The sequence below is a fragment of the Rana temporaria genome, chromosome 1, assembly GCF_905171775.1.
Source record: "Rana temporaria chromosome 1, aRanTem1.1, whole genome shotgun sequence".
NCBI classification, from domain to species: Eukaryota; Metazoa; Chordata; class Amphibia; order Anura; family Ranidae; genus Rana; species Rana temporaria.
Window position 1 is genome coordinate 467,785,978 of NC_053489.1, and position 221,869 is coordinate 468,007,846.

The following is a 221,869-nucleotide window of genomic DNA, read 5'->3' on the forward strand; positions in this document are numbered from 1 at the left end:
CATGGCATTGTTCATGCCGGTACCCCGGATAGGGTGGACACAGTCCTAGGAGGCCAAATCTCAACAGTGTTACACAGTTGCCAAAACTGATCGGTAGACCAATCTTTACGACCATGGCGTCGGTTACCCCCGCCTGCACACCATATGCCCGGACCATCCGGCAACGGTCTACCGCCCCTGAGAAGGGCTGGGCGTTCCAAAACGCTGCCACGTTTCTGTGGCCCTTGACTCCCCGACAGGGGAAGTAAATAATATGTCCCAGGCAGTACCCTACCCGGACTGCCGACCCACTGCCCTCCCAGACTCCGACCGACCCCCGAGCCTCGGGGAGATGCACATGCAGAGGCAGCGATCCGTTAGACGGACTAAGCCAGACCCATTTGTGGACTCTTCCAGAGTTGTCCGCGGAGTCTGAGGCGGCTAACACCTTGAGTCTGAGGTTGTAGATGATGAGAATGATGATGAGTGTTAGGGCAGTGGGCACATGGCGCTCTATGACAACGCCAACCCTGTTCCCAGGGTGACACTCTATGGATTCTCGTAGAGAGCCATTATAGATCCGGGGGCGATATGCCATCCACACTCCGATGACTGGGCACCTCCGCCCGAGGTGATCCAATATATCACATAATGGACCCGGAGATCGGTCGAAAAACTCACCGAATCATTTTCAGGGCGTAACCCCCTTCCTTTACCATTTATGGCTGTGCACACTCCCGAGGTGAACCCCATACCCTGGGGGTATCCCACCATACACGGGAAATCCCCCAAGCTGGGAATAGAGAGGTCCTTCGGATCATACAGACCAGGGCCTTGGATCTTTGGGACCTATCACCATCATCCCACACCTTAGTGAGCAGGCCACGCCGCTGAACAGCCGACTGACCTGTCCCAAATAGGGGCTGGGCCCAACGGGCGGTCGCCTCCTGGGATGCGTGGACACTACGGGTCCGACTGGACACCGCCGCTCGAATCTTAACGTGGCTTGTTCCCCAGCTGTCTCACCTAGCCGAATCAGACCCCGGTCCGACCACCGAGGGCAGGCTAGTCGGGATCACGCTGATTAAGATATTCCAAGACGGTAGGGCTCTATTCCATCCCGGATGAGCCCAAACGTCATCAAAGTCTAACACGGTACAGTGCCGGTCTATCAGGATTATAGGACCGGAGATGGACCTAGTCCCTCTTTCCTCGGTCTTCAGACCTGAACACCGCCCTAATAGACAACGAATTGCAGGGCCTCTGGTTCACCCAAACGATAGTGGAGACGGACCCGCTCTCCCCGGGTTTCCCCAACAACGTCTTCCTGGTCAGGAAAGGAGGGCGGTTATCGCCCGGTAGTAACTTGAGAAATCTCTCGTAATTACCGTATACAGTGACGACATTCTGCGACACAAAGGGTGAGGTTGATCATCTACTTGGACGACCTACTCTTAATGGCTTGTACCCCTCGCCTGGCGAACGAACACGCCTCCGGGACAGTCCCCCATAGATCACGGGGAATCTATCCTCTCCCCATCTCAGGAGGTAGAGTTTTAGGGTTCTTGGTGGACACCAACCTAGTGCTCCTTCGGCTACCCATGACCACTTGGCCGCCATCTGCACGAGGTCAGTATCGTGCTGGGCTAACGACGGGTATCCTTACGCGGACTGGCTCGCCTGGTCGGCCTGTTTCTGGCGTTAATCCAGGCCATTTGTCCAGCTTCTTTTCACTATCAAGACCTTCAGAGTCTCAGTCCCTACGTCTTTGCCAGGGGCTTCACTGTGCAGACGTCGTCACTCTGGACACGGAAGCCATAATTGAACTACGGTGGTGGCTACGTCAGGTCGACAGACGGCACGGCAGGTCCACCTGCAACTCCACGGCGGATTCATCTTGGAATAGGTTGCCAACCACCTCGGTTGGGGTACTCGATGCGGTCCCTCGTCCACAGGAGGGGCGTGGCCCACAGCGGAGTCTCTGCTGCACGTTCACACGTGGAAATCCTGACGACCGCCTTGCCATCAGGACTCTAATGCCACACACGTCCACCTACGGTGTGTTCTTGCGTATGGACACCGTATCCGCGGTCCAGTACGACCTTCGCTTGGGGGGTCCTTGACCCAAAATCCTAACGGATATAGCAAGATCTCTGACATTTCTGCCTGGAACGCGACATCGTTCCAGCTGCGAAATGTACCCCAGGCACTTCCGCTATGGTGTTAGATTGGAATTCTCGTTACCCGCCCAATTCCATCGACTGACGACTGCACCGGTCAGTGTTCCTGGCCCTTGCTCCCTTATGGGATCCTTTCTCTCCCCAGTCTGTACGGGGATCTGCACCCTCTATTCACGACGCACGTCCTACTTCTCTTCGCATGGTTGGGTTTTCGGGGTGTCGGTCACGGACAGCGACCATTTTCTTTTATAACGGGGGTTCCACTTGCCTTCATCTAGGCCTTGGGACTAGATATACATTTCGATCATCCGGAGGACTCTGGGTTAGTTGGTGATCAACGACAAGTTAACCTCATGAAGGCGTTCGTCTGAGATGACCAACTACCTGGTGGACTCGTTTGAGTCCGGGAGGTCCTATAGCTCCCCTGCGCCTTCCGCGCTGCGAACTCGGACTACCGCTCCCTTGTAGACTTACTACCGGTGGGATAACACCCATGGTGTACCGACTTAGTAAGCGTTAAGTTTCAACGCCCATCACACCCAGGGTATCAACGCTCTTGGGAGGTGATCAGTGGTCCTGACCATGCGCCAGGACTGGGGGGACAATCTCACTCTGTCGGAGGTTGTCGTTTGAGCTACTGCCCCCTCGTGTCTAATTCGGTCAGACGCATATGGGGTGTCACGACGTTGGCCATTCCAGGCGTCGGATCCCGCCTCGGAGAGTCGGGGTTTTTCCGTTGTGCGTAGGACAGCGGCGGGACTTCATCGGTTTTTTCTACCCGTTCTTCCCCGCACATCGTACTCCGTTGTCTACGGATTTCTTAGTCCTTCACGGTCCCACTGCGATCTTCGCATCTCTTCCTACTCCTCATTCCTACGCTAAACCTCCGTTTCCGGTTTCCTCAGCTACGCTAGCCAGAGGGGTACGATCAATCATGGAAATGGCAGGGTCTTACGTAACCCCGTTGGGCGCCCACCCCTCCAGAGGAGCGGTGGCTCCTAGGTCATCACCCCGGGCGGCTCCCTATAGGATTTACGGCTAGCGGCGGACTGGTAACCACGATTGCTTTCCGCCAATTCTGCTTGGATCGGAGGAACACATATCTATATCAATTTTGTAGTTGTTTCATTTGTTATCATCTATATATGCATTGTTATAGCTTTGAACTTGCATAAGATATGAGCCTCCTGTCTGAGGTATAATTCGAGATTTTCCTAGCTTATGACGGAAAATATTGATTATATGAAGACAGGAGGCGAGTATCTTCCCTCCCGACCCAACCCTGTCACGAGGTTGTCTCTCTCTCTCGTTCTAGAACCACACACCCTGCAAGTCGGAGGCTGGTACGCCCCGGCAGTTCGTTTTCACTAACCCCGTCGGGATTGCTGTTCCGTTTCGATCCATGGGTTTAGTTCACCGCAGATGGAGGCTCCTACTACGTTCCAGATCCGGAGTTGGGATGCCGTTGACTGAATCTGTTGGTCCATGTTCCTGAAGACGACTGACCGGTCGGCTCCGAATGGTTTTGGTTTTCCTATAGTCCCCGTTGGGATGAAGTTGGTCCGTGTTGGCCTTGTCCTTTCGTTTCCTCCAGATTCAGATGTTGTGTTCCGGTCGGAAGGTTCCCGGCAGCCGCGGAGATGTCTAATTGGACTTTCGGTTCCTGTTTACACTAATTTGCATGAAGAAAGAGGAATAGGTTACCTCAGACAGTCCCTTATATAGATTACGGTCTGGGAGGGGCTACGCTGGCCCAGGGACTGCTGGGAAGGGTAGTTCTTTGAATTTTTTCTTTTAAGTTACAATAAATGTTTACTGTATTTCTGCTATGGGCATTATTAAAGAAAGATAATGCATAAGATACTCGCCTCCTGTCTTCATATAATCAATATTTTCCGTCATAAGCTAGGAAAATCTCGAATTACATGCCTGCTCTTATCTTCTATCAGGTAAGGAGATTGGATTGGCACTGTGGTGGGTGTGCTTTAATTACACACTGAAGCTGGTGCAGGGATTTCATCTTTCTTTTCTCTCTGAAAGACTGTTTGTTAGTTTTTTATCTTAGCCCAGCATGTGGACTTTTATCTTACTGTATTTGCTAAATCAAACAAATTGTGCTGGCTGTTTTTAGTTTAAATAGTATTATTAATATTGCACAGTAGAGCAGATACCGTATATGCTTTTTTTTTACTATAACAACTGCAAACCTACCAAGACATGGCTTTCCACCTAAACTGACAGGCTGGGCAAGGAGAGCATTAATCATAGAAGCAAAGAGGCCCATGGTAACTCTGGAGAAGCTGGAGAGATCCACAGCTTAGGTGGGAGAATCTGTCCCCCGGACAACTATTCGTCGTGCACTCCACAAATCTGGCCTTTATGGAAGAGTGGCAAGAAGAAAGTCATTGTTGAAAGAAAGCCATAAGAAGTCCCATTTGCAGTTTGCGAGAAGCCACATAGGGGAAACCGCAAACATGTGGAAGAAGGTGCTCTGGTCAGATGAGACCAAAATTTTACTTTCTGGCTTAAAAGCAAAAGGCTATGTGTGGCAGAAAACAAACACTACACATCACCTAGACACACCATCCCCACTGTGAAACATGGTGGTGGCAGCATCATGTTGCGGGGATGCCTTTCTTCAGCAGGGACAGGGAAGCTGGTCATATTTAGTGGGACAATAGATGGAGCCAAATACAGGGCAATTATAGAAGAAAAACCTGCAAAGGACTTGAGACCGGGGCAGAGGTTCACATTCCGGCAGGACAATGACCCTAAACATACAGCCTGAGCTACATTGGAGTGGTTTAGATCAAAGCAGTTCAGGGGTTAGAATGGGCCAGTTAAAGTCCAGACCTAAATCTAAGGCTCCATTCACACCTCAGCGTAGGTGATCTGCCGCGTATTGCGGCGACATCAAATAGGCGTTTTGTCCCGCGATTTGCGGCGGCAAAACGCGACGTTTTAAACATTGTTTTTTGCAGGAGGGGTGATTTTTTACATGGTCGGCTATGCCCGAACGCCGAAGCCACCCGAAAAAAAGGGTCCGGGACTTCTTTTGAGCTTCAGGCGTCTCGGCGTTGAGATGTGAACCATCTCCATAGCCGACCATGTAAAATCACCCCTCCAGCGTATTAGGGGCGGCTGCGGCGTTGCGCTTCAGGCGTATATACGCCTAGGTGTGAATGCAGCCTAAGACCCCTTTCACACAGAGTTTTTCAGGCAGTACAGCGCTAAAAATAGCGCTGCTATACTGCCTGAAAAACTCCTTCACTGCCTACTTAATGTGAAAGCCTGAGGGCTTTCACACTGGGGCGATGCGCTGGCAGGAGAGAAAAAAAATCTCCTGTCAGCAGCATCTTTGGAGCGGTGAGAGGAGCGGCATGTATACCGCTCCTTCCCATTTAAAACAATAGGAAACTGTGGCAGAGGCGCATTGCGGGTGGTATTAACCCTTTATCGGCCGCTAGCGGGGGTTAATACCGCACCGCTAGCGGCCGATTCCCTGCGGCTATCCCGGCGGTATAGCGCCTCTATTTTTAGCGGCGCTATACCGCCACCGCAGCTCCCGCTCCAATGTGAAAGGGGCCTTAGTGAGAATTTGGAGCAAGACTTCTGTTCACAGACACTCTCCATCCAATCTGACAGAGCTTAAGCTACTTTGCAAAGAATGGGCACAGATTTCATTCTCTACATGTACAAAGCTGGTAGAGACATCCCCAAAAAGATTTGCAGCGGTAATTGCAAAAAAAGGCAGTTCTACAAAGTATTTACTCGGGGGGGGGGGGCTGAATACAAATGTACACCACACTTTTTAAAGATTTGTAAAAAATTTGGAAAACCATTTATCATTTTCCTTCCACTTCACAATTCTGTGCCACTTTGTGTTGGTCCATCACATAAAATTTCAATAAATAACAACATTTACGTTTTTGGTTGTAACATGACAAAATGTGGAAAATTCCAAGGGGTATGAATACTTTAAGGCACTGTTTATATTACAAAATCAACTAATGTAGTCTAAGAAGCCAGGTACAAAATGTCTGCCACCTTTTTGTTTTATTAAATGCCCATAAAGGAGTCTTTAAAACTAAAAGAATGTTTTGAAATACATTTTCAGTATGAATTCTTTCAAAAAGATCTTAAAAACAGTTATACAAACGAAAGTCTGTTATTTTACTTAAAATATAGAAATTAACCAATAATGCTCGATGGGAAACTGAAAACAAATTCTTCTTAAATTGAAGAAAAATATATACATATAAGACAGCATCCACAGGATGTCACTCGTCATTGTTCTGCTCTTCTCTACCAAGCTCTATCTGTTCCACATCATCTTCAGAATCAGAATCACTGTCTGATAAGTGATCCCCTTCATCTTGAGTAATGGAAACCTCTGTTGGGGCCTCACCAGTTTCATCAATAGGCACTGCTCCTTTACGCTGAGGTAAAACACTGAAGAATGCTTCCTTCCAATCTTTCTTCTCCAGATATGCAAGTATGATCTCAAATACTAAAATAAGAACACATTGGTAAGCAAGAACCAAAAAGGTAAATTTATAGTCAATTACTAGACGAATTGTTTGCACAGTTATCAGTGATCGTAAATGAGAGGAAGAAAACTGGATAGCCGCACTCCAAATCACTTAAAATAAGTGGTCTTTTATTTTCAACTGTACATGCAGTCACTGCAACCCACAACACACAGTATGGCCGACGCGTTTCGCACTTACAATGAGTGCTTAGTCATGGCTAGAGAAGGTTCACACTAAAATGACATATATACTAAAACACACAATCATGTGAAAACAGGTCCGCCTATGGCAGTACAAAATCAATTAAATAATTAGACCCTAAATCAAAACCAGCTGGAGGGGGTTAAGCCTCCCTCAGAATTAACTCTTCAAAACAATGTAAAATGCACATTATATATATATATATATATATATGAATGAATGAATGAATGAAAAAATTTATATAGCGCGGCACATGCGAACTGAATCGCCTCTGGGCGCTTGTTGTTTGTGTCTCATGCCTATCAGAAAAGCAGGGTTTTGATCTGCCTTCTGAAGGACAGGTGGTTTTGCTCCAACCGAATGCTGGTTGGTAAAGCATTCCAAAGCCTGGGGCCCTGGAAAGCAAACCTTCTTTCTCCTTTGGACTTGTATTTGGTTTTAGGAACCTTGACCAGATTTTGGTCGGTGGATCGCAGAATGCGGTTGCAATTGTGCGGTTTGATCTTGTCGCATAGATATCTAGGAGCCTTCCCATGGATGCACTTATGTGTCAGGCAGAGTGCTTTAAATGCAATTCTGTCTTTCACTGGCAACCAGTGAAGGGATCTCAATGAAGGTGAGATTGATTCCCAAGATTTTTTCCCAGTCACCAGTCTGGCGGCCGTATTCTGTACGACTTGAAGACGAGCGATTTGGTACTTGGGGAGCCCGAGGTAAAGGGCATTTGCATAGTCCAGTCTGGAATTCACGATTGTTCCCACCACGACTGCTACGTCTTCTTTGGGGATAAATGGAATCAGTCTGCGTAGTAGGCGCATCAAATGGTGCGCCCCGCTGACTACTGACCCTATTTGTGCGTCCATTGTCATGAAGGTGTCAAACGTGACTCCCAGACTTTTGACTTTGGAGCTAGGGGAGATGATTTGTCCCAGGATGGGAGATGGTGTCCAGTTTGTTGTCGGTTGTTTCTTCCAACTGGCATCGAAGATAAAGAGTTCAGTTTTAGCGCTATTGAGTTTGAGATAACTCTTAGTCATCCAGTTTTCTATTGAAGAGAGACATTTCTCTAATCTGAGATGATGATCCTTTTTATGGCAGATGCGAAAATACAACTGCGTGTCGTCTGCATAAGAGTGATAGAGTAGTTCTTGGCTACCGATAATATCAAAGAGAGGACGAAGATAGATATTAAACAGCACCGGTGATAGGGGGGATCCTTGGGGGACCCCACATGGCACCGTGCGTTTTTCTGAGGTGAAGGATCCCAGTTTCACTGTTTGTGATCGGTTTCCGAGAAAAGAGGAGAACCATGGTAAGGCATCTTCTGAGACTCCGGCGACTTCTGTTAGTCGTCTCAGTAGCAATTTATGGTCTACTGTGTCAAAAGCTGCGCTTAGGTCCAGCAGAACCAGGAGACACGATTCTCCTTCGTCTGCGGCCTCGAGCGCATCGTCCCATATTTTCAGTAAGGCCGTTTCTGTACCGTGTCCGGGACGGAACCCGGATTGAAATGGATCGAGTAGGTTGTGGGTGTCCAGATGCTGTTGCAGCTGATTTACCACCACTTTCTCCATTATCTTGGACAGAGCATTTAGACCTGTTATGGGACGGCGGTGAGTTGGGTCCATAGGATCCAAATTAGGTTTTTTCAAGATCGGCAGGATTGTGCCCTCTTTCAGCAGGGAAGGCACTATGCCTTCCTTAAATGACTGATTTATAAGCTGCGTGATCGGAGGCGCCAGGATGTCGGCACATTCCTTCAGTAGCTTGGTGGGAATGATGTCATTGGGTGCTGTGCTGTTGCGCAGTGCACCAATGAATTTTTTTGTGGTATCGATGGAGATGGGTTCCAAAGTGAACTTAGTTGATTGTAGAGGCGTTCCGTCGGTGTATTGATTGAAGAGGGGGCTGAGTGGAGTATTGTTTTGCCGAATACTTACCCGAATTTTTTCAATTTTGTTGATGAAGAAATCCGATAGTTCATTGCAGAACTCTTGGGTGTCTGAAGTGGGAACTTCAAGACATCCCGGATTCATGGTCTGGGTGACCATCCTGAAGAGTTCGCGTGGGCGATTCCTTGCGCTGTTAATTACCATAGAAAAGTGCAGTTTTTTGGCTTTGAAAATTTCCTTGTGATATCGTGTTGTTACTGCTTTGTAGAAGTTGAGGCGGTCTTCTGAAGGACTTCTTTTCCAGGCGGCTTCCGCCCTTCTGCGCTCTTGCTTCAATAGCGACAGCTGGTTATTGAACCAGCTGGACTTTTTTGCCCGGCTGCGGAGTTTGCGCTTTGGTGCTGCTAAGTCGGCTGACTGTAGCAGAGCTGCATTTATGGCATCCAAAGTATCTGAGGCTGCTAGCTGAGGAGGAATAGCCCCAATTCGGTTTCCCAGGGTAGATCTGAAGAGTTCCGAGTGGAGCTTCTTCTGAGATCTAGCCCAGTGTGTTGTCACCGGCTTGGGTACTTTCATGACTAGTGAAGTTCTGGGAATTATGAAGCTAATTGCATGGTGGTCTGTCCATGGCAAAGGTTCATTTCCCAAAATGTTTATTTTCAGATTTTGTCTGAAAATTAGGTCGAGTGTGTGACCTGAGGCATGCGTGGGACCGCATACAAGTTGCTGAAGTCCTAATCCTTCCAGGTGGTCGATGCAGGCCTCCGCGATGGGATCCTGTGAGGAGTTGGCCCACAAATTGAAATCCCCGAGCAGCAAAAGATGATTGCTGTTAAGGGAGTAAGTGGAAATGAACTCCGTTAATGCTGGAATCAACTGCGATTTGGGCCCAGGGGGCCTGTAGCAGAGGAGAATGTGAACGGTCTCCTGAGAGTGAGCTTGAAGTTGAAGCGTAAGGGTTTCCATAAAAGGTAGAGGATTTTGAAGGACCGGTTTAGTGATTGCAATATGCGACTTATGAATCACCGCCAGGCCTCCTCCTCTTTGCCCTATTCTATTTTCCGTTAGGATGCGATAATTTTCTGGCACCAATTCTCCGAGAATGGTGTTGCAGTCGTCTGACAGCCAACTTTCTGTAATGAAGAGGCAGTCTAGATCGTTTTGTAGTAAGAAATCATGGATTTCTGAGCGGTGTTTAACTGCCGATCTAGTGTTAAGCAACGCACATGATATGTGCTTGAGCTGTGTGATATATATATATATATATATATAAACACCTGTGATTGTCCACATACCTTTATAAAATCTTCATTAAACCTCAGTTCATGTATGTTATGACCTGAGGTTTACAGACATAGATGCGCTCAATGAATGTAACAAACAATTATTTATACCCAGCCTAATATTTCTGTGCAGCTCCAAACCAATACATGTATAGTCTAAATAGTGATGGTGATGCTAGTAAAGCTAGTACATTGATGCATGTTATATTATGTTGGAACGTGGAAATTAAACGAGTTATAAAGTAAATATACTTAGTGGTGCTGTCCTTGCAGAAAATGACCATATGAAAATGACCAAAATGACTGCGTGAAGGGGTTAACCTTAATCTTCCAAATGTGATATATTCCCAATAAAGTGTCTAGTTTCAACTGACATACATATAAACATGTACCTAATGTATAAACCTAGTGTAGTATGGAGGGAATTAGACGTGCATGTTCATTTTATGAAAATAATAAAGTGTGACTTATATCTAGATTAGATAAGTGAAATAATAAAACTGAAACCATACTGGCAACTATAAATATGCAAACGAGAGGTGTTTTGGATATTCCATCTTAACTGTAGACAGCCTCATGGACTCAATTTTGATTGGGATGTTTCCCATTTCCATGATTGAACACCCCCCTGTGTTTGGCACACTTACCCCCCCTTTTCCTTTCTTTTATTACCCAGGGAATACATTTTCCCCTTTTTTCTTTTTTATGTATATTCATACATGTTCTTCCGATCTTGACCACTGATCGTATTCTGCTCAATCTCCATTAATCCATTGATCCACCCACATGGTGTTAAATTTACCATGTTTGAGGTGCATACTAGCCCACAATCGGGTGGACTTTATTATAGGTCCGTATACATTTTTTTATCTTTACATATCATCTCGACCAAGTTCTCCCTCCGATTCAATCTGTTCGGAGGAGAGGGTTCTGCGTGGTGGGTTCGCCGGGTTACTGCACGAGGAGTACATTCATGGTCATTTTAATGTTTGCGGTTGGACGTAGGAAAATAATTTTGAATTGCTTTAACCATATTGTTTGGGGCTTTACATGAGCTTTCTTTTACAAAAACTGCTCATAGCTCTAGAGTCCATTCATTGCCTTCAGGCCTCTCCCGCCCATGTTACCACCGCCATCTGGGACATATCATTTAGTCCTATATTCAATAAGTACCATGCATGTATTCCGTTCGAACTATCAGCATCTTTGTCTGATACTCTGTGTACATTTACCTGAAGGACACCCCCACTCTACGGTTCCAGTGGCGTTTCATTTTGAAACCCACATTATAGAACACAACACCCATCGTAGATCCCGTACATATAGGGGTCTTTGTTCTCCCTCACTGCACACTCTATAGGAACACCTTTTTCCAACTTTACATCCTCTCCACCCCTCCTTTTTCGGAGGTAGCCTAACACTCGTCCCATAAACACATATGTTGCTTTACACAACTTTGGGATATACCTCTTCTCTCTCTTTTTTAGTTGTGGACCCACCCATAGCCTTGCTTTCATTTTAGTGCAGCCCTTAAATCGGGTCATAGTATAGGAGATCATACATGCACCCGTCCAGTTTAGTTTTTCTATAGTCTTCATAGTCTGATCAGTTGGTCAATTATACGTATGCATTTCTGTGTTAATATTGCTGTATTACACAAATGACATTATTAACACCATTGAACAAAATAAATATGATTACGAATCACGGTAATAGACCACAGACTTTCACACTAGATCACCGTTTTCATAAATGACGGGTTCACCACTAAAATTTGCACTATGGTCACATAGGTCTCTTTGAACCCTTCTAAGTAATTTCTATTACATCGGGACCTTGCATATTTATAGTTACCAGTATGGTTTCAGTTTTATTATTTCACTTATCTAATCTAGATATGTCGCACTTTATTTATTTATTATTTTCATAAAATTAACATGCACGTCTAATTCCCTCCATACTACACTAGGTTTATACATTAGGTACATGTTTATATGTATGTCAGTTGAAACTAGACACTTTATTGGGAATATATCACATTTGGAAGATTAAGGTTAACCCCTTCACGCAGTCATTTTGGTCATTTTCATATGGTCATTTTCTGCAAGGACAGCACCACTAAGTATATTTACTTTATAACTCGTTTAATTTCCACGTTCCAACATAATATAACATGCATCAATGTACTAGCTTTACTAGCATCACCATCACTATTTAGACTATACATGTATTGGTTTGGAGCTGCACAGAAATATTAGGCTGGGTATAAATAATTGTTTGTTACATTCATTGAGCGCATCTATGTCTGTAAACCTCAGGTCATAACATACATGAACTGAGGTTTAATGAAGATTTTATAAAGGTATGTGGACAATCACAGGTGTTTCTATATATATTTATGTGCATTTTACATTGTTTTGTTTTGAAGAGTTAATTCTGAGGGAGGCTTAACCCCCTCCAGCTGGTTTTGATTTAGGGTCTAATTATTTAATTGATTTTGTACTGCCATAGGCGGACCTGTTTTCACATGATTGTGTGTTTTAGTATATATGTCATTTTAGTGTGAACCTTCTCTAGCCATGACTAAGCACTCATTGTAAGTGCGAAACGCGTCGGCCATACTGTGTGTTGTGGGTTGCAGTGACTGCATGTACAGTTGAAAATAAAAGACCACTTATTTTAAGTGATTTGGAGTGCGGCTATCCAGTTTTCTTCCTCTCATTTGCTATCATCAGCACTGCCAGCACCTTGATGGTTCAACAACCCTTGACTACCAACGAGGCTCACCTGGAGCGGTGAGAAATCTATCTATCAATCTATCTATCGGTGATCGTAGGACTCCAATTACATCAGAATAAAATACATCTCTTTAGACTCCAAACTTTTTAAACAAAAGTGCCAGTTAACTGTCCTTCAGATTTTAGGGGGGCCGGGAGTAGAAAATGTCCCAGGAATTGTGCCCCATCATTGGTGTTAGTGAATAAAAAGGGAGAGAAAATGATGGCATCCTGCCCTTGGATCGCAGTTTGGAGATCCCTGCTTTAGACATATTGATATAGCACACTTATTGTACTGTGCACAATGTCCAATTGGCCAGAGAAAGTTCTGTTTAATTGCCAGTAAATATTTGTTCAGATTAAAAAAAAAAAAAAAAAAAAAAGTATTTAATATATATTAATAAGATTATGAAAAAAGATTTAGTGTGGCCTCTATTAGAAGACAAAACTGCAACAATTTACTTAGGCACAGTGCCACATAGCATGTCAGACCATGACAAGTCAGCATGTTTTACTTTTTATTAATTTTATGATGCAGTGCACGGTTCCTAAATGTGTCACCTTGTGATTGCAATCATCCCCATCCCCTGACTTGTATGCACTCTAGTTCTGCATTAAGGCCCAGATTCACAGAGATCGGCAGATCTCTGTGTGGGCGTAACGTATCTCATTTACGTTACGCCGCCGCAAGTTTTTCAGGCAAGTGCTTTATTCACAAAGCACTTGCGTGTAAAGTTGCAGCGGCGTAACGTAAATCACCCGGCGGAATTCAAATTTGGCGGGTAGGGGGCGTGTGTCATTTAAATGATGCGCGTCCCCGCGCCCAACGACCTGCGCATGCGCCGTCTCTAAAATATCCCAGCGTGCATTGCTCTAAATGACGTCGCAGGGACGTCATTGGTTTTGACGTGGACGTAAATTACGTCCAGCACCATTCACGGACAACTTACGCAAACAACGTAATTTTATAAATTTTCGGCGCGGGAACGACAGCCATACTTAACATTGACTGCGCCTCATAGACCCAGGGGCAACTTTACGCCGGGAAAAGCCTAACGTAAACGTCGTAACTTTACTGCGCCGGCTGCGCATACGTTCGGAAATTCGCGTATCTAGCCAATTTGCATACTCAACGGGGTAATCGACGGAAGCGCCACCTAGCGGGCAACAAAAAAAAATTGCAGTTAAGATCTGCCGGCGTAAGAGACTTACGCCTGTCGGATCTACTGAATATCTATGCGTAACTGATTCTTTGAATCAGTCGCATAGATACGACGGCGCAAGGCAGAGATACGACGGCGTATCTGGAGATGCGCCGTCGTATCTCTTTTGTGAATCTGGGCCTAAGTGTCTGTGCTCTGATAGAAACTGAAGCGGGCCATACTATACAATTTTATTGCCACCCCCATCAAATCATTCTCTGCAGCTATTATCTTTTGTACCACCCCCCCTTTTAGAATGTAAGCTCTACGAGCAGGGCCCTCTTTTGCCTTCTGTATTGAACTGTACTGTAATTGTGCTGTCCCCCCTGTACATTGTAAAGTACTGCGTATACTGTTGGCGCTATATAAATTGTATAATAATAATAATAATAATAATAATAATAATAATAATAATGTACAACTTTCCTTTAGATTTACCAAAACCATATAATATAATATGAGGTCAAACCTAAACACTTTCAAATTGTATGCAATCAGGCAGGCACTTTTACTACATAGTTGTAGATAAATCTAAAGGAAATTGAACAACAAAAATTGTATAATGTGAATCCAGGTTAAGATTTGACTCCTTCAGCTGCGTAGGCTGAACGGAAATCCATGGTTTCCCCCATCCAAGCTATAAAGCATGCATAAAGGAAACTCCCCTGCCAACTATTGTCTTCTGACAACTAGCACTTGAGGCTGTCAGAATACCAAAACAGTTGCTGCATCCGATTGAATACAGCCTCTGTTCAGCCAAACAAATTTTCCACCTGCCTCCTTCAGATTTTGGATAGAAAAATGTCGGGTGGGAGGGTGCCGACAGGGCCACCCACGATTTGGATTTTGGCCAGGTCATCAGGACCCGTCTGAAATGTTCACAATGTATGGGCAACTTTACACGTTAACTGCTTTTGATGGACAAACTTTTCAAAACTTCCGTGTGAAAGCTTAGGAGTTTAAAGCATGCATTACCAGATGTAGCAGGCAATCATCACAGAAGGGGGAAGTGGCCAAAGGTGAGCTAGGAGGCCTTCCAATTCAAATGTTTAACAAGTTAAAATGAGCTTTTACACAACAGTGCTGATATCTGCACATGTAATGTTTTGGGGAGGGAACAGAAAAAGTAGACTGTACAAACAGGCATATTTCATAGGTAGAGCAATGTCTTTGGGGAATACAAGATGCAGACAGCTTCTTGGGCCTCCCAATGTTGTGTTTTTACTTTAACTCCATCAGCTTTAAACACCACGCTATGAAAATCCAGGTTTAATGGGTTGCTGGTCACGGACTACAACACTGTTTGCGTAAAAAAATGTTTAGGTCAGCTTAACCTTTTTAAATATCTCACCACAGTAACACTGTTAGCAGTGCTGGCCCAAGACATTGTGCTGCCTGGGACCAAGAATGAAATGCTGCCCCCCCAGAAAAAAAATCACGCCAACCAAAAGGCCCCCACATTCATTATTTTATATCATGATAACTAAAGGGGACCCGTCATGGCTCTATACATGTATAAAGCAGTATAAAGAGGACCTGTCATTGCTCTATACATGTATATAGAGGACCTGTCATTTACTCTTTACATGTAAAGGAATATCAAGAGGACCTGTCATGGCTCTATAAATGTATATAGGACTATAAAGAGTACTTGACATGGCTCTATACATGTATAAAGGAGTATAACGAGGGCCTGTCATGGCTCTATAGATGTATAAAGAGAACCTGTCATGGCTCTATACATGTATAAAGAAGTATAAATAGGACCTGTCATGGCTCTATACATGTATATAGAGGACCTGTCGAGACTTTACATGTAAAGGAATATAAAGAGGACCTGCCATGGCTCTATGGATCAGTAGGCTGCCCCCCTAAAAGTGCTGCCTGGTACCCATGGTACCACCCGGTCCCATCATAGGGCCGGCCCTGACTGTTAGCAAGCATCCAGCAAACTGTTTGGCTAATCAATATTATGTGATGTAAGCAGATGCTGAAGTCTTTACAAGTACATGGAATTACTTGAGCCCTCTAAGGAGAGGTTTATGATAGAGTTTTTTCATTGCCTGCGAAAGCATACATTTGCTGACCAGACCAGATAAATGTTTCCTTTGGTGGCCTAAACCTGGGCATTGATGGATTGCCCGGTTTTGCAGGGACAACCAGCCTATATTTTATGCAAGCAATTCTCCCATCAACATTGTGTTGATGGGGAATCAAGAGATTTGTTTTCCTTCCATCCGTGGTGGAAGGAAAGAAAATTGCATAATTTAAGGGCTGCTTTAGACATTTAAATAGTGCTGCGAGATGGATATGAAAACTCATTCCTATTAATTTTCTGATATACCAACTGTAATAGAAGATGCTTTGAATGGTTGGGATTATTGACCAGATAAAGCCAAGCCAAGAGAAGGAACTTGGCCCGGGTTTAGATTAATTTATTCCCCCAGCTAGCTATTCTACAACACATTAAACTTTATATTTCTTTATAGGTTCATTCAATTCTATTCATAGATGACATCATTTTATTATTTCAATCAACTTAATTTCTCAATTACTTGTCGTCAAATAGCTGCCATGAAGCTATGATTATGACACGTCATGTTACATAATCTTATTTTAAAATCCGCTAGGTTATCTATTTTCATTTATAAAAGTTACTTTCCCGAATAATTACGCTTTTTTCTATTATATCTATTATATATATCTATTTCTATTATATTGTATATGCTCTGTTAAATGGAATTTTGTTGATAACTGTAAAATTCAATAAAATATTTGACACGGAAAACTCCTTCCTGCAGATGACAGTGGATTTATTTCTGTCTGTGTTGCTGTTGGAGAGCTCCCCTCATTTTCTGTCTGGTAAAACATTGTCAGCAGGTAAGTAAGGGAAAAACGAACAGAACCCTGTTTAGCAGTAAAAACAAGACACGCTTCTAACTATTCCCTAATCTACTTGTTTAGTTTTGGCTGGGCACGAACTTTAATGTTTTCTGATCCTGTATCACCTACAGGATTTCTGCCATTATCCTTGATGGGGAGATTTACTCTCATTTCATGTGCCAGGGACAAGGAGTGTAGGAAATGATGGAATATCTCTGATGAGAACAAGAAAAACATTTTGGCTGGAGTTGGGCTTTATTATTATGAATTGTTTGTTGAATTGTTTGTTGACTGCACTTCAAAAATAGATTGTTAAACAGATAACTTACCATGATTCACAGCTAAGACTTTACGACTATTCATCTTCACAAAACTCCCAAGAGGAAGTTGAGCATGACGGATACCGAGATCCAGAGCTTGCTTGTACGTAATGCCCTGCAATGAAATTTTAGAACTTAGTATGACTGAGAACAATGTAAATGTCTCAAGCAGAGCTAAAGCATGTTAACGTCTGCTGAAAGCAGCCCATGTCTTCAACTTTTGACACTTGGATTCCCCCAGTTGCAGCAGGTATTCCACACTCCTCTGCAGATCTGCTCCTCCTGGTAGCACATATTTTACTACAGGACATACGAGCTGGAGGAAGAAACTACACAGTGTGCAGGTAGTCAACTCACCCAACTTGTGGAACACCTGCAGCACCCAAGAAGCTGCAAAATGCCAGAGTTTGAGTACATGGAACATTGGCAAGGTAAGTTTAGATGCTCTTCCCTTATACAGAGTGTGCTTAGTTTTCAAGTGACCCTGTGGTGACAGACAAAAAGCTTAAAAATAGCTTCCTTTACCTTAGTGCAGTCCTCCTTCACTTACCTCATCCTTCCATTTTCCTTTTAAATGTCCTTATTTCTTCAGAGAAATCCTCACTTCCTGTTCTTCTGTCTGTAACTACACACAGTAATGCTAGGCTTTCTCCCTGGTGTGGAGAAAGCCTCTTGAGGGGGGGGGGGTTGAGCAGGAGGGTCAGGACACTCTCTACTTTGCAGATAGAGAAAGGAGCTGTGTGTTAGCCTCTTGAGGGGGAGGGGGCGCCCACTATCACACAGCTCCTTTCTCTATCTGCAAAGTAGAGAGAGTGTCCTGACCCTCCTGCTCACCCCCTCCCCCCTCAAGAGGCTTTCTCCACACCAGGGAGAAAGCCTTGCATTACTGTGTGTAGTTACAGACAGAAGAACAGGAAGTGAGGATTTCTCAGAAGAAATAAGGACATTTAAAAGCAAAATGGAAGGATGAGGTAAGTGAAGGAGGACTGCACCAAGGTAAAGGAAGCGATTTAGGGAAAAAAAAATCCTTTACAACCCCCTTTAGGTAGGATTTAAGCATGCTGTATGAAAACTAAAATTTGCTGAATCTGATGCTCTTCCTACTGTCATTTACAAAACAGGATAAAAAAAAAATACCTGTGTGCTTTCACATCACCATATACCGACTACTCACGAGGCAAAGCTTTAGCCAGCATATCCACTAGCAATAACATCATTATCTGCATACAAATCTAGTTACAGGTATACATTAGTTCAAGCTTCCCAAAATAACAGCTTTCTGTAATTTCACTAAATTTGGGTCAAAGGTTTAGTCTAGGGCTGCAACTAACGATTATTTTCATAATCGATTAGTTGGCCGATTGTTTCGATTAATCGGTTAATAACCTTAGAAGAAAAAAAAAGGAATTTTGCACACAGATCCATGTCGTGTCAGCGGTGAGGGGACCGATGTGTGTTCCCAGTACAGAGGAACACACATCGGTCTCCTCCCCTTGTGAGTCCCCCCTACAGTTAGAACACACTTTAGGGAACAAATGTACCCCTTCCTCACCCCCTAGTGTTAACCCCTTCCCTGCCAAACACATTTACACAGTAATCAGTGCAGTTTTATAGCACTAATCGCTCTATAAATGTGAATGGTCCCAAAAATGTGTCAAAATGTGTCTGCCGCAATGTCACAATAAAAAAAATAAAACGCAGATCGCCGCCATTATTAGTAAAAAAAAAAAAAAAAAAATGTCATAATTCTATTCCCTATTTTGTAGATGCTAGAACTTTTGCGCAAACCGATCAAATACGCTTATTGCGATTTTTTATCAAAAATATGTAAAAGAATCGGTCTAAACTGAGGAAAAAAATAGTTAAAAAAATAAATAAATTATATTTATTAAATCAAAAAGTAAAAGATATTGCGTTTTTCAAAATTGTCGCTCTTTTGTTTATAGCGCAAAAAATAAAACGCAGAGGTGATCAAATACCACCAAAAGAAAGCTCTATTTGTGGGGTAAAAAGGGCGTCAATTTAGTTTGGGAGCCACGTCGCACGACCGCGCAACTAAAAATTGGTCTGGGCAGGAAGGGGGTGAAAATGCCCTGTATGGAAGTGGTTAAAAAACACAAATTGCCGCAAAAATGCATTACATGCTTTTCTGTAGCTTCACCATTCAAGTATATAGAACTAAAAAAAAAAAAAAAAAAAAGTCCTCACCATCTCGAAATACATGCATGTGAACGTGTCCCATAGGAAACCATGTAAATGAACTGTAGTTCGTTTCTGCAAAAAACACCAGAAAACAGAGGTGGCCCCAGGCCTGAGATGTTTAGTAACATATTGGGGTTAAAAAAAACTAACATTAGTACAAAAAGAGCAAATAATACTATAAGGGGGTTCATTTTTTACTGTGACAGTGAAAGTAATATTTACAGTAGCGATTTGCTCTTTTTGTACTATAAAGAACTAATTTATTTTGTTAACCCCATTATGTTACTGCCCGATTAATCGATTATGAAAATGGTAATCGATTAATTTCATAATCGATTCGTTGTTTTGGCCCTAGTTTAGTCACCACATTGCAAAAGAACTGGTAATATACACCGATCACTTATAACACTATGACCGCCCACCATAACCTTTCTGGCACCAAGGCATCAGTAGCAGATCCTTTAAGCCCTGAAAGTTGTAAACTGGGCCCTTGATTGATCAGACCTGGTTTATCAGCACATCCCACAGATGCTGGATTGGATTGAGATATGAAGAATTTGGAGGCCTCACGTGCCCATTGTAGGTAGGAGCTTTTGGCTGTGGGTATGGGTCAACACAGGCGATCTAATCCGTTTGCATCTCCACAGCCTCTTATGCAACAAACTGATGTTGTTCCGACACCTCTCCATTGGAACCAGCTTTAATTGAGCTACAGCAGCTCTTGTATTTTGATCTGACTACATGTGCCAGCCTTCGGTCCCCATGTGCATCAATGAGCCTCCCATGATCCAGTTGCCAGTTTACCAGTTTTATCCCCCGAGGGGTTCCACAGCAAATACTTGCCGGTAGCACAAGGTCACTTCTCGCACAAGGTCACTTCTCACATAAGGTCCTATTCACACTATGCCCACATTGTCATGCTATGTGCATAGGGCAGGCCATTCAATTCAATGGGCAAAGAAGCTTACGCACTCGAGTGTTTTTTTGCACAAAAATGTGCATCTGCTCGCCATGTTTACAGTACCATCAACAATGAACGGAACCACAAGAGCAATAAGTTCACATGCTACTACAACAGTGTGAATGCAGCCTAAAAACTATACCCAAAACAAGATACACACAGCACCTTACCTCAGGATCCATTTTTATTGTTGAACTATAGCCTGCTTTTTATGTGTACTAGGGACTCATTTTCTGCAGTTATTTCCTCAGTTTAGTTTGAATTGTAAAAAGGGCCGAAGAGAAGATGCATTCTCTCAAACGGATAAGTTCACCTTTACATAATAAAAAAAATATACGTATTTTTTTGCAGGTAATAAAATTTGCATTTGTAAAAGGCAGAAGGTTTTTTATCATAGGGCATGCCATGGCTCAAGATAAAAAAAAAAGAGATTTTTAATACAGCTTACCTGTAAAATCTTTTTCTTGGAGTACATCACGGGACACAGAGCGACATTCATTACTATATGGGTTATATGGAGTACCTTCAGGTGATGGACACTGGCAATCTCAAACAGGAAATGCCCCTCCCTATATAACCCCCTCCCATAGGAGGAGTACCTCAGTTTTGTAGCAAGCAGTATGCCTCCCAAAATGGTCCTCAAAAGAGGGGTGGGAGCTCTGTGTCCCGTGATGTACTCCAAGAAAAAGATTTTACAGGTAAGCTGTATTAAAAATCTCTTTTTCTTTATCGTTACATCACGGGACACAGAGCGGCATTCATTACTATATGGGATGTCCCAAAGCAATGCTTACAATGAGGGGAGGGAGAACATCTCCAAGACAAAAGGATTTAATTTAGAGATATACTCAAATCATAATAAATCCAACTTAGTTGAGAAAAATAATCTTAAATTTTAAATTTAACTCAAAAAAGAGGAGCCCCCGGAATCCGAGGGTCTCAAACTGCAGCCTGCAGCACTGCCTGCCCAAAGGCTGTATCAGAATTCCTTCTTACGTCCAACTGGTAGAATTTTGTAAACGTGTGGACAGAAGACCAGGTTGCCGCCTTGCAAACTTGAGCCATAGAGATCTGGTGGTGTGCTGCCCAGGAGGCGCCCATGGCCCTAGTAGAATGAGCCTTTAATGAAACTGGAGGAGGCAACCCTTTCAAGCCGTAGGCCTGAGTGATTAATTGCTTAATCCACCTAGAAATGGTGGACTTTGCAGCTGCCTGCCCCTTCTTGGGCCCATCCGGTAAAATGAACAGCACATCTGTTTTCCGGATCTTCTCTGTAGCTTTAAGATAGGCCTTCATGGCCCTGACAATATCCAAGGTATGCAGCAACCCTTCCTTTCTGGAAGTAGGTTTAGGGAAGAAGGATGGTAATACCAAATCCTGGTTCAAATGAAAACTGGATATAACCTTCGGTAGGAAGGAAGGATGAGGGCGAAGAACGACCCTGTCCTTATGAAAAATAAGATATGGTTCCTTACAGGATAAGGCCGCCAGTTCCGATACTCTTCTTGCGGAAACTATGGCGACCAAAAATACTAACTTCCTTGTCAGTAAAACCAAAGGAATTTCAGCCAACGGCTCAAACGGTTGTTTCTGTAAACTTGACAGAACAAGATTTAAATCCCACGGACAAAGCGGGGATTTAACTGGAGGTTTAATACGCAAGACCCCTTGAAGGAAGGTCTTAACCAGCGAGTGGGTGGCCAGCGGCCGCTGAAACCACACTGACAGAGCTGAAATCTGTCCTTTGATTGTGCTTAATGCCAATCCCTTATCCACTCCTAGCTGGAGAAAACGTAATACTCTATCGATGGTAAACTTGCGAGAAAGCCATAGCTTGGACTCACACCAGCCTACATAGGCCTTCCAGACCCTGTGATAAATCACCCTAGAGACCGGTTTCCTGGCTCTGATTAGGGTAGAGATTACTTTCTGAGACAGACCTCTACCCCTGAGAATCAGGGATTCAGCTTCCAGGCCGTCAAATTTAGATGCCGTAAGGCAGGGTGGAGGATCGGACCTTGCGATAGCAGGTCTGGCCGTAGAGGAAGAGTCCAAGGGTCTCCCACTACCATCCTTAAGATTAGTGAGTACCATGCCCTTCTGGGCCATGCTGGAGCTACCAGGATAACTGGTATGTGCTCCACCCGGATCCTGCGCAGCAGGCGGGGTAGTAACTGGAGCGGGGGAAACGCATAAAGAAGTTTGAACTGATGCCAAGGGCAAACCAACGCATCGGTTCCGCAGGCCATCGGATCCCTTGAGCGGGACATGAACCTGTCTAGCTTCTTGTTGAGTCTCGATGCCATGATATCCACGTCCGGCACTCCCCATCTTTGGCAGAGTGCTTGAAAGATTTGTGGATGCAGAGACCATTCCCCCGGCAATAGAGTCTGGCGGCTTAAGAAGTCCGCCTGAAAGTTGTCCACTCCTGGAATGAATATTGCCGATATGCAGGGCACATGAGCCTCTGCCCATAGGAGAATCAAGCTCACCTCTCTCTGAGCGGCTTGACTCCTGGTTCCCCCTTGGTGATTTATGTGTGCCACGGCCTTGGCATTGTCTGATTGAATTCTCACCGGGAACCCCTGCAATTTTGACGTCCAAGCCCTGAGGGCTAGTCGAGCAGCTCTGAGCTCCAAGATGTTGATGGGCAACTGCTTCTCTGGCTTTGCCCAAGTACCTTGGCGAGTGCAACCATCCAAAATTGCTCCCCAGCCCGTCAGGCTGGCGTCTGTGGTCACTATCTTCCAAGCCACTGGGCTGAAAGACTTCCCCTTCAGTAGATTCTGAGGGTCTAACCACCAACACAGACTTTGTCGGACTCTTGATGAGAGCGGCAACGGGATATCCAAGGCCTGTGGCCTTCTGCTCCATGCTGACAGGATGGCTGCCTGCAGGATGCGTGTGTGGCTCTGGGCGTATGGTACCGCCTCGAATGTGGCCACCATCTTGCCTAGTAACCTCATACATAGGCGAATAGTCGGTTCCTTCTTGCTTAGAACCAGTAGGATTAATTCCTTGATGGCTTTGACCTTCCTCAGAGGTAGAAACACTCTTTGTTGTTCTGTGTCTAATCTCATGCCGAGATATTCCAACTGCCTTGTGGGCAGGAAAGCTGACTTTTCTCGATTTAGGACCCAGCCGAACCTCGAGGTATTGGACCGTGAGGGCCACTGCTCGCTCCAAGCCGGGAGACGAGTGATCTATGACTAGGAGGTCGTCCAGGTATGCTAGGATCGTGACCCCTTGGATCCTTAGTTTGGCTAGGATTGGAGCTAGGACCTTCGTGAACACCCGGGGGGCCGTAGCCAACCCGAAGGGAAGCGCCACGAATTGGAAATGACGCGAAGCCACCATGAATCGTAGATATCTTTGATGTGGCTGATAAATTGGAACATGAAGGTAGGCATCCTTTATGTCTATGGACGCCATGAAGTCGTCCTTTTGGAGTGTGGCAGCTGCTGACCGCACGGATTCCATCCGAAATGAGTGGACTTTTAGGTATGCATTTACCATCTTTAGGTCCAAAATTGGCCTGACATCTCCATTGGACTTTGGGATGATGAATAGGTTGGAGTAGAAACCCAGCCCCTGTTCCAGGACTGGTACCTCTACTATTACTTCCTGGGAAAGTAGATGATTTAATGCCGACATTAATGCGGTTCCCTTCTCCGGATCGTTTGGAATCCTCGACTCCTGGAAATGAGGAGGAGGAAACTTTAGGAAATCTAATTTGTAGCCCGTGGCCACGGAAGACCGTACCCACTCGTCGGGAATGCTAGCTTCCCAAACCTCTGAAAAGAGTCGCAGCCTTCCCCCCACCTTCGTGGGTGGGGGCGCCCCTTCATAAGGTCGGCTTGGGGGCTGGTTTTGCTGGTTTGCGAAACCACTGCTTTCTGCCTCTAGCAGCCTGTCCTTGTGACTTGCTGTTGAAGCCGAAGTTTGCTTTCGCAGGAGGCCGTCGATACTGTTTGGCATTAGAGGGCCCCTGCCCAGGGGAGTACTGTCGTTTAAACGCAGGCCCCTGAAACTTCTTCTTAGTTGGCAAGAGAGTACTTTTGCCGTTTGAAATGGTCTGAATGTATTTATCTAGGTCTTCTCCGAAGAGTCGTCCTCCATGGAAGGGGAACCCTACCAGGAGCTTCTTGCATGGGGGCTCGGCCTCCCAGCTTTTTAACCATAAGAGTCTTCTCATATGGATAAGGGATAACGATAAACGTGACGCTTGCTGGATAGAATCCTTAATTGCGTCTACCGTAAAACATATGGCCCTAGGGACATCCGAAAATTCTTCTGCCTGCTGGGCAGGAATAAGTTTAAGCATCTGCTTAATTTGATCCGATAATGCTTGAGCAACCCCAATCGCAGCCACAGCTGGCTGTACTACTGCCCCTGCAGTAGTGAAGGAGTTCTTAAGTAGTGCTTCCAAGCGTTTATCAACTGGATCCTTGAACACCTGTATGTTTTCTACAGGGCATGTTAACGATTTGTTAACACATGAGATGGCTGCGTCCACTGCAGGAGTAGCCCATTTCTTGGAAAATTTATCTTCCATAGGATATAGGGCAGAGAATCTTTTAGGTGGTAAGAAGATCTTATCTGGCTTGTTCCAATCTTGGAACAAAACTCCCTCTAGTAGAGGATGGATCGGAAACACTGCATTGCTTTGAGGCGCCCTCAGTGAGCCCAAAGCTGAAACCGTCGATACCTGGAGATCTGGTACTGGCAAGTTGAATGCATTATGGACCAAGTCCGTTAAGGCTTGAATCCACCAGCTCTCCCCTTGGGAGACTGCTCCAGACTCCTCTGTATCCGGATCTTCGATCCCTGAACCTACTTGGTCCTTGTCCAAGAGGTCGTCCAATTCCCCTGAGGAAAGGACCTCCTCTTCTGAGGGTCCGCGCTCGGGCGACGGAGATCTAATCCGTTTACTGCCCCGCATAGCTGTGGCTATCATTTTTCCCATTCTTTTCTCCATCTCTTTTAAAGCGGGAGTTCACCCATTTCTAAAAATTTTTTTTTTCTTCCCCTAGATTCCTGCTCGTTCGGTCTAGGGGAATCGGCTATTTGTATTAAAATAGGTGCAGTACTTACCCGTTTTCGAGCTGCATCTTCTTCCGTCGCTTCCGGGTATGGTCTTCGGGAGCGGGCGTTCCTTCTTGATTGACATTCTTCCGAGAGGCTTCCGACGGTCGCATCCATCGCGTCACTCGTAGCCGAAAGAAGCCGAACGTCGGTGCGGCTCTATACTGCGCCTGCGCACCGACGTTCGGCTTCTTTCGGAAAATCGTGACGCGATGGATGCGACCGTCGGAAGCCTCTCGGAAACCTGTCAATCAAGAAGGAACGCCCATTCCCGAAGCCCATACCCGGAAGCGACGGAGAGGATGCGTCTCGTAAACGGGTAAGTACTGCACATATTTTTAAATAAATAGCCGATTCCCCTAGTAATAACGAGCAGGAATCTAAGGGGGAAAAGTGCCCTCTAAGGGTGAACCCCCGCTTTAAAGAGGTGAGTAATACCTCGTCCGTGACCATCTTAGGGTTGGACTGACCCGCGCCAGCTCCAGCCCCAGATCCCGATGGCCCCAAGGCTCCCTCTGGGGAAAGCAGCGGCATAACTTTGTCCGAGACCTCAGACTCTCTGGGGGAATCCCCACCTCTTGTACCCTCTGACCCGGATGCCATGGTACAATACCGAGGTACACCTGCTAGCTTATTGGTACTTGCAACTATAAATAGTTAATTGCCCAAACACCTGTTTGGGGGATAAAAAATGCTTCCTCTCCCCTAGATGACTTTTTTTTTTTTTTTTCCAATCTTTTTTTTTTTTCGTTTTTGTTTCAAATCCAGGAAAGAAAAAGCATTCTGTCCCCCTGAGTAGTATTGCAAAGAAAAACTATGAGATGGAAAAGAAACAGCCTATTTCTAGGCTTGAAAACAGTCTTCTGAAGACTGCAATATCCTTTCTGGCCACTGTGTGTCCTCGGCGCCCCGTGCTGCCGCTCTGGTCTTTCCTCCCCAGTTCCAATGTTTAGAATGAGCTGTTTGGAACGAAAAAGGAAGGGCCGCCCCTTCCTTAAGCCACTGACCCGCCCTTCCCCCCTCAGCTAAACGGCGCGAATTGCGCCTATAATACGGGAACGCGCGCGCGCGCGCCCGCCAATGGGGGGGGGGGTTGGGGGGAAGGGAGCCTCTCTGCTCCATCCTGGAACCACGAGGAGGTCAGCGTTTTGCCTGCTTGCAGGCTCTGAGGAGGAAGACTGATGGAGCATCGCCTGGAGGCTTGCAGGTAAGCACAGCTCTCTGACACACACATACACATTATATCACACAGGCCCCACTCAATGCTTTTCCAACACTACAAGGGAGGTCACTTCTTATGGGGAATAATACACATAGAGCCATCCTATCATTAAGATATGTGACTAGTTTGCCAGATGCAGCGCATAACTTTAGGCATGTCCCCTGTGACCCCCCAGAAAAAACCTGCTAAGAACCAAGTTCCGCAAGTTTTCCCCTCACTTACCTGCTCCATGCCGCAGGACTTTGCCAAGCAAGAGGCCCAATCTTCCCCCATCTCCGTGGGGATGTCTAGACCTTCAGGCCCTGGGTTCCTATGAAGGATCCACTGTCCTGGGCCCATATAGCACTCTGGCAACAGAAACATTAGGCACCCAAAGGTTTCTAAGTTCTGGGCCCAGGGTCCAGCTCTCTGAAAAAAAAAGCATTATGGGCTATACCCCAAGGGTTTGGGGTCCGGTTACTGACCACTTTAGCGCTGAGGCCTTTGGACAGAACCGGTTAGCTCACCTAATCCCAAGGATGCGGAGGCAAGCTAAACCATGACCAACACCTAAGACACTGGCGTAAAAACTGAGGTACTCCTCCTATGGGAGGGGGTTATATAGGGAGGGGCATTTCCTGTTTGAGATTGCCAGTGTCCATCACCTGAAGGTACTCCATATAACCCATATAGTAATGAATGCCGCTCTGTGTCCCGTGATGTAACGATAAAGAAACCTTCTATGTGTAAACCCCCCCAGAGCACCCCCTTTCTCTCTCCAGCGATGTCCACGATCCCCTCAGCCATCCAGGACACTCCTCCTGAATGGCCGAGACAGAGCAGCGGCGCCATTGGCCAACACACTTTGACAGCCTTGGGAGCCAATCAGGGGAGAGGGGACAGGGCCAGGTCGAGGCTCCGTGTCTGAATGGATACACGGAGCATCTGGAGCTCTGACTGAGCTTAGCTTGGGTGCCCCATGTAGCAAGCTGCTGGCTGAGGGGCACTCAAATGAGGGACGGGCTAGGAGCAGCAAAGAGGGACCTTAGAAGAGGAGGATCTAGGCTGCTCTGTGCAAAACCAACTGCGTAGAGGAGGCGAGTATACCATGTTTGTTATTTAAGAAAAAAATAAAAATAAAAAGAGCCTTTAATCACTTTAAGAGCCTGTAAAGCAATGTACCCACAATCAGCAGATTGTGCTTGTATAGTAGAGCTGCAAGTTTCTGGGAAAAATTAGAATCGCGATTCTTTTGCATAAAATGAAGATCACGATTCGCTCACAATTTTCAAAAAATTATTTGGCCAGCTTCTGTTTTGGGAACATGACTGAAAAGATTTGCTGATCAGCGCGCTCAGCCAATGGCAGAATGTTCTGGCATGCTCTGTCAAAATACATAACATCAGGGAGATCACTATACTAATGTGGAAAAGTTAGTACAGGAGCTTCTCCTGAATTGTCAGGTTTGTTTTTTCCTCGTTTAGCCCTGTTGGCTTAAATGAAAAAAATGCTACTGCTGTGTACTAGGTTTTACATGTTACACCCTAAATATCGATGTAACATGTTACAAAAGGTGAACTTATCCTTTAAAAAGTGTATGTGTAGACCAGGATTAGAAAGCATGTTTGGTTTTGACTCCTGTCCAGGGTAAGGTGGCGTTCCCTCAATTTCTGTGCTTATGACTAGGGCCGAAACAACTAATCGATTAATCGACAACTAATCGATTATGAAATTAATCGATTACAATTTTCATAATCGATTAATCGCCCAGTAACATAATGGGGTTAAAAAAAACAAAAATTAGCCCTTTATAGTACAAAAAAGCAAATCGCTACTGTAAATATTACTTTCACTGTCCCAAGGTAAAAAAAATGAACCCCTTACAGTAGCAATTATTTGCTTTTTTTTTTTTTTACTTATTTTTGTTTTTTTAACCCCGTTATGTTACTAAACATCTCAGGCCTGAGTTCACACCTCTGTTTTTTGGTGCTTTTTGCAGAAACACACTACAGTTCATTTACATGGTTTCCTATGGGACACGTTCACATCCATGATTTTTTTTCAGCTGCTGCGTATTTGGAAAGGGCAAGGACTTAACGCAAAATGGTGCTATTGTTTTTTTGGTTCAATATACTTCAATGGAGAAGCTGCAGAAAAGTATGTAATGCGTTTTTGTGGCAATTTGTGTTTTTTAATCTGCCCAACAAATTGGGCCAAAAAAAATAAAAAATGCTAATTTTTTTTTTTAAGGCTATTATCCGATTAATCTAAACAATAATCTGCCAACTAATCGATTATGAAAATAATCGTTAGTTGCAGCCCTACTTATGACAACAGTCTAAACAAATCAGAAAATAAGAAAAAAACAAAGCTGACGTTTCGCACTATGCCTTAGTGCTTCTTCATAGCTGTGAAGAAGCACTATAGTGCGAAACGTCAGCTTTTCTTTTGTTGTGCTGTTTTTTGCTGTGGCATGTATTTTGTGATTTTTAATTAAAGGAGGAGTTTTTTTGGAGTGCGGCTGTCCCAGCTTTTTTCCTTCATCCTAACCATGGTTCCAACTATACTCAAAGAAAAACATTTTGTTGTATTTGATGAAATCAGTAAAGGACCAGTAACAGTGTTGTATGCATAGATAATTTTCAAGTGTAATTCAGAACCCTTGAATGTTTAACCCCTAAAAATTGCACCATCCAAGAGCTGGTGGTCCCGGACCACCAACATTCTGCAGATTTTGTTTTTTACTCTTTACCTTGTGGTGATTGTGATCTACAAGGCCACCGATAATGTAAGCTTTGGTTTCATCTAGTTCATGGAGTACTTCAGGGGAATCCGATGTGAGGTAAACAAGGTCTTCAGACTTCATGAGATCTTTGTAATGCTCAGAATTGATGTGTATATCCTTTAGGGAAAATAATTATACATTATATTCAGTGGAGAACTAGAGAGTGAAAATCACCAGTAGACATGCAGGTCATGTGCCATTAGCAATTGTTCTTGTGATTAATGGCACAGCAAGCCAAATGATTAAATCAAAGTTTTTTTATCGTAAAGTGGAACTCCAGCAAAAGATTTGTTTTTCAACTGTTTGAAGACAAAGGGAAAGGGACAGAACATGTCAGAATCTGGTCAATAAGTTAAAGGAAATCCCTTCAAACAGGGACAGAGACTGCAATTAAAGCACTTGTATTAGTATAGTGGAGGACGGTTAGTACTGTCATAGTTTTGTCCATTTCACTGGAGCTTGACTTTTGTGGACAGAAGACATTATCTGGGACAGACTATATTACATATTTTAATCTTTATAGACTGATTTAGTTCCAAATGGTGTATCTACAAAAATAAAAAGGAAGCAGCAACATCTGCTTGCTTTATATTGTGTGAATCTGCATTTCACTTGCAGCTCTTTAAACCTGTTCTAGATAAATGTCTTTTCCTTACTTTCAGTTAAGGAAAAAAAAAAAGAAAGTGTGCTGGATTATCCTGCAAACCCACAAGCCCAAGGTATGCTCTACACTCAGACTACCCAGCTAGGTATTTTGATATCATTCCCTGCGCTTAAGGAATGGGGAGAGACCATTTCTGCTTTGTATACAGCCTTTCTTTTTACGTTCATATTTTACACTGGTTTGAAAGACCAAGTCCTAGATTTCGAACATTGAGGACTGTGTATGTGGTACAATCAGACTCTCTGTGACACCATACTTTCTCCAGTAATAGCTGAAAAGCTCAGACCTGTATGAGAGAATCCTATATAATGGGTGTCCAAGATAAAAATCGACATCAAAAGTCTGTTCTAGTACATAACAAGCACTAATGATGCCTGCACTCACCTTTATGTGTTTTCTTAAATACTACGATGGCCAAAAGCACACAGCAGTCTAACAAGTAAATGTTAACACTTCTCAATAGTGTCAAGACGAATGTTGACCACAAGTTTGGTCCGAACTTTGGTTCAGACCATAAACTTAAAGGAAGCTGTCATTCCCACTTAACTGTAGCCAGGGCAGTCCTTGTCCAGCAGCTGCAAGTACACAGAATGACAGGTATGCCCATGAAATTATTGCCCCAATATAGCCATAATCAGTCAGTGATGTCATTACTATCCCTACCCCTTTGTGTATGTGAGGCTGCGGGGTGGGGAATGTCCTGAAAGCAATTGATTGGGTAGCAGTGACAGCTTCCTTCTGCGTTCTGTGCAAACTCATGCTAATCCCCAGTTAACAGCTAGCTGGAACCTACATTTCACAGTAATAGACCAACAGGAAGGTGAAAAGGGTGAAAACGTTAACACTATTGTACAGAAAATTACACCTGTGATACATATAAAATGTTATCTGAAGGCAATCTTAGGTATCAGCATTGTAGTACTACAGCCTGTTTAGTAGTATTAAGGTATGGACACATTTATTCCAAGGTATGTGCAAGCTCTAGCAATAACAACCTAATTGGCTAAAATAACATAACGTAGTACATCACTGGTGACAAATTCATATTAAAAAATCAAATATATACCCCTAAAAAGATATTTTAAAAATACCAAACATTATGCTGGATGTCCTGTCAAAAAAAAAAAAAAAAAATTGATAAAAGATTTAATTAAAAAAAAATTGATAAAGTATTTTTTCTATACAAAGCCTTTAGCCCTGGTTTAATTGTATGCAGTGCAGGAAACACAGCAAATCCTGAGAGCTTCCCGCACTGCATTGAAAATGCAGTCCGTTCATGTGATCACCGGTGTCAATGTTAAATAATGACATCCCAAAATAAGTTGCAAAACGCAATGCAATTGCAAGAATTGGATGCTATTCTGGTGCGGCAAAGAAAAAAAAAAGCCTGTACCTTTTTCGTGCAGTGCGAATTAAGCTCATACAAAATCAATGGGCTCAAATCGCACTGCAAAGAATCGCTTGCAATTTAAATAGGAATGCGGTGCGATTCCTATTCGAAACACATGCAGTGTTCCACACCGCACATGTGTGTGAACCCAAGTTAATAAAACGCAAAGCAATCTTTCGTGTGAGATTACCTTCCAGTTGATCCAACCTTTGTCAAATTCATCCATGTTGCTTTTCAGTTGTCCACCGTGGCTGGTTAGATAAAACTAGAAATACAATATGAATTAATATAAACAAAGGATAAATATGCATAAGAATTACATTTCAAAGGGGTCTTGCAAAGAGCAAAAGTAGTTTTTTGAAATATTTTCCCTTAACGTGCTCTTATGACCAAAAAAGATTGAGATTTTATTTTTGCCAATATGTCAATAACATATACCACAGCTCCAATTCCCAAGTAAAGTAGGGTAATGTAATATGGTTACAAGAAGAAAGTATCCAAGTGGTGTGGAAAATTGAAAGGAATTTTATACTAGGAAAAATATATAGGGTGCCAGTATTGATCTCTCTCAAAATACTAGTTTATGGGCTAGAACAGTGGTCTCCAAACTGCGGCCCTTTGCTTGTTTGAACCCGGTCCTTGGAGCACTATTCCTCCCACTGATACAAGACACAACTCTGCCAAATGACATCAACAATGGAGCGCCATTTCTCCCACTGACATTAACAATGGGGCACTTTTCCTCCCAATGATACCAACCATAGGGCACTATTCCTCCCTCTGATACCAAATGAGGCGATGTTTGCTCCCACCAATGCCAGAAAAATTTCCACTCATGCTGGCCACCAGCTGGCCCTCCTAAAGTCTAAAAGGACAATAAACTGGCCCTTTGTTTAGAAAGTTTGGAGACCCCTGGGCTAGAATGGTGAACCTTTGAATTCAGTACTCACTCACTGGCCTGAAACAAGCATTTAGCAAATGAAATCCTGATCTCAGTGCTTGTCCAAGTAGGACACAGAAGGTAATACAACCTCTAGCAGCACGATAGCCAAATAACCTGCATTTTCAGAAGTAAGCAATAGCAGCTTGGCTGTGGCTTAGTGGTCATCATGGAACTCTTGCCTTGCACCACAAAGATCCTTTGGTTTGCTTGATCTCCTTTGTACTTGTGTGGGTTTCTTTTGGGGTACTCTGGTTTTCTACCACATTCTAGAGACAAGTTTGTACATTTATTTAAAAGGGGGGGAACCAATGCGCAAAACCACAACTAACCTAGGGTAACCTAACTAATAAACAAAGTGTATAAATAAACAAATATATGCAGCAGCCACTACATGAAAGTGCTCACGCACCAATCACCATATAAGAAAGAGGGGGTGTAGTGGCGCTTGCAGTAAATAAATAAATAAAATAGACAAGAAAACGCACAGCAACGTGTGATAATGTCCAAAAAAATGTGTTCCACTCCAAATTCCTCTTTATAATCCTCTCGCATCAATGACTTAAGATGTGAAGGAGGGGATGTGTGAAAATAATGAGATCCAAACAATATTTATGACTCAATGTCTAGAGTTCATACACAATCATATATGATGAAGCAAAATGTGGATAATTGCATTTGTAAGAGTGAATCCATGTAACCACAAATAAACGTAGTAAAAGGGTGAACCCAAATGACAGTACGTGCACTATAAAGTCTGTGCCTAAAAAATATAAATATATAATAAATAATGTTCCAGTTAGGTGCACTAATTAAATGTGCCAAATAAATAAATAAATAAATGTTCCAGTAATCAAAGTGTCCCAAAAAAAAAAAAAAAAGGTGTTTGGAGAAGTGCCGTCGGTGACGTTATTTCCGCTCGCGGCCGAGAGCGGAGATTAGCTGTCTGTCATTTCGTTTGTCTGTGAACCGTTTGCTGTTGCTGCTGGTGTTCAAAGATTTTAACTGTAAGTGATACTATGTGTTATTAAATGTTATTCCTACCTACTACACTATTGAGTTTTGTCTTATGCTTTATTGAGAGCGGCTGGGACCTTATGTGATGAAAATTACCTGGGACCTTATGTGATGAAAATTACCTGGGCTGCCCTGGATCCAGAGCTATCCCCTGCTGACCTTCATATTACCTAAAGGCTCTAATTAGCCTTTCATGAGGTGAGAGGCTAGTATTTACCTTCTGATTCTGCACTACTACACGGATCGTGCATTGGATTGCAGCATCATCCTCTAACCTAGCACTATTGCACTTTTTGGGAATTTTTGCATCAAGCACTTTATTATTTATTCCACGTTCACTGTGATACAATTATCCTGTTTTTTGCATGGGAATTTTTTTGGGACACTTTGATTACTGGAACATTATTTATTTATTTGGCACATTTAATTAGTGCACCTAACTGGAACATTATTTATTTATTATATATTTATATTTTTTAGGCACAGACTTTATAGTGCACGTACTGTCATTTGGGTTCACCATTTTACTACGTTTATTTGTGGTTGCATGGATTCACTCTTACAAATGCAATTATCCACATTTTGCTTCATCATATATGATTGTGTATGAACTCAAGACTTTGAGTCATAAATATTGTTTGGATCTCATTATCTTCACACAATCCCTCCTTCACATCATAGTCATTGATGTGAGAGGAGTTTATAGAGGAATTTGGAGTGGAACACATTTTTTTGGACATTATCACACGTTGCTGTGCGTTTTTTTTTTTTTGCCTATTATTATAGTATTATAGTGCACGTACTGTCATTTGGGTTCACCCTTTTACTACGTTTATTTGTGGTTACATGGATTCACTCTTACAAATGCAATTATCCACATTTTGCTTCATCATATATGATTGTGTATGAACTCTAGACATTGAGTCATAAATATTGTTTAGATCTCATTATTTTCACACATCCCCTCCTTCACATCTTAAGTCATTGATGCGAGAGGATTATAAAGAGGAATTTGGAGTGGAACACATTTTTTTGGACATTATCACACGTTGCTGTGCGTTTCTTGTCTATTTTATTTATTTATTTACTGCAAGCGCCACTACACCCCCTCTTTCTTATTTGTACATTTATTGGCTTCTAAATTGGCACTAGTATGTGTGTACAAATTGGTTATGCACATGTTTGTATGCAGGTCTCATGCCAAGAAACCGGAAAAAATAAAATAAATAGTTGCAGAGAAAACAATACTGAAAAGGGCCATCAAGCATATCAGGCATGGGTGTCCAGAAAGATGGCCCATATAATCACAGAGAGTCGGATACAACTGTACAGACATACAGTATTATACATGCAGAATGGCAGCTTCCATTACAGGCATCATTTGGCAAAAAAATATCAAAGACGTCCTTGGAGCTATGGTATTGAACTCTTGGCCTGATTCTGATCAACAGCACATAACAGAATAAATCTGCAAATGTGCTAAAATATAGAAAACTGGGCCCTGCACATAAATAACATAATGCTTCTATGTGCAATATATTTATATGCATTACACATAGAAGTACAAGTCTTTCTGCTCAGATTTATTTGTAAAGAATACAAAAATAGATGTACACGTCAGCAAAAACATAAAAAGGGTACAGAAAAAAGAAAGCATAAAAATTGAGCTCAAATTACTAATATGCATGTATGATCTAGGGCCAAACTGTCCATGGCTAGTGTAGCCATGTAACAACAATTTAGTTAATTTAAAGTGGTTAGCAATTTAAAGGTGAAATTCACCTTAAAAAAAAAAAAAAAAAAAAAAAAGGAAAATACATTTTTTTTCAGGTAAAAAAAAAAAGTGCATTTTTTTCTAGGGAGTCTGCAGAGCATTGCACCCGCAATCAGAAGATCGCAAAGGCAATTTTAGGCTCCTGCAGACTCTCAGCTTGTACCATATATGGACAGGCAGTTACCTGAGAGCAGGAATATCCATGGACTACCACAGTGCTCACCAGCACCCTCGCAGTTATTGAGAACTAACTACATGCCGTCAGCTGCAGGGGCTGACAGTACTTGTAGTCTATTTAGTCACAGCGAACTGCAAAATTAACTAAGTGCCCGTGTTGACGGAGCCCTGCACGGCCACACAGTTTTTAAATTATGACAGTGGGTGCTGGGGGAGAATCCACTGCCCGTTGTCATGGGGGTAGGGGGAGGGGCTGCAGATGCTGGAACATGTTACATTTGTATTATTTTGCACATGTTTAAAAAATCTTTTCCCTACAGTACAGCTTCAATCACCTTGAAGATTGCATAAAACCCCCAAAATATTACATATTTTCTGAAAAGCAGACACCCTAGAGCAGGGCTCAAAATTTCAAGTCCTGAGCTACTAGCCAGGCCTCAAGGGTTACTCGCCACCAGTTGTCCTACCCAGCCCCAGCCCACCCCGCCCCTAAACACGCCCTCATAAATCTCATGAAATGACACTTAAATGTTTTATGCAGAATTAAGTTATAAAAATAAATATTACCAACTGTATCCATGCTCACCAATGCAGGCTGCCTATGCCCACCAAATGCAGCCCGTGTCCATCAAATGCAGCCTACCTGGTTCCTGTGTGCAGGGGAGGAGAGGAACAGGAGAGCCGCCCAGGTGATCAGAGCGGGAACACAGGATAACAGTTTTCATTTTACTTGCCGTGTTCCCGCCGCTCAACGTCATATTCAGCCCCGCCCCCTGGCCCAGGAACTTTGATTGATGGATCACCCGTCACCAGGATTGGACGGGTGATCTGTCCATCAAAGTTCCGGGACCAGGAGGCGGCGCTGGATCTGATAGCGAGTGACGGGGAACACGGCAATTAAAATTAAAACTTATCCTGTGTTCCCCGCGCTGCGCTCTAAACATCCGGGAGGCTCCCTCTCTTACCCCTCCGCGGTCACTGGGAGAAGGACTCCCATTACACCCAGGCTGCCGGCGGTGCTTGCCCCCCTGGCTCCCAGGCAGCCCTTCCTCACCAGACCTCAAAATCCACTCGCAAAATGCGAGCAGGCGAGTGGATTTTTTGAGGGCTGCCCTAGAGAATAAAATAGTGGTAGTTCCAATTTGTTATGTTACATAATACTACCGTTAAGGACTAGGAAATGCAAAAATGTCAGAAAAAACGAAAAATTAAGTTAATTTAAGGGCACACAAAATGCAATAAAACACCCAACTCTTTTGGTAAAATATAAAGGGTTGCACCGAGTAAACAGATACCAAAACGTCAAATCTTAAATTTGTGTGCACCTGTGAAATGGCGACAAACTCCAGAACCCTATATTTTCTACAGGATACACTTTAAGGTCATTATATTTAGCGTTACGGAAGAGGCCTGGTGCTAGAAATATTGCTCTCGCTTCGGCCTCCACAGCAGAATGTAATGTGTATCGTAATAAACGTAGATGACACGTGCATGTATGTGGGGGTGAGGGCAGTCGTTACCGGGGTATGTGTGGATGTTGAAAAAGGGGGAGGGGGGGGGGTACTTACTCCTGCGCTTACCAAATGAATCAAAAAATTAGAGGGGACAAAATGTGTTAAATATGTGAGTGCAGCTCAAATCTGAAAAAGTGTACAAAACACAAAAAAAAAAAAAAAATAGGAATGTGAAAAATAGTGGATGAGCGCAAAATCTCTAAACCACTTACTAAAATATATTATAAGGGTCACGGCTCAACAGTGGGTGTACCAATTAAAGTGCAAACGTGCAATGTGCAACTAAACCATGCTGAAATCCATATATAAAAGTGGGTAACAAACACCGATTGAACAAAGGACAAATGATAATGTACAGTCCTGATCAAAAGTTTAAGACCACTTGAAAAATGGCAAAAAATCATATTTTACATTGTTGGATCTTAACAAGGTTCCAAGTAGAGCTTCAACGTGCAACAAGAAGAAATGAGAGTGAGACAAAACATTTTTTGAGCATTCAATTTAATGAAAACAACGAATAAACTGAAACAGGCTGTTTTTCAGCCGATTAAAAGTTTAGGACCACACCTCCACAAAAAAAAAAAAAAAAACCCCCCCAAAACAGAAATCCAACTTCCAAACATGAACTCAGTAATGAGTAGCTCCGCCGTTATTGTTGATCACTTCAAAAATTTGTTTCAGCATGCTTGATGCCTCGCGTTTCCATGAGGTGAGTGGGAACATTTCTCCAAGAGATGAAGACAGCCGCACGAAGGCCATCTACTGTCTGGAACTGTTGTCCATTTTTGTAAACTTCCCTTGCCATCCATCCCCAAAGGTTCTCAATTGGATTTAGATCAGGGGAACACGCAGGATGGGCCAAAAGAGTGATGTTATTCTCCTGGAAGAAGTCCCTTGTCCTGCGGGCATTGTGTACTGTAGCGTTGTCCTGTTGAAAAACCCAGTTGTTACACAGACGAGGGCCCTCAGTCATGAGGAATGCTCTCTGCAACATCTGGACATAGCCAGCGGCCGTTTGACGCCCCTGCACTTCCTGAAGCTCCATTGTTCCACTGAAGGAAAAAGCACCCCAGACCATTATGGCACCCCCTCCACTGTGTCGCGTAGAAAACATCTCAGGTGGGATCTGCTTGTCATGCCAATAACGTTGGAAACCATCAGGACCATCAAGGTTACATTTTTTCTCATCAGAGAATAAAACTTTCTTCCACCTTTGAATTTCCCATGTTTGGTGCTCTCTTGCAAAGTCCAAACGAGCAGTTGTGTGGCATTCAAGGAGACAAGGTTTTTGAAGACGTTTTTTGTTTTTGAAGCCCTTCAGTCTCAGATGCCGTCCGATGGTTATGGGGCTGCAGTCAGCACCAGTAAGGGCCGAGACGGACAGCCAATTGGATCCTCCGGCTCAGTGCTGGTGAAATTTTTTTGGGTCTTCCACTTGACTTTTTTGTTCCATAACCCTCAGGATCATTTAAGAAATTCAAAATGACTGTCTTACTGCGTCCCAGCTCAGCAGCGATGGCGCGCGCTGTGAGAGACCCTGCTTATGCAGTTCAGCAACCCCGACCACGTTCAAAAAGGGAGAGTTTTTTTGCCTTTGCCATCACAACGTGTGACTACCTGACAGAAAATGACAATGAATGCACATCTTTGCACAGATTGTGACTTTTAAAGGCATGTGGTCCTTAACTTTTGATCAGCTGAAAAACAGCCTGTTTCAGTTTATTCGTTATTTTCAATTAATTGAATGTTTAAAAAACTGTTTTGTCTCACTCTCATTTCTTCTTGTTGCATGTTGAAGCTCTACTTGGAACCTTGTTAAGATCCAACAATGTAAAATATGATTTTTTGCCATATTTCAAGTGGTCTTAAACTTTTGATCAGGACTGTATAAATGCGCAAACCAATAATAGCCGAATGGTGAAGAAATAGTATATAGTATATCGCTCATTTACTATTCCTTCACCATTCAGCTATTGTTGGTTTGCGCATTTATATATTATCATTTGTCTTTTGTTCAATTGATGTTTGGAGTTTGTTACCCACTTATTTATGGATTTCAGCAAGGTTTAGTTGCACATTTGCACTTTAATTGGTACACACACTGTTGAGCAGTGACCCTTATAATATATTTTAGTAAGTGTTTTAGAGATTTTGCGCTCATCACTATTTTTCACATGTGTGGATGTTATTGGGCGGCCACCAGACTACTTCTGTCTGACAGCCAGCTTTGTCAGATATACACTCCCGGTGGCTGCAGCCATGACAAACAGACCTGGGCGTACACGGGTTAAATGACCATAGCCAAGAGATAGGAAACATCTGATCCTTACCAGAATCTCAGTTCTGGAAGACATTAACTGGAAGGCAAAAGGATAAAACCATATAAATTTGCTTTAACCACATTTTTTCAGTCTAAAAAAAAAAAAAATGGTTAAGAAGTTCTAGCTAGCCAACATCCCTATAGGTTTTCTATTTCATAGAAATCAGATAGTTTTCTAATGTAGAATGGAAATCCTGAAGGCCAAGAACCACATGACATTTTAAACAAAACAATAATTTACCTGGACAGGGTGTGTTGCTCTGCGATTTTCTGAATAACACCTTCTAATTTGCTTGTTTAATTTCTTCACATCCTAAATAAGAAATCATTAGTAAATTGGCAATCACTTAATAATTAGGGGGAAAAAAGTGGAGAGAATAGCTTACCCGTAATAACATTAAATGATCAAAGCTGCAGTCTACAATAAGATGCAATGTGCTGGGATGGATCTCCTTTCGCACTCTTTTACAGGTAATGTCCTCCACATTTTGTCCTAGCTGAGCCTGCCGTTCAAGTTTCCTTTTCTGCCTTTTCTCTTTCCTCTTCTGCCTGGGAACATAAAATTACATTTAAAGGGGAGGTTCACCCTAAAAACGACTTTCCCTTATTACACTGGCCCCCCACATTACAATACGATTAAGCCTATTAGTTTCTTTCTTGATGCTGTACATACCTTCGTACAGCTATTCACCCGTGGCTTCCGGGTTGTGAGTCCCGCGGGAGTGGGCGTTCCTAACATGCTGGTGATTGACGTTTTGACAAAAAACTAGCTCCCCCCCCGTCCCTTAAGCCGCGTCACGATTGACGAAAGGAGCCGAACGGCGATGCGCAGTATAGCACCGACTCGCCGTTCGGCTCCTTTCGCCAATCGTGACACGGCTTACGCGACGGGGAGCTCTTTTTTTGTCAAAGCGTCAATCACCAACATGTTAGGAACGCCCACTCCCGCGGGACTCGCAACCCGGAAGCCACGGGTGAATAGCTGTACGAAGGTATGTACAGCATCAAAAAAAAAAAAAAACTAAAAGGCATAATCGTATTGTAATGTGGGGGGCCAGTGTAATAAGAGAAAGTCGTTTTTCGGGTGAACCTCCCCTTTAATATTAGCTAGACTTCAGCAATCATTAACGATTAATGCAGTAAGATACAATTACAACAAAGCTATACACCTGTCAAAAAGTGCCATCTCCAAACTGTCTCTTTAAATCAGTGGTCCCCAACCTTTTTGGAACCAGGTACTGGCTGTGTGTAACAAAATTGTGCAAAAGCCCGTGGGTCAACCATGGTTGATATGGAGTCAGGATGATTGGAGTTTTTTTTTTTTTTTCAGCCAAGCACATCCTCCTGCCTGCATGCATGCCTGAGCTAAGTGCAGATGGATTCCAGGAAGGAAAAACTACATGAATCATTTGCCATTAATCGAGATTGCCATTGACAGAAACTATGGGAGTGTGTTTCAAAGTAATTTCTCAACAAAATAAAGCATTGAGACCTGGAAAAATAGGGGAGTTTGCTTTGAATATGAAAAAGGTATTAAATAGTGTTTTTTGGTTTGTGGTTCTCAGAGGATTCGTAGATTCGCTTTAACTGGCCTGAAGAGAAAGAAATAAATACAAAATAAAATCACACTTACTTTCTGAGCTCTCTTTGATCTTCCCATTGCTTCTGTTTAATCATTTTCTTCATCTGATTCTTAGACATAACCTCGGGTGCGTTACATTGTCCATTATTTCTTTTCTCATTATCGTCAAATTCTGAAGTACATTTGCTCCTCTCTGGTCTTAGATCTAATGGTTCTGTGTCCATTGTCATATAGTAGTAAATATTCCATGCACAACAATCTTATGTATAAGTCCTACAAGAGTAAGATACAAGACAAGAGACATTTTGTATACCACAAAACACTTGCAAACAATGTGTATAATATGAATGGTTGTTGGACATTTTTCCATTACTGTCTTTTCATCAAAGCAGAATAAAGTACATTTCCTAACTTTTAGTGCTACATAATAAACACACACACACACACACACACACACACACAAATAAATCCTTACAGCCCAGCTTTCTCCCTAAATGTTGGTGAAGTCCCCAGACTTTCCAGAAAGATTTTGAAATATCTAAGAATCTTCAGCTCTCAGCTGTACTTTGAAAAGTAGAGCCAGCTGTCACTCAGGCAACTGTCTGGATTTCAACAATATTGTCAGGATCCTTCCCAAACTTGGCAGGGCTCTGCATCATCAGCTGACAGCCAGCAACAGCATGCTATCAACTGACTCCGGGTCACAGGAGAAGAAAAGTAAATATTCTCCCTCTCTATTTGTCCTGTGTACCCCGTTAATATCGAAAGTAAAAGAAAATCCCAAAATTGTGTTTTTTCACTAGACCAGCAATAGAGGAGAATTCTTTCAATGGCAACACTAGTTCTGGTGACACCTCTGGATTCTCTTACTTTGAAGCAGGGGTCTCCAAACTTTTAAAAAAAAAGCTCCAGTTTACTTTCCTTCAGATATTAGGGGGACCAGACCGTGGTCAGTGTGTGTAAAAAAAAAAAAAAAAATTGGAAAAATTACAGCCTGTGGTCAGTAGGAAGATGAATTGAGCCCTATCATTGGTGGCAGGAATAGTACCCCTCATTGGTGTCAGTGGCAGGAATAGTACCCCTCATTGGTGTCAGTGGCAGGAATAGTACCCCTCATTGGTGTCAGTGGCAGGAATAGTACCCCTCATTGGTGTCAGTGGCAGGAACAGTACCCCTCATTGGTGTCAGTGGCAGGAATAGTACCCCTCATTGGTGTCAGTGGCAGGAACAGTACCCCTCATTGGTGTCAGTGGCAGGAACAGTACCCCTCATTGGTGTCAGTGGCAGGAACAGTACCCCTCATTGGTGTCAGTGGCAGGAACAGTACCCCTCATTGGTGTCAGTGGGAGGAATAATGGTCCATCCTTTATATCAGTGAAAGAAATAGTGCCTCATCATTGGTGTCAGTGGGAGGAATAATGGTCCATCCTTTATATCAGTGAAAGAAATAGTGCCTCATCATTGGTGTCAGTGGAGGGAATAATGGTCCAACATTTTTATCAGTGGAAGAAACAGTGTCCCATCATTAGTGTCAGTATTAAAGATTCTAACTACCAGCAAAAATAAGTCCTTACATTTAAAGAGCACCTGTCATTTCAGATCCATTGTGGCAGAACCTGTTAGTGGGCAGCCACTCACCTGTTGCCGTCACGTCCCTCACTGTGTTGTGTCACTGCCACGTCACCAGTCTTCCCATTTAAGTGGATGGGACTGTCGGTGAGTCAACAGCGGGTCAGAGGAAGAGGTGCTGCGGGGATGGAGATGTCAGTTGCTCTTTAAAAATTTGGATTTCATTTGAGTTGATTTAAATCAAGCCTTTTTTACTAGTGATTTAAATCAAATACACCCTGCTGCTAACAGTGCAGGAACGGACCTGTCAGAGCCCCGCTGTTCTCTATGGGGAGATCAGATGAAAAAGGACCGCCTGTATATTTTCATCCGATCCATTGGACGGATGGCGAACGCGTAGCCATCTGTCGGGTTTCAGCGGATCTTGTCAGATAGGATGGCAGGCGGGTGTACATAGAAGACAATGGGTGGTCCACTCGGATCCGCCTGAAAAATAGGACAGGCAGATCATTGCGGGACGATCGTGTGAAAGGGGCCCAACACTAACCAAAATGAAAAAGGAGGGTCTTGTTTTTAGCTCTCCTGTAACAGTACATGTCCCCCTGATAGGATTTTTCCTCTGGCAAAGCTCAAACTAAGTAGCATAACAAGGGAACATATTGAAATATTTTTTTGTTACATTATTCTCTATGGGCGTTCCATTTTGTGCCATTATTCTCTATGGGCGTTCCATTTTGTGCCATTATTCTCTATGGGCGTGCCATTATTCTCTATGGGCGTTCCATCTCCCTGTTAAAGTCTATGAGCATTCCTTTCTGTCATTCCTTTTAGTATGTCCCCACAACAAGCTGTGATTTACAATGTAACTAGGAAAGGGAAGAAGGTACAGAAGTCAGATATGTCCTGTCTGCAACTCTGCATAGTCAGGATCATTGGTTATCTATAGTTTTAGAGACTGACCATCCATATAGACGAGGGACAGCCAGCAAATATGCCCATAAGATTAGCCTCATTACAGTTCACAAGAAAAGCAAAAATATACAAAGAATTACTGGGCATTAAATGACTTTTAAAACCTCTGTTCTGTCACTAACCGAAATCCCAGAACACACATTACCGAGATCCTTGTGCGCCCCTCCAATCACTTCCTGCAGCATCCACAACAACGTGCTAAGCGTGCACAGCTTGTCCGGCGCATTTCTATGACATCAGCGTGTTTGAGGTATTGAACAGTGAGCTAGCGCCATATTTGATTTGGGCATGGTCAGTATCCGGTTCCTATTTGCATACAATACATGTACATGACGAGAGACTATGATTGTGCGATGTATGTTCTGCTCGTGTTCCGTCTGATAGGTCGCCGATTCTGACGTATCATCGGCAGCGAGAAGTGTGACTGCAGGGGATGGTGGCGTGAATCTGCTTAGAGTAGAGCACTCCAGTTGCATTGGCTGGTGTTCAGCTGTGAAAATGCCATTCTTCATTATACCAGATTCAGTTGTTGGCATTTTGTTCCAGACAGTTCACTTCTCATCACTGCCAGTGCTGACTTTATTCTAAAATGCAGGTTACCTGTGTAGCGCTTAACCACATAAGGACCAAGCCTCTTTTTGAGATTTGTTATTTACAACAACAGTTTTTTTTTACTAGAAAATTACTTCGAACCCCCCAAACATACTTTATTTTTCTAACACCCTAGAGAATAAAATGGCGGTCGGCTTTTTGTCACACCGTTTTTGTGCAGCGGTCTTACAAGCACACTTTAAAAAAAAAAAATACACTTTTTTTAATTAAAAAATAAGACACCAGTAAAGTTAGCCCAATTTTCTTTTTTTATATTGTGAAAGATGATGTTACGCCGAGTAAATTGATACCCAACATGTCACGCTTCCAAATTGCGCCCGCTCGTGGAATGGCGACAAATTTTTATCCTTAAAATTCTCCATAGGCGACGTTTAAAAAATTCTACAGGTTGCATGTTTTGAGTTACAGAGGAGTTCTAGGGCTAGAATTATTGCGGGCGCAACTCACGTATGCTTTTCGCTTCTTTTTTAAATGTGTCACTTTTATTCCTATTACAAGGAATGTAAACATCCTTGTAATAAAAAAAAAAGCATGACAGGTCCTCTTAAATATGAGATCAAAAATTTAGGAAGAGCCCTGGAGGCAAACCATCTTACTGCTGCTGCTTGTGTAGGCAGGATGTGTACTGTGCCAATCACATGGGCTGAGAAAGGTAAGGAGAAAATGAAGCAGCAATAGTAAGATGCTGCTCCTCCAGGGTTTTTCCTTAACCCCAGGAAAGTGGCAGAAGAACCCAGAAACTGCGGAGGATGAGGTAGTGGGAGGAGATTTCATCCAGGACTGCTAGAACAGGCATGATCTGTGACGGCAGCTTCCCTGCACTCCTCTGCTTGAGGAGACCATATCTATGTTATACATTACTACCCCCTGTACTGTGCCTTCGCACCCCCCCTTGTACTTTGTTTTCTTACCCCCCCCCCCCCCCCCCACGCTGTGCACTCCTGTACCACTGTACTGTGTTCTCCTGTCACCCTGTACTGAGCACCCCCCATATTGTGCACTCCAGCCCCCTGTACCCACCCTCCTTCTCTATTGTGCCCTCCTGCCCCCTACACTGTGCCCTCCTAACTTCAGTACCATGCCCTCCTGACCACCCTCCCAGACTGTGCCCCCCCCCATACTGTGCTTTTCTTACCCACTTTTATAGTGTCCTCTTGCCCCCCCCCCTTACTTTGCCCTGCTGACCTCCATGCCTTTGCCCTACTGTCCTCTGCCCTACTGACCCCTGTCCTCTGCCTACTGACCCCTGTCCTCTGCCTACTGACCCCTGTCCTCTACTCCACTGACCCCTGTCCTCTGCCCTACTGACCTCTGTACACTGCCCTACATATTTCCGACCCCTTTACACTGCTTTACATAGTACTGACCTTTGTACACTTCCCTAAATATTACTGCCCCCTGTACAGTGCCCTGCATATTACTGACCTCTGTACACTGCCCCACATAATATGACCTCTGTACACAGCCCTACATACTATGAACCTCTGTACTCTGCCTCACATGCTACTGACCTCTGTACTCTGCCCTACATACTACTGACCTCTGTACACTGCCCTACATCCTACTGACCTCTGTACACTGCACTGCCCTACATACTATGAACCTCTGTACTCTGCCTCACATACTACTGACCTCTGTATTCTGCCCTACATACTACTGACCTCTGTACACTGACCTACATCCTACTGACCTCTGTACACTGCACTGCCCTACATACTATGAACCTCTGTACTCTGCCTCACATACTACTGACCTCTGTATTCTGCCCTACATACTACTGACCTCTGTACACTGACCTACATCCTACTGACCTCTGTACACTGCACTGCCCTACATACTATGAACCTCTGTACTCTGCCTCACATACTACTGACCTCTGTACTCTGCCCTACATACTACTGACCTCTGTACACTACCCCACATCCTACTGACCTCTGTACACTGCCCTACATAGTACTGATCCCTGTACAGTGCCCTTAATCCTACTGATCCAAGTACACGGCGCATGCGATGTGAAGGCACGGCTGAAGGTCCGGACCTTGCCAGAAAGAAGACTCCCACGTGCATACGCGGGAGCGACGTTAACGCGGCTTCTGCCACTCAAAGCGTCAGAGTGGCGACTGGGAAGAAACTCAGAGGGAATGTGTCAGCTCCCTCGGCGTGGACCGAGATCAGATGCCAACGCCTTGTTCTAAGGTGAGTATTTCATAATAAGCTAGTATGCGCTGCATACTAGCTCATTATGCCTTCGCCTTACAGTTTTCTTTTGTTATAAAATAAAATAAAAGAAAAATTCTGTGCGGGTATTAAACCACTTTAACAGTAAATATTGGCCCTAAACTTATTGGGGTTGATTTACTACAACCAGAGAGTGAAAAAACTGGTGCAGCTCTGCATAGAAACCAATCAGCTTCCAGTTTTTTTTTTGCCAAAGATTAATTGTAAGGCTGGGTTCACACGATACTACACGACAGCAGTACGACTTTCATCCTACTTTGCTCTGCGACATTGGTCCTACATCCATCCGACTTTCATGAACAGGATACTACTTTGATCCGACTTTGTGATAGTCTGACTTGTTCTTTGACCAATCAAAACAATCCCAGTGTGAGATAAATTCCTTTTTCTGCTGCTGTAATCGGATGCCACAAATCGGATGGTAATGACAAGGCTCCTACTTTGGTACGACTTCAATGATATTCAATGGGCTGAAGTAGGATCAATGTCGGACCAAAGTAGTACAGGGAGCATTTTCAAAGTCGGACCGACTTGTGTAGGACCAGTAAGGCTGGGTTCACACTACTACACTACTTTCATCCTACTTTGCTCTGTGTTCAATGTTTCCCTATGAGAGCGTCTTGTAGCGTCCTACACAAGTCGGTCCGACTTTGAAAATGCTCCCTGTACTACTTTTGGTCCTACATTGATCCTACTTCAGGCCCATTGGATATCATTGAAGTCGGACCAAAGTAGTATCCTGTTCATGAAAGTAGGATGGATGTAGGACCAATGTAGGATAAATGTAGGACCAATGTAGCAGAGCAAAGTAGGATGAAAGTAGTGTAGTAGTGTGAACCCAGCCTGAGACGGCTCTCATAGAGAAACCTTGATTTTCACACGTCATGTGACATGAGCTCCCAATGTCGGAGCGTATGTCGGATAAGTGTGAACCCGGCCTACAAGCTGAAGTTAGAAGCTGATTGGCTATCATACACAGCTTCACCAGATTTTGCACTCTCCAGTTTCAGTAAATCTCCCCCATTGTTCTCATTCTGACCTGCACGGCAAAATGTAAGACGTGTGCAACATGTCTACGTACGTAAGTGCCCCCACAGGGTGTGTTTATGTTCATGTTTTTGCATATGTGGGGGCAAGGTAGGCTCAAAAAATGAAATTTTTGGACACTTTTTTTATCACTAAAACTTACATAAAGTCCCCTATGTGATATAAAGTTTTGTGACAGGTTCTTTTCAATGAGACGTCAGGGGTCTTTTACCCCTAATGTTTTACCTGCCTTCCATTGAAGCTAATGGAGCACAAATTGTGCTCCATTAGCTTCTTCATTGGCCACAGCAGCCAGGGAAAATGACACCAGAAATCAGGAGTGATGTTATACATGTCACTTCTAGGTTCTTTGCAGCTAGGGGAAATCAGCCAGACAGCTGACATGTGTAGTGTACACACACTGGCCCAGATTCAGGTAGAATTTGCCCCTTTTTTACGGAGGCACAGGGCAGCGTTTTTGCCCTGTGCCCCCGCAAATTATCTGCGCTGCATGCGATTCACGGAGCAGCAGCTCCGTAAATTGCGTGTGCGGTATTTAAAATTGCCCTGCGTAAGGGCGCCTAATGTAAATGATCCCGTAGGGGGCGGGAATCATTTAAATTAGGCGCGCCGAGCGTAGAGCGCATGCTCCTTCGGGAAACTTTCCCGACGTGCATTGCGGCAAATGACGTCGCAAGGACGTCATTTGCTTCCAAGTGAACGTGAATGGCGTCCAGCGCCATTCACGAATCACTTACGCAAACGACGTGAAATTCAAATTTCACGACGCGGGAACGGCGGGTATACTTTAGCATTGGCTGCCCCTACTATTAGAAGGGGCAGCCTTACGCTAAAGACGCCGTACGGAAACTCCGTAACTTGCGTATGCAGGGCCCGCGCAACATTGTGAATCGGTGTTAGTATGCAATTTGCATACTATACACTGAGCACAATGGGAGCGCCCCCTAGCGGTCATCGCAAGAATGCAGCCTAAAATCTGCGTGGCATAAAAGCCTTACGCCACACAGATTTTAGCCTGCAGTCGGCGTTACGATGTTCCTGAATCAGGAGCATTCGTAACGCCGGAGCAAGTCCGCAATTGCGCTGCGTAACTATGGTTACGCAGGCGCAATTGCTCTCTGAATCTGGGCCACTGTTTTAGCAGCTGGAAATATGTGTAACCCTCCCCACCCAATATATTCCATGCAGCAAAAAAGCTAATGCTGGTTTACACTATACCCTTGCAATGCATCACAACACGTATTTGTTTTACTCCTAATGTTATAAACAAGTAGTATTTATATTTTTGCACTGTTTTCCAGCATAATTTGCTAAATATGACCTGTCTCTTTTTTTTTGCCCTACAGTGTTGTAATAGATAGAACGTCATAATGCATTACAACTTGTACTGAAAATCGCAAATAAAATGCAGCTGAATGGCAGACGCATATGTGAGTGGGCCACTATAGTTGGATTCTGACCTTGACCTGTAGGTGGCGATGCTTTTCAAGAAACCTGATGAAGCACACAAATAACAGCCGTTTGGTTGATTCCAAAATCCTCATTTACAAAATAAAAAAAGGTAAATAAAATTTAATTTATTAAGATAATAAATTGTGGAACATTGCTACATTTATCTACAACAATAAAATTAGGCTAAGTGCAAACAACTCCAAAATGCAATGCTTTTTCTGGCCGTATGTGGCCTTCCCATTCCTGAATACTTCATTCATTCATTTATGGGGCCCTTTTTCAGTTATAATATTAATATATATTATAATACAGTATATTATTAATAATAATAATACTATATTGTAGATCCCTGGTGTCCAACACACAGCCCACCAAATCACTGTGTGAGGCGCCGCCCTGTCCTGGGCTGCAGAGGGGTTCTGGGTGCTAAGATGCTTGCTGCATTTTAGCACCCAGCATTGAAATAAACAGTACTGTCAGGTACATGATCCTCACCTGGCAGCACAAGTAAAGTCCCATCTGAATAGGAAGAGGGAACATAAAATTCTGTTAATGTGATGTCTTCTGTAAGGACCCATATTGTATATAAAAGTGAAATGATTTAGTCTACGTTCACACTTGTGTATTGGCCCAACGGCATGTACACGTGAGAACCCCAGCAAATAGCTGCGGGAGGCAGTCCCATTGAAAGTAATGGGAGGCTGCCGGATCCTGCAGCTAATTGCCACTGTTTGCATGTGTCTGTGTCCAGGGCCGATCATTCTGAGGAACATAGCAATTACATGCTAGTGCAGGGCTCAAAATTTCAAGTCCTGAGCTACTAGCCAGGCCTCAAGAGTTACTCGCCACCAGTTGCCCCACCTAATTCATACACTGCTCTGCGCCTAATTGCACCCGTAAACACGCCCCCACGTAGATTATCTCATGGAATGACAATGTTTTATGCAGAATCAAGTTACAAAATTAAATATTACCAACAACAACTTTAACAAAATGGGACAGGGCACTGGGGACAGACCAGAGGGACAGGGCACTGGGGGCAGACCAGAGGGACAGGGCACTGGGGGCAGACCAGAGGGACAGGGCACTAGAACTGGGTCTCTTCCCCATTCTCTTGCTGTCTCCTCTGCAACTCCCATCCATCCTCTCTCTCTCTCTCTCCCATTCATCTCATCATCAGGAGCCTGTGTGTGCGGCTCCACGCTTGCATGTCCCCACTTCCCCCTTTTATTCAGGCTGGCAGAGAGGAGAGGAGCTGCAGCACAGTGGGAGGGAGTACAATCCAGCGCTGAGATCCACACAACTGCACAGCCATTGACACCATAGCACAGCGCACACTGACAGCGCACAGCACACATTGAGACCAGTCTGTTCACAGTGCTCAGGCTAAACTGTTGGACACTTACATAGAGCACATAGGAGAAGAAAACTGCACAAACTAGAAGGCTGCCGCTCTCATGTCAGGGCAACTTTCAGTGAGCGCTGCACCGAAGTGGTAATTTTTGCAATCCTCCACCTCACTCATTACTTTCTGCTCTCCAGCTACATTGGTCGGGGAGAGGGGGGCAGGCTCAGAGAGGTCATACTGTTAGGTCCCATGGCTTAATGAGAATTGTAAGTAGAGCACCTGTGTACTGCTCTGCCTGTGCGCGTCTCACCAGACTACTTTTCCCGAGCATGCACCTTTCCTCTTCGGCCGCCAATCTCATCGAGACTCTAAGTGTAGGCACAGATTGGAGGGAGATTGGTCATGCAGCCCTGTCATCACTCGCCCCCAGCTTAAATCCACTCGCCAAATGCTAGTAGGCGAGTGGAAATTTTGAGGGCTGTGCTAGTGTCTGCAGTTAGCTATGGGTACCTGCAGACTCCCACTGCTTCCAATAGGGCTGCCTCCTACAGCTAATCACTAGGACCTACCGCTAGGGTTCATACATCTACAAGTTGTCAGGCCAATTCACAGGTGTGAATGTGACCATCGGCTTCTTCTGAAATTCCACCCCGAGCCAGACTCGGGAATACCGCTGAGGGGGTTAAAGGAGAAGTCCAGCCTGGACTTTTGCTCTAGGTCACAGGAGTGCAATTCGTTTTGCACTCCTGTGACTCGTTTTCAGCGGAGAGCAGTCTGAAGTCCGCCCTCCGATGACGTCACTGCCATCAGTCGGGACAGCGCATTATCACGACTTCCAAGTCGGGATCCGCCAGCTGCCCTGATTGATGGCAGTCTCAGCATCTCAGCGTGCCACTGAGACAGCCTCTCCCCACCCCTCCACTGCTCATCGCTCCAATTAGCGTGTAGAAGCAGAGAGGAAAGCCACTGACTGTCGGGGATCTGTGAGAACTGAGCCATCAGCGATGTTTGGTGGCTCGGTTCTCAGTGCAGAACAGCGGGGGACAGCTGCAGTATCGGTCTGATGCTCCATCCACCGAGGTAAGTATGAATCAAAAATAAAAATAAAACCCATACTTCTCTTTTAAAGAGACAAGTATTCAAAGCTTTGCCATAGTAGAATCACCTGAAGGTTGCGGCATATAACCCAATAATTTTTCGGCCTGTACTATACTCCAAGATAATGGATTTTGTTTGTAAATTTAAATTTCCATTTTTAATTCATATAGTAAGCAGAATTAAATAAAAACATTTTAAAATACATCGACTGTAAAGCTGAACTCCAGACAATTGTAAAAGACATGAATTAAAGTGTTTGTTACCCCAGCATTTAATATTCCTAATATGTGCCTGCTGTACCATGTATTTGTATGAAAAAGTACCTTGTTCTGACCACACTTAGCAGGACCACATACCGTGGTAAGTTCTCTAACTATGCTGGAAACCAAAGCCCCATACACACTATTAGATTTTCTGCAGATTTTTGTCTTCAGATTTACCAAAACCATATAATATGAGGTCAAACCTTGAGGCCCCGTACACACGTCCGAGGAACTCGACGTGCCAAACACATCGAGTTCCTCGGCGAGTTCAGTGTGGAAGCCGCCGAGGAGCTCGGCGGGCCGCCTTTCCTCATTGAACAACGAGGAAATAGAGAACATGTTCTCTTTTCGGCCCGACGAGTTCCTCGACGGGTTCCTCGCTGAAAACTGTACACACGACCGAGTTTCTCGGCAGAATCCAGCTCCGACCGAGTTTCTGGCTGAATTCTGCCGAGAAACTCGGTCGTGTGTACGGGGCCTAAGAGTTTCAATTTGTATGCAATCAGGCAGGCCCATGCACTACATGGTTTTGGTAAATCTAAACACAAAAATCTGCAGAAAATCTAAAAGTGTGTATGGGGTCTTAGTGTGCTCTCTTCCATTGATCAGACTTGTCCTGACATTCCCCCGCTGCACAGCCATTCACTGGGAAGTTCAGTGTACTGTTGCGTCTTTTCCCCCCAGCCCTTATGCAGCTGAAAACATAGAGAACAGAGGGAAAGTGATCACTTAAAAAAAGGGGGAAAAAAAGGAATTTGTATATTTGTTTTATATTTATACACAAATATTTTGCCTTTAGTCCAGTTTTAAACTGAATGGGTTGTTTTACAAGGTGATTGTTTACAATCACTTTAATGTAGCCCTGTATTTATTAATACAATGGAACCTTGGATTATGAGCATAATCTGGTCCAGAAGAATGCTTGTAATCCAAAGCACTTGCATATCAAAGCGAGTTTTCCCATAGAAGTCAATGGAAATTAAAATAATTAGTTCCGCATTGACTTCTATGGCATGCAATACCGCATGTGGCCAGAGGTGAGGGGTACCGGAGAGACTCGGAAATACTTGGAGACAGCCCTGCTGCACTCAGAAAGACTCGGGAATGGAGTATTTCCGAGTGTTTCCGAGTATTTCTGAACGGCTTTGAGTGTCACCAGCCCCCCCGCACCTCTGGTCAAATGCGGTACTCCGCACCATAGAGGCTTGGATCCTGCTCATTTTGAGAGATAACACTCGCAAACCGAGTCAGGATTTTAAAAAAAATTACTCGTATTGCGAAACGCTCGTTAACCGTGTTACTCGCAATCCGAGGTTCCACTGTACATCCTTTAAATTTTTTATTTTTTTTAATGCAAGTTGTGTAAATACCTGAATTTGACCCCTTTCACATGGGACTGTGTGTTTTGACAGACTCCGCTTGTTCAGCAGGGATCGATCTGTTGATCTCCGCTGAGCAGATGAATGACAGGTCTGTCTCCGCTCACTGTGCAGAGATGGACCTGTCCGAGACCCGCTGTTCTCTATGGAAATCGGATGAAAACGGATCCACCTGTCCATTTTCATATGATTCCATCCGATCTGATCCGCCAGATGGATGGAAAATAGGGACTCCGTCTGGATTTGGCGGTCCAGCAGACATGTCACAGCTGACATCCGTCGCTTCATTGAGGTGCATGGAGTGTCCGATCAGATCCACCTAAAAAAAACAGACAGGCGGACCTGATGGAACAGCATGTATGAAAGGGGCCTAAGTTTGCAACCTCTCTCTGCACAGCAGAGCTCAGAGAGGGTAAGGGAGAAGAGTACAAAGAGCCAATGAGGTGTGTTGCTGTGCTGGGGGCATAGTGATAAGAGCAATGTGACAGAAAAAAAGACAGTTAAAAAAGCTCTCACCAAAAAGGTTTACCTGTTTGCCTGGCATATACTGTATATTTCAGAAATCTAAAATAAAACCGACCCACAACCCCTATAGTTCATTTTCAAAGTTGAAATTTTAACTCCAATATTGTGCCACCCAAAGAGCATGTTTTCAAATGGTAAACACATGGTCACATGCCATCCCCACTCATCTCACGACCTTCCTATTCAACAAACATGTTTTGTGTGAAACAATGGAGGGATGAATTGCATTCCAAATAATGAGGGTACCATTTAAAAACTTTTTCAGACTAATAATTAACTGAAAGACCTTAAGTCAATAAAAGCAGTGCATGGAGTTTGGATTATGACCTTTACTACATCTAGATAAACACTGCTCTCCACTCACAATCTTTCTTTTCCTTGTGTGATTCTCTGCCCAGTGACAACCGGCACAAGCTTCCTTTGGAGCAGGAGGATACCAAGGGATGATGTCGTTAACCTTGTTGTTTTTCCTTTGTATATTTTCAACATTTTCTGCTTCTATTAAAGGTAAGAATGCTTCCGGGATCAGAAGTTAGGCCAATTGTACAGTATGTCATTTGTAACAGCAATGATCTGGGCTTCATTAGCAGTAATCTGACAGTGCGGTTTATTTACTAAAGCTGGAGAGTGCAAAATCAGGCTCACGTCTTCTGCATAGAAACCAATCAGCTTACAGGTTTTATTGCCAAAGCTTAGTTGAACAATCTGAGGTTAGAAGCTGATTGGCCACCATGCACCAGATTCTGAGTGCGCAAGTTTTAGTAAATCTACCCCAGTGCGTGTCCTGGCAAAAAATGTACTGCCAATGTATGACAACACTTATTAAGGCATACTGATAGATAGTAGGAAAATGTTTAAAGGGGTTGTAAAGGTTTGTTTTTTATTTTCTAAATAGGTTCCTTTAACCACTTCCTGCCGGCCGTATGACTTTGTACGGCCGCAGTGTGGTTCCCAATTGCCGGGAGGCCGTCTATATACACTGGGGGGCGCGCGAGCGCCGGCGCGTGCGTGCCCGCCACATTACTGAGATGCCGATGCGCGTGCCTGGCAGCCGCGATGTCCGCCAGGCACCCGCGATCGGCGGTTACACAGACAAGGACGTGGAACTGTGTGTGTAAACACACAGATCCACGTCCTGTCAGGGAGAGAGGAGACCGATGCTGAATTTCTCACTTCCTGTTCCTCCTCAGTAAGCTTGCCCCCATCATCCAAGCCGTTCTGGCTGGGGGTTAGTCAGCCAGAACAGCTTACTGAGGAGGAACAGGAAGTGAGAAATTCAGACAAAGAAAAAAAAAATTTAGAAGGAAAATTGAAGGAAAAGGTAAGTGAACCAACAATGCACTAGCTTAAAGGAATCTATTTAGAAAATAAAAAACAAACCTTTACAACCCCTTTAAGTCTGGATTTGAATTTAAAGCGGTGGTTCACCCTCCATAGCAACATTTTAGCATAAAATGAGGCATAGTAGCGCGAGCTACAGTATGCCTGTCTTGGTTTTTTTAGCCCGGTACTCACAGTGCAATCGTACATTGAAGATTCCGACTCCCCGCGGGGAATGGGCGTTCCTATCCAGACGGAGGATGATTGACGGCCGGCTCTGGCACGTCACGCTCCCCGAAGACAGCCGGAGTAGGTCTCGGCTCTTCACGGCGCTATACGGCGCCTGCGCACAGACTATGCGCAGGCGCCGTGAAGAGCCAAGCCTATTTTGGCTATTTCCGGAGAAGCGTGACGTGCCAGAGCCGGCCGTCAATCATCCTCCGTCTGGATAGGAACGCCCATTCCCCGCGGGGAGTCGGTATCTTCAATGTACGATTGCACTGTGAGTACCGGGCTAAAAAAATCAAGACAGGCATACTGTAGCTCGCGCTACTATGCCTCATTTTATGCTAGAAGAAAAAAACATTTTTTTTTTGTTTATAGGGTGAACCCCCGCTTTAAAGTCCTAATAAATGTAATGTAAAAAAAGTCAATGTCAGAACTTTTCTTTGAAAGGTCTGTTCATCATGAATGGTAAGTGATTAACTGTGTTAGGAACTGTTCCAGATTTGTTTTGCTAATGTTGTGCATCATACACAGAACAAAATGAGCAAGCAGTAAGTTCTCTTTAACTCATATAATGTGTCTCATTCTATATTTACACGTGCTATAGATAACAGCAAATAACTCGGTGTGATATTGTATAGCATTCCTTTGTAGGATGTGTTTAGAAATTTGGAAAGCAGACTTGCTGTTGTCTTTCCTTGTGAATGTAGACTAAGCAAAAGATTCAATTACAAAATACTGTACAAAGACAGCACTCTTTTAAGGCAATGTACTGATATATATATATATATATATATATATATTCAATACCATTTCTTTACTTTATTAAAAACTAAAAGTCTTGGCAATCAAGTTTAAGTACAAAAACGAAGTAATAAATAATAACACAGGATTACAGCGCTCAGGAAGTTCATTGAGGACAATCGGCATTAAAGGTAAAACCAAGGATGTGGTGACAGCAGCATATCAGAAATTAAGTATTAAAGTCCATAAATATGAATACAAAAAGTCCATGCAATAAAGATGTATTCACTGGGCAAATTTCATCAGATAACCAAGGGCTGCTCTCCAAGAGTGAAGTCAACTCGAGCAAACATAGAAAAAGAAAGACAGTTCCTGTCTTTCTAAAACTAAATAATAGAAAATGATAAAATGTGGTGAGAAAAACAATGTACAATGTAAAATGTCAACCAGTTTAAGAATTTCATAATAATTTACATAATATGAAAAATCTTGGACAAGATACATAAAAGTCTGCATAATTGTGGAAAAAATAAAGGTGAACGTGACAAAAACTTGCAAATTAATAAGGTAAAATACAATATTACTTCATTAAAGTGATTATATAGGTTAATTATTATAATTTTTTTTTTTTTAAAACGAACATTTCATACTTACCTCCACTGTGCATGTGCAGTTAGTTTTACACAGAGTGGCCCCGAACACCCTCTTTTGGGGTCCCACGATGGCTCTTGCGGCATCCCCTGCAAGAGCTAACCTCCTCTGGAAAGCGTTCTCCCGAGAGGGATTACCTTGAGGTTACGCTCCCATGTGATACACTCAGCAGCCATAGCCGCCAAGTGTATGACTCGGAGCGCTGCGTCATTGCTTTGATTGACAGCAACGGGAGCCAATGGCTGCGCTGCCATCAATCATCCAATGAAGAACCGACTAGAGCTCCGTGAAAGCAACGTGGGATCGAGCCCAAGGAGATTCGGTTCTCAGGTAAGTAAAACGGGGGCTCGAGGGGGGGGGGGGGGGTCGGTGACTGCAAGGTGTTTCTTTACCCAAATGCATAGGATGCATTAAGGTGAAAAAACAGGAAGCTTTACAACCCCTTTAATGAGCCAGCACAGTGGCTAAGTGGTTAGCACTATCGCCTAGCAGCACTAGGGTTGTTGGTTTGAATTCCAACTATGGCACTAACTGCATGGAGTTTGCAAGTTCTCCCTGTGTTTGAGTGGGTTTCCTTTGGCACTCCAAAGACATGCTGGTAAGTTTATTGGCTCCTGTCTAAATTGGCCATAGTATGTGAATTAGGGACCTTAGATTGTAAGCTCCTTAAAGGGTAAGTCCACTTTAGTGGAGAAAAAAAGCAGCAAATAAAGAAAAAATAATATAGCGTATGCAATTGCGACACAAGTCATATTGTACTTGAATGTTATTAAAAATTACCTTTCCTTTTATATCTGCTGCTGTAATTTTCTGAAAATGCAATATGGCTACCTGGAGGTGTTCTGTACACAGAATGTGTACAGAATGCTCCCCAGAAACATCGTTTTCTGCTTGTGTGATTGGCTCACTGATTTTCCTAGAAGTCTGCACTTCTAGGAAAGATTTCAGGCATCCCTGCAGCAAAAATGTAATTTTGGTGAGGTACTTCCAATTGGAACATGTCTAAAGGCATGCAGACCCAGCAGCTTTCCTCATTAGAGCCCTTCAGCCTCTGCAGCTGATTGATAATTATGAAACCACTCCCATTAGAGTTACTTACTACAGGGATACAGACAAATACACAGGGATTTCTTCAGCATAACAAAAGGTAGAAATCCGCAACAAAGTTTGTTAAAATCCCTGCAATGTACATAGATCACCCAGAGAGGATTTTTTTTTCTCAACAAAATGGAGTCATGCCGCGTACACACGATCATTTTTCGGCATGAAAAAAACGACGTTTAAAAAAAATGTCATTTAAAATGATGGGCCCAGATTCAGATACATCGGCGCATATTTGTGCCGGCGTAGCGCATCTCATATGCGCTACGCCGACGTAACACAGAGAGGCAAGCAGAGTATTCACAAAGCACTTGCTCCCAACGTTGCGCCAGCATAACGTAAATTCTTCGGCGTAAGCCGGCCTAATTCAAAGTAGGTGGAAGTGGGCGTGATCCATTTAAATGAAGCGTGACCCCATGCAAATGATGGGCCGAACGAACGGCGCATGCGCCGTCCCGTAGAAGCATCCCAGTGCGCATGCTCAGAATCAAGTCGGAAATACTCCCTAAGATACGTCGAATCACTGCCTACGACGTGAACGTAACCTACGCCCAGCCCTATTCACGTACTACTACGTAAACGACGTAAAATACGACGGCTGTTCCCTGGTCCATACCTTAACATGACTTGCACCTGCTTTATGAGGCTTAACTTTACGCCGGACGTACAACTTACGTAAACCGCGTGTATGAATGCGCCGGAGGCAAGTACGTTCGTGAATCGGCGTATCTCACTCATTTGCATATTTGCAATGAGACAGCCAGTGTAAATATGCGCCCAAGATACGCTGGCATAGGAAAGTTACTTCGGTCGGAGGAAGCCTATTTTCAGGCATATCCAGTTCTATGGGCACGGCGCATAGATACGACGGCGCACATTTACACTTATGCTGCGTATCTGTAGATACGTCAGCGTAAGTTCTACGTGAATCCGGGCCATGGTGTGTGGGCTTCACATCATTTTTCGGGTTCTGAAAAACGACAATTTTTTTTTCGAACATGCTGCATTTTTTAACAACGTTTTAAACAATGTAGTTTTTCGGGTTGTAAAAAACCCTTGCATGCTCAGAAGCAAATTATGAGACGGGAGCGCTTGTTCTGGTAAAACTACCATTCGTAATGGAGTAAGCACATTCATCACGCTCTAACAGACAGAAAAGCGCGAATCGTCTTTTACTAACAAGGAATCAACTAAAGCAGCCCCAAGGGTGACGTCATCCGCATGGAACTTCCCCTTTATAGTGCCGTTGCACGTGTTGTACGTCACCGCGCTTTGCTAGAGCATTTTTTAAAAACGATGGTGTGTGGGCAACGTCGTTTTTTTTAATGCCGAAAAATGATCGTGTGTACGCGCCATTACTCTTTAAAGACAGGGACTGATGTAAATGTGCAATATACATAAATTGATGGTGCTATAATAGTACCAGCAATAAATACAGTAGGTACTTTGCTTTTAATATTTTACCTACATTTTATTTAAGAAGATGATAGTCTATTTCATTCTAGTGAAGCAGTGATGGAGCAGATGTAAATTTTAAGAAAGCCTATACACACAACCTAAATCCAGGCCGTTGTAAATATCTTGCTGCATTTTACCAATGAATGGTAAACAACCTTGTGAAACATTTGCTTAGAGCTTGTACTTTGACCAGGCTAGTAACAGTAACAGGTTCGCTTGATAGCAGGCTCTTTAAGGAATCTATACTTAACCTTGCCATGCTCCTGACTGCCTTGATCTACAACTGAAGCCCTCAAAAATCCTTATGCGCTATTTGATTTTCTTAGAGATTTGTGCACTTCCCCCATCACCATGTCACAGACCTGGATATTGCCTACTCAAGCCCTGAGCTGCAGACCTGGGGTGCAGGAAAAACAAGTATACATTTCTTGTGGTGTCTGCTATCATGAGAGCTGTTCCTAATCACTAGAAACAGCAGATCTCCATGTTGTCCCCTGTTAGAATGGGGATCTGCCTTGTTTACCTTGCGCCCACACCATCTAGTGCATGCATCTACGTACAGGTATGTTGTTTCACGCAATATAGCCCCCCTGTCACAGTATATAGGCAGTGAGCAGTCTTTAAGTGGTAATTACATCTTCTATGAAAACATCACAGACAGTGTGGGGTAGAGCTGAAAGTTAACGTGTTTCACGCTACAGTTATGCCCTGTACAAACGATCAGTCCAAACTGATGAAAACGGACTGAAGTTCAGTTTCATCAGTCCAAACCTATGGTGTGTATGGCCCATCAGACTTTTGTCCTTCAGACCAAAGTTTTAAAACTTGCTTTAAAATCGGACTGATGACCGATCGGTCAAAACCGATGGTTAGTACGCAAAAGCATCTGTTCAAAACCCGCGCATGCTCAGAATCAAGTCGACGCATGCTTGGAAGCATTGAACTTCGTTTTTTTTCAGCACGTCGTTGTGTTTTACTTCACCGCGTTGGACTCGACCGGATTTTGAACTGATGGTGTGTAGGCACATCAGTCCATCAGACTTCAGCCTTCAGTCCGTTTTCATCAGTTTGGACTGATCGTGTGTACAGGGCCTTTGTGTTTACTCCTAACTGGATTGTGGATTTTTTCCTTTCCTTTGAATCTACAGACAAACTGTGCTAGCACCTTCACCCTGGGTTGCCAGTATAAGAACTGTTAATTACTCACCTGGAGCAGCTTTGCCTGTGTTTGCCCTAACTGTGCCTTGGGTGTCAGTCTCTGCTATCGTAGAGGTTTACCTTACTTGAATTGTTTGGAAAGCTATTACAAAGTACTGTTGGACAAGACTTATTGCCAACAAGAATACTGTGGGGCTGATTTACTAAAAACAATGCGCTACGCCGGTTCATGGCTTAATTGGCAAGCCGGATAAATCCTTAATTGAGCGTATGAACCGGTGCAGCAGAGGGCGCAATGCAATTATTATGTAAAGCCGCCGAACTCCCTTTAGAAGTCTATGGGAGAAATCAAAAGTGTTCATTTTAAAGGTTAATATGCTAGTTTTTGTCCTAATAAGTGTTTGGGGACCTGCCACAGGGGACATGTATCAATGCATTTTTTATTTTTTTAAACGGCCGTTTTTTCGGGAGCAGTGAATTTAATAATGCTTAAAGTGCGACAATAAAAGTGAAATATTTCTTTTCATTTCGTACCTAGGGGGGGTGTATAATATGCCTGTAAATGAGCGCGTGTTTCCAGGGGTTAGAACTGTCCCTGCACAAAATGACATTCTGACGGAAAATAAGTAATTTAAAACTGACTCGTGGCTGTAATGAATTGTCGGCTCCCGGCAATTCAGAGAAATTCATAAAAACGTGTGGGGTCCCCCCAAATTCAATTACCAGGCCCTTCAGGTCTGGTATGGATATTATGGGGAACCCCGCCATCAAATTAAAAAAAAAATTACGTGGGGTTCCCCCCAAGAATCCATACCAGGCCCTTCAGGTCTGGTATGGATTTTAAGGGGAACTCCACCCCAAATAAAAAAAAATGGCGTGGAGTTCCCCCAAAAATCCTCACCAGACCCCTTATCCAAGCACGCAACCTGGCCGGCCGCAGGAAAAGAGAGGGGGACGAGAGAGCGCCCCCCCCTCCTGAACCATACCAGGCCACATGCCCTCAACATGGGGAGGATGCTTTGGGGTCCCCCCCAAAGCACCTTGTCCCCATGTTGATGGGGACAAGGGCCTCATCCCCACAACCCTGGCCGGTGGTTGTGGGGGTCTGCAGGCAGGGGGTTTATCGGAATCTGGAAGACCCCTTTAACCACTTAACCCCCGGACCATATTTCTGGTCAAAGACCAGAGCACTTTTTGTGATTCGGCACTGCGTCACTTTAACTGACAATTGCGCGGTCTTGCAACAAGGCTCCCAAAAAAAATTGACGTCCTTTTTTCCCCACAAACAGAGTTTTCTTTTGGTGGTATTTGATCACCTCTGCGGTTTTAATTTTTTGCGCTATAAACAAAAAAAGAGCGACAATTTTGAAAAAAAATTATATTTTTTACTTTTTGCTATAATATCCCCCAAAAATATATAAAAAATGTTTTTGTTTCCTCAGTTTAGGTCGATACCTATTCTTCTACATATTTTTTGTAAAAAAAAATTGCAATAAGCGTTTATTGATTGGTTTGCGCAAACGTTATAGTGTTTACAAAATAGGGGGTATTTTTATGGCATCTTTATTAATATTTTTTTTTACTAGTAATTGCAGCGATCAGCGTTTTTTTTTCGGTACTGCGACATTATGGCAGACACTTCGGACACTTTTGACACATTTTTGGGACCATTGACATTTTTATAGTGATCAGTGCTATAAAAATGCATTGGATTACTATAAAAATGCCACTGGCAGTGAAGGGGTTAACACTAGGGGGCGGGGAAGGGGTTAAGTATGTTCCCTGGGTGTTTTCTAACTGTAGGGGGGATGGCCTCACTAGGGGTAATGACTGATTTTCTGTTCATACATTGTATGAACAGAAGATCAGCATTTCTCTCCCTGACAGGACCGGGAGCTGTGTGTTTACACACACAGCTCCCGGTCCCCGCTCTGTAACGAGCAATCAAGTGTAGCCGGCGGCGATCGCGCCCGCCGGGCACATGCACGGCCTGCGCGAGAGCCGACTTTATATTACGTGCCTTTGCGCAGGGGAGCCGGCGGCTAGTCGGCAACCAGTTAACAAAGGGGACCCTCAGGTCCTGCCCCCCCCCCTGTGTGAAATGGTAACGGGGTACATTGTACCTCTACCATTTCACCAAAAAAAGTGTCAAAAATGTAAAAAAAGACAATAGCCGGTTTTTGACAATTCCTTTATTAATGTCTTCTTTCCGCGCTTCTTCTTCCATCTTCTTCTTTTCTGCATTCATTCGGGTTTCTTCCCCATCTTCTTCTTCCTTTGCTTCTTTCTTGGGTCTTCTCGTCCGCATCTTGCATCGGCTTCTTCCTCCATCTTCTTTTTCCTCTGCTCCTTCCTTCGGTCTTCTCGTCCGCATCTTGCACCGGCTTATTTTTCCCTGGATGACCCGCTTGCAATTGAAGTTCCCGCCCTGTGAGGCTCCCGTTCTTCTGACAGTACTTTTATCACTGAGGCCATGGGGAAAGCCATAGGGAAGTCCCTGTATGGTACATGTGCGTCAGAGGGGGGCGGGGTCCCTGGATGACGCCGCATCCTCAGTGATAAAAGTACTGTCAGAAGAACGGGAGCGTCACACAGTGGGAACTTCAATTGCAAGCGGATCGTCCGGGGAAGAAGAAGCCGGTGCAAGATGCGGACGAGAAGACCCAAGAAAGAACCAGAGGAAGAAAAAGAAGATGAAGGAAGAAACCAGAATAAATGCAGAAAAGAAGAAGATGGGAGAAGAAGTGCGGAAAGAAGACATTAATAAAGTAATTATCAAAAACCGGCTATTGTCTTTTTTAAAATTTTTGACACTTTTTTGGTGAAATGGTAGAGGTACAATGTACCCCATTACCATTTCACACAGGGGGGGGCCGGGATCTGGGGTCCCCTTTGTTAAAGGGGTCTTCCAGATTCCGATAAGCCCCCCGCCCGCAGACCCCCACAACCACCAGCCAGGGTTGTGGGGATGAGGCCCTTGTCAGGCGGGGGGAATGCTCTCTCATCCCCCCCTCTTTTCCTGCGGCCGGCCAGGTTGCATGCTCAGATAAGAGGTCTGGTGTGGATTTTTGGGGGAACTCCACACCATTTTTTTTTTTATTTGGCGTGGAGTTCCCCTTAAAATCCATACCAGACCTGAAGGGCCTTGTATGGATATTTAGGGGAAACCCCACGTAATTTTTTTTTTTTTTTTTTTTTTTTAAGCAATGACTGTTTTCTGTATTCTTTATAGCCACGAGTACTTTTAAATTACTTTTTTTTTCCTTCAAAAAAGACATCTTGTACAGGGACAGTTCTAAGCACGGGAAACATGCACTACTTCACAGGCATACTATACTATACCCCCCCCCCCCCCGTATGAAATTTAAAGAAATATTTCTCTTTCATTGTTTCACTTTAACCACTTAAGGACCGCCTCCTCCAGATACGTCGGCAGAATGGCACGGCAGGGCACAAGCACGTACCTGTACGTCCTCTTTAAGTGCCCAGACGTGGGTCGCGCGCGTTCTTTACAGTGGCAGCTTCATTGATCGTGTGTTCCCTGATATAGGGAAACACTATCAATGACATCACACATCCAGCCCCACCCCCCTACAGTTAGAAAAACATATGAGGTCACACATAACCCCCACAGCGCCCCCTAGTGGTTAACTCCCAAACTGCAATTGTCATTTTCACAGTAAACAATGCATTTTTATAGCATTTTTTGCTGTGAAAATGACAATGGTCCCAAAAATGTGTCAAAATTGTCCGATGTGTCTGCCATAATGTCGCAGTCATGAAAAAAATCGCTGATCGCCGCCATTAGTAGTAAAAAATAATTAATAAAAATGCAATAAAACTATCTCCTATTTTGTAAACGCTATAAATTTTGCGCAAACCAATCGATAAACGCTTATTGTCGCTCTGTTTTTGCTTATAGCGCAAAAAATAAAAACCGCAGAGGTGATCAAATACCACCAAAAGAAAGCTCTATTTGTGGGATAAAAAGGACGCCAACTTTGTTTGGGAGCCACATCGCACAACCCCGCAATTGTCAGTTAAAGCGACGCAGTGCCGAATCGCAAAAACTGGCCAGGTCCTTTACCTGCATAAAGGTCTGGGTCTTAAGTGGTTAACCACTTCCATACTGCGCCTATTCTGGCACTTCTCTACTTCATGTAAATAATTATATTTTGATTCTGGAAAATTACTCAGGACCCCCAAAAATTATATATATATTTTTTAGCAGACACCCCAACGGTATTTGCGCAATAATTTTTCACGGTTTCATGAATTAAAAAATAACAGAACAGTAAAGTTAGCCCAATTTTTTGGGATAATGTGAAAGACGATGTTACACCGAGTAAATAGATACCTAACTTGTCACACTTTAATATTGCACACACTCATGGAATGGCGCCAAACTTCGGGACTTAAAAATCTCCATAGGCGACACTTGAATTTTTTTACAGGTTACCAGTTTAAAATTCCAGAGGGTGTCTAGTGCTAGAATTATTGCTCTCGCTCTAATGCACGTGTCAATACCTCACATGTGTGGTTTGAACGGTGTTTACATATGTGGGCGGGACTTACATGCGCGTTCGCTTCTGAGTGCGAGCTATTAGGGACAGGGGTGTTTTTATTTTATTTTTTACGGATTTTTTTTTAGTTTTGCACTTTTTTTGCCTTTTTTTTTTTTAATCACTTTTATTCCTATTACAAGGAACATAAACATCCCTTGTAATAGGAATAGCGTGTGACAGGTCCTCTTTATGGAGAGGCGGGGTCAATAAGACCCCACATCTGTCCTCCAGGCTGGAAAGCATGAGATCGGAAAAAAAAAACACTGATCTCATGCTTTCAGCCGCAATCATGTTCGTTCAGCACAGTGGTGTAGTGGATAGCAGTTTCACCTAGCAGCAAAAAGGGTCGCTGGTTCGAATCCCGCCCGTGACACCATCTGCCTTGAGTTTGCATGTTCTCCCTGTGCCTGCGTGGGTTTCCTCCCACAATCTAAAATCATGCTGTAAATCGGATCCTGTCTAAATAAGCCCTAATATGCAGTAGTATATTTAGGTTTTGTGCTGCCCTAGGCCTGACTAAACTTTTGCACCTCCTAATAGAAAAATGACCCACCCCTTCCTGTCAAGGCCACACCCTGTTTTTTTATGACCCGCCCAGAAATTTTTAGGGGGACACACACACACTAGTTCTGGGGGGGGGGGGGGCATTGGATTCCCTTAATTTCATAGTTTTTCTCTCACTTCCCTTTTAGCTATGGGGCAGGAAGTTAAAGGAAATCTCCGCAATTGGACAGGGATGGTACAAAATAAACTGACAGGGGCTATAACCCTCCCTGCGAATTTAAACTAAATGACATTTATTCTTCTTTTTACTTGTGGCTAGAGTGCAGAGGGATTAAAAGTCTGCTCATTTTTGGGGGATGTTTGCACCCCTGATAGGGTGAAGTCACCTCCTAAATTTTGTCACTTTCTACTTCAAATTCATTCACTTCCTGTCACATAGCCAAACAGGAAGTGAGGGTAAAACTTTACTAATGTCTTTTCTTGGGGATACAGAGATCAATCTAAATAGTTTCCCATTATGTAAATTGCACTCTAGCATTTTGCTGTGTACAACCCAAATTATTAGGGATCTTGGACTTTGGGGTCCATTTACTAAAGGCAAATCTACTTTGCACTACAAGTGGACAAGCAAGGAAGGAAAAAAAAAAAAAAACTTTGCTTCTACATGATTGGATGTTAAAATCATCAGTGCTTCCCCTCAGATTTACAGCAACTACGCTTGTACTGCAGAGTGGCTTTGCCTTTACTAAACCCAAAACTACCTAATCATTTGGGGTGTACACAGCAGTGCTGGAGTGCAATTTGCTTAATAGGGACACTAGTTAGATTGACCTGTGTCCTCAAGAAAAGACATTGGTAGGGTTTTAACCTCACTTCCTGTTCAGCTGTGTGACAGGAAGTGAAGCCAATTTTAAGAAAAGGGACACTAAGGCCAAGCCAAAAAAAACACAAGCAGGGGTTCTAACACTCACTTGGCTTCCCTCAAACACCCACAATTAGAATAGGATTGCTTTGTGCTAGATTTAAGCACAGTGCTGTAAATCAGCACTTCAAGCCTGTCCACCAATCCCCCCCCCCCCCCCCAACAGGCCATGTTTGCAGGTTTTCCTTCATCTTGCACATGTGCTTTAAAAGACAGTCTGGACAGCAATTCTTGATAAGAAATCCACTAAACATGTCCTGTCGGGGGTACTTGAGGACTGAGGCTGAGAACCACTGCAGTAAAAAGGAAAACATTTAATACTTACCACTCTGTATTTTTCCTTTTCTGGTGACTATACATGGCCGGGGGAAAAGTCCTGGGGAAAAAAGTGTGGGAACTCCCACCCAAGATCCACTCCCCCACCAAAAAAAAAAAATTATACGCTCATATGCATAATTACTAAACCGCATGTTTTTTTCGATCCACTGTACCTTAGTAATCCTTTATGTTACTGACCGCTTCCTGTATATGGATTCATCAGCAAGTGTGCGGATATTCTGTCACTTCCTCGATGCCGCAATGTCTCCTGGGAGCTTTTGTCATTGTTCCCAGGAGACATTACGGCAAGCAAGTTCTTTCTAAATCCTGTGATAACTTGCGGCAGACCCCCGCAATGTCTCCTGGGAACAATGACAAAAGTTCCCAGGCGACATTGCGGCATCGAGGAAGTGACGGACACTTCCTGATGAATCCATATGCAAGAAGCGGCCAGTAACATAAAGAATTACTAAGGTTTGCCTGCCCCTGACAGTGACTCGAGCTGGGCATCGCTGCTTAATGAAGGATCGGTTCGGGCGGCTCGGCTGCTCCCAGCTGCTTTAGTTCTGCAAAGGGAACTGAGTTCCTGCTGTGAAAAAAGTGCAGGAACTCCATTCCCACGCGTTCCCGTAGGACTTGAGCCCTGATGGCAGCACAAAATCCATGAATATGCCATCATGAAGGCACCAGGAAAGGAGCTTCGAGACAAAATCACACCTGTTTTGTTTTGTCTGGCCAATCGGCCTATTTCAGCTGCAGCTGTCAAAATCTGTAGCATTAAAAAGTAACAAAAAAACAAACTTCAAAATTTGAAAGTAATTTTATTGGTCAACAAAACAGGACTTTGAAAAAAGAGCAAAAAAAGCAAAAACAAACTAAAATCAAATAAATAAATAATATAAAAAATAAAAAAATAAACATAGGTTCATTTGAGACAGTAAACAGAATATAGTTTATGCAATGGAAATTAACAGAAGATTAAAAAGGCCCACAGACATCTATTAAGGATTGAAACAATAATTGGTCACAACATCTTGAGAAAGATTTAGCTTAATAATGCAGCACAGACAATTACATCAAAGTGAACACCCTAAAAACAACATACATTAACAACCTCACAAATATTTCAGGCGAAGATAGCTCCCACCCAAAATAAATAAATAAACCAGTCAAAAAACCCTTGATCAAAAACGTATCTGTTTTGCAAAGACATAAATAAAATAGACATTCGATAAGGACACACAAATATAATCTTGCCAGCCGGTGTCTTGTCGAGCTGATTCCTCCATCGAAATGGTTCCTGCCTCGACTGCGCAGGCGCAATAGGAGGCCACGGAAATCTCTGAGGCTCGACAGCTGATTGTCAGCTTAGACGCGCTCGCTCCCGATGTCTGCCTTTACACGGCGCTCTATAGTACACGCCGCTCTACACAGCTTGGGACGGATGTGATATTGAGCAGTGCTTTTTTGATTGGTTATCCACGGCGTGGATAACCAATCAAAAAAACACTGCTCAATATCACATCCGCCCCTTGCTGGCCCTTGAAGAAAATATTGGACAGCTGCACTTCCACAAAATCCTTAAAAAGGTTGCCTTTACTGGTAGAAATGGAAACAGCACTACAAGTCACAGCAGACAGTGGGGTATATAGCTGACGCGTTTTGCACTGTAATATCAGCGCTTAGTCATAGCTAAAACAAAATACAATTCACAACACAATTCAAATATATACACACCTAAACCAAACCAAACCAGTCATGTGATCCACACACTCATACCAGTATGTGTACATTGTTCAGAGAGTGCCATGCATGTTGCCCCTGTCTTATATATGATGTTATGTTTAGTTTACATACATAATAATCCCCTAATTAATTCCCCTGATGGCCTCATGGTTTAAGACTTCGAAGGCTGCTATATTTTTAATGCCTAAAAATTCTTCTTAGGTTTTTTATCATGGTATACACCTTGAATGGCAGGACACGGTGGGGATCTGGGGCAATGTGGTGGGAGTCATATCTATATTTGTACCTCCCTTCACCATATGCCTTCGATTTCCATTACGTTTCTAGATGTATGGACACACACATACCGATCACCCAATCTTTTTCTCCTATATACTCATCATCACTATTGCATGATGAGTATATATTTGACTATTTTTTAGTCAATAGGAACATGAAAAATATATACTTTATTCCATCATAGCTCTTCATCTGAGCCTCATCATAGTCACAGATAATTTGCACAAGTCTACGTTTACATATTACTTTGCGCTTTGTCTAAATTATCACATTATTTATTTTTCTTATCGTTTTCCTTTTGTTGACAATGCCTGAGTTTTCTGTCACCCCTTTCGATGTTTATTTCATTTGCATCATCACAGTTTACACACATGCATAGGATTCTCCACTTTTTTACGTTGTTTTATACGCCGAATAAGAACACATGCACATTTATTTGTGTTTTAATGACACTGCTCTGTACCATTTATTGTCACATTGATTATATTTGCATGTAAATTTATTGTCACTAGATTTTATTTATGCCTTTCTTTTATATTCAAGGTTCATGTTCTTTCTTTTTTACATATTTTGCACTTGGCTTTTACCCAATTTTTACTTTAGTTTGGGGTTTTTTCATATGTGTGTTAGCCCTCACCACTAATGTGGTCCACCCCTCTAGGTGATCACCATCGATTATTTTTAACCATCCCACTTACATCATTAGCGATGGTTGGCCACAGGTGAAGGTGGATCACGTGACTGGTTTGGTTTAGGTGTGTATATATTTGAATTGTGTACCATTTTGTTTTAGCTATGACTAAGCGCTGACATTACAGTGCGAAACGCGTCAGCTAGCTATATACCCCACTGTCTGCTGTGACTTGTAGTGCTGTTTCCATTTTTATCATTAAAGGCAACCTTTTTAAGGATTTTGTGGGAGTGCGGCTGTCCAATCTTTTCTTCAAGTTTTTGCTCAGTGCATTCTGAGAGGACATTGATTGCTTAGTGCACTCATCTGGAGCAGCAGTTTCTTTCTCTCTACCTTGCTGGCCCTTGCTGTGTAGAGCGGCGTGTACTATAGTGTATAATCAGCCAATGGGAGCGAGCAGCTGTTCCCGCTCGGCGTTTTCCATCGGAACCATATCGTTAGAACACCGGCCCCACACACACTCTTGGCTCTTTTCAGGGCAAGGTAACAAATGCTCTCTGCAAGCTTTATATAACATAGGCTTGTGTGCTAATGAGGCAATTGAAAACACATGCACAGCCCATGAAACACACAAAACGCAAGTTCACCCAATGTAGAGACTGAATTTTAAATTGGGTACACCTGTTAAGGATGCCCTTAAATTACTAACCCAAAAAACACGCCCTATGAGCATGCCCAGAAACATCCAAGTGCTGTTCACACACAAAAAGCAACATCAAAAATTCTAAGTCCCTGGGCATGTTCAGATCACCAGAAATGCAGCTAGCAGAAAATAAGGCAAAGCCCTGTCCAAAATGAATCACATCATCCAGCATGCTACAAAATTAGAGATGGGAAAAAACACCCCCTGGTCCGGGTGGGCAAACAAAGAGCCTAACATGGGCAAAAGTTATACCATAAATACCATTGCAGTCTATGGGAATTGACTTGTTAATTTTGCTAGACTCCACTTGGATGGCTTATTTTCTAGTAATTGGCCTTAAAATGGGTATGGGGGCCCAGGTCCCACCTAAGGGACATACAGTATTTGCCACCGTTATTGTACTTTCAGCGTGATCTCATCGCTCTGGTTCTTGGCGTCAGGGTACTGTAAATCTTGCGCTGGCTGCCGCAATAGGAAAAAACACAGGAGAGAGAGAGAGCGGCCTCCATGATGGAGGGGGGGGGGCATGCGACATATGGGCACAGGCAGCACTGGGCAGAAAGGCAGAGGCTCAGAGGCAGAGCTGGCTGGCTGTAGCAGGGGCGGAGCGGTACATCAGAGGCAGACTGGTGGTGGACGGTAACGATGTGACCGCAGGTACACAGACAGGTCACACTCACTGCTAGTGGCATTGTGATGATCAGGGGCGCGCAGGGGATGTTTTCTTTCCTTCCTCCATTCCTCCACCGCTGTGCCAGCGCCTCTAACACTGTACGGAGGGACTCTATAGTGGTGCGGCTGCCTGTTGAGTTAGTTGCGGAGAGGGAGTAGGCTCACCGGTGGCCGGGCGCCCTGGGTGGTAGTGCCACCGCCTCTCTCCAGTGCGCCCTAGGCGACTGCCTAGTGGTAGCACTGGCCCTGACTCCAAGGCAAATTTTAACCACTTCCATACCATAGGATGTCATATGACGTCCTGGACTTCAGTGGGGAATATCTGAATGATGGGTGCAGTTACAGGCATCATTCAGATATCCCTTTTTACAGGTAGCGATTGTTCGCACCATAAGAACGATCATAGCGGCAGTTCCGTCACTTGATCGTTCTTACAGGCGGCAGGAGGGGACATCCCCCCTCCCACCGCCATTCGGTGCTTCTCCGGGCTCTCCCGTGCCATCAGAGCCCCGGAGAACGAATCGTCCGCCGCCGAATGAGGAGCATAGAGATTTAAAAACATAAACAAAGCCGCGGCTGAAAGCATGAGATCAGTGTTTTTTTTCCCCCCGATCTCATGCTTTCCAGCCTGGAGGACAGATGCGGGGTCTTATTGACCCCACCTCTCTCCATAAAGAGTACCTGTCACACACTATTCCTATTACAAGGGATGTTTAGGTTCCTTGTAATAGGAATAAAAGTCATCAAAAAAAAGTGCAAAAAAAAAAAAAAAATACAAAAGAAAAAAAAAATAATAATAATTAAAACGCCCCTGTCCCTAGTAGCTCGCACTCAGAAGCGAATGCGCATGTAAGTCCCGCCCACATATGTAAACGCCGTTCAAACCACACATGTGAGGTATTGACGCGTGCGTTAGAGCGAGAGCAATAATTTTAGCACTAGACCTCCTCTGTAACTCTAAACTGGGGGCCACATTATTAAAGGGGGCTCCCAGATTCCGATAAGCCCCCGCCCGCAGACCCCGACAACCAATGGCCAGGGTTGTTGGGAAGAGGCCCTTGTCCCCATTGACATGGGGACAAGAGTGCTTTGGGGTGGGGGGCGCAGTGCCCCCCTGCCCCAAAGCACTCACCCCCCATGTTGAGAGCATGTGGTCTGGTATGGCTCAGGAAGGGGGGGGGGCGCTCGCTCGTCCCCACTCCCATTCCTGTCCGGCCAGGCGGCGTGCTCGGATAAGGGTTTGGTATGGATCTTGGGGGGACCCCCACGCCATTTTTTCGGCGTAGGTGTTCCCCCTTACAATCCATACCAAACCTAAGGTCCTGGTATGCTCCTGAAGGGGAACCCACGCCGGTTTTTTTTTTTTATTCGGCCCAGAGTTCCCCTTCATGGTCAGCGTAAGCTAAAAATGATTCGGTCATTCACGTGCGCCGCTTTAAGGCACGCAAAGGCAGCTACGCCGATTGATATTTACTAATATTTTATATAGTGAACCAGTGTGCGTGAATGTCCAAAATTGCCACTCACGCATTCGCAGTACACAAATAAACCTCCCGCAGGTTTAAATGTACTAGCAGGCGCAGCGGCTCGTTTTTACAAAAGTCACTTTGACTTTCAATTCGGCCCGTAAATGTCACTACACTTCCCCACATCATCCCACATCCCCCCCCCCTAATAAACTCGCTCCCAAACTCATTTTATTTACATTTCTAGATGCCGTGCTCCAGGTCCATAGGGGCGCACCATGCGCCCCCTCCTGGGCGCACTCTGCATTATAGTAAATAAGGAATTGTGCTGCTTTGGCAGCGCATTCCTTTAGTGAATTCAATAACGGCCGATGCGCCATGAATCATGGAGCAAATGCTTGATAATTCAGCCCCTGTATGTCATTGCACTGAGGGTGACAGTGGACATATTTATGTCACTGTCGTGTGCCATTCAATGTGATAGCCATTTTGGATTTCAAATGGCAAGATGCATATAACGTTGAATTATGTGACTCTGGAGAAACTGAGAAATTACATATAAGGTTTAGCTGTGCTTACTCTTATGGTATCGCACTAGCATAAAGACAATATAATTACAAAAAAATAAATCTGATGAACTGTAACACAATCAGAATACGTGTATTTTCTATATGATACCTTAAGGGCCAGTTCACACCAGATGCAGTTACATGCGCATTTTTCTGCACTAAAAATGCATGCAAAGTGTTTTCCATGTATTCCAATGGCTCTAGTTGGCTCTAGTTCACACCATGCAGTCAGTTTACGGTGCAGAAACTGACCGGAAACTGACTACATAGTGTGAACTAGAGCCAACTAGAGCCATTGGAATACATGGAAAACACTGTGCATACATTTTGTGCAGAAAAAAAGCATACAGAACTGAACGGAATTGCGTCTGGTGTGAACTGACACTAGGCTATAACTATAAACTTGTAAAAACAAGCACAATCAGCACTCAATGCCACAGTGAAAAAACTATAAAGTTCACAATTGTGATGAGTGATCAGCTGGGAAGGTGGGGCACATACTAGCTCCGGCAGCTCCTTGTCAGGGATCTGGGAATCCCTTGTGGACATGTAAAGGAATAGAGCAGGACACCAGATTAATATGAGTTAAAACCAACACTTTTTATTACAAGCTCACAAGCCTTCACTCACGCAACTGAAAGGAGACAGGGACAAACAGGAGAGCCGCAATGCATTTCTGAAGCCCCTACCTCCAATGCGTGGAGGCAGGGGCATGACTGATGGCTGAAAAAAGCAGCTGACACTCCATCTTGCAGCAGGTCCCTGCCTGTGCCCTACAGCTGTCATCCAGTCAATCCAGATTGCTGAAACTTGCTCAATTGCACCAGCCACATAAACAGTACACAGGATGTTTATATGTAAGTGAGCCTGTAATAAAAAGTGTTCAACTCATACTAATCTGGTGACCTGCTCTATTCCTTTACATACCTTTAGCATTATACTGTCACGTAAACCTGTCTATATTCAATAGAAAGGGATCATTTATCAAACCATAAATAATAATAATAACTTGTAAATTTTTTGTGACGGCTATGGAAAAGGCTCAACTGCTCCAAAATGAATAAACCACATATTTAAGAAGTTTGTGATGAAGTGGAGTATACAAATAACATACAGTATATAACAATGATAATTAAAGAGAGTTATGTTTGGCAAACATTATATTACCTCTCGTTGCTTTACACTAAAAAAAATCCATTTACTAGTACTGTGGTGTTTTTTATCTTTTTAGCAGTCAGTGTGTCAATGATATTTGTGGATATTATATTTGTGGATATTATATTTGTGGATATTTCTCCCCCGCTGATATCATTGTATGTTTAAAAGCCTTCGAATAACATAGTCAATAAAATGTTATGACTTGAGTAGTCATTTTGCACTGAGTTGCTTTTTCCTACTATCGCACATTTTTTTACATGTCTGGATGTCCTGTGGCGGCCACCTTTCCTACATTGTGCTAAGCTGTTTTTAACTTCGATACTTTTAAGTGCAATACTTTTTAAATAAATGCAATCCCTAAGAGGTTTTACACTATTTAGTGTTTATGTTCTTGTTTGGATCTGACTACATGATTGCTGTGTTGGTGGAGTCCTTTGGATACTTTGGAATTGTTCTTGACTTGGTTTATTCACACATCCCATGTTGGTGATCTGAAAGGGTCCAGGCTCTCTGGTAAGAGGCCAATTTATCGGTGTTGGTGGCATACTCACCTGATGGAGGGATTTGGATCCATTCTTATTATTTACAGTTGAATCACGGAGTTTGATATTTTAATTATTATGGTCCATCTGAGAGACTGGAATCTTTAGACTATTTTTAAAAAATTAATACTTTTTTGATTTTTTTTTTTGATCTATCACTTATTTTTAGCGCAACACTTTTTTTTTGTCCTTTTGCTATATGCTGTGAAAATATCTCACATTTGTGGTGCTGCTTTTTGTTTCACTTTAGTTTTTGTAACTATTCCTTCACATGTGCAGTATTATTTTTCTAGTACTGATTGCCCGCACACACTACTTCTTTGTGGTAGATCACAGAAAGTCACGTTATATCTTGTATTAACTCAATGTGTGGTCATGCCCATTCATAGGCGTGCACAGGGGGTGTTCTGGGTGTGCCTGGGCACACCCTAATCACCCCTTGTGGTGCAGATTAAAAAAAAAATGTAAAAAAATTAAATCGAAATAAAAATCTACTGACACTGTCCACTGCCCTACTAACACCAACCTCGGCCCTACAGAAAAGTCCTCTACCTACTAACACCATCCATGTTTTAATACATTTGGGGTGCACACCCTAATGCAATAGGCTGCACACACCTATGTGCCCATTTATTTTAAATGCTACCCAAATGCATCTAGGCAGTACAACTAGCTTGTGTTTTAGAAAAGTGCAATAATGTGAATCCTCTGTGCATTGTGGTGCAGAGCTTTGTAAATTTGCAACTTATCCAGTAAAATATGAGTTGCTTGGCAGCCTATTTAAAATGAATGGGCTTTCTTAGCACACCACATGTTAAGGCACACAAGAACATTCTGAATGGGCCCTAAGTACGATAAGCTTTTCTTGCTATGCCATATAGTATTTTCTGATTGTAAAGGTGAATGTCTAAATGGAAAATATATTGACTGGACTCATAACTTTTGGCACTTTTAGCAAAGCATTATGAATGCAAAGTTGTTTCTAGATAACTTGCAATCAAGTTATATTTCGTAGTATTTTATTGCTCTAACTTGTTGATTTAAACTAGCTTATTTTGCAGGTTAGTGCTTCTGATGAGATAACTATGGCTCCAGTGGCCACTGAATTGTCAGCTTTTGGCTTAGCAAATCATTAAATTCCAAAGCTTACATAAGTGCGGGTTAGCTGGTACTTGTACAAAGCCACTGATAATGTCATCCAGAATAAAAAGCTGGATAAATGAACTTTGTAGTCATGTGTATACACAGGTCATGTTGCCTCATCCAAGATGAAGTAGGTCTAGAGATTTGGTAGCAATTATGTAAAGATCTTATTCTAATCATTTGCAGCTGGCCTAATTCTGGATATACAGTATACATTAGATAACACTCTTTCACTGTTCCAACTGTTTAAAGTGGTTTAATTTTTTTGCAAAATAATAAATATGTTATACTTACCTGCTCTGTGCAGTGGTATTGCACAGAATAGCCCTGAACCTCTTCTTTTAGGGTCCCTTGCCAGCACTGTAGGCTCTTCCTCTTGGTGCACCACCATAGTAAGCCGCTATCCTGCAGGCATGCTACTGAGCTGGGCTGTGGGCATTCCCTGCCCCACCCCCTGCTCTCTCCTTACAGGATTTAACTGACAGCAGCAGGAACCAATGGTCAAGCTTGTAAGAATGGGGAGAAGGAAGAGAGTAGATGCAGCCAGACACAAAGCTGGATTGATACAATATTCACAGAAAGTAGCAGAACGTTTTTTACCTTAATGCAAGAAATGCATTAAAGTGGAGGTTCACCCAAACAATACATTTTTAACATTACATACATTACAAGTATCACATGTTTGTTATTTTTTTTTTTAAACTTTAGAGCTTATAGGAGAATTTAATATTTGGGTTTAACCAAGTTAAAGCAGTTGTAATGGTAAAATGATTTTTTTTACCTTAAAGCGGGGGTTCACCCAAAAATAAATTTTTAACATTACATTCAGCCGAGTTGTCCTAATGACAATCGGCTGTTTTTTTTCCGTACATACCGTATTTTCACCGCCGCTTCCGGGTATGTCTTCTGTGGGACTGGGCGTTCCTATCTGATTGACAGGCTTCCGACCGTCGCATACTACGCGTCAAGAGTTGCCGAAAGAAGCCGAACGTTGGTGTGCAGGCGCCGTATAGAGCCGCACCGACGTTCGGCTTCTTTCGGCAACTCGTGACGCGCTGTATGCAACGGTCGGTTGCCTGTCAATCATCAGGAACGCCCAGTCCCGCAGAAGACATACCCGGAAGCGGCGGTGAAATACGCGGGCTTAACGCGTATCTAATATACGCTACACCGACGCAGCGCTGAGAGGCAAGCACTGGATTCACAAAGCACTTGCTCCCATTCGCTCTTAAAGATACGCTGGGTTTCCTTGGCGTAAGCCGGCGTAGGTGGAAGTGGGTGTGAGCCATGCTAATGAGGCGTGACCCCATGCAAATGATGGGCCAAGCGTCATAGAAGCACTTAAAATGAACAGCGCATGCGCCGTCCCGTAGCCGCATCCCAGTGCGCATGCTCAGAATCACGTCGAAACAACTGCCTAAGATACGTCGAATCACAGCCTACGACGTGAACGTAACCTACGCCTAGTCATATTCACGTACTACGTAAACGACGTAAAATGCGACGGCTGTGTTCCCTGGTCCATACCTTTGCATGGTTTGCGCCTCCTATATGGGGAATAACTTTACGCCGGACGTACGACTTTCGCAAACCGCGTATATTATCCGCCCGGCGCAAGTACGTTTGTGAATCGGCGTATCTCCCTCATTTGCATATGTGCATAGAAAATCTATGGGAGCGGCAAATGCGCCCAGCGGAAATATGCGCCCACGATACGATGGCGTAGGCAAGTTACGTCGGTCGTAGGAAGCCTATTTTTGGGCGTATCTCAGATTGTGGGCGCGGCGCATAGATACGACAGCGCATAGTTATACTTACGCGGCGTATCTCGAGATACGTCAGCGTAAGTGCTTTGTGAATCCGGGCCATTGTGTGTACCAGGCATTAGGTTCCTCATTCTGTTTTATACATTCTTATTGGAACCCCCCCTTTTGTTTTGTTTTTGTTTTTTTGTTTTTTTTTTGGTAGAATAGGGTAAACTTTTTTTTTCATTGTAAATAGAATAGGGAAGGGTTCAAACCCCGTAACGGTTTATTTTTTCGATCTGTGTCCTGATGGGGAAATTTTCATTCCAGTCCTGAGCTGGAGACAACAAGCAGTAAGAAGAAATCTCACCAAAGGGAATTCTCCACATAGTTGTCACCAGATCATTTGTACCTGGTAGATGACCTACCCTCACCTCTTGCTTTGAACATGTACAAGAGTAATTTTAGATTTCCCTTCCCTTTCTTCGCCAATGACAAAGTTTATTAGTACAAATAGAATCTTCTGAGCAGAGACACAACAAAAAAACTTCACAGAATGTCTAGCCCATACCTACTGTCTTTACATACACTTTAAATTGCAAGGTTCCTTCTGCTTACAAAATCGTAAAGTGTACATGCACGTCTTCAGTTTTTTTTTATACCCATTTTTTTTGTATCTATTTATATTTATTTTACAGCATGAATAATCATCTCTAGATGTCAAAAAATGTGCTGATCCTTTCACTTGTTATATATTTAGAAAGACCCTGAGCCTGATTTACTATCAATAGGTCAGGTGAAGTAAACTGGGGTTTGATTTCTCAAAATGCGATATGAGGCGAAGAGAGGTAAAGTCAATCTGGGTCTAAAGTTTACTAAAGTGTACAGTGACGTTGACATCAAACATCCAAGTGAAGAAGATCTATTTTTTTTTTCTTATCCCATGAACATAATTTCAATAAACTCTGCAGGAGATTGGATGTTTTAAGTAAACACAGAATCACCTTACTGAAGTTTGTCTTGGGGCTTATTTAGCTGGGTCTCTGCTGCTGTGCGCGTGTAATCGTTCATATTACCAGTTACATTCAATTAGAGTTTTTGACTGGCCTTGGACACAGGTTGCATCCAGGGGCAGCGGTTCTGGCCCTACCCAAACTGGATGTAGCTAACTGTCCAGTTTGTATACAGCCATAGTGCAGAGAGCTGCTGCGTCCAAGTGCAGAGATTAGCCACATCTGAACGCTGTATAGTAGCCTCCTTTAGCCACCTGTCTGATTGAACACTGATAGGTAGATTCACAAAGAGTTAGGCCGGCTTATCAGTAGATAAGCCGACCTAACTCTGAATCTACGCCGGCGTTTGTTTAAGCGTATGCTCAAACAGAGATACGCTTAAACAATGCTAAGATAGGACGGCTTGCGCCGTTAAATCTTAGCTTGCAATTTTTCTGCTGGCCGCTAGATGGCGCTTCCATTACGGCCGGCGTAGATTATGTAAATGAGATTTACGCCGATTCCCGAACGTACGCGAGCCCGCCCCAGTCGAATTACGTCGTTTCCGTAAGGCCTTAGGCGGCCTAAAGTTATTCCACCTATGAGGTGGAATAACAATGTTAAAGTATGGCAGCCGTTCCCGCTGTGAGGTTCAAATTTTTTACGTTGTTTGCGTAAGTCGTCCGCGAATCGGGAGTTACGTCGTTTACGTCCACGTCGAAATCAATAGGCCCGTACGGCGTACTTGGCCGCAATGCGCACTGGGAAATGTAGTCGCCGGCGCATGCGCAGTAGCAAAAAACGTCAAAAAACGTGAGGTCAAGCCTAATTTCCATACAACACGCCCCCCTCCAAGTCATTTGAATTAGGCTCCCCAACGCCCGCTCGTTTTAGGCTACGCCGCCGTAGATTAGCAGGTAAGTTGATTGAAAATCACTACTAGCCTAGCTAATTTACGGCGGCGTAGCCTAAAAACACTAGGCTATGCCGCCCTAAATTTAATCCAATCTACCTGAATCTACCTATGAGTAATCAAGGGCCAGATCCACAACGAGCGGCCGTAACTTAACTTTTCCTATTTAAGTTACACCGCCGCAAAATCTCTACCTAAGTGCCCGATCCACAAAGCACTTACCTAGAAATTTTCAGCGGTGTAACTTAAATCCGTCCGGCGCAAGGCGGGCCCAATCTAATGGGGCGAGTCCCATTTAAATTAGCCGCGCTCCCGCGCCGGACGTACTGCGCATGCTCCCGACACGATTTTCCCGACGTGCTTTGCGCAAAGTTACGTTGCGCCGAGTTTTGTGAATCGCGCCGGGTAAAAAAAGTTGCGTCGGGAAAAAAAAGAGATGCGGCGGGAAAAAAAAATTAAAAAAAAAAATTGGACAGCGTTGCGGGAAAGAAGGGTATACTTTTACAAGGTGTACTAACTTTACACTTTGTAAAAGGTACCCTATCTTTGCGTTTGCAAACTAACAATTTACGGAGACTTCACGAAGGGAAACCGCTTCGTGGATCTCCGTAAGTGCTAATTTGCATACCCGAAGCGGAATTTCGACGAGAAATGCCCACAGCGGAGGCCGCGGTATTGCATCCTAAGATCCGGCAGTGTAAAACTATTACACCTGCCGGATCTTAGGAATATCTATGCGTAACTGATTCTGTGAATCAGTCGCATAGATAGAAACAGGGATACGACGGCGTATCAGTAGATACGCCGGCGTATCCCTTTTGTGCTTCTGGCCCCAAGTTCCAGGTTGACTTCACCTTACCTTACCTTACATCACCTTACCTTACTTTACACTGCAATAAATTTTGTCCTGGAAAGCTTATGTGCGACTCCAGCCTTTTTGCTTAAAATATTCTGTGAAGCTGATTACAGACAGTGATTTCCGCTGTCCTGTCAGACAAATTATCTGTGTGCTCAGTAAATAATTTATAGAGGTTACATTTTTATTCAAAATTACTGCCAGAAAATCCCTTGTGTATGTAAATAATAAAAGGTATGCAAGGTTCACATTTGTAATAATATGTACCATGCACTCAGGAGGCCCCAGTAGGTTTAAAAAAAAGTGTGCAGCTTTCAAAAATGGTACTTAGTTTAAATGCCATACCTGTAGGCCACAACAACGAAAATAGGGAGGGTGCAAAGATCCTCTCATGTTTGTGAGTATGTTTTTGGTGTTTTTAATAAATGTAAAATGGTGTAAAAGGTAATGCACTAAGCATTTGCACCCTTTTTCGTTGTATTATTTGGAGTTTCCCTGCTTAAATAGAGCAGCATCACTAGAAACTATATTAAACATCAGAGTGAGCACTGAAGTTTGATTCATTTGGGAGAATGCCTGTAGGCCAACCTAAGCATCTTGCCTAGGACCTGGGATGCACTGTATGTTGGGTGCATGTTAAGCATCACAGGAACAAGCGCTCTTTCAAAACCAGCTCAAGCATGGTGTTCTCTTTCTCCTATTGTTTCAGTGTCCCAGAACCTAGGCAGGTTGGGGCTGTTCTCTTACAATGCAAGTTTTTTTTTCAGGATGTGGAGAAGCCGACAGGTTGGCCTACAGGTATGACATTTCAAGTAAGCACCAATTTCAAAAGCTGCACAGTGTTTTCAAAAAATGAATTGCATAGTAAATGTCATCAAAAACATTAACTTAGCCTTTAAGTGCTTTTTATGCCATGCCATGCCTGGGTATAAATGTGCCATGTCTGAGTTAACATGGGAATTTAGCACAGGACTCATTCTCGAACTCTATTTGCATATTATTGCTTTATGCTAGAAAATTAATTCTGTTGCACTGGAAGACTGCCTCTGCTCCGGATATTCAAATGTTGTATCATATGGTAAATAAGGTTATACCCATTTTCAAACTTATTTATAATGGCAGGGCCTGTCCTAAAAAGTTTACTAAGATCTGGAAACCCTGGCTTGATATTGCTGATTCCTTCTGGAATAACACTCCGCTCTCCCAACAATAGTGGGATTCTGCCCTCAGTTTGGAGGGCTGTGTCTGTAGGATGTTGAGTGCCCGGTTGTTGGCTTTGTGCTTTTTCTAACCTGGCCGGAAGGTGCGAGGGAGGTGGGGTTCGAATGGTTGTGTGTGGGAGTATGGGTGTTATTGCAGAACGATTGTCTCTATACTGCTTATTGCTCTAAAGTCTCATACACACGGTCGGACTTCAAACAAACTTTTCCGTGGATTTTTGTCCGAAGGGAGTTGGCCGGACACACCCATAGCATACACACGCTCGGACTTTTCTGCAAACTTTCCTAAAACTTTCCCAACATCACATAGTTTTTCTGCTCTTTACTGCCACCCTTTGGTCAACTTCTGCTATTGTTGGTTGATTTTAACATTGGTTCTGGGCATGCGTATTTGCACTTTGGACAAAAGTCCAATGGATTTCTGTACACACGGCAGGACTTTGCACCGTAGGACTTTTGTTGCCGAACTTTTGTCTGATGGAAACCGAAAAAGTTTGTCCGATGGAACATACACACGGTCGGATTTTTTGGAAAACATGCTAATTTTGAAGTTTGTTGGCAAAAAGTCTGACCGTGTGCATGGGCCTTAAGTCTCAATGTAGTTGGGCTCTGTGAGGTCCAATTTTTTTACCCTTCTACACCCTTTGTTCAAGTTTTCCTCCGTTGAGAAATAGGGGTTCTTAATACTTCAAGGGTCACTAAAGGAAATTTTTTTGTTAGCTAAATAGCTTCCTTTACCTTACTGCAGTCCTGTTTTCATGTCCTCATTGTTCGTTTTTGCTATGATGTTGCTGTAATCCTTCTCTGTTCTGAACAGTCTGTTTCCTGATGAAAAAAGTCATGGGAGCTTTCTCTCTGTGGTCACTAATCAAGGAGGTGTGATTACTGTGTGTCTTAAACCCCTCAGAACCAATCACTTTTGTTTTACAAACCATCACTGCCCTCTATTGGCTCTGTGTCTCTGTACTTCACAGAAGCATGAAACTAGATGCATAAATGAAACTGAAACTACAGGTACATTATATGATTGATTTGTATCTCTTTTTAAAAGGAATCAGTTAACTATTATGTCTCTATACCCTGTAAACAGTCATTTCAGCAAAAAAAAAAAATTCCTTTACAACTCCTTTAAGTAATACTAATTAGCCCTGTTGGGCTACTGTTTCCATACTACAATTGATGCCTGAGATGTACCCGTTTATGTATGCCTGTACAATCATTTTTTTTTTTTTTTTTAAGAAAACCAATAAACAAATATAAAAGAAAAACATGGGGATTTAGAGTATGTTATTCATTTTCATATGGACAGAGTGGTTATAATTTAATAGAATTGTAATACATATTATTAGAGATACTGCAGCAGAGTGACCATATAATTTACCATGCTAAGGTGCAGGTGCGGGCCCATATAACTTCTCTCAACCACTCCCTGGGTTCTTGAACATGCCCAGATAACCTCTGGGAGATACATTTCTGCCTTGTTTAGAAAATTCACCAATTACTATCAGGTGTCGGCTGCAGAGGTAGCCAGAAAGGTTTAAGGACATTGGATAGCTTCAGCTGTTCATAATGAGAAAATTAAGGCCTCTATAAGTTGTCCAGAGGATTACTACTGAATGCTGCATCCTGAGGCTTGTTGAGTTAAGGAGAGCAGTGAGCTGAGGAAGACTTCTGAAGGTGAAGTGGTTGTTGATATTTTTGCTGTGTGATAAGAAAATCAAAAAGACTATTGTTTTCTGCTGAAAGACCAGCAGTGTCTGCCCAGCAGTAGGCTGTGCCAGACTCCATAGGTAGGTTCCTGTGTTGTGAAGGTAGACGTCTGCCCAAGTGGCCAGGGTTTATTTTATGTTTTGTTTTGTTTATGCTGTTTGGATGCTTGCACTTGTTTCCAGCAATATGGAAGAATAAACCATAACCCTTGTTTTTTCAACCACCCGTGGCTGCCTCTCTGTATAATTCAGTGTGTAGTGAACCCACTCAGGAGGTCACACACCCCCGCTACCGAGCTAACCCCTTACACATGGTGGAGAATGCGGGCAGATAAAATAAACCCTGGCCACCTTCAGAGCCTCCCATTGAATGGGTAGTCGGGTAGGTTCCGAAGCGTGGTCAGCCAACAATGCATCATTTTACCACAAAGTCCATTTTTTAAATGGGACCTGGGGAATCTTCAATGTCAAAAAAATAGTTGAATGGTCCGACCAAACCATATTGTCGACGTCGCTAGCAGGCGACCAGTCTAGGCAAGTATGATCAACAAAAAAGGATTCAATATGGCTACAGGAATGGTGGGCTAAGGAAAAATACATGTAGTTAATAGATTTAGGACGCAATATCATCCAGACATCAATCAAATAGTGATCATATAAGATGTGTTTTTAGTTTAGAGAACGACACAGAAGATTTAGATGTAGATGTATCTAACAGCGGATCCATAGGGAAGTTGAAATCATCGCCCATGATGAGTCTCCCCTCCACAAAGCCAGACAGTATTCTCAGATACCTTATGACAGTTTGGATTTGATTAACGTTTGGTAAATCTATATTAGCCAAAAAAGGGCATTAATTGTGCCCCCATCAATAAAGTAGACGTGTTATCATCAAACAAACTATGCCTGCATACTTCAACAGATTCTGGAACTTACAAAATAATATATTGCAAAAGAGCCAACAATTTTATTTAACAGCACAAAAAAAGTGGGGGTGGGAGGGGGGAATGGAGAGGAAGAAAAACCACCCCTATAACATGGTTGTATGTCTCTTATATGTTCTACATTTCCTAGGGAAATACATTTACCCAAAGTGTGGAGGGAATGGACAATTTGGTCCACTATGTACCTTAGATGAAAATGAACATAATAAGGATCAGATATGGGCACCATAAGCTTTAACTTAACAAATCCTCCAAAAGATGTAAATAAATTAATAAATGTAATCATTTATGTTATTTTAATGCTGAGTAAAAGAAGGAGAAAGTTACTTTAGGCCGGACGTTGTGTTTTTTTCAAGAGGATGCCTAAATACCTGAGTGGAAACTTGTCAAGTGGGCTAGTACACAGTTAATCTGCAGACATGACTCGTAATATGTGTAATGATTCTGAATGAACAAAATAGTAGCGCTATGTTCAGTAAATGAACAATTCTAAATCAGTGTATAAATGAAACACCCTGTAAAAAGTATATCACACATATATCAAAAAATATAATACATGTATATTGGATAAAACTAAAGTAATTAAATAAATGTAAAATAAATGTTCAAAACGTTCATCCAGTGGTCAAAAATAGGTAATAACAAGCCAAGTCCATAATTATTATTATTATGACTCGTAATATGTTACATGGATGTTGGTGTACAGAACCCTAAGGCCCCTTTCACACTGGGGCGGTGGGTGCATCGGCGGTAAAGCTCCGCTGTTTTTAGTGGCGCTTTACCACCAATTTCGCGGCACTATTCGGCCGCTAACAGGGCAATTTTGCCCCCCACTAGCGGCCGAGAAATAAAACCACCGCAAAGCGCCTCTGCAGAGGCAATTTGCCAGCGGTATAGCCGTGTTGCCCATTGATAGCCGCGGTGCCCATTTCTTCACTGCTTCAAAGATGCTGCTAGCAAGACTTTTTTTACCGCTGCAGTGTGACAGCCCTCTGGGCTTTCACATTGAAGAGACAGCAGCGGTTGTTTCAGGGCGCTTTGCAGGCGCTATTTTTAGCGTTATAGCGCCTGTAAAGCGCCCCAGTGCGAAAGGGGTCTAAATGTAAGGTACAAGGTGTAAACATGGTCAGGCCAGGAGTTGATGATGGCTAGTGGAAATAGGTCTACCCTCCTAATAGTTGGCTCCTCAAACAGAACACACATAGGTCACCAAAAAAAAAAAAAATATGGTAGATAGATGTATAGAAAATACAATGACAGGTGATATTTTTATGGTTTCTTTTAAATGGGAGGAGGGTGAGAAATGGTCAAGGGAGTCTTTACAATCATTGACTGTACAGAAAGGATTTACTGGTGTCCAGGGCTCTGTTGGAGAGCTTTCCCTTACTCACTTTCCCAGGGACAACCTTTTCCTCATACATGAAATGAAGGAAACGCTATAACAGAAACAGAGACAAAAGTAAAAATGATTTTTTTTTTTTTTAGTTACATGGGGGAATGCTTGAAACCCTGTTACCCTTTTATTGTTCAAACACAAGAACATACAGGAGATAGATTCCGATTTTCTAAGTCACTGAAATTGTTACTTGGCATACTGACTCAGCTTCTCCAGCACTCCACAAAACAGGGCCACTTTCAGGAAAAGGCAAAGGACCTAGGGTTGAGAATCCAGTCCACATACATATTATTTAATGGGAGTGCTAAACAAACATCCAAGAGCCCAGGGTAATTTAATGATAAAATTGGTTCATAGTTGAGTAAAGCCCATTCTGCTATGAATCAATTTAATCATTAAATTACCTTTGGACTCTTAGACATTTGTTTGGCATTTTCATTGGATACTATGTATAACTTTTTATTTTTGTCTGTTTTACTGTTGCAGCATTTCCCTCACTCCCCATGGGATAAAAGGTTGTCACCAGAACAGAAAATTAACATTTCTCTAAGGCCTCGTACACACGATAGGTTAAACAGAGGACAACGGTCTGATGGACCGATTTCATCGGTCAAAACCGATCGTGTGTGGGCCCCATTGGTTATTTACCCATCGGTTAAAAAAAAGCCAACTTGCTTTAAATTTAACCGATGGATTCCTAACCAATGGGAAAAAAATGATCGTTAGTAGGCACAACAATGGGTTAAAAATCCACGCATGCTTAGAATCAAGTCGAAGCATGCTTGGAAGAATTGAACTTCGTCGTTGTGTTTTACATCACCGCGTTCTGACACGATCGTTTTTTTTAACCAATGGTGTGTAGGCACGACAGACCATCAGTCAGCTTCATCGGTTAACCGATCAAAACGGTCCATCAGTCCGTACTCATCGGATGGACTGATCGTGTGTACGCGGCTTAACGGAGGCCTGGGTAGCATCAAATCCAGACAGGGGTTCTAAACCTTGCTAAATCTATCAAAAAACTAAAAAGAAATATATATATATTTTGACTATTCATACACTTTAAATGTTCATGCAGAAAGTACTGGCAGACAAGAGATTGTTTTTATCCCTCCAGAGTAACAAAATGAAGAAAGTTCTTTCAGACAGGGCTGCACAATCCTGCAGGAGCACATACTGAGAAAAAACATTTAACACCTGTTGGTATTTATGTGAACATAAGACAAATTAAGAGCTGAAAAAATTCAACAAGGCTGACATCTGTTAGTCATCGGTGCCTGAACTGATCATCGTTCATTAAAAACATTTGCCAAATAGTTGATTAAGTGATTCAATATCATTTGTTTCATCTGACTTTTCTCTAATGTCTAGGGCACCCTTAGGCCCCGTACACACGTCTGAGAAACTCGACGGGCAAAACACATCGTTTTGCTCGTCGAGTTCCTTGTGAAGCCGCCGAGGATCTCGGCGAGCCAACTTTTCCCATTGACTAACGAGGAAATAGAAAACATGTTCTCTTTTTGGCCCGACGAGATCCTCGTCGGTTTCCTCGGCGAAAAGTGTACACACGACCGGTTTTCTCAGCAGAATACGTCTCCCATCGAGTTTCTGGCTGAATTCTGCCAAGAAACTCGGTCGTGTGTACGGGGCCTTACAGTTGTTTTGTACACTGACTTCGAAGAATGATAAGGCATATACTTCCTTTATCTTGGCTTAGATTACCCATGCTGTGCGGGAACATTTAACATAACACTAATCTGACGACAGTTATGAAGGTCACATTTATCTTTGCCTTCCAGATGTCCCAGTGAAGCATTCCAAAATGGACGTCACTGAAAGATCAGGACTTAAATTGGAAATTTATAGAAGGGATGTGTATTCTACAACTTTATAAAAATAAGTGCCTCAGGCAAATCAGGACAGCATAAACAAACTTTTGTCATATAGTCTTAACAGCACACAAAAATCTGGGGAAATATATGTAAAATTTGGTTTACTATCTCTAATCTTTGGAAGACAGTTTTACAGCCACTTGTGACTAAAGAAATTAGCATTGCTTTAAAAATGGAAGTACACACAACCAATTGAAGCATCCTCCATTAATCCATATTTATAATTCCATCACTTTTACTCTAATATTTGAAAACTTGATAAAGAGGGTACTTTATAGCCCCTGAAATGTGTTAAAATGTTAGCTTTGGGTGCCTATAATAAAATTAATTCTCTTGGGCTCCTAAACTTTTTGTGTGGACACTTTGCTTTCTCCTTCATCTTCCTACATTCACCTAAGGCACCCTTGAGGCCTGTCTATCCAAAGTATGGACCATGTGGCCTATTTTTAGGCTGAGAAACAACACTGGTCCATACTTTGGATTCAGCGACCCCAACCCACACTTAAATTAAGACCACTTTAAGTTTGAATCTAGTTTATTCATGCTCTAAACATTCTTTGTGACTTTTAATTACTGTTTATAATTTATAGGTTATGTTTAATTAATGCAAGTGCATTAGGAAATACACTTGGGAAAATATACTGTAAAAATGCTTACAACTGTGTACATTCTGTCTTTTCGGTAGACAGTTATGTTTAAAAAAAAATTCTTGCGAGTGACTGTACACATATATACGGCTTCACTGAAGCGAGTCTTCTTCTGTAAGGACCCTTTCACACTTGCACAACTTGTCCTGCGACTTGGGACCACATGATTTCCAATGAGTACCATTCATATCTGTGTGACTTCAAGTGGCAGCGACTTCAATGTAGTCCCTGCACTATTTTGATCCGACTTTGATGCTACTCAAGATTCCACAGGCATTGATTCAAGTCGTGGCAAAGTCACGTCGAAGTCACATGGAATTGTCGCACACCTTTCAGGTCGTACAAGTGTGAAAGGGGTCTAAGGCCACATATATGCGTATATGTGTTTGTGCTGGGAGCGCACTGCACAGCACGCTCCCAGCACAAAGACCAGTCTCTCATCAAGAGTCCCGGTTCCCTATCACCTGATCACTGTGGCAGCCTCTGATTGCCCGTCACAGTGATCAAGCACTGTGCAGCCTGCCCATGTGTTTTTTTCCCCTCTGAATGCAGGGAGAGATACATGGTATCTGCCTCTACTTGCCAGGGGACATATTTTAAACAAACAAGTGTGTGTGTGTAAACAAAAAAATAAATAAAATAAGAAATGACAAAATAAAGAAATAATAGCTATATCGAGGTTTAATCTAGGTCAGGGTTAGAGTTAGGATCAAAGGTCAGGGTCAGTTTATTTTAGGTAGGATTTAAAATAAATACATCTATAAATTAGTGTCAGTTAGCATCAGTGTCAGTATGTTTTAGGTGGGATAAAAATGTGTACTATTGTTTATAGACCTTATTACGGGTACAAACAACAAATAACATACACATAGGTGGTATTGCTGCAATCGTTAGGAGCAGAATTTATTTTGGGTTGATCTTTGGTGGTAGGTTATGGTAATAGCAAGAAATGTACAGCTACAGTATATTTAAAAGAAAAAAAAATTAAACTAATTTGGTCAAGATTTCATTTGATAAAATTAATAAAAATCATGAGATGTCCATTACCATTTACCACCAAATGAAAGCCAAATTTGTCCTGAAATAAACAAAGTATAATCCACCTAAGTAGTTGCAATGATATGTACAGTTTTACTAACACATCAAAGTTGCAAAATTGGGTTCAGTCAATTGATTCTAAAGGCACACATTGTATTTTAACTAAAATAATAAACATATCAAACATACCTGCTCTATGCAATGGTTTTGCACAGAGCTGCCCCGATCCTTCTCTTCTGGGTTCCCCTGCTGACGCTCCTGGCTCCTACCCAGTACCAAGAGTAGCCCCGATTCTTCTCTTCTGGGGTCCCCCTGTCGATGCTCCTGGTTCCTCCCCACCACAGAGTGCCCCCATAGCATGCTGCTTGCTATGAGGGCACTCATGAGTATAAACTCAACTGAGTATAAAAAAGAAGAGAGGAGCCTAAGTGTAGCAATATGGTTACATTTAATGAAGGTACAACATTTAGCAACTTATTGCTTTACTTAGAAGTGCCTATCTTCTCTTTTAATACCCTGTAAAAAAAAAACTTTGATATACAAGTGCTTTGAATTACAAGCATGTTTCTGGAACTAATTATGCTCGCAAACCAAGGTTTTACTGTATAGGAAAACTCTAAGGTAAACAAAAATAATGTATTACTTAGAAAAGTTCCCGTCTCAACATGCCCAATATAAAATATTGACTATACAACATAGGAACAAGTTGGGTAGGTGACAGATATGCATGCCAAGCATGTCACTGAGTCAGCCCCTGACACTTGCTTGTGTATGCATTGCAAAGTTCTTCAGTATAGAGTGACATGATTTAATTATAGATTGCTCACACTTATGTGACTAGTCTACTACAGTAAATATTCTGTCAAAAGTTGTCCACTTTTAAGCTGTACTTTTACTGTAGCATGTTAGAACAGTTTTTCTACTCTAATTATTATTTGATCATTCTTAATCTTTGTGAAAAATGCACAAACACAAAATGTTACAAAAAGACATTGCAAACATTGAGGCTGGATTAACACTTGTGTGTCTGCATTATCCTACATTTTTGTAATTGCTTTGGGCAGGTGTGTTTATTTGTTCTATCAAAAGTCATGTAACATGTGTTGATATTAAACGTGTTAGAAAATGAACATTACGAGGTGTAATAATCAGATTGGCAACTTATTCCATATTGTAAAAATTTTAAGTTGTAAAAATATACATTGGCCCGGATTCACAAAGCACTTGCGCCGACGTATCTCGAGATACGCCGCTTAAGTGCAAATATGCACCGTCGTATCTGTGCGCCGGGCCCACAAAACTAAGATACGCCTAAAAACAGGCTTCATTCCACCGATGTAACTTGCCTACGCCGGTGTAGAGTGAGCGCATATTTACGCTGGACGCATGTGGCGCTCCCATTGATTTTCTATTCAAACATGTAAATGAGGGAAATACGCCGATTCACGATCGTACTTGTGCCCGACGCAGGCTACGACTGGTGCGCATAAGTTGTACGTACGGCGTAAAGTAATGCCCCATAAAGGAGGTGTAACTCAGCAGCATCCATGCAAAGGGCTTCACCAGGGAACCCAAGTCGGCCTATTTCACGTAGTTTACGTTGGACGTGAATATGGCTGCGCATAGGTTACGTTCACGCCGTAGGCAGTGATCTGGCGTATCTTAGGCAGTTGTTCCGACATGATTCTGAGCATGCGCAGAACGATGCCCCCATGTCCCGACGCATGCGTAGTTGGTGATACGTATCTGTCTGGCGCTTGGCCCATCATTTGCATGGGGTCACGCCTCATTAGCATGGCTCACGCCCACTTCCACTTACGCCGGCTTACGCCTAGGAAACCCAGCGCAGTTTTGGGAGGAAGTGCTTTGTGAATTCCATGCTTGCCTCTCTGCGCTGCGTCGGCGTAGCATAAAGGAGATACGCTACAGCGGCATAAATGTGCGCCAGTGTCTGTGAATCCGGGCCATAGTCTTTGGAAATCAGTTTCGGTATTAATTTTGTCATTTACATGGAATATATTACCACTTACTCTTGCCATGGTGAGCGGCTATTCCCCGTTCCCCATGGTGATTTTGAGCTTGGGTTTAGAAACTTACCCTATACACCATAGAATAGTTGTGGTTTATGTGCTGTTTCAGGCTACACTTATGCTAAATAGCCACTGGAAATCATCTGAAGCTCCTAATTTATCCGCTGTCATTGGTAGACTGAATACCCAATGCCAATATGAACTAGTGTTGGCCAATAAAGAATTCAAAACAGCCTCTGTCTGTTGCAATTATTGTTGCAGAATCATTGCTTAAAATTGAAAATCAGATGTGACAGCATTTTAATGCATGGTTATTGTAATGGAAAATACAAAATTTTGTTCCTAGACTAAAAGGTAAGGGGAAGTCCTCCAATGGGAACACATGTCCAAGATGCCCGTTACTCTTGCTTTGAGTAATATCCTCTAATTTTCTGTTGTGTCTCTAGGACAGGAAATCAAGGAAAATTACCTCAATGGTACAAGCATTGTAAATGAATGACCTGACCACCCATTCCCTTTTATTCACTTCATGTGAAATCCTAAATCCTGTACACAGAACTGTTTACTTTTACAGCTTATTTGACAGATATCTAATATTTGCATGTACTTTGTTTGTTTCTCCTTTTTGCACAGTACATACAGCGGGACCAAGGCTTAACAATGACAAGGTGTATAGATATAATTATGCCACAGAAGTATTAATTGATAGGCCCCGAGGGTCACTGCAGGAAAGTGTGGGATACAAGATTTCCTCAGAAGTAGAAGTTAGCTTAATTTGGAGAAACCCATCCAACAAAGATGACCAGCTCATCAGAATTGGGGTACGTTTATCATTCTTGAACGCGTTGTGCAATGGTGCATTGTATGAAAAAAAAAAATGTTTTCTATTTTTTAGCCATTTAAATTATTTTACAGATCAGTATTTAGATTGAAAGTAATATTTTTTTTGTATAACTTTTACATTATCTTATCTATGTATCTTATGTATGGTGTATCTTATGAATCATATATCTTTTGCTTCTTTCGTATGTATTTTATATGGAAGAAGACAATTAACATAATGGTCAAAGGGTTTATTATGTTTCCCGGTGCTATGTGCTATTATTAATATGAATATTGAAAGCAAGTGCTTCTCTTTAAAAAGGAGGATCCAGCCAGTTGTACTCTACCAATAGATATTATTTGTTTGCAGATGAAAAATATTAAAGTTGAAAATATCAACGAACGCCCACAAGATCAGAACATTTTTACTGGAACAAATGCTGCAAAACTTCTAGGAGAAGATAATCTTTCTATTCTTCAAAGGCCAGTTCTTGTACAATGGAGTCATGGAAAGGTAAGGTGAAATGAATTATAGATTAGTGTTGTTTCTTTATGTGTTGATGACCAGTAGTTACTGGAAGTTTGTCTAAAGTATATATTTTTTTAACAGTAGTTTATTTTATTAAGATTTTCTCAACAATAAAAAAACAGAGTCAAGGTACATTAATGCCAGGTAAATGAAGAAGATTGCTTACAAAAAATGGTTATATGACAAATCTCCACATTTAGCAGTTCCATCATGCTAGGTAGATAAAGTAACCAAGTGAGCTAACACTATACAGTAGCGTAATCCACACAATAGACATTTAGAAATAAGGAAAACCATGATAGAAAGAATATAGAGGTATGGCTGATAAATTTTACCCAGTATAAAGTAGGTAACCCACCATAGAAACAAAAGCAATAGGGCTTCAAAACAAGGCTTCGGACACGCTTTATTAAAGCTCTCTGAACGCCAGTCAGTGACGTAGCGTGGGTTGTCAGCGCCCGGGGCAAGGCAAGTAATTTTGCCCCCCCCCCCTCTAACCTGCAAACTTTTAGCACTCCCTGAGTCGCTTCCTTTCCTACAATGGTACTAACCTACCCGATTCCTACACCGACCAACCTGATTCCTATCCTGACGACTCCACTAAACTACACTGCCCACTAGACTCCACTACACTACCCACTAGACTCCACTACACTACCCACTAGACTCCACTACACTACCCACTAGACTCCACTACACTACCCACTAGACTTCACTACACTACACTGCCCACTAGACTCCACTACACTACACTGCCCACTAGACTCCACTACACTACACTGCCCACTAGACTCCACTACACTACACTGCCCACTAGACTCCACTACACTACACTGCCCACTAGACTCCACTACACTGCCCACTAGACTACACTAGACTCCACTACACTACACTGCCCACTAAACTCCACTACACTGCCCACTAAACTCCACTACACTACACTGCCCACTAAACTCCACTACACTGCCCACTAAACTCCACTACACTGCCCACTCCACTGCCCACTAAACTCCACTACACAGCCCACTCCACTGCCCACTAAACTCCACTACACTGCCCACTAGACTCCACTACACTGCCCACTAGACTCCACTACACTGCCCACTAGGCTACACTACACTATACTGCCCACTAAACTCCACTACACTGCCCACCCTACTACACTGCCTACCCCACTTACACTACACTGCCCACTACACTACACACCCCACTTACACTACCCGGCCACCCCACTACACTGCACTGCCCACCCCACTTACACTACAATGCCCACCCCACTGCCCACTCCACTACACTCTGCCCACCCCACTACACTGCCTACCCCACTACAAATGTTGTGCCTGGGGCCACGGCCCCCCTGCCCCCCCACGCTACGCCACTGACGCCAGTCAAAGCTCCTGTCACCAAATAAAATGGTTAGCTTACAGTCCTGTTTACACCTTGCTATTGCTTGGTGCTTCGATGAGGCTTCAATGTGGCTTCGATTAGGCTTTGGTGGGGCTTCGGTGGGGCTTTGGTGGAGCTTTGATGGGGCTTTGGTTGGACTTTGGTGGGGCTTCAGTTCAGTCGGGCTTCAAGCGAGCTTTGCCATAGACTTCTATGAAGGCTTTGAAGATGATTTGAAGCCCCACTAAAGCTACATGGGATTTAATTTTTGAAGCAAAGCAAAAGCAGATGTAAACAGGACTGTAAGCTAACCATTTTATTTAGTGACAGGAGCTTTGACTAGCATTCAGAGAGCTTTAACAAAGCCTGTCCGAAGCCTTGTTTTGAAGAAAGTATAAACTAGCCAATAATATGTGTTGAAGCCCAAGCAAGTATAAATGATCCCTAAAGGATTGTCATTAAACAGTCAAACCTTGAGCATCTATCCAGGCGTTCCATTTCTTTTCAATTGTCGGGCAATTTCTACTAGCATAGGTTAACTTGTACAAGGGAAGAGATCCATTAATTGTTGCTTTCCAATCCAACACCTTTGGAGGAGCTGGAGATGTCCACCTAAAGAGAATCTCCCTTCTAGCATAGCACATAGCATAAAATACAAATAGTTTAATATGTTTAGAAGTGTTCAATATGTCTGCAAATGCAAGCAACTCCACAGTCCCAGATGTAAATTCCCCCATAGGGGGTATAAGTACCAAAACAATATTACATACAATGTTGTAAACTTTTGCAGCCTCTGAAATAGTAATGCAATTAATCACACGTACATGTACCTATCATGAATCCCCAGTACTTAGAGAAAATTTTTTTTTTTAGAGCAAGGTGCCACTGCGGCTCATCACCTTCCATCCAGTCTCCCCAAGAACCCATTACCAGCACTGTCTTATGTGACAGAATCAGGGTTCTCCAACCACATCTTCCAAACCATATCAAACTTCTTTGGGCTGCCCCTATTCAAATAGGTAGCTGTATAGAACAGAGTTACTTTATTTACGAGTTCTTTCCAATAAGATAGAGAGGGGGTCATTGGCTTTTTCCAATAGAGGATCAGTGCCTTGCCAGCATAGAACAGAAGCAGGCTTAGCAAAGGTGCGCTGAGCCGTAGTTGGTGCCAGGCACTCCACTAGGCCAAGTAGGCAGGTCGTCACTGTCATAGGCACTGGCACAGAGGGGATCTCTGCGACACAGAACACAATGGCCGTCCAGAACTCCAGAACTACCGGACAGTAGGTGTGAAGTTTAGAGCATGTCCAGAAGACATGAAGGTAAGAACCAGTCATGAGATCACGGAGACATCTATCTGATCTATTAAGATATATAGTAGCAAGCCGTTATGGGGTATAATATACTCTGTGGACAAATTTCAGATGTAGGAACTGATCTTTAGTGGATATCCTTGTGGGAACAAATTGTAATAGGCAGTCCTCCCATTCGTCCTCAGAAAGGGAGGGAAGGTAAGTATGTCACCTCTAATATAATTTCAACCTGTGGGAGAGGTAGATATTGGGGATAATTGTGAGGATAAAGAAGATAGTGGCTTGGGAAGATCTTCACGTCTACAGTATAATTTATCTTGGGGAGAGTACTAAAATTCTATGAGCATATGGCCCTTTTCACTCGGGCAGACCGTTTAGGTCCGCGTGTCAGTTTTTTTAGGTGGACCTGAACGGACGCTCCATGCAGGTTTATGGATTGACGGATGTCAGCTGTGACCATGTCCGCTGACATCCGATCTGGTAAAATCAGACGTATGGTGATACGTTCCGGATCGGATGAGATCTGATCTCTTCATAGGAATCAGCGGCGCTGGACAGACCCCTCCCTGCTCAGTGAGCAGAGGTGGACCTGTCATTCGCTGGCTCAGTGGAGATCAACAGAGAGATCTCCCGCTGAGCTGGCGGAATCCGCTGAAACAGGTCGCCTCGTGTGGAAGGGGCCTTAAGCATATAGTTTACTTAACCCTTTTTATCATGGAACAGTACATAGAGTAAATACTACATTAGACACCTGAACATGATATATGTGGCCTTATTTCCTAATTTCCTGTAGCCAGCTAACCTAATAACGATGTATGTTTAAAAAAAGTTTAAGTTTTTAATACATTTTAATTATTAAATGCTATGTGCTAAAGGAGGGGTGTGAGGTTTTCTTTCTATTTTTCTTTACCTTTTGCGAAGCCATCCACATTTGAATTTGAAAATACAATTTTAAACTGATTATAAGCTGTGGAAAGCCTCATGTGTTGATGTCAGGATTTCAATATGTGAAAGGCACTACAGAGTCTGTTGTGGGTAGTCTAACAACACAAACAGCCGTGGTCCATGATCACCATCAGAGTTCCCACTGACAGATTACTGTTAGTGGGAGGTGGAACTAGGATGGACTGGTACATTACAGAAATGCCTGTATAAAAAGAATGAAGTACTATTGAGACAGGCTGCACTCCATTTATGCATTTCAAGCTTTCATTTTCTTCTTTAGCTGGAGTATAACTTACGGTAAATTGTATATTTTTATGTTGGGTGAACATTGATTTTCCACTCTCACACATGGACTTTAAAATAATGTTTCATTATCAATGTGCAATAAACAACCTTGATTTTATCACTAAGTGTCAATAAAACTAATGAAGGAAATCTGTGTATAAAGGTCACTCACAGCCAATAGAATAAAGACACATTTGGATCTATGGAAAGCTTATCTGGCTGCTGTAGTAATGTGCCACATACACTGAAACCAGTATGCTTGTGCAATACAGCTGGTATTTGCTGTTTTAAAGGCCTCCTGCACACAAAGCTTAAAAAAACTGTGCCTGTTAGCCTATGTGGCAATGCGCACATTGGCATTTACAGGCAGGCATTTATTTGAAGAGGAATGTTTACAAGCAGAAAATAAAATTCACCAAAGACACTTTCTGAGAGGAGCTTTTGAGCTGAAGAAACACAGGTGTGTGTGCAAATGCATCTAAACGCACATAAACACTTGTGTATGCATGTAAATATTTATAGCCAGAATAAGTTATAGTGGTTCTAAAGGCTCAAGGTTTTTTTACCTTCATGCATTCAATGCATGAAAGTAAAAAACTTTCTGTGTATAGCAGCCCTCCCAAAGTAACACGATCCAGCGATGTGCATGAGAGTCTCCGCTGTCCGGGGACTCTCCCTCTCCATTGGCTAGCTCTGCTGTCAATCACAGCCAGTGAGCCAATGAGTAGAGAGAGGGGGTTGGGGCCGAGCTGTGGCTCCATGTCTGAATGGAGGTCCTAAGAATCCAGGAAATCCTGGAAGACCCAGTAGGGATCCTGTGAACAATAAATGTCCTAAGAATCCTAGAAATCCCAAAAGACCCAGCAGGAATCCTGTGATTAGTGTCACAACTTGTTCTTAGATGTGGCGACTGATTAATTTAAAATGAACCTATGATTTGCCAATGCCAGACAAATGCAATCTAAATGCTGATCCCCAATCCTCCATATACTACCCCTCCTTTTGCTTTCTCACTGATTTGTTCAACCCCGTGAGAGAAGTGAAATAACTAGAAGTGTTAAGCCTGGATACACTAAGGCCTTGTACACACGGTCGGACAAAACCGTTGAGAATGGTCCGACGGTTCACAGCTGAAGTGGTCTGATGTGTGTACACACCATCGTTCCAAAAACCGATCGGGTCAGAACGCGGTGACGTCAAACACACGATGTGCTGAATAAAACGAAGTTCAATGCTTCCAAGCATGCGTCGACTTGATTCTGAGCATGCGCGGGTTTTGAACCGATGCTTTTCTGTACTAACCATCGGTTTGGACCGATCGGGCAGCGGTCCATCGGTTCAGTTTTGAAGCATGTTTTAAAATTTTGGACCGAAGGAAAACAGACCGATGGGCTATACACACGGTCGGTTTGGACCGATGAAACTGAACTTCGGTCCATTCTCATCGGTTTTGTCCGACCATGTGTACGGGGCCTAATAGTTTTGGGTAGAAAAAAAACTGACAGCTCCAGTTGGAGCCGCTGTACTAATGATCCACCATTGGCTTCAGAAGTTTGGCTGGTTTCTGTTGGACAGACCTACATACATGAATGTCGGCCATTTTTTATTGAATTGACATTCAGCCCCTGTGTACAGGGATTTACCATTTGTTAGTCAATATACTGTACATATAGGGCCATATTCAGAAAGAAGTTCTGCTGGCGTATCTATTGATACGCCGCGTAACTTCTAGGATGCTCCGGCGTATCTTTTTTCTGTATTCAGAAAACAAGATACACCGGAATTTTGCTAAGATCCAACTGGCGTAAGTCTCTTACGCCGTCGTATCTTAGTTGCATATTTACGCTGGCCGCTAGGTGGCGCTTCCGTCGATTTACGCAAGGAATATGCAAATTAGGTAGATACGCCGATTCAGAAACATACGTTCGCCTGGCGCATTTTTTTATGTAGTTTATGTTAGGCTTTTTCCGGCGTAAAGTTACCCCTGCTATATGAGGCGTATCCTATGTTAAGTATGGATGTCGGGCCAGCGTCAAATTTTCCGACGATTACGTCGTTTGCGTAAGTCATTCGCGAATAGGGCTGTGCGTAATTTACATTCACGTCTAAAGCATTGGCTTTTTGCGGGTTAATTTGGAGCATGCGCACTGGGTTACGTTCACGGACAGCGCATGCGCCGTTAGTCAAAAACGTCATTTACGTGGGGTCAGCCTTCATTACCATACAACACGCCCACTGCATGGATAATTTGAATTCCGCGAGCTTACGCCGGACCACATACGCTACGCCGCCTTAACTTAGGGCGCAGGTTCTTTCTGAAAACAGAACCTGCCTCACTAAGTTACGGTGGCGTAGCGTATCTGAGATACGCTACGCCAGCACAAATTTACACCGGGCTATTTGAATCCTGCCCATAGGGTGTAGATTGGGAAAGCACAAAGGGTAATTTCAGAAAGATTATGTTCTGTTTAATAATCGTGTTTTAGGTAGTGAACAAAAAAAGTATGTTGTTTAACATTGTTATAGTCGAGTATCTACCATCAAATAAATCCATGTAATAGTTTACAGATATTATTCAAAATGTTGCCCACCTTATTTAGTTGTTTGATAATGCTTTACAAGTGCGAGAAATAAGTGCACAACAGGGTTTTCTTGCAACCTATACCTGTTGCAGTTTAGCGTATCTTGCTATGGAATGACAGTCTGCTAACCACTGTGCTCTCAGTAACAGCTTAAAACTTAAACTGTACCTTGCCGTAAAAAGCAAGGCCTGCTTAATATATCTGCCTTGGCCTGCAGTATAGACTATAGATACTGTAGTGTTTTGGCTAATTGTTTTACCTAAAAGTTTTCATGATGCAGCAATATAGTATGGGAGATGGAGCCCCAATATATTAAAATAGTAGTAAACCCAAATGCAAACATTTATTTTGCAGCTTACCCATTCTTAGATGTGATGGCTGCATTCGTTTTCTTTTTATGCTTTCTTTACTTTATCTTCATTTGGTGATCCAGCCAGAAAGGCCCCTTTCACATGGAGCAGGGCCCGCTCTGATCAGCAGGGGATCCGTAAGCAGATCCCCTGCTGATCGGAACTGAGCGGGACGGATATCACATTCGTGCCTGCTCAGTTTATGCCGAGCGAATGCAGGCAGACCTCATCAACTGTCAATGCAATACTAGGCAAAGCAGATTGATCCATCTGCATTGTATGTCCAGCTTTAGGGGCAGATCCTCAAAGAAATTACGCGGCGTATCTCTTGATACGCTGCGTAATTTCGAATTTTGCGCGTCGTATCTTTGTTTTGGTATCCACATAACAAGATACGACGGCATCTGTGTTAGATCCGACAGGCGTACGTCTTCGTACGCCGTCGGATCTTAGACGCAATTTTTCGGGCGTCCGCTAGGTGGCGTTCACGTCGTAATCCGCGTTGAGTATGCAAATTAGCTATTTCCGACGATCCACGAACGTACGACCGGCAGTCGCATTTGTTTTTACGTTGTTTCTGTTCTGCATTTTCGGCGTACTCAAACTTAAGTATGGCCAACGTTCCCGCGTCTAATTTTAAAAATGTTGCGTTGTTTGCGTAAGTCGTCCGTGAATGGGGCTGGACGCCATTTATGTTCACGTTGAAAACAATGACGTCCTTGCAACGTCATTTGGAGCAATGCACTGGCAGCATGCGCAGTTCGTTTGGCACGGGGACGTGCTTCATTTAAATGAAACACGCCCCCTACCCGCCCAATTTGAATTCCGCCGCGAGAGATACACTACGCCGCCGTAACTTACGGCGCGAATTTGTTGAGGATTCAAACCAAAGCCAGGTAAGTTACAGCGGCGTAGCGTAACTTACATCTGCGCCGGGCGCAGTCTATGTGCCCATTAGTCTGATGGTCAACCCTCAGCTTGAAGGATCAGTTTATCCAGTGTCTGGATCATTATTGTTCACTTTCAACAAAAAGAGAGGTCTAATTGAGAGTCCCTAGGAGACTCTAGGAGAGATACAGGGTTACCCATATATTATTCTTATTGATATTGATTGATGATTTATATAGCAGCAACAGTTTGCGCAGGGCTTAACAACATGAGGACAGACAGTACAGTTGCATTTCAACTAAATAAATGGGAGGGCCCTGCTTGTTGGAGATTACATCTAAAACATATAAATGCTTGTTATGAGACTGCTGGACACATTACTGCATTACTGTCTGGCTAATCTTTACTGATCAATTGAGTTATCATAGTCAGTTACTTTCTCTAGTGATAAGGCTAGTACATTAGGTTTATGCTTAGTACGTTGACAGCCGTGTTAGAGCCAATCCTGTGTCTGCGTGCACTAATTTTGTTTTCGAACAATTGTTCATATTTTCCATAAGACATATTAGGTCTAAGGATACCTTGAGCCAAAGGCCTTCTTTTTTTTTTTTTTGTATAAAGTGGAAAACCTCTTGTATTATATCTATGTTGTATTTTAAATACTATAAAATAAAACTTTATCGTCCAGCTGTAGATAATATAATCTTTATCTCACACCAACAAAGTGCAAGCTGCCCCCCCATGCCCCCCCCCCACCAGCCACCATTGGTTTGGATACACTTTAAAAAATAAGTTTGGCACATAGCTTCAACATAACTCATCGCTGTTTATAACTCTTATGCCACGTACAGATGATCGGAAATTCTGACAACAAAACCGTGGATTTTTCTCCGACGGATGTTGACTCAAACTTGCCTTGCATACACGCGGTCGCACAAATGTTGTTGGAAATTCCGAACACCAAGAACGCGGTGTTGTACAAGACGTACGACAGCACTATTAAAGGGAAGTTCAATACCAGTGGTGTTGGTAGAAGTTTGGTGAGAGACGATTCGCGTTTTTTAGCCTTGTGCTTTTCAGTCCGTTACAGCGAATGTGCATTCTCCATTACGAACGCTAGTTTTACCAGACCAAGCGCTTCCGTCTCTTACTTGATTCAGAGCATGCGTTTAATTTTGTACGTCGGAATTGTCCACACACGATCGGAATTTACGAGAACTGATTTTGTTGTTGGAACATTTGTTGTTGGAAATTCCGACTGTGTATACGTGGCATAAGTGTACCCAAAAAAATGTGCCTGCTGAGTTACAGGCATGCATATAATATCGTAGGCCTCTTGCAACCAGCTGTTTCAATCAGATCTGTCTGCCAATTTATTTAGGCAGATCTGAACAAAAGCTGAGTGTTAAAGACGGTACACACAGGTCAAATATCATCTGGTATTGACCGGTTCAACAGGAACATTCGGCCAGTGTGTACAGCAGTCTGTCTGACAGAAGCCGGCCTAATGACCGGCTTCTGTTGAAAGTAAATGCTGGAAAACCAGCAGCCTACCAGCATCCATGCCAATGGCTGTGAGCGCTGATCAGTGAAATAAGGAAGCCATCCCCGCCGGGAAAACACAGTGATTATAATCATAAGAGAATCCGGCAGGCTGGTTGTACCCAAGTTGATCAATCGATCAACTTGGTACATTCAGCCTCCCCATTAATAGTTTGAATCTTGGCCGAGTCATTCGAACCACATATATTTGCTGGCCTTAATCTCCCATTGACAAAAATCATTACACATAGAGGAGGATCTCTGTAATTGAAACAACAGGCAAAAAAAACTGACAGGGATTCTAGCTCTTCGCCATGTCATTCAAAACTATATAAAAAGTTTTAGCTTTAGATACAAATTGGTCCAATGATTAGAACATCGTTGCATTTTAAATACTACAGTATCTCCTCTTATTTGTTCTGCTTTTGTTTTGCTGCTGGCACATTTGTCATTTTAGTCATTGTAGCAAGGTACATTTTTAGATAGCATTATATGAGCTCTACAGTCAAGCTGGAAGCACAGATACAAAGTCCTTAAGTGACATACAACCCATTACAATAGATAAAGTCATAGTTCAAAGACTGCACAGTTGGCGACACGTCATTTACTGGAGGTTGTTCAAATATGTGGCAGAGTAAATTGACAAAACTGGTCCACATTTTATATAAACAGCTATAAAGCATACCCTTTAAATATTTCCCTACAAAAAAAAATGTACTAATACTGTGTACAAAGAAGGTCAAAGCCCCATATAGAAATTGTATTTGTCATAGTATTTAAGATGGCTATGGAGCTAAATGCAATTTCTGGTTTGGTCAACCATTTTAGGGTAAATGTGAACATTCAAAGAAATCCATAATGAGATTGCTAAAACTGGCCATACACAAGCAGACCTTTTTATTTTTAATAGAATATCTGACCAGATTTTGTTGGATTAACGTGCGAACACACAACAGGCTTCATTTATAAAAGTGTCCCAGACACCCTACCTAGACCCATAATCACAATGGGCCAGATTGACGTAGAATCGCGGCGGCGTAACTTATCCTAGATAAGTTACACCGCCGCAATTTTTCATCGCAAGTGCCAAGCACTTGCGATGAAAACTACACCCGCGGCCTCCGGCGCAAGGCGGGCCAATTTAAATGGGCGTGTGCCATTTAAATTAGGCACGCTCCCGCGCCGGACCTACTGCGCATGCTCCGTTTCTTAACTCCTGCCGTGCTTTGCGCGCCGTGACGTCATTTCCGTATTCCCGGACGGCTTACGCAAACGACGTTAAATTTTGAATTTCGACGCGGGAACGACGGCCATACTTTAGACAGCAATACACTTGCTGACTAAAGTTAGGGCACCAAAAAAAAAGTGTAACTTTGCAACGGGAAACTAGACTAGCGGCGACGTAGCGAACGCGAAAAACCATCGTGGATCAGCCGTAACTCCTAATTTGCATACCCGACGCTGGATTACGACGCAAACTCCCCCCAGCGGCGGCCGCGGTTCTGCATCCTAAGATCCGACAGTGTAATTCAATTACACATGTCGGATCTTAGGGATATCTATGCGTAACTGATTCTATGAATCAGTCGCATAGATAGAAACAGAGATACGACGGCGTATCAGGAGAAACGCCGTCGTATCTCATTTGTGAATCTGGCCCAATGTCCTTACTCCAGTATGGGAGCATAAGTAGGAGAATCTGATTGTCAACATGGAGAAGACAGTTTGTCTGAACCAATATAAAATTAATAATATGGTCAACCAATTGTCAGCTTTTTTCATTCCCTCTGATTATTGCTGGTGAGGTTACCATTGGTGGCATCTTTAGCAATTAATATCAGGCAGCACAAGAATTGTGTGGCCATCATCTAACTAAATCGTCCTTTCTGCCGCATTGGAAGATCATCATTCTTATATTTATTTGTCATATGTTTTTAAGTAGTATCCATCTTTTAATTTTACTGCTATTTTATATGATTACCATTTATGTTTCTGGTCCATATGCACAACAAATTGTTAACCTTAAATCAACTTATGCCTTGTACACACGATCGGAATTTCCGATGAAAAAAGTCGGAATTTTTTTCATCGGATATTCCGACCGTGTGTGTGCCCCATCGGACTTTTTCCGTCGGACTTAGAAAGAGAACATGTTCTCTTCTTTTTTTTTTTTTCGATGGAAACAAATTTTATCAGAAATTCCGTTCGTCTGTATGGAACTCCGACGGAGAAAAAAATATGCATGCTCAGAATTAAGTCGACGCATGCTCGGAAGCATTTAACAAAATTTTTGTACGTCACCGCATGTACGCGTTGTACGTCACCGCATTTTGACGGTCAGAATTTGGTGTGACCGTGTGTATGCAAGACAGCTTGAGCGGAATTCCTTTGGAAAAACCTGTCTGAGTTTATTTCGATGGAAAAACCGATCGTGTGTACCGGGCATTAGAGATGAAAAAGCCAATCTGAGTTTCCAATTAACATTTGGTATTTTATTAAATATGTGTTTTCTTTCCATAGGTTAAAACCCTATATATGTACCAGAATGAACCCACCATCCTTGCGAACATTAAGAGAGGCTTGGCAAGTCTTTTCCAAATACAGTTCAGTTCCGGTACAGTGACAGAGGTAATAGTTTTGTCATATGTGGGCAGTTTGCACAAGTGGCAGCTTGTGACCCAGTAGGATGTTAGGCAAGCCATGAAAAGTCCTTGGGGGTGAGATTCCATTATAGGTCATCTCCCGTGCCTGCTGAGGTTTGTGGGTGTCTGTAAAGCAGTACATGGAATGAGAAGAATCATATTCTGCTTGTGGGTAGAAAAACTATGAAGTGTGGAGGTTTGTACAGGAAATATGGCATCTGTTTCACAATAAATACTTTTATTTTTCCTGTGTCTCATCAACATAGAATAGTTACCATGCACTGACATGCAGTAGATTGTGTTCTCTGAATTTAAAAATAATTTGTTTTTCTGAACCTATACAATGTAAGTTATGACTCAAGGTATGTGAAGTTAATTCTAAAAAAGTAATTATTGATATTCTTCTGTATTGAATTAGATATGTTCTGTCTCACAGTTTTTACAAAACAACATAAAGTATATTTTAATCCAAATACAACATATATAATATATTGCAGCTTATATGTGGTATCTGCATTTGTTTTCTCTCTTTTTTTTTTTTTTAGGCAAATACCCATTGATCCTGATAGAACTCCATTGTCTTTGTATCTTAAAGCGGAGATCCGCCCACCGCTGCAAAAATTAAAAGCCAGCAGCTGCACATACTGCAGCTGCTGACTTTTAATATTCGGACACTTACCTGTCCTGAAGTGCAGTAATGTTGGCACCATAGCTGATGTTTCCATCAGCTGTCGGGTGCTGCCACCTCCATTTGAAGTAAGGCCTCGTACCGACGGACGGACTGTTCGCTGAAAACGGTCCGCCGGACCGTTTTCAGCGGACATGTCCGCCCGGAGATTTCTGTCTGATGGTTGTACACATCATCAGACAGAAAGCCGCGCTTACACGATACGCGGTGACGAGGCTGCGCCGTCGCCGCGACGATGACGTGGCGACGTGCGCGGCCCTGGAAGTTCAATGCTTCCACGCATGCGTCAAAGTCATTCGACGCATGCGAGGGATGGCGGCCGATCGAACATGTACGGTGACTCTGTACAGACGATCGAACATGTCCGACGGACAGGCTTCCAGCGGACATGTTTCTTAGCATGCTCGGTCGTGTGTACGGGGCCTAAGGGAACCCGTCAGTGTAGCCTTCCCGGCTGTACGCCAGGAACCGTATTGTGCATGCACGAGGCCCTGATCCTTTCTCCTACTGGCCCAGTGACAGGGGGAGGAGGAGGGAGCCCGGCAGGGGAGGGCTGGCAGCCTTAGGCCTGGGGGGCAAGTCCAGTCAAGTGGCCCATAGAGCGTGGAAAAGTGATGGATCGAGGAAAACAGTCTAAGATTTTTCATGATCACAAGAGTCCGCACAGAGGCCCCCCTTACATCAGAGTCCGCACAGAGGCCCCCCTTACATCAGAGTCCGCACAGAGGCCCCCCTTACATCAGAGTCCGCACAGAGGCCATATACATCAGATCTGATGTAACGGGTGTTCTGGGAAACTTGATTTAAGGGTGCATGAATGAATGAATGAATGAAAAACGTATAAAGCGCGGCGCATGCGAACTGAATCGCTTCTGGGCGCTAGTTGTTCGTGTCTCATGACATCAAAAGAGCAGAGTTTTGATCCGTCTTCTGAAAGTCAGGTGGTTTTCCTCCAACCGAATGCTGGTTGGTAAAGCGTTCCATAGTCTAGGACCCTGAAAAGCAAACCTTCTTTCTCCTTTGGACTTGTATTTGGTTTTTGGTACCCTGACCAGATTTTGGTCGGTGGATCGCAGAACGCGATTCGAATTGTGAGGTTCTATCTTGTCGCAAAGATATTGCGGAGCCTTCCCATGGATGCACTTATGTGTCAGGCAGAGTGCTTTAAATGCAATTATGTCTTTTACTGGCAGCCAGTGAAGGGTTCTCAACGAAGGTGAGATTGATTCCCATTTTTTTTTCCCAGTCACCAGTCTGGCGGCCGTATTCTGAACGACTTGCAGACGGGAGATTTGGTACTTTGGGAGTCCGAGGTACAGGGCGTTAGCATAGTCCAGTCTGGAATTCACGATTGTTCCCACCACGACTGCTACGTCTTCTTTGGGGATAAATGGAATAAGTCTGCGTAGTAGGCGCAACAGATGGTGCGCTCCGCTGACTACTGACCCTATTTGTGCGTCCATTGTCATGAAGGTGTCGAAGATGACCCCGAGACTTTTGACTTTGGAGCTAGGGGTGATGATTTGGCCCAGAATGGGCGGGGGTGTCCAGGTTGTTGCCAGTTGACTCTTTCGGCTGGCGTGAAACATAAGGAGTTCTGTTTTTGAACTGTTGAGTTTAAGATAACTCTTAGTCATCCAGTTTTCTATCAAAGAGAGACATTTCTCTAAACTGAGATGATGATCCTTTTTGTTGCAGATGCGAAAATACAGTTGCGTATCGTCTGCATAAGAGTGATAGAGTAGTTCTTGGCTACTGATAATATCAAAGAGAGGGCGAAGATAGATGTTGAAAAGCACCGGTGACAGGGGGGATCCTTGGGGGACTCCACATGACACCGTGCGCTTTTCCGACGTGAAACAACCCAATTTAACTGTTTGTGATCGGTTTTCAAGAAAGGAAGAAAACCAGAACCAGGAGACAAGATTCTCCTTCGTCTGCGGCCTCGAGGGCATCGTCCCATATTTTGAGTAAGGCCGTTTCTGTCCCGTGTCCGGGACGGAAGCCTGATTGTAATGGATCCAGTAGATTGTGGGTATCTAGATGCTGTTGCAGCTGTTGTACCACTACTTTTTCCATTATCTTGGAGAGAACATTTAGGCCTGTTATGGGACGGCGGTGAGTTGGGTCCTTGGGATCCAGGTTAGGTTTTTTCAAGATGGGCTGGATTGTGCCCTCTTTCAACAGGGATGGCACTGTGCCTTCCTTAAATGACTGGTTTATAAGCTGTGTGATGGGTGGTGCCAGGATGTCGGCACATTCCTTCAGCAGTTTGGTGGGGATGATATCATTGGGCGATGTGCTGTTCCGCAAAGCACCAATGATATTTTTTGTGGTATCGATGGAGATCGGTTCCAGAGTGAACTTTGTTGATTGTAGAGCGTTTCTGTGGGTGTTTTGTGGTTGATTGACGGTGGGGTTGAGGGGGGTATTGTTTTGCATGATGCTTTCCCGGATTCTTTCAATTTTGTTGATGAAGAAATCCGATAGTTCATTGCAGAACTCTTGGGTGTCTGAGTTGGGGACTTCAAGACATCCTGGGTTCATGGTCTGGGTGACCATCTTGAAGAGTTCGCGGGGGCGGTTTAGGGCGCTGTTAATCGCCATAGAAAAATGATGTTTCTTGGCTTTGAAGATTTCTTTATGATATCGTGTTGTTATAGCCTTGTAGATGATGAGGTTATCCTCTGCAGGACTTCTTTTCCAGGCGGCTTCCGCCCTTCTGCGCTCTTGCTTCAGAAGCGACAGCTGGTTGTTGAACCAGCCGGACTTTCTTTTTCGGATGCAGGCTTTGCGTTTCGGTGCTACTAAATCGGCTGACTGTAGCAGGGCTGCGTTTATGGCATCCAGTGTATCTGCGGCTGTTTGATGTGGATGGATTGTTTTGATTCTGTTTCCCAAGGTAGATTTGAAGAGTTCCGAATGGAGTTTCTTCTGAGATCTAGCCCAGTGTATTGTCACCGGCTTGGGTGCTTTTATCACTGGGGGAATTTTGGAGATTATGAAATTAATTGCATGGTGGTCTGTCCATGGCAATGGTTCATTTTCTAAAATGCTTATTTTCAGATTTTGTCTGAAAATTAGGTCGAGTGTGTGACCTGAAGCATGTGTTGGCCCGCATATAAGTTGCTGTAGCCCTAATCCCTCCAGGTGATCAATGCAGGCGTCCGCAATGGGATCCTGTGTGGAGTTGGCCCACAGATTAAAGTCCCCGAGCAGCAAAAGGTGTTTGCTGTTAAGGGTATAACTGGATATAAACTCCGTTAATGATGGCAAAAACTGCGATTTTGGCCCAGGTGGCCTATAGCAGAGGAGAATGTGAACAGTCTCCTGGGGGGAAGTTTGAAGTTGAAGAGTAAGGGTTTCCATGAATGGAAGAGGATTTTGAAGGATGCTGTGGACTATTGTCCAAAGAGGGTCTCTGCTCACCAAAGCCTGCCCCCACTCCCCTTTAACAAAGTCCCCCTTTTTATACACTGGGAGGCAGGAGAGACTAGAGGGTGAGCTTACCAGGATGGAGACTGTGGTGCAGGCAGGCTGTCTGATGCTTTTTTGGGTTCAAGCTTCCTGTCCAGTGCCCACACATGCCTGGGGAGTGTGGGCAGGGCAGACTCAGAAGGAGGAGGAGCAGATGAGCTCTATCTCTCCTCATGTCTGTGCAGAGAGAGAAGGGGATGTCAGCGCTGGTCTGCGCTGAGGCTGAGCTATGTGTGAGACGAGACATAGCTCAGCTCTGCAGCCATCTACCTCGGAGCTGACATAGGTATGGCTGCACAGTGGGAGGTGAGCAGCGGCTGTGACCTATGTTAACAGAGCTCCAGCAGGCATATTACTGCTCTGCAAAAACAGCATTTGATAGTGGTGGCTGGAGGCTGTGCATAGTGTCACCAGCCCGGGAGGAGATTTCCACCCTGCCCCCCCTGCCAGCCCTCCCCTGGAGCCCGGGCTGTGACGTCAATACCGCGGCTGAGGCTCCCGGAAGTGGGGAAAGCATACCTGTGAAAGACAGGTATGCTGTCCCCCCTCCCCCGCGAAAGGTGCCAAATGTGGCACTGGAGGGAGGGAGGAGTACAATGAGTGGAACTCTGCTTTTTGGGTGGAACTCTGCACACTTTTGGGTGGAACTCTGCTTTAATGTGCACTGAACTGAGGTCTCAAACAATGTTATCTGCCTCCCCAGATGTCTTCTGTAAACTCTTGCCCTATGTAATAGCGATAAAGGGGTGAAAGTGCTTATAGCCCAAATTGAGGCCGGACATAGACAGAGCGAATTTCTTTCCTGCAACCACAGACAGTGTTAACAGAGGAACCCTCCTGCGGAGCAATTGTTTTCTCCCTGCGGGGAAGCCATCCCCGTTTGGAAAACACTGTGATTATTGCTAGTGGCTATATCAGCCACTAGCAATAATCAAATGTAACATCTGGCAGGCTGATTGTACACAAGTTGATTAATCGATCAACTTGGGTACGTTCAGCCGGCCCATACATTGTTCAAACCATCTATGGCCAGCTTAAGAGAACAGCTGAGGCCTAGTACACACGAGAGGATTTATCCGCGGATACGGTCCAACGGACCGTTTCCGCGGATAAATCCTCTCGAAGATTTCCGCAGATTTGGATACGATGGAGTGTACTCACCATCGAATCTAAATCCGCGCCGAAATCCCATCGCGATGACGTGTCGCGCCGTCGCCGCGATGATGACGCAGCGACGTGCGCGACGCTGTCATATAATGAATTCCACGCATGCGTCGAATCATTACGACGCATGCGGGGGATCCATTCGGACGGATTGATCCGGTGAGTCTGTACAGACCAGCGGATCAATCCGTTGGGATGGATTCAAGCGGATAGATTTTAAAGCATGTCTTCAAATTTTTATCCGCTTGAAATCCATCCCAGGGGATAAAAATCCGCGGAAACAGATCCGCTGGATTGTACACACCAGGGGATCTATCCGCTGGAGCCGGTCCGCGGATCAATTCCAGCGGATGGATCCTCTCGTGTGTACGGGGCCTTAGGGTGACAACACTGTTCCTCTATCGATATATATTACAGTAAGTGAGTATGTCAATTAGTGTGTTACTCACAGGGTCACCCTTTGAAAATAAAGAAAAAGAAAACCTTAAAAATAAAAACAAAGCGCATATGAACATGCATTGCAATATTTTACTTTTATTTTTTTGGGTTTCATTGATGTGAGATGTAAATGGACCCTTACATATAGTTGTACACATTATCCATTGCAGCAGGTGGTTTTACAAAAGTATAATGGTTTTCAGTAAAATGACATACAGGATTTATAAGTGTCTTTGTATTTTCCAGGCTGATGTTTCTGGTAATTGTAAGGTTACTTACCAGAAAAAACAAAACCAGGTGACAAAAATCAAACAACTGGACAGCTGCAAGATTTCAAAAACTGGATTCACTAATTCTAATAAGGTATTTAAGATGGTTTTAAATCTGATCAAAAATATATATATATATATATACTGCATATGTGATATTGATTTCTAAAAAGAAATGCTGAAAAAAAGCTTTGCCACACACACAGAGTGCCATAGAACTAATTTGCTTCCCAACATTTGATAGGGTGCACATGAACACATTTAGGAAGTTCTGTTCTTAAAGTGTATCTCCACTTTACTAAGACAAACAATCCTCTAATGAGCAAGGCCCACTAATTCCTCCTGTATTGAATTGTACTGTAACTGTACTGTCTGCCCTCATGTTGTAAAGCGCTGCACAAACTATTGGTGCTATATAAATCCTGTATTATAATAATAATAGTCAATTACATACATTTAACACGTTCTACCTGCAACTAAAAGCTATTTTAGGTTAGTTCTGTATACCAAATTATTTGGTCCAAATCATGTGGTGGAGGGGGGATTATGGTGTGGGGGTTGTATTTCAGGGGTTGGGTTTGGCCCCTTAGTTACAGTGAAGGGAACTCTTAAGGCGTCAGCATACGCATTCTTGAACAATTTAATAACCCCACTTTGTGGGAACAGTTTTAGGATGGCCCCTTCCTGTTCCTACATGACTGCACACCAGTGCGCAAAGTAAGGTCCATAAAGACATGGATGAGCGAGTTTGGGGTGGAGGATCTTGACTGGCTTTCAAAGAATTCTGATCTCAACACGATAGAAAACCTTTGGGATTTATTAGAGTGGAGACTGCGAGACAGGCCTTCTCGTCCACATCAGTGCCTGACCTCACAAATGCACTTCTGGAAGAATTGTCAAACATTTCCATAGACACTCTCCTAAACCTTGTGGACAGCCTTCCCAGTAGAGATTAAGCTATTATAACTATCAAGGGTAGGCCAACTCAATATTGAACCTTACAAACTAAAACTGGGATTGCCATTAAAGTTCATGGGCATGTAAAGGCATCCCACTACTTTTGGTGATATAGTGTATGTGTGTGTATATATATATATATATATATATATATATATATATATATATATATATATATATATATATATATATATATACAGTGAGGAAAATAAGTATTTGAACACCCTGCTATTTTGCAAGTTCTCCCACTTGGAAATCATGGAGGGGTCTGAAATTGTTATCGTAGGTGCATGTCCACTGTGAGAGACATAATCAAAAAAAAATCCAGAAATCACAATGTATGATTTTTTTAACTATTTATTTGTATGATACAGCTGCAAATAAGTATTTGAACACCTGAGAAAATCAATGTTAATATTTGGTACAGTAGCCTTTGTTTGCAATTACAGAGGTCAAACGTTTCTTGTAGTTTTTCACCAGGTTTGCACACACTGGAGGAGGGATTTTGGCCCACTCCTCCACACAGATCTTCTCTAGATCAGTCAGGTTCTGGGCTGTCGCTGAGAAACACGGAGTTTGAGCTCCCTCCAAAGATTCTCTATTGGGTTTAGGTCTGGAGACTGACTAGGCCACGCCAGAACCTTGATATGCTTCTTACAGAGCCACTCCTTGGTTATCCTGGCTGTGTGCTTCGGGTCATTGTCATGTTGGAAGAACCAGCCTCGACCCATCTTCAAAGCTCTAACTGAGGGAAGGAGGTTGTTGCCCAAAATCTCGCAATACATGGCCCCTGTCATCCTCTCCTTAATACAGTGCAGTCGCCCTGTCCCATGTGCAGAAAAACACCCCCAAAGCATGATGCTACCACCCCCATGCTTCACAGTAGGGATGGTGTTCTTGGGATGGTACTCATCATTCTTCTTCCTCCAAACATGGTTAGTGGAATTATGACCAAAAAGTTCTATTTTGGTCTCATCTGACCACATGACTTTCTCCCATGACTCCTCTGGATCATCCAAATGGTCATTGGCAAACTTAAGACGGGCCTTGACATGTGCTGGTTTAAGCAGGGGAACCTTCCGTGCCATGCATGATTTCAAACCATGACGTCTTAGTGTATTACCAACAGTAACCTTGGAAACGGTGGTCCCAGCTCTTTTCAGGTCATTGACCAGCTTCTCCCGTGTAGTCCTGGGCTGATTTCTCACCTTTCTTAGGATCATTGAGACCCCACGAGGTGAGATTTTGCATGGAGCCCCAGTCCGAGGGAGATTGACAGTCATGTTTAGCTTCTTCCATTTTCTAATGATTGCTCCAACAGTGGACCTTTTTTCACCAAGCTGCTTGGCAATTTCCCCGTAGCCCTTTCCAGCCTTGTGGAGGTGTACAATTTTGTCTCTAGTGTCTTTGGACAGCTCTTTGGTCTTGGCCATGTTAGTAGTTGGATTCTTACTGATTGTATGGGGTGGACAGGTGTCTTTATGCAGCTAATGACCTCAAACAGGTGCATCTAATTTAGGATAATAAATGGAGTGGAGGTGGACATTTTAAAGGCAGACTAACAGGTCTTTGAGGGTCAGAATTCTAGCTGATAGACATGTGTTCAAATACTTATTTGCAGCTGTATCATACAAATAAATAGTTAAAAAATCATAAATTGTGATTTCTGGAATTTTTTTTTTTTTGATTATGTCTCTCACAGTGGACATGCACCTACGATGACAATTTCAGACCCTCCATGATTTCCAAGTGGGAGAACTTGCAAAATAGCAGGGTGTTCAAATACTTATTTTCCTCACTGTATATATATATATATATATAGTGTATATATATATATATATATATATATATATATATATATATGTAGCGCCTGGTTACTTCTAAGAACCGGGGCTAGTTTAAATTTAGAGGGGGTCAGAGAGTTTGGCTAATTTGTTCAAATTTAGGTCTCTGTCTCAGCTTGGCTGTACTGTGGGCTCATTCTGTCGCTTCTGGGGTGCTGATGCCACCCCAGGACGACAGGTGGCAGCAGTGGAGTCGAGGTTTGGGTGCTTTTCCCCAGCAGCCTATCAGGAAGGGTTTTCCTCGCTGTGCATGCTGGGGGAGGGTATTTATGGGGCAGACTCTATTGATCTGGGTCTTCTTCCAGTGTGGCACCCACCTTTAGGGTGACCACATCACAGCGCCCCAGCAACATGGCCTTCCAGGCCGGGGTGCACATGCCATGCAGTGTTCCTGGTTCCGGGACCATGTTGGCCCGGAACATTCGAGCTGTGGCTGGGCCCCAGTGATCGACTGGGTCCCCAATCCTGAGAAGATCCCAAGTGTTGTTCCTTTGAGAGGAAGCTGTTCGGTGGGGAGTCTGCCTGAGGAGAGCCAAGAGAGGCTGGCAATCCAATAGGGTCTCGACCACCCACCGGGAATCAAGGTAACCGGGTACTGAAAGGCTAGACGTTGGTCACCTATCAGTCGGTAACCTAACTACTAACTACCTGAAGGAGATCCAGGTGTGAAGTCTATTAAGGAGGATTATCTCCGCTATCTCAATTCTAAGGAGGGTCTGTGGCAGAGACTTTTCCCTTAAAGTCCTGAGCTCTGGCTGCCAGGTCAGTGAGAGGGCCCTGTCCTCGTACACTAAGCCCACTCTGGCTAGAGTGGCGAACAAGAAAGTGTTGTTGGAAGCAGGACTGTTTCCTTATTGCTACGCCTGAATCTGCTATTTCTCCTTCTGCTGAATCTCTACCTTTCACCACAAGTTTTATTGTTTTTACCCGGCTGGGTAATAATGAGCACGTAGACATTCCCTTACTACTACTTTCACCATACACCCTTAGACGGCGGAGGTGCCACGAGGTAACATGCCACCCAAAACAAACCAATATATAGTTTTGCTCAAAAGTTTGCATACCCTGGCAGAAATTGTGACATTTTAGCATTAATATTAAAAATATGACTGATCGTGCCAAAAAACTCTTATTTAAGGATAGCAATCACACAAAGCCATTTATTATCACATAGTTTTTTGGATCCTTTTTAAATCATAATGATAGCAGAAATCACCCAATGGCCCTGATAAAAAAGTTTACATACCCTGGAATGTTTGACCTTGGTACAGACACAGAAGGTGGCATACACAGGTTAAAATGGCAATTAAAGGTTAATTTTCCACGTTTGTGGCTTTTTAAATCAACATTAGTGCCTGTGTAAAAATAGTCAATGAGTTTGTTAGCTGTCACATGGATGCATTAAGCAGGCTAAACACTGAGCCATGCGAAGATAGAAAAGAACAGTCAAAAGACCTGCGTAACAAGGTAATCAAACTTTACATGATGGAGAAGGATATAAAAAGATATCCAAAGCCTTGAATATGCCAGTCAGTACTGTTCAATCACTTATTAAGAAGTGGAAAATTAGGGGCTCTTTCGTTGTTGTTTATGGTATCAAAAGAGCCTCAAAATTTCCACTTCGTAATAAGTGATTAAACAGTACTGACTGGCATATTCAAGGCGTTGGAAATCTTTTTATATCTTTTCCATCCATTTCCATCTTTGCAATAAATAAGGTTGAGAGCTCTTTGCTTTTACCCATTATGAGATCTTGCTTGTGTGAAACCTTTGTAATGAGACACCTTTTTTTAGGCCATCAATTGAGACTGAACCAGCTGATATTAATTTGCACTGAAAAGGGGCAGGATTGCTTTCTAATTACTGTTAGATTTCAGCTGGTCTTGGCTTTCCATGTCATTTTGCACCTCCCTTTCTTCATGTGTTCAATACTTTTTCCATATGTTATTCCTGAACTTATTTGTTTTGGTTTCTTTGTATGTATGGATTGTATGGGTTGTTAAAGACATGTGATAAAATGTAATATCAATAGCACCTTTAGAAATATATTTACCTAGAAAAATGGTGACACGTTCAATACTTATTTTACCCACTGTATTTATGTACAGTATCTCAAAAAAGTGAGTAAACCCCTCACATTTTTGTAAATATTTTATTAGAAATTTCATATGACAACACTGAAAAAATGACACTTTGCTACAATGTAAAGTAGTGAGTGTACAGCTTGTATAACAGTGTCAATTTGCTGTCCCCTCAAAATAACGTAAATGAAAATGTCCAAATTGGGCCCAAAGTGTCAATTTGTGTGGCCACAATTATTTTCAAGCATTGCCTTAACCCTCTTGGGCACGAAGTTCACCAGAGCTTCACATGTTGCCACTGGAGTCCACTTCCATTCCTCCATGATGACATCACAGAGCTGGTGGATGTTAGAGACCTTGCGCTCCTCCCCTTTCTGTTTAAGGATGCCCCACAAATGCTTAATAGGTTTAGGTCTGGAGACATGCTTGACCAGTCCAGCACTTCTACCCTTAGCTTCTTTAGCAAGGCAGTGGTCATATTGGAGATTTTTTTAGGGTCGTTATCTGTTGGAATACTGCCCTGCGGCCCAAACTCCGAAGGGAGGGGATCATACTCTGCTTCGGTATGTCACAGTACATGTTGGCATTCATGGTTCCCTCAATGAACTGTAGCTCCCCAGTGCTGGCAGGACTCATGCAGCCCCAGACCATGACACTCCCAGACACCCTGGTCTTTGTACTCCTCACCTGGTTGTCGCTAAACACACTTGACACCATTTGAATCAAATAAGTTTATCTTGGTCTCATCAGACCACAGCACATGGTTGCAGTAATCCATGTCCTTAGTCGGCTTGTCTTCAGCAAACTGCGGGCTTTCTTGTGCATCATCTTTAGAAGAGGCTTCCTTCTGGGATGACAGCCATGCAGACCAATTTAATGCAGTGTGTGATGTATGGTCTGAGCACTGACAGGCTGACCCCCCCATCCCTTTAACCTCTGCAGCAGTCCTCAGAGTTCTTTGCAATGAGCTGCCATGTTGAACTTCCAGTGACCAGTATGAGAGAGTGAGAGTGATAACACCACATTTAACACACCTGCTTCCCATTCACACCTGAGACCTTGTGACACTAATGAGTCACATGACACCGGAGAGAGAAGATGGCTAATTGGGTCCAATTTGGACATTTTCACTTAGGGGTGTACTCACTTTTGTTGCCAGCGGTTTAGACATTAATGACTGTGTGTTGTTATATGGTGGGGACAGTACATTTACACTGTTATACAAGCTGTACACTCATTACTTTACATTGTAGCAAAGTGTAATTTCTTTAGTATTGTCACATGAAAAGATATAATAAAATATTTACAAAAATGTGAGGGGTGTGCTCACTTTTGTGAAATACTGTGTGTAAATATATATATGTGTATATATATATATATATATATATATATATATATATATATATATATATATATATGTCTCTGTTTATATATATATATATATATAATGTGTGTGTGTGAACAGCTATTTTATTTGGAGGTACCCTTTAGTAATGGTGGTAATGGTTTCTATAACATAGGTATTCACCTTGTATTTCTAACAGGTTCTGGGTGTTTCCAACAAAGACACATCTAGTACAATTTACCTCATTGAAGATGACAATGTTAAATCTGTTCTAGCTGAAGAAAATCATGTCCTGACACTCAATGTATATGGAACAATTGCAGCCAAAATACTTTGCAGGTCAGTCTTCCTCTTTTTCTTTGTATTCTTCTTTGGTGAAAGGCAGCAAAGTGTAAAGAAAAAAAAGTGTAAAATGAGAAAGACCACACAGAAAAAAAACAATGACCTATACTTTTTGCACAGAATAAATACAGTGCAGTTACCGTATACCGGCGTATAAGACGACTGGGCGTATAAGACGACCCCTAATTTTCCAGCTAAAATGTTGGTTTTGGGATATACTCACCGTATAAGATGACCCCTCACTGTGCCATTATACATGCCTCACTGTGCCATTATACATGCCTCACTGTGCCATTATTACATGCCTCACTGTGCCATTATTACATGCCTCGCTGTGCCATTATTACATGCCTCGCTGTACCATTATTACATGCCCCGCTGTACCATTATTACATGCCTCGCTGTGCCATTATTACATGCCTCGCTGTGGCATTATTACATGCCTTGCTGTGCCATTATTACATGCCTCGCTGTGCCATTATTACATGCCTCGCTGTGCCATTATTACATGCCTCGCTGTGCCATTATTACATGCCTCACTGTGCCATTATTACATGCCTCGCTGTGCCATTATTACATGCCTCGCTGTGCCATTATTACATGCCTCGCTGTGCCATTATTACATGCCTCGCTGTACCATTCCATTCCCTGCCTCGACAATCTCCCAACCTTCTCCTGTTTGCAGCGTACAGACGGTGGCCATCCAGTATTTAAAAGCCGTGCCTCCTTCTCAGGCTGTTCCGTGATAGGCGGAACACTAATTTTCCCAGCAGTGTTCCGCCTATCACGGATGTCCTCTCGTCCGAGGCCGAGGCCAGCTCCTTCCTCTACTCTCTATCCTGACAGATCTGGGGCAGGGGGGACCAGAGGAGGACACGGAGGGGGAGCGGAGAAGTACATAGAGGGGGAGCGGATGGGGAGTAAAAAAAGGCATGGCGAAGAGAGGGGAGAAGGAAACGGAGGGGGAGCGGAAAAGGACACCGAGGGGAGCGAAGAAGGAGCGGAGAAGGACACGGAGGGGGACCTTAGGAGCACAGAGGAAGAAAATGGAGGAGGACTCAGGGGACAGTCAGGCATGATCGGTGCGGCGGTGGGGGCCATTACAAGCACCGATCCTCCTGTATAGATTTCAATAAAGCAGCTAAAAGCTGCAGGGGGGAGAGGAGGAGAAGCGTCTGTCAGCTGCTTTATTGAAATCTATACAGGGAGATTGGTGCTTGTAACAGCCCCCACCGCATCATTGATCATCCCCTGACTGCCCAGGTATTGAATTAGGCATCGGAGCATTTACAAGTACTCGTGCAAATGCTCGGTATTGGCACCGATACCGATACAACCCTACACCCTGCAACACCCTGTATTCATGAAAATCTCTCTGTCAGTATATTTGTATATTGCATCCTGCAATCAGTTGCTATCTATTCTTTATTTTATCTTTCCAAATATGCAGACAAAAGCTAGAACTGAAGGCTGTTGAAGCTGGACCAAAGGAAGTAGCAGGAAAGCAGATAGCCAATGTAGTCAAAGGGCTAGATCCCAAATACATGGCTATTCCCCTAGTGGCTGATCCAATAAAATCAGAATGTAAAAATTGTCCTGTGGTGAGTTAACTCTTCAGTATTGTTACGAAAATATTATGTTTATATAAAAAAAGTAAGTATTCCATTTTGTAATTTATTTAACTCTATTTCCTATCAGCTTTTAAAGCAATGGCAGACCATTCGTAAAAACTTGGAACCTGAGAATCTTTCAAAAGCCACTGCAGCTCACAGCTTTCTGTCACTAATTCAAGGTATTCGTAGTGCTAAGAAGTCAGATATTCTATCACTCCTCAGATCAGAGAAAGAAGATGTGCTGTGAGTATGTGTTTACATGTATTGTTCTAATGTAATGTTACTGTTAAAACTGTAAAATGAAGGATTGCTCCTCCAGTGCACCTAGGAGTCAGGATCTTCACTATGTAGTTGTTCTGCTTGAGCAGTCATAGCATAAGTTGGAAACATCTGAAGCAGGAATAAGAACAATATTTGTATATACCAGGCCCCCCACTATTTCATAAGGGAACGTCCATTTGTGTTCTACTAAGGCCTCGTACACACGATAGGTTAACCAGAGGACAACGGTCTGATGGACCGTTTTCATCGGTCAAAACCGATCGTGTGTGGGCCCCATAGGTTATTTAACCATCGGTTAAAAAAAAGCCAACTTGCTTTAAATTTAACCGATGGATTCCTAACCGATGGGAAAAAAAACGATCGTTAGTAGGCACAACCATTGGTTAAAAATCCACGCATGCTCAGAATCAAGTCGACGCATGCTTGGAAGCATTGAACTTTGTTTTTTCAGCATGTCGTTGTGTTTTACGTCACCGCGTTCTGACACGATCGTTTTTTAACCGATGGTGTGTAGGCGCGACGGACCATCGGTTAACCGATGAAAACAGTCCATCGGTCCGTTCTCATCGGATGGACTGATCTTGTGTACAAGGCTTTAGTCTCATGGTATACAGAAGAAAAAAAAAAAAACACAATTGGATGGATCCTGGGAGTGTTGTGCCTATATCCCTTTAAATGAGGGGAGATGCTTCCAAAAATGTACATGCCAAAAAAACGCACCTACAAAGGCTATCGATTTCAATACAAAATTGTATTTATTGAACATATTAGTACATACCAATACCAACATACCTTTGCCATGGGTCAACCATGGCAAATATGGGAAACCCCTACCCCACATATAAGGCATCTGTCATACCATGCTGATTGGTAATCCCATAAATATAGTTCTCATACATGCTTCCATTAAATCCCTTTTGATCCAGTCTGCTGTACACTGATGTCAGATAAAACTCAGCATCTTATTGACCTTTACAGGGAGATGGTGCTAATGAGAGATCTGTAACCAACCATCTACATGTGTATTCCCAGAAGTGTGTACACTTAAATTGGAAATGAAAACAATAGATTGACATATATGACTACAAAGTTGCAATCAAATTTTAACAGCATACCATGCTTGCCCGTGCTTCCAAACAAACTCATGTGCTTGTACTCCCTCCTGTTTGGTCCAGCCTGTGCTGTGTGAGCACTAAGGATGAGCTCTGGTGTGTTCGCACACCCTAAGTGCAGAGCCCGCCAGGAAGTCGGCACTGCGCTGCGCTAATCACAGGCAGTGAGAAATTTCCTGATCTCTGCAGTCGCACATCGGGACAATGTCTCTTTGCCTGTGAATAGCGCAGCGCAATGCCGACTTCCTGGCGGCCTCTGCACGTGGGGTGTGCGAACATGACGGAGCTCATCCTAAGGCCCCTTTTACACTGGGCGAATCAGTAATGATCCACCTCCGTATGCTCCGTAAGCTCAGCGGGGATCGCTCCGTTGATCTCCGCTGAGCCGGCGGATTACAGGGCGGTCCCCGCACACTGTACAGGGACCGCCCTGTCTTTTCTCCGCTCTCCCCTATGGGGGGATCGGATGAACACGGACCCTATGTCCGTGTTCATCCGATCCGCAGACGGAAGGAAAAATAGGGTTTTCTCCCATCTGCAAAATCGGATCTTTGCGGAGGTGGACGATTACGGGTGTCAGCGGATGTTCATCCGCTGACACCCGCAATCACATAGGGACCAATGTATGTCCCTTTTTCATCCGCACGTGTGAGAGGGGCCTTCGTGAGCACTGAACAGCTGATTGACCTTGATCAGGGGGTGGTGCTCAGGAAAGATCGAGATTGGACAGATGTCTGCATGTGTATGTCTCCCTAGTAATTGCACTGCATCTAAAAATGAGCCTAGATTAAAATAGACTGTTGGCTGAGTCCAGAAATTCCAGGCTGTAGGATATATTTGCAGTCTGTAATTGACAACGATAGCCCGCTTGTCCCAACACTCTCTATTGTCCGCTAATGTCAATCTCAGAAAATTGGATGGATTTCTGTCCAACAATAAACAATGTTCATGTAGTGAAAACCAAACAATTTTATGCTCACCTATGATCAGGGGTCAAGTCCTGGGGAAAAAAGTGTGGGAACTCCCACCCAAGATCCACTCCCCCACCAAAAAAAAATAAAAAATGATACGCTCATATGCATAATTACTAAACCGCATGTTTTTGGGGGGTTTTTTCGAAAAAAGAAGCAAGTTATTTCTAAATCCCGCGATAACTCGCGCAGACCTCCGCAATGTCTCCTAGGAACAATGACAAAAGCTCCCAGGAGACATTGCGGCATCAAGGAAGTAACAGAATACCTGCACACTACTCGATGAATCCATATACAGGAAGAGGCCAGTAACATAAAGGATTACTAAGGTTCGCCTGCCCCTGACAGTGACTCGAGCTGGGCATCACCGCTTAGTGAAGGATTGGCTCGGGCGGCTCGGCTGCTCTCGGCTGCTCTAGTCCTGCAAAGGGAACTGAGTTCCTGCTGTGAAAAAAGTGCAGGAACTCCGTTCCCACGCGTTCCCGCAGGACTTGAGCCCTGCCTATGATCACTTGTGACTGTAAATTAATCTCCACGATATAAGAGAAGACTGATTTTAGATGCTGAATGCTGATAGTTGTAGTTCTTCCAAAGCATTTGCATCCTTGCAGATTCTTAGACAGCTGTATAGCACCGTGTGGATACCTTCAATCTTTCTCTAGAGCGGAGATGCATGCCCACATGGATTCACTGATGCCAGCAAGTGATCAACATAGCCGGGATGAAAACAACCTGTGGACCTTGAGGGGGGGACATGTGTACCCCTCTTCCAATGCGTTTCTCTCCTTCCACTGACTGGGGCTTCCTCTGGGCGTATGAGGGGGCTAAATGGAAAATACAGAAGATGCTACACCCCCTGCTTTTGTGATAAGTGTGCCACAAGGAAAGAGGGAATTGCAATTTTTTATGGTTTAGTGCATCCATAATTAATATCAAATGCACACTTCTGCTACATGGATGTGGTAACCCAACTTATCTACTTTCCATTACACCCTCATACCTCAAAATATTCCAAAGTACAGATTTTTTTATTTTATTCTGGAGAGTTAATCACCTAACTACAGTGGCTCTGTTGATGGAATTCTTTATAGTGGAGTTCATGTGTATGTTCACCTGCTATGGGAAAGGGTTCCACATGCTGTTGGATTCTTTTTTTTTTCCATTATGGAGGATGTAACAGAAGGTACTGGAGCATGCAATGTGGAGGACAACAGCCAAACTTCAAGTCCTAAGTAGCCAGAATAGAATCAGGACTTATGAGGGGAAGATCACACTTTCCAAGCAAACAATACATATAGGTATCCATATGCAGACCAGCAGGCTTTACCCATGATAAAATCACTTTTTGATGGACTTATTCTAAAATGCATTCATTGGTGTTCAATGATTTCTGTGAATGGCAAAGGCAATTTTTTTATTACACATTTGTTTAGTCTCCATCTAGAATTATTAGTTGTAAGATGGTGACTGTAATGCCGCATACACACCATCACTTTATGTGATGAAAAAAAACGACACTTTCTGTGAAGTAAAAAATGACGTTTTTGAAACTTCAATTTTCAAAGACGAAGTTGCCTACACACCATCGTTTTTCTCACAATGTTCTTGCAAAGTGAGGTTACGTTCCACCACGTTTTACCATTGAAGCTTGCTTCATAAGTAGCTTCTGGGCATGCGTGGATGAAAAAACGTCTTAGAAAACGACGTTTTTTGCTACACACGGTCAATTTCTGTGAAGTAAAAAGTGCACTTTTGAAAAACGACACATAAAATTGAAGCATGCTTGAATTTTTTTGGTTGTTTTTTACAAGACATAAAACGACGTTTTCCCCCACACACGGTCAATTAAAGTGACGTTTTTGAAAACGTCATTTTTTTCCATCACATAAAGTGATGGTGTGTACGCGGCATAAGAGATTGTTTGCCAGTCTTTTCTAAAATAATGGCATGTATCTATTAAAGAAATACGATTTCACTCAACAGGCACAAAGTTAAAATGCTTATATCCACGCTACAAGCCAATGTTCAGGATTAAAAAAGGATAAATCCTGCAATGTGTTTAAATCATTTTTATTAAGGGACTGTTGTGAATGTACAATATACGGTATGTAAAGCACTGTATAAATTGTTGCTGCTATATTAATACCTGTAATAAATATGATGTGAAGATTTGTGTCAAAAATGCATGCTTTAGCAGTGGACAAGCTAAAAAAATATTAATGTTTGGTTTCTCACAGTCCTCAGCTGGTTGATGCAGTGACTTTTGCGCAAACTCCTGAATCCTTAAAGGCCGTTTTGGAGTTTTTGGACTTTGGTAATGGAAGCAGACCTTTGTTACAAGAGAGATTCTTATATGCCTGTGGCCTGGCTTCACATCCAAATGAAAGTATGCTGAGAGCTCTGCTTGTAAGTTAATTTGATATATTGTGTCTACTAAAGTAGGTTTTACATAATAGCATGGTACAAAAAATAGTAGTATTCAGTCAGCCATTGTAACCATAATAAAATTAGATTTTCCTATCTTCCCTACTTAAAAGCACATCTTAACTTCTGTCAGTGCTTTTTGTAGCTCCACCCCAGGCTGAACCCCAATTTATAGGCATTCTTCTGAGGGAACTACAACCAGTTCTCTAATCACTGCCCCATTTCAAAGATTCACACTGTGAACAGTTCTGCAACAACGACTGTTCACTCACAATTTCAATAATAAACAATCAGTTAGTGCTACAGGGCTGTGTGATAGATCTCCTGCTACTAGTAAACATACCTGTACACTGTGCTACAGCACTGACTGATCTTTATCTTTTGTTAATTAGAGCCAACTAGGGTTGCCACAGCATCCCTTTATTCTAGGACACACATTAATTACACAGGTTCTGTGGCTGATTAGCCCCTTCTGTACCGGCCCATAGACATATGACATCCACAGAGGGGATCTCCCATCCCGGCTGGACGTCCTGGGCTTTGTGAGGGGATATGAATGATGCCTGCAGCTAGAGGCATCATTCAGATATCATTGTTTGCCGATGGCGATTCTGCGCACCATAAGAGTGATCATATCAGCAGTTCCGCCGCTTGATCCTTCTTATAGGTGGCGGGAGGGGACATCCCCCCTCCCGCCGCCATCCGGTGCTTCTCCAGGCTCTCCGGTGCCATCGGAGGCCCGAAGAAAGAATTGTCCAGCGCCGGATAGGAAGCATAGAGATGACTGGTGACCAGATGGTAAAAAATAAAAAAAATAAGTAAAATAAAAATAATAGAAACATTTTTTTACAACGCCCCTGTCCCCCCGGTAGCTCGCGCTCAGAAGCGAACGCACACGTAAGTCCCGCCCATGTATGTAAACGCCGTTCAAACCACATATGTGAGGTATAGCCGCGTGCGCTAGAGCGTGTGCAACAATTCTAGCACTAGACCTCTTCTGTAACTCTAAATTGGTAACCTGTAAAATGTTTCAAAGCGTCGCCTATGGAGATTTTTAAGTAACGATGTTTGGCGCCATTCCATGAGTGTGCGCAATTTTAAAGCGTGACATGTTAGGTATCTATTTACTCCGCGTAACATCATCTTTCATATTTTACAAAAAAATTGGGCTAACTTTACCGTTTTGTTATTTTTTTAATTCATGAAACCATTTTTTTTCCAAAAAAATGCTTTGAAAAATTATTGCACAAATACCGTGCAAGATAAGTTGCAATGACCGCCATTTTTTCCCTGGGGTGTCTGCTAAAAAAAACATATATAATGTTTGGGGGTTCTGAGTAATTTTCTAGCAAAAGAATGATGATTTGTACATGTAGGTGAGAAGTGCCTGAATAGGCCCGATATGGCGGTGGGTATAAAAGCCCTCTATTGAAGGGGTTAAGGTGGTAATTAAACTCACTTGGTGCTTTATCTTCATTAAATCAGCCTCAGAACCTGTGTAATTCATATGTGTCCTAGATTAAAGGGATGATCTGGCAACTCTAGCCCACCCAGCTCCCTGTTGTGCTAAATGCTGGGGTTTGTCTCCAGAGTGCCTCTGCTTCCAGTGATGAGTTCTATCAATCAGCCTTGATTAAGTATTCATCTCCATACTAGGAGAATGGTCAGACAGCATTTGAAGGAAGGAAGTTGAGCTGTCCAACCATGCTACCACTCAGCAATTGTAGGACAGATCGTAAAGGGACAAACTGCTATATGCACTTGGTCCCATGGGAAAGAGATAGGTAATCCCTAAAATAGCAGAGAGTTTGTTCTTTAGCTCTTTCTGATTGCCATTAGTAACTTTATTTATTTGCTAAAGCAGGCTAAAGATAACCCGAGTGCTGCACATTCTAATAACAGGCATTAATAGAGCATCTTTCAGTCCTGAACTTGAATTCAGAGACTAAATCGTTTTTATAGTGACTTATTTTTATTTAGTTAAGCTACCAGTCCTTACAAGCAATATTCCCTAGAGGGCTTAAAGACAACACTGCCTTAACTATTCCGCATGAGGTTACAGCTGCTAACTTATCATGCATTCCATTCAATAATTCCCATTATTCCATTCAATCATGCCTCCAGGCCACATGCTGGCAAATTTCTCCCTGAAGATGTCATAAGCCACAAATAGATAATTTTCTAACAACACATTCATTTGTTCGACTAAGAATCCCTTTATAGACAATGCTATGTATATATCTGAATATAACAGTCCATGCTAAACATACGTGTCGAATGATATCACATAATATAGCCCATGACAGACACTCACAGCATTGTTCCATAATAAAGTGCAAATTGATGCTAACATGAAGAAAAATTGTCCTATCATATATCAAGTTAAGATGTCTGTAATTCATCAACATCAATATTGTGCAATGTCCTACCCTAGCAATTGGTGTAATTAGTCAAACTCATCAAATAAAAGTGCTATTCAAATCTATACCATAGACTTTCTCAACCAATTTCCAATGACCACCAATGTAAGGGGTTACAACTACATTGAACTCTAATGTTAGAGCACAACATCATTTTCACTATGTGGATTTTTGTTGTTATTAACCACCGAATGATGGCTACAGAGCAGATTCCAAATGCCGGGAGGACGTCAATAGACGTCCTGCCCTTCGCGTGCTCCCCGCGTGCCCCTTCAGGGCCTGTGCTGTGATCACCCGAGTCACTGAGACTCGGGTGATCACAGATCTGAGTAAGGGGCTAGTTCTGCCCCTTACCACGTGATCAGCTGTCAGCCAATAACAGCTGATCATGTGATGTAAACAAAAGCCGGTAATCGTTTCTTTTTTCTCCTCACGCTGACTGAGTGAGGAGAAAAAAAAGCCGATCACCCGCTTATGTGTAAGGGACATCGATCCCGAAGAGGAAGGAGGCAATACTGCCTCCTCTGTGCAGTCAGTGCCACCTGCCATTGCCACCTGCAAGTGCCACCTATCAATGCCCACAAGTGCCACCTATAAATGCCACCAGTGGTGCCAATCAGTGCCACCTAGCAGTGCTGCCTATCAGTGCCCATTACTGCCACCCATCAGTGCCCATCTCTGCAAGCTATCAGTGCCACCTACCAATGCCCCAATTAGTGCCACTTCTCAGTGCCACCTATCAATGCCCTTCAGTGCCACCCATCAGTGCCACCTCTCAGTGCCCACCAGTGCCGCTTTATCGGTGCCTATCAGTGCAGCCCATCAGTGTACATTAATGAAGGAGAAAAATTACCCGTTTGCAAAATGTTATAACAAAAAAAAAAAAAAAAAAAAAAATCGTATTTTTAATTATTTTTAACAAAAAATAAAAACCGCAGGGGTGATCAAATACCACCAAAAGAAAGCTCTATTTGTGGGAAAAAAATGTGTACAGTACTGGATACAGTGCAATTATCATTTAAAGTGCTGAAAGCTGAAAATTGGTTTGGGCAGGAGGGGGGTTTAAGTGCCCAGTAAGCAAGTGATTAATCATAAATTTAATTACTGAAAACTATTTTGCCATATACAGCAGGTAGGTGTTAACATATAAGCTGGCCTAGGTGTTAAAATACTCTAGGAATCACAAATTCTTTATAAATATATTTAAAAGGGGTTTGATTTCCAAAATATACAAAAGCTTGAACGAAACAAACATGCCTGAGAAGACACATCCCATGTTACAATGGGAATAGGACTTAAATACCTCTTTTACTCTCGAACAATGGGATGCTATTTTATAAATCTCCATAGATGCACCAAAACAACTTCAATCAGAGAATCAGCTATTAAATTGGTCTATAGGTGGTATCTTACCCCAGCTAAACTTAATACATTGTATCCCTCACTATCTCCACTCTGCTTCAGGGGTTGTCCCACTCAGGGAACTCTATTGCATACTTTTTGGGATTGTCCATATCTAAAGAACACTTGGCACAAGGCCAGTATTGTTATAGACAAAATCTCCGGTAAAAAGATTCCTCTCACACCCCAGATATGTCTTCTGTTCTCCCCTATACATGATATCCCTACATCCAGCACAAGGCTTATCCATACATTTCTCAGCTCCATTCATTGGGCCATAGCCTTTAATTGGCGCTCCACGTCGGTACCTTGGCTACAAATTCTCAACCGCATGACGAACATCAAACGTTCAGAGAGAATTCACCATACATTATATGATTCTATGCCCCGCTTTTAAAAAAAAATGGATTCTCTGGGACACCACCTTTCTGGTTTAGAATACATTTTTGCTAACTATAACCTTTCTTTTTTTTTCCTGTACAATATTCCTGTACAATATTCACAGTTAAAGATTTGTGTATGCATACATGTACCTACGTTGTAATTTTTTTTCATGTCCTCATTGTGCGTTTTTGCTTTGAAGTAGCTGTAATTCTGCTGTGATCTCCACACTTCCTGGTTGTCTGGCTCCTTATAACCATCGTACTGGGAGCTTTTCACGGTGGTCTAAGCTGTCATTACTGTGTGTCTAAAACTCCTCAGAACCAATCAGATTCATTTTAAAAACACAACACTGCCCTGGATTTGTTTGTTTTTGTTCTGTGAGTCTTCCCGACTTACCTCTCACCCGGAACTTCATGTATGTACCTTTAAAACCGAAAGTGAAACTAGAAGCACATTATATGATAGATTAAATTCAATTTTTAATCATTTTTAAAAGGAATCAGTTAACTTTTATGTCTCTATACCCAATAAACAGTCATTTCAGCAAAAAAAAATTTTTTCCTTTAGTGACCCTTTAAAACATTGTACAATTTACTCATCATGCTAATGTAAATATGATCTGTAGATGTAATAATTTTAGCAGGGGTTCCTCATGACCTGATATACCATGATTGGGCAAGGTGCAGACTGTGGTATTACAACCACTCCACCTCTTCCAATCAGAGAATAATTTTTATTCTTATTCATTGACAAAATACAAGGTGATCTGTGAAGAGTGGCTTAGCCGAGTGAGCAGCCCACTGTGGTCAGTATGCAGTGGGACAACAGTTTGATACAGACAGGACCCAAAAGATTACGGTGATCACTGTAGTTGTGCCAATTACCACAGTGATTTCCAGTTTCAGTAATGTCCCTCAGGTATGGGACATGCATACTTAGGCTGGTTTCACACTGAGGCGTGCAGCCGCGGTGACGGTATAGCCGCGCTATTTGTAGCGCGGCTATACCATCGTATTTACCACGATATTCGGGCGCTAGCGGTGAGGTTTTAACCCCTGCTAGCGGCCGAAAAAGGGCGGTATTACCGCGGTATTACCGCGCTTTCCCATTGATTTCAATGGGAAGGCGCGGTATTACCGCGCTTTCCCATTGATTTCAATGGGAAGGCACGGTATAGGAGCGGTGAACACACCGCTCCTATACCGCGGTAAAGATGCGGCTAGCAGGACTTTTGGTGTGCTCCTGCTAGCGCACCGCTTCAATGTGAAAGCCTTCGGGCTTTCACATTGAACACTGCAGGGCATGATTTTTCATGCGGTATAGCAGCGCTATTTTTAGTGCTGTACCGCATGAAAAACACCCCAGTGTGCAAGGGGCCTTACATTGGTCCAAGCCAGACTATTGTAACTATGCCATTAAGATCATAACTGAAGTTCAGCTTTACATAACCTCATGCAGCTTCATATCAATATACAATGTGGAAAGTGGTTAAAGTGTTCTACTGATCTTAATTTTTTTTTTCTTGTTTAATTCTCTAGGACAAATACAAAGGAAAAATTTCAAACGAGGAGATTAGAGAAACTGTCATTATTATTATTGGTGCTCTTGTCAAAAAACTGAGCATGGCTGGAGGCTCTGAACTACCGGTAACCAATATAGTATATTTACTTATTCATACTTTTTTTTTTTCTTCTTAATTTTCTTTGTAGCGCTAGCCCCGTAGGAAATGCTGGTATTTTGCCCAGGGCTTCCCCTTTTTTGCCCCGCAGTCAGGCATAAGGTAGATTTACACAGCCAGTTGCACACACACTTCCGCTTATTGTCTTCAATGGCCAGTCTAGTGGTTTTGCTTTTGCTGTTTTATTTTTGGAGAATGGGGATAGGGAAGGGGATTTAGTGGGATACTCCAAAAAATAAAACTATTCACAACTGAGTATGTCTATCTGATCTCTAGTGAAGTCTGTGTTGAAAGCAGATAAGACTTCCTAAAAGTAGCACAATGTAGTTTCAGGAGTAAGCAAAGTCCAGTAAAGTCAGTAGTAGTAGTAGTAGCAGGGCAAAACTCCTTAGGTACAAGCCAGTTAGGGCAGAGCAAAAGTAGCAGCAACTGAGCAAAGTCCTATGCAGAAGCAACAGTTAGACAAGCTCTTCAGAACAAGCCAGTGTTTCCTTATTCAGACCCTCAGCTGACTATATAGCACACCAGAAGTCTATAGATCCTTTAGGTTGTCTGTATGCACAAAGTGTCCAGGGACAGCTGGTAGCCTCCTTCCAACTTCCAAGCGACACTCTTTACCAGTGGTGGAATTTTCAGGGTCGCAACAGTTAGAGTTGTGACTGGGCCCTGAAATTCTGCCAAGTCCGGGGGGCTACCACCCATCCGTGTGAATGGCCCACCTGACTGTCACAGTGTGTTGGGTTGGCTGATGATGCGGTGTGCACTGCGTGCTGTTCGTTCGGCCGCGGGGCGTGCTTTCGCCGCTGAGGTAAGAGAGAGACAATGCAGAGGCTGAAGCAGCACTCACTGACTGAGATTGTGGACCACCCCCGCCCACCGCTTCAGCCTCTGCCTATCCAGAGACACAGAGATGTAGGGAGGCGGGGCGGACTCTGCAGCAAAGGCGGGGGAGGAGCTTTCCCCTCTGCAGCAGCGTGCGTGGAGTACCTACCTGGCGTCTACCCAAGCATGAGGCAGGGCATCCTGGCGGGGGAACAGTGAAGGTGACTCAGTCAGACCCAGGCCACAGAACAGATCTAATGGAATTCCTGGGGAATTGATTGATTGACGGTAAGTCAATCAAGTGACAGAGCTCAGCTCAGCAATCGGCACAGGTGGTGGTGGGAGAGGATGGCACGACCACTGCCACCGCAGCCACCCCCCTCAAGTACAACCGCTGCCACCCCCCCTCAACACCAGCACTTCCACTGATCCCATCCCTCCTCCCCATCAGCACTGTTACTGATCCCATTCCCCAAGTCAGATTTAATTGATCCTATGATTGCTTCATAGGATCAGCAACCGATGTATTGCTTCATTTATGTGAAATCCCTGGTTATATGGCCAGTCCCTCTGATTTCCTATTAAAAACTTACCACACTAGGCAGGAGCGTACAACATGGTCAGTACTCTAGTTAGGCTGATAACTCTGTGTGCTCTCCTCCAATGATCAATAAATGTTTTACTTACGCTGTACAGTGTAAAAAAAATAAAGTATCAAAATCATGCTTTCCCCTCCCGTCTTTCAGGACAGCCCACAATTGAGAGATACTCCTCCTCTTCCTCTAGGAAACACTGCGCCAGCCCATAAATTTCTCACTCCCCCTGCCAGACCGCAGTATTAGTGTTTCCTCCGGTGGGGAGACACTGTGCATGGGAACCTAGGCCAATTCAGGCAGAGGACTGAGGCCATCTATTTTACCTTAAGGAAGCAGAGGCTTCCAGGTGAATCCTGGTGCGGTGCAGGCCCACCATTAGCCACCCCTTCCACGCCGAGCGCGGCTCCTGGTTGCGGGGGACCCCTATCTCGTCCAGCGGGGCGCAGCGGGGGGGACATCCAGGCTCGCCCTGTACTACAGGCCGCAAAGAATTTTTTTGAACCGAGCGGGCTGGACGGCGGGTGACGTCATTTCCGGCGTAGAGCGGATGTCTCCCCTTTGAACCGCGACTTCCGGTTCCGGGTCGCGGTGCTGATAGGAGGTCCGGGCGGACGCTGGAGGGAGTCGGATCTCGCACAGGCGAGGAGAAAGCTCTCAGCAAGCAGCCACCTGCAGTCATGTCGGCAGCATCTCCAGAGCCAGCCCTGACAACTGACGCTACCTCCAGCGAGCCTAAGGTAAGAGTACCCTGGGGAGGGGCGCTCTCTAGCTTAGGTTTGCCTCTCCATGTAGGGTTCAATGCATGGGGAGGCAAGCCCCCTGGGTGGCCAGGGGAGGGGGAGTCCTTAGTCCCAGGGTTTATAGGGGGCTAGGTGCACTCCCAGGGTTGTAACTAAATTTTTTTAAATGTTTTATTTTTATAACTGTTGTTTTCTGCCCTTTCTGTGTTTCAGAAAGCCATTGAAAAAACGGGTAGTGGAAGGCATAGCTCAAAGAGGAAGTGTGCCTCCTGTAGGGATGTCCTTCCAGAAACATGGACTAAGGTCCTATGTAGGGATTGCATTCAATCCCTGGTCAGGGAAAATGAATTAGAACAGGAGTCAGGACTTGCAGCCTCTGTTAAAGAACTGTCATCCACGTTCTCCTCATTCAAATCTCTGTTTGAGAGATTACAGCCTTTGGCTGTCCCTACCCTGGTTACAACCCAGCCACAGGCTCAGGGTCCTGCTCCTGTCATACCCATTGCAGCAGCTATGGCAGATGTTTCCGCAGGCCCTTCCCAAGAGGAACAGGTTCCTCCAGATAGTGCCACCTCTGATTCTCAAGAGGGGTCAGAGGGAGAGGACCAGGACGGGGAGTCCAGGAAGCCCTCTAGGTACAAATTGTCACTGGATGAGGTAGAGGACCTCTTAGGGGCAGTTTACACAACCCTTGGTATCCAAACCGACAAGAAACCTCTTACCCTCCATGATCGAATGTACAGGGGTCTGGAGGAGCAAGAGAAAAAGGTCTTCCCAGTACATGATATACTGGTTGAGACCATTAAGAAGGAGTGGCAGGATCCTGAAAGGAAACCCTTTTTTTCCAGATCCCTAAAGAGGAGATTCCCTTTCTCAGAGGATCCTTTATCTGTTTGGAACAAAAGCCCCAAATTAGACGCCGCCTTCTCCCAAGTGTCCAGGAACACGGATTTAGCGTTCGAGGACATGGGGGTTTTGTCCGATGTTATGGACAAAAGAATGGATTCCCTATTAAAGAAATGTTGGGATTCTACTATGGGGAATCTTAAACCAGAACTTGCCGTCACGGTAATGGCTCGCAATCTGGAGCATTGGCTCTCTAAAATTCAGGAGCACATTGAAGCTGGTACGGATAAGGAAACTATTTTAGCCTCCTTCCCTACTATCCTGCAAGGAGTCGCTTATATAGCGGATGCCTCAGCGGAGTCAGTCCGCATGTCGGCCAGATCGGCGGTTCTGGCTAACTCGGCCAGAAGGGCCCTCTGGCTCAAGACTTGGACTGGCGACAGCGCCTCTAAATCCAAGTTATGTGGTATTCCCTTCACAGGGGACCTGCTTTTTGGCCCAGGCCTTGAAGCAGTACTAGACCGCACGGCGGACAAAAAGAAAGCCTTTCCTCCTAAAAAGAGAGTCACAGTACAGGCAGGAAGGGGGTTTCGTCCGCATAAGCAAAAAGGGGCCAAACCAGCAGGCCAAAAGAGGGTTTGGACCCCCAGGGGCAGAGGCAGAGGTGGAGCGATTTTTCACCCTCCTGTCCAGCCCCCTAAAAACCCATGACTTGTTAGTCAGGGTGGGAGGAAGACTGGGGACTTTTCTCCCACAATGGGAATCAATCTCCCCAAACCAGTTTGTCCTGGCGGTCATAAGAGGGGGATACCGACTGGAATTTTCATCACCTCCCCCCCAGAGATACCTAGTCACCCATCTACCCAGGGACAAGGAGAAATCCGAAGCCTTGTTGGGAGCTCTAAGGGAGCTAGAGGATCAGAGTGTCATCCTCAGAGTTCCAAGGGCAGAGGAAGGAAGGGGATTTTATTCACACATCTTTGTGGTAAAGAAGCCCTCGGGAAAATACAGGTTAATCCTAAACCTAAAACCTCTGAACAGATCCATTTCATACAGGAAATTCCGTATGGAATCAATTTATACAGTCAGAGCCCTCCTTCCCCTCAATTGTTTCATGGTATCTCTGGACCTCAGAGACGCATACTTACACGTCCCGATCGCAGAGAATTCTCAGAGTTATCTGCGATTGGCCGTGGACCTAGAGGGAACGATTGTACACCTCCAGTTCCAGGCTCTGCCATTCGGGCTATCCTCCTCGCCCCGGATTTTTACCAAAATCCTGGCAGAACCCTTAGCGTTTCTGCGACTTCAGGGAATATCCATCATAGCCTATCTGGACGACCTGCTACTTTTCGCAGCCTCGCCAGAGCAGCTATCCAGGGACCTGGAAGTGACCAAGAAGGTTCTAACGGACCTAGGGTGGTTACTGAACCTAGACAAGTCCAGTTTAATTCCATCCCAACAGATCACTTACCTAGGGTACCTGCTGGATTCTACTCTCTCAAGAGTGTTCCTCCCGGTAGAGAAAGTCAAGAAGTTGGACAGAGCAGTAGCTTCCCTCCAAAACAATCAACAGGTGTCACTAAGGTCCCTGATGTCAACGCTAGGTCTGCTGACATCTGCCCTCCCAGCCGTACAGTGGGCAGGGATTCACTTTCGCCCACTGCAGGCCTTCCTACTAAGGGTCTGGGATCACAGCCTAGAAACCCTAGACTCCTTGATTCTAGTACCCCTTCAGGTAAAGAGATCCCTCTGGTGGTGGAGAAAGGCCACCAACATTACCCAAGGACGTCTGTGGATTATCCCGGTGTCTCGGGTGGTAACCACAGACGCAAGCGGCAAGGGCTGGGGAGCGCACCTGGGGTCCCTTCCAGCGCAGGGTACCTGGGGTCTCCAAGATCTAAAAAGATCTTCCAATTGGAAGGAGCTGAGGGCAGTGGGCCTAGCCCTCAGGTTCTTTCAGGAGGAACTCCAGGGGCACCACATTCAGGTGAGATCGGACAATTCATCGGCCGTAGCCTATTTAAACAAGCAGGGCGGCACGAGAAGCGAAAGTTTGTCGGTCCTGACAGCAGAGATTCTGGGCTGGGCCGAGATCCACACCCTCTCCCTTTCGGCGGTCTTTCTGAGGGGAGAAAGAAACGTAACAGCAGACTTCCTCAGTCGGAGGCAGCTGAGGGAGGGCGAGTGGACCCTCAACCAGGAGGTCTTTCAGCTCCTGAACAAGAGATGGGGAACTCTGGAGGTGGACCTCTTCGCCTCAAGAGAAAATGCGAAGGCCCCCTGTTTCTTCTCCCTGAACAAGGGAGAAGGAGCAAGGGGAGTGGATGCCCTGTCCCAAAGCTGGAAGTTCGGAAGATGCTATGCATTCCCACCTCCGGTACTTCTTCCAGCAGTACTGAGAAAATTCCAATTAGAGCACACCTCTCTAGTCCTGGTAGCTCCTTACTGGCCCAAGAGGGCTTGGTTCTCAGTCCTCAAACAATTACCGGCAGAACCACCCTTATTTCTACCTCAGCGGGAGGATCTTCTATCACAGGGCCCAGTCCTATGTCCACAAGTCCACAGGTGGAGGCTAGCAGCGTGGCTACTGAGGAAGCCATACTAAGATCCAAGGGATTTTCCGAAGGTTTAATTGCCACCCTCCTTAATAGTAGAAAAAAGGAGACCCGCAAAATTTACAAGAAGGTTTGGCTTCGTTTCAACGAATGGTGTGTAAATTGCCCCTGTTCTGTACAGAGCCCCACGGCTGTCTTAGAATTTCTTCAGTGTGGGGCAGATAAGGGTCTTTCGGTTAGCACCCTTAAAGGGCAGGTGTCGGCACTTACGGTGTATTTAGAAAAACCTCTGGCCACCAGTCCCTGGATAGTCAGGTTCTTTAAAGCACTATCCAGACAGAGACCAGCTCGAGGGCCACCCTTCCCCAGTTGGGACCTGTCTCTGGTATTGCGTACCCTAACGGGTACTCCCTTTGAGCCCTTAGATAATTGTTCTCTAAGGGATTTAACCTTAAAAACAGCTTTTTTGGTTGCAGTGACCACTGCTAGGAGGGTCAGCGAGCTAGAAGCTCTATCGATCAGACCCCCTTTTTGTGTTATTTTCCCGGATCGGGTCGTTTTCAAGACCGATCCAGCCTTTCTTCCTAAAGTGACTTCAAAGTTTCACAGGAGTCAAGATATAGTTTTACCCTCTTTTTGTTCCAACCCTTCGGGGGAAAGGGAACGACGTTTCAGTACGTTAGATGTTAGGAGAAGTATCCTACATTATTTAGAGGTGACTAAACCGTTTAGACGGTCAGACTCACTATTTGTTTTATTTTCTGGAACCAGGAAGGGATGCAAAGCATCCAGGCGCACTATTGCCAGGTGGCTAAGACTAAGCATTGAGCAAGCATACACTTTGGCTGGTAGGGATATCCCTACAGGAATTAAAGCACACTCCACTCGAGCGCTGGCAACCTCTCAAGCAGAAAGAGCGGGAGCAACGCCGGAACAGATTTGCAAAGCAGCAACATGGTCCAGCTACACCACCTTCGTTAAACACTACAGGGTGGACCTGGTTTCGGCAGGTGAGCAAGCCTTTGGACGAAAGGTTTTGCAAGCCATAGTCCCACCCTAGTTGGTAAGTTCTCGGTTATCCTCTCAATTGTGGGCTGTCCTGAAAGACGGGAGGGGAAAAATAGAGTTACGTACCGGTAACGTCTTTTCCAGTAGTCTTTCAGGACAGCCCTGGGTACCCACCCGAATAGAGGAAGTCTGATTTCAAGACCAGGACATGATGTTGATATGTAATTGTATGTTATTAACATGTTCTTGTGTCTCCCCAGCTGACCGGAGGTGCTCGTATAAATACTGAGGTCTGGCAGGGGGAGTGAGAAATTTATGGGCTGGCGCAGTGTTTCCTAGAGGAAGAGGAGGAGTATCTCTCAATTGTGGGCTGTCCTGAAAGACTACTGGAAAAGACGTTACCGGTACGTAACTCTATTTTTTGCGGGGGGATTTCTTGCACCGGGGCCCTGAAGCTTCTAGTTACGCCTCTGCTCTATACCACTGATACCAGACCAGATCTTGAATAGATAGCCCTTCCAGCCAGCTCTCTTCAGAACCAGGGTCAATCTTACTAACTTCAGGCCCCAGGACTGCCACCTGAGGCTGCATGGCAGCACACTCTCTCAATTCATGCCCTCGGGTTCCCCACCTGAGGCCACATGTCATGTTTTCAGGATTTTTCGCAGATGGAACGGCTGTGGTAATAACTAAGGCAGTGAAACGGATCAAATCACTTGTGCAAAATAATGGAAAGCCTAAAAACATTACCTGTTGGGGCACCTTGAGGATTGGAGTTGAGAAACACTGGGTTATGCCGTGTACACACGCTGAGAAATTCCAACAACAAAACCGTGGATTTTTTTCCGACGGAATGTTGGCTGAAACTTGTGTTGCATACACACGGTCACACAAGTGTTGTTGGAAACTCCGACCGTCAAGAATGCAGTCACATACAACACTACGACGAGCCGAGAAAAATTAAGTTCAATGATTCCAAGCATGTGTAGGATTTTTGTGCGGTGGAATTGCATACAGACGATCGGAATTTCCGACAAGAACTTTTGCCGTCGGAAAATTTGAGAACCAGCTCTCAAATTTTTGCTGTCGGAATTTCCGACAGAAAATGTCCAATGGGGCCTACACACGGTCGGAATTTCCGACCAAAAGCTTGCATCAAATATTTCTTGTCGGAGATTCCGACCGTATGTGTGGGGCATTAGAGTATAGGTTTTGATAATCAATAGAATGCAAACTTGAAAATAGCTATAAATATTCTTATTAAAAGTGCCAAATCCCTATTCTTATTAGCTTACTGTAATCACATGGGTGAGAAAAAGTCAGCCAGGCTCTACTGCATTGCTCAGGGTTGTCTGCTAGTATCCAAGTGAAAGCAAAGAAACAACCTTTTCAGTGTGACAATGCTCACTTCATTTTATATTTATAGCTAGATTCATGTAGGGGCGTTCGTGAATAGGCGTATCTAGGCATTTACATATTCTACGCCAAACTCAACAGAAGCGCCACCTAGCGGCCAAAGGAAAATTGCACCCTAAGATACGACGGCGCAGGCCGTCGTATCTTAGCTAGGTTTAAGTGTATCTCAGTTTGAGAATGCACTTAAACTTAGGACGGCGCAGATTCCGAGTCAGGTCGGCGTATCTACTGATACGCCGGCCTAACTCTTTCTGAATATGGCTATTCGTGTGCAGGGAATAAAATGGCGACTGAGCAGTTTTTTTGCAGTGAAAAAAAAAAGTAACCAGCCTGGCTATGCTGTCAGGGTGGGTGCATGGATCAGAATACTGGCTAAACAGAATTTCAAATATTTTGACAGGTAAAACAGTTTGCATATAGGTAATACATGGCCTGCACATATTTTGATTTATTTACATCAAGTAATGAAAAAAAAATCATAATTTTGCCAAACTGGTAGTTTTAGGAAACTGAAAAGTAGTTAGCACTGTCAGACCATGAATATGTACAAGGTCTGTCATGTGCCAGGGGTTTTATGGCATGACGTTTATTCTGTCATACAGAAAGTGAAAACAGTTATAAATAGTAAAGTTTAACTAGTTGACAACGTATAGGATTTCTGCCCTGTACAGTGCATTTCAAATGATATAATCTGTATTGTTTTAATTTCAGGCAGTTCAGGAAGCCAAGCAGTTAATCTTAAATGGTTTGCAAAAGGCAAGCAAACCTTCTGATGTGAAAGCATATCTTTTAGCCCTGAAAAATGCCAATCTGCCGGAAGGGATTCCAATGCTGCTGAAATATTCAGAATCTGGGGAGGGGCCTGTCAGCAGCATTGCGATCGGCGCTCTTCAGAATTATGACATATCATTCATCACTGATGAGGTAAACTACTATGCAGACATTCTTCACATTTGCAACTTACACGTGACATACATATAATCAATAATAAAAACAACAACAAGCCAGGAACAAGTGGCAGCAACCATTCAGAAATTGACATTAAAGTGTATGTCCAGTCAAAACTTCCAGGTGGAAGGGGAAAGATTAAAACCCCTGTCATGTTTTTATTGCCGTTCTGATCTCTGTTAGAGAGATTTCCACAAATTTTCTGTCCTTCTGACAATTTTGCTTGTGTGAACAGCACCACAGACACAAACAAGAGCAAAGGGAGCTATAACCCTCATCAGATTTTTATTTCTTTACGTATGCCTGTTATTTATATATTTCTCTGTTTTCCTGTTCAATTAAATCATCTTCAGCAAAAAAAAAGAAAAAAATGTGGTTAGATCGTTAACGGAGCCCTTGCTAGCAGTAAAAGCCTGACAGAAGTTCCAATCCATCTCTACTCCATCCAAAACCAAACAATACAATGTAACCACAAAAACAGATTATATTTGCTGCCTTGTTGTAGATCTGCTTGGGCCAGGGGGTCAAGTCTTGCCTAGCTTCTAAGCCCAATGTAATGGAAAATAAAGATGTGTCCATGCATCAAATTCCAAAAACCAAAAGGGGTTATTTCCAAATAGCAGGAACAACTAAAGCAGTGGCCAAAAGTTTTGACACAAATATTAAATTTTCATAAAGTATGTTGCTTTAGTGTTTTTAGTGTTTTTAGATCTTTTTGTCAGATGTTACTATGGTACAGTGCCTTGCGAAAGTATTCGGCACCCTTGAACTTTGCGACCTTTTGCCACATTTCAGGCTTCAAACATAAAGATATAAAACTATAATTTTTTTTGGAAGAATCAACAACAAGTGGGACACAATCATGAAGTGGAACGAAATTTATTGGATATTTCAAACTTTAACAAATAAAAAAACTGAAAAATTGGGCGTGCAAAATTATTCAGCTCCTTTACTTTCAGTGCAGCAAACTCTCTCCAGAAGTTCAGTGAGGATCTCTGAATGATCCAATGTTGACCTAAATGACTAATGATGATAAATAGAATCCACCTGTGTGTAATCAAGTCTCCGTATAAATGCACCTGCACTGTGATAGTCTCAGGGGTCCGTTTAAAGCGCAAAGAGCATCATGAAGAACAAGGAACTCACCAGGCAGGTCCGAGATACTGTTGTGGAGAAGTTTAAAGCCGGATTTGGATACAAAAAGATTTCCCAAGCTTTAAACATCCCAAGGAGCACTGTGCAAGCGATAATATTGAAATGGACGGAGTATCAGACTACTGCAAATCTACAAAGACCTGGCCGTCCCTCTAAACTTTCAGCTCATACAAGGAGAAGACTGATCAGAGATGCAGCCAAGAGGCCCATGATCACTCTGGATGAACTGCAGAGATCTACAGCTGAGGTGGGAGACTCTGTCCATAGGACAACAATCAGTCGTATACTGCACAAATCTGGCCTTTATGGAAGAGTGGCAAGAAGAAAGCCATTTCTTAAAGATATACATAAAAAGTGTCGTTTAAAGTTTGCCACAAGCCACCTGGGAGACACACCAAACATGTGGAAGAAGGTGCTCTGGTCAGATGAAACCAAAATCGAACTTTTTGGCAACAATGCAAAACGTTATGTTTGGCGTAAAAGCAACACAGCTCATCACCCTGAACACACCATCCCCACTGTCAAACATGGTGGTGGCAGCATCATAGTTTGGGCCTGCTTTTCTTCAGCAGGGACAGGGAAGATGGTTAAAATTGATGGGAAGATGGATGGAGCCAAATACAGGACTATTCTGGAAGAAAACCTGATGGAGTCTGCAAAAGACCTGAGACTGGGACGGAGATTTGTCTTCCAACAAGATAATGATCCAAAACATAAAGCAAAATCTACAATGGAATGGTTCACAAATAAACATATCCAGGTGTTAGAATGGCCAAGTCAAAGTCCAGACCTGAATCCAATCGAGAATCTGTGGAAAGAACGGAAAACTGCTGTTCACAAACACTCTCCATCCAACCTCACTGAGCTCTAGCTGTTTTGCAAGGAGGAATGGGCAAAAATTTCAGTCTCTCGATGTGCAAAACTGATAGAGACATACCCCAAGCGACTTACAGCTGTAATCGCAGCAAAAGGTGGCGCTACAAAGTATTAACTTAAGGGGGCTGAATAATTTTGCACACCCAATTTTTCAGTTTTTTATTTGTTAAAAAAGTTTGAAATATCCAATAAATTTTGTTTCACTTCATGATTGTGTCCCACTTGTTGTTGATTCTTCAAAAAAAATTACAGTTTTATATCTTCATGTTTGAAGCCTGAAATGTGGCAAAAGGTCGCAAAGTTCAAGGGGGCCGAATACTTTCGCAAGGCAATGTATACTAAAGTATAATTACATAAACATTTTAATAAGTGTCAAAGGCCTTTATTGACCATTAGATTACGTTTATGCAAAGAGTCAATATTTGCAGTGGTAAACCTTATTTTTCAAGACCTCTGCAGTTCGCCCTGGCATGCTGTCAATTAAGCTCTGGGCCACATCATGACTGATGGCAGCCCATTCTTGCATAATCAATGCTTGGAGTTTGTTAGAATTTGTGGGCTTTTTTTTTGGAGAAAACATGGCACAACAGTGACATTACCAAGAACTGGACGTCCCTCCAAAATTGATGAAAAGACGAGAAGAAAACTGTCCGGGGAGGCTTCCAATAGGCCTACAGCAACATTAAAGGAGCTGCAGGAATATCTGGCAAGCAGTGGCTCTGTGGTACATGTGACAACAATCTCCTGTATTCTTCATATGTCTGGGCTATGGGGTAGAGTAGCAAGTTGGAAGAATTTTCTTATAAAGAAAATCATCCAAGCCCGACTAAATTTTGCAAAAACACATCTGAAATCTCCCAAAAGCATGTGGGAAAAGGTTGAACTTTTTGGCCATAATTCCAAAAGATATGTTTGGCGCAAAAACAACATTTTGCATCACCAAAAGAACACCACACACTGTGAAGCATGGTGGTGGCAGCATCATGATTTGAGGCTGTTTTTCTTCAGCTGGAACAGGGGCTTTAATCAAGGTAGATGAAATTATGAACAGTTCCAAATACCAGGAAATGTTGGCATAAAACCTTCAGGCTTCTGCTAGAAAGCTGAACATGAAGAGGAACTGCATCTTTCAGCATGACAATGACCCAAAGCATACGACCAAATCAACAAAGGTTTGAAAAATCTGTGGGGTGATCTGAAGAGGGCTGTGCACAGAAGATGCCCTCACCATCTGACAGATTTGGGGTGTTTTTGCAAAGAAGAGTGGACAAATATTGCCAAGTCAAGATGTGCCATGCTGATAGACTCATACCCAAAAAAGACTGAGTGCTGTAATAAAATCAAAAGGTGCTTCAACAAAGTATTATGCCTAGTACACGCGTATGGGATTCCCGGCGGTAAAAAGTCCACTGGGAATCCCGAGGGAAAAACCGAGAACCTGCTCGGTAAGTTTTTCCCCCTACACACAAGAGGTTTTCCCGACAGGAAAACTGCGATGAAGATTTGGTTGGGAATCCCAGCCGTGTGTATGCTCCATCACAGCTTTTCACATAGAAAAACTGCCAAGAAAAAGACCGCCGGGAAGCGGGTTATCTTTTTTGTCGGGAAAACTGCGACGGAGCATACACATGGCCGGTTTTCCCAGCCAAAAGCTCTCATGGCAGTTTTCCCGACAGGTGTATGAGGCATTATTGTTAGGGTGTGCACACTTATGCAACCATATTATTTTATTTTTACTTCTCTCCACCTAAAAGATTTCAGTTTGTTGTTAAGCTGAGTTGTACAGTTAATAGGTCACATTAAAGGTGGAAAAAATTCTGAAATTATTTATTTGTGTCTCATTTTTTTACATCACAGAAACCTGACATTTTAACAGGGTGTGTAGACGTTTTATATCCACTGTACATGTTTTGTTGTTGACCTTAATTCTGTGTTTAGGAACTGCCACTAAAGGTCAGAGGTTGGTGATAATTGAAAAAGAAGCATGATTATGTCTGTGTCTGTATATTTGTTTGTAATGTTCCTTTTCTCTATTATTACATTCTGTGGCCCGGATTCAGAAAGGAGATACGACGGCGTATCTCCAGATACGCCATCGTAACTCTGAGTTGTGTTGTCGTATCTATGCCACTGATTCATAGAATCAGTTACGCATAGATTTCCCTAAGATCCGACCGGCGTAAGTGTCTTAGGCTGCATATTTACGCTGGCCGCTAGGTGGCGCTTCCGTATATTTACGCAATGAATATGCTAATTAGGTAGATACGCCGATTCAGAAACATACGTCCGCCCGGCGCATTTTTTTACGTCGTTTACGTTCGCCTTTTTCCGGCGTAAAGTTACCCCTGCTATATGAGGGGTATCCTATGTTAAGTATGGACGTCGTTCCCGCGTCGAGTTTTGAAAATTTTACGTCGTTTGCGTAAGTCGTTCGCAAATAGGGCTGTACGTAAGTTACGTTCACGTCTAAAGCAATGACGATTTGCGGCGTAATTTCGAGCATGCGCACTGGGATTCTTCCACGAACGGCGCATGCGCCGTTCGTAAAAAATGTAAAATACGTGGGGTCACCATTCATTTAAATAAGACACGCCCACATCATCCCCATTTGAATTAGGCGGGCTTACGCCGGACCACAGACGTTACGCCGCCATAACTTAGGGCGCAAGTTCTTTCTGAATACGGAACTTGCGCCCTATTTTCCGGCGGCGTAACGTATCTGAGATACGTTACGCCAGCCAAAAGATACACCAATGTATCTGAATCCGGGCCTGTGTATCTATAATTCATCATTTAAAGATTGCCATGACTATATTGATATCTGACATTTATGAAAATAAGGTCACTAGCATTAATAATTTGAAACAACTTTACATTTGGTTGAATTTGTTTTAATACATCTTTACCTGCAACATTTTATTGATATTCAGATGTAGAGAAAGCGACAATGTGAAGTTAGAAATCAGTTCAAATTTCAGTATGATATTCAAAAAATAAAAGATAACTCTTCTGCAATAGCACAAGACAAAAAAAACACTACATCATATACACATTGCAAATAAAATATCAAATACACAATTGAATGTTAAAGATTATATTTTTTTATAGTGGACCTAAACTTAAAAGTGAAGATTTGCTATATTAGAGAACATCTAGAAATGTTATTTGTGCCTAATCTGTAGGAAAAAATCCATGATTTACATTGAATTCCTGTTGAAAAATAGCAGTGCTCTTCCTGTGCCTAGGCCTTTCTGTGCCTTTTAGGGCTCATGCACACAGGATATTTTTTTACTGCTTTTAGTGGAGAATTGCATTTTTTTTACTGCTTCTGAACTCTCCTCCACGTTAACCCATGTGTCAATGCACACATAAACTTTCAGAGGAGTTTGGAGGCATAAGCATTTAGATGCAGTAAAAAATAAACAACTGCCAGTGCGTCCAGGAGCCCAAAAATTTGACTAAACGTTGTAGCTTCACTTGCAGTTTTTACATTTTAGGAAGTGTTTTTTCTGTAAAAGCGATTAAAACGCTGACACTCAAAAACGTGCATAAACGCTCATAAACGCTATTCAAAAATGTGATCAAAGCACATTTTAAACGCTGCTTTTTCCTGACAGCGTTATTTAAACATCCTGTGTCCATGAGCCCTTAGCCTCATAGCTGTATATCAGCAGAGCTGCCACTGACTTCTAGTCTCACAAATTTGGAAAAATTGTGATATCACTACTGTGTTGGTTACTGTTTTCCTTGCTGGTGATAAAGCTGTACCTGAGAACAAGTAGGACAAGAATGTCCCTGCTTCTGCTCTTCCATTCCTTGGATTTGTACTTCCTTTACCTTACCAGATGTTCTTAAATATCTATGGTGAGGAAGCTGCTTCTGCTCTTCCATTTCTTGGAATTGTGTTTTTTTTTCACCTTCCCTGATGTTCTTAAAGCGGAGGTCCACCCATTTTTTTTTTTTTAAAGCCAGCAGCTACAAATACTGCAGCTGCTGACTTTTAAAAAATGGACACTTACCTGTCCAGCACTCCCGGCGATGTCAGCAGACGAGGCTGAGCAATCGCTCGGTCCTCGGCTGCCTCTGCCGACATCCTCGGTGAGGGAATCACGAAGTGAAGCCTTGCGGCTTCACTGCCCGATTTCTTACTGCACAAGCGCGAGGATCGTGGCGCGCCGTCACTGGTCCCCGATCTCTTCTGGGAACAGTGTTTCCCAGAAGAAAGCGAGGGTGTGACGTCACAAGGCTGGACTCCCTGCGGGAGTCAGAACCCGGAAGTGGTGCAAATACCTGTCTCAGACAGGTATCTGCACCCCCCTCCCCCCTGAAAGGTGCCAAATGTGACACCAGAGGGGGGGAAGGGATCCAAAAAGCGGAGGTTCACTTTTTGTGTGAACCTCCGGTTTAAATATTACCCCACCAGTCGTTAGATCACCAGTCACCAAAAAGGCATGAGAAAGCAAAGCCCTCTGCTCACAAGATTGTCACTTTCACAAGGAAGACATGGTGTGAAACAAGGCATAATAAGCCAATAAAGAGGAAAAAATTGAGTTGCAGGGAGACCCCAGGCAACACTGGGGACTAGTTCCTTGTCCTCCACTTGCCTTTTTGAGTACAGCGTACAAAGTACAATCATCTTTAAGTGTATGAAACAGTTACTACATTCTTATCTATTGCACGTATTTTCTTTTTCTAAATTAGGTAAAAAAAGTTATGAATCGCATCTACCACCAGAATTATAGAATACATGAAAAGACAGTGAGGACATCCGCAGCAAATATAATACTGAACAGCAACCCTACATACATGGAAGTAAAAAATCTGCTTCTTTCTATTGGCCAACTTCCGCTAGAAATGAACAAGTACATGCTCTCTGTGTTCCAAGATATTCTTCATTTCCAGATGCCTGCCAGGTACCAAAGATCACAGGGAAACAATGGATCAATGCTAGCATAGGCATTGATGATTAATCAGGCTTAGTTTCTTTGGATTATTGCATTTTGTACTGCTTTAATAAATTGTAATTGTATAAAAAAAAATATGCAATACATCCTTGCAATACATGCACATTCCCCTATGGTGTATCCCTTTAAAGGGGTTGTAAAGGATTTTTTTTTCTCCCTAAATAGCTTCCTTTACCTTAGTGCAGTTCTCCTTCACTTATCTCATCCTTCCATTTTGCTTTTAAATGTCCTTATTTCTTTTGAGAAACCCTCACTTCCTGTTCTTTTGTCTGTAACTCACCACCGTAATGCAAGGCTTTCTCCCTGGTGTGGAGAAAGCCTCTTGAGGGGGGAGGGGGCAAGCAGGCAAGTCAGGAACTCTCTACTTTGCATATAGAGAAAGGAGTTGCTGTGTTAGTGGGCATCCAGACACTCCTGCTCGCCCCCTCAAGAGTGCTTCTCCCACACCAGGAAGAAAGCCTTGCATTTGTGTGAGTTACAGACAGAAGTACAGAAGTGAGATTCTCAGAAGAAATAAGGACATTTAAAAGCAAAATGGAAGGATGAGGTAAGTGAAGGAGGACTGCAATAGGTAAAGGAAGCTATTTAGGAAAAACATTTTTTCCTTTACAACCCCTTTAAAGATCGGGCAAATACAGAAAAATACTTGTTGATGTGCCTGAAATGCACAGCTACTAAGTGCTGTTGTGGACTGACTACACAAGTCTTTCTGTCATTTGTTGTTTACAAGTAAATATCTGTATTTTTTTGCTAGAAAATTTCTTGGAATCTCCAAACATTATATATATATATATATATATATATATATATATATATATATATATATATATATATATATATATATATACAGTACAGACCAAAAGTTTGGACACACCTTCTCATTCAAAGAGTTTTCTTTATTTTCATGACTATGAAAATTGTAGATTCACACTGAAGGCATCAAAACTATGAATTAACACATGTGGAATTATACATAACAAAAAAGTGTGAAACAACTGAAAATATATTTCATATTCTAGGTTCTTCAAAGTAGCCACCTTTTGCCTTGATTACTGCTTGGCACACTCTTGGCATTCTCTTGATGAGCTTCAAGAGGTAGTCACCTGGATGGAATAGCATGCCGCTGCAAGATGCCGTGGTAGCCATGCTGGTTCAGTATGCCTTCAATTTTGAATAAATCCCCAACAGTGTCACCAGCAAAGCACCCCCACACCATCACACCTCCTCCTCCATGCTTCACGGTGGGAACCAGGCATGTAGAGTCCATCCGTTCACCTTTTCTGCGTCGCACAAAGACACGGGGGTTGGAACCAAAGATCTCAAGTTTGGACTCATCAGACCAAAGCACAGATTTCCACTGGTCTAATGTCCATTCCTTGTGTTCTTTATCCAAACAAGTCTCTTCTGCTTGTTGCCTTTCTTTAGCAGTGGTTTCCTAGCAGATATTCTACCATGAAGGCCTGATTCACACAGTCTCCTCTTAACAGTTCTAGAGATGTGTCTGCTGCAAAAGGTGGCTACTTTGAAGAACATAGAATATAAAATATATTTTCAGTTGTTTCACACTTTTTTGTTATGTATAATTCCACATGTGTTAATTCATACAATTTTCATAGTCATGAAAATAAAGAAAACTCTTTGAATGAGAAGGTGTGTCCAAACTTTTGGTCTGTACTGTATATTTTAGCAGAGACCCTAGAGAAATAAATGGCAATATTTTATGTCACACTGTATTTGCGCAGCAGTCTTTCAAACATAATTTTTTTAACAAAAATACAGTTTAATGAATGAAAAAAAAAACAGTAAAGTTAGCCCAATTGTTTTGTATAATGTGAAAGACAATGTTAGGTCCAGTAAATAGATACCTAACATGTCTTGCTTTAAAATTGTGCACACTCGTGGAATAGCGACAAACTACGGTACTTAAAAATCTCAATAGGCAACATTTTAATTTTTTTTACAGGTTGCCTGTTTAGAGTTACAGAGGAGGTTTGTGCTAGAATTATTGCTCTCACTCTAATGATCGCGGTGATAACTCACATGTGTGATTTGAACATCGTTTACATACACAGACGCAACTTATGTATGCATTCACTTCTGTGTGTGAGCTCGGAGGGATGGGGCGCTTTAGAATTTATTTTTCTTATTTATTTTACTTTTTACTTATTTTTTAATTTATTTCTTTTACACTGTCCCTTTCATTTTTTTGTAACACTTTTATTCCTATTACAGGGAATGTAAACATCCCTTGTAATAGAAATAAGCATGATAGGTCCACCTTTACTGAGATATCTGGGGTCAAAAAGACGTCTCTCATTTACCTTTAACCACTTCAGCCCTGGAAGATTTGGCTGCACAATGACCAGGCCATTTTTTGCGATACGGCACTGCATCGCTTTAACTGACAATTGCGCGGTCGTTCGATGTTGTACCCAAACAAAATTGGTTTCCTTCTTTTCCCACAAGTAGAGCTTTCTTTTGGTGGTATTTGATCACCTCTGCGGTTTTTATTTTTTTGCGCTATAAACAAAAAAAGAGCGTCAATTTTGGAAAAAAACACACTATATTTACTTTTTGCTATAGTAAATATCCCATTTTTTTAAAAAAAGTTTAGGCCGACATTTATTCTTCTACATATTTTTGGTAAAAAAAAAGATTTTTTTGTGGTATTGTGACATTGTGGTGGACAAGTTCGGACACTTTTGACACATTTTGGGACCAATTACATTTACAGAGCGATCAGTGCTATAATTATGCACTGATTACTATGTAAATGTCACTGGCAGGGAAGGGGTTAACACTAGGGGGTGATGGGTTATTAGGTTAACTGTGTTCCCTATGGTGTGTTCTTGCTGTGGGGGGGAAGGGGACTCACTATAGGAGATGACAGATCGTGTTTTCTACTTTATAGAAAGACATGATCTGTCCTTCTCTTCTCAGACAGCACAGGGATATGTGTGTTTACACACACAAACCCCCCTGCTCCCGCTCGTGCACATGATCGTGAGTGGCCAGGGGCGATCGCACCCACCGGTCACCCGCATCGGGTTCCCCGCCATGCAGGGGATTCACGCACGCCTTCTGGTGGCTCTCCTAGGCAAAGCCATATATATAAAGGATTTCGTACAGAAGAGCCATTTTACCACAGTATATCTGTGTGAGCCGGTTGCGAACCGGCTAAAAGCAAAAAAAATTGTCTAAAAAAAAAATGCTGTCTGCCCGAGAACAGGAAGTGACGTCAGACATTGCCCCGGTCCTCCAAAAGCATAGAGCCGAGTGGGGGCTATCTTGCCCTCACTTGACTTCCTGCCTAGCCATCGTCCGCATCAGATTGGTTCCTGGTTTACCGATGGCTCCGGTAAGCTCTGAAACGACCGGGAAGCAGCAGGAGGCACCGCTCCCACCACCTATAAAAGTGATCTTGTGGTGAATCTACCACTGGGATCACTTTTGTATAAAGCCAAACCCCTTGTAAAAAAAAAAGATACTGGGTTATGGCAAAAATTAACTGTAAAGTAATGATGTATATTTACAGTTAGATGGTCAACAAGTGATTATGGTAGTAACAGTAAATAAACAGCTACATTTGAAACAAATATATATTTTTTTACTATTTTGGGACAGTTTTCCTTTGATAATAATAAAAAAAAATAGGAGATATCTATTACCATTTGCCCCAAATGAAAGCCCAATAATTCACCTGGATGCACAAAGTAGTTGTTTAACACATGCCAAAATTGTATTTAGGCATTAAAGTGGCGGCAGAAGGTTTTTATCTTAATGCATTCTATGTGCAGCAGCTCCCCTCAGTCACCCTAAGGCCCCGTACACACGAGAGGATTATCCGCTGGGACCTCTGGCGGATTTTGATCTGATGGTTGTACTAACCATCAGATCGAAATCCGCGCGGAATCCATCCGCGGTGACGTGTCGCGCCGTCGCCGCGATGATGACGTGGCGACGCTGGAAGGTAAAGACTTCCCACGCATGCGTCAAATCATTACGACGCATGCGAGGGAGGTGATCGGACGGATTGATCCGGTGAGTCTGTACAGACCACCGGATCAATCCACTGGACAGGATTCCAGCGGATAGATTTCTTAGCATGCTAAGAAATTTTTATCCGCTGGAAATCCATCGGCCCGAAAAAAATCAGCGGATAAATATCCGCTGGGCCATACACACCACAGGATCTATCCGCTGGAACTGATCCGCGGATAAATACCAGCGGATCGATCCTCTCGTGTGTACAGGGCCTAATACTTATCTGAGCCCATCTAAATCCAGCAATGTTGCAGGAACGTCTCTGCTGCCCAGGAATCCTCTCCTTTTTGGTTGAGACAGCAGTGTGGTGCCATTGGCTCCTGCTGCTGTCAATCAAACTCAGTCAGCCATTGAGGAGAGAAAGGGGTGGGGCCAGGCCACAGCTCCTTGAATGGACACAGGGACCTGCGATTCGGCTCAGGGGCCCCCTCAGCAATGTGCTTGCTGTTGGGGGCACTCAACAGGAGGGAGGGGCCAGAGCACCGAAGAGGGACCCGAGAAGAGAAGTGAGTCTGGGCTGCTCTGTGCAAAACCACTACACAGGGCGGGTAATTATAACATGTATGTTAATTAAAAAAAAAACAAGACTTGCAAGAGGATTATGCGATAACAGAAACAGATTTAAAATGAGTTTCTCTCTGAAAATATTGAACATTAAGCGCTCACTTTTTCATAACGCACCACACCAAACTGCAGTACCATTAACAATATATTGTCACCTGCATGCAGATCGCAAGGGCATTCTGGGGTGAACGAGCCCTGGCTTTTATATTTTTATGGTTTTTGTCATTTACAAAGACTGTAGAACCACAAGTTTGGATTTTAAGTGTTTGTGCTTCCCTATTTAGATTTTTGGTTAATCTTTTCGTTACATTGATGCAGCGTTTGAGTTTTGTAGCCTCTTTTTTGGTTCAGTAACCTTTCTTGAAGGGATCGCACTTTGAAGCTGAAAGAATTACAAGTAGTCCAATTAAAGTAACGCATGAAATGCTCTAAAACCACATTTTTAATAGGATGTTTAGAGTTTCTTTTTATATAATGGAATTGCTTGTACATTCTGAGCTGACTTATTCTTTGCTTTTAGTAAGCTTATTCGTGAGGTTTTGAAGGACATGCAAGTTCATAACTATGACCGCTTCTCAAAACCTGGCTCCTCATCGGCCTATTCTGGATATATAACACGTATGTGTCATTTTTTTTACTTTGATGTCTTATTTTAAAACTGTGTGCATTGGCAAAAAAATCAGCACATCTCCCCATTGCATGCACATTTCCCCTACTGCAAGTAGAGAAATAATCCTGGAAGAAATCCAATAAGCTTCTAACTTCCTGAAGTGAACTGACAACACACTTCCTGTCCTAGGGGGACAATGCTACTTCTTCATAGATACTGTACAGTGGGTGGGTGTTTTCACCATAGGGAAGGATGTGTGTTACTGGCAGGATCACCAGGTGAAAATAAAATAAAAACATTCTGATAAAAACGAATACAGACACCACATCTGAAAACTTGTAAGTTGCAATATAATAAGCTTTTGTTCTTGGTTTTAAATACACTTTAATGGTAATAAGTTCCTACAACATATTTTCAGCATTTTAGAGGGCATTTAACCACTTAACCCCCGGACCATATTGCTGCCCAAAGACCAGAGCACTTTTTGCGATTCGGGACTGCGTCGCTTTAACTGACAATTGCGCGGTCGTGCGACGTGGCTCCCAAACAAAATTGGTGTCCTTTTTTCCCCACAAATAGAGCTTTCTTTTGGTGGTATTTGATCACCTCTGCGGTTTTTATTTTTTGCGCTATAAACAAAAATAGAGCGACAATTTTGAAAAAAATTAATATTTTTTTCCTCAGTTTAGGCCGATACGTATTCTTCTACATATTTTTCGTAAAAAAAAATCGCAGTAAGCGTTTATTGATTGGTTTGCCCAAAAGTTATAGCGTTTACAAAATAGGGGGTATTTTTATGTAATTTTTATTAATATATTTTTTTTACTAGTAATGGCGGCGATCAGCGATTTTTTTTTCGGTACTGCGACATTATGGCGGACACTTTTGACACATTTTTGGGACCATTGGCATTTTTATAGCGATCAGTGCTATAAAAATGCATTGGATTACTATAAAAATGCCACTGGCAGTGAAGGGGTTAACACTAGGGGGCGGGGAAGGGGTTAAGTATGTTCCCTGGGTGTGTTCTTACTGTGGGGGGGTGGCCTCACTAGGGGAAACACTGATCTTCTGTTCATACATTGTATGAACAGAGGATCAGCGTTTCCCCCCCTGACAGGACCGGGAGCTGTGTGTTTACACACACAGCTCCCGTTCCCCGCTCTGTAACGAGCAATCGCGGGTGCCCGGTGCGCGTGCCCCTAGTGGCCACTAAAAGAGCCGACGTATAGCTACGGGCTCTCGCCCAGGAGAGCCGACCTGCCGCCGTAGAATGACGGCGGCTGGTCGGCAACTAGTTAAAGGACATAAAACCTGCTTATCTGTGGCTCTAGATCAGTGGTCTTCAAACTACAGTCCAGGGGGCAGAAATGGCCATTTGCCTGCCTTCATCCAGCCCTTGGCCCAGCCCTTCTCCCACTTATACCAACAATGGGGCAATTTTCCTCTCACTAAAACCAATCATGGGGCATTGTTTACTTGTATTGACGTTTGGGCATTTTTCTACTCCCACTGGCCACAGTCCAGCCCCCTGAAAGCATGAAGGACAGTAAACTAGCCCTTTGGAAAGTTTGGAGACCCTAGATTATGCATTTTATAATTGAAGAAGTTTTACTACAGTTATTTTTCATAGAAACCACCTTAGTGATGTGGAATCAACCCATTCCGGTCCTCATAATAACATTCAACCCTTCTACTTATCTGTGAATAAGGACCAAGAAAGGCAGCACCAGTATTACAATGTATAATTCCACATGTGTTGCATGTTGCTTACCTGATCCTAGCTTTGCACATTCTTCAGTATTTAACAGATCACCAATATAACTGGAAAGGTTTCTTGAAGGAAGGGGAAGGAATTGTTATTTTGCACCAAAATGTCATCTTATTCATGGCTTTAATAGTGGTTATATGAATGTTGAAGCAGTTGTTGAACTACTCAATGGCCATCATCCCTAGTTTATTAAACTGATAGTGCTGTATTTATCGCTGCCAATGATAACACTCAATCAAAAGTACTCTTTCCAACATGTTGTACAGTATTGTACAAAGCACTCTGTATTAAAAAGTCTATGGACACATGAAAGCATTATTTCATAATTGGTAATTATTAAAAAATGATGTTATAATTGATCTAAAAAATCATTTAATAATATAATATAATGATAAGTATATGGAATATGTTCATTTTAATTTTTCTTATTAGCTTTTAAATTTGATAGCTTCTAAATGAATATTCTCATTCATTAAGGTGGCCCTGACTCCTCAGCAACATATAGTCTTGACATCCTCTACTCTGGTTCAGGCATCCTAAGAAGAAGCAACATGGATACCTTTGTATATTCCAAAAATACAGAACTTCATGCCATTCAGGTAATTAAGAGCATAGGCAATTTAATTATAAACTACAAATAGCCTGGTAAGTATGCTTGCTGATTCTGTGTGGTGTCTTTTAGGCCTTGTCCTGAAGACTGAGAACTTCCTTCAAGATGTGTTGCCTGACATGTTATATTTCATGCTAAATTAGCACCTCAACAGCTGAAATGCATCCCAGGACCTTGAGAACTACATGTGTAATAGGAGCATAGTAGAGGGAAATACACCTGTGTAATATAACAGATGGCTTCCCTTGCTTTTTTTTTTATTTAACCTGTTTTTACTAAAAAGTATTATTAATATTCTGCACACAGTGGACCTTTTAAGGTGACTGTATTGAAAATCTTGGACAATGTCTATCTTAACAATACAGAAACAACGCTAAACAGAATTGTGGTCCATGAGTGGATTAAGACCCTTTCCTATGTATTTACTTCCATTTACATATTGTGGGTGCTTTAATTTGTATAAATGTTTTCTTAGGCCCTGTACACACGATCAGTCCATCCGATGAAAACGGACTGAAGGCTGAAGTCTGATGTGCCTACACACCATCAGTTCAAAATCCGATCGAGTCCAACGCGGTGACGTAAAACACAACGACGTGCTGAAAAAACGAAGTTCAATGCTTTCAAGCATGCGTCGACTTGATTCTGAGCATGCGCAGGTTTTGAACCGATGCTTTTGCGTACTAACCATCGGTTTCGACCGATCGGTCAGGCGTCCATCAGTCCGATTTTAAAGCAAGTTCTAAAACTTTGGACTGAAGGACAAAAGTCTGATGGGCCATACACACGGTAGGTTTGGACTGATGAAACTGAACTTCAGTCCGTTTTCATCAGTTTGGACTTATCGTGTGTACAAGGCCTTAAGAGCCTGTTCACACAGGGGCGGCACGAATTTGGGGGCGACTCGTCAAGGCGATCTCATGACGACTTCAGAGGCGACTTGCAAAATGACGTCTGTATTGAAGTCAATGCAAGTCGCCCCGAGTCACCTCCAAAGTCGTACAGGAACCTTTTTCTAAGTCGGAGCGACTTGAGTCGCTCCTATTAGAATGGTTTCATTGAACATAGTGGAGCGAGACTTGTCAGGCGGCTGAGTCGCCTGACGAGTCGCCCCTGTGTGAACAGGCTCTAACTCTATGAAAGCAACTCAAACAAAAAGTAAAAAAGCTGGTAGAAAAGAAAATTAATATACTGCATCTCAAAGTGGTCCACAGAACATAAATATGCATTGGGACTAATTTGGTAAAACTGGAGAAAGGGAAATAAGACCAATATTAAGGGCTGTTGTCAGTAGCAGCCAATTAGGTGTAACCAATTTGGAAAGGGAAAATAAAACAATAATTCTGTCTGGTTGTTATGGTGAACATATCTACTTTTGTGTCCATTATCTTTTCTCTAGTTGTTATGAATCGGTCTTACCTAACTTCTTGCATACTACCTGCATCATAAAGCATGGTGTACTGAATAATTGATTACCCTTATGCTGCATACACACGATCGGAAATTCCGACAAGAAAACCGTGGATTTTTTTCTGACAGAATTTTGGCTCAAACTTGTGTTGCATGCACATGGTCACACAAAATTCCAACCGTCAAGAATGCGGTGACGTACAACACAATGAGCCAAGAAAAATGAAGTTCAATGATTCCGAGCATGCTTCGAACTGATTCTGAGCATACGTGTTTTTTTGCGCGTCGGAATTGCATGCAGACGATCATAATTGGCGACAAGAACTTTTCCCGTCTGAAAATTTGAGAACCAGCTCTCAAATTTTTGCTGTCGGAAATTCCAACAGAAAAAGTCAGATGGGGCCTACACACAGTCGGAATTTCTGACCTGGAGGGGTAAAAGTTAGTTAAAAAGTATGTTCTGAAATTCTAGAGTCTCTGGACCACGTATATTAGGTATGTTTCTTAATATTCTAGGATGTTGTACAGTTAGATGGTTAGTCCTCACAAAAGTTATATTTTAGTTATAGATTAAACATATTGGTCTGAGTTACTGCCTGATTTGTTATATGTCATGGGTACTCTAGCAGCATTATTGCCCTACAATAATTCCTGACTCTCCTCCTGTCAACTATGTTTTTTTTGGGGGGGGGGGGGGGGGGTTGCTCTTTGTTGTGAATTCCAGACCCTCCTATGGCATTTTCTTGAAAATAAAATGCATAAATCATCCAACAAGGAGATTGGTGTATCCTCTTAATGACCTCAGCAGGTATGCAGACCAAGACCAAGTGGTGAGATCATACCTACAGAGTTGCAGAGAGATATATAGTACAATAATATCAGGTGGTTTAACTCTTTAGCATCTATGGAAACTTTGAAATATCAGTTGTGGTTGGTCTAGCTCTTTAGTAAAGGGAAATGGGGTATCATATTAAAGGCTCAGGATGTAAATATTATGAAAGTTTTTGACAGTGGCGAGATATAGGAATTCTCTATCTTTAGGATATTATCCAATTAGCTGATGAAACCACATGCATGTTCTTCATACATGCACTAGTAATAAGCCACGTAAATTAATTTACGTGTCCCCTTAAATTATTCCTCAGAATTGTGATAGAATATTCATTACTTTTAGGCAATTCTAAATCAAATACTATTGTAATATTTATTGTAGGTTGTTATTGAAGCACAAGGACTTGAATCACTAATAGCTGCAACTGCTGATGAAGGAGAGGAAGACTTGGAGTCCTTTGCTGGAATGTCAGCCATCTTGTTTGATGTCCAGCTTCGCCCTGTAACCTTTTTCCAGGGTTACAGTGATTTAATGTCAAAAATGTTTTCAGCAACCGGTGACCCAATAAATGTTGTGAAAGGACTGGTGCTTCTAACAGACCATTCTGAGGTAATAATGCACACAAATTTTCATTACTTAATTCTTGTGTATAAGTCCTAAGTGTGAAAGAACTTGTAATACATCTGTGTTATTTCTATACCTACACACTGATGATTAAGTATACATGTCCAGCACTTACTAAATGTCATCTCATACTGCATTCCATAATGCTACCCCCCTTCACACATGCCTAGGTTTTGCAAGCATACATGTTTTCACTCTACATCTCACATTAGCTTACACAACACCTGACAGTATTGCATATCACCACTCCAGCAACCCTGACCTGTAGTCTGTCAAATATATTTGAGGTAGCATTATTTGTATTATTATGATTATCGCCTTAGTTATTTTATTAAGCCACCCACACCATCCACACCAGTTTTATTTTCCATAAAAGAGTTTTTAGTCCTGTATCTAGTGCTAGGACAAGGTCATTCAGTGCCCAAGGCGAAGATGGCAAACTGCACTGATCCCTCTGCTTTTCCCTTTGCTACCCTGAAAAACACCCCAGTGTGAAAGGGGTCTAAATGTGTGAACAAGATTTTCTTCTGCTGCCTTAATCCCACTCCTTTTTTCAATGACAATGCACGAATTATGGGGTGCCATTTGGATTTCACATGGACCTTAAAAGTGTGCAGGTACATCATGGGATTTGCCTGCTGTCTGTTCCCTGTGCTGCTTCTGAATATTGCCGGACTGGCTAGAAAAAAAAACAAAAGGTAGGGCGCAGATGCATACTTGGAATCACAGGGCCACATAGGAAACATTTTTAAGGGCCATCCAACAGAAGAAAGAAACACTACTGTACAAGCCCCCAATTGCCATGGCATATAATGAAAGACTAAAAAGTATGTGACAATGGTAATAAGGTAGGTATAGATCTGTGTACAGCACTGAGTACAGAAAGAGGCAGTGTAAAATGTTTAGCATGCCACACAGAGTGAAATAATGCAAAAAAGGGAATTTAATGCACAGCATACAGAATGAGGCAGTGTGGGAAAAAAAATGTTCAAGAAGGCTTAACATTGTGGCTGTTGGAATATCCAAACATTGACTGCATCTCCTTGAAGACAATTTTCGACCCAGGCTCTTTGATTTTTTTCTAGTCATCAATGGTCACTATAGGCTCACATTTTTGCTGATTTAGCAGGAATTTGCCAAATTTTGAGCTATGCATAGCCAGCATTAAGCCTTGGTAGGGGCATACTGTAGGACAATATTTTTTAAACACAACCCTCAAGGTCTGATTACATTTCGTCAGGTGTGGGAAAACTGTTCACTGACACCATAGCAACCACCACTTTCTTGCAGGTCTAGAGGGTGGGGGCAGTTATGGCAAAGCTTTACTATAGGGCAGATTTTGCTTTATGTGTGTACTCAAACTTTGGCCTGCTAGGGGTCTGCCTAGTGTACCATATCAATACCAGGTGGCTCATTTAGTTGATTGAGTATTAGATGAATCCTTCATAACTATTAATTGGCAAATTTTACTGGGTTTTATTCGCTAAAGCCTCGTACACACGACCGAGGAAATCGACGGGCGAAACACATCGTTTTCCTCGTCGAGTTCCTTGTTAGGCTGTGGAGGAACTCGACAAGGCAAGTTTCTCCATTCCCGTCGAGGAAATAGAGAACTTGCTCTCTTTTTGGCTCGTCGAGTTTCTCGACAGTTTCCTCGACGAAAATGTACACACGACCGGTTTCCTCTGCAAAAAAATATCTCCCAGCAAGTTTCTTGCTGTTTTTTTCCGAGAAACTCGGTCGTGTGTACGAGGCCTGAGAGTTTGGCCAGTCTTGTGCAAAGTTTGGCAAATTTACTGAAGTCTATAGGAGGCAAATCCTGTTGTTAAATTCTTACCTAGAAATGGCAAACACTTGTCAAAAAACAAAAAGGTATGGACAGCTGGGTATTGTCATGGGGAACATGTATCAATGTAAAAAAAAAAAGATAGCAATAGCTTAAAGCAGATTGAATTTTTTTTTTTATACGGCTTTAAGGGCAACATTGAAAATACACACATCTTTAAAATAACATGCTTGGGGGAAGCCTTAAAGCTGTACGTGGTATACAATACAATTTTGACAGCATACACTGAGCTGGCTGTGAGATTCATTTTTTCTTTTACAATTAGTTTGGCTTTGCATACAGCAACCATTAATACAGAGTACAACCCAGGATACAGCAGTGTACAATTGGCAAGTAGGATATTCTTTAATTAGTGATCAAAGTCCAACATGTACTATAGACATGGAATACAGGCTAGTATTTTACCACAGGAATTAAGATGCCTCAAATAATACAGTAGTGTAAAACTAGCCATCAGCGGGAGAACTTTAGGAAGCAAAGCTAGGCTCAAATGTACTAGCGAAAACAGCACAGGCTGGAGTTCCACTGCAAGAATTAAGACATAAAAGAGTAAAACTGGCCAGCAGTATGCCTGTTATTTATTTTATAAGGATAAGGGGTTCAGTAAAGTGAATGATATAATATTGGGTGGTTTAACTGCACACTGTTTTTGCACCTTGCTTTTTTTTCTTTCAAGACTAGCAGCATGTTACTGACAGAAGGTATCTCCAATTTTGATAAAAAAATATACCCCTCCCCAAATTAATTAATCCCAAACTATCACCCCCTGAAACAAATGCCCATCCTTTAAACACAAATACAAATAAAATTACCTCAAATAAAAGGAATTTAATAAAATATAAAAATACAAAATAGTTTTAAAAACAAAAAAAGACAGCAAATGAGTTGTAAGAACTAGCAATCCAAATTAATTAATTAATCTGATGTTTTATCAGCTTTACCTAAGCTTTCCCTGCAATATGTGCAATGCACTACAATGGAACCCCCAACTTTTTAAAGTTGAGTGCTTACCCAAAATCCCTTACTGCCCCATCTCAGCTTTTTGGACACAGGTTAAAAAACATGCAGTGCATTTTGGTTTAAAAACGGAACCTTGTAACTAACTATAACATGAAGTTTATTGGGTCCAGCTAAAAATACACTTTTAAAAAAAAAAACTACTTTTGACAATCAAATGGAATTAACTGACTGTTACCAGTAAAACTGTTCCATAGCATGCCCTGGCATGCTTATCATATCTGTGTGCTCGGTTTTACTCTTATGCCGTGTACACACAATCAGGATTTCCGATGGAAAAAGAACAACAGACTTTTTCAATTGGATATTCCGATCGTGTGTAGCCCCATCTGAGTTTTTTCTTCGGAAATTCCGATGAATTCCATTGGACTTTAGATATAGAACATGTTCTATTTTTCTCCGATGGAATTCCGTCAGAATTCCGATGTGATTTGGCCGGGCAAAAGCCTGATCGTGTGTAAGCTGCATTAGGCATTAGAGAAATGTATACAGATTGGGACCATGAAAAGTATTTCTTTGGAACACAGTCTTGTGTAAACTGAGGTCATAGTGATTAACCATAAGATAATCGATTTATATCAAAGCAATTTATGGACATTTAGGACTGATTCACACCTATGCAGGTTGCAGTATGCATATTGCAGGTGCATTTTGCATTTTTCAATACATGCTTTTGATCCATTGAAGTCTATGGAACCAAAAATCAGAAAAAAATCCCTGGCCCTTTCCATAAAATGCACATATGTAAACTACATCCATAGGAAACCATGTTAGACTGTAATGTGTTTCTGCAAAACTGAAAATGCACTAAAAAATGCATAGGTGTGAACCAGGCCTCATTGGAGCCAGTTCACACAGGTCTGGGGTGGCCGTAGGGCGGATTGCAAAAGGGTCCTGTTCGTCTTTGGGTCTGGTTCAGGTGCAAATTTAGGCAAATATTCAGACCTCAATCGCAACCTGAACCAGTGAACACTGGACCCCAGGTACAAACCTACGGCCGCACATATGTGAACCCAGGCTTAAAGTCATAATACCAGAGCATTTAATCATAAGATCTGACAAATGCAGACAAAAGAAGGTAAAAGCTGCGTGTCACTATAATATATAACTTAAAAATAGTATTTTAAACTATAAACATAATCAAAATCTTTCATTGAATCCTTTATTCCTATGACTGAAACCATCCAGCATACAACAAAAGGTGTCCCAATGTCACTTTTTACATTATATGATATTAGGCTCAATTCACAAAGCTAACACACCAGGATAAGGAATCTTACTGTACATAAAAGTATTTTTAGTTGAGCCCAATAAAATTTTAAAATTACAATAACATGGAGAAAAACAGCCTTAGGCTGGTGTTAAAGCTTTGTGAACCTTTTGTCTCTCATAATTCATCATGGACCTTGCAGCCACGCAACTTCTTATGCCGCGTACACACGACCGTTTTTCGGGTTCTAAAAAATTACGTTTTTTTTTAATGTCATTAAAAACGATTGTGTGTGGGCTCCAGAGCATTTTTCACGATCTAAAAAATGGCCTAATTTTTTTTTTGAACGTGCTCTACTTTTTCACGACGTTTTTAACATTGTCGTTTTTAAGGTTGTAAAAAATGGTCGTGTGTGGGCTTTAACGACGTGAAAAAAACATGCATGCTCAGAAGCACGTTATGAGACAGGAGCGCTCGTTCTGGTAAAACTACCGTTCATAATGGAGTAAGCACATTCATCACGCTGTAACAGACAGAAAAGCGCAAATCGTCTTTTACTAACACAAAATCAGCTAAAGCCGCCCAAAGGGTGGCGCCATCCGAATGGAACTTCCCCTTTATAGTGCCGTCGTACGTGTTGTACGTCACCACTCTTTTCCAGAGCTTTTTTTTTTTCACGATCGTGTGTAGGCAAGGCCGTTTTAATGATCGGGTTGAAAAAAACATTGTTTTTTCTAGACCCTTAAAAACGTAATTTTTTAGAACCCGAAAAACGGTTGTGTGTACGCGGCATTAGGCTGGATTCACACCTATGCATTTTTTGTGCTCTTTGCATTTTGCAGATTTGCACTACAGAACATGTTCCATAGGAAACCAAGTTAAATGGACTTTAGTGCAAATCTGAAGAATACAAAAAGCACTAAAAATGCATAGGTGTGAATCAGGCATAAAAGATTTTCTTAGATGATAATGGCAAGCATATTGCAGAGTGTTCATGTTGTCCATACGGAATTGCAGAATGAATAAATACACTAAGTTGCAGTAATACATGTCAGATATTAGGAAGATTGTATCTTTCAGTGTGTTTGTGCAGTAGAAGAAATATAGATGATCAGCACATAGATTTTTTTGTGAAATATGAGCAGTATTTTGCAATGATATAGTAACCCGTTTCAGATTCCCTCCCCCATCTTTCCCAATAATACTGACACTGTGCTATTACTTTTTTAGACTATTCAGCTGCAATCTGGGCTACAGGCCAGTGTAGAGTTCCAGGGTGGACTGGCCATTGATATCTCAGGGGGAATGGATTTCAGCCTGTGGTATCGAGAATCCAAAACCAGTGTTAATAACCGGTAAGATACCCTGTTATCACGCTCAGTATAAAACAGATATCTGCCTGAATTCCAAAGCATATGAAGTTGTTGTTTTTTTTTTTTAATAGTCATAACTGTGCAAAAACATTTAATCAATTCAGAGTAGTTGGGACAATGAGAAATAATGCTGACTTGCTATACTGGAGTAGAGTCCTCTGCACATTACATTTTAGCCTTATTAAGCAAAGGCCTACTGTATGTGCTCATGTGCCTAATTTCTTGGACACATCTTATAAAACGGTATTAAATAATACTCTTAAATAGCTCTGCAGTTACATATAACTTAATTCCATTTTTTGTCAGTTATATTAGAGAACATTTATAGGTTGAACTTGTGTATTTTTTTTCAACCTTATGAGCTATGTAATGATGTGACCACGGAACATTAAAGGGGTTGTAAACCTTTAGTTTTTGTCACCTTGATAAATCCTATGCATTAAGGTGAAAAAACATCTGATGATTACTGGCCCCCCAGCCCCTGGTTTACTTATCTGAGCCCTCAATAGTCCCGCGTCGAGAACGCGCTGGCTTCTCAGCCCAGTCTTCTTGGCTCTTCATTGGATAGATTGATAGCAATGCAGCCATTGGCTCCCGCTGCTGTCAATCAAATCCATTGACGCAGAGTCCGGCATTCGTGTGTGCGCGCACACAAGGTAACCCCCTTGGGAAAACCCTTTACAGAGGGGGTTATCTGATGCTTGGAGGAGCCGAGATAGTCGCCGAGGGACCCAGGAAGACAAGGTTCTGGGCCACTCTGTTCAAAACGAGCTGCACAGTGGAGGTAAGTATGACATGTTTTTTTATTTATTTTGCATTTATTTTATTTCAAACCTTAAGGCCCCGTACACACGACCAAACATGTATGCTGAAACTGGTCCGCGGGCCTGTTTCAGCATACATGTTTGGTCGTGTGTAGGCGCGAGCGGGTCGAATTCCAGCAAACATTTGCCCGCCGGGCCTTTTCCCAGCGGGCAAATATTCCTGGACGTGTTTTAAAACCGTCCGCTGGAATCCTGCCCGCTCGGACATGTACGGTCGTCAGTACAGACCTACCGTACATGTCCGAGCGCCCGCTGTCCCTCGCATGCGTCGAATGACTTCGACGCATGCGTGGAAGCCTTTAAATGGCAGGCCCGCCCACGTCGCCGCGTCATCGTCGCGGCGACGACGCGGACACGCCCCGCGTAGTGTTTACGCGCGGACTTCTGTACGATGGTTAGTACAACCATCGTACAGAAGCCCTCTGGCAGGCATGTACGGTGAAAATGGTCCGACGGACCGGTTTCACCATACATGTTTGCTCGTGAGTACCCGGCCTTAGTGTCACTTTAAAGCAAATCTAAACCCAAAAACAGAAGTTACCTTTATTGTAAAATTTTCAGTCCTTAGGTGTGTTGTGGTTAAATTCGTTTTATTTTTTCCAATTTTTCTTTTAGTTTCACCTACCAATTGGGCAAATAGCACACTTTCTATCCAAGGGCAGATGCATGTTTTCACTACATTGTAGCTATGGAGGGAGACATAGCTGTGACACAGGCTACCTTTTGGATTTACAAACACAACTTCCTCTCTTCATCTCCATTACATGGGGGGGGGGGGGGGTGGAAGAATTTGTAGCTTACAGACTAAAGCTCAGAAGGTAGATAAAATGTTTTTTAGAGAAGATTCAAGGAAACTACAATTCTGCCAAGATCAACCTTCTGTACTAAAGACTTAAGAACTTCAATGTATTACATTTTGGTTATTAGGCTTAGATATACTTTAAACCTGATTTCTTGATGGTCATTACTGCTACTGAACTTTGAATATAGGCTTATTCAATAAATGCTCATTGTTAAGCCATCAGTGACACTGTAGCATTTAGATATGTATGCAAAGTCTTCCCTTACGGGGGGGAAAACACAACCTTTATAGCCTCCTGGCCTTTTGTGAAAAACGAAACAGCCACACACTAATGATCAGATAATCAAGACTTTATACTTAGGAATATATCTAATACATAGAATCTTGTGATTAATTTAGGATTTTGAAGCATTGGATTAATGGATTAAGTAATACCTAGTTGTACTCAGTTACCATCTCTATGACAAAGCCCAGTGTGGTGAAATGTGTCAGATGGGTGGTAATCAGGTGGGAACTGCTGTTGTGGCCATTGCTGAAATTAAACCTTGAATATTTGAACGTCGTCAGTGTGTGGATGTTTTCTTATTTCCTCTGGCCTGCTTGTCACATGGATGGCTCCATTTCAGCTAGGCACCAGTCTCATGGGACTCATGCTTTGGATCAGAGAATGCTTGTATGTTGTCCTGGCCAGTTATTCTAAATTTGGTAAATCATATAGCCATTCAATTTAGCAATAAACCTTCATCAGAAGAACAGCCATGAACAGGAGCATCAGCCCCCACTAAAGAACCCTACATTTTATTAAGTACCTCTGACTTCTTAGCCTTTTTTGGATAAACTAGAGAAGGATAGAACTGTTGTTTCCCTTTAATGGGTATTTCCCTGACTCAGGAAACACAACAGGAAGTGAACGTCAATCTTCTCAAAATGAGGGTAAGTCCTATCTCTACCAGTTATCACCAAAACAGGTGTAAGACATGCCTTTTCACTCATGTTCTGGTGACAAATTTAGATTCCCTTTCTTTCTACCTACTGATTGCAGTGATCCTTTAGGACAAATAGATTAGAACCATCCAAGTTCTGGCATTTTGGCAGATGAATGACAGGGGAAATATCTTAAATTCTATAGGTAGTAGGCTTAATATTGGCTTGAAGTTATGTTCCTGTGTACAACCTAGACATAGGGATGAAGCCGAAGACCTACACAGGTCATTGCAGACTTCACAAGGTAACTCCACTTCAGCTCTGTTGTTACATCAAATATGTTTTATGCCATATAAAGTTCTACATCAGCAGTTTTGGATGAGCTGACCATTTAAAAAAAAACAATGTTTTGTGTGTTTATGAAGACAAGGCTGTTGTTTATTCATGACACGTTGCCATATTTTCAGATTTCCTTCAACACTAATCAACCATGTTTATGTTCCTACAGTGGGGCTATAGTCATCACAGGCAACATTACTGTTGATTCAGGGTTTGCAAATGCTGGCATGGAAACCCGCTTGGAAACTGAGTCTTCCTTTAATTTTATGACAACAGTGAAGTTTTCATCATATCCATTTTTGGTGTGTATGCAAATGGATAAAGGAACATTCCCATTCAGGTAATATTTTACTTTCTACTAGTAGATAGATAGATAGATAGATAGAAATAGTATTTAAGGTGCATTCACAGCTGAAAAGATAATTATTTATAATAAGACATTAATTAATAATAAGACTTTTTTTTGTAGAAACAGAGTAACATTCAGGCAACTTTACCAGACTGTAAAGCCCCATACACACTATCAGTTTTCCTGCAGGTTTTCTCTTCAGGTTTACCAAAACCATGTAGTGCAATGGCCTGCCTGATTGCATACAAATTGAAACTCTTGAGGTTTGACCTCATATTAGATGGTTTTGGTAAACCTGAAGAGAAAACCTGCAGGAAAACTGATAGTGTGTATGGGGCTTAAGAATGATGTACACAAGGTTAAGTGTAAGTTTGCATTCATGCTTGCGAGTGCACCCACATGTGATAAGATGTGAGAACCACATTGCTGGTTCCCATGGGGCACCCCAGGTCAAATCACTTGCATTAGATTGCTGCATGAGAGATTACAAGCACGTGGCTGCAAGAGCCAACAGCTTCCCATTGCTTTGAATGGGGCTGCCTCTCGTGGCTAATCGTGGGAACCCCCGCCGAGGTTCTCACATCTAATTGCACTCTCAAGCATGAATGCACCCTTAGGCCTCGTACACACGATAGGTTAAACAGAGGACAACGGTCTGATGGACCGTTTTCATCGGTCAAAACCGATCGTGTGTGGGCCCCATAGGTTATTTAACCATTGGTTAAAAAAAAGCCAACTTGCTTTAAATTTAAAATCCACGCATTCTCAGAATCAAGTCGACGCATGCTTGGAAGCATTGAACTTCTTTTTTTTCAGCACGTCGTTGTGTTTTACGTCACTGCGTTCTGACACGATTGTTTTTTTAACCGATGGTGTGTAGGCACGACGGATCATCGGTCAGCTTCATCGGTTAACCGATGAAAACGGTCCATCGGTCTGTTCTCATCGGATGGACTGATCGTGTGTACGCGGCATTACACTTGATCTTGTGTACATAGGGCCAGATTCACAGACACTTATGTTACTCCGCGGCGGCGTAACGTATCCCATTTACGTTACACCGCCGCAGGTTTACAGCGTAAGTGCCTGATTCACAAAGCTCTTACCTGTAAACTTGCGGCAGTGTAACGTAAATGCGCTTGGCGCAAGCCCGCCTAATTCAAATGGGGCGGGCACCATTTAAATTAGGCGCGTTCCCGCGCCGAACGTTCTGCGCATGCTCCGTTAGGAAATTTCCCGACGTGCATTGCGCGAAATTACGGCGCCCCAAAGTTTTTTTTTAAATGCGACGTGCGTTACGGCGTTTCGTATTCCCGGACGTCTTACGAAAAAAAAAAAAAATCGAAATTCGACGCGGGAACGACGGCCATACTTTAACATGGCTGATCTAAACATAATTGGTATAAGGAAGGGAAATGGGATAGGGGAATCTGCGCTAGGTGAAAGCAATAATAAAGCAATTAAGGGTGGGTCCCGGGAGGGACGTCCTGCAGCTGAACACAAATGTTTAGATACAAAAACAAAAAAAAACGTATGGAAAAAGACAGTGCAGCGCTAAACAAAATATAACATCAAGTGTGAAAAGTGTGTCAATAGAATATTTAAATAAATAAATAAACCATGAATAAAAAATTATATAAGTGAAATATAAAAATAACTCAATCTAATATGGCAATTATCCTCTAAAGTAAACAGGACTGTTGCAAAAAATAAACATGATAACTAAACCTGTGAAGGTAAGTGATGCCTAAAACAAATGTATTTCTGCAGTGAAGCCAGAGAACCTGTCTCAGTGTTCCAACAAATCAGTGTAAATTATGCCACATAAATAATCACAGTGATAATAATACACAGTGTTTCAATATAAGTCCATGTTGCATGGAAAGTATAAATAAAGTTGAATAAAGGTGAGTAAAATTAAATAGAGTCCACAAAGGAAAAAAAGTGAAGGAGGGGTTTTGTAGTCCCCTCAGGTGAAGATGAGTAAAATTAAATAGAGTCCACAAAAGAAAAAACCGCGCGGGAGGGGTTTTGTAGTCCCTTCAGGTGAAGATGGTAAAAAAGCAGAAGATCCACCAAAAGACCGCAGATGGAAATAGGAGGAAGCAATCCACAGACAATCCAATGTAAAGAGAAATAGAGGCTTACCGGAAAGCCTGTGACCCGACCTTCTCAGGAAGGATCTAAACAGGCGTGTTGGGATACAGACGTCCCTCAGGCAGTGGAGATGGATCGATATCCTTCACGAATCAAACGTCAGGGTCCACAGCGTCGTAGCTCCTCATATGGGTCAGGGATGACAGCACTCACAGAGATATGTAGCAACGGTGGTCAGCAGATGTCATATGAAAAAAGGAAAAATTTCCATGGTATAGCCTGCTTGATATTGGTTTATTTAAAAATTCAATTAAAAATCCATTAAAAAGATTTCCCATACATAGGGAACAAATATATAGAGTCCTTGCAAGGAAAAGAAAAAGCTCCAAAATATAAACAGACCGCCTTGGGCCGTTAGCGCATGCACAGTGCGTGTGTTGCAGCCCGATGATCGTTTCGTCGTAATGACATCATCAGGGGCCCCTGATGATGTCATTACGACGAAACGATCGTCGGGCTGCAACACACGCACTGTGCATGCGCTAACGGCCCAAGGCGGTCTGTTTATATTTTGGAGCTTTTTCTTTTCCTTGCAAGGACTCTATATATTTGTTCCCTATGTATGGGAAATCTTTTTAATGGATTTTTAATTGAATTTTTAAATAAACCAATATCAAGCAGGCTATACCATGGAAATTTTTCCTTTTTTCATATGACATCTGCTGACCACCGTTGCTACATATCTCTGTGAGTGCTGTCATCCCTGACCCATATGAGGAGCTACGACGCTGTGGACCCTGACGTTTGATTCGTGAAGGATATCGATCCATCTCCACTGCCTGAGGGACGTCTGTATCCCAACACGCCTGTTTAGATCCTTCCTGAGAAGGTCGGGTCACAGGCTTTCCGGTAAGCCTCTATTTCTCTTTACATTGGATTGTCTGTGGATTGCTTCCTCCTATTTCCATCTGCGGTCTTTTGGTGAATCTTCTGCTTTTTTACCATCTTCACCTGAAGGGACTACAAAACCCCTCCCGCGCGGTTTTTTCTTTTGTGGACTCTATTTAATTTTACTCATCTTCACCTGAGGGGACTACAAAACCCCTCCTTCACTTTTTTTCCTTTGTGGACTCTATTTAATTTTACTCACCTTTATTCAACTTTATTTATACTTTCCATGCAACATGGACTTATATTGAAACACTGTGTATTATTATCACTGTGATTATTTATGTGGCATAATTTACACTGATTTGTTGGAACACTGAGACAGGTTCTCTGGCTTCACTGCAGAAATACATTTGTTTTAGGCATCACTTACCTTCACAGGTTTAGTTATCATGTTTATTTTTTGCAACAGTCCTGTTTACTTTAGAGGATAATTGCCATATTAGATTGAGTTATTTTTATATTTCACTTATATAATTTTTTATTCATGGTTTATTTATTTATTTAAATATTCTATTGACACACTTTTCACACTTGATGTTATATTTTGATCTAAACATAAGCCATGTTAAAGCAGGTCTAACTTTCAGACGGGTAAAAACAACTAGCGACGACGTACGGGATTGCGACGAACGTGCGGATCTTCGTGGATCGCCGTAACTAGTCATTTGCATATTCTATGCCGACCGCTATGGAATCGCCACCTAGCGAGCGGCCTAGAATTGCATCCTACGATCCGACGGTGTAAGTCAATTACACCTGTCAGATCTTATGGCTATCTATGCGTAACTGATTCTATGAATCAGTCGCATAGTTAGGACGGGCGGATCACAGAGATACGACGGCGGATCACAGAGATACGATGGCGTATCAGGAGATACGCCGTCATATCTCTTCTGTGAATCTGGCCCATAATTCTTACAGTCTTGAAAAGTTACTCTGTTACTATAATAAATGTCTTATTATTAATTAATACATTTTTTAATATAAATACTTACCTTTTCAGCTGCTGAAACTGTATCTCTCTGATCTCTACTGTAGTTAAGATAAACCTGTGACTGAACAATCTTCAGAATACAACACTTGTAGCGTTACATCCCTGGTCTTCAGCTGGCTGGCTGTGGTTTAATACACTGGCCTCTATGTCATTGCGGTCCTGCGTGTCCTATGCATCCTGCGGTACACAGTGGGTGGACCAAGAAGTTGACAATTTGGAAAATGCCAGATTCTGAGGAATCTTCAGCCCAGGGTTTCTCCTCAATACTGCAAGAATCTGCAGCATGGGCAACTGGAGAGTTGAGTGTTTTCTGTCTTCTTAGCAGGAAACACTTTATTTTAGATATTTCTTTTAGCAACAGTAATGCTTTAGAGCTGAACTTTGTGTAAAATAAGTTGGATATGTGGTAAGATGAGGCACTGATCTCATGAGGAATATAGAATTTAGCTTGCATAGGAGAACAGCATATATGTGTGGGGAACAGCGTTACAGGAGAGAACAGAGAGAGGAAAAAAAATGTCCTTGTGCAGAATATACAAGTTCATATAAACACACAGACACTAGTATATCACTGTGCATACTACATGCTGTCACACTTCCAACAAAATCAAAAGTTACCCTGGCTGTGGGGAATTACCACACAGCAAGGTTTACATGCTTCTGTTTTTCTAGGGCAGGGTTCTCAAACTGGTGGCCCTCCAGCTGTTGCGAAACTACAAGTCCCATGAGGTTTTGCAAGGCTGACAGTTACAAGCATGACTCCCACAGGCAGAGGCATTTGTAACAGCTGGAGGGCCACCAGTGTGAGACCCCTGGTCTAGGGGATCATAAACACCAGTCATACTTACCTTATTCCTCACTTACGCAAGTTTCCTCCCAGCTGCATGACTGGTCCTCATAGCTGCTTCTCTTCGCTGCTCTATGAATTGCTGGCACTCTGATGTCATCACACACAATGCAGAACCATAATTCCTGCATTGTAAGAGAAGATGCCGATGGCCTGTCTACCCGGAGCATCAGAGAGAAGAGAAGAGCTTGGGCTGCTGGGAAAATGAAGGATAAGGTAGGCAAGATTGCTATTTATGGCCCCTAAACAAAAAAACAAGTATTTAATCCTTGCAGTGCGGGAGAAGCCCCACTGAAATTGCAACTTTGAAATTTAACCAGAGTTCAGCTTTAAAGTGCATGACATAACATTTCTAATAGCAGGGGAATGCTGCTATTTGAAACTAATACTGCTGTATCAGTCATGAAATTTATTAGATGTGCAGTTATAAAATAAATTTGCTTTTACAGTCCAATATTTTGAATAAGTGATTATATCATTGATACCAATTTGCAGGCGATATGTCACAAAATACGAAAGACTACCCTGCGGTAAATCATATGTGTCTCGGAAAGGAACCTGTACAGAATGTGGGCAGGTTCTGAGCTTCCTCTTCATGAAAAGAACTCCAACATGGTGCAGAGACGTGTTTGCAGAAGCAAGATTCCCCAGACAGCTGGGTTTGAAGGTTACCAGATACCATTCCATTTTGCCTGAACCAGTGGCTCTCACTGGAGGGATGTGTCTGTACGCAATGTGTTTAGTGCATGCATCCAAGTTTACATATTATACATGTATTTAAGTCATTTGTAAAGTATTAAACAATAAAAAAATTGTTGAAGGTTACGACATGCACATAAATATTGATAGTGAGGTGTTATGTGTTTATTCCCTGCAACACAGTAAGCCATATTAGTGCACTACAGCTGAGTACTGTCTGTGATACTTTTTTTTTTTTTTTTATTAACAGGTAAATTGTCACAATAAGCTTTCTAAAAAGGTTCCGCCTTGGGGCCTTAAAATCTTTTGCTATGAAAATGTACCTGTTAGTGGAATAAAAAATCATCACGGGCAGTACTCAACTGACTTGCTCCCTGCAGTAGAAACATTGGTTGTGACATTTACAAGTGACTAATTTACTCCTGGCAATAGTAAAGATTCCGTTGTCCTTACAAGTACTGGGGCACAATAAGCAAAAGGGTGTGCAAGTAAAACTAATGGCAACTAATGAGATTCATCCTTTAAGTTTACAGTTTAGTCTAAAGATACCCGATTTTCAGAAGCTTTGTTTTTCTGCCTTCCTAATAAATATTAAAGTGGTTCTAAAGTCAAAATAGATTTTTACTTTAATGTGTTCTCTGCATTTAGGTAAAAATCTCCCCACTAAAAATCCTACCCCCTTCCCCTAACACTTACCTGACTCCTCTCACTGATCCAGTGCACTCCAGGCAGTAGTCCTGATCTCCACTTTTCCTGGCTTCTCGAGAGACACTGAGGCCAGCGAGAGGCTCCTGCTGCTGTCAGTCAAACTCTTGTAAGGGGAAAGCCTGGGCGTGGCTTATCGTGCTGTCTATGGACGCACACAGCACAGATCGAGAGCGGCACACGAGTACCCCCAATAGCACATGGACTTTGCTAAGGGGGAACATAGAAGAAGAAGAAGTGGACAGAGCTGATGGAGGATCACCAAAGAGGAGTTAAGGGACTGCCCTGTGAAATATTGCTGCACAGAGCAAGTAAGTATACCTCTTTTTTTTTTTTTTTAAACCAGCAAAATTACCCTTTAGTATCACTTTACCTATTGTAATATTGTTATGATGAAAGATTTGGTTAGTTTTTGCTTAAAGAGGAAGTAAACCCCTCTCAAATATTTTTTTTTTTAAAAAGACCCAAGCAAGAGAAAGACATCATCACCCACCGCGCCATGTTCCTGTAGCTACTTCCTGATATCGCCACTCCAGCGCTGTAATTGGCCCGGAGCGGCGGAATGTGCGCGTGGACCGGCAAATCCCAGCGCATGCGCGGGAATACTGCATTAACACTGTAATGCCACTCACAAAAAACGCCTCGCTCAGTGCGCCTGCGCCGTTGGCGCCGTAGACATCGGTGCATTCCTTATTGCAAATATCTCCTTAACCTTGTAGGTTAAGTAGATATTTCTTGTACCTACAGGTAAGCGGTAATCTAGGCTTACCACTTTAAATGTGGGTTATTTAGAGCAGCCATATTTAGTATGGAATCACAAAATGTAGTTTAAATGCTGATTCGGTGCAGAAATTTGGTGTTCCATGCTCTATGGGCCTGTTGTAGCTAGTGCAGTGGCACCATTAATAGGTGAGGCTCACAAACCATCGGGTACCTGAAAATGGCAGTCTAAGCTTTGAGTGTATAATGGATTTCCTCTGTAATGTTATTAGGTACTGTGCTTTATATAATACATTCTTTACTCTTTTAAAAATCAATCACCATATAAAAATGTAAATATCACATGATCATATTCCTACTGGATATATTCGTTTTATGAAACTGAATATATCCTAAAAAAAAAAAATTGTCAACTTAAGCTAGCCATAGATGGATTACAATTTGGCCAGTTCAGCATAGACAGGGACAAAGTTCAATCCATATGTGGGAATCCCTGTTGACAAAAGTCAATCATTAGTCCTTTTGACCCCCCCAAGAACGTTGTAAAATGAATGTGCATTCTGACACAGTGGTGAGGTGTCTCAGCAGGGAGGTTCCCTTTATCCACCTCCCTTGTGTGGAGGAGAAATCCGTTTGTTTATTTCTTTGGTTCAGCCCATTACGACCCATCTATGGCCAGCTTCTAGTCACTAGTATTAAAAACGTATGTATCGTGGTACGCTAAGGCTTCACCCAAAAAAAAATACAAATGACATACTATATATTAACAGGGCTGTAGTAAGTGTTTAATATGTTTTAATGGTTATGCTTTAGTCTTAACTCAGTAAGAGATTTATTTATAATAGAGTAACAGAAAATATTTACATGTACCCAGACACATTGTTGTATCTATGTATACATCATGTACATTAATAAATTATTTGTACGCAGTTTATTACTGTATTAGCATTTTGGATCACTGCAACAGAAACACATACCTTTTCAAAGTGTAACATAACGAAAACTTGAAAATAAATTGAATTGTAAAATGTTCCTGACTCTCTTTTTCACCCTAAGTTCCTTCTACAAAATCATTTAGATAACCTTGGGAAGTTAGTTGATACATCTTACACATTTATGTATATTTATGCATCAAAGTCATGTGTTATGGTATTTCTTGAGAAATGATTTCAGTTTGTTGGTAAGGTTACTCAGGGTGGTAAATTGGGGATAATTTTAATGTGATAATGAATAATAGTTTGGATAAACATAACAACTTTTGTCCACTGTCTAATCAACAGTTATATTGGTCGAACTTAGAGATTCAAAATATGAATACTGCTGAGTAGTGATGGACGAACATCGACGGGGCGGTTCGCGAAGGCTAACCCGCGAATGATCGCAAATGTCTGCGAAACCGCAAGTTTGCGGCGGGCCCCATTGACTTTAATGGCAGGCGAATATTAAAAGGTCATATTTGCAGCCACAAAATACTTACTAGCTGTGCACAAATAGTCCCACAACATGGACACTGACTTACCAGAAGTATTAAGTGAAAAATCGGATACATAAGTAAGTGCTGGCCATTACAAGCCCCAAAAATTAGCCGACAGGATTCACCTGACAGCAAACAACTTTGTATTCTGTAGATGGAGGTACATTAAGCAATTCACCGGATACAGAAGTAAGATGTCGGCCATTTCAGGCCCCAAAAAAATAAGCCACGGCTACAGGCGTTTACCTGACAGCAAACAACCTTGTATTTTGTGGCTGGTGGTACATTAGGCATTCACCGGATACAGAAGTAAGTGTCGGCCATTACAGGCCCCAAAATTAGCCCACTGGCCACAGGCGTTCACCAGACAGCAAACAACTTTGTATTCTGTGGCTGGTGGTACATTAGGCATTCAACGGATACAGAAGTAAGTGTCGGACATTGTAGGCCCCAAAAATTAGCCCACGGCCACAGGCGTTCACCGGACAGCAAACAACTTTGTATTCTGTGGCTGGTGGTACATTAGGCATTCAACGGATACAGAAGTAAGTGTCGGCATTACAGGCCCCAAAGATTAGCCCACGGCCACAGGCGTTCAATAGACAGCAAACAACTTTGTATTCTGTGGTGGTGGTACATTAGGCATTCAGAAACAGATACGAATATAGTGTCGGCCAGTACAGGCCAATAAATTTGCCCACAGGCGTTCACCAGAATTTGAATGAAACATGGTCTACTGGTTACATATGTTGAATTCCTCCGAGATCCATGCTTCATTCTTTTTTTATAAATGTGAGGTAGTCAACACTGTTGTGAGCTAGGCGAGTGCGCTTATCAGTCACGACCCCCCCCCTCCTTCTGCGCTGAACGTCCTTTCCGGACAGGACACTGGACGAGGGGCAAGCCACAGTTCCATTGCAAATTGTGCAAGCTCTGGCCAGAGGTCAAGCCTGCCCACCCAGTAGTCCAGGGGTTCATCACTTCTCAGTGCGTCCACTTCGGCCGTTAACCCGATGTAGTCGGACACCTGTCGGTCTAGGCGTTCCCTGATGCTGGATCCGGAGGACGGCTGTCGATGGGTCGCTGAAAGAATGATCTCATATCATTAAGTGACCAAGACATCTTCAAACCGCCCTCTTCTTGCAGGTGCTGTTGAATTGGTACCCGAAACTGTTGCTCTGTGAGTGGAAAATTCCTCTGCCAGCGGACGCAAAAGCAGAATGCAGCATTTCTCAAGGCAAAGGCCTGGAAGTGCTGCATTCTGATAGCCCCTTTCCGCCATGTTTTGTTTGTACCGGGGATCTAAGTACGTTGCCACCCAGTACTGGTCTGCCCTTTATGCTTTTTATACAGGGGTCCCTCTTAAAACCACCGTAGCATGAAGGCCCCCATTTGCACTTAACTGGAAGCCCTGTACTGGCCTGGCTCCTGCTCATCATCCAGGATTATGTCGTCCTCGTTCTCCTCCCCCATCCACGGACAACACCAGGGATCCCAAAAAGGTTTAAAGCATGCCTCTTCTTGCTCCTCCTCCTCCGCCCCCGGCACCATCCTCCTCTGACTTCTCTTCAGACTCCCGTTTTTGATTTGTCTCAAGTGGAGTAGCCCCCCTGGGAATTCATCCAGCATTGCGACTTCCTTATCTTCCTGCTCCTCGACGGCTTGATCAATGACACGACACAATGCACGCTCCATAAAGAAGGCGTTAAGGTACGATGTCACTGATGGCGCCCTGGCTGCGACTGACCAGTTTGGTGATCTCATCAAATGGCAGCAGACGTCTGCATGAGTCGGCATTAGCAGCCACTGGCACGGTTGCAAAAAAACCAAGCTCCCCAGAACCTGTCCTGCCCTACAAGTAGTCGTTAACTGCACGTTTCTGCTGGAGGAGCCTATCAAGCATATACAATGTTGAGTTCCATCGCGTCGGGTAGTCACAAATAAGACGTCTGACGGGCAGGTTGTGTCGCTGCTAAATGTCAGCAAGGCGAGCCATGGCCATGTAAGATCTTCTGAAATTGGACGAGATTTTCCTGGCCCTGCCGCAAGACGTCCTGGAGCCAAGGTATTTGGCAACGAATCGCTGCACGACCAAGTTCAGGACGTGTGCCATGCATGGCACGTGTGAAATTTTGCCCTGTTTCATTGCGCTCAGCAGATTGGCACCGTTGTCGCACACCACTTTAATAACTGTCAAATTGAGCAGTGTTAGCCACTGATCTGCCTGTGAACGCAAAGCTGAAAGGAGTGCAAAACCAGTGTGGCTCTTGTCTTCCAGGCACAACAGACGCAGCACAGCATGGCAAAGTCTCCCCTGGCATGTCGAATAGGTTCTGGGGATCTTGGGCAGCGCAGCGGAAGAGACGGTAGCATCGGAAAATGAGGAGTCAGCCGAGGAGGAGAGGGAGGATGGAGTAGGAGGAGGAGAAGAAGAGGCAGGCCTGCATGTAATCCGTGGCGGTAAAATCAAATCTACATGGGTGCCACGGGTTACATGCATGACGGCCGTCAGAAGGTTCACCCAATGGGCAGTGAAAGTTATATACCTTCCTTGCCCGTGTTTGCTAGACCATGTGTCTGTGGTTACTGGTTAGATGTATCTTGACACCAACACTGTGTGCCAGAGATACATTCACTTGCCGCTGAACATGGCCATATAGCTCTGGGGTGCCCTTCTGTGAAAAAAAAATTCTTCCTCTGACCTTCCATTGTGGTGTTCCAATGGCCACAAATTTTCGAAAGGCCTCCGACTCCACCAGTTTATATGGCAGTAGTTGGCGGGCTATCAGTTCCGACAAGCCAGCGGTCAACCGTTGGGCAAAAGGGTTATCCGGCGTCATTGTTTTTTTACGATCGAACATTTGGGCCATGGAAGTCTGCCTTTTTGCAGAAAAACTTGAGGAAGGCATGATGGAAGGTGGAGTGGAGGACAATTGTGAGCATAGAGGAGAAGGAGATGTGACCGTACATGGTTCATGGCTCGCTCCTGATAAATTAGGAGTCTGGTTTGTCCCTCCTGTGCAATGTAAGTTCGGCCTGCTTCTCCTCCCTATCTGCTGTTCCATCTTTCCCTCTGAACTCCCCTTCTCTTCCTCTCTTGTGGGCACCCACGTGACGTCTGTAAACATGTTATCATCGACGTCACCTTCCCCATCACTAACAGTAGAGATCGGCGTAGGCAGCAACAGCGGGCACCAACCTCCTTGGGCTGAATTGAGTACTGTCGTCAGACTGCTGAGTGCCGGCTGTTGCTACCTCCTCTTCCTGATCCAATGCCAAGAACGGCCTGCGCATTCAAAAATAATTCCTGTAACTCAAGCAGAGGGTATATGGTGGTGGTGGTGTTGGTGGCGAGCCACTCAACCAAGTCTAGTGCGTCCTTTGACGTAATTGAACGCACCTTGTGCTACTTCCCACTTTGGCTCCGGCCTGGTGCTCCTGCCCTACCCCTACCACCTGCGGAAGGGCCTGCCTCTTCCTTTGCCTGTCATTTTTTAAATGACCCTGTGACAAAAGTCTCTAGACAAGCGCAGTATATGTGGAAGAAGGTATATAACAAAATCTGTCGTTTTGGGGGGCCACTGGTTTATTTAACCAGTTATGAAACTTTTCTAATTTGCCTAATTTGCCTACCTGAGGAGGGAGAGCACTGGAGTAGCGTGGGCAGCTGGTGGACCGCCACTGTCCCTGGGTCTGATGCCCCAGCCAACCGCGGGAGTCGCAACTATACTGACAGCACTGAATATGGTGTGAGATCGCTGCAGTGGGCTGCCCCATTATCTGACAGTCTCCTGTCAGGCGGACTGGCAGAGTTAAGCGCGACGATATATCACATCGAGTGCTGGTACAGCAGGAGATCAGGACCTGCAGGGCGGGTGTGTAGCAGGACTCGGGAGGCGGGAACAGCCCTGGAAGAAGCACATGCTCGGTAAGTGAAGGGCTTTGTATAATAGAGGCGGAGGCTGGGCGGGATAGCCGTGTCCGTGTGCCCCATTGTGGAGGGGAATCTGTGGGACTACAATGTCCAGCATGTCTGTGGAGGACGAGCAACTAACTTAGTGTGAGGCTGGAGGGAAAAAGCATAGTGTATCAGTCCCAATCTCAGAATAACGTGTCTGTATGACTTTGCAGTGTGAAGAAGAGCCCTGAACACCCTGATACAGTATATACACTGTATCCACATATCCCAATTTCCACATGTCAGCCCCCTCCTCCTTCTGCCCCCTCTATCCCCTCTCCCTCTGCCCTCTAACCCTTTTATCTCCCCCTTCCATTCCCCCATTATTTTCTTCACCCCCTTTCTTTTCTCTCCTCCCTTCCCCAATCCTCTCTCTCCCTCTGTCCTCACCCCCCTCTGTCCTCTCTACCTAAATCTCTCTGTCCACTCTTGCCTCTCCCCCTCCTACTGTCCAGGCTATCCTCCCCCTATACACTCTCTCCTCTCCCCCTCCCTCTCTCTATCCTTTCTCTTTCCACTCCCCCCTCTTCTATCCTTTCCCCCTCCCTCTTTCCACTCCCCCCCCTCTTCTATCCTTTCCCCCTCCCTCTGTCTACGCTATCACGCTATCCTTCCCCTATCCACTCCCTCTATCCTCCCCCCTCCCTCTCTATACTCTCTGCCTCCCTCTGTCCATGCCATCCTCCCCATCCCCCTATCCACTCCCTCTATCCTTTGCTTCTCCCTCTCTCTATCTTCTCCCCCTTCCCCTCCCTCCCTCTATCCTCTCCCCCTCCCTCTGTCTACTCTCTTCTCTCCCCAGTCCCTCCCTTTCTCTCCCTCCCCCTCTATACTCCCTCCCTTCCATCTCTATCCTCTCCCCTCTCCCCCTTCCTCTCTCCCCTCCCTCTCTATCCTCTCCCCCCTCCCTCCTCCCTCTGTCTACTCTCTCCTCTCTCTCCCCTCCCTCTCTCTATTCTCTTTCCCCCCCTCCCTCTATCCTCTCCCCCCTTCCTCCATCTATCCTCTCTCTCCCCTTTCCTCCCTCTATACTCTCTCCCCCTTCCCTCTCTCTATCCTCTCTCCCCCTTCCTCTCTCTATCCTCTCTCCACCTTCCTCTCTCTATCCTCTCTCCCCCTTCTTCTCTCAATCCTCTCTCCCCCTTCCTCTCTCTATCTTCTCTCCCCCTCCCTCTCCCCCTCCCCCTCTCTCTATCCTCTCTCCCCCTCCCTCTCTATCCTGTCTCTTCTCCCTCTCTCTCTATCCTCTCCCCCTCCCTCGGCCCCCTTCTCTCTCTTCACCCCTCTCTCTCCTCCCCCTCTCCCCTCTTTTCTCTCTCCCTCCCCTCTCTCTATCCTCTCCCTATCCACTCTCTCTATTACTGTATCTACCCCTCCCTCAATCCTCTCCCTCTCCCTCTCTATCCTCTCTCTCCTTCCTCTCTCTATCCTCTCCCCCTCCCTCGCTCTATCCGCTCCCCACTCCCTATCCTCTTCCCCTCTCCCTCTTTCTATCCTCTCCCCCCTCTCCCTCTTTCTATCCTCTCCCCCTCTCCCTCTTTCTATCCTCTCTCTCCCCCCCTCTCTCTATCCTACTTCCCCCTGTCCACTCTGATCTCCCCCACACCCTCTCTCTATACCCCTCCCTCTGTCCACTCTCTCCTCCCTCTGTTCTTTCCCACCTCCTGCTCTCTAGCCTCTCCTCCTCCCTCTGTCTACTATATCCTCTCTCTATCCTCTCCCCCTCCCACTTTCTCTCTCTCCCCCACTTGATCTCCCCACACCCTCTCTCTACCCCCCTCCCCCTACCCACTCTCTATATCCTCTCCTCTCCCTCTGTTTCACTCTCACCTCCCTCCTCTCTATCCTCTCCCCCCTCCCTCTGCCCACTCTCTCCTCTCCCCCCTCCCCTCTGTCCTCTCTCCCCTCTCTCTCTCCTCTCTCTATCCTCTCCACATCTCTCTGTCTGCTCTGATCCACCCCACCCCTTTCTCTATCCCCCCTTCCCCCTCTCCCCCTTTCTTTATCCTCTCCCCCTCCCTCTGTTCGCTCTCACCTCCCCTCTCTCTATCCTCTCTTCCTCACCCTCTCTCCTCTTTCCCTCCCCCCTCTGCCTGCTCTCTTTCCTCTTCCCCCTCCCTTTCTCTGTCCTCTCTCCCTCCCCTCCCTCTCTCTCTTTCCCTGTTCTCTACCACTTTCTGCCTTCTCTCACCTCTCCCTTTCTATGACCTCTCTCCCTCCCCTCCCTCTCGTCACTTCCCTCCCCTCCCTCTCGTCACTTCCCTCCCTCCCTCTGTCCTCTTTCCCCTTCCTCTGTCCTCTCCCCCCTCTCTCCCTCCTCCTTCAGGATCATGTATTGTGTAAAGACCATGGACCTCTACATCGGAAGCATGGGGCCTCATGGACACTATGAACAGCAAGGTATAGAGGGGTGGCCAGGACACTTTGAGTTAGTTCAGATTTTCATTTTGTCTCTATCATATACAGATATAGACCAGCCAGAGGAAGTGGTAAGGCTCCAAAAGTTGTTATTGGCTTATAACTTTGATGGATGGCCTCCTTTACCAGTAAGGTGGAGCCCAGGCACAAGCGTTCTACACCAGTGGCTGGTCAAGATTTGCATAATAGAGCACCTAAGGTTTAGGGGATCTGAGGTATGTGACAATACAACCGCCAACAACAAATGGGACATGAAAACCTGTGGGTGATGTCACTGCTCCAGGCTTTACCAGTGATTGTCAAGTGCTCTCTCCTCTCCCCTGCAGTCATCACTGATTGACAAAGTGGATCATGTGACCAGACTGGCTAAAGTCCACAGGTTAGGGGGCTCCAATTACTTGCCTTGCCCCGAATACTGACAACCCACGCTACGCCACTGGAGGGGAGAGCCCAGCATCAGGAAGAAGAATGGCACTGCCACCTGGAGCTGTCAATGTTATCTCTATGTGATGCTCACAAATGGCAATCTGCTGACAAGACACTCCCAGGGGAGAGCAGAACATAGCCTGCAAAAGGGGGGCGTCTGGGTGAGCTCGCTGGGATGATATGATCCAATAACATGCTAGAATCTTTGAGGACTGGCCATGGGTGGATTTCTATCAGTTAATTGTACACTGTACATTGCAATGTAGTATTCATTTTTATCGAATAATTTTTCCAATTATGGGTGTGAGAGGGCCTCATGTCTAAATTTTGACTAAGGCCTCACAAAGTCTAGTGCAGCCTCTGAATGTACATGTCCATTAAGTTTACCCAAAAGAGTAAAAAAAGTGCAGCCTGATGTGGCGGGCAGGTAAACACTCAGGGCCAGATTCAGGTACATTGGCGTATCTTTGTGCCGGCGTAGCGCATCTCATATGCGCTACGCCGACGTAACATTGAGAGGCAAGCTGAGTATTCACAAAGCACTCGCTTCCATATTTGCGCCGGCGTAATGTAAATGGGCCGGCGTAAGCCCGCCTAATTCAAAGTAGGCAGGTAGTGGGGCGTGATGTATTGAAATTAACCGTGACCCCATGTAAATGAATGGCCGATCGAACGACACATGCGCGCGCATGCTCAGAATCACGTCGCATATACTCCCTAAGATCTCATTTTACATAATTACTTTCAGGAGGAGTTATTTTTAAATATTACAGGCTTGATTCACGATGGAGGAGTTATTATTTTTACATACTGTGGCTGGTAAGGTTGAAAAAAGACACCAGGCCCATACAGTTTAACCTGTTTTGGTGTGTGTACATTTTTTTTGTCAATAGTACATTGTATATCCCTGTATGTTGTGCTTGTTAAGGTGTCCATCTAATAGTTTTTTTAAACTATCGACGCTCCCTGCTGATACCACTGCTTGTGGAAGAGAATTCCACATCCTTACCGCTCTGACAGTAAAAAAAACCTCTACGCAGATTAACGCTAAACCACTTCTCTTCCAATTTCAGTGAATGGCTGTGTGTCCTTTTAAATTTGCTTTCACTGAAAAGGTTTTTCCCTATGCTATGGTCACTAGTGCGGTATTTGTACACCGCTATCATATCCCCTCTCAAGCATCTCCTCTCCAAGAGAGAATACGTTCAATGCTTGTAGTCTTCCCCCATAGCTGGATCTTCTAGTCCCTTTATTAGCTTTGTTGGCCCTTCTCTGGACTCTCTTCAGTTCCAGCACATCCTTCTTGAGAACTGGATGGTATACTCCAGGTGCGGCCCGACCAGAGTCTTGTAGAGTGGGAGGATTATTGTTTTATCTCTTGAGTGAATCCCCTTTTTAATACATGCGAATATTCTGTTGGCTTTGCTTGCAGCAGCTTGGCATTGCATGCCATTGCTGAGCCTAAAGGCTGGTACACGGTCCGAATATCGTCCACTTCAACAGAAACCGGCCGACATTCAGCCAGAGTCTAGAGCAGCCTGTCTAGCTTCTGTCGGATGTGCATGCTGGAAATTCAGCAGCCGACCAGCTTTCCATGTCCGTTGGCTGCAAGCGCTGACCAGTGTGTTCTGGCGGGAGGGCGGCTGTTTCCTTGTCAGAACACAATAGCTCATTGAGGAGCTCACGAGGAGCTCGCTGTACCAATTGTGCTATGTTAGTAAAGAGAACTCCTCCATTTTTTTTTATTTTTTTTTTTAAGTCCATTGGGGTTCTACTAGAAGTAGAACATTTTATTTTTTAATAATATTAAATGATAAAAGCTTGCATAGCCATTTTATAGTTTATGTTTTATTAAAAGGGAACTGGAAATTAGTGATTTGCCAAAATATACCATCGTCTTGCTGGTATGAAGCCACAGCTGATATACATGTATCTTTATATAGACATCTTTGTGGAATTGAGTAAATCTGCCCGTGGTAAAACCTGATGATTTCAGTGTTCGTTGCAAACAACATCCATGAGGTCAGTTAACATGACAGCGCACTGGTTATTAGCTGCCGCGACAGCTGAGCATAATGAGAGTGCCTGTGGCTTTATACCTAACAGCTGTGAGCCTGAGGTAACCATTTAAAGCACAGAGACACCATGGTAACAGGAACAACAAAACTGTTAATCTTCCAAAAATAAGGTATCATACAATGTATGCACTGTACAACACACTATGACAACCATACAGAAATGTGTTGTGGTCATGCTAGGACCTTTGGATTACAAACAATTTAAAAAGTCATGGTGGGATTATCACCAGGATACTTAATGTTATCTGCAAAGCCCCAGTATAGATATGAATGTTTCTTTAGTCCTCCGTGAAAAAAAAGACCTATTCCTTAAAAACTTTAATTAAAAAAACAGATTTTTTTATTATATCAATGTGTTTATTTAGGGAGTGTTCTACTGTTGTTGATTATTTGTCCATGAGCCTTGTTTAAAGCTCATTTACCAGCAAACTGTATCTCCCCTCCCTCCCATGGCCTCTAACCCCATTTAGCAGGTGTCCCTCAGACCAGAGTTTAAATTTAAAGTGTATGTACATTTTTTAGAACTATATATTGCATATGAACATTATATAGTGCTTTGAAAAAATATTCATACCCTCTGAAATGTTCTACATTTTGTCATGTTACAGCCAAAAATATAAATGTATTTTATTGGGATTATTTTATGTTATATGTTTCATGATGGGGTTGGTTTGTTCAGAGTGATGTGCACATGGTGGTTTCGCTTTTTAGGCTAAAACTTTCAATTTTGGTCTAATCTGACCAGAGCACCTTCTTCCACATGTTTGCTGTGTCCCCCACATGGTTTCTCGCAAACTGCAAATGGGTCTTCTCATGGCTTTCTTTCAACAATGGCTTTCTTTTTGCCACTCTTCCATAAAGGCCAGATTTGTGGAGTGCACGACTAATAGATGTCCTGTGGACAGATTCTCCCATCTGAGCTGTGGATCTCTGCAGCTCCTCCAGAGTAACCATGGGCCTCTTGGCTGCTTCTCTGATTAATACTCTCCTTTGCCCGGCCTGTGAGTTTTGGTGGACGGCAATGTCTTCGTAGGTTTGTAGTTGTGCCATACTCTTTCCATTTTGGGATGACGGATTGAACAGTGCTCCGTGAGATATTCAAAGCTTGGGATATTTTCTTTTCTTACCTAACCCTTCTTTAAACTTTCCACAACTTTATCCCTGACCTGTCTGGTGTGTTTTGTGGTCTTCATTATGTTTTTTGTTCACTAGTGTTCTCTTACAAACCTCTGAGGGCTTCACAGAACAGTTGTATTTATTCTGAGATTAAATTACACACAGGTGGGCACTATTTATGAATTAGGTGACTTCTGAAGGCAATTGGTTCCACAAGATATCAGTTAGGAGTATCAGAGTAAAGGGGGCTGAATACAAATGCAAAAAAAAAAGACAAAAAATAAAAAAGACAAAAAAAAAATAATTGAAAACCATTTATCATTTTCCTTCCACTTCACAATTATGTCCCACTTTGTGTTGGTCTACCACATAAAATCTCAATAAAATACATTTACGTTTTTGGTTGTAATATGAGAAAATGTGGAAAATGTCAAGGCACTGTATGAGACCCTAACAAAAGCAGTTTAAAGATCAAACTTTTTATCTGGCAGTCACATGTTGATAACCATGTAATTCCACACCACATTGTACAATAGTGCTGCAGGAAATCAGTATTAGCATGTGATAAAGATCTGATCCATTTGGACATGCATGTTTCTCAAGCTAGCCATTGGGTGGTGCAGATTTAGTTGTGCAAGTTGCTGTTCAGTTGCTTGAATACATTCTATTTAACCTGTTTCTGGAACAGATTGCACAGCTAATATACAATTTTTTTGAAATATACAATGGCAAGCAGAGAGGACGATGCATGTCTAAAGGAATGTTGGGGATGTTCGTTCATATAATGCTCGGGCTCAGAGCACAGCATCCTCCCAGTGGGAAATTGGAAAATGTGGAGTCAGAGTGGCAAGATGGATGATTGGCCGTTGTAGTGTATTTATTATGTAAGACTATAGTGATTAAAACAAACATTAAGTTTGAAAACCCCCACAGTAAATGGGGGTTTTCAGAAAGATGGGAAATCATTTGCATTGGTATCTTTGAGGCATTGTACATATGAACTTCAGCTTGTGTAAGGACATTGCAAACAGCAAGTTTGTCATGGATATGCAGTATTGTTTGTCTGTCAGCTTACCTCTCCTCCATGTGTTCACCTTAGAGGCCAGACACTCTCACCTGGCTGCTTAAGTAATCTCTCCTCCAAGCATGGCTCCACCCCAGCCCCTATCAGAGAACTCTATATTAACCTGTGCACTGCAAGCCAGCCCTGCTGATCAACATTGTATGTTAGCTTTCGTGTGCGACTTGCTGTGTCTTCTACGTCTGATTCCAGTTACCAATCTTGGCTTGTTCTCGACTATCCTTGTCTGCTAGTTGCCCCGACCTTTGGCTTATCCCCTTACTATCCTCCTGTACCTACTGTGAGCGTGAGCTGGGAGACTCTGGGGGCCGCGACCTGGAGCCAGTAGCAGCCCAGTCCATCCTCACCACTGGAGGCTCTGGTGAACACCTGCTGGCTCTTAGACTCCGCGCCCTGGGGAATCTTATGCTTCAGCTCCCTGTGGGATCCGTGTTTGTTCTCCAGTGGACCTGCCTTCCTTAACCACCCAGAGTTCCATCCGCAGCAGTCAGCTGTAGGGTCCACTACCGTTGCAGTGCACTCCTGACCTCAACGGTGTGCATCTGTCATCTGGCCTCAGGTGACCTGCCAAGCTTTTACAAAGCTTTGGGCCAGCTTCAGGCAGCTTTGTTGAAGCCTTAAGGCCTCAACGCTGGACGCTGATAACGTTTTTCTCCTGGCAGCAAAAAACCTCTGATGCTGGTAAATGTGTGTACCTCATTTACTCAAGTCAAGCGCTTTGGCGTTTATTCATTTCATTGGCCAGAAAAAATCATTTATTCTGGCCATTGAAATTAAAAACCATCCAATCGCTTTGACTTGAGTAAACCCAGTACACACATTTACCAGCGCCAAATGTTTTTTTTTCTGCTAGTGTTAACGCCCGCTTAGTCGTGTTTACCCACGTTTATGTCGCGTTTGGCATTTTTCATCCAAAACAATCCTCTCCTGAATGAGATTCTTCTGCAATCAGGAGAGGAGCGTTTTCCTGTCTCTAAATTGTGCTGCTCCTAAATTCTGGTGTGCATGGACACATTGGCTTTTATTGAAATGAGTTCAGGAGCTTTGGCAAAAAATGCCAAAAGCTCCAATAACTTGAGTTTAGGAGCAGCAGTGTACATGAGGCCTTAAAGTAAAACTATACAGTAGCGCTAGAATAAAATGCTGCTGGCAGGAAAGCTTTTATTTCAAGAGATTACGCTTCTCTTCTTCAATCAAAGCATCGTATGTGGTGCTCGGCAGCAAAGTTTCTCCTGAATGTTCAAGTATGTAAAGATGAGCGTACATTCTCGGAATGCTCTGCCTTGGTGCAAGGATGAATTAACTCCTCTGCACATGTACATGTTACGTCATCTCTGACTGGCCAATTGAGGTTGGCCACAGGTACCAAACTTGGAAAAATACTTGGCAAAGTTGAAAGTGTCTGCAAAAGAGGTCACATTGCTGGAGGGGAGTTTAGTTCCGCATTAAAGCATACTTTAGTTTCCTGTCGACATAGTTAGCCACATCTTAAGTGCTTGACCTCAGGAATGATTTACCCCCTTCATGACCAGGTCATTTTTTGTTATTCTGACACGTCATGCAACACTGTATGCAAATAATAAAATAAAAAAAAATCTTTGTTTTGGTGGTATTTGATCACCACTGGTGTTGTTTTGCTATATAAATTGAAAAAAAAATATTTTGAAAAAAAAAAGACAAAAAAATACTACTTTTTAGCTTAGGATAGAGTGGAGAGGAATTAAAACACCTGCCAATTTTTATTACTGTCTGTGCCCCCATTAGGGAGATTCACCCTCTGTATTTGTCCTATTTACCATTATCATTAAAAGTGAAAGTAAGAGAAATTACCCACATTTTGTGTTGTCCACAGAAAAGTAATAGAGGGAACATTTTCCAATGGGGACACTAGTTCTGGTGACCTGGGGGTCCCTAAGGAATTCCCTTGATATGCAGGGATTTCCTCTAACTTCCTGTTTGGCTATGGGACAGGAAGTGAAGGGAAATCTCCACAATGGGACATATATGATGAAAAAAAATCTGACAGTGGTTATAACCCTCCCTTGCTCTATCCAAGATGAACAAAAAAGTTTTGCCTATAGTTCTACTTTAAAGTGTAATTATACTCACCTCCACTCTTCCAAGTTCCTGGCATTTTGCTTGGTTGAGCCAAGATGACTTAATTTAGGGCTGAAATTTTACAATGAGCAGTGGCGGACGCTCATTAGGTGCGAAGGGGCGACCACCCCCCCGATCAATGTGCCCGGCCCCTAATCTGCATGCGGGGCACCGGACGCATGAATTTCTATGGGTTTTTTTAAGCACATTATTAGAGCCTGAGGCTCGAGCCCACCCAATTGTTTGACGTGTGCGACAGGGGTTGGAGCATAGAGGAGGAGTAGTGGAGCGGAGGAGGAGGCAGGGGGAGCTGGGCGCAGCCAATAAGTGTGCAACCTCCATCTGGATTCAAGGTCCGGATAGCAGGAGAGGAGAGGTACAGATACCAGCCGCCATGGAGGAGGAATACAAACGGAGGTTGACACAGAAGCAGATACAGCACAGAGGACCATTATCAGAGCAGGTCCTGCTGGGATGGCTTGATTCTATCCGCTGCAAACTCTGGAAGGAAACGCTAGCCCGTGAGCAGCGACCCCAGGGAAAAGTTCTCCCCATCTAGGAAAGGTACTGGTCACATATGGATTGTGGGGGCTGTTTGGGGGAGAAAAACCACACAAGGAGCAGACAACTGAATTAAGCAGGCTGGTCTGGGCAGAAATGCTTATGAATGAGAGCTATAGAGCCCTCGGGTGGCATGTATCCCCAGCATACCCAACAGAAGGCAGATAGCAGCCCAACAGAAGGCTTTGGCTACCGTGGCCTGGGACTGTTGTATGCGAAGCTGACAGGGGATCCTAACTTTGGGAGTGATTTGGAGTGGCGGTTGGACAAAATCATGGATTACAAAACAGGGCTACTGAACATCTCGGAAGTGCACTGGGCACTGGAAGATATAGATTTTCTGTCCGTTCAGGAATGGGAGCTAGAGATCGCCTACAGACGGCTGCTAGGCTCTGCTCAGCGCCAGGGCTGGGCTCCCTTTGCCTGGGACTGTCAGGAAATACCATTTGACAACTCTGAAATCATGGCTGAAGAGTCGACAATGGGGCAGAGTAACAGTGTGCTTTGCCAACCTTCCCCCACAGCTATGGACGCAGAGGTCTTATGGCGAACCTCTGCCCAGCACTGATAGCATCTTCTGGGTTCCACGGACAGTAGATGGTGAACCTCTATCCCCAGACACCAGTTGCAGAGACAGGGGATTTGATAGACTTTTCTGCTGAGGAAGAACAACCTGATGAGCCTCCAGCAGAAGAGCTGGTATCAGGGCCACACTGATCACAAAGTTATTATTTGTTAATTAATTATGGTACATTGTACACAATTTTTAGAGCTACATTCTATAACTATTGTATGGCCAGCCTTAGTCAATGCTTTAAAAGCCTTTATAGGTCATCAGTTTAGAGTTAACCATGAATTGTGCCTAAGAATTATCACTCTTACTCCATTTGTCGAAATGATACCTCACGTGTAATGCAATTTATGCTTTCATACAAAAATTTGGGGTAACATAATTTTTTGTGAATTCACGGGCATCTGTAATTTTATTTTTTTATAAATTCTTTATTTATTTCAAGAATTACTTTACAGCATAATACACTTCAGCTCATCTACTTAATTAAACTGTATCAGAGAGTTAAGAGAGCGATGGAAAAAAAAAAAACACCGTCCCCCCCCCATCCTGGTTTCGTAATACTTCTCGTTTTCCTCACTTAAGGTAACACCATCTTTTATATTTTAACAAAAAGTGGGTATTATATTGTGTGTGTATATATGAAATGTATTTAATGTATTTTTTTGGCATAGAAAACCAGCAAATGCCAACGAAGATATTCATCTACATATATATTTTCTTAAATAAACAGTTGTGCAAATATAATAGGATATAATAGGACATAAAAAATTGCAGCTGCCACCATTTTTTTTCTCCAGGACGTCTGCTTTCAGAACATATATACTTGTTTGAGGGTCTAAGGTAATTTCCAGCAAAAATGCAGATTTTGAAACGTGATTACCTCCCATGGTAAAATCAAAAATTGACACTCATTTCCTTAGCCACAGAACCCAAGGAAATCAAAGCATTTTCCTTTGTGCCAACCCGTTCTCCATTTTCCCAGTTAAAACAGGGCAGATGAGATTTACAAACACCCAATTTGGTAAAAAAAAAAAATATTTGAAATATTTGAAATCCTAAAGCCCTTACAGAGATTTCAAGAAAAATACTGTACATTAGTTATTGTAAAAAACACTCAATCAAGGTTCTGATAATCAAATTTTAAAGAGAATTTTCCCATGTTCTCATCAATTTCTGTCCTAAGTGTTGGAATAGTTTACCGCTTTAGAACTAAACTCGCATCTGTGCATGGAACCATAAATCTTACATACAGCAGTTTTTAGTTTCACATGGCCATGCCAAATTAAGGTATCACAGTCCAAAAATAAATAAGTGTGCTTAAACAGCAGTGTGATGCCACTCCTATGTAAACAAAAGTAGATGGCTACGCAGAGCAAATGTCACATCTTCACTGTCACATCCATATAAAGTTTTAAAGAGGTGAAAAAATTAACTATTGTACACTGTTTTTGGCATGCCTGTTTTCTGGTTTATTTTAAGTTCAAACATTTTGATGTTACCACAAATAGAACATACGGTACATTTTTTTGGAATTGGGATGGACTTCAAGCTAATAGGGATGAGGTTCAAGTTTGTCACTTAACTGGGTTTAAGGTGAATCCTGCAAATTCAAGATTTGCTGTCCAACCAAACGGAGGAACAATTTTTTCAACCATAATGGACTGCGTGCTCTTTAAACTATGACCAGGTATCTTAGAAAGACCTACAAGGGGGCTTTTGGATAAGTCACCCCGCCACTATAAAAGGGGTGGGGGGCACAGAGCATCCATAGTGTCAGCGTATTGGAATCTTCTATAGAGAACCCATGAGTAAAGATAGCAAACTGCATAGGGAGAAATTAGGGTCAGTTAGGAAGCTGTATTTTAACCCCTTCCCAAAAACTGTACACATATATGCAGCCTCACGGAAGTGGGTCTTCATATATGCGTACCTGTGTTTGTGTTGAGAGGCTTGGTTCCCAATTACCTGATCACTGTGACAGCCTCTGATTGGCTATCACAGTGATCAGTCACTGTACAACCTGCTCCTGTGTATTCTTTCTCCTTCTCTTGACTAGAGAAAAAGATACAGTGTATATACTAGAGGAAAAAATGTAAACAAAGAAGTGCGTGTAAAAATATATATATATATATATATATATATATATAGTCAGGTTGTGAATACATGTGTGCACAGCCCTTTAAATAAAAAAAATGTGGGCATAGCTCAGGGCTCCCTTCAGTGTGTGCTCCATCCAGGGGTTTTCACCATCAAAATAGTAAGACTAATAATTCCAAGCCATCTGGCTCTTTATTACAGCACTGCTGCTCAGGCATTTTGCCTTGGTCATCCTGACTGACTAACAGCAAACCTGTGCTCATGTACAACAATTGCAACTTTCTATTTTTTTGCAGCTACAGTAACTGTTGTATGGGCCTAGGCCCTGGCTTTTCAGTAGGGGAATTTCCTGGCACTTGAATGATGTCCTCCTGTCCCCTAGCCTGAGACCTCCTGTCTTTTGTGTGGAGCACGTCTGTCCCCTCAACAATGCAGACCTACCTCCTGGATGCAGCACACCTGAGCTATAACCAGTTATTTGAATATAAGGGTTGCTGGTTCCCAGTATGACCCAGAGGCTGTGTTGGAAGCTTCTTCCCTGCCAAAGCTCTTCTAAGCCTCCAAACTCTGGAACTTAATCTGGGAATTACAAAACCGAGAGAAAACTCAAAAACTAGGGCTCAAATTCCAGGGCCATGCACTCTGCATTTGTGCAAACCCTGTTTCAATTTTGCTTATTCTTTCACTGTGGCAGGGCCTTGCACTCTCACAGTTTACATGTGTTTTTTTAGGTTTATGTTGTTTGCTCACAGTGTGGCATAACACTTGAGCACATTCCTCTCAGCTTACATGCCAATTATCAACCTGCCATGTTCCCTTGATGGCCCGGATCAGGTTGAGTGAGGGGTACATTAAGGTGCCAGGTCAGTTGACTAGGTGGAGCCGAGTAATGACTTTTAGTACTTGGAATGCAAGATGGTGGTTATGCTATAGCCAGTTTTCTGGAATACTCATAGTTACATAGTTGGTAAGGTTAAATAAAAACACCAGTCCATCTAGTTCAACCTGTGTGGGTCTAAGTCTTCATGACAAATAATAATAATTTCCAATATCCCTGTATACCATGTTTGCTAAGATCCCCATCCATCATTTTTTTTTTTTAACTATCAACACTTGAGCTTCACATTCTTACCACCCTGACAGTAAAAAAAAACCCTACGCAGTTTAAGGTTAAACAGCTTCTCCTCCAATTTCATTGCGTAGCCCCATTTCTTACACTTCCTGAGACTGAATAGTTTGTTTCCTATGCTAGAATCACCATTAAGATATTATCTGCAAAGTATCGATTGACATTCAGCATACAAGACCTGGTTACAGTGGCACACTCCTATTTGCAGACTGGATCACATGACTGGATGGTGCTTAGTGATGACTTGTTTGGAGCGCAGAGAGAATTCCATTTCGCCTTTTCAGAATGCACGTTGTCCATACAGTTTCATACGTTACGCATTCAGCACACAGGGCTCCGTTGTAATGGTATGTTTTTGATGTGTGACCTTATTTGGCTGCACCAGGGTTATTTACAGTCTGACTTGTCATGTTAAAGTATATCACTCCTGAGCTTGTGTTTGCACAGGTGAGGTAAACTTTCCCTAGTAGAAACATTTGTGTACAATGCATATTTGTACACGGTACTTAAAATGACATCATGCCTATACTCTTTGGGCCAGATCCACAACGAACTTACAGCGGCGTATCTATTGATACGCCGCGTAAGTTCTAAGATGCGCCGTGGTATCTTTGTTTTGTATCCACAAAACAAGATACGCCTGAATGTGGGGTAGATCCGACCGACGTACGTCTTAGTACGCCGTCGGATCATAGGTGCATATTTACGCTGGCCGCTAGGTGGCGCTTCCGTTGATTTCCGCGTAGAGTATGCAAATTAGCTAGATACGCCGATTCTCAAACGTACGTCCTCCGCATTTTTTTACGTCGTTTACGTAAGGCTTTTTTCGGCGTAACGTTACCCCTGGCTCTATGAGGTGTACGCAATGTTAAGTATGGATGTCGGGACAGCGTCGAATTTTCCGTTGTTTGCGTAAAACGTTCGTGAATAGGGCTTTGCGTACATTTTGTTCACGTCAAAAGCATTGACTATTTGCGACGTGATTTCGAGCATGCGCACTGGGACTCCTCCACGGACGGCGCATGCGCCGTTCAAAAAAAAGTCATTTATGTGGGGTCACGATGATTTAACATAAAACACGCCCACATCACAGACATTTGAATTTTGCACGCTTACGCCGACACATTTACACTACGCCGCTGTAACTTACGGCGCAAATTCTTTCTGGATAAGGAACCTGCCGCTATAAGTTACGGCGGCGTAGTGTATCTGAGCTACACTACGCCTGCCTAAAGATAGGCAGTTCTTTGTGGATCTGGCCCTTTGTCTCTAGTATAATTACACTGTTGTACTCTCAGCAGTATCTTAATTCTTGTAATAAAGCCCTAGCCTGTGCTATTTTTCTTTAGCTCTTTTCAGGCGATTCTCCCTCATTAAAAATGTCCTGTTGCTGGACAATTTTACACTGCTTTGTCACCTGCTGTCTTTGACAGTGTAAAAAAACATACCCAAGCATGTTATTCAAAGGATTTGTGTATTTTCAATGTTCATAAATCCCAGTGAAGAGACCCTTAACCCCAGTTTCTGGTCTTTTTAAAAACATGTTTGTATTGGTACACATCCCCATGGCAGTGCCCAGCTTTCCATGCTTTTTTCTTTACAGTAGTATGCCTATTAAAATAGCCAACATTTTATAAGATTCATTCCCCATCAGTTGGATTTGCTTTTAAAGTACATGTAAACACTAACCTTGTAAAACAACCTATTCTGTTCAGAATAGAATTTAAGGGCAAAATACTTGTGCAGATATTTAAAAAAGAAACAGTATAAATACCCTTTTTTTTCCATATGTGATCAAATAGCCACTGTTCTCAGCTGCATAAGGGACTTAGAGAGGTGGGGGTGGAGAAACAGCATCACACTAATCTTCCCAGTGAATGGATGTGCATGGGAGGTGTCAGCATAAGTTTTGACTATTGGAGGACAGCCAGAAAACTGACCTTGCTGGGAAGGATGTGCTTCTATGCCAAACGTGGTCCGGTTGAATTAGGAAAGCAGAAGGACTGGCAGGATCACCAAGAATTTCACACAAAGGAAGCATTACGTAGAGAACACAAGTACATGGTACAACAGAAACATATCAGAAATATGGGGTAAAATATTCTTTAAGTTTGGGTTCATTGAATTCTCAGCAAATTAAACCTGGGTTTAATTCACCCATCACTAGGTCAGCCGTTCAAACCAGCTGTGATAAGTATGTGTCTGCACCTGTTTGGAAATATACAGTATATTCACTAGAAAGCATATCCAGCGCTATTATCCAATAGCACAAAACATATGGTAAATTATGTTGCCAAAATCTGATATCATTTTTTATTTGGTCTGACTTGTCACCCATTGGTGAATTCAGCAGGTGAATGTCCTGATGTGAGATGCCATTGAACGGGAAGTAAACTGCTGGATTCTAAAATTGTTTTAAAAAATAAAAGTAAGACTTTTGTCCTTCGGTTTTAGGGACTGAAAGAGACAGGGAGAGGCAGTCTCCAGAGTCCATGAAAACAAAACAAAAAATGGCCACTGATTGATCCCATTCACTTGAATTCTCCCAACATATAGGTTGCCACTGCTTGACACTTTAAGCAATGATACAATGATAAAATTAAGCTGCTGTAACTATATCAAAACGCAGGGCCTAGTGATAAAGGTGTAAAACTGAGATTTTGCCATTTAATTCTGGGAAATATCCATTCTGATGGCTTTGCTCCATTTCATTTCTTTTTAACTCAGAGTGAAATAGTTTATGAAATAATTTTGTAGATGAAAGCCTTTTGCTCTGTCTTTTCTTTGTGTAGTGTGAAGCTGGATAAATAACTTCCCTTGAAGCAACACAATTGTATTTTTTTCCCTTTTTAGTTTGTGCTGCATTTTACTAATTGTCTTGACATTTTGCCAAATTATATAATATTTATGATAGCTATAAATTGTTTAAATCAGTAGTTCTCAACATCAGTCCTCAAGTACCCCCAACTTGCCATGTCTGCAGGTTTTTCTTTATTTTTTCTGTATTTTGCACAGCTATGTAATCTCAGGCCCCGTACACACGACCGAGTTTCTCGGCGAAACCCGGTCGTGTGTACACTTTTGGCCGAGGAAACCGATGAGGAACTCGTCGAGCCAAATAGAGAACATGTTCTCTATTTCCTCGTTAGTCAATGGGGAAACTTGGCTCGCCGAGATCCTCGGCGGCTTCACAAGTAACTTGACGAGCAAAACGATGTGTTTTACTCGTCGAGTTTCTCGGACGTGTGTACAGGGCCTAAGAGAAATTCCCAAAACATGGCCTGTTGGGGGGCACTTGAGGACTGAGGTTGAGAACCACGGATTAAGGCCTCTTTCACACTAGGGCGGAGGCGGCGGTAAAGCGGCGCTATTTTTAGCGGTGCCTTACCGCCAATTTTTTGCCGCTATTCGGCCACTAGCGGGGCAGTTTTACTCCACGCTAGCGACTGTGAAAGGGTTAAAAACCACCAAACAGCGCCTCTGCAGAGGTGCATTGCCGGCGGTATCCCATTGACTTCAATGGGCGGGAGCGGTGGAGGAGCGGTATACACGCTCCTTCACCGCTCCAAAGATGCGGCTTGCAGGACTTTTCTTACCGTCCTGCTAGCGCACCGCTCCAGTGTGAAAGTCCTCGGGGCTTTAACACTGGAGACACAGCAGTGGCTGTTTAGGGTCGGTTTGCAGGTGCTCCAGTGTGAAAGGGGTCTTAGGAAAGGGAATTTATTAGTGCCCTTAAACACATTGGCTAACACCTACAACACCAAAATAAAACAGCATTTGTCCTTAAAGTGATCTAGTCACTAACTCCATGGCATAAAACTGAAGGCAGCCTGAAAATGAAGAAGATTAATATTTACCCTTCCATTAGATAGTACATTAATCATTGAATCTCACTGTAGCTGCAGGCACTGTAGAATAATTCATCCTCAAAATTCACAAATGAAGAACTGAAGAAGCTATCTTAGTAGCTCCCCCCCCCCTCTAGAGCACCCGCTCATAAAAGATTGTAAGGCTCCCAAGTCACTTCTGGGGAGGAAAGTTACCTGAGATGCTAAGAAAACAACTAAAGGCATTCAGTGCTCCGGTGTGAAAATTAAAGTAAAGGCAAAATCTAACTAACTCTAAACCTACTCTCTGCCACATTCTAAGACTAATACATCTAGCCTGGTAACAAAAAAATTAATAAAAAAAAAAATCGCTATACCTACCTGTTCTGCAGCCGCTCCAGTCAGATCCCAGGCTGAGCTATCAGCAGCGGCTTCAATGTGTAGAAGTTTGTAGGAAAGGCAGCCGACAACATAGTAACTCTAAATGTAGGTAACGTCACTTTCCAGGCATTTCCTAGCTATTGTCGGCTTTCTCCTGCACACAGAGAATGCTGCTGGAGACCGGAACGGCTGTAGAAAAGGTATATATAGACATTTTTTCTTTACAGGGCTAGATAGATTAGGCTTAAGCCTCGTACACATGATAGGTTAACCAGAGGACAACGGTCTGAAGGACCGTTGTTCTAGGTTAACCTATGAAGCTGACTGATGGTCCAGCAACCGATTGTTTCAGAACGCGGTGACTTAAAACACAACGACATGCTGAAAAAAACGAAGTTCAATGCTTCCAAGCATGCGTCGACTTGATTCTGAGCATGCACGGGTTTCTAACCGATGGTTTTGCATACTAACGATCGGTTTTGACCTATCGGTTAGCAATCCATCAGTTAAATTTTGAAGCAAGTTGCCATTTTTTAAACCTAAGGTTAAATAACCTATGGGGCCCACACAAGATCGGTTTGGACCGATGAAAACGGTCCTTCAGACCGTTGTCCTCTGGTTAACCTATCGTGTGTATGAGGCCTTAGAATGTGGCTGAGAGTAGATTTCGAGTTAGTTAGGTTTTGCCTTTACTTTCACATTAAGGATGCATTGCTCCAAAGTGTCTGCAGCTACGGGGTCAGTGAGGGCTTATTTTATAGCCCATTTACTGCTTGATGGGAATATATGAATACTTTTATGTCCATAGCTGGGATACATATGCACTTTAAAAGGTCCCTCTTTATTAAAGTAGAGCATTTACTTCACTGTACTATTCATTCCATTTAGGCTTACATAAAAGCAAAATGTTTGTGCAATCCTCCTATGTGCTTTCATGATCTGTATGTCCTCCCTGCATGGAGTATTAGTCCATTCTAAGGCCCCGTACACACCATAGAATCCATCCGCTGAAAAATCCCAGCAAATGGGTTCCAGCGGATAGATCCTATGGTGTGTACACTCCAGTGGATCTGTTTCCGCGGATATTTCTCCCCTGGGATGGATTCCAGCAGATCGAATATTTGCTGACATGCCAAGCAAATCCATCTGCTGGAATCCATCCCAACGGATGGATCCGCTGGTCTGTATAGACTCACCGGATCCATCCGTCCGAAGGCATCCCCCGCATGCGTCATAATGATTCGACGCATGCGTGGAATTCCTTATATGACAGCGTCGCGCACGTCGCCGCGTCATAATCGCGGCGACGGCGCGACACGTCATCGCCAGAGGATTTCGGCGCGGATTTCAATGCGATGGTGTGTACACTCCATCGCATGAAAATCCGCCGAAATCCTCAAGAGGATTTATCCGCGGAAACGGTCCGCTGGACCGTATTCGCGGATAAATTCTCTTGTGTGTATGGGGCCTTAATGTTGCCGGAGTTTATGTTTTCCTCTTTTTTACTGTTGTACTTACAATCTCCAAGAAAAATCTTTGAACAAAAAAAATAAGTTTAAATTTTAGGGCTTGTTTACAGAGTTACGCTGCAATTTGCTGTAATACAGGAAGTAAGCTTTTAAAAAGAGAGCATATTCTCACATAAGCACTCCACTGTGGTATGTTGTAAAATAGATCCAACATGCTGCCCTTGCTGGATGCATTGCTTTGTGGGTTCCATTTGGGTCAATTAAATGCAATACTTTTACTGCAAATTTGAAACTGCATGGCAGTGAGCATTACCACGACACGTGCTGCCAATACAATCAATCTCAAAGGCAGTTTAGATTTTTCAGTCTTTTATTAAAAATATAATTTCACTTACAACAGTTTTCGACCATTATACAAATCTCTTATAATAAAAACGCACATATCCAAAAATTCAAGCATAATTCATTGACATTTCTTTTCATCTGTATATAATACTTCCGAAAATGAATGCAGTGCTTTTCCAGTCACAATTTTTGCATAGTCCAGCCTCCATGAATCCACATAAAGCCAACAGTTTTCTGCATAGGTTTCAAGTTCATCAAAATATTACACCTTATAGGAAATGTTGCACCAAGAAAAGAGCACTTGGACATACAGCAGTTCAGTAAGTAGATATGGCAGCATATGTTTGCATTTCCATGCCTGGGTTTACGTTATAGTAGGCTACTAAATACATTCCATGTGAAGCAATTCGAAATTATCTGCAGGATGTCAAACTCTCCTTTATAGAAAAGATTGGGAGGTTTGAAATAAAGATCTCAAATCTGCTGATTTTCTATTCCTGATTACCCAACAGCCTAACAAATACATCAAAATTCAACAGTGTTTAATCTGTGCATGCAGTGAGTATGCTTTAGTGCTTTAATTAGCTTTACAGTTTATTACTTAAAGAGGAGTTCCACCCAAAAATGGAACTTCCGCTTTTCCCGTTACTCCTCCCCTCCGGTGTCACATTTGGCACTTTTCAGGGGGGGGGGGGGGAGAGCAGATACCTGTCTAATCCAGGCATTTGCTCTCACTTCCGGTGATAGATTCCATGGCGATCTACGCCATGTCCGGCCCCTCCACAGGTCCCAGAAGACAGCAGGTACCAGTGAGGATGCGCAGCGCAACTTGCGCATGCGCAGTAGGGAACCAGGCTGTGAAGCCACAAGGCTTCACTTCCTGATTCCCTTACCGAAGATGCCGGTGCCTGCATCCAGAAGACGAGTGACAGATCGGCTTCGGGTGAGGCCATTGCAGGTGCCCTGGACAGGTAAGTGTCCCAATATTAAAAGTCAGCAGCTACTGTATTTGTAGCTGCTGACTTTTCATTTTCATTTTTTTTCAGCGGAACTCTGCTTTAAAGTGGAACTAAACCCGCTGATTTATCTGTTTGCCAAATGGTTAAAATGAAGGCATGCCCTGAATGATAACTGTTAGGCCCCGTACACACGTCCGAGGAACTCGGCGTGCCAAACACATCGAGTTCCTCGTCGAGCTCTGTGTTGAAGCCGCCGAGGATCTCGGCGGGCCAACTTTCCTCATTGAACAACGAGGAAATAGAGAACATGTTCTCTATTTGGCCCGACGAGTTCCTCGTCGGCTTCCTCGTGAAAAGTGTACAAAAGTGCTCATATGTGGTCCATTGTGAAAAAACACTTGACGGTATATATATATATATATATATATATATATATATATATATATATATATATATATATAAATTGCATAGCTGACCATCCATTGAAACTGCATGTAAAATTTATTCTACGCAAATGGGGCAAACATCAAATGTGCTCTCTGCGGATTAAACATTATTCGTTGAAAATACCACATATTGGCCAGTAGATGATGCCATTTAGTGGCCATAATGCAGTATTTTTTCTCATCCATACTGTTCTTTTTTTTTTTTAATGAATAATATCCAATCTGCAGAGAATATAGCCTGAGAAAATTTGATTGGCCCATTCAGATAGAACTTATTTGCATGTAGTTTCAATAGATGTATATATACAGTATATTATCAATACACCCCTTAGTAAATCCACCTCAATTTCCCTATTATTTGACCTCACACAAACACGGTATGCTTTTGAAGACTTGCATCTTCTCCTTATTCTCAATCAACTAAAGTAATCTAAAACTTCCCATGCCCATCAAACCACATACTAGTCTTTCAGAAATGTAATACTGCGTGTAACCTCAATGCAATTAACCATTTTGCTGCCTTATGTATTGCATACTGACTTATGCAACAGGTTTAGTGAGAGGAAGGGCTAACCCCACTATAACGTACTCATGATTAAGAGCCTATTCATACTTGACCAGTTTCATGCAGCAATAAAATTTATTTTTAAGTCGGAATCCCAATCTTTCCTATATTTGGTTTACAACATTGCACTGCAATGTAAAAGGGAAACTATATGGGTCATTCAAACCTTTGTGTGTGTGTTAGAGCTGCACGATTCTGGCCAAAATGAGATTCACAATTTTTTTGCTTAGAATAAAGATCACGACTTTTTCACATTATACAAAAAAAAAATTAAGTAATTTTTCCCCAAAAAAATTGCATTTGAAAGACCGCTGCCCAAATACAGTGTGATATAAAATATTGCAACAACCACCATTTCCTAGGGCATCACTTCTACAGATTAGGTTTAAAGCAGCCCACAGGTAAACCAGTTTTCTTCATTCAACCAGTGGGGTGGAACAAAAAAAAAACCTCCACATTGATCTATTGTATTCTGACAGCAGGGAGACTTCCCCGCTGTCAGAATACATTGATTGGCACTGCCAGCTATATCCTGCAGCGCTGACCAAGGGCTGTTGTACATATATCAATCGGTATGTCAACTTCTGTCCCTGCCCATAGATGCATTGAAATGCAACCACTCCTTACTGAACTGACTGAATTTCAATGAATGCATCGCTGGCTTAAGTAAGAGCAGTGTGAATAATGCTGTAACTAATAGCTAACAATCAGTAGTTGTCTTTCGCTGCCACATAACTACTTCTCTAACATATAGTTGGTTGCTATAGATTAGCCCTTTCTACTACATTATTTACTATATAAGTTGTCCGATAGTGAACATGAATATCTTTAACTTGACCCTTATTTCATTGCACTTTTCCCTTTTGCCATTCCAAACAAATCAAGAATACACAATGGGTGCCATAGCTCTGCCCACCATCAACTAAAATGTAATGTTCATATAAAATCAAACATCTCCACAAGCAAAATCTGAAGCAATAGTGTAAAAAAGGCTTTTTCAAATGTGTGCTATGCTATCTGTTCGCAGTGCCACACATATTGCTTCAAACAAAATCAAGCGCCTACATTCAACCAATTTATTAATTTTGCTAACATAGTAAAAATATTGCAGCACACAGATACATATGCTGGCCCCATGTCTCATCTTCTCACAAATAATTACTACTGAGCTTGAAAAAACATAGAGTTTATAAGGTAAACCAAAATAAAAAATGTTGTGCTAAAAAATCACCAATCACCTAAACAGTGATGCGAATTAAATAATGATAAAAATACAAAATAAACAAATAAAGTAAAGTCCAAAGTGATCCCAATAATCCAGTATGATAAAAAATGCAGTGACCGTTTCCAATAAAGAAAAAAAGGTGCTGTGTCCACAACCTCCACCAAGTGATTAAACACGAGGCTTACCGGACAGAATTGACCACCCACTACAGATAGGTCAATTAGCGCATATGGTGTGACAATATCCTTAATGGTCATAGACCCGTCATGGGCAATACCACTGTAACCTCGATAGCTCCGCAGTATGTGTAGAGATAAACAAAAAAAAAATTCACATTGCGTAACTCTGTAGTGTGTAGTTTATTGGATATAAAGTATTAACACTCACATATCCTCCAAATAAAAAAGCGCTCTCCACATAAAAAATCCATGGGCTTACACCAGCAAGCTTCCCAACAACAGGTTCTTCCCTACGTGTTTCGTCATATCTGATGTCATCTGGGCCCAAATGATGTCAGATATGACTAAATGCGTAGGTCACAGCCTGTTGTGACAGCACTATGTAGGTATTGGAAGCAACTGGGAAGCTTACTGGTGTACACCTGTTGATTTTATAAGTGGAGAGAGCTTTTTCATTTGGAGAATATGTGAGTGTTATTACTTTATATCCAACTAGCTGAATACCCGGCGTTGCCCGGTCTTCCTATCTTAACCTTTTGGGGAGGAAAATCATAGTAATATAAATATACCCATCTTTTATATAAGGGTGTAGGTAAGGGTTAATTTAACTGTCATATATTTTTATTTGGCATATAAGTAATATGTGTACCAGATATTATTGAAATATCTCTAGGCGTACAGAAGTTATGTGGGAACATACATTTCCCATTGATTTGCATGGGACTTTAAACAAAAACCCTGACCCTCACAAATGGGGGTAGTTAAGGGATAAATTAACTATCCTATAGTTTAAGTGGACATATAAGTAACATGTGACCAAGTGTTATCGAAATATCTACAGCCGTTTGGAAGTTATGAAGTAACATGTATTTCCCATAGAGTTGAATGGGACTTTAAAGGAAAACCCCGACCATGGCAAATGGGGATGGGTAAGGGTTAAACCACCTATCCTATGTTTGTTGCTGACATATAAGTAACATGTGTGCCAAGTTTCATGTAAATATCTTTAGCCGTTTGGACGTGATGCTGGAACATGAAGTAACATGTATTTCCCATAGAGTTGAATGGGACATTAAAGAAAAACCCCGACCATGGCAAATGGGGGTGGGTAAGGGTTAAACCACCTATCCTATGTTTGTTGCTGACATATAAGTAACATGTGTGCCAAGTTTCATGTTAATATCTTTAGCCGTTTGGACGTGATGCTGGAACATACATACATACATACACACACACACACACACGTTGAGTTTTATATATATAGATAAACTATATACATACTATGGTAAGCCTCGTTTTTAAACACTTGGTGGAGGTTGTGGACACAGCACCTTTTTTCTTCATTGGAAACGATCACTGCATTTTTTATCACAGACTGATACCGGATTATTGGGATCACTGTGAACTTTACTTTGTTTAATTTGTATCATTATTCAATTCACATCACTGTTTAGGTGATACGTGAATTTTTAGCGCAACATTTTTTATTTTATTTTTATGTTATGTTATAGGTCACGTGGTATGTTGCAACTGTTTGCTTTAAATTAGTTTGCTCTTAGCACAGTTTTTGTCCTTATTGCATACACTCATATATTATAAGGTAAACCAAAAGTATTAAACAAATTGAAATCCTGAGACGTGTCTATAGTTGGTAAACTGTAAAAGTAAGCTTTTTTTTTACTGAGCACCGAATTACTAAACATATATGACAGTCATAATTAGTACAGATGTTAGCCGTGTCACAAAAATCACATGATGAATTCAGTTCTTGCACTGCCCAGCAGTTTAAGAGCTCCAAGAGACGTGACATCTCTTGTTTCTTCTACAGTGTATAAAATATCAAAAAAGTATTAAATGTAACAGTCTGAGATTAGCTGTCATTAGGATCCCACGTTCCTCTATACATTTATTTTACATTTTTCAGAACAGATATATAAAGACTTCTCTAAACACAAATGTTCACCAGCTGTTAAAACCTTATACTGCATGGCTGATAAACTTATTTGTATACAAATGTAAAATACTGAGCAGCAAAAACAACTTTTATAATAAAGATGCCAATAGAAAAGGAAATTTTCCCGTTTTAGATCTACTCTGTTGATCCACAAATGACTTCTGCTGCTGGTCAATTTCCAAAAACACAGCAAGTGGATATCAAATGACCAAGATAAAAATGTGTTCCTGAAACACTGTAGCAGTCCATCTTCATATCTGTCCTATGACTATGTCTACTGTACCCTTTATGAATTCAGTGTTGGGCTTGAATGCTGAACAGCTGGATCTTTTAGTATGTAATATAAGAAGAAAATATGAAGCTACCCAACAGGTTTGTTGCCTTGACTTCAGTACATGTTAACTAAAATATATAGACGGTGTATAATGTAGTCTATCAGTAGCATTTTTACAGACATTTTTGTTTTTCTGAGTTCCCACCTAATATAGTTTTATTGTCAGTTGATCCTGCCAGTATAGCTGGTACATTTCCACTTTCTTTGAAACGGTAATAATACTGTTAATTCTGCTGTGAAATCACACATTGTCTTCCTGTGGACAAGGTAGTCTTATGACCTGTACACACTAGTGGAATTTCCGCCAGCAAAAGTCTGATGTGAGCGTTTCATCGGAAATTCCGACTGTGTATATGCTCCATCAGACTTTTGCTGTCAGAATTTCCGCAAGCAAAAGTTTGAGAGAAGGTTCTCAATTTTTCGGAAAATCCATTCGTCTGTATGGAATTCCGACGGCAAAAAAAAACACACATGCTCGGAAACAATTAGACGCATGCTTGGAAGCATCGAACTTCTTTTTCTCACCTCGTCAAAGTGTTGTACATCACCGCATGCAACGTTCAAAAGTTCAGAAAACTTGTGTGACTGTGTGTATGCAAGCCAAGCTTGAGCGGAATTCCGTCAGAAAAACCATCCAACTTTTTTTTTGACGGAAATTCCACTCGTGTGTACAGGGGGGCATAAGACAAACATTTATAGGATAAGTTCACCTTTCGGGATTCTGTCTGCTTCTCTCAGTCAGAGAATGAAATAGAGAGCTTAGTTCAGCCTCTGATCCCATGGAGAGAGCAGATCATTTTCTAATGATGGACAACAACGTGATGAATGCTGATGGATTATTTATCTGAATAAAGATAATAAGGCTTCCCTTCTGGAGTGGATAGGAAGGTATTTTTTATTATTTTTTTTACATTGCATTATTCTTTGAGAAAGCACTGTGCCTGGCAGAGGCATGCGCACAGGGTGTGCCAGGTGTGCCCAGGCACACCCTAATCACCCTGTGCAGAACAGATTCCCCCTACTGACCTGGCTCCCCTCCTTCCCCCCACAGCACTGCCTGTGTTTGAGTTTTGGGGTGCACAATCTAATGCCAAAGGCTGCGCACACCTATGGTGCCTGGCATGAAACATGTCAGCACTTTCTCTAGGATTCTTTGAGAAAGCACTGTGCCGAAAGCAAAACATGTTGAAATACTTTTTCCTGCTGGCTATTTAAAGCGGAACTTTACCCATAACAACTTGATAAAAAAGAATGTTCTTTAGCAGAAAATATACATTCCACATTAATAACTATCCTACCAAAATTAGTGTATGCTGTAAATTGCTTCCAGCATTGTTCCTTTTTCTTCTTGTTGTAGGCTGCCATTTTGCTGAAGCCCAGAGCCCCTGAACAGCAGTAACTCATAAAGTGGAACTAAACCAATTGATTTAAGTGTTTTGAAAAACAGTTATATTCATGGAATGCCAGGATTGGTAACTGTCACATTTGCTTGTGTCCTTAACCAAACTGTCAAACCATCAAATAGCCGGGTGTCTTAACTGACCACATGTTCTTCCTTTGCTGTAAAGGATAGGAGGGTTTAGTTCCGCTTTAAGGCTGTCAGTAGATCGACTTCCTCAAATTTGTCAGTGCCAAAAACAAAAGAGCAACGGAGCATGTGCAGAGCAAAGTGAGACAGTGTATTACTGGATTTTAAACCGCATGGGCACTTATTGGTAATGTTTTATGTAGCGGGCAGCTATTTTCTTTGCTGGCCCTGCTTTAAATTTAGGGGTTAGTCAGAGGATTAGTAACCTCTGACCTATTTTGTTTTCGAATTTAGACCTCTGTTCCAGCCATGGTTGTACTGCAGGTGACCACTATTGTTGTCTGGGGTGTCAGTTCCACCCCAGGCCAAGGGTGGCAGCAGTCAGATCTGGGTGTTTTGGGTATTCTTTTCCAGCGACCAATCAGTGAGGGTTGATCACCTCGCTGTGCATGCTGGGGAGGGGTATTTAAGGGACAGACGTCACGAGTTCTGGGTCGTTGTTGTTTGCCCTGGGCAGTCGTTCCACCACCCCTGTGTGTCGCCCTCCTGGCCGGGGGTGCGTGTTCAGAGTTTCCTGGCTCCGGGACCATGTTGAAAGAGGGAAATCACTGCTCTAGGATACCAATTAAAAATCTACTCACCTGATCCAAAGCCACGGGTGCTGGCAATGCATGGAATGATGCAAAGTGAAGGAAAAACGTTCTGGACAGCCGCACTCCAGCCTCACTCTAAAAATGTATTGCTTTTATTGTAAAATCAAAAAACACACAAAAAGCATGCCACAGCAGACGGGGTAAAGCTATGAATAAGCACTAAAGTTTGGTATGAAACGCGTCAGCTTTTACCCCATCTGCTGTGGCATGCTTTTTGTGCGTTTTTTGATTTTACAATAAAAGCAATTCATTTTTGGAGTGCGGCTGTCCAGAACGTTTTTCCTTCATTTTTGCATCCGGGACCACGTTGGTCTGGAGTCGTACCCTGCTGAGCAGGTCCAGTAGTCAGACTGGGTCTGCATTGCTAAAGAGGTCCTACGCTGTCTGTCCTAGAGGAAGGAAGACGTCAAATTAAGTACCTGCCTGGAGAGCACCCAGCACAAGGCTGGTACACTCAGGGGAGGCCCGAAATTCATTGGAGGACCTCTCACTTCTGAAAGGCTGAGCAGTGATTGCCCTTCAGTTGCCTGATTCTACAAGTTATTACTTTAAGAGATCCGGGGTGCTTAATCCTAAATTGAAAGGATTCTGGACCGATAATCATGTCTCCACCATTGGGATAGTCAGTGGCAGAGACTGTACCAAGCTTCCGTGTGACGCCCTGGCTGCTAGGACGAGAGAGGCCTATCCAGGGGCACACTACCCACTCTGGCTAGAGTGGTGACGAGAATTTATGTTTGGGAGCAGGGGTGTTCCCTATCATGTTCTACGCCTGGACCTACTACCTATACCCTATCTCATCTCTTCAACCTATTGTTCGTTCTTTTACCATGTTCAGTAAATAAAGCAGAGAAAAAGGAACGCAACGTGTGGACATTGACTTTGTTTCAGCTCTCATCCAGTACCCTAGACGGCGGGGAAATAGAGGTAACGTGCCACCCAATACAAATCAGCAGCTCCTTCGGGGGTAGTGCTACATTTACATATCTATACCTGCAAAAGGGGCCAGCCTAAAGTGATCTAGCAGGGCTTAATTTTCTGACTAAAGTTCCACTTTAATAAAGGAAGAATAGTGGTTTGCATCTCGTTGTGGTGCATTCCTGTTGCTGGTACAATTAATTGATTTGGTGGAGACAAACTGAGCCAGCACTCAAGATGTGATTGTGGAGTGGGGAGCCTGATGAGGTGGCATATCATATATTTGACATTGGCAATAAAATATGTTAGAGGACTCAGAAAAACACAACCTACTTTGTTGATTCTTTTGACAGATTACATCGTATATGTACATTTTGATTTTGACAAAAGCAGGCCCTTGTAAGCATGTTAGGGTTTTTGGATGCATAGCAAATAGATACTTGAATTATACCTGGGACCCTCAAGTCTCCTTGGAATAACATGAGGTAGAGAAGTACTTAGGCCTCGTACACACGACCGAGTTTCTCGGCAAAAACCAGCAAGAAACTTGCTGTTTTTATTTATTTGCCGAGGAAACCGGTCGTGTGTACATTTTTCGACGAGGAAACTGTCGAGGAACTCGTCGAGCCAAAAAGAGAGCATGTTCTCTTTTTCCCTCGACGGGAATGGAGAAATTGGCACGTCGAGTTCCTCGACAGCCTAACAAGGAACTCGACGAGCAAAACGATGTGTTTCGCCCGTCGAGATCCTTGGTCGTGTGTACAAGGCCTGACACTCAAATACCAAGGTAGGCCTTTGCATGTTCACTGTGACTTGACAAGTGTGATTAAGTAATTTATATGAAGTGAGGTACTTTCTTTCCTCTTCCCAGTAAAAAGAGGGAAGTATCTATCCCAAGCACATCAACATACAGCAAGGCACGGTGTGTTATAAAGAGTTCCTATGGTCTAGGGCTGCTCTGTATTGCCAAGTAATCATCTAAATTGTCCATCAAGCATCAAATCAGACCTTTTGTTGCTACCCTAGATAAGTTTAAAACAATTATGATATACTTTTCTATCTATTTACTAATGCTTTCAGCATTGAGGATTTCAAATAATCAATGTTGATTAGGAGAGTGAAGTTCCACAAGCAAGACGTAATGCACTAACACCATGTTTACATTACATACCCTCAATGGACTGACTTATTTCATTAAATAACTTCCTAGGTTTTAGAGACACAAGATCAGTTGGTATATATTGAATATGATATTACGGTAATCAGTTTTAATTTGCAGACATAACACATTTTAAAGCTGAATTTTAGATGTGTCTTTTTTGCATAGTTACATTGACTCTTAAATCAATAATAATATGTATTTGCGTTGCCTAGCTGATACCTACTACAGTTTAAGCTTTCACAGAAATTGGTTAAGTATGGGAAATACACACTTACTTGACCCAAGCTGTACCAATGTAACAGCAAACAAAACAAAAAAAAAAACAACAACTTCATTTTAAAAAAATTACCATTCTGATTTTGTCTGCCAATTTGTTTGGAGGGTGTTATTCCAACACAATTCACACAATATTGTATAAATAACCTAGTAGTATATTAGGTTAATTAAAAAAAAAAAAAAAAATTTACTTCAGCCTTAACTACTTTTTGTGTTCTGTCGCCTACTATTGTGGAATTGTATATAGAATAGATCAGGGCAATATATTTATAAATGATGAGATAGTGACTTCCAACTGTATTACTGTGCAAAAAAGGTTACATAAGGCATCTTTATTATGAGTTAGACACGAATTATATCAAGGTGACTCACCAATGATCAAATCTATTGAAGTTGATATAACTGTGCTTATCAACTCAATGAGCATCCCATAAATCCCATATGGTGTGTCATTACATAGACAACACACCACACTGCAATAAGTGATTGTCCTCATTTGGGAGAACATAACATTAGCTGGAAGGTATTAGACTCAGGGCCGATCCGCCCTCTAGGCTCACTATGCAAGCCGCTTAGGGCCCCGCAAAGCTGCGGAGGGCCCCCCAAATCACTAGAGGCTCCGTCTGGTAAGAAGTCATTTTCGGCCCCTCACCCCGCTTCTCAACTCGCTAGCTGCATGGGAGAAGAGGTAAGAAGGCAGCACCCCCCGCTTCTTACTTTAATGTAAGATGTCATTTCTGACAGCAGAACACTGTCGGCAATGTCACTGTCGGCAGCACCCCCCAACCCCCCCCCCTCACCCCGCTTCTCAACTTTAATGTGACATGTCATTTTGCTTAGGGCCCCAGGGAGGTCAGGATCAGCACTGATTAGACTCCAACATTAAACAATGAAAAAAATATCTGTCATCCTTCCTTACAAAAGGAGCCACTAAAGAGCCCAAACACACTAAAAAAAATTGCAATACTATACAAAGTGTTTCTACAAAAGAACAAAGCAACCAAATAAATCAGTTTGCTTATCTTTCAAATAATGCATTAGAAAAAGATACAGTGAAAATCTTAGTAAAATGAACCGCTAGATATACTTAAGTCTTTCGCTGTAAATGTTAAGGCTGGCTAAATCAGCTATGTTCTAAAAAAAAAACTCACACAGTCCACAAGCTGTGATTTCTGTCTCCTTTGTTTTGACACGCTCAGTTGTTCAGTTGCCCCCCCACCATTGTTTGGCCGAACGGGGATAATGATAGCAGGCTTTCTTCATTCCCATCAAACTTTGTGCAAGTTCCACAGTCTCTAACGCCACATGGAACTTGGTCCAAAACAGCAAAGATGTGTTCACTGTGAGAAAAATATAAAAGTCATTTAACACATTAACAAAACATGGTAAAATTTTGAAAAATAATTATGTGACTGAGACACTAGGACAGTGATGGCCAACCATGGCACCCCAGATGTTTTGGAACTACATTTCCCATGATGCTCCTGCACTCTGCAGTGTAGTTGAGCATCACGGGAAATGTAGTTCCAAAACATCTGGGATGCCAAGGTTCCCATCACTGTACTAGGACGTCAGTAAATGTTTACTGTCGAACTGATCAAAGATCTATTATATAAATTAATACATTTTTTCATTAAAATAAAAAGTCACTTACACTAAATAGCCAAAATATGTGGACACCACTCCAAATGATTGAGTTCAGGTGCACAAAGCCAGATCCATAAAGGCATGTTTGGCTAGTTTGGTGGTGTGGAGGAACTCAAGAGGCCTGTACCAAGCTCTGACCTCAACCGTACTGAACCCCTTTGGGATGAATTAAAAGGCCAATTGTAGTACAGGCCTTCTCGATTAACATCAGTATCCAACCTCACACATGGTAAATGGGCTGAATTAGCTGAATGGACCACAGACCACTTCAAAATCTAGTAGAAAGTCAAAAGATTAACGGATTGATAAATACACGAAAGGGTGACTAACTTAATGGCTTTGGAATGTGATGCCCAACCAGCTCAAGTCATATGATCAGATGTTCATAAACATTTAGCCATATAGTGTGCATGGAATCCCAACTCTCAGGCCTCGTACACACAACCGAACAACCGGACCAGTTTCAGCAGACATGTTCGGTCGTGTTTAGGGCCGACCGGACAATTTTCCGGCCGACAGGACAGGTTTCCAGCGGACAACTGTTTCTTGGCATGCTAAGAAACATGTCCGCTGGAACCATGTCCGTCGGACATGTCCGATGGTCAGTATGACTCATCGGACATGTCCGCTGGCCCGAGAACCCGCGCATGACGTCGAAGTGATTCGACGCATGTGTGGAAGCATTGAACTTCCGGGTTTGCACACGTCGCCACGTCATCGTCGCCGCCACGTCACCGCGTCGTCTGTCCGCGGGAAATTTGGTCTGATGGTGTGTACAGCCATCAGACCAAAATGATCCCAGTGGACATGTCTGATGAAAACGGTCCGCAGACTGTTTTCATCGGATATGTTGGGTCGTCTGTACGAGGCCTCAGTTTACTTCTGTTTTTCAAACCAAAAAAATACTGTATGTAGTTCCTAATAAAGATCTGCTGCAGATCCACAACATAAGGGCTGCAGTTATACTACCAGAAAGTCACCTTGCATGTGTACAGCAGAAGATAAGAAGGTTAATGGCTATGCTTGATTCCAGTGTGTGACAAACGCATTTGTGTGTGACAGTGACATGTGTGTGAATCGCAGGTGATGACATAAAATACCCACTCTCTACTTACTACGGAGAGAATTCCTGTTCATTAACAGGTTCCTGTCAAACGAGTACTGAGAGTCCTCAAATGTTCCAGCATGGTATTGTCTATCATTAATTAAACATGCAGAAGGTCGTTTGCTTCCCCTGGGTACTAAAACAGTTATGGAAACCAATTAGCCTTCACACGTGCTATTTTTAAAGAGCTGCTGGTAAGTATAACTTTTTGGAAGATTTCCATTAGTCTTCGCTAACTAACCAAAGCACTATAGGATGATTGTTTTTACGTGCATGGGTTGTGATCCACCAGAATACTTCTTATTATCTACATTGAAAACAGGAAATTTTACAGTGGAAAAAAAACAGTGTATTGGTATATATTTATCAGTGAAGGAATTCTTCTACCAAATTAAGGAAAAGTTATTTTACATTTATGTTCTGTCAGGATTATATAGCCACTTAGAGCAAGTGAAGATTTAAAGTGACACTTAGGCCCCGTACACACGACCGAACATGTCTGCTGAAACTGGTCCGCGGACCAGTTTCAGCAGACATGTTCGGTCGTGTGTAGGCCCGAGCGGACAGGATTCCAGCAAACATTTGCCCGCCGGGCCTTTTTCCAGCGGGCAAATATTTCTGGACTTGTTTTAAAACAAGGAATCCTGCCCGCTCGGACATGTTCGGTCGTCTGTACAGACCTACCGTACATGCCGAGCGCCCGCCATCCCTCGCATGCGTCGAATGACTTTGACGCATGCGTGGAAGCATTGAACTGGCAGGGCCGCCCACGTCGCCGCGTCATCGTCGCGGCGACGGCGCGGACATGCCCCGCGTATTGTTTACACGCGGATCTCTGTATGATGGTGAGTACAGCCACCATACAGAAATCCCCGGACAGACATGTACGGTGAAAACGGTCCGACGGACCGGTTTCATCGTACATGTTTGCTCGTCTGTACAAGGCATAAGGCTTCAGTTCCATGGACGTTTTTACAGCCACTTTTTTTAGCCTTTTTTACAGCTTAAAATCGCCTGTCCATGTTTTTTTTTGAGCTGGAGCTCAAAAACGCCGCAGTAGCATTTTTGCACGTTTTTGAGCGTTTTGCACGTTTTTGAGTGTTTAACCACTTCCCGACCTCCTCATGTACATTTACGTCAGCAGAATGGCACGGACAGGCACATCAACGTACCTGTACGTGCCTGCCTAGACGTGGGTGGGGGGTCCGATCGGGACCCCCCCCGGTACATGCGGAGGTCGGGTCCGCTCGGGGAGCGATCCGGGACGACGGCGCGGCTATTTGTTTATAGCCGCTCCGTCGCAATCGCTCCCCGGAGCTGAAGAACGGGGAGAGCCGTATGTAAACACGGCTTCCCCGTGCTTCACTGTGGCGGCGCATCGATCGAGTGATCCCTTTTATAGGGAGACTCGATCGATGATGTCAATCCTACAGCCACACCCCCCTACACTAGTAAACACATACACAGTGATCCCTAAATGTTACAGCGCCCCCTGTGTTTAACTCCCAAACTGCAACTGTCATTTTCACAATAAACAATGCAATTTAAATGCATTTTTTGCTGTGAAAATTACAATGGTCCCAAAAATGTGTCAAAATTGTCCGAAGTGTCCGCCATAATGTCGCAGTCACGAAAAAAAATCGCTGATCGCCGCCATTACTAGTAAAAAAAATAAAAAAAATAAAAATGCAAAAAAACTATCCCCTATTTTGTAAACGCTATAAATTTTGCGCAAACCAACCGATAAACGATTATTGCGATTTTTTTTACCAAAAATAGGTAGAAGAATACGTATCGGCCTAAACTGAGGGAAAAAAAAAATTTATATATGTTTTTGGGGGATATTTATTACAGCAAAAAGTAAAAAATATTGCATTTTTTTCAAAATTGTCGCTCTATTTATGTTTATAGCGCAAAAAATAAAAACCGCAGAGGTGATCAAATACCACCAAAAGAAAGCTCTATTTGTGGGGAAAAAAGGACGCCAATTTTCTTTGGGAGCCACGTCGCACGACCGCGCAATTGTCTGTTAAAGCGACGCAGTCCCGAACTGTAAAAACCCCTTGGGTCTTTAGCCAGCATATTGGTCCGGGGCTTAAGTGGTTAAGGTCTGGCGTTTTTACAGCTCTACAGCTGGGTTTTTTTTGCAGCTTAAAAACGGCTCAGCAATCTACAGCTCAAAAACGTCATGGTGGGCATGAGGCCATAGACTAACAGGGAGAGCCGTTTTTAAGCTGCAAAAAACGCTCAGAAAAGTGGCTGTAAAAACATCCAAAAACGTCCATGGAAATGAAGCCTATATATTCTCCAAATATAATTTATACACATCCACTACTTAATGGCCCTATATTTTATTTTTCATGAAATCGTTTTCTTACTGTATTTTTCTGCCTCCTTGTAACGTCCTCCAATACCATAGTCCATAGTCCCTAGTCCATTTCGGGAGCAAACAAGAGAGGGTGGCTACTCTCCTACATACAGTGGGACCGTGGAAAACCAATGTAGCACCCCTTTAATAGAAAGTTAGATCGCAGCAGCTAAAAAAAGGAATTTGAAGACCTGGGAGAGTTAAGAATACATACTTGAATAAATAAAAAAAAATGTAACCTGAGTTTAGTGTCACTTTAAGGCAAGCAATAGGATCTCAGTTGACTGATGAAATGAGATCCGGATTGGCTACCATGGAATGCTATGTAGCACTGCTCTGTGAACTCATATTAAATAACTCAGTCTGTCCTTATAGTAAAATTGTTTTCATGTTCCTTAAAGGTCATAAAAAGGTAAATATATATATATATATATATATATATATATATATATATATATATATTATCCATCTGGGCCACCTACAGTATCTATTCCTGAATTTCATATTTTTCTAAAGTTGATTCACAGTATACAAAACGTTTTGTATTATTAAAAAAAAAAGGAACCATTTATCTTATTAGTGCCCTCTTTTCCAAAACTGCACACTGCTATAACTTTAACAGTACATTGTTTTTTCTTTTTTTTTTTTATTCCAGTCATGGAATTAAAAGTCTAATGCCCTGTACACATGATCGGTTCATCCGATGAAAACGGTCTGATGGATTTTTCATCAGATATCCGATGAAGCTGACTTTCATCAGTAGTGCCTACACACCATCGGTTAAAAAAACGGTCGTTTCAGAACGCGGTGACGTAAAACACAACGACATGCTGAGAAAAATTAAGTTCAATGCTTCCGAGCATGCGTCGATGGATAAATAACCGATGGAGCCCACATACGATTGGTTAGTCTGATGAAAACGGTCCATCAGACCGTTTTCATCAGACAAACCGATCGTGTGTACGCGGCATAACATTGGTGACATTGACAGGATTTTTCCATCCACTGAGTCCTTTAATTAAAAAAAAAAAATATATATATATATATATATATATATATATATATATATATATATATATATATATATATATATATATATATATATATATATATATATATATATATATATATATATATATATATATATATATATATATATATATAAAAAAAAGAAATATAAGAAAAAAATTATATTTTTTTTATTAAAAAAAAGGGGGGTTGCCATCCGGGGCCCTGGGGACCTCTGGGCCCTTTAATAATAATAATAATATAAAAAATATATATATATAAAAGAAATAAAAAAATATAGAAAAAAAAAAGAGGGGGGGTTGCCATCTGGCCTCCGGGCCCCTGGGAACCTCCGGACCCCTAAAAAAAAAAAAAAAAAAAAACATTTTTTTTTTTAAAAGGGGGTTGCCATCCGGGCCCCTGGGGACCTCCGGGCCCCTTACAGGTGTACTGCCTGTACCCCCCTGATGGCGGCCCTGGCAGTCCCACTGAACATAATAGATGGCATGTCATCCATTCAGTCATGGCCAGCATGTGGTGATTGTATGGCAAGTAGGGTGACCACGCGTCCCGGAGTGCCCGGGGCAGTTCCGCATTTTGTAGGTCTGTCCCAGGCACATTTATTCCAGGACAATACAGTGTCCCAGGAATGAAACGGACACTGCCACCCCCCAGAGCCAATCTGATGCTCCCAAAAAAGGCTGCTACATCACCGCTTTACTCACTGACAGTACTTGTCCTGGCCGGGAATGCCTGGCCGAGCACAATCCCGCCGCCTGCTTGTGATTGGAGAAATCATAAATCACGCCTCTTGTGTCCAATCACTGTGCTGTGATTCGTTACAGCACAAGCTGATTTTTGGGAAGGGAGGGTGTCCCTGAATGGTAGTTTGGAAATGTGGTCACCCTAATGGCAAGCATGTGGTGATTGTATGGCCAGCATGTGGTGATTGTATGGCAAGCATGTGGCACAGTAACCAATGAAAAAGTGCCATGCGTACAAACTGAATAAGTGACAAGTCAAAATATAAATGTGTTTGTGGAAAGTTACTGATCTATTATTATGTCCTACAATAGCTGTTTAAAAATACAGTGTTCAATAGGCCATATTTATATCATTATTTTTATACACATTTACAACAGAAATATCGATAAGGCAACTAATTTGTAAATATTCAAATTTTTGTGGCTGATTGATGATGCAGCCCCTTTCACACAGGATTTCCAATCAGGTCCACCTGTCAGTTTTTCAGGCAGACCTGATCAGAAGTTCCATTCACCTCTATGGATCGGCGGATGTCAGCAGAAATTGGTGACCCTATTTTCCATCAGTCTGGTGGATCGGATGAAAACAGACAGGCGGTCTGTTTTTATCCGATCTCCGCATAGAGGAGATTGGGAGTCTGACAGCTTCGTCTCAGCACAGTGAGCCAGGGATCCACAGGGATCCACGGAGCAATCCTCCGCTACGAAAAGCGGAATCCGCCAGGCGGAACCCCCCCCCCCCGTGTGAAAGGATGTAATAAACAGCTAAACTCCTGACCAATTTGACATACATATATCTTTTGTAAATTAACTTGCACTGATGAGGACTAAAAAGCCTTAAATGGCTGTATACAAGTTGGTTATACTAGCTCTGTAAAATTATCGCCATATCTGTGCTTTACACCATTGGTTCTTGATGCACTGATGGCTAAAAGGGGTAAAAAGGCATGCACACACTTGCCTCTACGCATAGACGAGAGAGCTCCTTGCTCTTGGGTTTGTACTGAACGTGAGGATGGGGAATTTATCAAGACTGGAGCAGACAGAATATGGAACAGCTGTGCATGACAACCAGCTTCAATATGTTATGCCAAGCTTCACCTTTACCACAAAACTGCCTATGCAGATAAGGGGCATCTGTAGATAAAAACAAAATGTGCTGCTCTGACTAAAGATGAATAATAAAATTGCTATAGGTGTATGCAGGGCAGGACTTAGGGTGGTGGGGGCCCCTGGGCTTGAGTGTTGAAGGGGCCCCCTGGAGCCGAGAATTGGGGGGGATCGAAGTTGTTGAGCGGGGGGGGGGGGGCCAATTGAAGTTGTTGAGCGGGGGGGGAGCGCATTAAAGTTGTTGAGCGGGGGGGGATTTTGCAGTTGTTGAGGGGGGGAGTGCCTCTCACCTGTGCCAACAGCCGGGGCCACAGACTGTCATTAGCCCGGCTGTCGGCTTTCTTCCCTTCAGCAGCCACAGTCCTCCACACACCACTCCGGTTCCTCCTGCTTCCGTGCTGCCTCCTCTTGCAGTCGGGGAAAATTAACCCTTTTGCGGGACTGCGGGAAGAAGCTGTCTGTGCGGGAAAGTCCCACAGAATCCGTGCGTGTTGGGAGGTATGCGCAGGGCCGCCATCAGGAATTTTGGAGCCCCTTGCACAGCTTAAGGCATGGGCCCCCTGAAGCAGAGAACCTAGGGGGGGGTGGGGGTGCTGCCGCCTGAAATTGAGAAGCGTGGGGGCTGCCGCAAATTGAGAAGCGGGGGGGGCCTTTACAAAAAAAAGAAGAAATAAAGAAGAAAACAAATATATATAAATATATGTAGCCATCCGGGGCCCTGGGGACCTCTGGGCCTTTTAATAAAAAGAAAAAATAAACCTCTGGGCCCTTTAATAATAAAAAAAAAACATTTATAAAAAATACATAAAAAAAGGGAGGTTGCCAAACCCGGGGGCCCTGGGGACCTCTGGGCCCCTGGGAACCTCTGGGCCTTTTAATAAAAAAATAAACAAAAATAAAAAAATAAACATTTATAAAAAAAATAAAAAAGGGGGGGGTTGCCACATGGGGCCCTGGGGACCTCTGAGCCCTTTAATAAAATATATATATATATATATATATATATATATATATATATATATATATATATATATATATATATATATAAAAATGTAATTTTTTTTATAAAAAAATAAAAAAGGTGGGTTGCCATCCGGGGGCCCTGGAGACCCCTGGGCCCTTTAATAATAATAATAATATATATATATATATATATATATATATATATATATATATATATATATATATATATATATATATATATATATATATATAAAAACATTTTTTTACAAAAAATAAATAAAAAAAAAGGGGGGTTGCCGTCCGGGGCCCTGGGGACCTCCGGACCCCTAAAAAAAAAAAAAAAAATGTTTTTTTTTTTTTTTTTTTTTTTTTTTTTTTTTTAAGGGGGCCCCCTATTGGGTGGGGCCCCTGGGCTTGAGCCCAGTCAAGGCCAATGGTAAGTCCGGCCCTGGGTGTATGCCTTTTACATAATTTATGAAGCCTAAATGGAATACTCCCATGACATTGCAACATGAGGCCTAGTCATAACTGATCACCTCCTCCATCACAGGAGTGAGCTCTCAAATGCAGAGCTCAGAACTACTGCATCATGGGAGAGAAAGCGTATGTGAGGGGGTTTGAAACAAAGAAAGAGCTTACTCCTGTGATGTAGGAGATGAGCAGTGATGACTAGGACTCACTTAGCATCATCCTGGGAGTACTTAGCAATGTCCTGGGAGTATTCCAGTCAGGCCTCATAAGGTATGTAAATGGCCTACACCTATAGCAAGGGTATTATTCATCTTTAGTCAGAGCCGGACATCTTGTTTTAATGTACAAACATCCCTTACCTGCATAGGCAGTTTTTTTTGTAAAGGTGAACTATGCTTTTTAAAGTGGAACTAAACCCATCGATTTAACAGTTTCAAAAACTGTAACCATCACATTGGTTGTGCTCTCAACCAAACTGTCAAATTCAAAAGAAAAATCATACCTACTAGACTCTTGTTTGGTCAGATTTAAGTGAGTTATTACTAAAAATTACAGGCCTACAGTATAAAACGCCAAATTTCCTTGCAAAATAATTGTACCGCTTTTGGTACGTAATTCCAGACAGAATCATACCGCCAGGGAGGTTAAAGGGGTTGTAAAATAAAGCAGCCCCCCAGACCCCCCCCCCCACTTTTTCTTACTTGAACCCGTCCGTTCCAGCGATGAGCACAAGCCCGTTGTCTCTTTCCTCGTTGGACAGATTGCTAGCAGCAATAGCCATTGGCTCCTGCTGCTGTCAATCAAATCCAGTGACACGAGAGAGGGGGCGGGGCCATGTCCTGCTGTCTGTGTCAATGGAAGCAGCAGCGGGACTCGTGAGTGCACCCGCACGAGTGCCCCCATGGAAAGTTCTCCGTGGGGGCACCCGATGAAGAGGAGGGGCCAGGAGTGCCACCAGGGCATACCAGAAGAGGAGGATTGGGACTGCTCTGTGCAAAACCCTTGCATTTAAGTATAACATGTTTGGTATTTAAAAAAAAAAAAAAAATTACAATCACTTTAACTAACAAGCTGAGGATAGAAGCCAATAGGTTGCTATGCACTGCTGCTTCACATGCTGCATTCTGAACACAAGAGGTCAGCCGCTTCGTATAGGTACCATTCACTGTCCCACCTTTCCACCTCGTCCAATCAGAGAATGCTTTGCATTCATTTAGAGCATGCAAAGCAGGCTGACCTCCTGTGTTCAGAATGCAGCAGGCCAGGCCCGGGAGTAGAGATCACTGGAGTAGTAGTGCCTACTTCAGTGACTTCCAGCTTCAAGGGACATCAGCCAGATATAGTATGGTAAGGTATGGCTAGTTACACCGGTCCCATGCTGGACCAATGTAACTGTATAAAATATCCATACCTGGAATTCATCTTTAAGGCTGGGTTCACACCATCCTCACATGCGGCTCACAGCAGGGGTCCGGTGCGCGCTGGTTCACCGGTTCAGGTCTAATTTCAGCCCGAATTTTGGGTTGAAATAGAACCTGAAACGCACCAAAAAAGGCATGCGTTTTTCCGGCACACCGCACCGGACCCGCTGCGGAGAGAGCCAGTCACATTCTCCTGCTATGCAAATTGAATGCGGAGAAACGCGCATTCAATTCGCATAGGTGTGAACCCAGCCTCAGTGTTAAAAGTAGCATGAAGCATATAAAAGGAAACAAGTGTATTCCTGCTGTCTATAATTAATGCTGTAAAAAAACAATGCATTAGCTAGGTACTCAAATAGAACTTCTAATGATATTTCTGAATGGAGGAGCTGCGAAGTGAGAAACATGCTGTGCTCCAGCCCCAATGCCCCCCAGTTTCAGTGGCAGAATTTACAGCATTGCCAGAATGGGACACACATTATTAGAGGTACATTATTGGTACCATAAGTAATTCTCCAATATTGTTATTTCCCAGAGTTTAGCTTTAAGGGATCCATTTACTAAATGTATTTACTAAAGGCAAATAGACTTTTCACTTTGCAAGGGAACCACCATCCAATCATGTGTATCTTGTATATGATTGGGCATTGCTTTCAAATTGAAATTCCAACAGATTCACTTAGCCCTGGGGCAATGTCCCTTACAAAGTGAAACTTCCCTTGCAATGTGGACAGCCTGTTTACCTTTCGTAACCCATGAATGTGCTGACCCAAGTATGGCCAGCTTGAGTCTCATGTAACAGCCCAGTTTTTGTTGTAATTTAGCTTCACTTTTACAGGGAATTGCAATGCTAGGAGGAAATAGGAATGCTACATAACTGGCTACACAGTTGGCAGATGTATATATTTTAAAAGATTATCTGTGCATGTAGCACTTGCCTGGAGATCCACAATAGAATTACCCAAAACAAATGTATAGTAGCCATTATATGTGCAAGAACAAGCCCGCCGTATTATTAAAAAACATGATATTGCACTGCTGGAGACCCTCAAAATTTGGGAACTCAGGCATGCCCTTCCGCCTTCAGTGCCTGAGCATTCTATTGTGAGGTCTAAGTGCTATCGCATTGGGCACAGACATATGTGTATAAGCCTATAAGAACAACAAATTTTGCGTAAGTTTGCGTAAGTCATTCGCGAATAGGGCTGTGCGTAAGTTACGTTCACGTCTAAAGCACTGATGATTTGCGGCGTAATTTGGAGCATGCGCACTGGGATTCTTTCACGGACGGCGCATGCGCCGTTCGTAAAAAACATCAAATACGTGGGGTCTCGATTAGTTAGCGTAGAACACGCCCCCAACCAGCCTCTTTTGAATTAGGCGGGCTTACGCCGCCCGATATACGCTACGCCGCCGTAACTAAAGGCGTAACTTCTTTGTGAATACAGTACTCGCCTTTCTAAGTTACGGCGGCGTAGCGTTTCTGAGATACGCTACGCCCGCCTAAAGATAGGCGCATGTACATGGATCTGGCCCTAGATTTTTTGCGCTATAAACAAAAAAAGAGTGTCAATTTTGGGCCAGATTCACAGAATAAGTACGCCGGAGTATCTGCTGATACTACGGCGTACTTTCAAATTTGCCGCGTCGTATCTTAATTTGTAATTCACAAAAAAGATACAACGACATTTGGCTAAGATCCGACAGGCGTACGCCTTCGGATCTTAGGATGCAATACTTGGGCGGCCGCTGGGTGAAGATCGCGTCGTTTTCCGTGTCGGGTATGCTAATTAGCTGTTTACGGCGATCCACGAAGGTACGCGCGTTCGTTGCATTCTCTTACGTCGTCGCTAGTCGGCTTTTCGCATCGCAAAGTTACGGCTGCTATTTAGGTGGTGTAACAATAGACAGCCCATGTTAAAGTATGGCCGTCGTTCCCGCGTCGGATTTCAAATTTTTTATTTTTTTTGCGTAAGTCGTCCGGGAATACGAAAGTACGTTACATTACGTCGCCATTTGAATTAGGCGGGCTTGCGCCGGACGGCTTTACGCTACGCCGCCGCAAGTTTACACGCAAGTGCTTTGTGAATCAAGCACTTACGATGAAAACTTGCGGCGGAGTAACGTAAAGCCGTTACGCCAAAGCGCAAGTACGTGAATCTGGCCCTTTGAAAACAAAAACTATGGGCCGGGAATAGACAGCCCATGTTAAAGTATGGCCGTCGTTCCCGCACCCAACGTACTGCGCATGCTCCGTTTTGAAATTTTCCGCTGTGCTTTGCGCGAAATGACGTCGCTCCGACGTAATGTTTTGAATGGCGACGTGCGTAACGTACTTTCGTATTCCCGGACGACTTACGCAATTTGAAATTCGACGCGGGAACGACGGCCATACTTTAACATGGGCTGTCTATTGTTACACCACCTAAATAGCAGCCGTAACTTTGCAACGCGAAAAGCCGACTAGCGACGACGTAAGAGAATGCGACAAATGCGGCGTACCTTCGTGGATCGCCGTAAACAGCTAATTAGCATACCCGACGCGGAAAACGATGCGACCTCCACCCAGCGGCCGCCGAAGTATTGCATCCTAAGATCCGAAGGCGTATGAAGCCGTACGCCTGTCGGATCTTAGCCAAATGCCGTCGTATCTTGTTTGTGAATTACAAATTAAGATACGACGCGGCAAATTTGAAAGTACGCCGGAGTATCAGCAGATACTTTGGCGTACTTATTCTGTGAATCTGGCCCAAAATTTACACTCTTTTTTTGTTTATAGCGCAAAAAATCTAGAGCCAGATCCACGTACATGCGCCTATCTTTAGGCGGGCGTAGCGTATCTCAGAAATCTCCTCCCCTGACAGAATAGGGATCTGTTTGTTTACATTGACAGATCCCCGTTCTGCCCGGCGGACATCAAGTCCGCTGGACCCGCTGGTTGGCTCCCCTGCTCATGAATGGGCGCCCACAAATCGGTGTGTACGCACCCGACGTACAATGATGGTGATTTGCGCAGGGGAGCCAACTTGCCGCAGTACAACTGCGGAGGACCGTTGGTAACTAGTTTAAAATAAGTTTACCTTAATACTTCAGATGCACTTTCCTACTATGATGACTATTTGACTATAGTGTTTATTTTTTATATTTATTTATTTTATTTATAGTGTTTATTTTTTATATTTATTTATTTTATTTATAGTGTTTATTTAATGTTATCATTGCAAAGTACTTAGCAGTGGAAAATTTATTTTGTGATCTTCTTCAGAGAATCATAAAATGTCATTAGTATGTCTTATGCCCGGTACACACGATAGGTTAGTCTGATGAAAACGGTCTGATGGATTTTTCCATCAGTTATCCGATGAAGCTGACTGATGGTCAGTCGTGCCTACACATACTCAGTTAAAAAAAACGATCGTGTCAGAATGCGGTGACGTAAAACACGACGTGCTGAAAAACAAAGTTCAATGGGCCAGATCCACAAACGAGATGAATGAATGAAAAACTTATATAGCGCGGCACATGCGAACTGAATCGCCTCTGGGCGCTTGATGTTTCGTGTCTCACGACATCATAAGAGCAGAGTTTTAATCTGTCTTCTGAAAGTCAGGTGGTTTTCCTCCAACCGAATGCTGGTTGGTAAAGCGTTCCATAGTCTCGGACCTTGAAAAGCAAACCTTCTTTCTCCTTTGGACTTGTATTTGGTTTTTGGCACCTTGACCAGATTTTGGTCAGTGGATCGCAGAACGCGATTAGAATTGTGAGGTTCTATCTTGTCGCAAAGATATTGCGGCGCCTTTCCATGGATGCACTTTTGTGTCAGGCAGAGTCTACTGATACGCCGTCGTATCCCTGTTTCTAACTATGCGGCTGATTCATAGAATCAGTTACGCATAGCTAGCCCTAAGATCCGACAGGTGTAATTGAATTACACTGTCGGATCTTAAGGATGCAATTCTAGGCCGGCCGCTAGGTGGCGAGGCCATTGCGGCCGGCGTAGAATATGCAAATGAAAACTTACAGCGATCCCCGAACGTCCCGTCGATCTAAATCTACGTAGTTTCCGTCGGGTTACGCCGCGTAAAACTAGGGCTGAGCCCTAGTTCTCTTAAGCCATGTTAAGTATGGCCGTCGTTCCCGCGTCGAAATTTAAACATCAACGTCGTTTGCGTAAGACGTCCGTGAATGGCGCTGGACGCCATTTACGTTAACGTCTAAGCAAATGACGTCGGTGCGACGTCAGTTAGCGCAATGCACGTCGGGTAATTTACCCGAAGGAGCATGCGCAGTACGTCCGGCGCGGGAGCGCGCCTAATTTAAATGGGACTCGCCCCATTCGATTGGACCCCGCCTTGCGCCGGACAGGTTTAAGTTACACCGCTGCAAATTTCCAGGTAAGTGCTTTGTGGATCGGGCACTAACTTGGAAAAATTGCGGCGGTGTAACTTAAATTGGGAAAGTTAAGTTGTGCCCGGGCTACGTGGATCTGGCCCAATGCTTCCAAGCATGCGTCCATGGATTTTTAACCGATGGACGTACCCACAGACAATCGTTTTTTTATAGGTTTTTTATCCATCAGATAATTTTAAAACAAGTTCCTATTTTTTTAACCTATGGATAAATAACCGATGGGGCCCACACACGATTGGTATGGTCTGATGAAAACGGTCCATCAGCATCAGTATCGTGTGTACGCAGCATGGGTGATAACTGCTCCAAGAAAATAAATACATATATACACTGATCAGCAATAGTGTGTGTTGCATGTATTAAGGCTTGGTAATACCTAATATAGAAAAAAACAAGGAAGAGGTGGACTGCATGCAGTAATCTCCCATAGCAATGCTGAACAAAAAGCATTTCTTTTTTTAGTATAGAAGTTGGAGGGTTTCAGCA

General features: G+C 43.0%; 2 protein-coding genes across 4 annotated transcripts; one reads left to right on the forward strand and one right to left on the reverse strand.

The window, feature by feature from the left end:
- Nucleotides 1–6,184: 6,184 nt before the first annotated feature.
- On the reverse strand, nucleotides 6,185–43,654 carry TRMT10A (tRNA methyltransferase 10A). Of its 3 annotated transcripts, none has more exons than XM_040328451.1 (8): nucleotides 43,548–43,654; nucleotides 40,913–41,134; nucleotides 39,666–39,828; nucleotides 39,521–39,592; nucleotides 31,728–31,802; nucleotides 29,451–29,600; nucleotides 17,259–17,364; nucleotides 6,185–6,669 (listed from the first exon to the last, which is right to left on the reverse strand). In XM_040328451.1, exons 2-8 carry the CDS (start codon nucleotides 41,089–41,091, stop codon nucleotides 6,440–6,442), a joined length of 975 nt encoding a protein of 324 aa, XP_040184385.1. In that variant the 5' UTR covers nucleotides 41,092–41,134; nucleotides 43,548–43,654; the 3' UTR covers nucleotides 6,185–6,439. The 3 variants fall into 3 exon arrangements, with proteins under 3 accessions (XP_040184385.1, XP_040184377.1, XP_040184395.1); XM_040328443.1 differs by having other exon boundaries at nucleotides 43,525–43,649; XM_040328461.1 differs by lacking the exon at nucleotides 43,548–43,654 and adding an exon at nucleotides 41,732–41,779.
- Nucleotides 43,655–53,722: 10,068 nt separating this feature from the next.
- On the forward strand, nucleotides 53,723–169,458 carry LOC120932843 (microsomal triglyceride transfer protein). The gene is given in 19 exon segments (XM_040345627.1): nucleotides 53,723–53,871; nucleotides 91,255–91,442; nucleotides 91,814–91,957; nucleotides 103,784–103,891; nucleotides 109,919–110,035; nucleotides 116,368–116,507; nucleotides 117,961–118,111; nucleotides 118,209–118,366; nucleotides 122,726–122,894; nucleotides 128,656–128,763; nucleotides 137,493–137,705; nucleotides 144,462–144,673; nucleotides 149,853–149,950; nucleotides 152,191–152,312; nucleotides 154,947–155,174; nucleotides 160,493–160,617; nucleotides 163,694–163,864; nucleotides 169,258–169,321; nucleotides 169,324–169,458. Coding segments are annotated over 19 exon segments (2,715 nt in total). The 5' UTR covers nucleotides 53,723–53,807.
- The last annotated feature ends 52,411 nt before the right edge of the window (nucleotides 169,459–221,869 follow it).

What these genes read in the sequence shown, in the direction of transcription:
- TRMT10A (XM_040328451.1), bottom strand. Translation starts at nt 41,091, where the DNA reads ATGACAATGGACACAGAACCATTAGATCTAAGACCAGAGAGGAGCAAA. An exon ending in GATCAAAGAGAGCTCAGAAA is followed by an intron (nt 39,829 to 40,912) that starts GTAAGTGTGATT and finishes TTATGTTCCCAG; the next exon opens with GCAGAAGAGGAAAGAGAAAA. An exon ending in AAGGTTGGATCAACTGGAAG is followed by an intron (nt 29,601 to 31,727) that starts GTAATCTCACAC and finishes TTTTCCCTAAAG; the next exon opens with GATATACACATCAATTCTGA.